Source organism: Pan paniscus, chromosome 1, assembly GCF_029289425.2.
Source record: "Pan paniscus chromosome 1, NHGRI_mPanPan1-v2.0_pri, whole genome shotgun sequence".
NCBI lineage: Eukaryota > Metazoa > Chordata > Mammalia > Primates > Hominidae > Pan > Pan paniscus.
Genome location: NC_073249.2, coordinates 44334752 through 44623109, shown reverse-complemented (window position 1 = coordinate 44623109; position 288358 = coordinate 44334752). Strand labels below are relative to the sequence as shown.

Below are 288358 nucleotides of genomic sequence, written 5' to 3'. Positions count from 1 at the left end.
TAGGATGGCAGTGGCTGTTGCCATCACGCTGGCTGCAGCAGGGAGGCGCAGCTGGGGCCGCATACTCCATGGAGCCAGTGGGAGCCCTGCCCCTTCTGAGTTGGGACGCGAGCTCCCTGGGTGCTGCTGTAGCCGCCCAACCCGCAGCTACAGACCCACGCCTCCTGCTGTATGGAGCGGGCGGGAACCCCAGCCTCCTGGGCGGGGCTGCAGGCGCCCAAACTGCAGCTGTGAATGGGAGCCTCCCTGTGCCCTTCCGGGAGGGCCGGGAGCAGGCAGGATCTGCCTTCCCTGGTGCGGCTGCCACGCCCTCCCAGGCTCAGGAGCCGGGTGTCTCTGCAGCCTGCACCCTCGGGGCCCCAGGAGGAACCTCTGTCCCTGCAGGTTCCGGGGTGTCTTCTCCTGCTGCCTGGCCCCTCTCCACTCCCGGCACCTGCTCTGATCTTGGAGCCGGGGTTGGGGCCGAGCCTGGGGGCTATGAATGGCAGCAGAAGGCAGATTGATTCCTAGGCGGGGAAGAGCGGGAGTCCCCAGTAAGGCCCCACCTTTGGGTCAGGGAGGGCCTGAAGGCTGGGGGCTGGGCTGCCAGTCCTGCTGACTGGAATGGGGACTCGTGGTGCCTCTTCTGGGCCGCTGTTGGCCACCCCTGGACCTATCAGCATGGATGCACTTCCTCCCCTCTGAGGTCCATAAAAACCCTGGGCTCAGCCAGAGCAGAGCAGAGGATGGCCAGAAGACGAAAAGGGCAGCGAGACTGGGATGGACAGAGAGACGTATATGGGATGGGATGGCATGGGATAGGATGGGATGGGCGACTGGCAGGGAGGAACTACCCTGTCTGCTGAGAGCTTCAGATACCTGCAGAGATATCCGAATGACTTGCCTGCAGAGAGGAGCCACCCTCTCCAGGGCCTCCTCTCTGCTGAGCGTGAACACTCGTCGGGAGGACTTGCCTACAGAGAGGAGCTACCTATTCCTCTGAGCTGTTCTAACACTAAATAAAACTCTTCTCCTTTTTCACCCTTCACTTCTCTGTGTACCTCATTCTTCCTGGATGCAGGACAAGAACTTAGACAAAAGTGCTGTGGCCACAGAGGTTTCCAGCCAAAAAAGTCGACACCCCAGAGATCCCATAACAATTATGTTGCTCAGGCTGGTCTTGAACTCCTGGCCTCAAGCATCCTCCCGCCTCTCAAGTAGCTAGGATTACAGGCATATGCCACCACACTCAGTTCAGAATGATGTCTTATGGCTCATAGTTGCAGGACTGAGATAGTCAAAACCAGTCACAAAGTTTGATCCTACAGGTGGTCAAATTATAAATCTAGTTAAAAATCACAGCTTCTCCACATTTCTAATGTGAAAGATAGAAATGACTGATCAGAAAAGAGGGGGACCACAACAGTTGCAACAAGGATATATGGGAAGATTTGATTGGGCTCGTAGTACCTTGAGCTTCTCACCCAGGCTGAGCCTGTCTTGCCAAAAGCAGTAGCTCCTCCCCTTCCATCCAGTGAGGCTTATCCCTGCCTTGCTTGGAAACTTTATATGAACCCACCTTATGGAGCTACCTTGCAAGGGGAGGAGCCACTATCCTTTTTATCTCCATACTGGAAAAAATAATTAGAGACATTCCAGCATGGGGCAGTGGTGGTGGTGGTGAATTACCTATTTAAACTCTGGAGAAGAAAACATACACACCACAAGTGTTGTATGACATTATTAATTTGAATCATTAAAGATCTGGAAAATTCATGTAGGAATGGATTATTAAAAAAATAAAACCAAGGAGAGAACAATAGAGTATTGAAGTACCTGGATTTGAAGACTTAGGGACATTTGCTAGAAATTCTACATTGAATGTTCTGTTCTAAGTTGTTAGGAGTGGTTTTAATTCTGTTTGGTTAGCTGAAACATAGGCTCCACATTGATTCCCACTAAATGGAGTTGAGAAGCCAGAAATCCCTTGGATGTAGGGAAGAAATGCATAGAACTTAGAAGACAGAAATGGATTTATGTGAAACCCACCTATTCCCTCTGAGAAAACCCAGAAGAGTTTACTTTCCCCGTGTTCATCAGGATGTCTAATAGGACACGTCCTGCTGTCGGAATTATAGTTAAAGTCAATGCTTAGAATAGCAGATGCTAAGTACACACATTCTAATTTTTTTTTTTTTTTTTTTTGAGACAGAGTCTCACTCCATCACCCAGGCTGGAGTGCAGTGGCATCTCTCAGCTCACAGCAACCTCAGCCTCCTGGGTTCAAGCAATTCTCGTGCCTCGGCCTCCCAAGTAGCTGCGATTACAGGAACTCACCAACAGACCAGGCTAATTTTTTTTTTTTTTTAGATGGAGTCTCGCTCTGCCACCCAGGCTGGAGTGCAGTGGTGCAGTCTTGGCTCATTGCAACCTCTGCCTGTCAGGTTCAGGCAATTCTTCTCCCTCAGCCTCCCAAGTAACTGGGACTACAGGCGCACACCACCATGCCCAGCTAATTTTTTTTTTTTTTGTATTTTTTTTTTTTTTTAGTAGAGACGGGGTTTCACCATGTTGGCCAGGCTGGTCTTGAACTCCTGGCATTAAGTGATCCACCTGCCTTGGCTTCCCAAAGTGTTGGGATTACAGGTGTGAGCCACTGTGCCTGGCCACACATTTTGAATTTAGAGTCCACAGCCTCTATAAAGGGCATACTGCAGGGTACCACCCCCCCACCCCCATCCCCACAATGTTAGCCTGTGCGGAGTGTGGTGTACACAAGAAGAAGCCATTCCCTCTCTTCACACCCTTCTGGGAGAGGAAAGGAGGAGGGGTACTTCAAGAGGATCCCTTGTAGAGACAGAAGCAGAGAAGATGGCCGTTTCCTGTCCTGGCTGGATGTCTGCTTAGCTGACCTGAGCAAAGGAAAGGAGACATGGAGAAAGATGATGAGGTGAGGTGTGTGCATTGTGGGGGGAAGGGGCAGTAAAGCAGCCTCCTCCCACCACTTGGCATGGTAGCAATCCAGGCGTTTCCCCATAGCTGGGTGGACAAAGCAGAAGGGTGAGGGAGCTGGTCTTCAGTGGTCAGTGACACCACACAGGAGGACTGCAGCCCACCAAGGGGTCCCGGCAGCTGGAGCCCAGAGTTGATGACATCAAGTGGGGGCTGAGGGGTGGTGGAGAAATGAGGCGAGCCCAAGTCAAATCTCCAGGGTCAGGGAAATGAGCAGTGCAGGGTCTCCATAGGGTCCACCAAGAGCTCACATACAGAGCAGACGCCCAGCATTTGATGCCTGCCCACAGGGGGCTTGAAGACTGGCCAGAGAAGCTGCAACAGTAGACCAAAAGAAGACTTCAACCTCACCCAGTGAACAAGGGAGATGTCTGCCTTTTTCCTTCTTGTTCCTCTTCACCTAATTATTTAATATCCCCAAACTCCAGGACTGGCAAATAGAGACCTGATTTGAGCTATGATGGAGGATCATGGCTCCTCACTTCTTTCCATCCCTGATTCAGTTCACGGACGTGGAGTTTTTAGCAATGGGAAGGCCAGGTACTCTGGAGGGAAGGTGCTGCAATAACAGCACAGTAATGCATTGTGAGTCTTCTTCCAGCTCCCCTAAAGGGGTCTGTGGCCATTTACCAGGGTAACTATGTATTGATCAAGGTAACTGAATGACCCAGACCTTTCAAGGATTATTGACACTGGATCTGGTATAACATCAATCCTGGGGACCCAGAACCCTTTATCTATGGGTTAACATGAGGCTTTTGAAGGCCAGGTGATAAATGGATTTCTACCTGAGTCTGTGTCATGGTAGACCCAGTAGGGCACTTACACCATCCTATAGTTATTTTCTCAGTTCCTGACTAAACTATTGGAATAAATAACCTCAACTGGCAGACTCCCTGCCCTGGCTTCTGACCCGTGAAGTAAGGGCTATTTCCACAGGAAGGACAAAGTAGGAGTCTCTGGAGCCCTTCCACAGCCATGGGGAATAGCCGAGATTAATGCTATTAGCTGAGATTAATGCTTCCACAGCCATGGGGAATAGCCGAGATTAATGCTTCCACGGCCATAGGGAATAGCCGAGATTAATGGCTTCTACTTTGAGAGGAGCCCAGAGCAAGAAAAGGTTCTGTTGCATGTCCAGGTTGCCATGCAAGCTGCTCTGTCCCGTGCCTCTCATGACCCAGCAGATGCAATGATGATCAATGCTGTGGCAGATCAGGCTTCCATACGGAGCCATTGGAAAGTACCAATGGGAGAATCACAGTGGGGACCCCTGGAGTTTTGGGACAGGGACATCATCTCTTTGCTGTAACTATGCATGTAAGAAACAGCTCTTGACTTTCTACTAGGCCTCACAGACTGAACACAGTATACCTGGTGACCATGCAACCCAAGTGGCTCATCCAGAATTGGGTATGATCTCATCAACAAGCCAAGAAGGGCATGCCAAGCACCACCACATCATCAGGTGGGAACAGTTTATTTGGAACTGGGTCAAGCAGGTCCTGACAGCACGAGCGAGTCACATGTGCTTCACTCTCCCAACACCCCTGCTCCTGTTACACTGCCACCCCACGCACATACCTGTAGCTTCACGGGGAGTCCCCTGTGACCTGTTGACTATGGAGGAACAACTGCAGCCTGATTTACAGGTGGCTCTGCACAATGTGCTGGCATCACACAGGACTGCTGTGGCATTAGACCTGCCCTCAGGACCAGCCTCAAAGGACAGCACAGAGGCACATCCTTCCAGCAGTACAGCGTGACCACTATTCTCAAAAGAAGAGATGGCCCGAGGTAAGCGTCTAATGTGATTCATGAGCAATAGCTAGTGATTTAGCAGATGGCCAGGGACTTGGAGAAATCATGATAGGAAAATTAGAGGCAAGGTGGTTTAGAGAAGTGGTCTGTGGATGAACTCATACCCCCAAATTACAATAACTTATAGTCTTTCTTCCACCTCTAATACATCTCCCACTCTGCCCTCCAAGCGATCTTGCTAGCAGGCTAATGTAATCATGTCACTCCCCTGACAAGAATTTTAATGGCTCCTCATTGCTTATGGGATAAAATACAAACCCTTTGCAAAACTTGCCCCTTGTCTCTCTAGCCAACCTCATCTCTTACAACTTCCTTCCCTAATACTTTGTGCTCCAGGCTGATTCCCAAAAGCATGCCTTTTTTTCTTCAGGTTTCTGAACCTTTGTCTTGTTTTTTCCTCTGCCCAGATGGACTCTGCCCTATTCATCCTCCAGGTCTCAACTCAGAGGTCACCTCCTCCCAGAATTCTTCCCAGATTTGCCCAGGCAGATGCAGGATGGTTACTGTAGTAGACTCCAAAGCCAGACTGCTTCAATCCTGGCTTGGTTACTTACTAATCATGTGACCATGGACATATTATGTAACCTTACTGTGCCTCAATTTCCTCACTTGTAGACCAGGCAAGGTTGGTGTGAGGATTAATTAGTATATAAGTATTATTAGTAATAAAATAATAATTAGGTTTTAAAATAATACAACATAAATATTTAAGTAGGACCAGGCAGGGTGGCTCATGCCTGTAATCCCAGCACTTTGGGAGTCTGAGGTGGGTGGATCACCTGAGGTCAGGAGTTTGAGACCAGCCTGAGCAACATGACAAAACCCTGTCTCTACTGAAAATACAAAAATTACCTAGGAATGGTGGCGCTCGCCTGTAATCCCAGGTACTTGGGAGGCTGGGGCAGGAGAATTGCTTAAACCTGGGAGGCAGAGATTGCAGTGGGCCAAGATCACGCCACTGCACTCCAGCCTGGACAAGATTCCATCTCAAAAATTAAAAAAATATATATATACACACACACATATATATACACACATATGTATACACATATATATACACATATATATATTCCATCTCAAAATATATGTATATATAAATATACTCCATCTCAAAAAATGTATATCTCTATATTTATTATTTATTTTTATATATAAAAATATGTATTTTTAAGTAAATAATACATAAGCAGAAATATAAAAGCAGAAGTGGGCCTGGCCTAAAGTGACTGCTCACTATATGTCATTGCTGCCAGTGAGTGCTGTTTTCCCTACACAGCCCCCAAATTTTATGCACATGCCCAGGCAGACAGGGTAAAGGCACTCTTCCCCCTTGGTGTTTTTAGTTCCCAGCAAGTGCCTGGCACATAGCAGGCTCTCAATAAGTTCTTACGGGATGAACAAATGACGTCTGGAATCAGAATCAGGGGTACAGTCCCAGTTCTATCACTTACTAAAAACCTTGGACAAGTTATACACGATTAAAAGCCTCAGTTTCCCCATTGGCAAAAAGACAGCAAAAGCACAAATATTACACTGAACCATATGAAAGTGCCATTTTTGCTGGTCAAAACCAACTGAACATCAGCAATTTCATGTGATTCAATATAATTCTTCCAGCTTAGAGCTGAAGGGAGGCCCAAGTGAGGTAATGGATATGAGAGTGATTTATGAGCTGTAAAGGGCTGTACAATGTCACTATTGATTATTATCAAATATGTGTGGCAAACTAGAGATGATGTATTTGAGTAGAAGAATCATTTCATTTAGTTCAGTTTGTATAATAAATAGCAATCTGGAGAGACAACTTAAAATTTTAGATTCACATGACAGTGTCATCAAAGCGGATTTGAACTCAGGACTCTTGCAGCAGAAGGGCCATGGGTTTGAGTGGGTCCCCACGCCAGGGGAGGAGCACAGGGATGTCCTGTGGAGAGTCATGGATTGCAAAGAGGCAGTGGCCTGCTTGTCTGCCTGCCTGTTTGCATTTAGCATTCTATGGCTCTTGGAACCCCCTCGGGGATTTTTCCAGCACTCTATTTCCTCCAAGAGCACACACTATATTTGTTCACACTCACTCCACCTCTCCCAGACTCCCAAGGTGACAGCCTCCCTGGAATTCTTGATGCAGCAGGAGCTCCACAGGTGAATGTCAATATGCACAGGTCCACAGGAGCCCACAACTTCTAGACAAACCCCTCCATACCTAGGGATTCTGGTGAAAGAGATCTGTTTGCAGACTTGGGCTTCTCCCAGAAAATGCCCTTCTTGCTGTCCTTTTCTTGGCTCAGATGGGTGACTATGTCAGATATGATATGAGGAGAGGGGTTGTGCTTGATGGACTTTTGAGATCCTGGCAGCCAAGCAGAGTCAGTGTCTAGCAGAATCAACACCAAGCTTGCTTCTATATTCAGAGCCCCTTAGTTGCAACCTTTGTTTATCTTTTGACCTCTGGAATTTCCTATATAAAAAAGACTTTCCTATGTAAAAAAGACTTCTGGCCAGGTGTGGTAGCTCATGCCTGTAATCCCCACTTTGGGAGGCCAACACAGGCAGATCACTTGATCACCTGAGGTCAGGAGTTCGAGACCAGCCTGGCAAACATGGTGAAACCCCATCTCTACTAAAAAACAAAACAAAACAAAAAAACAGAAAAAACACCAAGAAAATAAAAACCTAGCTGGGTGTGGTGGCATATGCCTGTAATCCCAGCTACTCTGGAGGCTGAGGCAGGAGAATCACTTGAACCCAGGAGGCGGAGGTTGCAATGAGCCAAGATCACGCCACTGTACTTCAGCCTGGGTGACAGAGTGAGACTGTCTCAAAAAAAAAAAAAAAAGACTCTCAATTACTTAAACTTATTGTGTATTCAAGTCATAGAATCATGCACTGCCAGAGCTGGAAGGGTCCTCAGAGATCATCCCATAATTTACAGCTGAGAAAACTAAGATCAAACCAGAGTTAAGAGGCTTGACTAGAAACTAGGGTTATGGAATCCCAGACTAGTACCCTTGATGCTATACAATATATTTTAAAACAATAGCTATCATAATGTGGGTGTATGCCATAAGATAGTTCTGCGTTCACCTAAATCTGCCCCTTACCAGGTGTGTGATCTTGGGAGAATCACCTGATCTCTCTGAGAGCCTCAGTTTTCTCATCTCTAGAAAACCTCTCAGTGTTGTAGAGAATGAAATAGCATGTGAAATGTCCACGATACACGGAGTGCTCATTAAAAGTAGGTTTCATTTCACTGTGGAACAAAAAGCAAACTTAGTGGAAGGATCGAGAAACAAGTAAGAGGATTTGGGGTAGCCCTGGTTGGGAGAAAGGGGAAGGGGAGTAACACCCCAACATATGTGATGTCAAACCATTTTATCCTGCTTTTGTATAAGACTGGGATTTTCCCCCAATTTAATTAAATTCAGGGAACATTTATAGAGCACTTATTATGTGCCAGACCAGGTTAAATTTTATGGGAACAGACTATAAGACAGTGTCCCTCCATTCTGGATGGTGAACATCTAGCTTGGAAGACAGATGGGTAAAGAAATAGCTGTGATGTTATTCTGCATATGATGTGTGCTAACAGAGGAGTGTACAATGGAAAGGGCATTCCAGGCAGAAGGAAGAGTTTGAACAAGTGCCTGGAGGCATGAAAATCAATTGGAGAATCTATCAGGTAGGCAAAGGCTTGGCAGCCAACAATAGAAAACTCAAAATAGCAGTGACTTAAGTAAGCTAGAGGTTTATTTCTTTCATACACAAGAGAAGTGCAGAGCTAGGCAGCCCGGGGCTGGTGTGGTAGGTAGTTCCTGAGTCATGAGGAACCCAGGCAATGCAAGATGACTGCTTAGAGCACGGACTCCAGAGTCACACTGGCCTGAGTTTTAGTTCTTTCTCAGGCCATGAGATTTTGACGAAGTTACCTTTCCTCTCTGCTTCCTCATCTGTAAAATGAGGATAATAAAAGTATCTATCTTTGAGGACGGCTCTGAGGATTAAATGATTTAATAAAGGAAATGTGTTTTGAACAGAACCTGGTGCAAAATGGTGCCATATATATTTTAATATTCCGCTTTTCTGCTCCACATCCTTAGCACATGGCTTTCATTCTCAAGGTCATCTCACGGTCCAGAATGGCTGCAGGAGCTCCAGCCATCACATCCCAGTTCTGGGCAGCAGAAATAAGAAAGGGAGAGGACAAAGGCCCCTCCCTTCAGCTGAGTCAGTTTCCTTTAAACAGCTTTTCAGAAGTCTCACATTTCACTTCTGTTTAGACATCACTGCCAGAACTTAATTGCATGGCCTCCTGTTGCACAAAGGCTTGGAATCATGGTCTTTTAGCTAGATTCTCTTAGAAAGAAAGAATGGAGATGGATTTTTATTGGCAATTTGCAGTCACTGCCACAGGAAATAATAGATAAGCTCTAATAGTTGGGCTCCACCTTAGGGGTTTAGGGTGAGGTCGCAGGAGATGAGGCTCAGACAAAATTGTGGCTAGCCTTGTCTGCCATATCAGAGATGCGAGGGATCTCAACCTCAGTAGGGAACTGAGCTTGGAGCTATTTTCTGGCAAGTCATCAGAATACAGGTAGTATTTGGAGCAATGGGGGAGTTGAAGATCCCTTAAGTATCACAGGCAGGAGTGAGAAGAGAGATGAGGAAAGAGGTGTATTCCAGTTCTAACATCACAGAGTGCCTGCCTAGGGGCAGGGATTCAATTTCTGATTGGTGAAGGGCAAGTATGTGAAAAAGGTGCCATCCTTTGAAAACCGTCTCCCCACATCTTACAGTACTGCTGCTGCTTTTTTTTCTCTTGCAACAATTGTGAAATCTTTTAACAGATTTTCATCAGTCTTAATATTGACATGCAATATATTACTTTAAAAAATGAAAGGTACTACTTTTCAGGAATGTTCTCTCTTGCACTTCCCTCACTCCCAATGAAGACAGAAGCTTGGAGAACACCAGCATCTAGAGGAGAGGAAAAAGAGGGGTTAATGCATGTGGTTAGGACTCTGAGCACTCAGCTTACTGGTTATGTTTACAGAAAACACCTGTATTCTGCACAAGTTTGCTAAGCATGGGGGTGGAATGGGCCAGGTATGCCCGCGTTCATTCTAGCTGTGGTTGATGGCAGAGTGGTCATCCAGTTGGAGACCCTCTGGAAACCAGGCCTGCATTTGATGCTCTACTTTTATGCTCAGGGTCCTAGGACCCTCCCCATTCTTTGAGAAGTAGCAATCACTTACTGACACCACTGGCAGCTTCTCTGCTGAGCCCTTTGTAGGATAAAAGGTCAGGTCAACTTTTCTCCAGGAGCTGAAATTCTTTGTCCTCAGAGCACTGCTCCTGACCTGGCATCCCCTGCTGCCTTCACCCAGGACAGCAGACAGACTAGCCAGGATGATGCAAGCAGGGTATCCAAGCTACATTTAACTTCAGGGAGATGGAGATACATCAAGGAGATGGAGTGTATTCATTGTCTATTGCCACATATCTATTTACCCCCAAATTGAGTAGCTTAAGATAATAATAAAGAATATACATAATAAAAAAAATAAACACAGTGTGTGGGGGTCAGGAATCTAGGAGAGGCTTGGCAGGGCGGTTCACGCTTGTGGTGTCTCAGGAGATTGCACTCCAGGTGTAGGCTGGGCTGCAGTCATCTGAAGGCTTGATTGGGGCTGGAGGAGCCACTTCCGAGGTGGCTTACTTATATAATGGGCGTGATGGTGCTGGCTGTTGGCAAGGAGACCCAGTTCCTCTCCTCATGGACCTCTTCGGAGGATGCTTAAGTGTCCTCATGACGTGGTCGCTGGCTTCCCCCAGGGTGAGAGACCCAGGAGAAAGAGATTCAGGCAGAGGCTATCCTTTTTATGATCTAGCCTCAGAAGTCACATGGCTTCACTTCCACCACATTCTATTCTTTAGAGAGAAGTCTGGCTCACATTCAAGGGGAGGAGAATAGGCTGCACCTTTTAAAGAAAAATGTATTTTAAAAGTTTGCAGAAAAATGTAAAAACCATAATATAGGGATTGGACCTTGGGAAGCCTGAGATGAAGCAGGCCAGAGGTAGAATCAGAAGGGAGACTTACAAACTTCACCCTCAAGCCTCTAGGACTTTAAAGACAATGGTGGAAAATTATGTTGGGTTGGGTTGTCACTGGAGGATCCTGTGATCTAATACAGAAATTTCCACATGCCAGGTGGCTCTGATGTTGTCTCAGTAAGGCCTCTATTTAGTTAATGCTAATGCTCCGAAGCCCCCAGATTACAAATTGGTATTGCTGTCAAGATCTATTGCTTTCTTACTAGAAGGTGGCTTCTTCTGGTATGGAAAGGGGAACTAAAGCCTGGAGAGGTTGAGCAATTTGACTTCTAGTCCTTTATTGAGGCACAGGCAGTGGTGGGGAGGGTCCTGAGTCAGGCAGTCTAACCACTGACCTCTATACCCCATCTCTCCAAACCACAGTATCTCTCTCCTGATGCTCTGAGAAGCTAGCATTTGTGGGAAACTTCCAATATGCCCACAGTGTGCTGAGTGCTTTTATGTCATTTTATTCTCCTAACCATCCACTACGGTAGGTATGGAATCCCCCATTTTACTGATGAGGAAACTGAGGCAACGTATAACAGGTATAAGTAGCCCAAGGTTATTCAGGCACTAATGTGTAAGGCTGTGATTCTAAGGCAGACTGACTGACTACAAAGCTAATGTTCTTAATCCCTAGATGCTCCCACCTTCCAAATGTCCTGGCTCCTAGAATTACATCTGTTCTACTCCCTCCATGGCTCCATGGAACCTGGACATCTCAATTTCCTCCCCAAAAGCTGGAGTTCTCCAAGATGCAGAAGCCAGAGGGCTGATGTTCCTGTGCAGGAAGAAGCAACGTCCAGGCCCACTGCCCCCACTCTCTCAGCAGATTCTCATTTTCAGAATCCTGGAAACCAGAGCTAGAAATCTGCCTCCCTCTGTTTACCCTGAGTTCCAATGTCACCAACCCCCTTAATTAATGCTAGGGTGCTGGGTCATGCATAGCACGGTCAGCTCGGTCTCCAGTTCTGGCAGCAGCTGCAGCCAAGGTCAAGAACAACGGGGGCTGGGTTAGCTCTTACTCATCCACCTAAATGCCACTGCCCACGCTCTCCGCTCTCGCCCCTCCCGCTGAGCAGTGGCTGCCAGGGCGGCAGGAAGTCCTTCTTCCTGGGCCTGGCGCCCTCCAGCGGTGGGCGCAGAGCCCTAGGCTCCAAAACTAGGAAGCCGGCTCAGCCTGCAGCAGGGCAGCTGGGGCAGCTTTACACCTAAACCGGCCTCTAAACGGGCGCACCTGGACAAAACCCAGTAATTTAGAAAAGCCTGTGTTTCTAGACATCTCGCACTGCCAGCATTCTCCATGAGAAAGGAGCTAATAGGATCAACTTTTCCTATACGCTGGAGACTTAATGAGTCCCTCACCGACCCAAGGCTGACCTGTAATCTGAAAGATGACCACGAAAAAGAGGCAATTTCAAGCCTAAAGAAAGGACCCCATTATGTTGACATTTAGGCATGAGTGTGGGTGGCATTGGGGCAGGAGTCCTATGTGCTGCTCAAATCCCACCGTAGAGTCACCTGGCAGTGTGGCCTCTGTCTGACACAGCTCAGGCTCTCCTGCTCCGAGGGAGTTTAGCAGAAGGTCCCTTACCCCACCCAGTTCTGCAGCCCCTCTGAGAAGTCACATAACTGATGCCCATGGGGGCTGGGGGTGTGCCTTCTCCCACCTCTCACATTGCCTGCGGTTCCAGGAGCCAGCTGCATTTAGTCTGATCTCTGTTTGTGCCAGTTGTACTCTTTTGTAATCACATATTTTTAATTAAATACTATATAACTTGATGAAATACAAGTAAAAAGAATTGTTTCTTTAAAATTTTTTTATTTTAATTTTTGTGGCTACATAGTAGGTGTATATATTTATGGGGTACGTGAGATGTTTCGATACAGGCATGCAATGTGGAATAATCGCATCACATAAAATTGGGTATCCATCCCCTCAAGCATTTATCCTTTATATCACAGGCAATCCAGTTATACTCTTTTAGTTATTTAAAAATATACAATTAAATAATTACTGACAAGAATTGGGTCTATAAAATTAGTCTGAATACTTTGGAAAGAGCCTCTACAGGCAATTTATCTTTTAAAAAAAAGAGTAAAACGTTTTCTATTGAGGTGTGGTTGAATTGTCTGTAAAAGATTAGTGGGAGTAGCAGTGGGGGAGGGGAATTATAAAAATCCCAAGGACTCTGCATTCAGGTTGCTACACAAGTGTTTTCTTTCTTTTATATATATATAATACTTTAAGTTCTAGGGTACATGTGCACAACATGCAGGTTTGTTACATATGTATACATGTGCCATGTTGGTGTGCTGCACCCATTAACTCGTCATTTACATTAGGTGTATCTCCTAATGCTATCCCTCCCTACACAAGCGTTTTCAAGTTGCTGGGTAGAATAAAAATGAATCTCAGCTGATGTATTATGGGTACAGTTTATGAAAGAAAGATGAGGGGAAGGAAAGTGCATCTATACTAACAAAAAGGTCACGGTCTGACATCAAGAAATTAGCAAATGCCCATTTATAATTTTCAAGGCAATGTTTAAGGTAGGCAATATTTTTTGCATATGTAGATGGCAGCCTGTGCTTACAGAGCCTAACGAGGGAAGAGGCCACGGCAACCCCAAAGTCTAATTAGAAAATCAATGCATCCAGCCCTAACTGACAACGCTAATCATCTCTTTGAACTAAAGTGTCCTAGCTGCACTAGAATCATTAGAGCCTGTCAGCAAAAGATAAGAGTTTAAGATTTCCGCAAGGAAACACGGTTTTTTACTCAGCAGACCTGGACTTAATCAATACATCCAATATCATGACCCACGACCTTCGTCCAATTAACAAATGCTTATGCTTGGTAATAGACTTCACACTCTGGACTCCTGATGGCTTTGCCTGCTGTGAGGCTGCATCCCTCTGGACCTGCATGGCCATCTTGGTGCCTACAACTAAGTAGTGCAATGAGGTTGGAAGAAAACTTTACCAGGGAACCTGCTTTTACTGTAAATTCTTGACCGCAGCCCTCAGATTGGCATCCAATACTGCCTGGTAATTGCATTAAGTTTGTTTTCTGGGGAAAAGTTTAGCACTGTAGGAGATGACTATTTGATACCTTTTCTTCTCACTCCAAGCTTCTCACCTCTGTTCCTTCACTGCTTACTCTCCTGGAACAAGAGAAGCCATCTGACATGCACTGTCTCATCCTTCTCAAACTTTGTCCCTTTTCTCCACTCTTCGCTTTCTCTTGCCTTTCTGTTACAATCAAGAAAGTGCCATGAGGGCAGGGACCATGTCTGTGTTATCTTCAATACCTAGCCCAGTGCCTGGCACTTAGAGGGCTCTCAAAATTGATGAATGAACAATATGGCATCCGCTAATAATATGGCATGACTTATCAGGTCACTCAATTGTTTATGATCTTCAGGAGGACAGGAGGGAAGACCATAGCACGTTGACTTCAGTATCCCAGATAATAAATAAAAATGGACTCACTGCTGTCTTCATCATTTATGGATGCTGTACTCAGCTCGCCTTTCCAGGCTCACTCAAGCTTTATTTCATCTGTCACTGTGTTTGTGTGTGCTTCTCCCACAAGGCTGTGCTCTGTATGTCTGGATCCTCAGCATGTAGCAGTACAATGCTTGACACATACATAGGTGGGGGCTCTGTGAAAGAGAGATGAATTGTTGAGTGTCCCCAAACCCTACAAGTCACTCTGGATTCCTTCCTTTCCTGCTCTTCTCACATCCAATCCATGAGCAGACCCATTCACTTTTTATCTCTATGCAGGATCAGCACACTTTTTCTTATAGGCATGTGGAACATGGTCTCCATTGCAACTACTCAGCCCTACCATTATGGTATGAAAGCAGCCACAGACAACGTATCAATGAATGGGCATGGCTGTGTTCCAATAAAGGTCTATTTACAAAAACAGGTATGAGGTCCGGCGCAGTGGCTCATGCCTGTAGTCCCAGCTACTCAGGAGGCTGAGGCAGGTGGATGGCTTGAACTCAGGAGTTTGAAACAAGCCTGAGCAACATGGTGAAATGCTGTCATTACAAAAAAATAAATAAATAAACAAAAATAAACAAAGCAAAACAAAACAAAACAAAAAAGCAAAAATTAGCCGGATGTAGTTGTGTGAACCTGTAGTCCCAGCTACTCAGGAGGCTGAGGTGGGAGAATTACTTGAACCCAGGAGGTCAAGGTTGTAGTGAGCCATGATTGTGCCACTGCACTCCAGCCTGATTGACAGGGTGGGACATTGTCTCAAACAAACAAACAAACAAACACAAAAACAAACAAACAAAACAGGTATGAATGGGATTTGGCCCCGTTTGCAGACCTCTGCTCTATAGTACTGCTTATCTCAAAACTGTTGTTAGCAGAAAAAAATAATTTTGGGAAATGAAGTCATCCTCAGTGTCTTCCATTCTCTCCCAAAAGTAACAGGGGAAGGGTTATTTAGCCTTACATGGTCATGGGTATGTGCTTAAATTTAGAGGGGGATCTTCCCTTCACAGGTCAAATAAGCTCTTTCCCTGGCCCACGAATAGGTCTCCCATACCCTTCTTCCCTGATGGGCTTATGTATTCTAGACACAAAAGTTGGTGCCCAGCATTGCCACTTATTAACTGGGTGACCTTTACTAAGTTGTTCAACCATTAAGATTCTGTCTTGTCTCATTTTCAAAGTTGGAGTAATATTGCTACTTTCCTCATTGAGCTGTCCCAACAGTTAAGAGTGATCATGCACGTACCTAAAATGCTTAGTACCGTGTCTGGCATAGAGCAAGCACTCCATAGCAGTTGTAGTGGTTATTATTATTATCATTACATATTGATATATATTTCTCCATATATAAACACAGCAGAGCTCTGTGGTTAAAAGCATGGGCAATTGAGCCAGTCTGCCAAGGTTTGAAACCCACCACCTATTGATTGTGTGAACTCGGGGAAATTTCTTACTCAGTCTGCACCTCTGTTTATCTAACTTGTAAGGTTGTTATGAAGATTAAATGAGTTATTGTATATAAAGTGCTTTGAAAAGTACCTGGCAAACAGTAAGCACTGTGAAAGTGTTTGCTATCATCACCATCATCATTAACATCAACATCATCACCAGGACCAGGACAGAGTCCCAGAATCCCCTGGCCTTCAGCTGCCTTGGGGTCCAGGCATCATGTTAATTGCTCAACTCAAGGCGTTCTAGCATAAAGAGTAAGTGGACCCTCCTTCTTGCTTTGACAGTGTCTGAGCTCCCATGCCCTCCTATGCAGAGCAGGATTCAAAAGCTTCTTCCATTTTCCTTTCCATCTCCCGCCAAGAAAGCCTCTTCTTCTTTCCTGCCTGCTTTAAGCCAGTGGGTAGGGTACCCTCTCTCTCCATGCTTCTCTCCTCCCCTCACCCCTTCCCCCGAGGATATTTGTGTCCCTGATATTTATTTAGCTCCCATAATCAAACTGCTTGTGCTGTGATGATTGGAGTCATACACACTGAGTAAGAATAGAATTCAGTCATTAGCTTCCTTGAAGACCTTACTCACTACTACTGCTCACAGCCTGGCGTAGGGAGGATGGGGGATAAGGGGGTGGGGTTCACCCCTCTCCTGAGTTCTTCCAGCATCCGCTGAAGTAGTTTACCCCGCTTGGCATTAAGTACTCAGAAAACTGCCTCCTTTGCCCTTTATACCAGATAGACTCCGCTCCTACTGGCCGGTCTTTCTTTCTTTCTTCCTTCCTTCCTTCCTTCCTTCCTTTCTCTTTCTTTTCTTTCTTTCTAACTTCCTTTCCTTTCCTTTCCTTTCCTTTCTTTCTTTTTGAGATGGGCTCTCACTCTGTCTTCCAGGCTGGGTGCAGTGGTGAGATGTCAGTTCACTGCAACCTCTGTTTCCCAGGCTCAAGTTATCCTCCCACTTCAGCCTCCTGAGTAGCTAGGATTACAGGCACATGCCGCCATGCCTGGCTAATTTTTTGTATTTTTGGTACAGACGGGGTTTCACCATGTTGCCCTGGCTGTTCTTGAACTCCTGAGCTCAAGCAATCCCCCCACCTTGGCCTCCCAAAGTGCTGGGATCACAGGCGTGAGCCACTGCGCCTGGCCCCTACTGATTTAGAGTCTCCATTGTGAAATCTGTGATACTCCCACTATTCATGGGGGCTGAGCATCTTTTAAAGGTCAATGGATGCTCTTTAATTCTCACAGGTTTCTGGAGACATCTCCAAGTGATCCATGTGGCCTGATTAAGGTCAGCATGAGAGCAGTAGTTGGACTACTTCAGGCATCGGTGGAAGAAAAAAAAAACATGATATAACACTGGATACATTCTCATTTTCCATTTTAAAACATTTAATTAGCGAGTGGCATGGAAAACTCTTCTTCTTAGAAGGTATGAAATACTCCAGTTAGAGAAGAGTTAAAAGAAATACACCTCCATCGCACAAAATGAATGCTCTGTCATTAACAAAACTGTTATAAATTTCCTTTCTCTGAACAGTTGCTTGTTTATCTCTTCTCCCCACCTCCAGGCAGCCTTGGGCTTTTTCGAAGGTCTAACGCAGCTCGTGTGCAGTTTCTGCTTAGATTACTGATGTTAATTATCTCCTCAGCACCTCTGCCTCTTTGTTCAGAACTCCAAGTCTCAGAGGTTGGCCCCATTTCCAACTTGCCCCAAGTAGCTCTGAACTTCTTTCTAAAAGAGGTACTCCTGCCAGTGTCTTCCCTCGGCTCTTTCTCCCTTGCCCACTCAGGTTCTTTCCTTTCAGTAAGAGAAATCTTCATTTTATCATCTGACTTCTGAGGGAATCAGGCCTTTCTTCCTTCTGAATAGCCATCAAACAAAACAGAACATGAATTAAACGAGCCTCTTTCCACTCGAAGAAGGAGCTGTGTGCTGTAAGAGCAAGAGCTGAGGTTTCTTGGTTAACAGGGTGCATGGAGCAAATAGAAAAGAACTTTACCTCCCCAGCCCCCACCCCTCCCAAACACAAGGGGTCAGGGATAAAACAGAACTAAAGAGAATTTGAAGACACAGCCATACTCAAAATTAAGAGAGAGAAGTCCCCAGTGCTTGAGAAAGAGAATGAAAACTCAAAGTCAGGGTAGTCAGAGGTTGCTGAATCCAAAATGACTCATGGAATGATCAAATCAACTGGGGCTAGAGTTCCAATACCTGACTGGGGAGCGGAGTCTTGGCTGCAGGCCCCATGTGGTGGAGTTGAATGGTCATAAAGGTAAAGATCATGAGAACTGGTGTACCCATGAAACAAGAATAAGAAAAACCCCACAGGCCATCTTGGAAGTTGATGAGGAAAGTTTGATGTTCACTGTGGCCATGGGTATATAATAGGTCTCTATCAGTCCATTCTTGCACAGCTATAAAGAAATACCTGAAACTGGGTAAGTTATAAAGAAAAGAGGTTTAATTGGCTCACAGTTCTGCAGGCTGTGCAGGTAGCATAGCTGGGGAGGCCTCAGGAAACTTTCAATCATGGCAGAAAGGGAAAAGGAAGCAGGCATGTCTTCACATGGACGGAGCAGGAGAAACAGAGAATGGAAAGGTGCTACACACTTCTAAACAACCAGATCTCATGAGAACTCACTCACTATCATGAGAACAACAAACCTGCCCCTATGATCCAATCACCTTCCACCAGGCCTCTCCTCCAACACTAGGGGTTACAATTTGACATGAGATTTGGGTAGGGATGCAAATCCAAACTGTATCAGGTAATGATAGCCATTATGAATAAATTGGCATCATGAACCAAGTGATGGGCTTGAGTTCTAAGTTCCTACTACTTACATGGTCAGGAACCTCAGCTGAGAAATCAAAATTTAAACCAGCCAGAAGCAGTTGAACCTTGTGGGGCCCTACAGATGCCTTGTGAGAAGTGGACACTTCTGGACACTTCCAAAGCCCAGGGCACATGGGAATCCCATAGGAGGTAATCTCCACTGAAGAGCTACTCACCATCAAATATTATAATCACAGAAGAAAACAAACCACCGAAAGGAATTGTCAGCAGATACATCAAATCCAAGAATTTATACCCCAGTATCTGGACATAACAAAACCATCTGAAAGAAATTTTAATAAGTACCTTTAAAATGTTAAACTATTAAGGAAGAAAGAAGCACTAAGATGATATGAATAAGACCATACAACAAAATATGTAATTGTCAAAAAGAACATATAAAAATTCTGGAAGTAAAAATCCAATAGTGAAAACCTAAAAATTCAATGGAAGGATGAATAGCAGCCTTTTCAAGGCCAGAGAGAGAATGAGCTACGTTTTTAAAAGACTAGATCTGAGATAACAACCTAAAGTCAGGTTAGGTTAGTTAGGTCAGGAAGACATGGTATGGGAGAATGTTGGCCCTGTTGGAAGCCTTAGAACCCATTTTCAGGTCCAATAAACCCCCGGGTCTCCTCCTAGTCACTCCTCCTACCTCCTGGTTCACTAGGAATGAACTTCCTCATACACATTGATTTATGCATTCGCTCTTTCAATGTATTTTTGCTGAGTATCTACTATTTGTCAAGCACTCAAAAAGCTCACGTGGTTTTCAACAGCGCTAGACATAACAATCACACTGAATACCTTGCTAAAAAAAATGCAAATTCCCCGAAAGATTCAGATTCAGTGGTAGAGTCCAGGAACACACATTTTTAAATTAGCATGCCAGGTTATTCCGATATGAGCGATTCTTGACTCACACTTTGAGACACATTGGCCTAGTTCTTCCACAGGCTCAGAGTGGCTCACCATTTATTCCCTGTGCCACCAAAGCCTTCATTCTGCTCAGGCTTTCTGTGGAGACTGCAGAGCCGAGAGAGAAGGTGTGGAGTCTGGTGGCCTCATTCTCAGGAATGTGGGCCTCCTTCCTCTCCCACCTTCCTCCACAGAGGAAATCACAGCTCTGGGTGTAGGTGTGTTTGCAATGAATGGGCCCTAAGACTTTCTACAGGGCCAGCAGCCACATGCTTTTTCTTTGAGCCTGTTTGGCTGCTTTACTAATGGACTCTGATATTCTTGTCCCCCCTGCTGTTCCCCCTGCTCAGATGTAATGTCTCCAGCTATGAGTTCTGATGTCCTGCCTTCACTAACCTCAGAGGAGATCAGTGATTCTGCTTGGTTTCACTGGACTAGAGAGAGAGGTTGAAGCTAGGCTTTCTAAGTACAAGGAAGCCCCCTGGACCACATGTACGCATGTGTGACAGATTTAACCTGTTTGCAGAGACACTGATGCCAGGCAGGCAAGCCCCAAAGTGGGGCTTAGTCCATGAGGGTTCTTGGCTTTGTCCAGAAAAGAATTCAAGGGCCAGCTGGTGGTAGAAAAAAATAGCTTTATTGAAGAGGTGTTACAACTCTGTGACTACTCCTGCAGCGTGGAACTACCCCGCAGGCAGTATACAGAGGGTAGCTCAGGGCAGTTTTGCAGTCCATTCTTCTTCTTGGGCTTTGCCAGCTGCTTGGGAACCCAAATTTTTTCTCTCCTTCTCATGTTTTGTTCTTCCTAAATTTCTTGCCCACTCATCTATGCCTACCTGGTCCTTACCTTTTTATAGATATGGCCCACAACAGATTAGTTTCTCTTTAGAAAGACAGAATTTTCAATCCATTGGCTGTTGTATTTTAAGAAGTTTTAGAAATCATCTAACAGAACTAACTACCCTGCCTCAACGTTCTCCTCTCCATTTTACAGATGTGAAAATTGATATGCACAGAAAAAAAGTAACTCCTTGTGTTTATTCAGTTCACAATCAAACATTAGTGTATCCCTCATCCTCAATGTCAGTTAAACCCAAGGCAAAAATGTGTAAGATAATGTAACAGATGCAATTAACAGGCAAACATTTGAAGAGAAGGAGGCCTCAGAAATCTGCAGATAAATTATCCGCAAATCTCTAAGAGTGACTTGGTTGTCGTTAGTCTCCTGTTTCTAAAAAGCACAAAATGTCTTTCTTTTCACATGATCTCATTTATTTCCAGAGTAGTCTTGGAATTCAAGAGGGTCAAAGATAATTCTTCCCTTCTGCATGCGTGAGAAATCAGCTGAGCCCCAGAAAATTCATTTGATCTGCCCATGGTTGTATTGCCAGGACTTTGAACCCAGGTCTCTGACTACCAGGTCCTTGTCCTTTGCATCCCTGGCTATTCCACTGTGAAGAGCCACTTTGACAGCCCAGAAAGACAGTTTCCTTCCCTTTGGGGAAGAAGCAGGCTGCAAAAAATACATCCCATTGGCCAGTGTCCTTCTCCCAAGGTGGAGGTATCTCTGACTTTGTTCTCATGGCTGACTTTGTCTCCTGATTTTGTTCCTTTGATCAGTGACCTGGCCAAGAATGTCAGGGTAATGGCAGGAGATTGCCACTGTAAGAGGAGAATGTTACTGGCACCATGTAGCCCGGGGCTCTGGACCATGGGGCAGGGACATGTCACTTCTAATTCTACACACAGGAGTCTGGGGGAAATCCCTTGGCTTCTGTCCACTCTTTCTGCAGCCCAGCTTTCCCCTTACAATGTGACCACTATACTGAGTTTTTTCTTCCTCTATTTTTTTCTTTCTCAAGTTCCATGAAAACAGTCTGTCTTCTTCCCATTTTCTAGACCTAAGAAAATACCCCAGAACAGAAACCAAATAAATGGAGAGCAGCAATTCAAGGGGTTTGTGTTCTAGTCAGCTGCCACCCAGACGTGGGGAAAGTCACTTAGACCCTGTGCGCCTTAGTTGTTCTGAATGTTCGGGGGAAAAGCAAAATATGCCTTTGCCATTTCAAAGGCTGATGTGAGAGTGAAATGCGAGCATAAGTAGGAAAAAGGCGTGAAAATATGAGCACCATATAAACACAAGCATCAGTGGTTCACAGCCATTGTCATGACAACAATCAATCCTCAGCTCCTAGAAAATTTCTGCTAACCAGAATTCCTTCAGGGCTCCTCTTTCAGCAGGAAAATGATTTTGAATCAAGCTGATATTGGGAATTTATCTTTTGATAAAGTAACTTCTGTCCTGTGCAGTTCCTTCAGCCCCATCACCTTCCCTGTCTTTATCTACATTATCACCTTGAGACTTGGTCTTCTGGAAATAATCACCTTGAGGGCTTTTAAGATCCCTGCTCATCAAAGAAAGCATCAACCATGCTCACTAGGCTGTGCTTATGGTGGGAAGAAAGCAGAGTCAGACGTTTCAGAGAGATATGTAACGAGAGTTTGCAGAATAAAACTTAGTTACTTAGAAAGCTCAATTTACCAGAACAATTCATTTCATGAACATTCCAGTTAGTTGTGCTGCATTGTTACCTCCAAAGGTTTTCCAATAAATGTTTGTTGAATTGAAAGGAACTCCACAAACCTTCTCTTCTCACTCACTGGTGCTGGAGAAGAATGAAGAATGGATCCCTGCCAGGGCCCTCCAGCCTGTGCTTCTCCCATTGGCAAGGTCTCAGTAGACAGTACTCTAGAGCCACCTCCCATGAGGCCCTGAAAGAGCCAGTAATCCCAAGGCATAACAGCATCCCAGTGTCCTATTGGCAACTAGAACCAGTCACCTAGCCAGATATGGGAGGCCCTTATTGGACCCTATCGGTTCGGTGACAAGAGGAGCCCAAATGGCCGGGAGGAGTGTCAACTTCCAATTTAACGAAAACATGGCTGTGTATATGAAATGGTTTGGATTTGTGTCCCTGCTCAAATCTCATGTCGAGCTATAATCCCCAGTGTTGGAGGTGGAGCCTGGTGGGAGGTGATTGAATCATGAGGGTGGATTTCACCCTTTGATGCTGTTCTCCTGATAGAGTTATCAGGAGATCTGATTGTTTTAAAAGTGTGTGTCATTTCCCCCCTGCCGCCCCATTCTCTCATTCTCCTGCTCCGGCCATGTAAGATGTGCCTGCTTCCCCTTCCCCTTCCGCCATGATTGAAAGTTTCCTGAGGCCTCCCTAGAAGCTGTTATGCTTCCTATAAAGCCTGCAGAACCGTGAGCTAATTAAACTTCTTTTCTTTATAAATTACTCAGTCCCATTTATGTCTTTATAGCAGTGCAACAAGGGATTAATACAGTGTGTATCCTTGGGGAAGCATTCCTCCCTTAGGAACTAGGACCTCCAAACCTGCCAAGAGCAGGAGAATGTGCCCATCAAGGAAAAATGCAGTAAGTGTATGATTAGGTGTCATTGTGAGAGGCATCACTCCCACCTCTTCCTCTTGGGTTTCAGACCCTTATATTTTGGCTTTGAGGAAAATGGCACTATCTTTTGGTCACAGGTTTAAAGCATATGTGGTATCCTATAGGATGACAGCCCAATCTCTCAGAGTATTGTCACCCAACTCAGGTCATAAGTGAGCCTCTACTGACCATTTTCCTTGTCTATCAGATCAGCTGCCTCCAGGTGATGGGTACGTGGCAAAATCTGAATTCTATGGGCATGAACCTATTACTGTTCTATTTTTGTATTAAAATGAGTCCCTTTGTCAGAGGCAATGTTGCATAAGATACCATAATGATGAGATTCTGTAGGTCCCCTGATGATAGTGTTGGCAGAAGAGTTTTGAACAAAGAAGGTAAATCTACATACAGAATGTGTATCTATTCCCGCGAAGACAAAGCCCTGCCCCTCCAAGGTGGAAGGAACTCGTAAAGTGAGGTGATAGGCTGGTTCCCACAGGGATTCTGTGTGAGCAGAGCTCAGTGTTTTGCTCTGCTACTGGCAAGCTGGGGACTCAACAGTGGTGATTGACAGGGAAGCCCTGTGAAGGGAAGTGAGTGACCATTTCTGCACAATGGCCACTATACACATGGGCTGTGGAGCAAGCAGCAAAGTGGCTGGGGAAAGAAGTCGACCACAGCTACAAGGACTGTCATTTGATCTAATTTGTTTTTGGAAGCTTCCTCTGCAGTGAGTGCTCTCGGCTTAACGTTTCCCAGGGTCATAAATGTCTTCACCACCTTCACCTACTCCAAGAGTTTTATCCACATACTTTTTCCCAGATCTCTTTGTCATAGCAATCTCCAACTCCTAGTCTTTCCAAGCCCCTGACCAGTCAAGCTAACCTGTTAGCCACTGCTCATGAGACTAGATAGATTCCTACTTCAATCCACCTTTCCTTCCAAGCAAATCAGATATTTTGCCCAAATTTCTGCCCACTGGGAAAGTTTTCTTTATCACTGCCTTTCAGGGCCATCCCTGAGTAAGGTTATACAGCATCAGCCATTCACTTCTGGCTGGTGCCAGGATACAAATAGACTTATCTATGAAGCAGGCCTACAATTTTTCCTTCTTCTGTTAACTGGTCAGAGAGAATTTCCCATGTGACCATTTACGTGGGTTGAGGAAGAGATGGTGAAATAGTGGATGTGGATGCAATGGGAGTCTCAGTCAATGTATCCTGTGCATCCCAGACCTACTAAGGCCTGGTTTCACATAGACAAACTCTACCTAACAATGGAATGCTGCTGCACACAGCTAATTTTATGATTTAGAGAATGAGACAACACTGAATTCATAATGAACAGCTCAGGTCACATAATCACTCGGTATCATTCAGTCAAATGTGCAGGATCACTTGGTATTCTTTAGTCAAAGTATCTGAATACTTTAGGTACCATTGGATCTGCTGGGTCATAAGACCTAAGTGATACAGCAACTTGTACATCGTCCTCTATTGCTCTGGGACCAGCCCTAAAATGGCAACCTCATGGTTACTGAGTAAATGGGCCAGAGTAGAAGACCCACATGTTTCTTTGAAAATTCAGAGAGATCCACCAAGTACTGGCCTTTTTCTTTGTGATGCACAGTACAAAATGGAGGAATTTAACTTTAACTTTGGAAGGGCTACCCCAAGGCCGTCTAGACTGCTGAATCCCCAGGAATTTCATTCATGTGTCAGCATCAGGCTCCTACATGTTGTGGGGTTTCTCTTCCTCCCTCTGTCATGCCTATATCTCACAAAGCCTTCAAAGGTTCTTGGGGCATCCTGGCTCACCCATTGCAATTGACATAATGCCATCAATATATTGGAACAGCATGAAGTACTGTGACGTATAATGGCTACTCTGGATTATATTAGGATAGAAAGCAACAAAGTTGCATAACCGTGAAGATCATGAGTATATACTGCATAGACTGCTTCTGATTGTTCTTGCTAATTAAGATGGAGGGAAAAAATCATTTTCCAAGTCAATAGCTATATACCAGGTGGCATTGCTCTAGTAAAGATACAACCAGAACAGGAGCTGTAGTCAGCAACAGTGACCTAATTGAGCTCAGACAATCCATAGTAATTATCCACAACCCATATGATGTTTCCCCTAACCAAGTAGGTATTAAACAGGGATATGGATATGATTGGAGCCACCATCTTCTCTCTCTGTGTTTTTTTTTTTTTTTTTTTTTGATACAGTCTCGCTCTGTCACTCAGGCTAGAGTGCAGTGGCAGGATCTTGGCTCACCACAACCTCCACCTCCCCAGTTCAAGGAATTCTCATGCCTCAGCCTCCTGAGTAGCTGGGATTACAGGCGTGTGCCACCATGCCGGCTAATTTTTGTATTTTTACCAACATGGTTTCACCATGTTGGCCAGGCTGGTCTCGAACTCCTGACCTCAAGTGACCCGCTTGCTATGGCCTCCCAAAATGCTGAGATTACAAGCGTGAGCCACTGCACCCAGCCCATCCCTTCATCTTTTAAGGTTTTGATGGTGACTCTAACCTCCAAATACCCTCAGGAATGTGGCATCGCTTTTAGTTTATTATTTTTAGCGGGTGGGAAGATAAATAATGTCAGCTTCCCAGAGGCTTCCTCTTGGCCTTTCTCACCTTAATAGTTTTCATTCCATGGCACAGGGAACCAGTGTGGGATTCTCCCAGTTGCCATTTATGTCTATTCCAGTTACACCTTCAGGTACTGGAGAAATAACCACGGACTCAGTCTCCGGGCTTGCTAGAGTCATTGTAAGACAGCTCAAGACAAGATTTCATTTATCACCAGATCCTTGTAAGTCCCCACTCTGGCTGATGGACCATGGTGATTTTTAGGATCTCCAGAGATTAGCATCGCTTCAGAGTTAGTATCCAATAACCTCAGCAAGGTCTGCACATTTCCCTTATCTTGTGCCCAGTCACCCTAGCAAATCGCCTGTCAGGTATCTCTGGGGAAGGCGTGGAGGAAATTTACAGAGTCCCCTGTGGTCATATTTCAGGGCTCTTTCTTAAAGAGACCTGACTTCTCTCTAAGTCAAAGGATTCTAAGCTTGTGAACCACCTTATCTTTGTAAACTAGGCGAAAAGTTTTTGGCTTTATGTCTGCCTGAGTCAGGTTTCTGTCCACCATAACTATAATTTTCCCAATTATATGGATCTATACTATCTAATATGGTAGCTGCTAGTCACGTGTGGTCATTGAGCACTTGAAATGTGGCTAGCCCCAATTGAGATGTGCTTACATGGGAAATACACATTGGATTTCAAAGACCTAGTACAAATAAATAATATAAAACATCTCATTAATAATGTTTTCTATTGGCCAGGCATGGCTTATGCCTGTAATCCCAGCACTTTGGGAGGCCAAGGTGGGAGGATCGCTTGAGCCCAGGAGTTAGAAACCAGTCTGGGCAACACAGGGATACCCTGTCTCAACAAATAATTTAAAATCAGCCAGGGCTGGGTGTGGTGGCTCGTGCCTATGATCCCAGCACTTTGGGAGGCTGAGGCAGGTGAATCACTTGAGGTCAGGAGTTCAAGACTACCTTGGCCAACATGGTGATCTCTACTAAAAATACAAAAATTAGCCAGGCATAGTGGCACATGCCTGTAATTCCAGTACTCAAGAGGCTGAGGCACGGGAATCGCTTGCACCTAGGAGGCAGAGGTTGCAGTGAGCCGACTGTGCCACTGCACTCCAGCCTGGGTGACGGAGTGAGACTCTGTCTCAAAAAAAAAAAAAAAAGGAAAAAAAATTTAGCTGGGTGTGGTAGTGCACACCTGTAGTCCCAGCTACTTGCGAGGCTGAGGTGGGAGGATCACTTGAGACTGGGAGGTTGAGGCTGCAGTGAGCCATGATCGTACCATTGCATTCATGATCTGCCTGGGTGGCAGAGAAAGACCCCATCTATAAATAATAATAATAACAAATGTTTTATATTGATTACATGTTGAAATGATAACTCTTTAGATATGATTTAAAATACATTATTAAAATTACCATCTCCTTTTTTAACTTTGTTAATGTGTCTACTTGAAAATTAAAATTTACAAATGTGGCTCACATTACATTTCTTTTGGGCTATGCTGACAAAGATCAGTTTGCTACTACCTATGATCAATGTGCTGCAACCATAAATCCATGTGGGACAAACAGTCTGATTACTGTTCTATCCTTCTGTCTTATTGGAGTAACTGGGCCCACCTTGTCTCTGATAGTCAATCACTGTTTCTGATTGTCACTGTGAGTTCCTATTACTACAGTTAGTATTACAGACTGTAATGTAATGGCAACATCTCACTGTCATCCCTAGTCTTTAGAAGCTACCACAGAACTTTTCAAAGATGCTGGTGTTCTTACTGATGAATTTTTAAATACTTTGTAAGGGAAGTGTCCTCTGTGCCTTAGGGGATGGATTCAGCAGATTATATAATATATAATAGATACATTTCAATTTCCCACCTCACCAAACTTCCGATTCTTTGATTCTTTCTACAATATGCTAGGGAAGTTCTGGCATACTCAGCCTCATTAGATGTAGGGCATTGTTATATCAAAGATTGAATTACTTAACCAGGCAAACTATTAGAGCCATTCCCAGCTGCTTAAGCTACATCTTGAATCCCAGGTGAATTCACCTATATTGCCAAATTTGATCCAATCCAACTAGATTTCATCCTGCTTGGTCTACTACTCTTGGAATCTATTCCCAAACGTGTTCATCAGGTTTCTGCTAATATAACAAAAAGACATTGTAAGTCTTTTGGAGTATAACTATCTCCTTCTGGAGAAGATCTTTCATTTTTTTCCTCTAGGCCATAAGATTTCTCCTGGCCCTGGAGGCAGTGAGATAAGGTGGGGCTAGGTCTTTAGGACAATAGACTGCCTCTTGCAAGGCAACTACCTTATGTGAAATAGAAAAGTCTATGCAAGGGACTACTTTCTCCAGTAAGGGTAATTCAGGGGCACTTAGGGGGCCAATTATCTCGGTTTGTTTGTTTGTTTGTGACAGAGTCTCACTCTGTCACCCAGGCTGGAGTGCAGTGGTGAGACTCACTGCAACCTCTGCCTCCCAGGTGCAAGCAATTCTCGTGTCTCAGCCTCCTGAGTGGCTGGGATCACAGGTGCGTGCCATCATGCTCGGCTCATTTTTGTATTTTTAGTAGAGATGGAGTTTCACCATGTTGGCCAAGATGGTCTTGAACACCTGGCCTCAAGCCATCCACCCGACTCAGCTTCCGAAAGTGCTGGAGTTACAAGCTTGAGCCACTGCTCCCAGCCAGGAATTTCAGTTTCATTTGTGTCATTCCAAATGTCCTCTTCTCAATCTCAGGGCCCAATTCTAGCACAGACTAATGTTAGATAAGGTTGTACATTTAAGAGGCTTTACAAATCTTCAACCCCCACAATTATATCTTAGGCCTGACCCACAGCTTTGTCTTCCCTGAGGCTTCATGAGATAAGGAATTCCTATAAGGCCTCAGTAGAAACTATCCAGTTCTACACCCATGTCTTGAGTTGCAAGTTCAAGGTTCAAAGCTTCTCTCTCTTTCTCTCTCTCTTTCAAACTCTCCAGCACAGTCAGAACTAGCCAGCCCATCCTGTAATTACTGTAATCACCTCTGACTGTTGCCATAACAGTGGTCACATAAAACTGCACCTTCCACTAGCTCTCCATCATACATCACCATCAGTAATAATGTGAGTCATCTTAATGCTACTTCATGCCACACCATGTCCCATTTCCATCCACCATAAGGTCATTTATGCCTTCATTAGGTAAGTGAGAAACCTAGTTCCCAAATCTCATTTTCAAGGTTGTTCCTAGGACCACTTCAGTTACCAACTATTGCATTAGTCAGGGTCTCAGCAGGAAGCAGCATCTACACCAGATGGTTTAGATAAAGATATCTTAATGAAAAGCTATCACAGAGGCATGAGCAAGGTTAAGGGGGCAAATGTGGGATGTTAAGGAACTAATGGCTTAGCAACTGTGTGAAGCCATCACTACTTCAAGGGCTGAGAGCAGAAGCAAATAATGTCACCAAAGGAAGAAGTCAGATGTAGAGTCATGGAGGAAGGGACACAGGGCAGGAGTTGCAGTCCATGGAGGGTCACAGCCACCGCCAGAGATGTAATACACATGCAGGGAAGAACTACTCCAACCTCACTGCCAAAAACAATCGGAAGCTGGAAGACAAAGGAGCCTAGGCAGTGCGATCCAGAAAAAGGGCGAGTATCCTGGGCCACAAGCAGCATAAAGAAGGGCTGAGAATGCATTTCAGGTAGGAGGGAAAAAGCTCTCCAGCTCTCCAGGTATGGCACTATACATGAACCATCTCTCTTAATCCTTCTAACCTAATATTAATAAGGCATAAACTATTATTATCCCCATTTTACAGATGAGGACATACGCTCAGAGAATAGCTTGCTCAAGATTATACAAATAGTCAATGGTGGGGCTGCAACTTGACCTGGGCAATTTGAACTTTAGTTTTTGTATCATGCTGAATGAGATGAGTTAGGCTAGAGTAGAGGGTTCCACTAGAGGAGAAGTGAAGACATTTGGGGCCAAAGCATGGAAGACTTGAAATCTGCTCTAAGGAATTCTGTAGCTTTCTCTCCAAGTTGTAGGCAGGTACCACAACTGTTCTGCAGCGCTTAATCAAGCCCTGCAGGAATTAGAAAATTTATTCACCTTTGCTGCTGCTTCTTAGTAACCTGGGCCAGAGAGTCAGCCTTGAAGAACCTGCCTTGTGCTCCTGAGTGTGGAAGATGTTGGCTGTTTGTGCTCCCCATTATCCATATCCTTTTATGGAGTAAGTATGCTATCATATTACTCTGGGGGAGCCTCCACCATTCCTCTTGGGTCATGAGTTTTGGGTTGAGGTCCTAAGCAAGTCAGCATATTGCATTTTCCTCAGTGACAATGATTGGCCCAAAGATGGATCCAAGCTCCTCAGGAGGCTGAGGCAGGAGGACTGGTTGAGCCCAGGAATTCAAGACCAGCCTGGAGAAAATAGCAAGACCCTGTCTCAGTAAATAAATAAATAAATAAATAAATACGATGGGCATATGACTCAAGTCAGGCCAAAAGGAGCCAAGAAAAGTCAATTCCTAGAACTTCATCAGAGTAATAATCATCTGAAAAGAATTTGGGGTATGGCTTTTACTGCCAGATTTCTATAGATGAAGCCAAGACTGAAGCCAACACAGAAGAAAGGCGAACTGAGACATGACCCACGTCACATCCCTATAACAGGCTTGAGCCTTCATCCAGCCATAGCCACATCCTGGCAGATCCCTGGACTTTTTGTTACATAAGCCATCAATTCAGTTTTTTTGCTTATGACAGTTTTTTGCCTTTTGTAATCATAAGGCAAATGTGGCACGGTGAGCAGCTGGCCCCACCTTCTCCAGAAAGTGCTCCAATATTTCCCTTTATCCCACAGATTCTAGAAGCCTGAGGAGTGAGTCCCAAGATGGAAGAAACCTATGTGATGGCAGAGGGTGAGACGCCCCGGAGAAGAGGAATATATCCCCTGGGATGAGAGACAAGATAAACACTTGAATCAACACACTCCTCCACAGAGGTATATTTAGTAAACTTTTTTTCTTACAGGGCTTGAAAGATCAAGATTGCTTTTTAAAAAATAATAAAAAGAAGCAGCCACTGTGGTTTCTTTTGACACCAGCCCAATTTCGTGCCTGTCACAATACTTCCAAATAACATGTGTAAGACTTCGCTGGGCTGTCTCTTTTTCCATGAAACCCAAAGCAAAAAACAACAACAAAAGTCTGCAGTTCCAGCTGCATAATAACGTTTGGTCAGAGGCTTCCTGAGACCTCTAACATTCCTGGATGGTTTATAGGACCTGATGTTTTCCCTACAACTGCAAAATAGCTTTGCACAAATAAAATGTGGGCTAACAGTATGAACCCATACTGACAGCCTAAACTCCCAGATTCATAATTTAGTGCCCTTGGAGAGCCTCCAAAATCTACCTGGTCCATATTTACACCAGAAAATATAGAGGCCATCAGAATCTTCCTCATGGAAGACAGAGCCATTGGGCTACTGAACTTAACGTTTCATTGTAGCCCTCAAAGACTTCCTGCTCCACCCCACTTCCCACCCTATTCCCCTCCGTGCAAAAATACTCCCCAAAATAGCTATATTCTCCTGCACTCTCGGTTTCTTTCTTCTAGGCACAAAAGTATATCTTCCAGAAAAAAAGTGTATCTTGTCTTATGCCAAATTTGCCCTTCTATTTGTAGTTTTGATCCCATTTTACACTGAGGACTTGGTCTTCAGTTACCCATTTTCTCTAATTTTTAAAACAAAGTATTTAATCAGCTTTATGGAAGTATAATTTACATACAGCAAAATGCAACCATTTTAACAAATGGGTGAGTTTTGGCAAATGACTACATCTGTCTAACACTTAGCACCACAATCAAGATACAGAACAGTTCCATCACCCCAAAAAGCTGCCTCATGCAATCAATTCTCCTTCAAATCTGCCCCCCACTTCTCAGTAACCACTGCTGGGGTGTTAGAGATCTGTCCTCCATCATTATAGATTAGTTTGTGCTTTAAGAGAATGTCACATAAATGGAATAATACAATTTGTAGTTTTTTATGTTTGACTTCTTTTGCTCAGCATAGTGCTTTTGAAATGCATCATACTGTGTATGTCAGTAGTTCACCCTTTTTATTGCCGAGTGGTATTCCATTGTATAGATATGCTACAATTTATTTATTTTTAACTCTGCATATTTACAGGGTACAGTGTGATTTTTTTTTTTTTTTGAGACAGAGTCTCGCTCTTTTGCCCAGGCCAGAATGCAGTGGCTCTATCTTGGCTCACTACAGGCTCTGCCTCCCAGGTTCACGCCATTCTCCTGCCTCAGCCTCTCGAGTAGCTGGGACTACAGGCGCCCGCCACCACGCCTGGCTGATTTTTTGTATTTTTAGTAGAGACGGGGTTTCACCGTGTTAGCCAGGATGGTCTCGATCTCCTGACCTCATGATCCGCCCATCTTGGTCTCCCAAAGTGCTGGGATTACTCGCATGAGCCACCGCGTCCGGCCTACAGTGTGATATTTTAATACATGTATATGATGTGTAAAGATCGAATCAGGGTAATTAGCATATCCATCACCTTAAACATTTATCATTTCTTTGTGTTAGGAACATTTAAAATCTTCTCTTCTAGCTATCTGAAAATATACAATTAGTTGTGGTTAAATAGTCATTCTACAGTACTCTAGAACACTGTAACATACTCCTCCTAGATAGCTGTCATGCTATAACTGTTAACCAACCTTTGGCTATTCCCCTCACCCACCCCTACTTTTCCCCTACCTCTGGTAACCACTCTACTTCTATGAGATCAACTTTTTTAGCTTCCACATATAAGTGAGAACATGTGCTATTTATCTTTCTGTGCCTGACTTATTTCACTTAACATAATGTACTACAAGCTTATCCATGTTGCTGTGAAATGACAGCATTTCATTCTTTTCTATGGCTAAATAGTATTCCATTGGGTATATATACCCCATTTTATTTTTTATTTTCTTTTATTTTATATTACTTTAAGTTCTGGGATACATGTGCAGAACATGCAGGTTTGTTACATAGGTATACACGTGCCATGGTTCTTTGTTGCACCTATCAACCCATCATCTAGGTTTTAAGCCCCGCATGCATTAGGTATCTGTCCTAATGCTCTCCCTCCCCTTGCCCCCACCGACAGGCCCCAGTGTGTGTTGTTCCCCTCCCTGTGTCCATGGGTTCTCATTGTTCAACTCCCACTTATGAGTGAGAACATGCGACATTTGGTTTTCTGTTCCTGTGTTAATTTGCTGAGGATGATGGCTTCCAGCTTCATCCATGTCCCTGCAAAGGACATGATCTCATTCTTTTTTATGGCTGCATACTATTCCATGGTGTATATGTACCACGTTTTCTTTATCCAGTCTATCTTTGATGGGCATTTGGGTTGGTTCCATGTCTTTGCTATTGTAAATAGTGGTGTAATAAACGTACATGTGCATGTGTCTTTATAGTAGAATGATTTATATTCCTTTGGGTATATACTCAGTAATGGAATTGCTGGGTCAAATAGTATTTCTGGTGTTATATCCCTCAGGAATCACCACACTGTCTTCCACAATGGTTGAACTAATTTGCATTCCCACCAATAGTGTAAAAGTGTTCCTGTTTCTTCACAGCCTCGCCAGCATCTATTGTTTCTTGACTTTTTAATAATCGCCGTTCTGATTGGCATGAGATGGTATCTCATTGTGGTTTTGATTTGCATTTCTCTAATGATCAATGATGATGAGCTTTTTTCCTATGTTTCTTGGCCGTATTAAAGGTCTTCTTTTGAGAAGTGTCTGTTCATATCCTTTGCCCACTTTTTGATGGGGTTTTTTTTTCTTGTAAATTTGTTTAAGTTCCTTGTAGATTCTGGATATTAGACCTTTTTTAGATGACCTTTGTTAGATGGGTAGATTGCAAAAATGTTCTCCCATTCTGTAGGTTGCCTGTTCACTCTGATCCTAGTTTCTTTTGCTGTGCAGAAGCTCTTTCGTTTAATTAGATCCCATTTGTCAATTTTTATATACCACATTTTCTTCATCCATTCATTGCTAATGGACACAAGTTGATTCCATATCTTAGCTATTGTGAATAGTGCTGCAATAACCAGGGGAGTGCAAATATCTTTTAACATACTAGTTTCCTTTCCTTTGTTTTCTTTTTCTTTTTGATTTTTTCTTTTTAAGGGACACAGCCTCAGGAAGTCCTGACAACCTGTGCCCAAGGTATTCCCCTTTCCTTTGAATATATACCCAACTAGTGGGATTGCTGGATCGATATGTAACAATTTACTTATCTATGTATCTGTTGATGGACATTTGGGTTGTTTTCAGCATATACAATCTTTGTGTGACCACGTTTACGTTTCTCTTGTAGAAATACCTAGAAGTGGAATTTTGAATCATATGGTAAGTGTATATTTACTTTGTAAGAACCTGGCTGGGCGTGGTGGTTTGTGCCTATAATCTCAGCACTTTAGGAGGGCCAAGGTGGGAGAATTACTTGAGCCCAGGAGTTTGAGACCAGCTTGGACAAAAAAGTGAGACCCTGTCACTACAAAAAATTTAAAAATTAGCCAGGCATGGTGGCGCATACCTGTAGTCCCTGCGACTCAAGTGGCTTGAGTAGCTTCTGCCAGGAGTTTGAGGTTGCAATGAGCTGTAATCATGCCACTGCACTCCAGCCTGGGAGAAAGAGTGAGATCCTGTCTCAGACAAAAAGAGAGAGAGACCGAGAGAGAGACAGAACCTGACAAATTGTTGTCCAAAGTGGATATACCATTTTACACTATGCCAGCAATATTGAGAGTTCCAGTGCTTCACATCCTAACCAACACTCAGTATTATCAGTCTTTTTAACTTTTGCCATCTTATAGATCTGTAGCAGTATCTCTTGCGGTTTTAATTTTCATTTCCCTAATAACTAAAGATGTTGTGCATCTTTTCATGTGCTCTTGACCATTTGTATCCTCTTTATTCAAATCTTTTGCACATTTTTTTGTTCTCCTATGATTGAGTTGCATTAGTGTTTTGTGATACTTACGTATTTGAGAGTATGTATAAATATGACAATATATTTATATGAAAATATATAAATATTTTCAGTATTTGTATTATATACATATGTCTTCATTTATGTTTGTTTCCATTTTCTTAACAGTATCTTTCAAAGGGCATGATATGGTTTGGATCTGTGTCCCTGCCCAAATCTCATGTCAAATTGTAATCCCAATGTTGGAGGAGGGGCCTGGTGGGAGGTGATTCAATCATGGGGGCAGATTTCCTCCTTGCTGTTCTTGTGATAGTGAGTTTTCCTGAGATGTGGTTGTTTAAAAGTGTGTAGCACCTCCCCCTTTTCTCTCTTCCTCCTTCTCCGGCCATGTGAAGATGTTCCTGCTTCCCCTTCCACCATAATTGTAAGTTTCCTGAGGCTTCCCCGGCCATGCTTCCTATACAGCCTGCAGAACTGTAAGCCAATGAAAGCTCTTTTCTTTGGAAATTACCCAGTTTCAGGTATTTAGGTATTTCTTTTTCTTTTTTTCTTTTTTTTTTTTTTGACAGAGTCTCACTCTGCCACCTAGGCTGGAGTGCAGTGGCATGATCTTAGCTCACTGGAACCTTCACCTTGCAGGTTCAAGCGATTCTCCTGCCTCAGCCTCCCGAGTAGCTGGGATTACAGGCATGGGCCACCACACCCAGCCAGTTTTTGTATTTTTAGTAGAGACAGGGTTTCACCATGTTGGCCAAGCTGGTCTCGAACTCCTGACCTCATGTGATCCACCTGCCTCAGCTTCCCAAAGTGCTGGGATTACAGGTGTGAGCCACCAAGCCCAGCCAGGTATTTCTTTATAGCAGCAATTAGAATAGATTAATACAGAGCACAATCTAATTTTTATGAAGTCTAATTTGTCTCTCTTATATTTTAACTTTTGCTGGTTCCTTCCCTTCAGCATAGAAACACATTCCAGTCTTGTCCAATAACTAACAAAACTAAGCCAAACAAAAACAAGATAACCACCTCCTCCAAAAGCCCTTTATTGAACTCATATCCCTTTCTAGCTACTGGCATGTCCTCTTTCCTCCTTTCACAGCCAAACAGCTCAAAGGAAAAGTCACCTTTTACGGTCTGGACATCTTCTAAAACCTCATTCCATCTTGAACCCACTCTCACCACTCCACTGCAACATTGGCAGAGTCTTTTTAGACTCAGAAGTATAGCCATGTTCTAACATCTAGGGAAGCAAGTGTATACAAATATTACCACCCTTGGTTTGCAAGGGCAGGGCTGAGAGCAAGGCTGGACAGAGGTGGGGCTTGTGCAGTTGGGTGGTGGGGACTGGAGAAGCCCTTTGACTACTTTCTCTTCATGTTTCAGAGTCTTGCTTTCTCTTGGTTTCTTCTCATATCCTTTGTTGCTGTCTATATAATCATCTCATCAACACATTACCTTAAAAATGACTGATGAAGGCTGGGTGTTGTTTGACAGGCCAAGGCAGGAGGATCACCTGACGTGAGAAATTCAAGATCTTCCTGGGAAACATAGCAAGGTCCCAAATCTAAAAAAAAAAAAAAGATGAGGAGTTACCTATGGAGATGCACTTGATGAGGATGATCTTTCCCTGCTTCCACTGCTTCCTCCCAGCCCTTTGGCTTCACAAGCCCACCACTCTATTCCCACCCACTCCATCAAGTAGACTTCAGGTCTCATCTTTCCTGTCTTCCCTACAGTGCTGGTCAGTGTCAACTACTCTCTTATTCTCTGTCACCTCCTCCTTCTTGCCTAGAAACTCATATTGAGTACCTATTGTGCAATAGCTCAATGACAAAAAATATTCACCAGATTATGTATCTGATGATGAGAGACACAGATCCTGCTCTCAGGAAGCTCATGTCCTAGTTGGTGAGCCATCTTTCACCATAGTATGATATACAAGGGTGCAGAGGAGTAGCACCCAAGTCAGTTTAAGGGCATTAAGGCATTACGGGAGCTCCAAGCACTGGGAACAGCACCTTCAAAGGTGTGTGAATGCAAGTGTAAAATAAATCAAGTGTGAGAGAGCAAGGCATCTACAGAAAACAGTTCTGATGGGTGGGGCTTAGGGAACTGGTGGGAAGTGGCACAGGATGTTAAGAATAGCACTGCCTTTGTATTGCAGAAGTGCCTATCTATCCACCAAAATCCAATCTCCTAGAGATGGCTGGACTACTGGACTATTCCCCAGCCTCCCTTGCTATTAGGTGGAGACACAAGGCTATGTTATCATCAATGGGTTGAGAGCAAAAGTGGTATGTGTCACTTCTGAGCTAGGGCTTTTTAAGAGAGTGAGTGTGCCTCCTTCTTGCTCTCTTTCACATTTGAGAACTGGATAGAGACAAAAACAAGGCCCTAAGGAGACGGTGGAGCCATAAAATGAGAACAGTTCAGATTCCCGAATGACTTTGTGGAGCAGAGCTTCATTGCAAACCTGAACAACTGGCCAATATTGTTACATGAACAATGAAACTTCTAATGTGTTAAGCGTGGAAAGTTTTAAGTCATTTTTGTTGTTTCAGTATAACCTACCCTATCTAATACATTCTGATTATGGTGCATTTGTGAAAACTTTATAAAAATAAATATATATATGTATATATTTAAAAATTGAGTGAAATATACCAAAATGTTAGTAATGATGGTTGTCTGTGGGTGGTGAAATTATGGGTGGATTTTATTTTCTTTCCAGTTTTCTGCCTTTTCCAAATTTGCTACAATGAGCAGTATTGTTTACAGTCATGACAAATGTAAGTTCTCTAAATTTACAGAGTTAAGAAAGTTACAGAGTTAAGAAAGAATCTCATTAATGGACGCATATAGATATCTATTCAAGTAGTAGATTTAAGGGTAGAAAAAAAAACAGAGGAAAAGGCAAGAGAGCAATTCAGTTCCACATGTATTGAGGACCTAGTCCTGTAAAGACAAAGAGTAGGGACACAACAATGCAAAGCTCCCAGTCCCTGCCTCTCCTGGATTCTTACTCTCCAGCCCCCAAGCCCAAAACATCACTCCACCCCATGACACGACTTGTTGCTGCTGGTGGGTGGCAGGGAGGAAGGTTTTCTTTTAGCTTCCTTTGTGTTTTCCTTCACATAGTTTAGGGAGGCTGAAAATACACATGAAGTTGACAGAGAGAGATGGGGGGACCAGAAGATGGAGAAATGAGAACCAGGTGTTGGAAAGGGGAACGCCGGTGGGGCTTTACAGATGGAACACACACTTCCTGTCCCTCCCACTTCCTTCCTAAAATTTACTACTCCCTTGGCTTCTGTGAGAACACAAATTCCTAATTATCCTTCTACCCCTCTGGCCACAGGCTGCTTTTTCTCTGTCATATTCTTGGTTCCTCAAGAATCCATCTGAGGTCTCTTCTCTTCTCACACTGCCTTCTGAAGGGGTCTCATCATGCCAACGTCACCCCACGTCTGTCCTCCAGCTTAGCAACAAGTCCAGATGGAAAACTGCCTCAGTGGCAACACAATGGAATTCCACCACCTCCCTCCCTCCTTCCTACCCGTAAGCCTAGCTCACCACCATTTTATCCAACCCCAAAGAAACCCAGGTGTTATCCTCAATCTTCATCCCTCTCCTCCACTGATTACCAAGTCTGTTCCTTATATTTCTTTAAGATCTTTTGAAAGCACCTAGTTCCCTTCATCCCCACTGCCATGGCATCTATTCAAGGCACATCATCTCTTGTGTGAATTTCTATAACAGTCCCTGAATTCATTTTCAGACCCTCAAGTCTCTCCATTTTTCACACATATCCAAGAATGTATGTTCCTATGTTTCTCTGACTTTAAAACTATGAATTCTTTCTTTCTTTTTTTCTTTCCGTTCCTTCCTTCCTTCCTTTTCTCTCTCTCTCTCTTTTTTTTTTTTTTTTTTTAGAGACAAGATATTGCTCTGTCGCCCAGGCTAGAATGCAGTGGCACAATCATGGTTCGCTGCAGCCTCAACCTCCTGGGCTCAAGCACTCCTCATGCCTCTGCCTCCCAAGTAACTGGGACTACAGGAACATGCCACCACACCCTGCTAATTAAAAGTTTCAGTGGCTCACATATACACCATGGAATACTATGCAGCCATAAAAAAATGATGAGTTCATGTCCTTTGTAGGGACATGGATGAAGCTGGAAGCCATCATTCTCAGCAAACTATCACAAGGACAAAAAACCAAACACTGCATGTACTCACTCATAGGTGGGAATTGAACAATGAGAACACGTGGACACAGAAAGGGGAACATCACACACCGGGGCCTGTTGTGGGGTGGGGGGACGGGGGAGGGATAGCATTAGGAGATATACCTAATGTTAAATGACGAATTAATGGGTGCAGCACACCAACATGGCCCATGTATACATATGTAACTAACCTGCATGTTGTGCACGTGTACCCTAAAACTTAAAGTATAATAAAAAAAGTTTCAGTGGCTCTAAATTGCACTCAATATAACTTCTAAGCTCCTTAACCTGTCTTTCCGGACCACCTGTGGAAGTATTTTGGTCAATAGGCATGTGGGCTCTGGAGTGTACCACCTACCAGCTTATGTAACCAATCAGCGACTTAACTTCTCTGAACCTCAGTTTCTTGTCTGCAAAATGGGGATAATATTGTGGGGCTGTTGGAGGATTAACTGAGATGTGCAAATTGCCTAGCAAGGTACTTGGACCAAGGCACAAGAAAAAAGTGGAAAGAGGTGGAGAGAGGAAGCTTTTGAAGGAAGAGGAGAAGAAAACAAGAGAAAAAGATCAATAGAGTTTGAGGAAAGAGTTGGACAAGAGGGAGAAAGAAGACTAGAGGAGGGATGCCTAAATGGAGGTAAAGAAAATGGGAAGAAAAAATGTCGAAGGAGGAGCTACCTTTCCGAGGGAAAACAGCCCTTCTCAGGATGAAAGGGGACTGTGAAGTCTGGGAGCATTTAGTATGATAATTAGGGCTGCCGAGCCTGGGGTGGATGTGGGTGAGGGCTGTGCTGGCGTGGGTCCTATCCCAGGGCTGGACCAGTTCCACTAGGGGGCAGTGTGGAGCTCTTGCTCTTTGGCGGTAAGTAATTCACCTTCTCCTCCCTGAGGGTGCTGGGGAAACAGCCTCCGTTGATGTCAAGTCACTTGGATAGATTCTGCTACTCGTTATTTGAGGGATAGGACAGGCATCGAGCTTTCTGGAGATTAGTTTTTGATTTATTGGTGGTAACAATGATTTATTCTGATACACCCCCAGGGCAAAGAAAGGGCTGTAAATATTTTAAAAGCTGTTAGTCGGTGACAAGAAACATCACCGGTTAGGGAGTAGGGCACGTGAGAATTTCCAATGCCTTCCCTAAATTACTTAAAGGCAAACTGTGAACGCTTGCTAGCTTGTTTAAGACTGAGGCTGGGGGAGGGGGTGAGAAACATATTAAATTATTATCTTATTAACTCAGACAACATCTTATGTTTTCTCCGCAGAGTCCATTTGCTTTCCCGACAAACTGCATTGGATTGGATTTCACAGGCTGCTGAGGCAATGCAAGGAGGCAGCTTTCAGACTCCTGGAGAGAGGAGGCTGCAGGAGCGTGATCAGGACAACAGCCACGTGGCCCATGCTCTCCAGCAACACCCAAGGAGCCCAGGATTCAGAGCAGGGCTGGTGGTGGGGAAAGCCCTGAACGAGAATCCCACACTGGCTGCGTGACCTCAGATGAGGCACCTTGACCCTGAATCTCAGTTTCCCTACCTGTAAAATAGGATGATAATTCTTGCTGGTGTGGCAGAGTGGAAACTAAGTCTGGGAGTGTTTGGTTTGATTATTAGAAGAAACAGGCCAGGCACAGTGGCTCACGCCTGTAATCCCAGCATTTTGAGAGGCTGAGGTGGGTGGATCACTTGAGGTCAGGAGTTCAAGACCAGCCTGGCCAACATGGTGAAATCCTGTCTCTACTAAAACTGCAAAAACTAGCTGGGTGTGGTGGTGTGCACCTGTAATCCCAGAGTAGGCTGAGGCAGGAGAATCGCTTGAACCTGGGAGGCAGAGATTGCAGGGAGCCAAGATGGCTCCACTACATTCCAGCCCAGGCGACGGGGTGAGACCCGGTCTCACAAAAAAGAAAAAGAAGGAGAAGAAGAAGAAGAGGAAACAGCCCCATAGAGTAGGCTTTTTCAGCCTCCTCTCCCTGGGTCCTCATATCAGCCCTGATTGCCAGGAAGAAGAGAGGTGACGATTTCCTCTCACATAGTAAGGAAGTTGTGGCTCAGCGATAAACTCCAGCTCGCCTGGGGAGTGAGAGGAATGCCAGGAGTCAGTCGTGGGTGATGGGCAGCGCCGGGCTCTCTGGGAGCTCCTGTGGTCCTCTGGCTTTTTCCCTCCTCAAAGAGCTGGGAGTAGGGGAGTGAGGCACTTGCCTCAGGCATGCAAAATGTAAGGGGGTGCCAAAAAACTCAGTAATTGAGATAAATAATATCTTAATGTGATATTTTTAAAAATCAAAATTGGTGCAAAAAATCCATAATGAACAAAATATCTAATTTTTAAATAAAGATAAGATCAATCCTTATCTCATAACACAAGCTGTCTCTTCTGCCTGAGCACAGAGGCAGGAATGCCCTGGGAGGGAGGAAATACTGTGTGGGACTCCATATTGGGGTTTTATTCATCTTGGCCTCTCAGTTCAGGGGGTGACTCCTTTTTTTCTCTGACCTCCAGCTTTCCCACCAGAGGCAGGAGAGCCAAGCAATCTGCCCTTAGGCTCTGAAATAAGGTAAGGCTGGATGTTAATCCCTGCTCCATTACTTATTAGCTAGGGGACCTTTGGATAGTAGCTTGGAATAGTGGCTTAACATCCTGTAAACCTCAGTTTTCTTTCTTTCTTTCTTTCTTTTTTTTTTTTTGAGATGGAGCCTGGCTCTGTCACCCACGCTGGAGTGCAATGGCATGACCTCTGCTCACTGCGACCTCTGCCTCCCGGGTTCAAGTGATTCTCCTGCCTCAGCCTCCTCAGTAGCTGGGATTCAGGTGCGTGCCACCACGCCTGGCTAGTTTTTTGTATTTTTAGCAGAGACAGGGTTTCACCATGTTGGCCAGGCTTGTCTCAAACTCCTGACCTCAGGTGATCCACCCGCCTCGGCCTCCCAAAGTGCTGGGATTACAGGCGTGAGCCTCCGCACTCGGCCTTAAACCTCAGTTTTCTAGTCTGTAAACCTCTGTTTTCTAATCTGCACCTGCCTGGCTGGGTTACTGTGAGGATTAAATGAGAAAATGTGCACATGGCTTTTAACACACGACCTCCGCCATCATAAGTGCTCAATAAACATTACTTACTGTTTTCACCTGTAAATTAAGTATCATTGTCCTCAGTCCCAAAGTGAGACAAATTATATGCTAAAGAGATATGATAGCACCTAGAAGGAAGGAGAAAAAAAATCAAGCACAGTGTCCCATTCCACTGCTGGAAGCCACCAGGAAGACAGTACTATCTACATATCTCTCTGTCTCCTAAAGGAATTCTGGGCATAGTCTGGGTGTTTCAGCCAGGCCCCTCCCAAGAGAAGTTCAAGGTTGAACCCAACCTGCTGGACCACAGGGAGTCTCCTAATCCCAGCCACACATTCCCCAGAGCAGGTGCCACAAGCCCAGAGACAAGTCACCATGGGAAGGTGGATGTCAGGGCAGCTGAGCCCTGAGGGTCTTGGTAATGAAAAACTCCCCACCAACACTATCACTGGTCCTGCTTCCCTTTTTGAATTGGATGCTAAGGAGCCTAGAGCTAAATTTACAGCCCATCTTTAGCAAGCACATAATACTTCACTTCGTACATTTGGTGTGGAAACCTCCATCTACAATTCCTGCTGTTATTTTCTGTTTGTCTCATTTCCTCTCACTTGTTTTAATGTACTTTACGCTGCCTTAAATCCATTTTGGAACAAGGTGGGGAATAGATAAATACTTCCTAACTGTATTTAAACAGCTTTCCATTGTATATGTATAAATTCTTGTGTATCTCTTTTCTAAAAATTACTGCCTGCTGATGCCTGCAAATGGCTGTGTTTGTGTGTGCTAATTGTGTAACTGACTGGATTTAAAATTGAGAGCTTTGATGAGTACCCAGGAAGCAAGGAAACAGGGTGTTTTCATTTTCAGTATAAAAGGGAGGGTTGGGCCCAGGTGTCTGCCTTAGGAATAGTCAGTTTAAAGCAATGGTTCTCAACTGGGGCCAGTTTTCACTCCCGGGGGGGGGCTTTTGGCAATCTCTGGAGGCATTTTTGGTTATCACAACTTAGAGGGCAGGCATCCAGCATTGCTACTGGCATCTATGCTGCTAAACATTCTACAATGCACAGGACAGGCCCCACAACCAAGAGGCACCCGGGCTAAAACATCAATAGTGATGAGGCTGAGAAACCCTGACTTCAAGGTAGATGAGTTCTAGAAGGAAGAAGGAGCAGAGGCTTGCAGGTACCAAGGCTGCTCTGGGAACCCTCAGGGCAGCCTTCCTGAACCGGGCCAGGAAGAGGAAACAGCGGAGAGGGCCCCAGCTCCTCAGTTACCAGGAGAACCCAGAATCTCTTACTGGGCCATGAGAGAAACAAGAACAACTCATGAATGAAACAGATTCCTCAGGTGTCCAGGAGGAGTGAGGCTTTTGTTGTCTAGGAAGGGGGAGCCTTTCATCTGACACAAGATAGCTTTTTTTTTTTTTTTTTTAAGACAGGGTCTCACTCTGTCATCCAGGCTGGAGTGCAACAGTGCAATGTAGGCTTACTGCAGCCTCAACCTCTGAGGACCATCTGCTACACTCAGTCCACCAATTCAAATGCTAATCTCTCTGGGGCCCAAGGGATCCTCCTACCTCAGCCTCCTGAGTAGCTGAGAGCACAAGTGTGCACCGCCATGCACGGCTTATTTATTTATCTATTTTTGTAGAGATGAGGTTTTCCTATGTTGCCCAGGCTAGTCTTGGAACTCCTGGGCTGGAACGATTCTCCTGCCTTGGCTCCCCAAAGTGCTGGGATGTAGGTGTGAGCTGCTGCACTTGACCTCAGCAGCAGATGTCTTCTAGTTGCCCCTGCTCCTCCTCCACTGAGATCTCTGCCTCAAGAAGCTTCCAGTTTTGTTCAGCCCCAGCAGAGGATAAGAAGGCAAAGAAAACTGAAGAAGGGGCATTGATTTCCTGGCCCCTCTCCATGGGGCTGCCTCAGGTCAGCTGAGTTCCTCCATTGAAGTCACAGCTCCTCTCAAAGGGTCCCTCTCCATAATAATATTTCCTTACAGACTCTGGTAATGACTTAATGTCATCTTCTTTCATCCTTCTAGGTTAGGGATGGTCACAGCCCCCCATTTGACTAGTGCTGGCATATTATGCCATGTCTCGTGGTTTCCCTATAGCCTGCTGTATTAGGATTCTCCAGAGAAACAGAACCAAGAGGAGATAGATAGATAGATAGATAGATAGATAGATAGATAGATAATAGATAATTAGATAGATATATGATATATTATTAGATAGATGATATAGATAGATATATAATTAGGTAGATAGATGATAGATACACAGATGGACAGATAGATTACACAGATACTAGATAGGTAGATAGATGATAGAAAGAGAAATAGATTACATAGATGATAAATAGATGAGATAGATAGATAGATAGATAGATAGATAGATAGATAGATAATAGATAGTGATATAGTTTGGCTGTGTCCCCACCCAAATCTCATCTTGAATTGTAGCTCCCATAATCCCCACGTGTCATGGGAGGGACCCAGTGGGAGGTAATTGAATCATGGGAGTGGGTTTTTCTCAAGCTGTTCTTGTTATAGTTAATCAGTCTCACAAGATCTGATGGTTTATAAAGGGTAGTTCCCTTGCACACTCTCTTTTGCCTGCCACCATGTAAGATGTGCCTTTGCTCTTCCTTTGCCTTCCACTATGATTTGAGGCCTCCCCAGCCATGTGGAACCATGAGTCCATTAAATCTCTTTTTCTTTATAAATTACCCAGTGTCAGATATTTCTTCATAGCAGTATGAAAATGGACTAATCCAGATAGATAGATAGATAGATAGATAGATAGATAGATAGATAGATAGATGATAGATAGATAGATAATATATAGATAAATATTGGCTCACACAATTATGGGGGCTGAGAAGCTCCACTGTCTGCTGTGTGCAAGCTGGAGACCCAGGAAAGCCTGATGTAGTTTGAAGGCCTGGGAAGTGGAGGGCCTGATGATGTAGATTCCAGTCCAAGTATGAAGACTTGAGAACCAGAAGTGCCAAGGGCAGTAGAAGATCAGTGTCCCAGCTCAAGCTGTAAGGCAAAAAATGATTTCAACCTTCCTCCACGTTAGTATTCCGTTCAGGTCCTCCATGGACTGGATGGGCCCACCCACATGAGGGAGGACCATCTGCTACACTCAGTCCACCAATTCAAATGCTAATCTCTCCTGGAAACAACCTCATAGACACACCCAGAAATCATGCTTAACTAGATAGCTGGGCATCCCATGATCCAGTCAAATTGACACATAAAATTAACCATCACACCTGCCTATACCTCGTAAATAGTCCCTTTATTAAACTTTCCTCAAATTCTCCTAATTTGAGTGTGCCATCTGTTTCCTTCAGGGATCTTAGATGACACACATTCATTCATTTGTTTATCAAATGTTCACTGAATGCCTCCTGTGTGTTTAGACACTGTTTTAGGTTCTTTGGCTACACAGATAAACAAAATAAACCTCCCTGTTCACTGTCCCCTCACCTTCTAGACAGCACAGAGTAGCGCCTGAGTCTGCCTCGCTTCTGGTTGGACAGTGTCACTGTGCCTGCCTCAGCTCCATGCCTGAAGAGTGTAAGGCCTGAGTGAGGGCTGCTCATAGGCCAGCTGGGCAGCATGCAGAGGTGATGGGCCCAGGGCAGCAGGCAGCAGGCCACAGCCCTGACTTTCACAGCTCTGCCACCAGCCAGCTCTGCACCCTTGAGCAAGCCACTTGGCCTCTTTGGTTTTCATTTTCCTTGTTTCCAAGGTGAGTGACTGCACTAGAAAACCGATTTGCAGATTTCTTGTATTTCGAATGAGAATTTCCTGGTCTGAGTTGTGCCCAAATCCTGTGTTGGGGGCAGCAGAAGCAAGCATTGTGTGCCAGTTGTATACATCCTAAACATTCCAGAAGGAGCCCTGGTGAGGGTGAGAGAAGGCTGAGATTTCCAGGTCCTGCTGTTTGCTGTCGGAGCTAAGGCCCCTGCTTACCTTCTGGGGTACAGAGGTAGGGCAAGCTCCTCTGGGTCCTCTGCGTATCCCTGACTCCCTCACCCCTGCCATGCCAACCACTCCTTTCTCTCAGGGCTCTATCTGTTCTTCTAGGTCCAGGTACTGCAGGCCAGGAAGCTGCAAGGGTGCAGGGAAGGCAGTCCCTGGTCCCCTCAGCACGCCCAGTGTGGCCTTGCCGGTGCCAGCTGGCAGGCCCAAGCAACTTAGGCAACCATATACACAAAGCTTTCTGGATGCTACCAGCCAGCAGGGCCTGCCAGAGGCAAATGGTCTCCCCTGCCTTGAGGCAGTGTTGCATCCAGCCATCTCAGACTTGCAGGCATCTCTTCTGCTCTGATAGACCTTCAGGGCTGGACCCCAGCAACCTCATTTTAGAAAGCCAGTAGAGATTGAAGAATGGGTAACTGGGCCACCAGCAGTGAGCAGTGATCCATGCTGGGAATGAGTAAGCAAACATTTGGTGAGGCCCCTGCCAACCACTCCTTTCATTGTGCCAGGCACCTTAATAGACAGCATCTCACTTAACCCCCCAACTCCTTGGTGAGTTGGGTAATCATACAGCCCTTCATGGATAAAGACACTGATCTTACAGAGGAAAGTGACTTTCCCAGGGTCACACAGCCAGCAAATGGAAGAGCAAGGATTTGAACCCAGGACATTGGGCTCTAAACCCAGAGAGCTTCCCATTATACCATATGCATCTCACTGTACAGAGACAACACTCTGCTCCCCAACCCCAGCTCCACCCTGCTGCAGGATCTGGTCCCTAATCTGACTCCTTGGTCCCATGGGAAATGGTGAAGTTAAAGTGGGAGCTGCTGCTTTTCAGCATCTAATCTATCAGGACGCTCTAGGCTCTCAAGTGCCTTCGAGCCAGTCAGTTTAAGAGATGGCGGCCCCTTCAGGAGAGCAACACCCCTGAGGGCCTGCCCTTTGGCACGTAGCCTTCTGGCTAAGGCCCACCCCAACTAATGCTGCGCAGATAGATGGTCAGGTCCTGCGGACGTCTTCTCCTGACATCTTCTAGTGAAGAGAGAGAAGGACAACAGGGGCACTGGCCCAGGGTCTAAGCAATCTCCTATCAGCCTTGCATCAGCCTGGGCTGTGGCTGTAGCAGGTGAATTTTGCTAACCCATCAATCAGGGACAAGGCTACTTTCTCCTTTTGAGTCTGCAAGAGCCCAAAGGTGAGAAAATGCTCTTTTCTTTCCATCTAACTTCTTTTCTAGGCTAGGATGGGAGATTCCCTCCTTCTCCCACCTCTCTATCTCTTCCTTTCTTCATTTTTTCTCTTCCATCCATATCTTAACCCCCCTCTCCAATACAGACTTAGTTATCAACTTCCCTTTTGCTCTCAAGAACCCAGTGCATGCTTTATCATGGCCTTATCATCCGGTGCTATAATTGCAACTTATTGTCTGTCTCCTCCAGCCTCTGAGCTCATAGCTCTGCCCTGGCCCAATGCCTGGCAGAGTAAGGGTCCCATACAAAGAACCCTTGGGAGACCCCAGTGCCTCTGTTTGCTTCTGTCCACTGGTGTTATGTACTGCCTGCTCTGTGCCTGGCTCTGGGCTTGGGACTAGAAGAGACTTCTTGGCACTACAAGAGGGAGGAAACAGAAGACTGGTCTCTGCCTTTGAGGCTTATGGACTACACATCAAGACCCTCCTACTACCATCAGGAAGGGCTTGTACAGTAATCTAAAAAATATTATTTAGCCTTGCAGAAGGAAGAGATCAGTGAGGATAGAAGTTATTAGAGAAGGCATTGAGGAAAAGGTGGAATCCTGAAGAATGTGGGAAGTTGGATCAGTGAAGAGGTGGAAAGGAGAGGGCACAGTCAGGGCAGGGTAAATGGAAGTGACTAGTCTGGCCAGGTCAGGCTCAGCTCTGGAGAGAGGTAGGAGAGGATGTAAGGTAGATTCCTGTTTAGTCCCTGCATGTCAAGCACCTACTATGTGCTGCACACTAATTGAGGCACTTCACATACAGACTCTCGCCTGCTCCTGAGAGCAGACCTATGGGGGAAGGCAGAGCAGGTAGATAGCAGGGGATGTAGAAGCTCTGAGCAGTTCAGCAAACTATTCAAGGTCAAAAGACAAAGGTACAAAGTCAAAATCTAAACCAAGCCCTTCTGGTTTTGTGGTACTGGGCTGCATTACTCCATTCAGGCTACTATAACAAGCTACCATAGATCTGGTGGCTTCTCAACCACAGAAATGTAGTTCTCACTCTTCTGCAGGCTGGGAAGTCCAGGATGAAGGTGGTGGTGGATTTGATGTCTGGCGAGGCCTGCTTCCCTGGTTCACAGATGGCCATCTTCCTACTGTAACCTCACTTGGTGGAAGGGGTGAGGGAGCTTTCCAGGGTCTCTTACATAAGGGCACTAATCCTATCCATAAGGACTCTGCCCTCATGACCCAATCACCTGCCAAAGACCCCACCTCCTAATACCCTTACATTGGGGGTTAGGATTTCTTCATTCACTTTATGAGAGACACGAACATTCACTGTACAGCGTGATGCTCAATGGATGATGGCAGTGGTAGAACAGAAGCTGGACATTCATGCATTCATTCAACAAGTATTTCTTGAACACCTAATAGCTGGGTGCTGGGGCTATGCCAGTGAGCAAGACAGGTACAGTGCTGCCTGCATGGTGCCTGCAGTCTAGCAAGGAGGCGGGCTTCAGATTTCAAGAATTATAAAAATATTTATATGGATGTAATTTAAGTATGTATTTTTTGTAAACATAAACCTCGTTTTAAAAATAAGACATATATATATATATAACTCTGAACCAAAAGCGCAGGGTTCTATGACAGCAAGTAACATGTACCAGTGGGTTCAGAGTTCTCTATAGAAGGTACTTAAGGACGATCCTTGGAGGGGGCTAGGGATCTATTCTTAAAGCTTTATTGCATAGCAAGCACTTTGTTCTCATATACAGTGGTGTGCTGGTAAATGTTGAGCAACCTGCTGGGGGATGGGGAGAATGACTTGTAGTGTGTGCCAATTTCCTTAGTGTGGAGGCTCCCTCCATGGCCAATTTCATGCTACCAATGTGAAATCTGAAAGCAGCATTGAGAACAGATGCACACAATCAGCTCTGGCACACCACTGAATTATGCTTATTGGGGTGGGGGGCTTTGAAGGGATTGATGGAGATTATGGGGCTCTAAAGCACCCCCAAGCTTCTCCTTAGTGCTGCCTCTGGGCTATCCTACTCTGGAGACACAGAGAGGATTGAACCTGGCCTCCTCCCTGGGCCACGTTTGGGGACTGTGCTGTAGGTCACCTGCTGACCCCTGCAGATGAGCACGGAGTCCCAGCCTTGGTACTCTCCAGAACCCATGCTCCCAATCAGGGTGTCAGATCTGGTGAGGTTCCTTCCAGGTCCCCGTACTGTCCACACACGGCACAGTGCCTCTCACGCATCTTCAAAACACTGCAGCAGGTGGCCAGGGTGAGTGAGATATCCCTGCAGACAGTATTTGTGACATTGACAATGTTTGTGGTATGTGGGTTGATTGGACAGGCAGTTGCCTCATAAAGAAAAGAGAGTTGGTCTTGGAGCCAAGAACTTGAATTTGAATCCCAGTTCTGCTGCTTATGGCTCTGGAACTACAGATAAGGCAGGTCACTATTCTAAGCCTCATTCTCCTCCTGTGGGAGTTGAGGAAATGGGTGGTATTAACCCCTGGACATTGTGGAGGGCAGAATGAGATGGCATCTATGAAAGCATCTGCTTGGTGCTGGGTACGTAGAGCTTGAGTTCTGGGTCTTCATGTTTAGTTAACTATAATCCATGGTGACATTTACATCCCACCGAGTCACAGAGTCACAGAATCTGGGCATTGGGGTGGGCTGAAGGGGTTGTAGATTTCTTCTTCCCACCCTATTAAGAACTCCTTTTACAGTATCCCTGATGGTGGCCACCTTGTCTCTGCTTGATTAAGTCTAGAGGTTGAAGTTGGCTACATCTTGGAGACCCAGATAGCACTCAGGGTTAGAAAGTTCTTCCTTTCTCTGTGTCCATCAGCAGGCCTTCCCCTGCATACTCACATACACTCTGACACACGTCAGTAGGAGCATAAATATTTATGACATGTAGCTAATGCATTCGGCTTATAGGATTCCCAGAGCTTCAGATGGGAGCTTTTCGCACGAGAAGCCCTTTATCTGGGGAGGGGTTCTGGATGGGGGAGCGGCAGATGCAGGCTCAGAGATGCTCCTCTTGGCTTCTCTGAGTGTTCTGGAAGCCTGCCCTTCACTGCAGCAGCCCAAGTGTCTGAATTTGCCAGGAAGGTTAGCTGGCAGCTGCCACTGTGGGCTCTGAGCACTGAGAATCAGCCACCTTCGGAAGCTTTCACTCAAGAAGCCCCTCCTGGGCTCTGCAGGACCAGGCCTCAGGAGGATGGATCCCCGGTCAGAGGGACTAAAGTGCTTCTCACCCTGGCCTCCTTGAGGCGGAGCCCTTTGAGAGGGTAGAGCAGAGGGCACTTACACTCACCCTCACTGGCTTCTAGATTTCCTCCAGAGCTGATTGCCAGAAGGAAGTCTTAGATGACTGCCTCTAACCCTCAAAAGGGCCCCTGGTAAAGTCACCCCAGCACATAGCCCACACACCAGGAACTGCAAATATTACAAAGACTTCAAATAGTGTAGCTCAGGGTTCATCCACACATAGGGTCAGCTCCTCCCGTGGCTGGCTGGTCAGTGCCCACCGTGTGGCTGTATCATCCTCTAGACTTGGGGGTGGGGCTGGGGGTGAGGAGTGGTGGGCAAAGGAGTGAGAGAGCTGGACTCCCTGGAGAGCAGTCAGGCTTGGGCATGAGGGTGCACCTGCCCAGTGGGATCTTTTCTGGGGAGCATCAGCAGGGTAGAGCTCGGGCTAGCCTGGCCATTGGAGCCTGTGCCCAGCCTGAACTGGAGAGGGAACTGGAGAGGAGAGTGCTCCCTGGAAGGGAGGAGAATGGCTTCCAGCTGGACTCTTGATGAGGCAGGATTTAGTCACCCCAGAGCCCCACTTCCAATCCTCTCCAAACCTGCACGCTGAACTGCTACCTCTCCCTTCAGGGTCTTACACTCTGCACATCTATTTTACCAGGATCTAAACTCATTCCTTTTGCACCTTTGATGAAACCGGTCTCCTTTCTCCCACCTTGGACAGCTAGGCTGAGAAAAGGGAGAGAGCAGAGTATCCAGGCTGAAAAAGACTAGCTGTGTGAGCTGGACTGGGAGCCCCAGGCTCTCATTCACCATTAAACCTGAGCCAGAGAACCATCTCCTCCAGAAAGTCCCTCATCCCCCCACCCACAAAACCAGTGCAATTCCCCCACCCTCTGTTCTCCTAGCACCCTGGTCAGCTCCCGATCGATCACTGCTAACAACATTGCATTAATTTTGTTCATGTGACTGTTTTCTCCAAAAGACTGTAAGCTCTTTAAGAGCAGCATCTGCACACTGTTTGTCTATCTTTGAACTCAGAGTGCTGCCAGGGTTCAACACATAACTATTCATAAATATATAGTGAAAGTTTCCCTGAACTTGAGAAGTTCACAAAGGAAAATTTAAGCCTCAGTATACACATATTCATGGTTAAGGTAGGGGTGGGATTAAAGTGCGGTGAGAAAGAAGAGACCTGCCTACATTTTTACATTTTCCAGGGGGCTGGTAGGATGAAGCTGAGGAACTGGGGCTGCAATGATGGAAGAAGGTGCGGGGTTCTGAACTCCTGGGCACACGACCAGCTACAGGCCACTCCCTCTGCCTGTGTGTTATTTCCACAGCGGGAGAGGACCATGGTCTTGTGGCATAGAAAGCAACTAGACCTCCAGGACCAAGTGTTAGTATCCACTGGGTGACCAATAAAAGCAGTAGTGATGTTTTTCTGTGTTGAGTGACCTTCCATCCATCACCTGGGAACTCAAGATATCTCTCTGGGGTTCCCACTCTGCTCTCAGCACTGAGCCACCACAGAGACGAGCAAAATCCAGGCCCCTACCTTCTAGGAGCTCCCGGTGTAGCTGGGGTGAGACTCCTAGTGCTCTGATGGGAAATTTGCCAGGGTATAATTACAGAATGCATTGTGTGGTGTGACCATGAGTGTTCTGGGAGGTCAGGGAAGACAGGAATGACTCTTTACCAAAGGCAGATGGCATTCTTGGTGATAGAAAGGAGTACAACACAATTCTCATGGTAGATGTAGAGAAGCAACCAACGCACAGAGCAGCAAAAAAAGAAAAGAAGAAAGGAAGGAAGAAAAAGGAAAAAAGGCAGGAAGCAGGAAGAAAGAAAAGGAAAAAACAGAAAGAAAAAGAAAGGGAAAGAAGGAAGGAAGGGAGGGAAGGAGGGAGGGAGGGAGGGAGGGAGAGAAGGAAAATTCCACAAGTTACATGTTGACAGCAGGGAGAGGCCACCTCTATGGGCTTGAGAGAAGGAGTCAGAAGCTTGAATGAGCCTTGAAGAAAAGAAAGTATTTAATTAGGGAGAGAAATGCAGAAGCAGCAGGGCAGATCCAAAGATATATGGGTCACTGAAGAGATGGGAATGTGGGTGCTTGGTCTGTGCCTAGAGACTTGCCTCCCTGTCAATGAATTTTTTTGAAGAGTTTGAAGTTAATGCATGCACACCATAAAGAATTAAAACAGTGTAAAACTAGTATTGATTGAAAATCTAAGCTCCCTCCCAGCCTGACTCTTGGCCCACAGTTCCCTTCTCATGTTAAGCTGGTACCTGTCTCATGGGTTATCTTTCCAGATATTTCTAGGGATATAAAAGCTTATATTTTAACGCAAATAGCCACATACTACACATAGTGTTCTATATCTTGTTGGTTTTTTTAAAGAGATGGGGTCTTGCTATGTTGCTCAGACTGGAGTGCAGTGGCTATTCACAAGTGCAGTCATAGGACACTGTGGCCTCTAGCACTTGGCCTCAAGCAATCCTCCCATCTTGGCCTCCCCAGTAGCTTGGACTACAAGTATGTGCCACAACACCCAGCTTGTTGATCTTTTCCTTATTGATTGGTAGGAGCTTTTACTCATTAAAGGAACCTTTTGTTCATGATGTTGCAAATATTTTCTCACTCTGTCATTCATGCTTTTACTTTTTTATGGTGGTTTTTGCTACCATAGTAGAAATGTATGATCTGAGCTTATCAGTTTCTTCTTTTATGACTTCAGGGCTTGAACCATACTTAGATTGTGCACACTTCAAGATTATAAAAATATGCTCCCAGATTTTCTTTTGATACTTGCATAGGTTCAATTTTATTTTAAAATATTTGATTAGTGATCTAGTACTAGTTTTTCTTTTTGACTTTTGCTTGTTTAAATTTTTTATTTAATCCTAAATTTATTTTTAATTATTATGGATACATAGTAGTTGCACATATTTAGAAGTAGTTTCAATTTTAGGAATGATTCTGCTTTTTTAAGTTACAATGTATCTTGGATTTCATCCTTACCATTTTATGAAAGTCATCTCATTCTTTTTCACTGTGTTAATAGTTACTCTATCACATGGACTTACTATAATTCATTAAGTGTGGTAACTCATGACTGTAATCTCAGCATTTAGGGAGGATCACTTGAGGCTAGGAGTTTGAGGTCAGCCTAGGCAACATTAAGACCCCCATCTCTAAAAAAAAATAAAAAATAAATTAGCCAGGAGTGGTGGCACATGCCTGTAGTCCCAGCTACTCAGGAGACTGAGGTAGGAGGATCACCTGAGCCCAGGAGTTTTTCAGTGACTTATGATCGTGCCACTGTGCTCCAACCTGAGCAAGAGTGAGACCCCACCTGTTTAAAATAAAAGGGGAATAAGGCTGGAAGCATCACACTATCTGACTATACTACAAACGTAAAATGCACTACAAAGCAATAGCAATCAAAACAGCATGGTACTTACTCGCAGAAAAACAGACACACAAAACAACAGAACAGAATAGAGAGACCAAGAATAAATCTATGCTCTTACAGCCAACTGATTTCCAACAAAGGCATCAAGAACACACATTGGGCAAAGGCCAATCTATCCAATAAAGGGTGCTGAGAAAACTGGATATTCATATGCAGAAAAATGAAACCAGACTCCCTATCTCTCACCATGTCCAAAAATCAAATAGAGACGGATTAAAAACCAATGTAAGGCCCGAAACTGTGAAACTACTGGAAGAAAATTGGGGAACCCCTTCATGACATTGGTCTGGGCAAGGATTTTTTGAATAAGACCAAAAAAGCACACGCAACAAAAGCAAAAACAGGCAAATAGGATTCCATTAAACTAACAAGCTTCTGCACAACAAAGGAAATGATCAGCAGAGTGAAGTGACGACCTACAGAATGGGAGAAAACATTCATATACTTCGCATCTGACAAGGGGTTAATATCCAGGACACACACGGAACTCAAAGAATTGTAAGTCTTAAACGATGGCTTTAAACAAATTTTGTGAAAATTTAACCATCAGGTCTGGTATAAGCCAGCTCCAGGACACCACTGGGAGGGTTCCTGTTTTGGAAGCTGGACTCTGTCCTCCTCTTGGAGCCCTCGGAGAGAGCAAGCGAGGCTGCTCTGTTCTGGAGGCTCCGTGCCCCTGAGGCCTTTGACCCCGTTACCCGCGTTCCTCCCCATGAAGCCCGGTCCCGCTCTCCCAACACCAGTGTTCTGCTGCCCCCTAATGGCAGCTTCTGCCATCTGCGGCTGTCCGGGAGCTAGATCCACCGCAAAGTCCACCAGCTCCGCGCCAGGATCAGAGACCCCTGAGCAGGTTAAACAATCTTCCCCCTCCACTCCAGCCTTTTGGAACCCAAGGACGGCCGGGTCAGAGTACCCAGGACCTCAAGCCCCGCTGCCCCTTGTCCATCCCAGAATCGTGGTTTCCCACTGCCCCCTGCAGTGCCGCGGCGAAGTGATGAGCCCGGCACTGTGGCGCCACCTAGTGCCTCTGCTGGGTCAGTGGCACCTGCACCTGCACTGCCAGCCCCCTGCTGGGCGTCCCTGAGAATTCCGACTCAAGAACTGTAGTTTGTTGTGGGTTGTTTTTGCTTTGGGGCTCACTGGGAAACTCTCACCAGTCACCTGCATTACAGCCTGGGGCTTCCTGTCACTGTAGAGCAGGTAAGAAGAGGAGGGAAAGAAAAGACCTCAGCAGCACAGCACCAGACCTTCCTCCACTTGGTGGGGCCTTCTGACCACGAATGGTGAATAGTCCAACTAACAACTAAAAGCTCCAGCTAGGAGGACCCTGGAGCTCCCCTGAGCCTGTGGCCTTCAAACGGTACTGACCAAGCCCATCAGTAAGCAGTGCATTTTACAACGCAACAGTCCAGGACACCCCTGCGTTGAAAGAACTCAGGAAGCAATACTTACCCTTAGTATGCATAGCGTATTTTGACACTTCCATTACTTTTGATTCTAAAAAAAAACAAAAACTTGCCACAACTTAATAACTGAATTCACAGTTCATTAATGGGTCACCACCTACAGTTTACAAAACAATAATCTAGCCCTCAGTTCACTGAGAAGAAACAGAGGACAAAGAACAAATTTGCCCAATAGCAAATTAGGGGCAGATTCAGATCTAGGATCTAGAATCCAGGTCTCTGATGCCCAGTCTCATCACTTCAAGGCCTCCTCTGGGCTCTGTACCAAGTTCCTTTTGCACTGAAGCACAGAGCTCTGTCTCTCTCTGTGGCCCAGATCTATATAGGGCAGACTGTCAGGATCTGACTGCAGGCCCCTTTGTGCCCTGGAAGTAAGGGGTTGTCAATTGCTGTTTCTCTTATAATGAACTTCTCCTGTTCTAGCACAAGGCGGCAGCAAAGAGAAGCAAATGGCCTTGATAGTTGGAAGGAAAAAGGAGAAAGTAGGCTCTGGGCAGTTCCGGTAACCTAATAAGTAAATGAGTAGCGTTAGCGTTTTGCTCGAGATCAAAAGCCAAAGGGCAGTATTTTGTCAAGACCTTTGGAACTTAGTTTTAAAAGTTAAGGAGGGCCAGGCATGGTGGCTCACACCTGTAATCTCAGCACTTTGGGAGGCTGAGGCAGGGAGATTCCTTGAGTCCAGGAGTTTGAGACCAGCCTGACAACATAGCGAGATCTTGTCTCTACAAATAAAAAACAAAAAATTAGCTGGGTGTGGTGGTGCACATCTGTGGTTCCAGCTTCTTAAGAGGCTGAAGCACGAGGATCCCTTGAGCCCAGGAGGTTGAGGTTGCAGTGAGCTGTAATCATACCACTGCACTCTAGCCTGGGTGACAGAGCAAGACCCTGTCTCAAAATAAATAAAGGCTAAAGGATGTTGGGAATACTTTAGTCTAAACAATACCTGATGCACTGTTTGTTGCAGGAGTGTTGATTAAAAAAAATCCGTAATCTTCCTAGAGAGTATATGAATTTTATTTTAAATTTTTTAAATGTTCAAACCCACTGATCCAGAAATTCCACTAAAAGGAATATATAAAGTGCTAATTTTATACATACAAAGTTGGTCACCACCACATTTGATATTTTTTTGACAGAAAGAGCTAAATAATATCTACATGGAGTTAGTTTTAAATCTTGTGTACACCAAAACCAAAAATGTAATACTATGCAGCCAGTAGGTAGGATGATGTAGAATGTGAAAAGCAGTTTACAAAATACTATGTGTAGTATGCTCCCATCTGTGTAAAGTGCCCAGGGATTCTCTAGGTACTGGGGTGAAGGTGGGGTGCCTCTCTGAAGAATGGAGTCATCATTCAGAATCACCTGGGGAGATTTTATAAACCACAGTCTTCCCCAACCACTCACCCCAGGAAAGTGTGATATGCCCCTTTGGGAGATATGGTTACATTTGAGAATCATTTCAGGAAGGGAAAAGGATAGAGAACTGCTGGAGGTGTACACATAACCATTTGTGTGTACATGCATGTGAGATGGTAGTGGGATGCTTCCCAGAATGACAGCATCAGTCTTCTCTGAGTGGTGAGATTTTCAAGTGTTTTTCGATAATAATAATGACAATAATGATACTTAGAATAATCATGATAAAAATACTTTGTTTAATCATCTACCTGTTGAAGGACATCTGGGCTATTTTGAATTTTCACCTATTACAAATAAAGCTGCCATGAACACTTGGTGTACAGGTTTTGGTGTGAAAGTAAGTTTTTATTTCTTAGACATAAATGCCCAAGAGTGCAATTAAGGCTTGTTTTATGGCCTAGCATATGGCCTATCCCTGATGTTCCATGTGCACTTGAGAAGGATATATATTCTGTTGTTGGATAGAGTGTTTCATAGATGGCTGTTAGGTTCAGTTGGTTTATAGTGTTGTTACAGTTTTCTATTTCCTTGTTGATCTTCTGTCCAGTGGTTCTGTCTATTTTTGAAAGTGGGATGTTGAAGTCTCCAACTATTACTGTTGAATTGTCTATTTAATTTCTGTCAGGTTTTGCTTCATGTATTTTGGTGCTCTGATATTAGGTGCATATATGTTTATAATTGTTACATCTTTCTGATGAATTGAACTTTTTGTCATTATAAAATGCCCTTGTTTGTCTCTAGGAACATTTTTTATTTTGAAGTGTGTTTTGTTTTATATCAATCAGTATAGCTGCCCCAGCTTTCTTGTGGTTGCTGTTTGCATAATATATATTTTTTCCACTTTTCTACTTTCTATTTGTATCTTTAAATAAAAAGCATGTCAGATAATCTCTGTCTCTAGGAACAGGAAAAGATTTCATGATGAAGACACCAAACGCAATTGCAACAAAAGCAAAAATTGACAAATGGCATCTAATTAAACTAAAGTACTTCAGTGCAGCAAAAGAAACTATCAACAAATTAAACAGACAACCTACAGAATGGGAGAAAATTTTTGCAAACTATGCATCAAAGATCTAATATCCAGTGTCTATAAGGAAGTTAAATTTGACCTTTGTCTAATATCCAGCATCTATATACAAGTTCCTTATAGATGCTCTCATTGTGTAAAGGGATTCTCTAGGTCATGAACATGTAGCCCTGAACTTAAAAGTAAAAAAAAAAAAAAGCAAGTCTACTGTAGACAGCATATAGAGTTAGATGATGTGTTTTTTTCCCAGTCAGATAATCTGTCTTTTGATTGAATTGTTTAATCTATTCATATATATTGATATGGTTGGATTTACATCTGCCATTTTACTTTTTGTTTTCTATGTCTCATGTCTTTTTTGTTGCCCCATTACAAAGTGGGCAAAACATGAACAGACACTTTTTCACTTTTCAAAAGAAGACATACATGCGGCCAACAAGCATAAGAAAAAAGCTCAACATACTTGATCATTAGAGAAATGTAAGTCAAAGCCACAATGAGATACCATCTCACACCAGTCAGAATGGATACATCAAAAAGTTGCTGGCAAGGTTGCAGAGAAAAAGGAACGCTTATACCAAGTTTGTCCAACCTGCGACCCCCAGGCCACATACGGCCCAGGACAGTTTTGAATGTGGCCCTACACAAATTCATAAACTTTCTTAAAACATTATGAGATTTTTTTTTTTGCAATTTTTTTTAGCTCATTAGCTATTGTTAGTGTTAGTGGGTTTTTTTTTTTTTTTTTTTTGAGATGGAGTCTCACTTCTGTCACCAGGCTGGAGTGCAGTGGCGCTATTTCAGCTCACTGCAACCTCTGCCTCCTGGGTTCAAGCGATTCTCCTGCCTCAGCCTCCCGAGTAGCTGGGACTACAGGCACCCACCACCACGCCCGGCTAATTTTTTGTATTTTTAGTAGAGACGGGGTCTCACCATATTAGCCAGGATGGTCTCGATCTCCTGACCTCTTGATCTGCCCGCCTCAGCCTCCCAAAGTGCTGGGATTACAGGCATGAGCCACCACGCCTGACCCATGCACATCTTAAGTCATCAGAATTAGCTTTAGGTTTACACTAGCTTAATTCCAGTGATACATAGAAATGTTTCTTATATATAGTTCTATTCCTTCTCCTCCCTCTTCTGTGGTATTATTATTAAATCAGGTGTTTTTTTTTTTTTCTTTTTGAGAGACAGGGTCTCACTCTGTTGCCTAGGCTGGAGTGCAGTGGCATGATCATGGCTCACTGCAGCCTTGAACTCCTGGACTCAAGCAATCACCCTGCCTCAGCCTCCCAAGTTGCTGGGACTACAGGTCCCAACTACTTGGCCATAACATTTATATAACTTTTAAATTTTTGTAGAAGTAGGGGTCTTACTATGTTGCCCAGGCTGGTCTCAAACTCCTGGGTTCAAGTGATCCACCTGCCTTGGCTTCCCAAAGTGCTGGGATTACAGGTGTGAGTCACAGCATCTGGCTGAGGAGCTTTTTAAACATACAGACTTCTGGACTCCACCCTAGACCTACAGAATCAGAATCTATATTTTTGTAAAGCTCCCGGGTGATTCTGATGATTGACAAGTTTGGGGATCTCTTTTCTAGAAGGTGAGGAAACTGAGGCTGAGATGTAGCACCAGCCATACTCCCAGGGGATGACCAGCCTGTGCCCAGAGCCCAGGCCTTCCAGCTCCCAACCCGTACTCTTCCCCGCACGCCCTGCTGCTTCCCCATGTGACTGCCCTATGACCTCTCTGTCAGTTTCCTGCTTTTGGCTCCTGCCAGCTTCTCAGAGAGGTAAAATGGATTAGGAGGGGAATCAAGTGCCTTGTAGATTATTGTGCCTTCATGGATTTGAGGGGAAAGTTGGAGACCTTGTACAACCTTTTCCAAGATGACCAACAAGGACCTGGATGAGTCATTCCAAGAAAGGCTTACTCCCCTTTGTTACCTATGAGGAGCTAATATCATAAACTAAAGAATAATCCACCCACTCATTCATCATTTATGAAGTGTCTAGTATATGCCAGGAGTTAGGGCAGGCATTGTAAATAAAAAGATGAATGAGATGCAACTCCTGTTCTCAAGATGTTTATGAAGAACAATGAAGTAAAGAATACATGGAAAATATTTAACCTACTCAAAAAGTTTTGTAAACAGATTTTTTTTATAATAACTTATGTGGTAGCAACATCTGATTAAACCTGAAAATATTTGGTGCGAAAACCTGAGCTGAACTGACATAAGTTAAGGAAATGAATTATAGCTTTATTCATCTCACTTAGTGTGAATATTCATACCTTTTACTGCATACATATTAATGTGTTTGATTTACAAAGTTATGCCTCAGACCTCACTGGAGTTGTGACATCACGAATAGTATCTGAACCAAATAATCTTTCTAAAATCTGAAAAATTATGAATTCTAAAATACATCTGGCTCAAGGATTTCAGATAAGGGATTGTGTATCTGTATTTTTTAAGTTCCTTTTGGTTCAGGAGGAATTCCAGAGCTTTGAAGTTCATGGCCATGGTATAAGGCAGAACTTCCAGAAAGAGCCTCTGAATGATAACTGAGATACACATGTAAGAGCTTCAGCTCTATGTGGGTCAGCCAGGCTACAGCCCTTTATCTTCTATTGCTACAGAGCACTGGACTAAATTTGGCTGGTGAATCTTCTACAGCATCATGCCATAAGCTTGGAGATGGTCTCACCAACTTTGGCAAAGGGCCAAAGAAACAACTGGAACTGTACTGACCCCACAAAGCCAGGGCAGACCCCTCTGCAGGTGCTGGGCAGTGACTCTGAGCCTCTGTCCAGCAGTCAGTGCACAAGTCAGGTTGGGGTCTGACAGGAGGGAACAATTTCCCCAGCAGCTATGTGCAACTCAGCAATGGGAAATCCAGGCATGAAGACATGGAGAGTCCAGGGTGAGAGGTAGGCAGCAAGGTGCAACCCTAGACAAGGGGCTCAGGACAGGGCTTCAGTCCCAGAGAAGAGGACAGGTAAAGGCAAGCAAGGATTCAGTCTGAGAAGCTGCCAAGGCAAGAGCTCAGTCAGTGGGGACAGTACAGATGACCAGTTACCTTCCTGACATTAAAGCAGGGACTGGGCCTCAGGTACGAGACTGGGCCTGCTCAGTATCAAGGCTGCCTGGATCTGAGTTGCACTCTAGAGAGCTAAGTCTTTCCCTACTAAGGTCTAGTTCGACCCCTGAGACTGAGCATGGACCAGATTCAAGGAAGGTTCCCTCTGCAGGCAGGGCCTGGCACCAGAGACCAAAGGTCCACAGAGAAGAGAGATTAGGAATCCCTCCAGTCCTAGGCACCATAGTGACTTGATTTGGTCCCTGTGCAGTAGAGAATGACCTTCCCCACAGAAAGGTTTGATCCTTGCCCAGATGCTGGGAGGTAACCCCTAAGCCCATAGAATATCCTGCCTGATAAGGGTGTGTTTGTTTACCTGCAGGTCTATGGCCATGCCGGGTAGTTTGAATGCTAACAATGCAGTATATGGAATTGGGGGCAGGAAGAAGGTGTTAAACCACCCACTGTCAGTTTGGTTTCTGGAGGGGCTGGAGACTAAGATGTGTGCGATCAGTCACACCTACATGATTAACTCCCAGTAAAAAGCCCTGGACCCCAAGGCTTGGGTGAGCCCCTCTAGCTGGCAGTACTCTCCGTGTGTTGCCCCATATCACTGCTGAGAGAAGTAGGCACTGTCCACAAGTCTTTCCTGGGAAAGGACAACTGGACACTCACACCTGTTCTCTCCTGGCCCGGCCTTATGTGTGTAATGGTTTTTCTGAGTTCTCCAGGTCCTTCTAGTAAATCACTGAAACTGTAGGCGGTCTTGGGGACCTCCCAAACTCCCAAATGGGGCAGTCCCATTTTCCTCCCTAAAACAGACCCCAGATGGACCCTGAATGCCAGGCCTTTTCGTGTCATTCTTATTCTTCCAGGCGCTCCACCATCTCAAGTGCCTCAATGACCCGCTGAATCCCTCTGCAGATCAGTGCGCCATGGCAGCCAGTCTCTTCATCCCCACGACTGGGGCCAGGGAGAGACAGTGCAGCTATGTGAGTGTTCCATCTGCACCCGGTCACAGAGTTCCGTGTCTATTTCTGGCTTCCAGGCCACTTTCCAACAAGAAGTCCAATTATGGAACTAAAATGTGACTTGGACATTGTATATTAGCAATGATTTTATGAATTCCTATATAAATAACTCACCCTTAACCCCCCCTCCCCACTCAGTGGAGGAGCTGCCTGATCACAGTGAGATCTCCAGCAAGTCCCTTCTCATCTCCAGGCTTCAGCTTCCTCCCTATAAACTAATACCTGCCCTGCCGACTCTATAGCTCATGAAGACTAATTATAACCTAGTGTCTGTAAGTGCTTTGTGATATGCAAACTTCAGGAAAGGACATTTTCAGAGGGAGCACAGAGGGTTCTGCCCTGACTAGCTTTGGGTAAAAGCCAAAACTTTTGTCTATGTCTCCTATGTCTCCATTTTCCTTAGAAAAATATTTTATTACCAGCAAACTAAAATAACAACCTTCAAGAAAATTTAAAAAATAGAATGTAGAGCAGGAGAGTACATTCGCTTATGCTTTGTGAGTTCCCCGCCCCTATTTCTTTATAAGCATAATTTTAATTGCCTATAACATAGAAAAAGGCTCTCCTCCCTTCACATTTTCACCTAAACCCCTTCTTTTCACCAAGGGAAGTCAACCTTAGTCGTGATTTCACTTTCACTGTGATCCTTGCCCCGATCCCCATAATTCTGGGGGCTTTCCTGCCCGCTGGTCCCTTCCCTTGGTTGTCCCAGCTGATCCCTGCATGGCACAGACACAGCATTATCATTGGTGAAGTGTTTTTCCAGAGCAACCACAGCCCAGGTGGTGAGATAGGCGTTATTACCCTGTGGGCTCCCTCAGGTGCCACAGCCTGATCCCTCTCAACTTCTCTAATGAGCTGGAAGACAGGAAAAATAACCTCATGAATATGCAGGTGCCATGTCCTGAGACTGGGATCTGTCCTCATCTCTTCTTCCTAAGACATCCTTGCTCCGTCTTCCATTTTTTCCCCACGTTGCTCCCCACCCAGAAGAATCAATAGAGACCAGCAGGATGAAAAAGGCTTTTCACCACCAACCCCCCAAGGAAAAGAAGCAATTCACAAAAAGCTAAAAATCTGAAGTTTTAGCCCAAACAGTCATGCAAACTTTGCTTTCTACTTTAAAATGTATCTACATTTGCTTAAGACATATGCAGTTGGTCCTTGAGCAATGCAGGGTTAGGGACCCCTGCACAGTCAAACATTTGTGTATCTTTTGACTCTCTAAAAACTCAATTACTGATAGCCTATCGTTGACCGAAAGCCTTACCAATAATGTAAGTAGGCAATTAACACACATTTTATGTGTTAATATATTATATGTACATTTTATATATATTACATGTTATGTATATTATGTACTGTATTGTTACAATAAAGTAAGCTAGAGAAAAGGAAATGTTATTAAGAAAATCTGGCCAGGTGCGGTGGCTCATGCTGATAATCCCAGCACTTTGGGAAGCTGAGGAGGGCAGATTACCTGAGGGCAGGAGTTCAAGACCAGCCTGGCCAACGTGGTGAAACCCCATCTCTACTAAAAATACAAAAATAAGCCAGGTGTGGTGGCGGGCACCTGTAATCCTAGCTACTCCAGAGGCTGAGGTGGGGGAATCACTTGAACCTGGGAGGCGGAGGTTACAGTGAGCGGAGATCACGCCACTGCCCTCCAGCCTGGGTGACAAGAGTGAGACTCCACCTCCCCCCCAAAAAATGAAAATCTTAAAGAAGAGAAAATATACTTATTTACTATTCATTAAGTGGAAGTGGATCATCGTAAAGGCCTTTATTCTCTTGTTTTCTTCATGTCGAGTAGGTTGAGGAGGAGGATAAGGAGGGGTTGGCCTTGCTGTCTCAGGGGTGGCAGAGGTGAGAGAAAATTCACATATAAGTGGACTCACACAGTTCAAACCCATGTTATTCAAGGGTCAGCTGAACAGCCATATCTCATTTTATTCTGCTTCATTTTATTTTACTTCCCAGATACTGGGAAGACGCCATCTAGGACTTTCATAGCTACAGAGGAAAAGTCAATGCTTGGCTTCAAAGCTTCAAAGACTGACTCTCTTGTTATGAGCTAAGGCAGCTGGTGACTTGAAGTTAAACCCAACACTCATTTACCGTTTTGAAAATCCTAGGACCCTTAATAATGATGCGAAATCTACTTTGCCTGTGTTCTATCAATGGAACAGCAAAGCCTGGATGACAGCATATCTGTTTAAAGCATGGTTTACTGAATATATTATATACGTGTGCCTGTGTGTGTGTGCATGTGTGGGGGTGGGAGGGGAGAGAGAGAGAGACAGGGTCTCACTCTGTTACCCAGGCTGGAGTGCAGTGGCACAATCTCAGCTCACTTCAGCCTTGACCTCCTGGGCTCAAGTGATCCTCCTACCTCAGCCTCCTGAGTAGCTAGAACTAGACACACACCACAACACCTGGCAAATTTTGTTTGTTTGTTTGTTTGTAGAGACAAGGTCTTACTGTGTTGCCCAGGCTGTAGTTTACTGATTATTTTAAGCCCGTTGTTGAGACCAACAGCTGAGAAAAAAAATCCTTTCAAAATATTATTGTTTATTGACAATAAAACTGGTCACCCAAGAGCTCTGACGGAGATGTACAAGGAGATGAATGTTGTTTTCATGCCTACTAGCTCAACATCCATTCAATAGCTCATGGAACAAGAAGTAATTTTGACTTCTGAGTCTTACTATTTAAGAAATACGTCTTCTAAGGCTATAGCTGCCAAAGATAATGATTCTTCTAATGGATTTGGGTAAAGAAAATTGAAAACATTCTGGAAAGGATTCACCATTCTAGATGCCATTAAGAACACTCATAATTCATGGGAAGAGGGAAGAAGTTGGTTCCAACCCTCACGATGACTTTGAGGGGTTGAAGACTTCAATGGAGGAAGTAATTGCAGGTGTGGTGGAAACAGTAAGAGAACCAGAGTTAGAAATGGAGCCTGAAGATGTGACTGCGTTGCTGCAATCTCATGATCAAACTTAAACGAATGAGGAGCTGCTTCTTATGAATGAGCAAAGAAAATGTTTTGTTTTGTTTTGTGACAGAGTTTTAGCTCTGTCACCCAGGCTGGAGTGCAGTGGCACAATTTCAGCTCACCGCAACCTCTTGCCTCCCGGGTTCAAGCAAGTCTCATGCCTCAGCCTCCCAAGTGGCAGGGACCACAGGCACCTGCCACCACAGCTGGCTAATTTTTATATTTTTAACAGAGACAGGGTTTCACCATGTTGGCCAGGCTGGTCTCAAACCCTTGACCTCAAGTGATCTGCCCACCTCGACCTCCCAAAGTGCTGGGATTCCAGGTGTGAGCCATCACGCCTGGTGAAAAGTGGTTTCTTGAGATGAAATCCACTCCTGGTGAAGATGCTGTGAACATTGTTGAAATGACAATAAAGGATTTCGGATATTACATAAACTTAGTTGATAAAGCAGTGGCAGCTTTTGAGAGGACTGACTCCAATTTTGAAAGAAGCTCTACCATGGGTAAAATGCTATCAAACAGCATTGCACGCTACTTTAGTAAAAGGAAGAGTCATCCTTGAGGCAAGGGGAAGGGATTTTTGCCCCTTGTAAGTCATCACTGGCAACTGCAACCTCCACGCATCTCAGGGAGAGGCGGGTCCTGAAGTGGGATCAGGGCTTCAGGGAGGGACACAGGTGTGACCCCTTCCCCATTAGCTGCAGCACTCACAGCAGCTGGGGGATGGCAGCACCAGCTCTAAAGTGGATATGGCTGGGTCACTAGCAGTGTCTATGTCTGGTTTCCACTTTTTAAGAACGCATCATGCATCATGAGGTTGCCATGGAAGCTATGACACAGAAATTCTAAGCTGGAAGTGGCAATAACAACAGGGACACAGACATGTGACTGAGTGGCTCCAGGGCAATAATGTGCCGGAACAAGCTTATGCCAGCTCACAGGAGCTGATTGTTAAATTTTCAGGAACTTTGCAAGCCAGCTGTGAGAGACAGCCATCAGGAAACATTAAATTATATAAACTTACAATTAAATAATTACATTAAATGAAAAAGTAGAAATAACTCGAAACCCATCATTTTCTAATGATTTTCCTGTGTTTTACTATTATCTATGATCTTGAGGTTATTTACGTTCATAGTAGCTGTATGGTGGAAATGTAATATAATGGTCTCTCCTTCATCACATTGAGTGACATCGTGTTGTCATCTTGAGATTGACCATGGCAGGGGAATTTATATCACAGAAATCAGAAAATGCTATACCTCAGGGGTTTTTTTCTTTCCAGTGAACCAGTTGTTAACTATTTACTAGTGCACCACTGATTCAGATGGACTCATTCTCCCCCTAATATGCACCAACACACACAATAGCCGAATGCTTATCCATGGAGAGGTTCTTCCTGGGCAAGGATGGATGAGCAGCTTTTGTTTGCTCTTGGAGTTTTTTAAAGCTGAGTCTGAATAAGAAAAGGGGTTTCATTTCTCTCACTCCTACATCTTTGCAGGTAGGATTCACCTGGTCATAGCACTTGGTTCGTATGTAGCAGAGGGAACTTATGGCCCATGAAAATGTCTCAGGTACTTTTAATATTTTCCTTAAATGATGACTGTTCATCAATTTGTTTAAAATGCTCTCTTGTGTCTGAGAGGATGTGGCACCACTTATTTCAGTCCCAGCTTCAATGAGGGGGTGAATGATGAGGACTTATTACAAGTCAGAAAGTCCCTAAGGAAATATAAGGAAAATATCATTTACTGCAGCTCCTAACACCTAAGAACTGAAGGAGTGAGTCCACTTGGGGCCCTGAGAAGGAACAAGATTTAATTATTAAGGCTATCTTATTTATAAAGCTTAATAGAGAAATTCTTTGTTGCTAATGAAGTCGTAGAGGACCCTTAAAAGGAAGCCTGCACAATTACATGTAGAACTGTGACAAATCTTGTATATAGAAGCATACACCATCCCATCTGCCACTGTCAGATCCACTCTCCCAGGTCTACCCAGAGGAGGTGGGAGGCAGGAAGGCCACCCACCTCGGGCCTGGCCTCTCAGGTGTGCAGTTTGCAGACCTGAAATATAAAAGCTTATTTTAAACAGACAACGCCTCCTGCCCACTTCCCAGGGGTTCTGTGCTAATAAATTGGCATTAATAAGATAAACTAATTGGGGGTGGCCAGGCCCACAGGCTGGGTTCTCAGCTGCGACCTCCTGGCTCCATGCCCTACTCCTGCTGATCCTGCCAGCCAGCAGAAATTGTGTTGGGGGTGGAGGCAGGGGCAGGACAGGATAGAAACAGAGGAGTCTGGGGTCTGGGGTCTAGGGTCTAGAGACTGGAGCACAGTACCCCTGACTTGCTACAAAGCGAAGGTGAAGTCTCCTTTCCTTTTCCCCAGCTGGGTGGGTCTGGCCCAGTGCAGGAGACATCCTTAACCATTTGGACTTAACAGTTTCTTTAGCAGAATAAAATAATAACCCACAGGAAGTGAAAAAGACCCTCAAGGTACAGGGACCACATTTTCCTGATAGAAAGCTGAGGTACTTCTGGTAGGTAATAGCTTAAAAAAAGAAAACTGAGACACTTTCTGTGACAAAAGATTTTCAGACATTTGCTATGTGCAAGAAGCAGTGTCAGAAAGACAATTTAGAGGCTGAAATGTTGCAATGGATAGGACATTTCCATGGTTTATTGAAAACAACAGAAAGACCATCATAAATCTTACCTTATCCAGAAAAATCAGTGGTTGCCATGATGGAGACCTTCTGTGTTGCTACGTGAAGACAAATATTTTCTTTGGCTATATTTCAATAGCCAGCATGGTTATTTCTGTCTAATATGTTTATTTCTCCAGGAAATAATTCTAGCCAAGTAATGTCCATTTCAAGAAGGGAAACAGACACTAGTTTTTAGGCTGTGAGGACGTCAAACCTCTTTGTATTTCCCTTCTTTGGTCTGTTCATTCTCTCTATATTTGATGATACCTACGCATAGTCTGTTTACTTCATTTGGCCCATATTTACTCATCGAGAGGCCATTCTTTACAATGTGTTTTCAGATGTTCTCATGCCTGTCTTAGACTATAAATGTCTGTGTAATTCTTTGATCAGCAGCTAGCACAGCAGCGGTCACAGTACTGCACACAGAGAGGTCCTTCATTCATACAGGCCCACTCTGAACAGTTGTGCAGGTCACGCACTGCATAACTTCAGCTGGGCCCATCATAATGTAGTCCGGTGCTGTTCAATAGAACTTTCTGCAATTATAGCAATGTTCTTTAATCTGTGTCATTCAATACAGTGGCCGCTAGGCACATGCAGCTCTTGTACACTTATAATGTGGTTAGTGTGACTGAAGAGCTGAATTTTTAATTTTAGTTAAATTTAAATAGTCACATGCGGCTAGTGGCTACTGTCATTGGATAGCACTGTCTATATTCATAGCAGCTCTGCTTCTATTCATACTTTTATTTATCATGCACTCATCCATAGCTTCAGCTATGAGCAGTGTATAGTGCTGGACCCTGTAGATACAATGAGAGGAAGATGGTCCCTGTTCTAGGAAACTTCCAGTTGGAAACGCAGTGCAGTAAGTGCTATGAGGGAAGCCCTTACTGTGTACACTGCTGCACAGATGAGAGGCTGAGTCTGGCAGAGGAAGAGTTTTTTGTTTTGTTTTGTTTTGTTTTTCACACCAGAGATGTTTAAGCTGAGTCTTCAGAAAGGAGTACATCACAAAGACAAAGTGAGTAAGGGCTTTCTGGAAAAGAGATTGTTTTAATATATTTTGTTTTGGGTTTTTTTTTTTTTTTTTTTTTAGGGACCAGAATGTCTCACTGTGTTGCCCAGGCTGGAGTGCAGTAGCTATTCACAAAAATGGTCATTGCACAATGAAGCCTCCAATACCTGGAGTCAAGCAATCCTCCCACCTCACCCTCTCAAGTAGCTGGGACTGTAGGCATGCGCCACCGCACCAGGCTTTTAATATGTTTTAACCATTTGATTAAGATGAAATGAATGCCTTTGTGGTTAGCCGGGCACAATCACTCTCAAGACTATTAACACAAATATGTTTGCAAGACAACTGCAAAAGGAAAACTCTTTTGATAAAGGTTTTCTAAATTCCAGGGTTCCCATCTGGGGAGGGACCATATTTCCCTGTCTAGGGACAGGATTATGAAGCAACCCACCTAGAAGATCAGTCCTCAAAGTCCTCCAGAAAGACAAGGTTTCATATGTTTACAGAGAGAGTTTGCAGTTGGGCTTTTCTTGCTGGTTGGCTCATTAGAAGTAAGAGAGAGAGAAATAGCTTCTTTTACTACTATTGTTAATAAACAGGTATAGGCCTGATATGGTTTGGATCTGTGTTCCCACCCAAATCTCATGTCAAATTGTAACCCTCAATGTTTTAGGTGGGGCCTGGTGGGAGGGGATTAGATCATGAGAGTGGTTTCTCATGGTTTAACATCATCCTCCTTGGTGCTGTCATTGCGATAGTGAGATCTGGTTATTTAAAAGTATGTGGCACCTCCCCTTCACCTCTCTTCCTCCTGCTCTGGCCATGTGAAGATGCCTGCCCTTCTGCCATGAGTAAAACTCCCTGAGGCCTCCCCAGAAGCTGATACTGCCATGCTTCCTATACCACCTGAAGAACCATGAGCCAACTAAACCTCTTTTCTTTGTAAATTACCCAGTCTCAGGTATTTCTTTATAGCAATGACAGAACAGACTAATACAAGGCCTTTCATCATGGTAGAGAAAGACTCCAAAAATCCTACTCTTTCTAATATATTTATGCAGGTGAAATTCAAAGGTAGTCTTTAGAGGTGGAAACATGCTCTGTATAGAAGCAGGCGGTGGGGCAGTTCCACCCTTTGCCTCCCTCACTCTTGGAGCAGGGACAGGTCTGATACCCAGGCCTAGAGTCAAGGCTGGCTAATGGCTATTCCAAAGCTTCTCTCTCCTCCTCTCTAACTTCCCCATTCACTGCCCCATCTCTCAAATTCCATTCCAGGAATGGAATTTCACCTACGTACAGTGGAAGACTAATTCTATGTAGCTTGGGGAGGTCTCTGCATCTGGAAGGTAAAAGCTCTAACATATGCACATTTCCAAGTGACTTCATAAACTGAGCTCTATGGCTGGCCCTTGGCAGTGGTGGGCAAGAGGCAACTCCCAAGGAGATTTTTATTTTTTAATTTCAAAGCGGGAAGTAAGAGAGCAGATGGAAAGATGCTCTCCAGCTTGGAGTTGGGCTGAGTGCTTCCTTTCCTTTGGCTACTCCCCAGCATGGGGGGAAGAAAATTCTAGGCACTTGAGAATGTGACAGGTGTTGGGGGGTGATGAGGACCTGCAGACAGCATGGGGTCTCCACATCTGCCACTGCTTTGGATCACCAGCATGTGTGCACTGGCCAAATGGGAGAAGGACCAGAGCCCTGCTCCTGGATCCCTCCCTCCTTCCCTTAATGCTGTGTACAAATTGGGATGCAACCTTCCCCCTTGGCCTAGGGAGAGACTAGAAGATGCTGAGGGAGAGATGAGAGAAGAGATCAAAGAGTCTAGTAGCTTCTTGGGGGACCTATGGGAAATTCCTAGTGGTTTTTCCCATTGGCTTTCACTGCACCTGTCTTCCTGCCCTCCTGCATTATGGGGGGGGGCCTATATTCCTGGAACTTTCTAAAATTTGCCCTTCTACATTCCTTCTGAACATGCTACTCTGCTTGCTTTTCTGCATCCTCATCCACCTGCTTTGCTAGAGCTCAGCATGACTATCACTCTGCTCTTGTTCTTCCTCATGATAGTGACACAGGATTGTTCCCTTGACCCCCTTTGTGGGCAGGAACTGGAGTGGCTCATTTCACTCAGCCTGCTGATGGCCACTCCTGGCAGAAGGGAGTGTGTGAGTGAGTGCGGGAACCAGAGTGAACGAATGCTAGAACTAGCCGGTCACTCCTCTCTGGTGGGAGCAAGCTCTGTGTGGGCCCTGCAACAGCATCCAAGTGTGTTGCAATGAATGCTCTTTCAGCTCTGCTGTCCAGAGATGGCCAAGTGTCAGTCAGCTCAGTGGAAGGTCAGGGTGGCAGCCCCTGCCCTCTCAGCACCCGGGTTCTTGTCCAGTGTCCAGGAAGAATCAGGTCACATGAACTGTTTGAAAGGTGATGAGTGTGGAAGACTTTATTGAGTGGTGATTGGCTCTCAGTGGAAAGGGAGCCTGGAAAGGGGATGGGAAGGTAATCTTTCTCTGAAGCCTGGCTGTCTCCATCTGGGCCCCTCTCTGAAGCCACACTGCCTGAAATTAGCCATGTCTATCCATAGTCTCTGATGTTCAGTTGCTTCTCTGCTCACTGCTCAGCCACTTGTCTCCTTGCCACTCAGCCACTTGTGTTTCTCTGCCAGCTAAAGTCTTTTATGGGCAAGGGATAGGGGCAGGGCAGGCCAAAAAGGCAACATTTGGGAGGAAAAGTGGGGTCAGCTATATCCACTTAGGGCCACAGTTCCAGGCTTAAGGGTGGGGTTTAGCCGGGAGCCCAGCCCTTTTGTATCAGTGGCAGAGTTTCTGTCCTTTGGCATTTGTTATACAATAGGTCGGCGTAAGGGAGTGTTGTGCAGTGGGAGAGGGTACACCCTGGAGACTCTAAGATCTTTGTCCAACTCCCAATTCCACCACTTACCATCTACAGAGTTAGGAAGCAGTCCCTGAGACCATTCTTACTTCTGACCAATTGCAAGCTCAAGCATTCCCAAGACCCCTCTTAGGTCAGTAATTTATTAGAAGGACTCATAGAACTGAGAGCTCATAGGCTCATAATGGTGGTTTATTACAATAAAAGGATACAGATTAGAATTAGCCAAAAGAAGAGACAGGTCAAGCAGAGTCCAGGAGAGTTGCATGTGCAGAGATCGCAGTTGTTCTCTCTTGATGAAGCTGGGGACAGTGCTAAAGTCTCCCAGGAACAATGTGTGACACTGCATGCAAAATATTGCTAATCAGGGAAGTTCTTCCAATCCTTAGTGTCCAGGGATTTTATTGGGGCTCAGTCATGTAGTCATGGCTGACCATCCAAGTGGTTGACCTTAGTTTCTAGCCCCTCTGGAGGTTGAGCCGATGCATGCCCAAAGACCCCACCATCCATCATTGTTGGTATAGACTACCTGGTTTTGCCCAAGACCCCCAAGTAGATAAAGACACTCTTATCAGGTGAGATAACCAAGAACTCAGAGATGACCTCCCAGGAGCCAAGGACAAAAGTCAGATCTCTCTAGGGGCAAAGCTAACACTGTACCACACCCCATCTGTGTGATGCTGTACTCTTATTAACCTCACTGGGCATCTATTTCCTCATCAGTAAATTGGGGACAATGATCCCCACCTCATTGGGGTTTCTGAGGAATGAGTAACATAATATATGCAAAAGGCCTAGTATGTGAAAGGCTTCAACAAAAATTAGGTCCTTCCTAGTAAGCTTAAGGGCCTTTGCTCTTATCTTCTAAACTAGCCCAGGGCATTATTCCCTCTTTCCTCTTCTTCCCACCCTGTCTCCCAATTTGCTTTCCCTTTTCCCCCAGAAAAGGATAATACCTTTCTTCCCTGTATGTCATTATTAACTTGCTTTTTAAAAAACAAATGTGTGTGTGTTATCATTGTTATAATTTTTAAAACCGTGCTATTGCATGGATTATTACAATGGATGTAATCATTGTCCTCTTGAGCCACACTGAATATCCTTGTGCATACACATCTTTGTGGATTGGGCCAGTGATTCTGCAGGCTGGATTCTTCGAGGTGGCATTGATGGGTCAAGGGTATCGTTAAAGTCTTGATAGTACTGCTGTATTGCTCTCCCAAAAAGGCCATACCAAGTTAAACCTCCACCAATGATGCACGAATCTGCCAGTTTCCCCACACTTCCTAGGGACCAGTGTGGAAGAGGATGGCTTCAAGTGCCTGAGACTCACACCTGGGGCTTTCTCTTGGTCTGAGCCCAGGATGAGGCAGGGCTTATGGAATTTCGTTGGGAGGAATGAAACACTAGGGAATGTGAAAATCCTGTGACTTGCCATTCACCATGACAGAGGACACAGTGAGTGAGGTTTCAGGTCTGGGTTGAAAGTCCATGCTTGCTGAGGGTTCCAGCCAGAACTAGAGGTGCAAACCCAGGGAAGAAAAAGAAGCAGGAAGGCCAGATAAATGTCAGGAAAGAAAAAAAGCAACCACTTTCTGCCCTCGGTCCTGAGTGAGTCTGTTCTTGACACAGCAGCAGAACAGCCTGCAAGGTGCATAGGCTCTTCTTAGTCCCCAGAGTCCATCACCAGCAGGGGGTGCCTCTCCCTCCACCAGGACTTGCCTGCAGCTCTGGGACACCACCAAGGCCAAGGAAACACCTTCACCCTCAGGGCCTGTGGGGGTCACCATGCTCCCTTCAGGCCCAGACTTAATTTCTTTATACTAAGGCCATGAAACTTGAGTCCCAATTCAGTTTCAACCACCAAACCACTGTGTGGGGTCCATCTCTCTAGACTTTCGTGTATTTGCTGTTTAAAAATAATGAAGAAAGGGGAGGGAAGGCTGAACAATAATTAACATTTGTAAAGAACAGTTTGGTTCAGTACCTTATCTCATTGATGCTCACTCTATGCCCATTTTACAGATGGGGAAAAGAAGACTTAGAGAGGTTAAGTGAACTGCCCAAGTTCACCCTGCTGGTAAGCCAGGACTTTCTTGGCAAATCCTGTGATCCTTCAACTTGACCATATTAGAAGATTCTAGCATTGGTGAAATCTAAAACTTGTAGGGCCCATCTTAAAATAGCAAAGTAGTTTTAACTAGGCACTGTCAGATGCATCTGGGCTTTGAATTATTACTTGGGCAGGTTCCTTGAACTTTGGTGTTCTCATCCAGAATAAAAGGCAGTGGTGCCAGGATAGGAGCTATGAGCACAGAGAAAGTAGCCCTTGAATGGGGCCACAGAGGGGTGCTGCAGGGGACTGTAGTTTTGGATGAGGAGCTGAACTAGAAGCTTCCAAGTGCTCTTCCAATACTAAGATTCTATGATTCCCTAACTGGGATCTTTCCACTGTTTCAGGTGATAATTCTGAGCTCAGGTCCTGTGCACAGGACCTAATGCAGTCTTCACGTCAGAGCTAGAAGAGACCTTGGGCAACCACCCAATCAACTTTTCATGGTTCAGTTGTGGAAATTGATGTCCACAGAGAAATGTCTTGCTATCATGTCAGATAGTTCTCCAGCCACGACTGAGGCCTGAGTCCCCCTAGGGCAGAGGAAATCTCCCATTTCTAAAAGAAAGCCCCGCACTGTTCATAGCAGTCACAACCTCTCTCACATCCCTGAATCAGGATCCAACGACTTGCCAATCAACAAATGTTGCTGGAGAGTTTACCACAAACAAGTCTCTGTGCTAGGCCCTGAGAACACAAGCTGTCCGGCAACTTCCTGCTCCCTAAAGTCACAGTCTATGGTGGAGGTGCAAACACGCGATCCTGTTGGGGCTTCAGCGTACTTCCTCCTGTGTGCTTTGCACGTAGTAGGTGCTCAGCGAACGGAAACGGGGAGACTAGTTATCACTCTCAAGGCGAGCCCGCAAAGAGGCCTCAGGTGAAAAGAGAAAGGAGGATTTTTTTTCCGGCCCTGGCTCTGCGCACCGCTCCCCAGCGCGCCAGGCGGGGCTGCGTCCGGAGCATCCTTCCCTCCGCCTCTGTCCTGGTCCCCGCTCAGCGGCCGCTAGGAGCGCGAAGGGAGGGGCGCGGGGGCGCGCACGCAGGGTGTCGGGGGCGCGCCGGCCGCCCGGGGACGCGCACGGGCTGGTCTCTGCCCTAATGCGGCGGCTGGCGGCGAGAGGCGCTGCAGGGGACGCGGGGGAAGTGGCGGCGCCGGCAGCGGACAGCTCGGACAGCGCCCAGGGCCGGAGCCCGAGCCCTTGGAGGTAGGCGAGCGCGAACACCGGAGAGATGGGGGTAGAGAGTCATGGAAACCCACCTAGCGACACCCCCTTGTTCCCGCTCTCCTCTGTCTCCATCCCCTGACCTGCCCCCCTCCCCCTCCGTCCACATTCCCATCCCTTCCCCTTTCCACACTATCACCTGCCCCGAATCCATCAGATTCTGTTCGTATGCCCACCCCATCCCCGTCCAGCTCCCAGCCCCCTGCCCACCCCAACACCCTTTCTATCTCGTTGGCCGCGTCCCCTCCCCCTTCCCGCATCCTCAACCCTTTCCCTTTCCTCTCTGTCCCCGCCTCATCCGTGAGCCCTGCCTGCCCTTGTACTTCTGTTTACCTCGACACCCCACTTTGGATGACCCCATGCCTCCTGTATTTCCTACCGCACACATCAGCCCCTTCTTGCCTCCCCTATTCTCTTCCCCATCTCATGCCCCTACCAGTTGGTGTCCTGTCTCTCCATTTGCTCCCTCAGTTTCTGTCCTCCCCTGGTTCCCCCTTGCACGCCCTGTCCCAGCCCCTTCCCAGCTGCCTCTTCGTGTCCTCCTGCATCACAGTCCCTCTCAAGAACCCCGCCTTCTCCCCCCTTTGGCTGTTAGCTGGCCTGACACCCGTCACCTTCCCTCGCTGCCCTTCCTGGTGCTGCGTGGAGCCATACAGCCTGTACCCAGCCCTCCCTCAGTGGCCTCTGGACCCCCCTTCCCTGGGTGGGGATCTTGGTTGTGGAATATAACCCCTTTCTGCATGTTCGATCCTATTTGTGGCTTGGGGAAGAATGCTGGGGGTTAGTAGGCCTCTCTCTTACGTTCCTCTCCAGCCATGCAGCCACTCTACTCCTCTAGCTGTTCAGGTTTGTTTCCTAGATGGACTGGGGGAGGGGGTGCTAGGCATTGGGAAACTAGGATGGGGAAGGGGCAGGGTCCAGGGGAATGACTGAGCAGACTCCTCCTGGGGCTTGGCCTGAGCCCTGATGTAAAGGCCTGGATGAGGAGCCCTGCTGGAGGGCTGGAGAATTTTGGATTTTAGAAAAGATTCTGCTTCAGCCTCCAAGTCAGCACTTTGGCATCTGGAGCTGTCATGAGTGTGGCCCATGGGCTGGGCCAAGAGTGGGCAGAGTGCTGAATCACCTAGAATCTGGTCCCCATGGCAGCCCCCATCCTGTCCTGAGCCAGGTTCTGCTCCTGACTCCTTCCTTGGCATTTTGGCATGGGGTGTGTGTGTGTGTGTGTGTTGAGCAGAGATGCCTCATCCCTCAGTGTGGGGGAGAGGACAACAATACCGCTTTTCTGCCTGCCTGTGTCCCTGGCATGAGGGCCTAGTGTGTCTCATCTACCCTTGGAAATGTGCTGGGCCTTGCTGGGCCTCAGTCAAATCTCCAGCAAGGCAAGGGCAAGCCACAGGGCTTTGAGACCTGGTTGGACAGGAGTTTAATTGTTTGTGTGGAGCCAAAGCCAGCCTCAGAGCCCACAGAACTTAAAGCAATAGGAGAATAGCCCAGGGAAAATGTGTGTGAAGAGTGGAAGCCTCTGGGGATAGGGGCCATACCAGCTGTGGGGTGGGGGCAGTGGAGGAAGGCAGGCAGAGATCTATCCTCCTTCTGGTTTGGGGATGATTGGATGTGGTGGAATTGCATTGCAGGAAGAATTGAAGGAGATGAGGGGCCTGCTACACAGCTAATACATTTCACCTTTTGTCTTGACTGAGCTGGCACTTCGGAGGGAGTAATTTCTCCCCTTGTCTTTGGATTCAACTGAAGGGGTGTGTGTGTGTGTTGTGATGTGTGTGTGTGTTGTGATGTGTGTGTGTGTTGTGATGTGTGTGTGTGTGTTGTGATGTGTGTGTGTGTTGTGTGATGTGTGGAGAGAGAGAGAGAGAGAGAGAATTATGCCAATAAGGAAAGAGACTCACTCCCACTTAGCCCCAGAAATTGTGGTTGCCACTGTGGAACAGGGAATGGCAGCCCGATTCCTGTCTTAGGGGCTTAGACGAAACCCAGAGGCTTAAATTGAGGCATTAAGAGCGAATTGCAGACAGACTCTGTCCCTTCTCTGCAAGGCTTCCTCACTTTAGGAATCCAAGTGGCTGGACTCCTTCAGCTCCTGTGCAGTAAACTCTGAATGGGCCTCAGGCAGTGCCTGGCAAGGGGATGTGCTGCTGGGGGCACTGGCTGCACCTTGCTTTGTCACCTTTCTCCGTCGCCTCTCCAGCGTGAGAGGGGGTGGGGCTGGAAGCTTTCCCTGGCATCAGTGCCTAAGGGCTGCCAGCTTTTCCTGGTACAGGGAGAAAGCATTACCTGCAGCCGTTGTTGAGAGCTGATTGGATTAAGGTCCTGATGTTGAAATGCTTGATTGGAGCTCAGGTGAAGTGGGGGATTCTAATAACAGTGTACATATTTCCCAGTTTTGTGCAACGAATTTCACCCCTCACCCCCTTGTTTGGCATCAGAAAGAGTACGGAGAAATAAACCAAGGCACACGGAGGGAGAAGCCAGCTCCCCAGAGAGCTGGAGCAAGACCTTCCAATTGTACCTAGCCAGCTCCCTGTAGGCTGAACTGGCTGCACTCACAAGGGCTGGTTCTTTAAGGCACACATTGAAGAGGTGGCTGAGAGCTGGGGGTGGGGTTCTGGCTTTGCATTTCTGGGGTGGGAGGGCCAGAGGAGGGTCTGATTTCTGTGGTGAGTGAGAGACAAGATGCCAAGGCTCTGATCAGTCTATTGCAACTTGTTTCCTACCTCTGGCTCCACTCTTCTCCCTCAGGCTTTTTTGGAGGCCAGAGGCACCCTGAGATCTTCAAGAGCATGCAGGAGCTGGAGTGTGAGAATCATCCCTTTGTCTTTAGAAAAAGAAATTCTTAGGAAATCAGAGAGGGGGAAGCAGAAAAATTCAGTTCTCAGTCTGTTTGCCTGGGGTGATGTTTGGGGTGGGGAGGGGAGAAGTGAGAGGAACGTAAGGCCGGTTTCATACTTACTCATTTAACAAAGATCCATTAAGCCCTACGGTGTGCTGCTCTGCTAGGTGCTGAGACCATAGAGATGAAAAGTAAGCTAGGGTCCAATCTCTCCGAGCTCCTGGGCAATGGAAGAGGAAGACAGGTGATCAGACAAATAACAGATAAGCTTGAGCAAGAGCATCCGGATAGGGATGTTACACAGCGGGATCTTTAATTCCAGTGGTATCAGCACCCTGCTCTCCACAGCTATGAAGAGGGCTTGGCTGATGCTATCCGGAATGGTAGCTCAGGGCTGACCCTGAAGTTGACTCTCAGGAAAAGGGTAGGGGACAAGATGAGGTTCAAGGTGTTGTCAGATCCCCAGCTTGAAGGGCTAGAGGGGTAATGTTCTGTGTGTAGGTGAACCCGGCTAGATGTGGCTAGAACCTGATAGGGGGATACCCAAAGGGAGCTCTGTGATGAGGTTGAGGCTGCTTAACTCTCCCAATCCCATCTTCTAAGCTCTTGTATTTTAGGGGTAAAGTGTGGCTGGATATGCTTAGAATGTCAGTGAGTCAGAGGAAAGAGGCTCTGGGAGCTACTCGTGTGTAGGCAAGATGCACAGGGATGTGCTGAGAAGCAAGGCGAGGAAAAATATTGTGAGGCCTGCAAGGTTCACACACCTGCAAGGTGTGTGAAAGGATTTGGCATTATGGGGAGGTCAGAGTCAGGTGGGAGTCATTGATGGGGAGGGCAAGTTGTTGGTAAGCAGGAGAGGTCCTTAGAAGCTATACACTTGACCACAGATTCCCGCAAATATCCATAGCCAAAGTGGGAAAATAGCCTAAGGAGAGAGACTGTTAGTTTCATCTGTCTGAGTAGCCCCTCTTTTCCCCCACACACCCATTTTTGTTCATTTCATCAATGTGTCCTGAGCCTTTGAATCTGTCAGGAGCTGTGCAAGCTATTGGGCATGTAAGTCAAATTGGAGACACAGAAATGAAACCAAATTAAGACTCAGCACAAGAACTGCTATAATTGAGGTTAGATGAATTCCTGGTGTTGTAGGAGCATGGCTGAGGGGTCATAGTGAGCAGTAGGATCTGGAGTGATTGCACCAAACTGTCTGGACAGACCCCTGCCTTGGCTTGAGCAAGTTGATGACAAACCTTTGGGCACTTACAATGCCCAGCTAAGGCCCAGGTCTAGCTGCAAGGGCCCAGGCCTAACTGTAAGGGCAGATGTTGGATGCATATGGCCTGGTCCCTGGACTGCAGAAGAGGGCCTGGGAGTTAATGGCTGTGCGGGGTGCTTGAGTAGGCACTTCCACAGCTTTGCTGACCCAGGACATTGGTTAGATTGTGCCAGCTTGAGAACTCTCAGGCCACCCTTTTTTCATTAGGTCTTGAGGCAAGCCAGAAAAAAATAAAAGTGGCGTAATAACAATAGTAACCATTATCGAGTTCTTTCTATGTGCTAGGCACCCTACTCTGTGCTTTATATGCATCATTTCATTTCATCCTCAAAGGGTTAACCCTACAAATGAGATATTGTTAAGTTGCTGGTTTTACAGAAAATGACAGATTCAGAGAAGCTGTTACTTGTTGAAGATTACAGAACAGGTGAGTTGCAGAGCTAGAATCTAAACCTTTATTTGTTTGACTTCAAAGCCTGTGCTCCTCTCCCATATGTCGTACTGAGCCCCACCTCCCACCCGCTCCCCGCCTCCAACCCCAGGTAGAAAAATAAAAAGCTAGGATGTTTTATCCACATGCACAAGGCTTTCTAGGAAAATCTGTTAGAAGGATTCAGTTAGAAGGCATTTTTGAATGCCTTACTTTCTTCTGAAAGATAGAAATGTGGTTCCTGCTTTCAAATAGAAGAAATAAGACTGAGACAGGTAAAACACCTTGAGAACAAGACAATACAGGGTCTAATTAAATCTTCATTGGTGCCTCAGACCTGGGACAGTAAAATTTCAAAGAAAAGCATGATTTGTTAGTTGGATTAGGTTGTTGGAGTCATGGAGGTGACATGGCACAGTAGAAACCATTCAGCCTTTGCAACCAGACAGATCTGCGTTCAGACCCTGCTTCTACTACTTGCTAGCTGCATAGCTGCAGCTCATCTGCAAAATGGGGATATTAATATGAACCTTGCAGGGCTGTTACAGAGATTAAATGTGAGAGGATAGTGAAAGGCCCAATGTAATACCTAGCTGGTAGTAAATATTCATCAGATGCTAACTGCTGTACACAGAGGTGTTGGGAATGGAACTGAGCCTCGAAGAACTGGCAGAATTTGGATATGCAAGAGAAGCAGAGGGTATTCTAGATGAAGGAACCATCAGGTGTATAAGCAAAAACTTGGGTTCAGATTCTCTGGGAAAGAAGTGACCTGCCTCATCCTGCCTGTTCTCCCCCACCCTCCCCCTACCTTCTCCCTGGTCCATGCCGCAAAGTCTTACAGGAAAAGGACATCATCCTAAAAGGCATGAGGGGCCTTCAACTTCTGGCCCCATTGTTAACTTAAATGGATTTCTTTCTCTGTAAAATTACAGGATTGCTGCAAGTTCCTGTCCCACAGCCTGTGTTTCTGGGATTTATGTCATTGATTAATTTCTTGTCCTGGCTTTCCTCTCCCACATGCAGTGCCATGAAAAAGTTGGAGTGCCTGGGGCATGGTAGGGTCATGCCCTCACTCCCCTATCATCCCCTCCCGGCTCCTGCTGCTCTCTTCCTCCAGGAAGCAGCTGTCTTAGCATCTGCCTTCTCCTCCTTCACCTGCTCCTCCTCACTCCTCCCCTCCCAGGCTGGCCCAGCCCCTCCTGAAAGGCCTCCCTGGCAGCCCCTCTCCCCGTTATTGTGATGCTAATCACGTTGTTATTTTTTTTGAGATCCAGAAAGAAGGCCCCAATCTGTTCTAATGAATTTAATTAGAGAGGGGCTTGGAGAGCTTCAGAACCTCTTACCGGGATCACAATAAACAGAGTTAACAAGATAAACAGCCTGAGATCAGCCACTCAGGGGTTGGAAAGAAGGATTTCCCGGTCAGTCCTAGAATAAAAAAGTTCTTGGCACCAAGAATTGGAGGAAGGCTGTGTGAATAGTGGTCCTCCAAGTGGGTTCCCTTCTGGCCTGTTTCTGCCTGCCCCACCCAGCCCCTCGTACTTAGCTTCATACCTAGTTCTGACTCTAGGTGGCAAATGAACCTCCTAAGAAGGTCTAATTATTCTCATCATCATCACCAAGTACCTGCTATTTGGGTCAGGGTTACCACATCATCTTCTGGAGCAATGTGGAGGCTTATGAGACCCTGTCTTCTGCCTTACAGGTGATAAGAGATATGTGTCCAAATATAAGTAATATTTGCTAATTCCAGAATGTAAGTTCTAGAAAGCTGATGGAAGATCACATTGGGCTTGGGTGATCTGGAAAAGCCTCTTGCAAGAGGAAGTACTTGAGGTGGGTCTTTTTTTTTTTTTTTTTTTTTTTTTGAGATGGAGTCTTGCTCTGTCACCCAGGCTGGAGTCCAGTGGCACGATCTTGACTCACTGCAACCTTGCAACCTCCACCTCCCAGGTCAAGCAATTCTCCTGCCTCAGCCTCCCAAGTAGCTGGGACTACAGGCATCCACCACCACACCCCACTAATTTTTGTATTTTTTGTAGAGATGGGGTTTCACCATGTTGGCCAGGCTGGTCTTGAACTCCTGACCTCAAGTGATCCACCCACCTCAGCCTCCCAAAGTGTTGGGATTACAGGCGTGAGCCACTGCGCCCGGCTGGTGGGTCTTGAGATATCAAGACTTGAAGACTTTCTCCAAGACTGCTGGAGAAAAATCATGTGCAAAAGCAGGACTATGCAGAGGATCTTTGATTCATGAAGGTAAATGGCATGGTTTGGGTGGTGGGTGCATGTAATTCAGTAGTGAGGGGTGTGTCTGGAGCAGTATATGGAGACAAAAATCATAGAGAACCCTGAGTGCTAGTTTTTACTCTTCTTACCTGGTTGCACTGCCATCTCCCTGATTTGCTTCTCTGAGCACATATGATGCCCAGCTCTGGGAAAGGCCTTCTAGGATGGGAGACTTCTGGCCTCCATGCTGAGCTAGCTTTCCTGGATCCAGGTTAGGCCAACTGGAGTGGATTGACCAGATGCTAAGTTTTGTTCTCAGATCTTGTGATTTTCTGGGATGAGAGTGAATGGCTGGCAGAGCAATTCCAAGAACTTTTCCCAGTGATGAAAATTCCCTTTTTCTTTACTGATGCTGGCCAATTTGCTTTGGCAGTAGCATTTTAAACAACTATTTGGTGAAAGCTCCAATTTCAGGGTCAGAGAATTTCATCACTCTTTTCTTTATATTACTAAGAATTCTCTGAGTTGTGTATTGGGATATGTGTGTGCATGTATGTCTGTGTGTGCATGTGTGTGTGTGTGTGGTGCCTATGTTAGTAGAATTATTCCAACTAAGTCTGATTCTAGTTTTATCTTTATTTGCAAGGTAAAAGTCATTAAATATTTCTAGGCCTTTTTTGTTGTTCAAAGGTGGAAGAATCTCCCCTATATCTTACTGTGTGTTGACCATAAGCCAAATTATTTGAGAATAACAGGATGTTAATTATGAGGAGGTATTATAGCTATCTATCATTTTGACAGAAGGTGTAATATTGAGGTAAAATTTTAAGTCTGTCTCCCTGCCACCTAATTCTTGGAACATCTTGACTCGTGAGACCAGCCAGAGTTTTATTTGGGGGCACCACCAATGTTTATGCTTCTTGTTACTTTTCCTAGTCTGTCTGGGCTTGTGTGTAATTAGTAAATGAAGTTAGTACATTGCTGTCAGGTGTTGGCGGACCTATATAAGATAAATTTATATGCAAGACATTGTTGTCACTGCCATTGTTATAATACCTATTGTGTGGTATTTTTCCACATGTTGGAGGTGAATGTCTTTATGGAGGAAAATGCCTCCAAGGCCATAGATGATATTTCTGTGCTGACGTAGGTCAGGGCAGAAACTAGATATCTTTCCAATTATCATCACACACTGAGTGGAATTGAAGCCTTGGTCATCCACATTGGGAGCTAAACCAGGATTCTGTGGCTGGCCTCAGCCCTGGGATATGCCCTGGTTTTGTTTTTGTAAGATGTTCATTGCATCTGCAGTTATTATTTGAAGACCCTGCTGTGTGCATTGCACTCTTCTAGGTGGAAACTTGTTCTGAGAGAAACCTAAACTCAAACAATGTTAGAAATGTTTTAGTTCAAGATAGTTATTTTACTAATCAAGAAATGACTCAGAAGTGTGGCATGACTGACTTGTGACTGCATGGCTGGTTGCTGGCAAAAGCTAGTTCTGGCAAAACCCACATATGAACCTGGTAATGATACAAGATGATTGATAGGTAATTAAGTTTCTAAAGCATGATCTAAACTAGAAGTGCTTTGGGATGTCGGAGAACAGAGGAAATCAGTGTAGATTAAAGTCTTTGGGGAAGGTTCTGAAGAGAAGTAGGGGTTGGCTTGGGCCTCTAGAGATGGGTAGGACCCGAATAGTCAAAGATAAGAAAATGGCATTTCTGGTGGGGAAAGGAGTGCCCACTCAAAGGGCTAGAAGAGGGAAACAGCTAGTGTGGTCAGGCATGGTGAATTGGCCAGGCTGCAGCAGTGGAAGAAGCGGTCTGGGGCCAGACTGTAGCGAACCTTGGCTTGCTGAGGAGTGAATCTTTTTGGAGTTGGTGAGGGGTATTTGAAGCTTCATAGCTGAACACTCTCTTGTTCTGAAGACAACAAGATTGTGGTGTTAGAAGAAGTGGGTGGGAAGTCCCTTCCCAGGCACCTGGTGGTTTCTGAGGGGATAGTTCCTTCTGAAGGGTGTTTGGGGCAGAGGGGAGTGCTGAAATATACTGGGAAGGAGCTTGTCGCTGTCCAGAGTGCTGACCTGACCTGAGAGATTTTTCTCTTCAGTGATGCTGCACTGGAAAGTAACGCCGGGGAATGCTTACAACCAGCCAAGGGGATCTCGAGAATGATTCCGCCTAGGACTAGGCAGCATGTGGGCTTTTTGTCAGTAAAAGAGTTACGGTATCTGACTTTATAGTCCTTGTGATGAAAGCAAAAGTGTGGAAAGACTGTGTGTCCACATATGCAGGCTAAGATGGCCCACTTTGTAGCCTTATAAGTTTTGCCTTAGAACTTTTGTGTTTACATGAGAATTCCAGCACATTGCTTCTTTCATTATGAAAATGCACACCCTCTATTCAGCATTCCACAGAACACCTAAAGCCTCCCCAACAAACCAGGGGAGAGCAGCAGAACTTCCCAGAACACCGTACTCATTACTTCAAATGAAACATCTAAATGCTTTATATTAGTGCTGTCCAATAGAACTTTCTTTGATGATGGAAATGTTCTGTATCTGCACAGTCTAACATAATTAAGCCACCAATTACATGAGCACTTGAAATGTGGCTAATATGACTGAAGAATTGAATTTTGAATTACATTAAATTTATTTATGTAATTTATATTAGACTGCACAGCTCTATAGAGTCAGAATCTTTGACCTTTGCCACTTACCTCTCCTTATTGATCCTCATACCTAAGCCTCTCTGACTTAGAGTAAAGTGGACTTTTGAGTGGGGGTGAGTTTGACAAATTGTTGGAGAAAGCCCCATGCTGAATCCAAACTGAAGTCTGTGTCTGGCTGTGAGTTTTGCCTTGACTTTCTTGTTTTCATAATGAGAAAAACCATCCATGATGCCCTGCAAGTTTTCCATTCAAAAGCCGAGGGAAGGCTCCTTGGATTCTGTCTGGGGTCTCAGGGACCTGATCTAAGACTTTTCGGAGCCTGGAACGGGAAAGCGATGTAGTGTTTATGGCCCTGAAAAGCTGGCTGTGGGGTGGGGTGGGGTGGGGTACAAATAATGTGCTGTGGTGTCAGATGTTTGCAGGCATCTCAGGAGAGAAAGGTTCCCGGTCCTGATCCATCTCCCACTGCAACTCTATGTATCTTTACAGTCATCCCGTTTATCTGGTATAGTAGACATGGCCCAGGGTGGGGTACAGGTGAGCCTTTTTCTGTTTCGTTTTTGTTTTTCTGAGCCATTTTTGCCCCAAGGAAGAGTGAGTGTTAGAAGTGTCAAAGGGTGATAAATGCTTACAAATGCCAAGCAAGAGGTAAGTAATAATAATCTGTCAAAAGACTGGAGCAGAAAATTTCCATGGTGTTGGCACATGCCAGCCTCCATAGGCCTGCCTAACCTTACCATGAACATGCTTGATTTCCTGTGTCTCTGGTCTTAGGCTTGCTATGTATAAGTCTGATTTCCTAAACCAGGATGCATGCTTTTTGAAGGTATTTCTTATTGTCTTCTTGTTTTCTCCAATAGAATCTCAATGTGCTCATAGTAATCCCTCATAAAGGCCTGCTTGTGAGTCACTCTTTGTTAGCATGGAGCAGTGGGTTTGACCCCTAGAAAATGTGTGCACATGAATACAAATAATATTTATTGAGCCCCTGCTGGGCATAAGTCTCTGTGCTCAGTACTGCGGGCATTGACAAAGGAGGAGGTGAAGGTGGTTGCTCCCAGTCTAAAGGGAGAGGAAAGGCAGGCACATATGAAACACACACACACACACACACACGATAGGGAAAAACAAAGACAAAGGCGGTAGCGGGGATCCAGAGCTGCGGGTGGGGTGCAGGGTGCTGGAGGGGCCAGATTACATGCGTGTCCCTGTCTGGCCTCTCAGGGATTCCCTCCTTCATGAGGGAATGGCTTAGCTGGTACCAGCCACCTCCATGCCTGCAGTGACAGAGCTGCCTTTATGGTTGGCCAGGCAGCTTGCTCTCTCACTGGGCTGTACCAAGGTAGGGCTGTCCTGAGCTCGTCTCTCCTCTTCCATGGTGAAGAGCACTTAGAAGAGGGTAGGGACATTGGGGAAGAGGGCTGTGGAAAGGGAAGAAACTCTTTTTTCTTTTTGTCACTTAAATGGTGACAGAGCCTTGCTCTTGGACTTCCTTTTAGTCACAGAAGAGATTTGTTGGGTCTCTATCAGCTCTGGCACATGGAGCCCCATGATGCAGGCCCAGGTGCAGCTCTGGAGGAGCAAGAGAAGCAGAGCTTGGTGATGTGGCTCCCCATGATCACCCAGGCCCCTGGCTCTACTGTCTTGGGGTGTGCCCTGCCTGGTGGGGAGTGAGTGGGCTGCATATCCCAGTTGGGGTTGGGGAAGGACTTTTCTGGCTGCCTTGCAGGGAGGAGTCTGCCCTTCACCATCCTCCACATAGTGCTCCTCAGTCCTCCACATGCACACAGATCACCTGGGATCTTGTTAAAATGCAGGTTCAGAATCAGCAGGTCTGGACTGGGTTTGAGATTCTGCTTTTCCAACAAGGTCCCAGGTAATGCCAGTACTGCCCGTCTGCAAACTGCACTTTGATGGACAAGGCCCTACGCATGGATTCTCAACCCTGCCAACGTGGTAACATCACTTGGGGACATCTTACAATATGCTGATACCTGAGACCCAACCTGTACCAAATAAATTGCAATCTCTGAGGGTTGGGTCTAGGTACTGGGATGTTGTAATGGCCTTCCAGGTAATTCTACTATATAGCCCAATCTGAGAACCACTGGACAGTTTTTCTCCTCCTTCTGCTGTGCTTTTCACGTGGCTATATCTTCTTTACAACAAAAGACTATAAGTGGCTTGAGGTCAGAGAATGTCTTACAGCATATTACTAACACCTGCAACACAGTAGTAGTAGTTCTCTGATGTGTGGGTGGTTAGTTCGGTTGATTACAACATGATGCCAAGGGCTCTGTCACTTGGTGCCACAACTACCACTTGCACAACTACCACTGCCCTGGCCACCACTCCCGTAGATCCACCATCACCCATGAGGGATCAAAGAATGCAGCTGGCTTAGAGCAGGCTAGCTCTACTCTTGGAATAGTGACTCTAAGTGGGTGTCCAGTGCCTGGAACTAAGTCAACTTTCAGTAAATATATACCAAATGGATGATTATTCCGGTGGTGGGGAGGGCAGAGACTGAATTAGGGATCAGAAGACTGGGGCTAAAGTGACTAGCACAAACTGTTCAACCTTCCTTTGCTTTCATTTTCTCAGTTGTAAAATGAGGATACTAATGCCCACTTAATAGGGTGATTTAAGTAATCGTAGAGAAGTGGTCCTGTAGATGCTAGTGTTTTACAGATAAATGATTGTATAAGAATTCATTTCCAAAGTGGCAGGGCTAAGCTATAATGTTAACCCTCTGACTCACGTCCTAACGACCCTTTGGGGTCTCACTATGTGTGCCTGCATCTACAGAATAACAAGAAGGCTATGGGACATGCAATTGACTGCACACCTACTCTGTATCAGTGACTGTCCTAGATGCTTGACTTTGTCATCTCATTGACTCATCACAACCCTGATTGGACGTTATTATTCCCATTACACTGAGAAAATGGAAGCTCAGAAGGGGAACCACCTTGCCCCACATAGCACATGGGTGTGTCTGATTCCAAAGTCTCCTAATCCCAGCTCATTACCCATCAGGAAACTCTGGGTTCCAGCATGAGTTGATGATCCCTTTGTTTGAGAAGCCTCCTTGTTTGGCTGTTGCTTGTATTAGTTAGTGAGATAAGAGTCTGAGTATCACAGAGATTCTAATCTTCTGTTAGGGAATGTTAGGATCTGACAGCATGGGAGCTTTGTGAGTCTTGGCCAACACCATACCATAAAGCCACTGTTCAGTGCTCTTGAGGCCCTGAGGCTGAGGCTGTGACATCTTTCCCATAGAAGAATCATCACTTGCCACCACTGTCCCCTCTCTGCTTGACAGAGCCATTGAACCCAGCATTGGTCTGTTTCACTTACAGGTTTACTTTTGATTGTGATATTAAAAGAAAATGGGAACATACAAGGGGGACAACCCCATGAGCCTTCCCTAACCATCTTACTTCCAGGTGTGTTGTCAACAGAATGTTTATATCACCTGGTGCCAGTCCCCCCATCCTGAGGGGTCGGTGACTCCTCTCCTCCAGTAGGTTTAGCACTGAGAGGAGGTCTGATGTCTGCTCTCCTCCTGTCCACCCCTTTGGCTTCTGCTGTGATGCTATTGCAAGGGCACTTCCTGGCAGAAGTCACCCTAGCTAAGCTCTTCAGTAAAAGGAAACAGGAAGGGTTGATTTGCATGGTCTGACCAGTTAGCAGGTGGAGCCCCAGTCCAGGTGCTTATACATCTATACCTGGAGTAGATCTTTATCTCAAGACCTTATTAGGTATTTGCTGAGGCTAACTGAACCCACACTGAAAAGAGAACAATATATAGCTTACCAGACTGGAAACTCAAGCCTGACTACCTAGGAACTGCAGACATGCAATGGGCTTCCAATATACATTTCTAATGCTTCTCCCTGAGGTCTGACTAAGCATATCTGGTCCACATTTGTTCTCTTGATATCTTCTAATTTGGCTGATTCTTCTCTTATGTATTTCATGAAATTCTTCAGGGCCAGTTTTACACCACCCAGAACTTTCTTAAGCTTTGCTTATGAATTGTTCAAAGTTTACGTAAAGTACAGAGTGTTTAAGCACTGTATTGCTTCAATTTGTTCTCTGCTAAGTCCCCGCTTTTACATTGTTGCTTTCTCCTCCTTCTTTCTCTCTGAGTGTCCCTAGAGCTTTCTCTGTCTGAAAACTCTTTGTCCCATTTTTGAGTGTACATGGTCAGTATGTTGCTCTTCTGGTTGGAATAGAAACTTCCAGTTAGGCCTGGGCCAAAAACAAATCCCCTGTCACCCAGAAGCCTGGCCCGTTCTGTGTAACACCATTAAATGCTCCATCTGACCACAGAGGCCTGGGGTTTTAATGCTTAATCTTTTTATTCCCACTGACCTGTGGTTATTCCAGCACAACCTGTCCTTTTATTTTAGGAATCAGCATGAAGCCTGGTGGGCTCCTGGGACATGGATGGGCTTCGTGAACTACTGGGGCTTGGATGGGTTTGACTGGTGGGCCCCCAGATTCCTGCCTCCTTTCCTCCTCCATCTGGCTGCCCTCAGCAGTGGGGCCATCAGTGTGTTGCCTTGCTCAGACACCTGGGATGGGAGTTGTCTGCCATTGGTGTGGAGGGAAGCTGAGGCTTAAAGGAATGAATGCGGTATGCTGGGCCCTCCTGGAAGGCTGATGTGGGAGTGGGTCAGGGCTGGGTCAGGTGCTGGCTCCATTCTGAGTCAGACTAGGAAAATCCTCTCTGAACACATCCCATGATTCCTCTGTGTTCCTGAAACCTTGACAAATAAAGAGAGAGCTTTTATATGGCACCATAAAAAGTTGCAGCTGGGGCTTCTGAGAGCAAGAATCCTTTGTTTCTCAGCAGGCTGGTGACATCATCCAGGGCCTACCCAGATGCTGGTGTGTTGGGGACAGACCAATATAGGCCAAGGACTACTCAGCAGTGGCTAAAGATATTGTGCTTGCTGGGACTATTTCCTTTTTTAATTGAACATGTTATTGGGATGGTTAATCCACTTAAGAAATAATACAGAGAGATCCTATGTACCTTTATGCAGTTTCTCCCAATGGTAACATCTTGCAAAATCATAGTACACTCTCACAACCAGGATATTGATGTTGATACAATCCACCGATCTTATTTTGACTTTTCTAGTTTTACTTATACTAATTTCTCTGTGTGTCACTCAGACTGTTTTTGCTCCAAATTGTTTGTCTGCCTTCTCCCCTTTCTTCCCTCTCCAGGTCTGTCTGTCTCTCTCTCCCTTCTTTCCTTCCTTCTTTCCTTCTTCCTTCCTTCCTTCCTTCCTCTCTCCCTCCCTCCCTCCCTCCCTTCCTTCCTTCCTTCCTCCCTTCCTCCCTTCCTTTCTCCCTTTCTCTCTTTCTCTCTCTTTCTCTCTTTCTTTCATGGAGTTTCACTCTTGTTGTCCAGGCTGAAGTGCAAAGGGATGATCTCGGCTCACCTCACTGCAACCCCTGCCTCCTGGGTTCAAGCGATTCTCCTGCCTTAGCCTCCCGAGTAGCTGGGATTACAGGCATGCACCACTATGCCCAGCTAATTTTGTATTTTTACAAAATTAGTAGAGCCGGGGGTTTTTAGTACAGGCGGGGTTTCTCCACGTTGGTTGGGCTGGTCTTGAACTCCTGATCTCAGGTGATCCGCTTGCTTCGGCCTCCCAAAGTGCTGGGATTACAGGCATGAGCCACTGTGCCCGGCCCCAGGTTTGTTTCTCTAAGGCCACATTGTGCAATGCCAGAGTGCATGCATCTGGTCTTGGAAATAGAATATGGAGCAAGAGCCAGAGCCCAGAACCGCACTGCCTGGGTTTCCATTTGGCTCTCTGTTCACCAGTTGTGTGATTTCGGCAAATGACTTACATCTTCCCTAATTTTCATTTGTAAAGTGGAGAGTTAAGTAGGGCTTACCCTTCATGGGTTGTTAGGATTAAAATAAGTAATGCACATGAACCCCTTTGCCTAGTGCCTGGCAAATTAGAAGTGCCCTGTGAAAGTTAGCTGTTGTATTCTTGCCCCACTTCCCTTCCTGAGGGTAGCTTCATGCTCTGCCTTATTCAAGTACACCTGATGGCTTTGGTGAGCAACCATAAAATGTTTTTGAGCCTCAAATAAGTGTTCAATTGTATGCTAGATACTGTGGGTATTACAGTGGAGACAAAGGCAGTTTTTGCCTAAAAAGCCCTTGTATTCCAGTAGAGAAAGTATGCCAGGCATCCATGCATGGTAAAGATAACTACACAGGTACTAAAGGACAACTGCAGGCCGGGCGCGATGGCTCATGCCTGTAATCCCAGCACTTTGGGAGGATGAGGCAAGCAGATCACCTGGGCTCAATGTAAGAATTAAAGAAAGAGGAGAGAAACACGAATGGTGGCTTCTCAGTCAACAGGGACAGGTTTATTTTAAATAAACTTGAGAGGGGCAGCTGGCTGAGTTAGGTCAGAGCCACACTCTCTTACAGACTGAGTTTTTAAGGATTCTGGGTGGGAGAGTTTATCAGAGGCTTGGACTGCTTCTGTGTCTCTTTGTTGTGCTTATCTGGGAGGGAGAGTTGTGTGTCTGTTCCCATACATCTTTCTGTAGCTGCAGGCATATCCCCCCAAGTCTGCTTTTAGCTTCCCTATCTTAGCGCACCTGAAGAGAAAGGAATGTGCTTATTAAGGCCCACTGTTTTACTGGGGCCCATTGTATGAGGGTGAAGTCTGGTAGTTACCCAAGGGACTTTCCCCCTACTTCCCTCTGTGCCCGAGCTGTCTTATCTGTGTTTTACTGTCCACTCTTTCTGGCTGCTTGCAGTTAAAAGAGAAATGTTTTCCTTGAAATGCATGAGGCTAGAAAGGGAGCTGGAACTTAAAGTGGCGGTGTATGTCTGAGATGATGGTGCTCCTGCTCTGTCAGTCAGGAATTCAAAACCAGCCTGGCCAACATGGTAAAACCCTGTCTCTACTAAAATACAAAAAAAAAAAAAAAACAGCTGGGTGTGATGGTGAGCACTTGTAATCCCAGCTACTTGGGAGGCTGAGGCAGGAGAATTGCTTGAACCTGGGAGGCGGAGGTTGCAGTGAGCTGAAATTGCGCCACTGCACTCCAGCCTGGGCGACAGAGTGAGACTCCATCTCAAAAAAATAATAATAATAATAAAATAAAGGACAACTGCAAATGGCTGGTTGAGACCACAGGAGCTCCTGGAGTGTAGGAAAGGGAGAGGACATTTTAATCTGTGGTACCTAGAAAGACTTAAAGGAGGAGATTTGGGGTGGAACCTTGAAAGATGGAACTCTGGCCAGGCATGGTGGTTCACACCTATAATCCCAGCACTTTGGGAGGCCCAGTCAGGAGGATCCCTTGCGGCCAGGAATTTGAGACCAACCTGGGCAGCGTAGCAAAATGCCATTTCTAAAAAATTTTTTTAAAAATCAGCTAGGCGTGGTGGCACACCTATAGCCCTAGTTACTTGGGAGGCTGAGGCAGGAGGATCGCTTGAGCCCAGAAGTTTCAGGTCACAGTGAGCTATGATTGCACCACTGCACACCGCGTGTGTGGTAGGCTGAGACCTCTGACTCTTGCTCCCAGTAAGCTCATCAGGTTATGTCTCCACGGGGGATGGGGCTGGAATTCAGAAGAAATGGACAGTCCAGTTATCCTCAAGCCCTAATTGCCTTCATGCTGGCCACACCTACAGAGACAAAGGATGGAAGGAGGAAGGGATGACTTCTGATTTAAAAATGAGGCCCATGGCTGGGCGCCGTGGCTCACACCTGTAATACCAGCATTTTGGGAGGCTGAGGTGGGAGGATTGCTTGAGCCCAGGAGTTTGAGGCCAGCCAGAGCAAGACAGTGAGAAGTGAGATCCTGTCTATACAGAAAAAAAAAAAAAAAAAAAAAAAAAAGAGGGCCAGGGAGGGTAAGGAGACTGACACAAGAAGGTTAGTCAACAAAACAGATAGAAGTGAGGTGTTATGTTTCGGAGTAGGGAATTAGAATCCATTTCTCATAGTAAGCCATTTTCCTGTGATCTAATTGTGTCCTTATACCCTTGTTCCACCAGGTTAATACACTAAGCCAATATATTATTTCCTCCATAGAGATGGGGAAACTAATGCACAGAGAGCTTGGTGGCCATTTGAGAGTGCGGTATGAATTAGGGTGGGGCCATGCCATGGTAGCCATCTCCTGACTTTGGCCTGTGGATTTCTAGCCTAGTTCTCTCCTGGGCCTCTGTGACCCAGGTCTCAGCTGGTGTCTAGCCTGAGGTAAGCTCTGGATTCCTAGGTGGGGGATGGAGGGTAATCCACCCAATGTAAGACCTCTTCCAGATCAAGCAGCCCTGGCACAGAGAACCACGTGACCATCACTGCACCCTCCCGGCTGTGGCAGGGTTCCAAGCCCTGGTCTCAACTGCCACGGGACTTGGTGGCCAAGCCTGGGAAGAGCCCATTGTCTTCTTGCATCACCGCTGGCTGTGTGGCTGCTGGCTAGCTTGCTTGTTCATTATTTGTTTTGTGGAGGCTGCCCTGAGTCCTATATTCAGCCACAGCTGGGCAGCTGGCACTTGCTCAACTTTTGCCCCAGTCTACCCTAGAATCTCAGTGGTGCTAATGGAAGACTGCTGCCTGTGTGTGTGTACGCGTGTGTGTGTGTCCGTGTGTGTGTGTGTGTGTGTGTGTGGTGTGTAGGAGAAGAGGGAGAAAAGAAGGTGTTAAGCCTCCTGAAAAGGTAGGAGATTTCTGTCTCCACTGGGGGCCTGGTTTTGGGTTGAGAGAAGTCAGGTGTGTATAAATTGACCATGGTTATTTGCCTTAACCACCAGTGGGAGGACACATGGGTGGTCATGGGGTCATCCTGGCTATTGTCATAGCAGCAGCAACAGTAGTAATAATAATAGTTAAGTTAAAATAATGGCAGCTACCAGATATTCAAAGCTTACTATGTGCTAGACAATGTCCTAAGTGCTTTAAATAGATACTATCTCACTCCACATTCTACTTACGACATTTTTTCAGCTGCCCTGTTTTCCAGGCAAGAAAGTGAAGCACAGGGCTACCTTCCCATCTGGTAGCCCAGGGTTCTCTAGCCCTGATCTATTTGTAGGATACCTTTGCTTCCCCATGCCCCTCCACCTGCCTACCTAGGCTGCCTATGTGAGACAGTGAGGAAGGAAGGGCAGGTCTACTTCTCTTCTTACCTTGGGGCTGCTGACTTGCTCTGACTACGGAGACTCCTCCTGGCTCTTTCCCAAGGCTACCAGCCTCTTTTCCTTTATGTCTGCTCACTCATTGGCTATGCATTTGGGAAGTCAGGGGGTTGCAGAGGACGTGACTCTCTCCTGCCATTCCCCCTCCTCTACCTTTTTTCTCCAGAAAATTCCACAAACCCAGTGGGTTAAAAGTGGCTCCTCCTTGGCCCTGTGTTTGATCCACTGCCATCTCTGTTTGGAGGCAGGCCACTTTATATTTTACTTCGTTTCCCATGAGCGGTGGGCATGGGTGGTGAGGGGAATATTGTTCCGTTCCTCTGTTTGTCCCATTCTGAAGTGAAAGCTCACAGGATCCCTCCGGGTCAGAGGAGTTCAAGGACATTAGTCACAGTTAATGGTGTTGATAAGAAGATGGATACAAAGAGAGGGTGGAGGGCAGTATGGGGTGGCAGTAGGGAACTCACCTCTGGCTCTGCTTTTGTCTTCCCATTACCCCTTTGTACTGGAAACAGTGATAATTCCCCCATTTCCCAGCAGGAAACACTGAGACTTAGAAGGGCCCCAGGAGGGAAGCCTGGAGAACTCGTCCTTTCCCTCTCTTCCATTCTCTGTCCAGGAGCTGACACTGCCTCTTAGCAGGTGCTCAGTTGGTCAGGCCCAGTGAGTTAGATGCAGTCCCCTTTTTCATCACTTTTGGCAATTTTGTATTTTTTGAAACAGGATCTTGCTCTGTCACCCAGGCTGGAGTGCAGTGGCGCAATTACAGCTCACTGAGGCCTCAAGTTCCCCGGTTAAGTGATCCTCTCACCTCAGCCTCCTAAGTAGCTAGGACCACAGGCATGTGCCACCATGTTTAGCTAATTATTTTTTTAAGAGACGGGATCTCCCTATATTGCTCAGGCTGGTCTCAAACTCCTGGGTTCAAGCGAACCTCCTGCCTTGGCTTCCCAAAGTGTTGTGATTACAGGCATGAGCCACCACACCCAGTGCGAATTTTATTAAAGTGAGACATACAGTAAAGTACACAGATTTATACTTTCTACTTTTTAAATGTTATTTGTCTGATTATAAAGGTAAAAATCATAAACTTTGAAAAGTGACAATCAAAAAACCCCAGTTGCTTGGGAATAGCAACCGTTAATATTTTATGTGTACTTTTTCTGTTGGTCTTCTAATTTGAGAGTTGTTGCTAGAATCTGGCTGTTGGGAACAGAGCAAATAAGGACAGGGGTCATGGAGGGCTCATTGCCCTCTTCTCAGGATGTTTCCCGGTTACAACCCAGCTTCTGATCTTCACCTGCAGCTTAGAAGCAAAGCGTTCATTATCACCCCTACCCCAGCTGTTAATAAGTTAAATAATCTGCGATAATACCACAGAGGCCATTATTTATTGAACAGCCTGCTTTGTTCAAAATACAAAAGTCAAGTTTGACATGTGAAATGAGATTCCTAGGGCTTGGAGGCAGGCCTGTCCCTGGGGACACCAGTTGGCCTAAGTGAATTCTGTGTGCTCACACACTTCTGTTAATAGATTGGTGTCTACCTTCAGTCTGCTTCTTAGGCCTCCCTTTGGGGCTTGTGATCAAAGCCAGAGGGTGGGAGCCCTGAATGGGAAGATGTGACCCCATTCGTGGACTTAGCAGCCTCAACCATGTGTGTCCGAGCCTCCCTACCGAAACTGGCTTCTGCTGGGGCCTTGAGTTGTTTTATGTGAAGTGCTCACAAGAGTGCTCGGCACATTTTGAGAACCTTGTGTTAGCGAATACCATCACCATCAAGGTCACCATCATCTCCTTATCCAGGCTGGGATAGAAACTGTCAGAACTTCAAGAGACGTTAAAAACGGTCCCTTCTGTGGTTCTCATGCTTTAGCCTGCATCTGAGGTGCTGGGGGAACTTGTTAGAACATGGATTGCTGGGCCCTGCCCACACAGTTTCTGAGGCAATAGGTATGGGGTGGGGGCCAAGAATGTGTGTTTCTGACAGGTTCACAGGTTCTGCTGATGCTGCTGGTCCAGGGACCACACTTGGAGAGCCATTAATCCAATTCCCTCATTTTGCAAGTGGGGGCCTGAGGGAAAGAACTCAGTAGGGAGCTTAATACTATTTGGTTTCAGAGCTAGAACCAAACCCAGGTCTGCAGCCCAGTGCTTTAACCACATGGTGTTCTGGTCATCCATCCCCCTGGAAGTGCCCGCAGTTGGGTGGTAAGGGACTGCCTTCCCAAGAGTGAAATCGTTTCAACTCTGGAAAGCAAGCAAGAGCAGGCACAGCAGGCCTCTGAGGGCCAGGAGTCCCAATCCTAACCCTGCTGTGGTCTCTCTTTTATGATGTTTGGTCATTCATCCATGTATGTATCCAAGAAGCATTTACTGATTAATTACCTTCTGTGGGAAAAGAGCTGTGTCTGGCACTGTGAGGGTACTTAGACAAACAGGACGTAGGAACATCTCTTCCTGTTCAATCCCATGGCGCTGCCATTTCCTGCAGTGGGCTCTGGAACCTTCTCCCGAGGGGCACACAGTGAGAAGAGAGGACTTGGAGTAAGGAGACTGGATACTAATCCTTGCTCTGCTCTGACTTAATGGGTGGCCCCAGGTGACCTCTCTAGGCCTCAGTTTCTTCATTAGAAAATTCTGTGAGGCAATGAGTGAAGTGATGGTGAACAGAACTCCTTTCCCAGCCTGAGATTTTACAACTCTGGGGGCTTTCAAATAGCTTGTAATGGCAGCTGTCTTGGTTTCAATTTTTAATCATTTATTTAGTACCTTGTCCCATGTTTTCTTCCTTAATATGGAACAGACTGGACTCTCCTGGTGTATAAGGTGTGAGGAGCTAGAGGAGACAAGATGCCTCTCATGCTTCCACCTCTCAGGTGTCTTGTTATCTGCTGAACACTGCCAACTGCAGTGGTGGTTGATACAGCTTGGCTCTGTGTCCCCATCTAAATCTCATCTCAAATTGTGATCCCCACGTGTCAGAGGAGGGGCCTGGTGGGAGGTGATTGAATCATGGGCACAGACGTCCCCCTTGCTATTCTTGTGATAGTGAGTGAGTTCTCACGAGATCTGATGGTTTAAAAGTGTATGGCACTTCCCCTTTGTGCGCTCTGTCTCCTGCTCCGCCATGGTAAGACGCGCTTGCTTCCTCTTCACCTTCCGCCATGACTGTAAGTTTCCTGAGGCCTCCCAGCCATGCTTCTGTACAGCCTGTGGAACTGTGAGTCAATTAAACCTCTTTCTTCATAAATCACCTAGTCTCAGATAGTTCTTTATAGCAGTGTGAGAATGGACTCATACAGTGGTTTTGCCCTCATAGTTTTAATTTGTTTTTCTTCTTAGTCTATTGTTTATTTTATCCATAATGAACCAGGAAACATATGGAACTTCATAGAGTTAATGAGGAGCACAATAATAATAATAATTCTACAAATTTGTCTGAAGATGATGGCTACCAGATTGTATTCATTTCACCAGAATTTTTACATGACACATCAAGATGTTTGAGTACTAAAAAAAAGTGATAATTATATCTGAAGTGGATTTTCATTTACTGGGAATAAACACTATACAACAAAGAAGTGCATGTAAATCAGTCTGAAAGCTTCTCTTTTTTAGAAGCAAAATTTAAAACTGACAAAGCACCAAGTGTATGAATTTCCAACTTCAGCATGTGAGAGCAGCTTTTGACTATTTTTAAACCTTAACATTTGATGAAATTATTGTAATATAATTTGACCCCCAAGACTGATATAACATCTAAAAATGTGTTAACAAATCATGCTTTTCTTTTCTTTTTTTTTTTCTTTTTTTGAGATGGAGTCTCACTTTGTCACCCAGGCTGCAGTGCAGTGGCATGATCCTGACTCACTGTAACCTCCACCTCCCAGGTTCAAGTGATTCTCATGCCTCAGCCTCCGGAGTAGCAGGGACTACAGGTGCATGCCACCATGCCTGGCCAATTTTTGTGTTTTTAGTGGAGATGGAGTTTCACCATATTGGCCAGGCTGTTCTCAAACTCCTGACCTCAAGTGATCGGCCCACCTCGGCCTCCCAAAGCGCTGGAATTAGAGTCATGAGCCACCACACCAGGTCAAATCATGCTTTTATTATCTAGTTAATCTGGAATAAATTGAACAGTATGTGCCATTGCTAAATGGGGAAAAAGTTGAAATTTGCCTTTATGCATATAACAATCAACATTAAATATTGTGTTAAAACTACACTTTGTAAAAATTTTCGTAGTAAGCTGATCTAAAATTACATATTTTAAAACTTAAAATAATCAACATTAACCAAATATTCTAAAATTCCCTTGGGGTGATCACAAGATAAAAAAGATGAAAGGATTAGAAAGAACAATCTCCAGGATTCTGGCTTTGATGCTCTGGAATTCTAAGATGGTACAGGGTCTGAAAATCATGAAGAACAGGTGAGTATAGTAGTTTTCTAGGAGTGAGGGATGTAATGTGCCCCCCATGCCCTAGGATTGTTGTTAGAAACAGGGTTAGACACAGTCTTTAAGAGTCTACATAGCAGAACTAAAACCAGAGAGCAGCTTTCTGTCTAATTTATCCAAGAACTTTCTAATCATGGGAATCACTGGATATTAGAATTGGAAGGAGCATTAGCGATCATCTGATCCCATTAGAGCTGCCCCCAAATAGAAAGTGGAGTAAGGCTTGGCGTGGTAGCTCATGCCTGTAATCTCAGCACTTTGGGAGGCTGAGATGGGTGGATCATCTGAGGTCAGGAGTTCAAGACAAGCCTGGCCAAAATGGCGAAACCCCATCTCTACTAAAAATAGAAAAAATTAGCTGAGCGTGGTGGCATGTGCCTGTAGTCCCAGCTACTTGAGAAGCTGAGGCAGGAGAATCTCTGGAACCTGGGAGACAGAGGTGGCAATGAGCTGAGATCACGCCACTGCACTCCAACCTGGGTGACAGAGTGAAACTCCGTCTGAAAAACAAAACAAAACAAAACAGAAAGTGGAGTGAGAACCCTTGTGAGAAGTAAGTGCTGCATCTTAGGATGTGTTTAAGCAGAGGCTGGTTGACCCATGCCTGGGACAATGGCCTCTGTTTGGGCCTTCATGGCTGGAGCCTTCCTGAGGCTCAGAAATGAGCATGGCCACATGGGCAGTATTCCCTTCCATCCTCTCCTACCAGCTGAGTTTTCTTTGGCAAAGTTCAGTCCATAGATGGGTGAGCTCAGGGCCTGGTCCTGGGACTCTGGGGGTACTGCTGTGGCACCATGGAGCTCTCACCAGCCTCCTGGGCTTGCCTCATCTGGGTGAGCTGGCTTGTGTGTCTTCAGTGACATGAGAATTTTAAGTACATGTTTTGGGGACGGGGGGCAGTGACCTTTGAAAGAGAGGCTGACGGTCTGGTCTGGAGGCAAGTCCCATGGACTTGAATTCAAGACACACCTGGGGCCTTGCCTAGCCCACAGCATCTACTGCCTTGTCAATAGACAGTGTTCCCATGCCACCTCCTCCCAGCCTGGCTTGATACTATTATGACCCCACTAACAGATGGGAAGCAATGCTGTGGAAAGCCTAAACCCCAGATAATCTACAACCCACATTTGGTTTAGGAATGATCTACTGGATGTCATTTCTAAAACATAGATTATCCTTCCTAATTTTTATTTAGTCAAGGCTGAAAAAAATGTTTTAATATACTTGGAGTCCATATTAGAAGTGGCTAGCCTAGAATGTGTTCAGGCTCAGAAATAAGCTGTCCCAGACCTGAACATTTGCTGCAGATAATTGAGGATTGCTTTTAGTTCCCCATAATCACATTAGCTCATATTTTTGTATGTTAATCCTCTTCAACTTTAGTTATTTCCTCTGTGTGTATGTGTGTCCCCCATGTCCCCCATTTAGACTTGACTGGCTTCCCAGAGCTGCAGCCTAGAGCCTTCTTTCTGCATCTCTTTTTACCTAGGGCTTAGTCACTGGCTCCTGTAGTACTTTGAGGTGTAGTTAAGCGGAAGCCAACTGAAGCATAGGGTTTATAACCTGGAGCCAGTGCTTTGTGTTCTATTCCTATCTGGGGAGACCTTTGTTGGGTATATGTGCATGTGTCCTAAACACAGCTGTTCACACAGCTGCTATCTCTTGGTATTGTGCCAAACCCATTTCAGCCCCCTATATCGCACTGAACTGAGAGAAGACTGATGCTCTTAGCTTGTCCCACTTGGAGAGAGAGAAGGGAGTCCCCATGATGAAGGTGTGAATGAGTTTCTCAGCTGGGTTTCCCAAAACACCCCCTTTCTGCCTGCTATTCCTACCCATCGGGGCCAGCTAAGCACACCCCTGGGTCTCTCCTGGCAAGGGGGAACCCATCCGTAGGGGAGAGAGGGGGAGGAAAGAGACAGGCCACAAGAGAGCTGATTGTGGGGCTTCTGCTTGACTTCTTTTCTGCTCTTCCTTGGGAAGGGCTCCAAGAAAGCCTCCTGCCTGTCTCACAAACCTAGACGTAGCCATTAGCATAATCTCACAGCTAAGTTGTTCACTGACTGCCACTAGGCTGCCCATTCTCCACCCCCACCCACCAGCCTTTTTGCCTGACCTATTCATAGACTCTCAGCAAGAGCCAAAACTCTTGGCCAGTTATCAGTGTCTCTTGTTTGCTCTGTTCCTTGGGTAGTGGGCTCATCAAGGGGATGCACGAGTTGGGGGCTGCGTGGGAGTAGCCTCACCTACTTCCATCTCTGTCACGTCAGGCCCCTTCATTTTTGGTTGATGCCTAACCCAATAGGTGAATGCCTGTCTTGCCGGTAAGGGAGCTGGCACCTGGGAACTTGGCATGAGACAGTAGACCCCGGTTGCATTGCCTTCCCCCACCCTCCTGACCTGGGAAATCCTCTAAGCTGACCTAATTACCTGCAGTAGGGAAAGCATATGGATTCCCAGCAGATGCTGCAGTTTGAGGAGGGAGGGGACCCTGGGACAGGTGGGTGTGTGCATGACTCTGGGATTAACCCTTTGGCTGCTGCCTCCTTAGGACAGCATCTCCTTTCACTTTGCCATCCTTGTGGGAATGAACAACTCTGGAGTTCTCTCAAGCTGGTTAGCCCTCTCCAGGACATTCATCTCTGAGACACAAAGCATCAACTTAGTGCCAACTTAGCACTGACTTGGGGGACTTTCTGCTCCTTTCACTTGGCACTGATCATCAGTAGATGGGTCTACTTAGCCAGAAGCCCTAATCTTTGCTTCTTCAAGGTTCCCTGTTCAGTCCCCTGGCAAGTCGTTGGTAAGAAGTAGTTTTCCTCTGAGCCCTCTCCTGGCCTCACTCTGGGCTAATAGCTGCTTCTCCAGACCCAATACCATCAGAGAAGCTGAGATACTTGGGAGTGGTATACAAGGTATCTTCACCCAGCTCATCACGCAGTGATTGAGTGTGTGCTTTGCTAATAGTGTCTTACATTGTCACAGTGCTCTTTTACTTGCATTGGAGAGCCTCCTTTGAGCTTCCTGACAGCACTGCAAGGTACTCTTGGGAGCCCTCACAAGGACTCCTGAGACTCAGGCTCCATCAGTGAGTGAGGGATAGAGCCAGGATCTATCTGCTGTCAGTCCACCTGACTCCAGCAACAGTGCTCTTCGCACTATCAGAGCTGCTGCATTAGTGTAGATAGAGCATATGTATAATGAGACTTAGCCTCTTACCTCAAGGGCATTATCTTAATTTGGAAGCAAGGTTTACCCATGCAGAAAAAGACTCAAGAATAGTATTCCATGCTGAAACACAACTGTATAACTGGGAACCAAGAGACAGCAATGGGATTGAGAAGGAGAAAGGCCACTGTTGACTGGAGTCATTGGGGAAGGCTTTGTGGAAAAGGCAGACTTTAAGCTAGACCTTAAAAGATCAATAATATTTTGATACATGGTGAAAAAATGAAAAAAGACTTTAGAAATTAGGACCTAGGAAAGACTGTGGTGGGAATGGGGTGGGTGAGATATGGGGAGGAGGAATAGTAAAGAGACCTCTGAGCACAGGGCAAGGTGTATTATTGAACAGGAGGGCACTGAGCGAGGGCTGAATTCCAAGGTCAAGTCAAACCCAGTTGGACCCAAGAGACTGGAGGAGAAGAGGCCAGGGCTGCCTCACACAAGGACCCTTAGAACAGGGACACAATTCTAAAGAATTGCCTTGGACCTCACCCTCCAACCCTTGCTGCTATGGTCCCACCTGCCCTCCATGCTCCTAGAAGCAGGAGTTTTAGACCCAGAATCCCTGCTTGTTGACATAGCTAGAGATCCAGCAGATATTTTGAGACCCACTGAATGAGGTCTCTAAAATGGAAACCATGTAACTGGGATTGGGCAGGAAAAGCTTTCAGGGAGGAGAAGCGCAAGAAAAGTATTTATGAAAGACCATCCTGTTGGACCTTTTATATATGTTTCATTAACTCTTAAAATGATCCTGTGAAGCAACTATTATCATTATCCCCAGTTCACACAAGAGGAAGCTGAAGCTCAGAGAGATTAGAGTAACTTGCTCTTGGTGACACCGCCAGTCCACGGCTAGGGCCTTTTGACTCATAATTGCTGTTCCCTCCTGCCTCCCTGCTTGTAAAAAGACTGAAAAGGTATGGTCTTTGCCCTCGAGAGCTTGCAGTCCAATTGGAAGAACAGGCTCAAAAGGCCAAGAAGACCCCTAAGAGTACTGGGCAACAGGGTGGGGAAAGTGAATATACAGACAGATGGCTGTTGCAGACAAAGCTTCCCAAATGAAGCTACACTTCGGGACATCAGTGAGGGCGGTGGACAGGGAGAAGGCCAGTTCTTATGGAGTTGGTCACAAAAGTGCCAAGGAGAGATGCAGAACAGGTGTGTGTGTGTGTGTGTGTGTGATTGTGTGAAGAAACATCTGCCAAACATATGTAAAAAAGAAACTAGAACGATCCGCCATGTACCTAATATCTAAATTTTAAAAATAAGTTATTGAGGTAAAATTTGCATGACATAAAATTAATAATTTTCAAGTGAACGATTCAGTGACATTTAGCAGATTCACAATATTGTGCAACTATCTCCTCTCTCTAGTTTCAAAACTTTTTCATCATCCCAGAAGATCACCCCATACCCATTGAAAAGTCATTCCCCATTCTCCCTCTTCTTATCCCTGGGCCATCACTAATCTGCTTTCTGTCAGTATAAATTTGCCTCTTCTGGATATTTCATATTAAAGAAATCATATAATATGTAGCCTTTTATAGCTGGCTTCTTTCACTTAGTTTTCACTAATGTTTTCAAGGTTCATCCACATTGCAGCATGCGTCAGTACTACATCCCTTTTTATGGCTGAATAATATTCCATCATAGGTATATACCAGAATTTGTTTCTCCATTCACCTGCAAATAGATTTTTGGACTGTTTCCACCTTTCTGCTATTATGCATAGTGCTGCTATGAACACGTAAGTACATGTGCTTGTTTGAGTACCTGCTTTCGATTCTTTGGGGGCATTTATATACCTAGGAATGGAATTGCAGGGTCATGTGGTAATTCTGTGTTTAGCTTATGGAGGAAATGCTAAGCTGTTTTCTAGAGGGTGCACCATGTTATGTTCCCACCAGCAGTGCATGAGGGCTCCAGTTTCCCCTCCTCTTCCTTGCTAGTGCTTGTCTTTTGACTTGAAGATGACCCCTTACAATTTTACACACTGAACTCAGCACAGCAGGTGCCACCTTTTCCTCAAAGTGGGCCCAAAATCCCACCCAGCTTGGGCCAGGAGCCTTGGCCGCTTCTCGATTCTGCTTCCCATACTTGCTCTGGCATCGCCAACCCTGTCTTCTCTTAGGTTGGGAGACTGGACTTGTAGAAGTTGGAATATCCTGCTATGATGGTCATCGGAGCAGAGTAACCCAAAATATATGCAGTTTCCTGCACGGCGTGCCCCTGCCTGCCTAGCAACAGGTCAATTGGCTGGTTTCTGGGCTGGGCTGTCCTGCCTGCCCCTCGAGTGCCCTCTGTCTCCCCTGTCGCAGCCCCCAGAATCCCATTGTGTGACCACGTGGGATCTCAGAGTCTGCTGACCCTGCTGCTGGGATGTTTTCAGTCCTGCTTGGGTGCCCCAAAATGTCAGCTGGCTTGAAGGGATGTACACTGCTAGTAGGGTGGTGTTTTTGTTTGCTAGGGCTGACAAAACAAAGTACCACAACCCTGGTGGCTTCAACAACAGAAACTTATTTCCCCACAATTCTGGAAGCTGGAAGCCTGAGATCAAAGTGTTGACAGGGTTGGTTTCTTTTGCAGGGTCCTCTACTTGGCTGCAGATGGCCACTTCTCCCTGTGTCTCCATGTGGTCCTCCCTCTGCAAATGTCTGTGTCCTAGTCTCCTTCTTCTTTTTTTTTTTCTTTTTTTTTTTTTTGTGAGATGGAGTTTCACTCTTGTCACCCAGGCTGGAGTGCAATGGCGCGATCTCAGCTTACTACGGCCTCCACCTCCGGGGTTCAAGCAATTCTCCTGTCTCAGCCTCCCAAGTAGCTAGGATTACAGGCGCCTGCCGTAACCCCCAGCTAATTTTTGTATTTTTAGTAGAGATGGGGTTTCACCATGCTGGCCAGGCTGGTTTTGAACTCCTGACCTCAGGTGATCCACCTGCCTCAGCCTCCCAAAGTGCTGGGATTATAGGTGTGAGCCACCAAGGCTGGCCTAATCTCCTCTTCTTATAAGGATGCCAGTCATATTGGATTAAGGCCTACCCATGTGAGCTCCTTTTACCTTAATTACCTCTTTAAAGGTCCTGTCTCCAAATACTGCTCAGTCATATTCTGCACCCATACCGGGATAGAACTCCAAATGTGCATAATAATAAGGGAGGGGGAAGGGCATCTGGGAGAGGCCTTGTGGTTCCTCTGGGCTCCTGTTTTGGTCTGAGTGACTCATCCAAGCAAATACAAAACAGGTGGAGGGGAAGAGAGTCATGATGGCAACGAAGAGGGCACTGGGGGCTTCGGGGAGGCAGGAGAAGCAGTGTCCATGATCAATAATTTATTCCGGGATACTAGGCAGGAGGGCGTTGTCATGGCAACAGGCAGCTCCAGCAGGGACTCCTCTGGAGTCCCCTCTCCTCACTCCCTCCGCTCTCCCTCCTGCCTTCCCTGCTTTCTCTTGCCGCTTCCCTTCCTCATCATTTTCCTTGACTGTCTCAGGAGCCTTTTTGCGGAGTGGAGACTGCTTGCACCTGCTCCATGTAGGAGCTCTGGGGCTCCCAACAGCCATGGCAGCTCCTTCCCCACCAGGGTCGTAACCCTGACTCTTCTTTCTGGAAAGACCCCAGTGAGGGGCCATCTCACTGATTCCCCACCGCCAGGCATCTTGCTTTAGTGGAAGCACACGGGGCACTCCTTTATCTCACAGCCGGTTTTACCACCCGTCTCTTGCCCTCCGCTATTCAGTTGAATGCACTGACTTTTTTTTTTTTTTTTTTTTTTTTTGAGACAGAGTCTTGCTCTGTCGCCCAGGCTGGAGTGCAGTGACACAGTCTCGGCTCACTGCAGCCTCTGCCTCCCGGGTGCCAGCGATTCTCCTACCTCAGTCTCTTGGGTAGCTGGGATTACAGGCGCATGCCAACACGCCTGGCTAATTTTTGTAATTTTAGTAGAGACAGGGTTTCACCATGTTGGCCAGGCTGGTCTTAAACTCCTGACCTCAGGTGATCCACCCACCTCGGCGAATGCACTGACTTCTAACCATGCTCTGCTCACTGTGCCAGGTGCTTCTGTCCTCAGAGAGATCCCCCAAGCCAGGCAGCCGGGCAGGGTCTTCCCCCGCCTTAGCCCCTAGATGGGACCATCCTTGGGACTGCTCATCATTGGCCACAGCAGTTGGTCCTTCATCTCTTCCTCCTGGCCTCAGTGGATGGGAAGATGCCAGGAGCATATGGCCAACCAGAAAGTCTGTGTACCTCACTATACTGTAAGCTCCATGGCAGGGATTCTGTCCTTAGTGCCACATAATGGGTGCCCAGTAAATTATCTGTGCTATATTGTGGAAAACATGAGACAGGTCTGAAGGATGTCTGAGACAACAACTGGGTCTTGGGTCTCTAAACCAATATTTCCCAGAGGCTGGGTCTTGGGTCCCGCAGCTGCACTGAAAGAATCCATTGAATATTTAAAGTTGTTTTTTATGCACATTAAAATTCACTGCTCCCCTAATTTACTGGCTGTCACAACTAGTAAGGGATCTGGGCCTAAAATAACCATTTAAGACTTAATGTTATTAGTCTTGTAATTGCTGCTAAGGGTCTTGTCTTTTCTCTGAGTTTGTAAATCCTCATGCACAAAGATTAGGAAAACATACCCCTAAGCTGGAGGGCGCCAAGGGGACTGGGCAGTTGGAGACCAAACTCAGCTGCCTTCCTGATGTGTCGGTTTCCTAATAAAGCCTTGAGCTGGGGGTGCAGATATAGCCGTGGAGCATCTGTGAGCATCCTTGGGGATCAGGGAAGAAAGGGAGGGGTTACCCGGCAGAAGAGTGTGGCGTGGGCTGCCCTCATGACAAGCAGCTGCCAGTGGAGAAAAGAGCCTTATCTTCAGGGAAGGGACAGCTCCTTCCCAGCCTACAGGCTCACACCCTGATGGCCCAGGAGAGATAGCAGTGATGTTGTAATCAGATGGCCATGATACTGCAGGCAGGGATTAGAGTCACCAAGAAAACTAGCTGTATTGGAAATGTCTTCCTCTGGCTTATCTCAGGAACTGTTCCTGCTTCTCCCTGCAGGGGATCATTTTCCAACATGCCTGTCTCTAGTCCTCATCAAAAAGCATTTATGAAAGGCCTGATAAGTTTTGGTGTGGTGAAAGGTCAGGGCACATGGGCTGACTGTCACTGGAGTGTGGGCCAGTGTCCCCTGTGCCACCCTCACTTGTCTGCCACCTGTGAGGGTCTCAACACTGCTGCCTGTGAGAGCTGCCAACCAGAGCCATCAGCTGCTGCTCTCCCATACCAGAGCTCTCCTAGCAGAATTTAGCACAGAAATTCTGCCCACTTCTTTTTTCTTTGGGGAAAAAGGTAAAATACACTTAACATAAAATTGGTTAAAATTTACTGTTTTAAAGTATGCAATTCAGTGGCATTTAGTACATTTACAATGCTGTGCAACCACCACCACTATCTAATTCCTTAAGACTTTTATTACCCCAAAAGGAAACCCTCTACCAATGAAGTGGTCACTTCCCATTCTTCCTTCCCTTTAGTCCCTGGCAACCATTAATCAGTTTTTTCTCTATAGACTTGCCTATTCTGGACACTTCATATCAGTGGAATCATATAATATATGGCCTTTTGTGGACTTAGTATCATGTCTTCAAGGTTTATCCACATTGTAGCATGGATCAGTTCTTCATTCCTTTTTGTGGCTGAATAATACTCAATTATCTGTATATGGCACATTTTTGTTTCTCCATTCATCCATTGACGGACCATTTGGGTTTTTTTTTTCTACCTTTGAGCTATTGTGAATAGTGTTGCTATGAACATTTTTGTGTACAAGTTTTAGTTTGAATACTTGCTTTCCTTTTTTTTTTGGAGACAAGGTCTCATTCTGTCATCCAGGCAGGAGTGCAGTGGTGCAATCATCTGTCACTGCAGCTTTGACCTCCTGGGCACAAGCGATCCTCCCACCTCAACCTCCTGAGTAACTGGGACTACAGGCATGCACCACCACACCCAGCTAATTTTTGTATTTTTTGTAGAGATGAGGTTTCTCCATGTTGCCCAGATTGGCCTGCAACTCCTGAGCTCAACTGATCCACCTGCCTTGGCCTCCCAAAGTGCTGGGATTATAGGTATGAGCCACTCCACCTGACCTGAGCACTTGCTTTCAATTCTTCTGGGTATATACCTAGGAGTGGAATTGCTGGGTCATATGGTAATTCAACATTTGGCTTATTGAGGAACTGCCAGACTCATCTCACTTCTTTTTTTTTGAGATGGAGTCTCGCTCTGTTGCCCAAGCTGGAGTGCAGTGGCGTGATCTCAGCTCACTGCAAGCTCCGCCTTCAGGGTTCACGCCATTCTCCTGCCTCAGCCTCCCGAGTAGCTGGGACTACAGGCTCCTGCCACCACGCCCGGCTAATTTTTTGTGTTTTTAGTAGAGACGGGGTTTCACCATGTTAGCCAGAATGGTCTCGATCTCCTGACCTCGTGATCTGCCCACCTCGGCCTCCCAAAGTGCTGGGATTACAGGCGTGAGCCACCGCACCCGGCCTCTTCTCACTTCTTGACACATGCCAGTCTGTGTCTTCTTTTGAGCGAGTGGACAGCCTCCCTGTACCCACTCCAGACTCATGAACTTTGGCAGCCACTTTTGGTTGGTTTCTGGTTCTTAGCCTCTGGTCAAGACGCAGTGACATGGGTGGACACAACATGGGGATCTAGCATTAACAATGTGGTGATTTCTAATTATTTTTAGTGGTGTTACCAGATCTTATTTACTCATACATGTGCTGTCCTCTGAAACTGTATCATGTTGCGGGCTGCATATTTGTTCCTATAATGAAGCCAGTGCTCAAAACCTTGTTTCATCCTGTGTAGGAATAGCCTTCAGAGTTCTTGCCTTGATAATCATTCTTTGCTTTTGACACTAAACAGTATTCCCAACTGCATCACCCACCATCTTTCCCATTCTTGGCTCTATCTTTCAACTTAAGAAAAAAAATTGCCATCTACCCTCATAGGATAAAGATTTGTCACCATGGGGTCCCATCAAAAGAATATACTGTAGGCTTGAAAGCAGTTCCAAAAGAAAAGCTTCTGAAATGTTCTAAGCACTGGTGGGTGCATTGTTGGAATATGTATATAGCTTCCCAAGGGGACTTCTTTGAAGGAGACAGCACTAATTTAAATGTATAAATTCTGGTGTGTTCATTTAAAAGATCAGCTGGAAGGCTTTATAGGCATATAATAAAAAGTCGATGTGAATGGTTATTGAATTATGTACACCTTCAGGAAATCAAAGAAAGAGTTTTACTTTAGGAGTTTTAGAGAGATCAAGTTTAAAATATAACCTGGGAGTTTGGTGGGATGGTTAACACAAAATAGTATTACCCAGCTGCTAGAGAGGAGAAGGGTCAGTGGGGAGACCAAAGGCTTGGAACAAGCATCTCATCTTCATAAGGGTTAGGAGGTCACTTAGGTAGTCTGGCTAGGAAGGGGAAGTTGCTATTTTTATTATTCTCTATCTTTGGAGGGCAGTGTGAGGAGGGAGGCTGGTGAGAAGTACAGGTGAACTGGAACCTTGGTGAGTTAAGTTTTTAAATTTTTTAAATAGCACATCTCTTGCTATAGCCTAGACTACTCAAGGCTTCCCTGTAAACTTTAAATATTTTAGCCAGCTTTGGAAGCCTGGCAGAGAAGCTTTGGACCAAGCACTTACGCCAATGTGCTGGGTGTGTTTGACCTACTGGATGTGGTACTTTTCCTCCTCGTTCAAAAACTAAAGTCAGCAGAGAATGGGGTAGAAGTAAAGTCATCTGGAGAGTAGACTGGAGGGAAGTGATGGGTCAGAGTTTAGTCTGGTTCTTTCGAGATTTCAGAGGTACACTGGAGACTGGTGACACTGTCCCTATTTGACAACCAGGCCTGGGAAGTGGATGACAAGGTCAGCGGAATTTCAGAGCCAAGAATAGATCCCCAGCTCCATGCCATCACCACAGTAACTCACTCCGGGGTTTGAAGAATATCGCCCTCTGGGGAAATAGCGCTTCTGAAAACTGTTTCATGTCTTTGTCTCATTTATCCCAGCAATCAATTATTTGGGGTCAGATATTGATGGATTTGACAGCAAAGCAGTGAAGGATGTTGCAGTGATTTTTAAAAACATTTTTATTGTGATGAAACACAGTTGTCTATATAATAGAAAACTTGCTATTTCAACCATTTTGTAGACATACAACTCAGTTACATTTAGTATATTCACACTGTTGTGTAACCATCACTACTTTTCTGTTTCCAGAACGTTTTCACCCCAGACAGAAACTCTGTAACCAGCCAGGCGCAGTGGCTCAGGTCTGTAATCCTAGCACTTTGGAAGGCCGAGGGGGGTGGATCAACTGAGGTCAGGAGTTCGAGACCAGTCTAGCCAACATGGTGAACCCCATCTCTACTAAAAATACAAAAATTAGTCAGGCGTGGTGGCGGGCGCCTGTAGTCCCACTACTCGGGAGCCTGAGCCAGAAGAATTGCTTGAACCCAGGGGGCAGAGGTTGCAGTGAGCCAAGATCACGCCACTTCACTCCAGCCTAGGTGAAAAAGCAAGACTCTGTCTCAAAAAAAAAAAAAAAAGAAAGAAGGAAAAGAAAGAAAAGGAAGGAAGGAAGGATGGAAAGAAGAACGGGAAAGGAAAGGAGGAAGAAAGAGAGAGAGAAAGAGAAAAAGAAAGAAAGAGAAAGAAAAGAAAGAAAGAAAGAAAAAGAAAGAAACCCTATAACCATTAAGCATTAACTTCCTATTATCTACTCCTCCCAGCCTTTGATAATCTTGAATCTACTCTCTGTCTCTAGGAATTTGTCCATTACATTACATATATTTCACATAAATGGAATCATACAGTATTTGTTCTTTTGTGTCTGGTTTATTTCACTTAGCATAATATTTTCAAGGTTGAAATGTATCAGAACTTCATTCTTTTTTATTGCTGAATAATATTCCATGGTATGAATGCACACCATTTTGTTTATCCACTCATCTGTTGAGGACACTTGCATTGTCTCCATCTTTTGGCTGTTGTGAACAATGCTGCAATGAATATTGTATATAAGTACCTGTTTGAATTCCTGTTTTCAGTTCTTTTGGGTATACGCCCAGGAGTGAAATTGCAGGGTCGTATATTAACTCTTATGTTTAACTTTTTGAGAAACTACCAGACTGTTTTCCAAAGTGGCTGCACTATTTTACATTCCCATCCAGCAGTGTACAAGTGTTCCAATTTCTCCACATCCTCACCAACACTTGTTATTTTTCATTTTATTGATTATAGCCATCCTCTACACATCCTATAGTAGGTGTGAAGTGGTATCTCATTGTTTTGATTTGCATTTCCCTATAATGATTAATGATATTGAACATCTTTTCATGTGCTTCTTGGCCGTTTATGTGTCTTCTTTGGAGAAATGTCTGTTCAAAGTTCCTTGCTGTTTTTAAATTGGCTTTTCGTCTTTTGTTGTGGTTATTGTTGTTGGGTTTTAGGAGTTCCTGATATAGCCTGGATATTAAACCCTTATTAAGTGGAATAAGCTGTATCTTCACAGCACAAACCCTCAGCCTACCCTAGAGAACCTTGGGATTTGCATCTGTTTTCTCCCGTTCTGTAGGTTGTCTTTTCACTTTATTGATAACATCCTTCAATACATAAAAGATTTACATTTTGATGAAGCCCAATTTATCTCACCTTGTTGCTGGTGCATTGGTGTTACATCTAAAAGTCCATTAACAAACCCAAGGTTATGAAGTTTTACTTCTAGTTTTCTTCTAAGAGTTTTATGGTTTTAGCACTCATATTTGGGTCGTTGACCCATTTTTGACTCAGTTTTTATATATATTAGTGCCCCTTTATCCATGAGGGATACATTTCAAGATCCCCAGTGGTTGCCTGAAACCATGGGTAGTACTGAACCCCATATATACTATGTTTTTTCTTATGCATACATAGCTATGTTAAAGTTTAATTTATAAATTAGGCACGGTAACAGATTGACAGCAATAACTAATAATAAAATAGAAAACTTATACTGTAATAAAAGTCATGTGAATGTAGTCTCTCTCTCTCAAAATATCTTAATGTACTGTATTCACCTATTTTCAGACCACAGTTGACCTTGGGTAACAGAGACCTCAGAAATCAAAACTTTGAATAAGGCAGGGGGCACTACTGTAGTGTGAGGTTTGTAGTTTGGGGTATAACTTCATTCCTTTGATGTGGAAATACAGTTTTCCTAGCACCATTTGTTGAAGAAACTGTTCTTTCCCCATTGAGTGGACTTGGTACTCTTGTCAAAAATCAGTTGACCATAGAAATATGGGTTTATTTGTGGACTCTCAATTCTATTCCATTGGTATGAAAGTTTTTCCTTATCCCACTACAACACTGATTTGATTACCATAGCTTTGTAGTATGTTTTGAAATCAGGAAATGTGAGTCTCTGACTTTATTCTTCTTCTTCAAGATTGTTTTGCCTGGTTGAGGCCTCTTGCAATTTCATATGAATTTGAGTATAATCATTCTTGAGCATAGTGCTGGTTTCTGTTGGCTGAATACCCAGAGATAGAACTGTGGGGCCACAGGATAGAAGTATGTTCAGTCTTAGTACACACTGGCAGTTTTACAAAGTGATTGTGCCAATTTACCCTTCTGCCAGCAGTGTATGGGAGTTCCATTTGTACCACACCCTTATCAATATTTGATATGCCAGTCCTTTTGTAAAATTTAACCTTTCTGGTAGACTGCCCTAAAATTATGAGTCAAACATTGCTATCTCCTTCAAGGGGCAGCCAAAGTGCAGTCATCCACAACTTTGCTCAAGTGGACTTTCTCCTAGCACTGGGTCTTGGAGATTGCTTCTTGCTCCCTTCCCCATCAGCAGCAATCATGGTCTAGCTCAGCTCCGGAGGCTGGAGTTCTGGCTGGCGGAAGAGGCAGAATAAGCTGTATCCTCACACTGCCAAACCTCAGCCCACCTGAGAGAACCTTGGGATTTGGAGTGTGTGCGTAGTGGGGGCAGAGAGGATGATCAAGGGCTGCTAAAGGAAAAATGGTAACTGGATGCTGTCTTGGCTGCAGGAGTTGGATATGATTCCAGTGTGGATGGGGCTTTTGGAGCTATGCTGAGCCCTTGAGAGGTCAGTTCTTAGGTAACCATGCTTCCAAGAATTAAGAAGCTGGCAGACCTGTCTCATTTGACCTTGAAAAGGCTCTTTCAGCTACCGATCCTGAGTCCAGAAAGGGTAAAAGGCTTTTCCCAGCCCTACAGCACCCTGGGGCTGGAAACTCTCAGGCCTGTGCCTTATACTTGCTCAGCTCTAAAGGCCCTGAGGCAGTGAGCACTCTTTCCACTCACAGCTTGCTGCATAGGTGAACTCAAGTTTAGTAAACATTCACTGCAAGCCTGTGTGTGCAATACATCAAACTAGGCACCTTGGAAGCTGCAAAGGACATAATATGAACTCCCTGACTATAAGTTTTTCATCATCTGGTAGAGGAGGAAATATCTGCACATATCATTACAATGAATCTTTGCTTAGTGATGGAGATACATAATGTCCTTTGGAAGCCAGGGCAGGAGAGTTCATGTCTCACCTTGAGAGATCTGGTGCACCATATCCATGGTTAGTGCGTGGACATGAAGGGTTGGATTGGCTTCCTGGAGGAGGTGGCATTGGTACTGGGCCTTAGAGGATGAATAGGATTTGTTAGGCAAATTTTACTCCAGAGATGGAGTAAAGGAATTCTAGGCAAAGAAACAAAAAAAGCAGCAGTGTTGATGTTACTATCCTGGACATTTGGAGAAAAACAGGTGCAGTCGGATTACTGAATGCTGACAAGGGGGGACCCCTAGATGTCAGCCTGGAGGAGCTAGATTTGATTTTGCAGAAACAGGGAGTCCCTGTAGGATTTGCACATGGAAGATTTATTTAGTGTTGCTCCTAATTGGAGAGCATTCTGGTAACAACAGGGAGACCATGGGACTGCTCCACCCACACAGAAACAGAAATATGATACCCATATCCAGATAGACATATGTGCCCACAAACACACATACAGGAACTAGGACAAACAAACACACTGAGACCTAGAGACCCACATATCAAAACACATAGCCATACTATCAGAACTCACCACACACACACACACACACACACACACACACACACTACACAATCCGTAAACCCAAGAAAACACACATTCAATACCACACACATGTCCTGAATACCTATAGACACATGAAGGCTGACAGGTGCCCACATGTACTGAGTCACACTAAGGCACACACATACAAGTCAGATAGATCCCCTGTGCCTGATATACACAAATGCCCACCAAGCCTGGCAGGTATACATGCACATTTAGACTTGTACATACACCAAGATGCTTACACACACACACACGGCCAGAACATGCTCACACTCACTGAAGCCCCTCCCCAGAGACACACATGCTATCTACACACTCATGGTGACACGCTCATGCATAGGCACAGCCACAGGCAGACCCACATAGCAGCCACTCCAAGCAGAGACAGAGACAGGCCCTGGCGAGTACCGACTCAGCCCATGGCTGCCTGGTGGCACCTCACACCCTCCTCCAAGGCTCTCTTCTAAATGACTTGTCTCTTGGCTTCCAGCCCTGGGTCATCCTGGGGTCTCAGCCCTGGACAGGCCCTCGAGGCAGTCACATCCTACCTCCTACTCAGTGCTGAGATTTCTAAGCTCCTCTGACAGGGTTACCCAGCTTCTGCTTAAATATTTCAGACAAAATACTTTGTGGTGGCAAGTTTCCCGTTGTAATAGCGTTCACTTTCCACGCTGGGAAGTGGGGATTATGCACCCAGGGATGAGACTGGACCCTTCACTGCAGTAGTTACAGTCAGTGAGCAAATCCAGCTGGACGGCCTCTGGCCTGCTCAGTCCACCCTGTCCCCAAGTCCCTGTGGGCTGCACTTGGCCACAGGATCAACAGTTCCCCTAAGTCATTGTATTGCTGATCTCTTCTGGTGTGGGAGAGCAGGTGGGCTGGATGTGGCACACCAGACCTCTTTGGAGGGAGCTGTGGCTGGCAGGGGAGTAAGCCTTGGGGAATCGGGGGAGCACGACCTGGCTGCCCTGCCTAGGATGCCTAGGACATGCTGGCGCTCTCCCCCAGGCAGGCCAGCTGTTACTAGAGCCACTCTGCATTGGCACGGGCTGTCCTCTGTGAATGTGACCCACATTCAGGCCTGCCCAGCAGCTGTCTTCCCCCACCACATTCCTCTTTCTGGCTGCCAACCCCTCCTGGCTTCCTGTTCCCTATCGGCATTAGGCTCCCTGGGTTGAGAAAGGGGCTGCTGTCCACAGGTGGCTTTGGGAGATGGGCTGGGTAGGTGTGGCTGCCTCTATGAGGAGAAAAGCCGCAGGAACTGCAAAGCGATGGCTTCCAACACTGAGCTGAGCTCAGAGCAGGCAGAGAACAGGAGGCAGGAGCATGGGGGCAGCTACCCTCTGGGTCTGCCCACCCCTCCAACCCCCAGGCCACCCAGCAGGGGGTCATCTGGATGCCACCTGATTTTCTCAGCATTTTATCCCCTTTTGTTCCGCTTCAATGTGGGATCAATCTGATCTCTCCATTAACCCCTCTGTACCTTGCTGATATGGAAAAGGGCTGCCTCTTCCGGGGCAGAACTTTGCCCCTGACCTGGGCTGCTCACTCTGTTCTGGCTCTGAGTCTTAGGGCCAACGGCTTCCATCCTGGTTGTGCCTTTCCCCTCTATCCTTCCCATTCCCTTACAAACTCCATTAGCCCTGTATTCATTATAGGCAAGAGAAATGGCTCAACAGGAGCCCCTGTGAAAAGGCCAGATGGGGGCTAGATGTGGGGCTGGAGGGAGCCAGGGTGGAAGTGCGGGTTGTTGACTTGAAGCTCAGTATGAGCCAATAGTGGGATGTGGTGGTTGAAGAGGCATCACAACATGAGCCTGTCCCAAAGGGCTGCCCTGTGCACCCTGTGTGGGGAAATTATGCCCTGCCCTGGGCGCCATACCACAACGAGTACTTTATCTTGTTAACAAAAGTGATTTATGTTTACATTGCAGAACACTTAGAAAAGATAAATAAACACAAAGGGAAAAAAAGCAAATTATCCATAATTTCACTGCTCAAAGATAGTCATTCTTCTCCTATATTTATAATCTGTTTTTTACTCAATCTTCCATTTGATTAAAATATTTTACTATATTATTTTATCATTTTGATAAAATATATCATATTTCATTGCTTATGAGAGTATTAAGAGTACAGGCCAGTTTCTTAGCATTTACCATATGTATTAGGTACTGTCATTTAGAGAATCTTTGTACTCAAGTTGACTGTGATCCCAGTTATACAAATAAGGAAACTGAGACACAGTTTCCCGAGGCTCACCTGCACTAAGTAACTTGCCCAAGGCAACATGGCCAATAAATGGCAGAGCCAAATTTTGAACCCAGGTCGCCTGCTCCAGAGATCTTATAATCTCCACACTATACTGACTTTCAAACCATGGGTGTGCCATAGTTTGTTTATCATTTCCTGTAGTGATGGTTGTTTAGGTTGTTTCTAACTTTTTCTTATCATTATAAACAATATTCTGCTGAATATTTGTGTGACTTAAATATTTTAATTATCTTTGATTATTTAAGATCCATTCCCAGAAATGGAATTTATGCAATGAAGGGTATAAACATTTTAAAGATGTTTTCATGTTTTTCCAAACTCCCTTCTGGGAAGGCTGTTATCAGGGGACGCCTCCTCCAGGAGGGTAGGAGAGCTGAGCCTTACACTCTAGGAGAATCTCTGACCCAGTGAAGTTTGTCCATCTCAGAGGAAGCAGGACAATGTGGTGAGTGGAAATAGTTTCATCAGGGGAGGTTGAAGGGACTGGAGATATTTAGCCTGCAGAAGATAGGGACAAGGGCCACACGCATGGCTGTAATCAAATGTGTAATGGGCTGTCAAGTGAAAGAGAGAGGTTTGTCCTGAGGCTCTCGAGCAGAAGTGGACCAGGGGACCAAAGTTGCGGAGAGCCATTGTTCTATGCGGGAGCCATTGTCCTGTGTGGGGCCAGCACACAGCCCTGGATGGAACAGGGTGGGTATTACATAAAGGTTACATGACCAGCTGCCACCTCTGGCTTGGGTTCATGGAGGACGTGTGCATGGGGGAGGGCCAGGACCACCCCCGCCACACTGTGCTCCCCTACAAAACATGACGTCTCTGAATCTTAACAGGGGGGTCTGCTCCCCACCCCACCCCCGCCTTGGGGAGCCTGGCCCGGCCTGGTACGTCTCTCTGTCTATCCCCTCAGGAGCACAGCCTGGCTTGTGTCATGGGCCACACAACTCTTCCATTATGCATGAGGGAGACCCAGCGGTGAGCGAGTGAGCAAGCCGGCCGAGGGAGGGGTGAGTGGTTATTAATAAACAAGTGTATTGTGTGGCGTTCCATTCACGGCACTCTCAGAGGACGTGGTGGGCTTGAGATAATAAAGCCCTGTTTATGCCACGGAGGGCTGGGGAGGTGGCCGATGGGGGTGACAAGGAGCAGGGAAGCCAGGAATTATTTTGATTCCACCCAGGGCAGGGCTGCTGTGTTTTCTCTGAGGCCAACTTTCAGGGAAAAGAAGGATCTTGCTGGGATTTTGCTCAGGCCTAAGTCTGCCAGCTGGGATGGCCTGGGGCCTAAGAAATGCCTAGCTTCCCTCCCCACCTGTCCCCATGGAGGGAGACTGAGAAGACACTGGATGAACCAGACCATGGCTCCTTCAGGAGAGAGGTAGGATGGTCAACTCTGCCCTCCCTCTTGGCCTCTCATCCTCACCCCATTCCTCCTGCTTTGGCCTTCAAAGACTCTGAAGCGGTGTGTGCTAGGATTGTGCATACTTTCCCAACAAAGCTAAGACTGTGGTTGTGCACAAGGGCTGCAAGAATCTTCCCGGCCCAGGGAGTGGATTGGTTGGGGTTAAGATCTGAAATATGAAGTAGGCAGGCTTGAAGGGGAAAGAGGTGGTGGTACTGGTCTCCTGTCCTAAATGAGCTGAAATTTTAGGAGGAAGAGAGGCCAAGGACAAGGCTCCAAAGCCCCTGTGTGGGTGGGCAGGGGAGCTTTGATTTGAGGAATGAGGGTGTCTGGAAAAGTGAGATGCCGGAGAGCATTTTGGAGGAGGGAGACTCAGTGTTGTGCGTCTAATTGTGAAGCCTGTGTTAACTCTGTGGCGTGTCTCTGTCCTACGTTAGTCTTCTCCTGTTCCCTCGTTTGGCCATTTGCTCTGGGCTCCACCATCTCAAACCAGCTGTCTCCCTCCTGAGTCTTGGCATTTCTGGATCTCAGGATCTCAGGCCAGGAATGCAGAAGCTGCTGGTTGGGAGGAAGTGAGAATAGTCCCTTTTGCTCTCAGCTGGCTTCTAGGGATGGAGAGCAGTTTCTGGGTCAGGAGAGCCTTGGTTTCCTGTCACTTCATGCTAAACCAAAACAAGAGTGAAGACAGAGCCCACACAGGCTTATGTCACCTGGCCTGGCTGATGATGTTCACTTTGACCTTTGGAGGTGGCTTTGGTCCAGAGCTACCCTGAGTTAGGAAACTCTTTCATGTCAAGACAGCTCTGTCTACAGAGATGTGTACTGGTTTGTTGTTGGTTGGGAGGGAAAAAGGAGGCTGATGGAAGGGACAGTCTGTCTTGTCCTTTGGGTACAGGGCTCCCTGAAGCAGGGGTTTGGATCCAGTGACTTTAAAGTTTTGTTTGGGTTGAAGATTCAGTGACCGTACTTAACCCAGGAAAGTTCGAGGCTGCATTAGGGCCAGAACAAACTGATGATCCCAGGTTATTGGAGTATTGCCTCCCTGGCTCAGACCAATTCAACCTTCCCAGAGGCAGTCAGACCTCACCCCAGGACAGAGTGTCAGGAGCATTGCGGAGTGCTCCCTCAACCCTATGCACAAAGCAAACGGTACAGTTTTCCCTGAGCATCACGCATCCCAGGCCTGAGTGCCGCAGGATGATGAGGAGGCTCTACAGAGAATTGCAGCTCCTTCCTGGACTCTCCTTGGCTCCCACAGGCACTGTGGACACTTGCTTCCCATCTCCCTCCCACGGTCTGAAGGAGCAGTGACTATTTTTAGAAGCATCTGCATGCTCCTGGGAGCACTGTTTCTGTGGTTTATTGCTGGGCTGAATGCACAGGAGCTGGTGAGACAGCTGGGGCTGGGGAGCGCAGGCTTGTGTGTGGTCAACTCAACTGCAGTCAGCCGGCTGGGCACCTGGCCTGGAGGAATGACCCAGTGTCCTCCACCAAGCTTTTTGGGGGCTCCTACTGGCTCTGTTGTAACATTGTCATTTGCTGTGGGAGGCTTCCTGGAAGATGAGGGCATTCATCATAGAGTTGGGCAGGCTGAGTCATCCTTGGACAACCCTCTCTCTGAGGCTGATGTGCTCAGGGTGCAACAGGAGGAATTGGTGAGATGGCCTCCCCCAGTGATGGCAACACCATCAACAACTATAATCACAATGGCTCTTCACTGAGAGCCTTCTCCATGGTAGGCAGTTCTCTGAGCATTGGATGTTTGTCCTCATATAAACCTTTCAACAACCTATGCTATCTTCATTTTAAAATCAAGGATCCTGAAACCCAGAGAAGTTAAGCATGTTGCCTGGTGTCACACTGTCGGTGACTGAGCCAGGCCCAAGAACCTGTTCTTTTAGAGCCCCTATGCTTGGAGTCTCTTGGAGCTTGCTGCCATGTTGCCTCTCAGTAGAAGGCAATAAAGTGGGTTATTTTGGTGTCCATAAGAAGGACTGAGGTCAGATGCAAGGAAATACTTCCTGACAGTGAGGGGGGCTATGTGAAATGTTCTTCCTTCCAGATCTTTGAAAGGCACCTTGCATTTCAGAGGGGAGCTCTCTTGCAGGCTGGACTCTGGATTAATGACCACTCAAGACATTTTCTCTCTTGGGATTTTGGCAGCTCTGTTTTCTGGACCCTGGGCCAGCAGTGGTCTGCCATGAAAGATGCTGGACCATGTGTCAGTAAGAACAGGGAGCAACCAGCCAGCAGCTCTGGGTACACCAAGTACCTGGCTGGGATTTGGAGTCCTAGGAAAAAGCCAGGGAGGCCAGAGAATCCCCCAGGCTTAGAGAAGAAGCCCGAGAGAGAGAAACCACTCCCGTGGTTTAGTGGACATTTCATTTCTGCCTTTGAGTCAGATGTGCCTGTTCACCCAGAAAGAAGCATTTGGCTTCTGCTGGGGCCTCTGTTCCTGGGCCTCCCACCACAGAGCACACAAGGAGCTGGACAGATCCCGGGGAAGGCTTCGTTCTTTACCTAGGACACAAGCATCTGCGGGTCATGTGTGCTAGGGACAGCTGCTGGGGCCTTCCAATCTGAGGCAATGAAGAAGCCAGAGAAAAGAGCCCCTCAGTGGGCTTGGTGAGCCATCTGGATGGGGATGGGGGACTCTTCTTTGCCAACCAGCTGGGCTGCTGTAGCTTTTACTTCCCCTCTGTCACCCTGATCTGTACCATGGCAGCAGTCTCAGGAGAATGTTCTGGGGGTGGGGTACGGGCTGTGTCTTCTCCCTCCAGGAGCTGCAATGGGGAGCAGGGCAGCTAACACCCTGCAAGTAGCATGGCACAGTGGGTGGACAGGTGGGGTTGGAGCCAGACTGTGGGGGAACAGTCCCAGTTCAGCCCCTAGCTGGGTGACCTCTGGTTTCATCATCTGTCAAGTGTGATATTAATAGCACCTGCCTCTTGGATTTTGAGAAGATAAATGAACTAATCCATAAAATCATTAGCACAGGAGTAGGAAGGAGGAGGCTCTCTCTGTCCAGTCCTATGCAGCCTTTGTTCCCCTTCGTTCCTACCCAGCCGAAATCTTCCTCCGCTGGGGGACAGGCCCATGTTGGAGGTGTCCTCACTGTGTCTCCTGCCGCTGGGCTTGGCTCAGGTTAAATAACCCATGGTCTCCATGTTGCCTCCTGCTGCCACTCCCTTTTGTCGTAGGAGCCAGTGCAAGGCCACATGCTAAATTCCAGTTCTTCTGCCCCCTGGGCTGCCTTTGGCCCCATTTTGGGTCTCTGGAGGTGAGCATCGTCTTCTGGTGTATGCCAGGCTTCTGACTTCCTGTTCTTCCTCACAGCTCAGTAGTATCTGGCTGCTTGGGGGCCTGGGAGTGGAATCACGTGGCTTTATTCTACCCGCTCTGCCCTGTGACAAGCTCTCCAGGGCCCTGCCCCCGGTTCCCATTCCTGCACTTCCAACCCACCATCCTGAATCTACTTCCCTCCACCCTCGGGCCCTGGGTCCTGATGGCATCTGCCCCAGATCCTTCCCGCCTCTGCCGGTGCCCTTCTACCCTCCCCACCTAGGCCTGGGGCCTGGTCTGAATGTCATCTTGGTTTATACTTCTCAGGGATTCAAGCACACTTTGCATGCCTAAAGCAAACTTCTCTTGACATTTAAAGGAGGGCCCAGTGATAGAGTCAGCCCCACATTTATAATCACTTCGGAAAAGGAGCGGTAACTTTCCACTTTGCTGTAGACTGAATAAGGTCAAAATGAGAGGGGTGGGTGGTGGGGGCAGGTGGCATCATACTTTCTGGCTACCCTCAGTCACTGCTCCATTCTTTGATATGTCTTTATTTAGTCCCTCAGTAACCTAATGGAGGCAAATACCACAATCCCCATTTTATAGATGGGGAAACAGGTTAAGTGACTTGCCTAAGGTTACACAGCAATTAGGTAGAAAAGTCAAGATTTGAGTGTGGGTCTGCTTTGTTGTTGTTGTTGTTGTTGTTGTTGTTGTTGTTGTTGTTGTTTTGAATCATTCAGCCTCTAGAAGAAAGTGGGTTGGATAAGGTGCTCATATTGATGTAGACACATCTGCATTTTGATTACCCTTAAGCTGGATTTCTGACTGTGAACAAATCCAAATCTCCTGTTCACATTGCATCTTCCTCACTCCCCATCCCTTGGCTATGGGCCCTTCTCTCATAAAGAGGCCTGGGAGGCACTGAAGGGAAGATGGGAGACCCCAGCCTTCCACTGTTTTCCACTGGTCTAACCTCCAGGTTAGACCAGGAACCTGGCAACACTACTGAGGCTGTCTGTCTCCCAGAAGTCACATGTGCCTAAGAGGTGACTATATTTTGCTGGAGGAAGTGGAAAGAAGAACAGAGTAGGGAATCTGGAGGTGCCTGAGTCATACGGGATTAGAAAGTTAAGGTGCTTCTTTTCCCTAAAAACAGTCTAGGAGGGAACATTCTGCAAAGTGATTGCAGATTGTCGGGAGGCCTCGAGGGCTGGAGAGGTGCAGTCCAATGAGATTGCTTGGATCTCCAGGCCTGGGTTCTCTTCTGAGCGCTCCCCTGCCCTTTCCCCCCACCACGCCCCTCAGGTCCCCTGCTGTGGGTTCTTTGTAGGAGAAGATGTAAGTGACATGGTAATGGCCCTAAGCACACACGAGAAGCCAATGGTAGATACCAGCCACCCTGTTCCTCCCCACTCCCACAAATCTCCAACCAAGACAGGATGTTATTAACTAGTTTTTGAGGGAACGTTTGGAACTCTAACTTCTATCAGCCTGAGGAGAGGTCTGATAGGGTCTTTGTTTGACTGACTCTGAAATTCCAGGGTTGGTGGGGAAAAGTGGAAGGAGGAGGGGTCTGCAACCCTCTTAGACTCAGCCTAGAATTGCCTGGTAATACACAGTCATTTGGGATGTATTGTCTTCCTTCCTGAGCCTTTAAGATAGGCCTCCTAAATTACTAGTGAGGCATGGGGCGCTCTTGCTTTATTTCTTAGAGGTTTTTTATTTGTTCATTTTTGGTTTTTTCTCAACTTTGAAAATCAGCTGTATCAAGGTATAATTTACACTCAATAAAATGTACTCATTTTAGAGTACAGATGCGTTTTGACAAATGTATATGCCCCATGTAACCACCACTCCAATCAAGATGGAGTATATTTCTATTGCCCCCTAAAAATCTCCTCATCCAGTTTACAGTCCACCCCCACCCCACAGCCCCTGCATATTTTAAGGATACTTTCAGCTCTAGGGAAAAAAGAATATAAACTAAAGCCAAAATGTTGCCATTATGATATATCTTTCTTTTCTTTCTTTTGTCATTATTTTCTTATTTCAACATGGTAAAATATGTACAACATACAATTTACTATTTTAACCATTTTTAAATGTGCAGTTTGGTGGCATTAAGTACATTCACTTATTATATAACCATCATCACTACACCCATCTTCAAAACCCTTTCATCCTCCCCAACTAGAACTGACCATTAAACACTACCTCCTCATTCTCCCCTCCTTCCAGCCCCTGGCAACCACCATTCTACTTTCTCTCTCTTTGAACTTAACTACGCTAGGAACCTCAATAAGTGGAATCATACAGTATTTGTGTTTTTGTGTCTGGCTTATCTCACTTAACGTAACGTTGTCAAGGCTCATTATATTGCAGCAAGTATCAGAATTTTATTCCTTTTCCAGGCTGAATAATATTCTATTGTATGTGTTGTCAACTGAAGAATCATGGGACTCATAAATGTGGAGAGGAGAGCTTTGTTTTTTATAAAGAGTTGCAGCAGCTTGTAGGCTCGGAAGCATAGCCTCTGGTGGAAACCAAAAGCAGGCACTTTGATGGAGGGAAGGGTAGAACAGGAATTTATGCCAAATGAGTTGGCTAAATATATATATATATAATATTTTTATTTATATATTTATATATATAATATTTTTATTTATATATTTATATATATATTTATATATATAATATATTATATATATTTATATATATATTTATATATAATATATTATATATATTTATATATAATATATTCATTTATATATTTATATATAATATATTTATATTTTTATATATAATATATTTATTTATATATTTATATATATAATATATTTATTTATATATTTATATATAATATATTTATTTATATATTTATATATAATATATTTATTTATATATAATATATTTATTTATATATTTATATATAATATATTTATTTATATATTTATATATAATATATTTATTTATATATTTATATATATAATATATTTATTTATATATTTATATATAATATATTTATTTATATATTTATATATATAATATATTTATTTATATATTTATGTATATATAATATATTTATTTATATATTTATATATATAATGTATTTATTTATAGATTTATGTATATAATATATTTATAGATTTATGTATATAATATATTTATTTATATATTTATATATAAATAGTAAATGTTAAAATATTAAATAATATATAAATATATATTTAATAGATTATAGGAGGAACTGTGAATATTCACAAAGCAGGGGATGCACACATGCACAGTAAGCAAACATGCATGTTACATACATCTCATGTTCACTTTGGAATGGAGACTTAACATTTAAACGCATTAAAATTAGGCTCTGCACACCCAATGGTGAAATGGAAGGCACAGAGTCATCCTATACACAGCGTCTGTGAAACGGCCAGAACCAGTGCATGGTCAGTGGTCTCCTGTTGGGAAGCCGTGCTGGTCACTTGTATCAAAACTGCAAAATGGAACAGGCAGGCAGTTGGTTGAAATCGGGGGTGGATCAAGTCTTTGGAAAGGGCAAGTTTCTATTTAACCTTTAGGAAGGAAGCTCTGATAGTAGTTACTGAGGTGGGAGGTATAATGAGGCATGTCTGACCTCCCATCCCATCATGGCCTGGAACTCAATGTTTAAGGTTTCTATGGGGGTCCCCTTGGCCAAGAGGGGTTCCATGCAGTCGATCGGGGGACTTAGGCTTTTGTTTTTATTTATCAATATATACTACATTTTGTTTATCCATTTATCCATTGGTGGACATTTGGGTTGTTTCCACCTTTTGGCTATTGTGAGTAACGCTGTCATAAACATTGGTGTGCAAATATCTATTCGGGTCATTATGGTATTTGAGTGCTCAGCAGCTCCTCCTAGCAACTTCTCCTGGTTCAACCTGCCCTCGCACCAGGACCCGGAGTGGAATGCATTTCTACTCCTCATCTGCTGCCCTGTCTCCTCTGACTTAGTACCTGTGGCAAATGATGTTTCAAATACTGCAGCCCTTGATGGGTACTTCCGGACCCAGGCTTCCCAGGCAATAGAGTTTGGAGTTCCTTTCCCCAGAAGCTTTCTTTTCAGTGTGTCTAGGTTTCTCCTGGCCAGCAGCTGACTTCTGGAGTTTGATTCCATTAAGCTTCTTAATGCAAGAATACAACAGAACATCTTTGTTTCCTCAAGGAAAAAAGACTAAATTTTATCAAACATCTACTAGGTACTGGTTCAAGGTGTCAGCACAGCACTAAAAACTTCACCTTCTTTTATATGGCAGCTCTGTGAGATAGGGTCAAAATTTGTTTCAAGGGCAAAGAAACTGAGGAGAGTCTCAGAGAGGTTAAGTCACTTGTCCAAGATCACAAAAGCCAACACTCTTTCTCTACACCAACTAAATATTAGTAAATGCAGTTTTCGCCATTAAAAAAACATAATGGCAAAAACCGCAATTACTTTTGCACTAACTTAATAACTCCCTGGTCTTGTAAATGCAAATGTGCTAGAGAAATTTCCTGGACGTTTTCTTTTACAATGGAAATCAGGCCTGGAGTTCCCCTGATAATTTGGAAAGAAAACCCCTTGGGCTTTCTTGCCCTAGTTCTGGTAAAATATGGAATTATAATTAAAGTTTTGTTGTGTTTTTCAAAATATACAAAAGTAAAGAGTGTAGTATAATGAATCCCCACATACCCATCACTCAGCTTCAGCCATGATCAACACTTGGCCAGTCTTGTTTCATCCAGCGGATTCTTCTCTTTGATCTGCGGGATCCTCCCAATTCATTTGGTAGCAGTTGGTGTGTTTTGGAAGAGGGTAGGAGAGTCGGCAGATCTGGGCACCGTGGAGCTAAATCCTTCCCAGCTGGAAGAGTGTTAATTGCCACTGGTTGAATCCCCTCTGATGTTTCATTATTCATCTGGTTACTGAACACCATCCAGGAGGCAGGGGGACAGATCTTTGGAGAGGCCTGGCCAGAACTGGTGGGGTGGGATGCAGAGAGGCTTCCCTTTTGAAGAGCAATTTCTTCCTACAGTTTGATTTTTATTGGAGATTCTTCTGAGTGGAAAAAAAGAAGGTTATTTGAGGATAACCTTCCCCTTAGGGGAATAGCACTGAGCCAAGCTAATCTGAGGACAGAAGTAGGGACCAACCAGTGCAAAACAAGTCTGTGGCCTCTTCAACTAGATTTAATGAACATTTTTATTTTGTAAATGAAATTTAAAATATCTGCAGCGTGCCAGACACTAGGTGCTTTGAATGCAACTATGACAAGTTGGTTAACCTACTCTCAAAAAGTTTGTGGGACAAAAAAATAATAGTGAATAACTAACATTTGTTATGTGCCAAAGTACTTTATGGAAATGTGTACGTTGTCTCATATTACTACTCGTCTCCCCCGCAAAACAGTCGTCTGTAGGATAGGGTACAGTGATCTCTGTTTTATAGACAAACCAGGGCTTGGGGGCGCTCACTGAACCCACACAGCTAGCAGAGGTGGAACCCATGGACTTTGCTTCTGCTGCTGTCTGTGCAGGGTGAATGTAGGACAGGGAGGACCAAGGGGTGGGAGAGAGGAGAGATAACGGGAACCGTCTCTTAGGCTGCAGAAATGTGGTTATGTAAAAATCTCACCAGATGTGCTTTCTCATAGGATCTGGGGGCAGCCAAATGGTACATTTTTCTCTTGACATTATAGAGGACTGTGGGATTTATTTTTATTTCGAAAACAGGGCAGTTCTTTTGGAAATGGGAAGGAGTGAAGACTGGAACTTGAGAAAGTGTTCTATCCTGAGACTGCAGAAAAGGATGGAGAGAAAGGAATTCAGCTGGGTTTGTTTGTTCTGCTTTTATTTAAAAGAAGATTTAGCATCTTTCAAGGGAGAAGAGCTGTGGGAATAGAAGGGATAGTGTGAGGTATAAAGGGCAATTTCTGATCTGGTTTGACCTTGCTCAGTGATCAGATGGTTTGGGGTTCTCATGCTGTGGGCTCTCGGCTGTGGGCACAGCTGGTGGTGCTGGCCCTCTCATTCTGGGGTGAAGTGGCTTGGCAGGCTTACTCTCTGCACGGAGGCCTACCTTGTGAGTGTGAACACATTTTCTAGAGCCAGAACATTGACTCAGCTAGTTATCTCAGTAGCAGGGGGAGTGCACAATTTATTTTAAAAGAAAACCTGAGAACCTCTTTTCTTCTCATCCCAGGAAGCCCCTCATCCCTGTCGATGTTTAAGCCATCACCTACAGGCTTTAGGTTAGACTTAGACAGCTCTACCTGCGTGAGCTAAGAGGGAGTTGAAACACTGAAGTGAGGCCCAGTATGGCTGAAATCTCTTAGGAATGAAGAAAAAAGAAGTGTAGCAATTGGCATTTTAATGTAATTTTTTTTCTCATTGTAATGTTTAATTTCTTTTTTTTTTTTTTTTGAGACAGAGTCTCGCTCTGTTGCCCAGGCTGGAGTGCAGTGGGGCGATCTCAGCTCACTGCAAGCTCCGCCTCTCAGGTTCATGCCATTCTCCTGCCTCAGCCTCCCAAGTAGCTGGGACTACAGGCACCCGCCACCACGCCTAGCTAATTTTTTGTATTTTTAGTAGAGACAGGGTTTCACCATGTTAACCAGGATGGTCTCGATCTCCTGACGTGCTACACCCGCCTCGGCCTCCCAAAGTGCTGGGATTACAGACATGATCCCACTTGGCCTTGAGTTTTTCACTGTGAGATGGGAAGAGGTTTCATCTGATTCAGAGGTAGGGGAATGAAACCTCTCAAGTTCCTTCCAGCTGTGGGATTTGGGGTTTTTTATTTTTTCCTAGTTGACCCCACCCTGAGTTCCCAGGTGTTTTAAAAGCAAAATTTTATGCAGGATCAGCTTCAGAGAGAACCCAAAAGAAAGTCCTGTCTTTGAATGGATGTATCATGTCCATTTGCACCTTGCTGACTGAGACAGGAGACAGATGAAAGTGGATGAGGACACGTCTTTCAGGAGTTTCAGGCCTCCCAAGCTAACCAGAGAAATGCCTGCCTCTTTTCAGAATAAGCGAAGAGTGTAGCAGCCCTCCTGCCCTCCCTCCTGGGACTGCAACTCACAAATGTCAGTTGCTATGGATACGGGCAACTGAGGCTCCCCTGGGGCAGGGGCAGAGGTGGAGGCTCTTTGTGGCAGTGATGCAGGGTAGTGTCACTGTGTTCCCCACAACGGTCCCTCAGCATGGCAGGCAGGGACCAGCTTTGCTTGAGCCTCCACCTTGGCCCTAGGGACTGGACCCCAGGTTGACCAGCAGATGCATCTGTTGAGCCACCCCTGGGGGTGTGTGCACCTGAAGTAGGTGACACCTGTGCAGAGCCGCTGGGCATTAAGTGGCAGGTAGGGCACAGTTCAGGTTGGGGAGGCCTCTCTATTGGTGACAGATGCATAGCTCCCTACTCTTTTTTCTGATTGTATTAAAAGTAATGGCAAAAATTGCAATTACATTTGCACCAACCAAATAGAGCCTGCTAGGCTAATGCTAGTAGTTCCTCTGCTCCCTGGAGCTCATTTCTGGGTTGGAGTCACTACCCAGTTGAGCTTTACTATGAGTGGGGCCTTGTCCTGAAGACAGAAGGCAGCAGCAGAAGGTAGGGAAGAGCTTCTGGTATGAGAGGGGAGACACACACCCTGCCCTCAATGAGCTTCAGTCTGATGGGGGAACCACGGGTTCCTGAAGAACATGGGATAGTAGACAAAAGACAGAAGGAAAAACCCATCAGTCCCTTGTTTCTGACAAAGATTCTTTGCTTGACCAAACTTTAGCCAGGTTCCTGAACCTTCCGCTAGGCCTACCTCGGCACTTCCTTATAAAATCCAGTTTTAGCAAGAACCCTGCTAAGTCAGTTTGACAAGAACCCCCCACCTTGGATATCTGATCACCCTTGATATCTGACTAGGTTCCTCATCCTCCACCACTCCCCCAGGTGATGTCTGATCACCCTGGCCTGTTTGCAGCAGGAATCCTGTTCGGTCTGTTTAGCCAGAATCCCCCTTACTCCTGATGTTTCCTCTTAGTAATTTTCCATCCACCAACCCCCACCCTGCTTCTTGGCTATAAATTCCCACTCACCCATGCTGTATTCAGAGTTGAGCCCAATCTCTCTCCCCGACTGAAAGACCCTATCGCAATGCTCCCTGCACCTATCTGGATGGTCCTGAATAAAGTCTGCCTTACCATGCTTTAACAAGTGGCATTGGATAATTTTTTTTCTTTAACATTTCAACCCACCCCAACCCCTGGCCATGCCTCCCTTCATGCTTCCCCTAAAGTCAGACTCATCTCCATGGTATACAAGACACTGCATGATCTGGCCCTCCCTACCCTGCCCCACAGTTCCCCCTGCTCTGCCAGGCTGTCTTTGGGCTTTTCCTCAATGTTCCAGCCAGCTCTAGCCTTGGGGCCTTTCCTTTTTCTTCCCTCTGCCTTAAGCTATTCCCCCCATCACCTCCCAGTTCGCTCCTTTATTTTATTTAAGTCTCTCTTTGATATCACTTCCTGACCACCCTATGTAAAATCTGCCCTTTCTTTCCCCACTGTGTATTTCTTCATAGCACTTCCCCACTACCTGCACTTATGTCTCTGTTTATTGTTTCATGGCCCATCTCCCCCACTGGAAGGTAGGCTCTGTGAGTGCTGGGACAATGTCTTGTTTACCCCTGAATCCCATTGCCAAGAGCATTGCCTGGCACCTGTGAGGCCCTCGACAAATATTTGATGAATAAGTGAAAACTGTAGCTCAGTGTTTCTCACTGAATTCTGGGAGAATGTTTACCATGTGCTTTTCTATTATTTTACCAGTTAAAAGACAAAACTTCTCTTTTGCAATTCTAATTTGAAATTGAAAGATGTTTTTCATAAAAGTGGATTTTGGTTTCTTAGGATAGTGTCTCTCACACTGGGGTATATAGACCCCCAGGGTTCTCAGGTATGCTCATGAGAGTCTGGGAGGTATTCTTTCCTTTGGAATATGCCTACATGTGAGTCAAGTTTGGGAAAACCCATGTATAGCTGCTGGAGGCCATGGATAAGGGCTGAAGGTCAAGCATAAGGGCTAGAGGTAGGGTGTGTTGGAGGTGTCTCCAGAGAACTTTCTAGAAAGCCAATCTTAAACAGTAGTTACAAGGAAGGGGTGAGCCTCAACACAGGATAGAATGGTACTGGATGACTTGCACTGGGAGCCCAGCTTATGTGAATGCAGAGAAGCTATATGTGGCAAGCACTATAGGCCATAAGGGGCTTGGCTGAAACACAGCAGCCTGACTGAATAGGAGTTTCAACTTGGATAGAACGAGGTGCAGAGTTGAGGGCACTTCATACCCCAAAAGTCAAAATTTGAGTGACAGCTGTGCAGGGCTGGGACGGCACTGGAGCAGCGACCCATAAACTCTGCTTTCTAGCCCCTTACCCATCACTTACATCCCATTGAAGTCATGTCAGCATGAAGGCCCCACCAGGGAGCATCGACCCCGCTCTGTGGCCTGTGCAGCTGGTGTGTGGAGTGTATGTGCTCAGGAGTCAGCTGGCAGGTGGAAGATGACCCAGCCCTCCGGAGGATGGTCCCCAGCTCACCAGCTTGCAGTCCTTTGTTTAACCAGGAACCTAGCAGGCCAGAGGTCAGCATTTTTCTTGGAAGACTGTCAAAGCATGCCTGTAGCTGAAGAGGAGCGGGGTCAGATTCCCAGGGAGTGGGCCAGCATAAGGTCCTATCACTGCTTAGCTCTGCACTGTCTGCAGTCTGGCTGGTGCCAGCAGCATGGGATTGGCAGGGCAGCTTCCATAGTCTGGCCATAGAACCACAGGCCTGAGCCACTGGAAGGCCCTTTACAAGCCACACAGTGACCTCCATGCTGCAGGGATGAGTGGTGCCTGAGGCCCAGAGAGTTACTGGAAGATCTGAGACCTGAACCCGGATGTCCTGTCACCTAGCGTGGTGCTCCCTCTGCCATCTCCTTATCAGGACAGGGAACCCAGGTGGGTAACCCAGTGGGGAACCCAGCATAACAGTGCCTCGACATCTTGGTTTTTCCCTCCCCTGCGTCTCACACAGAAGTATTAAGGTGACGTTGGGAGGCTGAAATAAATGCATCCCACTCTCTGCTGGAGTGACAGTGATTCTCCTTGGACATGTAGCTATAATGTGGCTCTCTCACCCTGTCAGGGCCTTGGGTGCTTTCAGAGGTGAGGGGTGTGTGTGGAAGGACTGTGATTCAGGGACTTTCAAGCCTCAGGGTAGCATCTATATGTAGGGCAGCTTGTACAGAAAGGCTGCTGGGCCTGGGGAGAAGGAGGTCTATGCCACTCAAGGTGCTACCTTTTCTCTGTCAGCTGCTTTTTCCACCTCCCTCTGGTTCTTCAATGGTCAGCAATCTCATTGGTGGTCCCTGAAGTCAATACCCCTTGGGTATTGAGAGCCTCTTCTTCCCTGGCCCTGGAGTTTAGGAAGGCAGGCGAGGGAATGGAGCTGAGGTAGAGAGAACCACCTGCGGTAGAAGATAGGCTGAGGGTGTGTTCTAACTTCTTAACTTGGCAGGGAGTGATGTCTGGATGTTAAGACCTCTGCTTTTGGAGTCCAGGACACCTAGATTTGTACCTGAGCCCCTCCCCTGACCTTGAATAGGCTACTTACTTAGCCTTTGTGAGCCTCAGCTTGAAAAATTGAGTTAATAGCCCCTCGCACATAGTACTGTTCTGAGGATTAGCTGAGGTCGTGCATATCAGCAGAGTACTGTTTGAGTGCCCAGCACACAGTAGGCATATATGATCATGTGATAACATCACCATCACCATCACCACGTGATGGCTGGGTGCCTGCACTGCACCCACCAGCATGCTGGGTGCTATGGGAAATAAAGAGAGTGCCACACTTCAGCCATAGAGTGCACGGTCTTACTAGAGAGAGAATCACACAGGAAAGAGAGGATGTGCCAAACTAAGATTGAGAGATTTAGATTATGGGATATTGGGAGAGATCCATAAAGAAGTAGCGGGGCACAGTGGCTCACACCTATAATCCCAGTACTTTAAGAGGCTGAGGCAGGAGAATCACGTGAGACCAAGAGTTTGAGACAGGAGGATCACTTGAGGCCAAGAGTTTGGGCAACATAATGAGACCCCCATCTTTTTTTTTAATATGTAAAATAAAATAAACTGAAAAAGATGATTTTAAAGACCTTTTGAGGAGCCCAGGGTGGGAACAACTTGATAAATATTCAAAATAATATTTCACTTTTAGTATCTCCTCCCACCCAACCCTCACCCCTAAAGTGAACATTTTAGAATAACACAGTGTGGAACAAGGAGGAAATTGTTCCAGCCGTGGGCCAGCAGAAGTCCTGAGTGGCCAGGAGCCCGGGGAATAGAACCCTTCACCTTCACCCTCCCCTTTGCCCTGCGAGGGGGGGAAGCATGGTACACTGGGCACCTCCTTGCCAAAGTCCAGAAAGTCTGTGTGGCTAAATGGAGAAAGAATTTTCCACCCTCTTTGCCCTCACTGGACTTTGTGGGATGCTAGAAATATTTTGCAACCCACCGTCAGAGAAAGAATTGACCAGGGCTGGTGCCAAAATATTCAGTACATTCAAAAGAGTCTTCTGTTTCATGAAGAAAGTGACTGGGCTGGGAGCCTCGTCTTCTGATTTGACATCACAGCCTGGTGGGTGGGGCCTTCTACTGATCCTGTCCCCACTCCCTGGTTCAAAGTTCCTTAGCCTAGTGAAGATTCTTTAGGAAAGCTAAGTTCTGGTTCCATTTGTGAGTTCCATAACCTTAGACACATTCTTCACCCCCTTTGGCATTCACTGCTCATCTGTGAAATGGTGAGACTATTCCACTCCTGTCGAAGGGTGAGTTCTTGTTCCCCAAGAATGACCTCTTGTTCCATTTCCAGCTCTCAGGTCTGAGCTTGCATGAAGTGAGTGTTGCCCCTTTCCAGATGGGCACTCTGTGATGTCAAACATGTAATTCTGTCATTATCCGAAACACGTCTGAGCTATGCTTTGGAAATCGCTTTCGAGGCTGCAGCACATTCTTTGAATATCCTCAGGGATGGGCAGTCTTCTTCCTTTTAGAGGGAATTTGATTTCTGCAAGCCGCCTAATCAGGACAATAAGTCTAGGCTCAAGCTAAATGAAGATACTTTTAGTTCCAAACAAATGAAGCTGATTTCGTTCAGCTTCTAAACTGACTCAGCAGTCGGTTCCAAATAAAGTTTCAAAAATGCTTTAAGCAAGAACTGCATCATTAAAACAGCAGGTGGTAGGCTATTATAACTTTTAAGGACAGCACTCATTTGGACTTTTAAAAATTATAATTTTTTAAAAAAATTAATTTGCTACTTTATATTTACATCTCATTTTTGTAAAAAGTAATTATCCTCTTTATTCCTATTCATTTGCTAATGTGTTTTTGTGTCTGGCTGTTTATGCTTTTTATTTCCACAAAAATGTGGCTTACTCAGATCACTATTAGCTATAAAAACATAAAATGTCCTAGCTCAGTGGTTCTCAAACCTATCTCAGCTTGTTCAACCTAGACTGCTGGGCCCACACGCAGAGTTCCTGATTCGGGAAGTCTGGGAGGGGCCCAATAATTCGCATTTTTCATACGTTCCCAGATTCTGCTGCAGGACCACAAGTTGAAAACCCCTGGTCCAGCTGAGGTGCTTTGGTCATCTAGTTCAACCCCCTTGTACAAATCAGTAAACTGAGGCCCAGGGAGACGCAACTCCCTTGCCTAGTGTTATAGAACTAGTTACTGACAAAGTTGGAACTGGAGCCCAGGGATTCTGTATGCCCATTCTAGTGCTCTAAAATGATCATTTCTTGGTTGAAGACTTCTTAACATGACTGTAGGTTCTTACCATTTTGCAGGACCCTATCGAATTCAAATATTCCAGCCTGTTATCCTTTTTAGTACAACTGTGTCATGATTTTTATTTCATCACAGGAAGAGCCTGTGTTTAATTTGCCTCATTAAAAAAAATTGTGATAAAATATACATAATATAAAATGTACCATTTTAATCATTTCAGTTGTATGGTTCTGTGATATTTAGTACATGTATGTTGCTGTGTGCATCTACATTGCCACCATCCATCTCCAGAACTTTCTCATCTTCCCAAAATTAAAACTCTACTCATTAAACAATAACTCCCTATTCCCTCCTCCCCCAAGCACCTGGGAACCATCATTCTGCTTTCTGTCTCTATGAATTTGACCTCTCTAGGTAGGTCATATGAGTAAAATCATACAGTATTCGTACTTTTGTGAGTGGCTTATTTCACTTAGCATGAATGTCTTCAAGGTTCATCCAGGTTGTAGCATGAGTCAAAATTTCCTTCTTCCAAATACTGAATAATAGACCTTTATTTGCATGGATATACCACATTTTGTTTATCCATTGTCAATGGACATTTGGGTTGTTTCCACCTTTTAGCTTTTGCAAATCATGTTGCTATGAACATGGGTGTACAAACAGCTCTTCAAGTGCCTGCTTCCAATTCTTTGGCATATCTGTACCTGGATATGATGTGGAATTGCTGGATTATGTGGTAATTCCATGTTTAATTTTTTTGAGGAGCCTGATTGGCTTTTTTTTTTTTTTTTTTTTTTTTTTTTGAGACAGGGTCTCACTCTGTTGCTGTCACCCAGGCTGGGGTAAGATCATGGCTCACTGTAGCCTCGAACTCCCAGGCTCAAACAGTCCTCCCACCTCAGCCTCCCAAGTAGCTGGGACCACAGGTGTGTACCACAACGCTCAGCTAATTTTTTATATTTTTTGTAGAGCCAGGGTTTTGCCATGTTGGCCAGGCTGGTCTCAAACTCCTGGGCCCAAGCAATCAGCCCGCCTTGGCCTCTGAAAGTGCTGGGATTACAGGCATGAGCCACCATACCTGGCCCCTGATTGGCTGTTAATTCTGGGAGTTTGAGGCTGGAAATACAGCTCTGTTCTTAACAAATTGGTGGGTAAACAGAGCCTGAACAGTCCCTGGCTCTTACCCATCTGGTGCTACTCTTGGTGCTCCCCTGAGGCCTTGTGATAAAAGAGACCCTGTTATTCACAGTTCATGGCCAGAGGCTGCAAATGGTCTCTAGGGTTTTCTCTCTTCTCCCCCTTGGCTCTCTCTGATTTCCGTGTCACCAGTTTCCATTCATATTTGTCTCCCTCTTTGCCTTTGGGCAGTTATCTGCTTGTATTTCTGTCTACCAAATCTAGCCAACCCCAAAGCACTCCCACTGTACTGCAGAACCAAGTCTGGAACCAATGGGTCAGCTTCATTACACTTGCCAAAAGACAAAATTACAACAAATTTAGTTAAAGATCGAATTAGCTTTTATTTGTGATCCTAGAATTGGGCAATACCTCATTCTTTAAAATGGAATGAGTGTTCCCATGACCTGAGCAGAGGAGGTTGGCTTTATAAGCAGAAAAAAAGCTGAAGAAAACAGTCACAAAGAACAAAAAGCAGATTGGTCATTTCAAACTAACTGTCCTTCTAGGGTTAAAACAGAGGGGACTTCCTTATGCTGACTCAGGTTGACTGGAATCTCCTGGATTTTTGAAAACTGGCCCATTTCAAAGTTTGGTTTGATTCCATGGCACTGAGCACAAGTGACCTCGCATAAACTTTGTTTAATACACAACACCTTAAATTCTGTAATGAAATGGGATTGTAATCTAAGGAGGCAGTATGCCAGGTCATGGGGTGGGAAGACCTCCCATATAGTAGAGATTTTAAAATGCTTACAGAATTAAATGAATGAGTATGACAAGATGGCAAGAATGCTGTCAGGCAGAGCTCTAGGGCTGGCCATTTTGTAGGAAACAGCCAATTACATGGGTTGGTTTTCACCACAATCCAGCAGTCTGGGGATCCACCAACTCTAGGGAACCCTGTGCTGCCCTAGAGTTAGAGGAGGCAATGGGGAAGCCTCATGCTTTCTGCTTCTGAATGATCCCAGCTTGAGAGTTGAAGCACGAGTCTTCCTTGGGGTTCACCCTGGTTGGGATGCTTCCCGTGGGTTGTCAGGCAGTGAGTCCAGGAGTCAGCCGTGTTTCAGGAGCTCAAGGGCAAGAACGACCAGGCTTTGGTTTTGTTGATTCGAGGTTTCTGCTTGTCTGCACAACCTCGAATTTCTCTTACCTGATTTCAGGGAATATTGTGAAACTCTAAAACCAAAGCTATTATTTTTTACATTTAAGGAAACTTAAAATGATACAATATTCTTTTCCTAGGTGATTTACAAAATCCTTCTGTCAATGAAGTTAAACTAATAGCAGCCAAGTATAGAGCCCCCATAAGGCTTGTTTCCACAGCACCTTCCCAACTTTCCCAGGATCAGTTAACTGAGTGGATAGGTTACTTTAAAGAAAATGTTTTGAAGCAGCATGATGCCTATTATTGATGTCATCAGAAATTACCCTTTTGGTGATAGTACAAGTGCTTCATTACGCAGGTTAACAGGAAAAGTGAAGCAGGTGTGGTAGTTAATCCACAAAATCCATATTGGCTCAGAATAGCAGGTTATTTTGTGACAGCAGAAGCTACCACCTTTCTGAATAGTCTTACGGTGTTCACTTTTACCCACACACTGGTGAATATCTTCTCAGCCCTGGGGACTTTGTGTTTCCCTTCCTCCAGGCTATGTTCCCTGAAGGAGGTAGTCTAGACGTCCGCCCCCAGTGTGCAATATCCTTGTTGCCTTTCCTCAGTTAGAATGGAGGCTTCTCAGAGATCCCAGATCCCAGAAACAGTCCGGGAAGGCCAATGTACTGGGTGGTAATTGGTGAGATTTATCTGGCGGCTGGGAGCTGTCATCAGGTTTTCAGAGTACAAATTTGTATTAATAGAATCCATTAACATCAGTGCTTGCAGCAAATTGTAACCAGACTCCACCTTATCACAGCACCATGCTACTGCTTCAGAGGGTAATTCCCCTCCGGCAGCCGACTTCTCTTTCCTGCTGTTCTGTGTGTAAAAATGAGAGGATGTTTATTTCCTCGGGGCTGTAACAAAGTCATCAAATGAGACCAAAAAGGTCTTTGTGGGCCTCCCCTATCTCTGAGAGCTGCCCTGGTGCCATCTGCTTAGGGTGAGGCTGAGCACACAGACAAATTGGTTGACTTGCCTGACAGAAGATGTAGGGGAAGAGTTGTTTCTTATTTAAAATCCCCTGAGGTGGAGGCTGTGCGATGACCCCTGGGTAACACCTATCCCTTCCTGCATCCATCCATTCACGCAGGTTGTGTTGGCTGCACATGTGCTCATGCTGAAGCAGCCCAGAGTGCAGAGCTGTGAGACCTGCTGCATGCCTGCCCAGAGCCCCCATGTGATTGAGGGATCCAGACTGCACTATGTGAAAACCTAGGAAGCAATACAGGGCAGGCCTGGGGGCAACCAACCCCATCCTTTTATAAGTAAATAAAGTGGGCACGGGAAACTTAGCTTTTTCTCTTGAACTTGGTATGAAGAAAAATCAGAAGGGGAGAAGGGAAACATTTTCAGTAGCTTAAGTAAAGGTCCTTGAGAAAAAGGATGCCTGGTGTCTTTGGAAAGCAGGGAGGCACTTTTTTTTTTTGAGATGGAGTCTCACTCTGTTGCCCAGGCTAAAGTATAATAGCATGATCTCTGCTCACTGCAACCTCTGCCTCCCAGGTTCCAGCTATTCTCCTGCCTCAGCCTCCCAAGTGGCTGGAATTACAGGCGCCCACTACCACACCTGGCTAATTTTTGTATTTTTAGTAGAGACAGGGTTTTGCCATGTTGGCCAGGCTGGTTTCTAACTTCTGACCTCGGGTGATCCACCCGCCTCAGCTGCCCAAAGTGTTGGGATTACAGGCGTGAGCCACCGCACCTGGCCAGGGAGGCACTTTTCTAAGAAGTGGGTGGTAGAGGGAGTGACAGTGGCATGCATGCCCTGATGCTCACCCAATGGTCTCACCCTGGTAGTGGGCCAGGCCTTCTCCCAAGGATAGTGGGATGAGCCAAGAAGGTATTACTTCAATTCAGGGCCAGAAATTTGGGTCTCCATTGAAGCAGCTAGACATAAGGTGCCTAAAGTCATACTTGAGAGTAGAATGTAAAGGTCTCTTCCCTGATTGGGTCCTAGGTCACTTGGCATCTTGGCATGGAATCCCTAGAAAGCAGAACCTCGGGCAAGGCTTATGTGTTACAACTTTATTAGGGAGTGCAATCCCAGAGAACAGAAGTGAAGGAAAAGGCAAGAAGGGCGAGGAGAGGTTGAGCCAATATGAGGATGCCCCCACTTCCTGGTCTCAAACCCAACCAGTGGCTCAGGCTATTGGAAGTGTAGAGATGGACTGTTGCTAGGGACAGTGCATCAGGAGAAGGGCCACCCTTTCCCACTGGTCAAAGGTTCAAACCATGGGTCATTAATTCCCCTGAATTTCTGGGTTGCACATGCCTGGGCTCTCTGGATAGGTCCTACTTTATCTCACCCCTCATTGTCAATAAGAGGCCCTAGGGCTAGAAGCAAGAGGTGCAGGAAGCTAGGCATACGTCGTGGCACTGTGGGGTGGTGCCTGTATGAAGTGGGTAGCTCTTGCAGAGATAGTCACTACAGCGGTGTTTGGAGCCCTGTAAACATGTGCCTGAGAGCATCTGAAATGGCACTGGACCACACACCTCTATAGCACTGTGGATGGGCATCAGGATAGATTTTCTTTCAGTACTGCCAGGAGTGTGGGGCACAGAGTGGGGCTGGAGTAGGTTGGTCCAGGAAACATTATTGTTTTCCTATGGGGGACTCCTTGCAGGCTTGATGAAATGCCTGGCAAGTCCAGAGGAAGGACACAGAGATGAAGAGGCACGTTGCCCAGGCAGGGAACAAGCATGGCTGCCACTTACCTGCTGCAGCCAAAACTTACGGCCAAACTAACCCAGTCTACGAGGAAACCTAGTACCATAATCTTCTCCAGCCCTAGCCTCCATGGAGCCCTGTACCTAGCCTAGGGAAGAAGATACCATGGGCTCCTCTGTTATTACTGAGCATCAGGAATGTGTCTTGTATGCTGTAGGCATGCATTTTTTTAAGTAAATGAGTAAGCCCCATAGCAAGCAATTTTAATCACAGGAAGGTGGCTCAGAGTTGGTAAAAAGGAAATATATTAAGGGAAAGTGAGTTCTCTGATGCTGACTACACATTTGAGGACTGTTTTTGCTAGGTTAGCTTAACCCTTCTTTATCCACCTTGAATAGTTAACCCCTTCCTTTCCTGAACTCTTAACGACTTTCAGTTCCTTAGCAAATGTAGCAACACTGTCTGCTATTGTATCCACTGTCTATTGTTGCATAACAAGCCACCCCAAAACTTAGTGGCTTAAAACAACCATTTTATGTATTCACAATCTATGAGTCAACAAGTTAAGCTGGGCTCTGTTGGGAGATTCTTCTGATGGCCATGTCAGGTGTCACTCATGTAGCAACAGTCATCTGGTGGCCCCAGTACAGCTGGATGATCTCAGATGGCCTCACATGGCTGACATGCACTGCTGTCAGCTGGTTGGTCTAGGGCTGTGCCGTCCAAAACGGTAGCCACTAGCCCATGTGACTATTGAGAACTTGAAATGTGGCTGACCTGAATTGAGATGAGCTGTAAGTATAAACTTTCCATGTTTAATGTAAACTATCTCGTTAATAGTTCTTGATAGTTCTTATGTATTGATTAGAAGCTGATAATATTTTGAATCTTGGGTTAAATAAAATACATTATTAAAATTGAATTGATTTCACCTGTTTCTTTTTACTTCTTTAATATGACTATTACAGAATTCGGAAAAATCCCATTTGTGGCTTACACTATCATATCTCTATTGGACAGTTACTGGGTTGTGCCAAAGCACGCCCACCTGGCATTTGACCCAAATATTCTAAGGTTCTAAGGAAGTCTGTATCATCCATGGCTACAGCAAAGCAAAATTGTACCATGTGTCTTGCAGAAACTCAAGATGAATGTTGTTAGGAAGCAAAAAAACAATGACTAGGTTTCATAGTAATCCCATGAGACTTGAACTAAAGAATCTGTAGGAAGCAAGCATGTAAGGGATAGAGTAAATAGATACTCTGGAGCCAAAATATAGGAGTTGGGTGTGGGAGACTTGGAGAGGGAGAAGAAGCTGCTTTTCAAGTCTAGCTGGTGAACATGCTAGATGGTGTTATTCACTGATAATGTGACTGTAAGGAGGAAGAGAAGATTTGGTAGAGATGATCATGGGTCTGGTTTTAAATATGTTGTTTTTAAGGTCCCAGTGGAGATCCAAGTGGAGATAGTTACTGAACAGCTGAAAATATAGATTTAATGGTGGGAGAGATGCTTGGACATGAGAAATCAATATGGGAGTCATTATTGAGCAGGAGGTGATTGCAACCATTGGTGAAGATAAGATTTCCCAGGGAGATTGTGGAGACTAAGAGCATCTCTGAGAGTGGCACCTGGGAAATGCCCATGTTTGAAGTACAGAGAAAGGAAACAAACGTCTGCAGAATACCAAGAAGTGATCTAGCAGCAGGGCCTAGTACCAGATCTAAAATTGCTAAAGAAAGAGAGGAAGCAAGATTCCATGGTGAGCCATGTGTTCTTCATCTTTTTGTTCCCCAAAGGGCATTATACAAAGAAGACGCACAACTAATGTTTGTCGAATTAGATGAAGTTGCATTGTATTGCGCTGCACTGTATTGCGCTAACTCAAGCTCTGCTGCCTCCTGGGCTGCTCTGGCAGTTTTAGGCTTTCCCCTACTCTGTCAAGCTTCTCCCCCTTTCCCTCTCTTATTCAGTAAGTCCATTATACAGTAAAGCTTTGTTGCCCAACTAAATATTTTAGGAACTTAGTAAAAGCTGGTGTGAATTATCTCACCAATTCCCATTTGCCTGCCTTTAGATGGCTAACAACGCCCAGATAGCAGAGGCTGAAGGAGAAGGACATTAATGACCTCTCATAACAAGTAGTCTGGATGTAGGTGCTTTCAGGTTTGGGGCAGGACTTCGGTTATAAAGGACCCAGGCTCTTTTTGCCTAGCCACTTTGGAATCTTCAGCTTATCAACTCTTTGTCCCTGGATGTATCACCTCATAGTTATAAGCATCATGTCCTAAAATAGTCAACTTCTTGGTAGGAATAAGATATCAGGCCTCTGCTGTATCTTTGGCAGAGATAAAAAAAATATTTGTCAAAAGTTTCCCCAGCTGACTTCCTCATGCCTCATTGGCCAACTTGGCCATATGCCCATCCTTAAACCAACTACTGGCAAAGGGGAATGTTATTATCATGCTTGGCTTAGCCAAATCATGTCTTATCCCTTGGAGCTGGGGAAGAAGATGGGAATGGCTGTTGGGTAGGAGGAAATGCATTTTGTCTTCCATACTCATTTTTAGGGGGTGGGGTTCCTTGTAATTTAGTTTCAAAAACATTCAATTCAACATTTATTGAGTGCTTACTGTGTATCAAGAACAGTTGTTTTACCATTGAGGCAAATATTAATTACAAAGAGCCTAGATATTAGCATGCTGAGTAGATCCTTCTGCCTACCACCTCTTGTTGGCCCTCTGTTATTCCTTGGAATTCTTTCTAGTTGGGATGCTAAACCAATCCTCTGCACTCCTGGCCTCCCCTTCAGCTCCTCCCTTTAAAACATTTTACCACCTATTCCCCTTTTGATTTTTAATCAGTCTCCCTCAGTCTCACCTTCCATCAGTCAACCTCAGTGTCACCTTCAAGCTTGTTTTCTTACTGTTTTTCTTCCTGCACCATCCACTGTCTTCTGAGTCATGCCTTTCATTATGCCATTCTCAGGAGTCATCTGCTCACCTCTGCTGACTATTCCCGATTTGGACACCGTCCCTGGCTCCAAAAGTTCTAGTGATTCCCCATTGCCTGTTACATGAGGTCTTTAGCCTGGCAGAAGGTTATCTACCTAATTACTAACAGTGTTGCCTCCAAAAGAGACTTGGATGAGAGAAGGGAGCATTGAGGGGTTTATTCACTTAATCTTTATTCTTTGAGTCTTTTTACTGCTGGAATGTCTTCTGTGTTGCTTGCATAGTTTAAAAAAACTGAAAACCTCTAGTCTAACATTCCAAATGTTCTGTTTTTTCCAGTTCCTCTCCTACTACTCTTTTACACAAACTTTCCTCTCCATCCAAACTGGTATCCTTCCTGCCCATAAGAACAGCCTTGAGTTATTATTGCTCACACCACAACCCAATATCATATGACCCCTGCCTGTCCCTCCTGACTTACCTAATTTCTGCCACTACTCAAGCTTTCAAGACCCAGACTGTCTACACTTTACCCAACAGCCCCGTCCCATTTCCTGCCAGCCCCTTCCCACTACCACCAGCTTCTTTTAATTTCTTCCTTCTCTGAACTCCTGCTTCAGTTTTGCTGTAGTACATCAGGGATTGGCTCTGAACATGTCTGCCCCTTTGTGTCATTCAACCCTGCTTTTTTACTACTGCCTAATAGAGGATGTGCATCCATTCTCACAGCTTTTACTTATTCACCCCCTGATTTTTGCTGATGACCATGCATGTGGCTGGACTGACCACAGCAGTGGGCAGTCAGGATTTCAGCTTACGAAGATGGGCTTTAAGATGTGATCTCCAGAAATGCATTGCCTATAAACTGGAACATCTGAACTATTCATTTCACTTTTAGATGTTTACTTCCTGGTAATATCACTGATATTGTAACCTTGAGGCATTATTTGAATACCACGTTGTTACTTTTCAGTGCTGTATTTCTAAACCAGTACTCACAAATATCCTCATTTTTTAAATACTTAAGACCCTATGTTTGAATTTGAGCATCTATGTTCCCAACCCCCTTTATGTAAGTGACTCCTCTAACATCATAATCACCTTCTTGGAGATATAGGGTCCTCAGTCTTGGGTGCCTTCTTCAGGTTTCTACTTTCCTCCCCAACCTGTAAGAGGTTGAGAATGAAGGGAATTTGTTCTGCAAAGGGGATCAGTGTCCAATCTATTGGATTCCTTGAGATTATTTTGTTTAGGAGCTTCTGAGCTGCGAACAGCTTTGCCCACTCTCTGGCCTGGAAGAGATGGCATGGAGAAGGCCAAAAGGAACAATCTGGAGGAGAGGAAGTGGGGTGCGGTAATCAGAAAAGCTGAATGCAGAGAACTGAGGTGCATCGCCTGAAGCTGCCGCAAAATCAGTGGGAGGGGGAACATTGCAGCCCCCGCCTGTGGCTGCTGCTTGTTGGGTTTAGTAATTGTATTCTGAGTAGCATTTAGACTGGCATTTAGACGGGTCTAGAATGTGAATTCTTGCAGGGGAGGCAGCCAGCACAATCCTGCTTTGTTCCAGTTCTTTGAGGACTAAGGAAATAATTTTTAAAACAATAACCCTCCTTCCTGGGCTGTCACTTGTTTGTTTGCTCCGGGGACTGCCCAGTAACTCTTTGGTCTTTGTTATTTGTGTTTAAACTCTGTGTTTCTACCCACAAGTAGGAATTGGTAGAAGGAAGAAGGTAGAAGGAACAAGGTTCATAGGAAAGGCTGGTGATGTATTAATTGTGCCATTCCATGTGTGTTGTACACTCAGGAAGGGACACAAGCCAGGGTCTCTCATTCATTTGTTCGTTTAGTCATCCATTCATCAAACACTTTCCAGGTCTTGGTTTTGTGTCTAGGCCATTGTAGGAACTATTTGTGGCAGCAAAGAAGTAAATATATGGTGTTTGACCCAAGAAACTATAATTGGCATATAAAAAAATTATTATTATTAATGGCAGCCAATGCCATTTATTGAATTCCTTGTACTCTGATCAGAAACAAAGCTAGAGACATTATAGATATTGGTCAGTTTAATCATCAGACATTTCTTGAATGCTTTCATCTAGGCACTGCGCTAGGGGCTGGGATAGGGCAAGAAGCAGCCAGGGGCTCAAGTCTGGCAGGAATTACAAGAGTAATGGTAGGTATGCAAAGGGGCCTTTCCATTCTCAAAGGTGCTCCTTCTAGCAGCATCAGATTACCTGGAGCTTGTTAGAAATACTGACTGTAGGTCCCCCCCCTTCCCCCCCACCCAGACATGCTGATTCAGAACCTGTGCATTTTAACAAGGTCACTGGGTGATTCATTCATGTGTACATTGAAGTTTGGGAAGCACTGGTGAGTAGCCTGGGATGTAGCTTGGTCTAGGCTAGGATATCAAGGAAGGCCTTTCTGAGGAATTGACTTTTAAGCTGAGATGTGACAAATGAGTAGAGACTAGCTAGACAAGACAATGACAGCTGGAGGGTGGGGTGAGTTCCAGGCAATAGAACTGCCTGTGGGCAGGCTGGGGCTATGAGGTCCTGTGTGATAGTGATAGCAGAGCAGAGGAGGAAACCCCGGAGCAAGGCCTTGTAAACCAGGCTAGAGTTTAAACCCAGTGATACGGAGAAAGGATTGGAGAGCAATCTTGTTCCCAATTTATAGACAAGGATGGGCTGAGAAATTTGCCCAAGGTCACACAGCTAATACTCACTGGTAAACTAATAAGAGCTGGAATTTATATCCAGTGCTCTAATTCTAAAGCTTATTTTCTTTTTCCTTTTTTTGTTTTTTTTAAGATAGGGTCTCACTCTGTCACCCAGGCTGGAGTGCAGTGGCACAGTCATGGCTCACTGCAGCCTCAACCTCCTGGGTTCAAGTGATTCTTCCACCTCAGCCTCCCGAGTAGCTGGGACTACAGGTGTGTGCCACCATGCCCAGCTAATTTTTTTTTTTTTTTTTTTTGAGGCAGAGTCTTGCTCTGTCACCCAGGCTGGAGTGCAGTGATACGGTCTCACCTCACTGCAACCTCTGTCTCCCGGGTTCAAGTGATTCTCCTGCCTCAGCCTCCCAAGTAGCTGGGATTACAGGTGCGTGCCACCACGCCCGGCTCATTTGTGTATTTTTTTTCGTAGAGACAGGGTTTCAGCATGTTGGCCAGGCTGGTCTCGAACTCCTCATCTCAAGTGATCCACGCGCCTTGGCCTCCCAAAGTGCTGGGATTACAAGCGTGAGCCACCGCACCAAGCCGCCTGGCTAATTTTTTAAAATTGTTTGTAGAGATGGCGTCTCACCGTGTTGCCCAGACTAGTCTTGAACTCTTGGGTTCAAGCAGTCTTCCCACCTGAGTCACCCAGAGTGCTAGGATTACAAGTGTTGAGCTACTGTGCCCGGCCTAAAGCCCATTTTCTGAACCGCTGCATTAAGGTCATTAAGAAGACAAAATATACAGCTGATAAAATTTTGAATGCAGTTTTGTATTATTTAGGATTTGAAGAACCTTATAATAATCTGGCTTAAATTTAAAAGATGATCAAATTTAGTATAAAATAATAAAACCCATGAGAACCCAGGAGGAAATGTAAGTTCCATTTGAGCACACATTTTTCCCTCGAGTTTCTTAGGAAATATGGTATAAAAGGAAACCCTCTGTATAAATCGCTCTTTTTATCTGAAAGAATGAAGTAGACCTCTCTCTGAGGAAGAACTTTTTATTTTTCTTATCATTAAAGTGTAAGAGGAAGCATGAAGCAATGGATTGTGAGGGCAGAGCACTCTATGGCTGATCTGGGGTCACTTCTTTCTCTAGGGCTGCTGGGCTGAGTGAGCCCTGTATCCTTTCTTTCTGTCTATTCCCAGCGGGCCAAAAGGCAGGCGGGGAGACGGGGGAGCAGAGACCCAGTGCAGCCTCGTGTCCTCCACATCTCAGTCCAGACATGTAAGGCTGAGCATCGGCACCAGCTCAGACACACAGATCTCCTTTCAGGAGACTCACAAGGTCCCGTGTAGTTCATTGATTTCTAAAAGGACTAATTGGCCGACCCAGTCATTTTGGAGGAGCAGTGAAAGCAGACCCCAGTCCTAGGTGTTGGAGGAGGTTAAATGAGGAGACAGGAGCCCTCAGGTTCTAAAGCTATTCTAAAGCTATTTGAGGATATGACCTTTAACCTTGGGGAGCTTCCAGTCTAATGGCAGAGACACAGCCCCTGCCTTCAGACAGCTCCAAGTGTGATGGGGGAGGCACAGCTCCTGCAAAGTCCAGACTAGAGGGGAGAAACAGACCTGCCCCAGGGAGCTCCCAGGCTGATGGGAGGCAGAGAGCATAGATAGAGAGTAAATAAGCACATACGTATCAAAGGTACTGAAGCTATTTAAAAAAGTCACAGCACCGCTGGCTCCATGCAGCCATCAGAGGGCTTTGGAACATGACAATCTGCTTCTTCTTGCCTTTTCCCGAACCACTGCAAAAGCCATAAGTGCTCATTGCATCTGCAAAATTAGAAGCCAGTGGAGACAGCAACGTCCTCTTCATTAAGTTGGTTTTCTCTGCCCAGGGTTTATTTGAGGTTTCTGCTCATAGCCCTGGCAAGAGAGGAGAAGCTCCTGGGGCTGAGGCCGGCAGCTGGGCAACACTCAGGCATCTCTCTCCTTTCCCCCAGTCCAAGCGCCAATTCCACTGCACAGCCAAGGCCGGTGGTACCAGTAGGCGAGACATTTGCCGGTTCCTGCCTCTAGAGAACAGCTGTGCTTTCCAGCAGACGTTCCAGAGCCCTGTCTAGCATACAGTATATTTGTCTGGCCTTGGCAGAAATGGAATCCTTCTGTCTCCCTGCCCTTCCTTCTCAACAGCTCCCCTGGCAGCCGTGACTGCTGATGTTAGGGAAAGAAAGAAAGAAAGAGAACTTGAGGTCTACTGAAAGGGATGTTGGATTCATTAGGAGGCACTTGCTTTTGTCCCACAAATGACTTACACATCACCTTGAGCAAGTTCTCCATTTTCCCATCAGTATTAAACCAAGGAAGCATGGCAGAGAAGAAAGGTCACATGATCTGAAATCCTGAGACCCAAGTTCAACTCTTGGCTCTATTACTCCTAGCCACATGACCTTGAATAAGGTGATCCTATTTGTCTTCAGATAAAGGATTTTTAAAAATCATTTGAGCTTCAATTTTCTTATCTGTAAAGTGGGTGTCATGATAATATGTACTGTACTAGGTGGTTAGGTTGATCCATCATAGTGGATGTGTTGAAATGCTTTGAAAATCTTAAAGCATTTAATAGCCAGTGTTATTGTTGAGGAGGAGATGGCTACCCTTCCCTTTCCTCCACTCATGGTGTGATGTTGATAATATTGAAAAAAGAATCAGACATGAAAATGAAAAGTTTATTAAAATATAAGATTAAGACTAGCCAAAATAAATACTCTGTTTGAGAGCCTGAGCAGTAGGAACAGTTAATTCATGGTCAATACTGTGCTTGGGCTGAGGGGGATAAAGGATAAATGGAAAACCAGATCTCAGGTTCAAAGAATTCACAGCCTACTGAGAGAAATAAGAACTAAGAATGGGAACAGTAATACATAATATTAACTGCTGCATTTCAAATTCCAAGTGCTGGGAGCTTCACAGGTGTCAGGAAAGGCCAAATGAAGCAAACACTTTTTATTCTAGCTGCATATATAAATGTATTCATTTATTCAACAAATATTTTTGGACCACCTTCTATAGACTGAACACTATTCTAAATGCAGGGGATGTAGCAGTAAACAAAACAGATAGAATCGCTGTCTCTCAAGGAACTTATTTTTATGGGAAAAGACAGATAACAGGGAAAATAAGTAAAATATGTGTACATTAGGTGGTGCTAAGTGCTAGTGAGGTATAAATTAAGCAGGCAGGGGAGACAGGGAGTGCTGGGGGAGGTGGTTTGCAATTTCAGGTCAGGCAGCCAGGGAATTCCTCACTGAGAGGGGGACACTGGAACGAAGACCTGAGGGAGAACTATAGGCTAGCAGGCAAGAATGGTAGCTTAGACCAGGAGAGTAGTAGTAGAGGAAGTGAGAAGAAAACAGATCAGTTTTTTTTTTCAAATTGGAAATGGGGTCTTGCTATGTTGTCCAGGCTGGTCTTGAACCTCTGGCCTCTAGCGGTCCTCTCCTCTTGGTCTCCCAAAATGTTGGGATTACAGATGTCAGTCACTGCATCTGGCCCAGATTCCTTTTAAAGATGAAGGCACTAGGATTTGCTGATGGCTTGGGTGTAAGGTGAGAGAGAAAGAGAGGAGGCAAAGAGCACTCTTGAGGTCTGTCATGAACTAAAATGGGAAAGGCTGTGTGTGGTGGGGCAGGGAAGTGCGGGGAGGAGCTGTGTTTTAGTTAGCAGCTCCGAGATGCCTGTTAGAAATACAACTGGACATGTCAAGTAGGCAGTTGGATATGTGAAGCTCAGGGGAGAGGTCTGGGCTGGAGACTTAAAACTGGGAGTTTCCAGTATAGAGACTGTATTTCATACTGTGAGTCCAGATAAGATCACCAAAGCAGAAGAGAAGAGATCCTGGGGCACTCCAACCTTAGAAGATGGGGAGAAGCAGAGGAACGGCAATGAGAAAGGAGGAAACCCGGGAGGTGGCAGTATTCCAGATGCTAAGTGAAGGATGTGTTTCAAGGAGGATGGAGTGCTCGCTTGTATTAAATCAAGAATGATGAGAGCTTAGAGTTTATTTATTTACCATTGGACTCAGCATGTTGAGGTCATGGATGACCTTGACAAAATTTGATTGAGTTGTGGTGGGGGAAATCTTGATTGGAATGGATTTAAAAGAGGTTTGGAGAAGAGAAATTATAAGCCATAAATGTGGGCAACTCTTCTGAGGCCTTTCCTTGTGAAGGAAAGAGAAATAAGGCAGTAGCCCGAGGGGAGAGTGGGGGCAAGGGAGGCTCCTCAGGTTGGGATAAATCACAGCATGTTTGTAAGCTTCTAGGAAAGAGCCAGTGAACAAGGAAAAGTTGAGGAGACAGGAGGTAGAGGAGGATTGCTGGAGCATTGCCCCAGAGCACTGTCCCTGGAGCAGACAGCTCACCCGCGGTAATGGAGAGAAGGTGGCACAGAGGGGCAAAGGCAGGCAGATGGATGCGTGAGGGGGCGGCACCTGTGGAGGTTCTGTTTTGGTGGCTTGTTTTCTCAATCAAAGAATAAACAAGGCACTTGCCCAAGAGTAAATGAAGGGAGAATCCCAGTTTCTTTAAAAAAAAAAAAAAGTGTGTAATCCCAACATTTTAGAAGGCCGAGGCGGGAGGATTGCCTGAGCCCAGGAATTCGAGACCAGCCTGGGTAACATAGTGAGACCCCGTCTCTACAACAAGTTTTAAAAATTAGTTGGGCATGGTGATGCACACCTGTAGTCACAGCTATTCAGGAGGCTGAGGTGGGAGGATTGCTTAAGCCAAGGAGGTCAAGACTGCAGTGAGCTGTGATTGCACCACTGTCAGAGTGAGACCCTGTCTCAAAACAAAAAAGGGTGTAAAGAAAAAAAGAGGGAGGCAGAACTTATATAATAGAATAAAAGAGGCCTATTACACATATCAACTAATACGTTGGCCTTATTTGGATTCTGACTCAAACAGTAAAAATAAAAAGACATTTATGAGACAATTGGAAATTTGCACCATCAGTGGATATTTGATCCTATTAAAATGATTAATATTGGAGGTGAAATAATGTTATCAAGGTTACATTTTGTAACAGAGTCATTGTCTTTTAGACATAGATGCTGAAATATCAGTAGATGAAATTAGGCAATGACATGGATTTACTTCAGAATAATCCAGTGGAGGGGTGGGGAGAAGGAAAGGTGGGGTGTAGACGAAGTGTGATTGCCTTTGGGTCAATAATTGTTGAAGTTGGCCGATGTGCAAGAGTCGTTATGCTTTTTCTACTTCCATGATACAAATTAAAACAAAGGAAAAAAGAAGAGGGAAGGAGATGCTGGGTGCTTAAGAGGAAAAGGGAAAGTTGGAATTGCCATCTGGGACTGCCAGTGAGGGGGAGAGGCATGTGACTGTCAAATGCCATGAAGGGCCCACTTGAGATTCAAGAGCATAAATTAAAAGTGAGGCCAGACGGCAGGGAGGTATGTGTGAATGTATTTCCCCAGCCACGTCCAGCGGCACATGCAGGCACAGAGTAGGTGGAAGGTTAGATTTTACCAGAGTTCTGAGTTTAGCCAACAAAATATGAGCATTGAGAATACCATTCTCCCATCATATTGATGACATCTCTGCGGACCAGAATTATGTCTTTGCTTCAGTGACATTGGGCTAATTTAACTAGATGATTGCCAAGTCTCCCCTACCCCCACAAGTTTTGACCAATTTTGATACTCTGTCCTCAGCACTTACAAATGATGTATTTGGTTGCATGAGCAAGACAAAAGGAGGGTGGTGGGTAGAAGTGGCTCTAATTGCCTTGTCTCTCATTTTTCTACCCTTCTTTCCAAAGTGAAGGGTGCTCATCTTGGTTTGAGTGATCCCTCCCAGTGTGTTTGTGGCTGGGCCAGGAGTGACAGTCATGCCTCTTTTGAACGATGACCTCCCTGCCTTGCATCCTCGTTTTCACTTGTTAGCTTGGTCTGTGGAGGAAATCATTGAGGTCCAGTAGGGAAACGAAGCACTGCCTACAGAGGCCAGGTGTCTCTCATATCCCTGATTATAGCTGGGCCTTTGTGGGGTGTCCTCCTCAGCCCCTCCTGTCCATCGGCTTGTGATCTTTCTCAAGACTATTCCATCTGAGGCAGGAGCTTGGCTCTCATTGGCTCTTTTCTTCCCAGGTCCTACTTGCAGGACTTGGGGCCCAGTTGCTGTGACTTACCTGCTCCAGCTTCCTTGGAGAGAGATGTTTCATAAATCAGAACATGTCTCTGGCCAGGTCATGTTGACCGGTACAAATTTGTCTCTGACTCATGGCATATTTTAAAACAAAGACATATTGAACATGTAAACTAAGTATAGCCAGTATGGTATTTATTCCAATTTTTCTTTTGAGAATTATAGCAGTTTTCTGAGATAATCACAAGGGGAACTTTTTAAAGAAATCCCTGTGTCGTTTGCTTATCTTTTTATCTTTCACAGGGTTGTAGGGTGTTTGTTGAAATTTTGCTATATTGCCATGAACTAGGTTTCAGCATGGCATAAAAGGAGTGTAGACTTGGGAACACCAACCTGGGTTTGATTTTGGCTTTGCCACTCACTAGCTAAGAAACCTTGGACAAGTTATTTAACATCGCTAGGCTTCAGATTTCTTCTTCTTCGAGTTTTTCTTGTGTGTGTTTGTTTGTTTGTTTGTTTTGAGACAGGGTCTTCCTCTGTTTCCCAAGCTGGAGTGCAGTGGTACAATTTTGGCTCACTACAGCCTCCACCTCCCAGCCTCAGGTGATCCTCCTGCCTCAGCCTCCTGGGTAGCTGAGATTACAGGCACATGCAGCCAAGCCCATCTAATTTTTGTATTTTTAGTAGAAATGGGGTTTTGCCGTGTTGCCCAGGCTGGTCTCGAACTCCCGGGCTCAAGTGATCCACCCGTCTTGGTCTCCTAAAGTGATGGGAATACAGGCATGAGCCACTACGCCTGGCCTAGGCTTCAAATTTCTAATGTGTAAAGTCAGCATAATAGTGTTTCCCTTGTTGGAATGTTGGAAGGATTAAAAGGGATGGTTACTCTAGAAATGGATGTCTGTTCTTAACTTTCCCTCACTGTTGTTGCCTTTTTTGACAAGCATGGCTGGGAAGGGATTAGAATGTAGATATCTCTGTGACCTTAAAGAGATCATTCCTCTTTAAGCTTCATTCACATTTCTTATCTATCTCTGCACCACTTTTCACATGACATTGAACAATGGAATCCAATTAGAGATTTCTGAGATCCCTTTCAGTTTAGATAATCTAGGTTTCCTTTGACTTATTGGAACAGCTTTTCTTTTATTTTTAGAGCTCAGGTGCACAGCACTGGGTTAATCATAATTGTTGGTTCATGACTCACTCTCATCATTGGTCCATGCAGGTCCCACTCTTTTTCTTTCTATTTCTGCTCCTTCCTTCCTTTTCTTCCTATTCATCCATCCACCATCTGTTTGCTTACTTATTTATGATAATATAATAAGTATCTACAAACCTACCACCCCCAACAAAAGCTAGGACCTTGATAATTAGCAAATGTCTAATCTTATGATTCCCTCGCCACCACCAGTACCACCAATCTATCCTCATTGCCTCCTCCACTACCAGAAGCAATTGTTATCTTTTGATTTTATTTTTAATTAATTATTATTATTTTGAGATGAGGTCCTGCTATGTTGCCCAGGCTGGAGTGCAGTGGTGCAGTCATAGTGCATCATAGCCTGGAACTCCTGGGCTTGAGTCATCCTCCTGCCTCAGCCTCCTGAGTAGCAGGGACTGCAGGTATGCACTAGCACACCTGGCTTATTTTTAATTGTTTGAGAAACTGACCTGCTGTTTTCCTTAGAAGCTGCACTATTTTACATTCCCACCAGCAGTGCACAAGGCTCCAACTTCACATCCTTTCCAGCTTTTGTTATTTTCAGTTTTTTTTTTTAATAGTAGCCATTCTAATAGATATGAGAAGGTGTCTCGTTGTGGTTTTGATTTGCATTTCCCTAAAGATTAGTGACTTTGAACGTCTTTTTATATGTATGTTAGCCATTTGTGTATCTCCTTGGGAGAAGTATCTATTCAAGTCCTTCGCTTTTTTTGTTGTTGAGTTGTAGTAATTATTCTCTTGAATCCTGTTTTCTTTTTTCTCTTTGCTTACATTATCTTATCGTATAGCATTCTAATTCACATTTTGACTTCTATGTAATATTTCATTGTTTGACTCTACCACAGTTTCATTATCCTTTTCTCTGTTGAACTTTTAGGTTTTTCCTAGGTTTCTGCTGTGGTGAATAGGACTGTGAGGAACATTTTTGTACCTGTGCAAGAGTGTCTCATGGGTATATATCTAGGAGTAAATTTGCTGAATCAGTTCGTGAATGTTCAACATTAGAGGTGATACAAAACTTTTCCCAAAGTGGTTGCAATATATAAGAAATATATAAGCAACAGATAAGAAATCCTTTGCCAACATTTGGTATCATTAGACTTAGTAATGTTTTCCAATTGAATGAGTGTACATTGGTTTCTGATCATGGTCTTCATTTGCATTTCCCAGACCACCAATGTGTTTATTAGCCATATGTATTCCTCTTTGGTTCCTGCCTAGATGTCTGTTGGATTGTTTATCCTCTTATTAATCTGTGAATCTTCTTTATAAAATATTTAAAAATATTTTTATAGTCACCCATCGTGATGTGTATCTTCATTGTTTTCTAGGTTTTAACTTCTCATATATCTTAAGGCTTTTTTCTTCCAAATGAGGTTTACTGAGTTATAAGTTACACAGAACAAAATTCACCCTTGCTAGGTGTATAGTCCTATGAATTTTGCCAAACACATAGAGTTATGTAACCACCACCATAAGCAAGATACAGAACATTTCCATCATCCCAGAAAGTTCTCTTGTACCCTTTTTTTGGGTTAATTCTCTCCCCTTAATCCCAACTCTGGATAACCACTCATCTTTATTCTGTCTCTAGGGTTCGCATTTTCTAGAATGTCATATAAATGAGATCCTACAGTATGTCACCTTTTGAGACTGGCTTCTTTTACTTCATGTATTTGAGATGCCTCTAACTCGCTGCATGTATCAGTAGAACATTGCTGTATAGTATTCCGTTGTATTGCATACCATGGTTTATTTACTCATCTGTTGACAGACATATGGCTTGTTTCCAGCTTTTGACAATTATAAATAAACTGCTATAAATATTCTCATGCAGGTTTTTGTGTGGACATATATGCATTTTTTTTTTTGAGATGGAGTCTCGCTCTGTTGCCCAGGCTGGAGTGCGGTGGCGTGATCTCGGCTCACTGCAAGCTCCGCCTCCCGGGCTCATGCCATTCTCCGGCCTCAGCCTCCCCGAGTAGCTGGGACTACAGGCGCCCGCCACCATGCCCGGCTAATTTTTTGTATTTTTAGTAGAGACAGGGTTTCACCGTGTTAGCCAGGATGGTCTTGATCTCCTGACCTTGTGATCCGCCCGCCTTGGCCTCCCAAAGTGCTGGGATTGTCATTTCTCTGGAGTACATACCAGAAGTAGGAATCCCAGGTCATATGGCAACTGTATGTGTAACTTTTGAAGAAACTGCCAAACTGCTTTCCAAAGTGGATGTACCATTTTTTATTCTCACCAGCAATGTATGTGAGTTCCAGTGGCTGTACATCCTCACTAGAACGTGGGATTATGAGAAGTTTGTTTGTTTGTTGTTTAGCCATTCTAACATGTGTATAATGGTATCTCAATGTGGTTTTAATTTGAATTTCTGTGTTGAGCATCATTTTGTGTTTGTTTGCCATACATATGTCATCTTCAATGAAGTGTCTGTTTAGCAAAATGATCTTTTGCTCATTTTTTATTAGGTTGTTTGTTTTCTTACTATTCCACTGAGAATTTTTAAATATATTATGGAAGCCCTTTATCAGATTATCAAGTATTTTCTTTCAATCTGGGGCTTGTGTTTTCATCCTCTTAGTAATGTCTCTCAAACAGCTGTCTTAGACTCCCCTAGTCTGGACTAGCCCTCCCGGCCACCTCACTGTGAGGCAGGCATACATACCTTCAGATGCATGCACGACCCTGGGTTTCCCAGTGTCACCAACAATCACTCTGGCACCTTGCGAAGATATTGGCTCTCTGCATTGCTTACTGTCCTGTTTGGACTGGTCTAATTGATGAGAGTGCTTACATCTGTTTTGAACTTTCCAGAGAGAATGGCTCAACTCCCTTGCATTTCAAAAACCTTCTCCTCTTGCTAGTGGCTTCAGAATGCAGGTCCAGTTATACTAAAATAAGTTCCCTGTTTTAGCTGAATATGAGATTCATTTAGCAAAAGAAGTTATCAAGGAAGGTTAACACATCTCCTTTCTTGGAAATGTCATTATTGGGCTCATGATGCCTTGGCATTTTATTCTGAGGAGAAATAGCTTTTAAATATACCTGGGAAAGTGTTTTAGTTTTTAGAATCTATAATACATACTAACACATAATGAGAATAAATGTGTGTGTGTGTGTGTGTGTGTGTGTGTGTGTGTGTGTGTGTATGGGTTTTAGTTTTATTGTTTGTTTGTTTTTGAGAGAGGGTCTCGCTCTGTCACTAGAGCCAGAGAGCAGTGGTGCAACCATGGCTCACTGCAGCCTCAACCACCTGGGCTCAAGTGATTCTCCTGCTTCAGCCTCCCAAGCAGCTGAGACTACAGGCACGCACCACTATGCCTGGCTAGTTTTTGTATTTTTTGTAGAGACAGGGTTTCACCATGTCGTCTAGGCTAGTCTCAAGCTACTAGGTTCAGGCAATCTGCCCACGTTGGCCTCCCAAAGTGCTGGAATTACAGGCATGAGCTACCATGCCTGGCCTGAGAATATATTTTACAACATTTTCTTCCAGTTTGTATTACTTTATGTGGTAGTAGATTTTTTTTCCTAATTTGTTTATGCTTTAACTAACATTAAATTGGTTCTGCCAAGAGAAAAATATAAGGTATAAAAATTGGAAAGGAAGATATATTATGATTATTTACAGATTATATAATTATTTACATAGAATACAAAAAGAATCAACTGAAAAACTCTTTTTAATCAAACTTTTTTTTTGAGAGTATTATAGATTCACATGCAGTTGTAGCAGATAACACTACTTTGCCCAGGTTCCCCCAATAGTAACATTTTGCAAAACTATAGTATAATATCACAACCAGGATATTGACATTATACCATCAGGATCACCAGAAGGATCCCTCATGTTGCCCTTTTATGTGTGTGCCCATTTCCTACCACCACCTCCCCCTTCCTTAACCCCTGGCACCCATTAATCACTTCTCCATAATGTTATCATTTCTCCTATATAAATGTATCATTTACATCATATATATCATTTCCACTATAAAAAGTCACAAAGTATGTAACTTTTGGGGACTGGCTTTTTTCATTCAGCATAATTCTCTGGAGATTCATCTAAGTTACTGCATATGTCAATAGTATAAATAGTCCATTCCTTCTTATTGCTGAGTAGTGTTCCATGGTGTGGATCTACCACAGTTTGTTTAACCATTCACTCATTGAAAGACACCTGGATTGTTTTCTAGTTTTTGCCTATTATGAATAAAGCTGTTATAAACATTTATGTACAGGTTTTTGTGTGAACATAAGTCTTCATTTTTCTGGGTTAAATGCCCAGAGGTATATTTGCTGGGTCATAAGACAGTTACATGTTTAGTTATTTAAGAAACTGCCAAACCGTATTCTAGACGCTGTACCATTTTACATTTCTACCAGCAACATATGAGTGATCTCATTTCTCCACATCTGCACCAGCCTTGGTGTTGTCACAATTTTTTTTAATTTAGTCATTCCAATAGGTGTATAGTGATGTCTCACTATTTTTTTCTCATTGTGGTTTTAATTTGCATTCCCCCAGTGGCTGATGATGTTGAACGCCTTTTCATGTGCGTATTTGTTGTCTGTATTTCTACTTTGATGAAATGTCTTTTTATGTCTTGTGCCCATGTTCTAGTTGGGTTATTTGTGCCTCTACTGCTGAATTTTGAAAGTTCTTCACATATTCTAGAACTAGTTCTTCGTCATATGTGTGGTTTCTCCCACTCGTCATCTTCTTTCACAGATAAAAGCTTAATTTTAGTGAAGTTCAGTTTATCCATAAATTTTTCTTTCTATGAATTATACTTTTGGTGTCAAATCTAAGAATTGTTTGCCTAGCTCCAGATTGCAACAATTTTCTCCTATTTTTATTGTACAAGTTTTATAGTTCGACATTTTATGTTTAAGTTGGCCATCCAATTTGAGTTTGTCTTTGTATAAGGACTTAGGTTAAGATTCCTTTTTTCTTTCTTTCTTTCTTTTTGCCTAAGGATATCCAATTATTTCAGCATCATTTGTCGAAAAGACTGTCTTTTCTCCATTGACTTGCTTTTGCATCTTTATCAAAAATCAGTTAAGTATATGTGTGTTTCTATTTTGGGTTTTTTAAAAATTATGTTCCATTGATCTATGTGTCTCTTCCTTCACCAATACCATGTAGGTTTGGTTACTGTAGTTATATAATGAGTCTTTAAATTGGGTAGACTGATCCTCCTATGTTTTTCTTCTTTGTCAAATTTGTTTCAGCTATTCTTGTTCCTTTTTATTTCCATATAAATTTTAAAATAATTTGTCTAGCTGTTAAAAATTTTGTTGGGATTGCATTAAACCAGTATATAAATATGGAGATAATTTGCATCTTTACTGTGTGGAGTATTCCAGTTTATGAACAAAGTAGGCCTCTCCATTTATGTAGATATTTGATTTCTTTAATCAGTTCTGTGTAGTTTTAGCATACATGTCCTATGCATGTTTTGTTCATTCTATGCCTATTTTTATAGATTGTAATTTATTTAAAATTTCTGTTTCCATATGTTTATTATGTGCATATAGAGATAGTTGATTAATTTTCATGTTTGTCTTGTATCCTGCAACTTTGGTGTATTCATTTATTAGGTTTAATTTTTTTTTAATTTGAGAAGCAAGAGTTTTTTCTGTTGTCCAGGCAGGAATGCAGTGGCACCTTCTTTGGCATCTTGTTAGCTCACTGCAGCCTTCAACTCCTGGGCTCAAGGGATCCTTCCACCCCAGACTTCTGAGCAGCTAGAACTTCAGGTGCAAGACACCACATCCAGGCTTGCATCTGGATGTGCTGAGTTGCACCTGCAGTTCTAGCTACTTTAAAATCTTTTTAAATTTTTTTGGTAGAGAGAAGATCTTGCTATGTTATCCAGGCTGGTCTTGAACACCTGACCTCAAGCTATCCTCCTACCTCCAGCCTCCCAAAGTGCTGGGACTATAGGTGTGAGCCACTTTGCCTGGCCTCATATATTAGTTCCAAGAGTTTTTTTAAAAATCAGTTCTTGGGATTTTCTATGTAGACCATCATAGTATCTACATATAGGGACAGTTTTATTTCTTCCTTTCTGACCTATATGCATTTTATTTCCTTTTCTTGCCTTATTCTATTGGCTAGAACTTTCAGCACTGTGTTGAATAAGTGTAGTGAAAGCAGATATCCTTGCCTTGTTGTTAATCTTAGAAAGAAAGCATTTGGTCTTTCCCCCTCAAGTATAATGTTATCTGTCTATTTTCTAAACGTTTTTTAAAAAATCACACTGAAGAAATTTCTCTCAATTCCTCTTTTTCTGGGTTTTAAAAAAATCATGAATGAGTGTCTAATTTTGTCAGATGCTTTCTCTGCATTGATTGACACGATTGTGTAATTTTTCTTAATTAGCCTGTTAGTATGGTAGATTATACTGATGGGTTTTAAAATATAGAACCAGCCTTGCATCCCTGGAATGAACCCCATTTGGTCATGGCGTATAATTCTTTTTATTTATTGCTGAATTCTGTTTGCTTATATTTTGTTAAGGACTTTTTTTTAAATGAATGTTAACATTTTAACTTTTTATTTAAGAAATGGAGGTCTCAAGATATTGCCCAGGCTGGTCTTGAACTCCTGGCCTAAAGCAATCCTCGTGCCTCAGCCCCCTAAGTAGCTGTGACTACAGGCAGACACCACCTCACCTGGTCTGTTAAGGATTTTTGTGTCTATATCTGTAAGAGATTTATTGGTTAATAGTTTTCTTTTTCTTTTGTTTCATCTTCTTTTTAAATGTTGCACTATCTATGTCTGGTTTTGGTATAAGGGTAACACTAACCTCATAAAATTAATTAGAAAGTGTTTCCCCTCTTCTATAAAAGAGATTTTATTGAATTGGTGTTAATTCTTTAATAATTTGGTAGAATTCTCTAGAGAAACCATCTGGCCTGAAGGTTTCCTTTTTTGAATGTTTTTAAATTATTGATTTCATTTTCTTAATTATAAAGCAATTCAGATTATCTGTTACATATTGGGAAATGTGGCAGTTTGTGTTTTTTGAGAACTTGGTTCATTTCACCTAAGCTTTAAAAGTTATGTGTGTAGAGTTTTCGTGGTAGTTTCTTATAGCCCTGCAGGGGCTATTAAGTCTGCAGGGGCTACAGTGGCATCCCTCATTCATTCTTGAGATTGACAATTGAGTCATTCCTATTTTTTTGTGTTTTTCATTTTTGCTAAAGGACTGTCAATTGAAGTGATTTTTTCAAAGAAGCAGCTTGTTGTTTCATTGCTTTTTCCCTATTGTGTTTGTTCTCTGTTTTATTGATTTCTGCTCTTTAATATTTCCTTCCTTCTGCTTGCTTTTAGGTTTTGGGGTGGGAGGCTGGCTCTTCTTTTACTAGTTTCTCGAGGTGGGACCTTAGATGACTGATTTGAGGTGTTTCCTGTTTTCTAATGTGTGGATTTATAAACTTCCCCCTGAGCAGTGCTTTAGCTGTGTCCCTCGGATTTTGATATGTTGTATTTTCATTTTTATTCAGTTCAATATACTTTTTCATTTCAATTGAAACTTTCTCTTTGAATTATGGATTATTTAGAAATCACATTCAAGCCAGGCATTGTGGCTCATGCCTGTAATCCCAGCTACTCAGGGGGGCTGAGGCAGGCGGATTACCTGAAGCCAAGAGTTCAAGACCAGCCTGGGCAACATAGCAAGACGCCCCATCTCTAAAACTATAAATAATAATAAATTAGTTGATGCGGTGGCAAGCATCTGTGGTCCCAGCTGCTCAGGAGGCTGAGGCAGGAGGATTTTTTGAGCCCTGGAATTCGATGCAGCAGTGAGCTATGTTCACACCACTGCACTCCAGCCTGAATGACAGAGCAAGCTTCCATCTCTAAAAATTAAAATTAAAATTTTAAAAAAATTGTGGTCTAGGCACAAAGGCTCATGCCTGTAATCCCAACACTTTGAGAGGCTGAGGCAGGAGGATCACTTGAGCTCAGGAGTTTGAGACCAGCCTGTGAAACATAGTCTAGAGATCCTGTCTCTAAAAAAAAAAAAAAAATTTAAAAATTAGCTAAGCGTGGTGGCACGTGCCTATAATCCCAGCTACTCAGAAAGCTGAGATGGAAGGGTCACTTGAGCCCTGGAGATTGAGGCTGCAGTAAGTTGTGATCATGCTACTGCACTCCAATCTGAATGACAGAGCAAGACCCCATCTCAAAAATATTTTTTTAAATTTAAAAATAGAAAAATAACTTTCAATGTGGTGGGATTCAAAATTAGTATGCAATAATTATTTAAAATAGCTTAATGAACAATCAAATGCATAGTAATAAACATAACAAAAATGTTCATAATTTGTACAACAAAATTTTAAAATGAAATTGAAGAATTCCAAAGAAAATTTGAACAAATTAAAATTCATATCACATTCTTAGAGTCAACATCATAAATGTCAATTCTAAGTTAATTTATAATTTTAATATGACTCCAATAAAAATATCATTTGATTTTCTTTAAGAAAGAAAAAGTCTGATTCTAGAGGAATCTGTAAAAAAATTGACAAGCAAGAGTAAACAGAAAAATTTTTTTAAAGACTATAAACTCGATTATAAAACTACAGTAATTAATATGGTATGATACCAGCGCATGAAGGGATAAACAGATGAGTAGAAAATAAAGTCCAGAAATAGACCTAAACACATAGGAGAATTTAGTAGTGTGTATGATTGAAGATGACATTTCAAACCATAGAATAAAAGGTAAATTTTTAAATAAATGAGGTTAGGATCCTCACCATCTTATATACAGTTAGATCCCTTCTTCACATGATTTCAAAGTAAGTTCTAGATGGATTAAGATTGAAGCACGATTACCAGCCTGGGTAACATGGTGACACCATGTCTCTACAAAAAATTAAAAAATTAGCCAGGTATGCACCTGTGGGCCCAGTGCTTGTGGTCCCAGCTACTTGGGAGGTTGAGGTGGGAGGTGGGAGGATCACTTGAGACTGGCAGGTCAAGGCTGCAGTGAGTCATGATCATGCCACTGCACTCCAGCCTGGGCAACACAGCAAGACCCTGTCTCAAAAAAAAAAAGAAAAGAAAAAAGAAATTAAACCACAGAAATGTTAATGAAAAACATGGAAACATAAAAATAGTCTTGAAAAAAGAAGGCCTAAATATGACACAAAACATAGTGAAATAGAAAAGATCCAATCAACTATGAAAAAAATTTCATGCATAATAAAAACACCACAAATAAAGTCAGGGAAAAAAATAATGATGTGGTCGATTTGCAGCCCCTCTTATAGACAAGGAGTTTCCTAGTAAAAGTTCCTTCAAACTGATAAGAATCAACCAACTGCCCAGTAGAGAAATGGGCAAATAATAGGAATATTGAAATTGATATGGTTTGGCAGTGTCTCCACCCAAATCTCATCTTGAATTGTAGTTCCCATAATCCCCACATGTGGTGGGAGGGACCTGGTGGGAGGTAATTGAAACATGGGGGCAGTTTCCTCCATGCTATGCTCATAATGGTAAGTTCTTACAAGATCTGATGGTTTTATAAGGGGCTTCTCCCTTCACTCAGCTCTCATTCTTGTCTCTCCTGCCGCCATGTGAAGAAGGACATGTTTGCTTGCTTCCTTTCCACCATGATTGTAAGTTTTCAAGGCCTCCCCAGCCATGCTGAACTGTGAGACAGCTAAACCTCTTTCCTTTAGAAATTACCCAGTCTTGGGCAGTTCTTTATGGCAGTGTGAGAATGGACTAATACAGTAAAACGAAAATACTCAATCTTACTTATAGTAAAAGAACCACAAAGGACATGCCAATTTCTGTGTATCAGATTGTCAGAGATCAAAAAGATTAATAACACAACATATTGGAGAAGGAGTGGGAAACAGGAACTCTCATACATTGCTGGTGGTAGTATAAATTGTCACTACATTCATGGAGAGCAACTTGGCTGCATTATCTTTGGATAAATTACTATCCAATAATTTATTTGAAAAATAGTCTTGCAAATATAAGAATCACATTTACCCAAAGATATGTATTGCAGCAATTTTCTATATGAAATGATTACAAGCAACCTAAATGTCTATCAGTAGAGGATTAAGTAAATTATGATATGTTTATACAATGGAATACCATGGAGCTGTTAAAATAACAAGGCACGCTGGGCGTGGTGGCTCTTTTGCCTGTAATCCCAGCACTTTGGGAGGCCGAGGCAGGCGGATCACGAGGTCAGGAGATCGAGACCATCCTTGCTAACATGGTGAAACCCCGTCTCTACTAAAAATACAAAAAAATTAGCCGGGCGTGGTGGTTGGTGCCTGTAGTCCCAGCTACTCGGGAGGCTGAGGCAGGAGAATGGGTGTGAACCCAGGAGACAGAGCTTGCAGTGAGCCAAGATAGCACCACTGCACTCCAGCCTGGACAACAGAGCGAGACTCTGTCTCAAAAAAATAAAAATAATAATAACAAGGCAGTTTTATATGAATGAATATAGAAAGATATCTAAGATATTTGTTAATGGCAAAAAGCAAGGTAGGGGAAAATATGTATAGTATGCTAGAATTTTAAAAAATACATGTATATGTACTTGTGTTTACATAGACTCTCTGGGAGGGTACACAACAAACTAGTAACTGGTTGGCCAGGGACAGGGGATGAGTGGAGCTTGGGAAGCTGTGGGACAGGTTTGAGAGGACGATGTTCTAGGCTCATCTCAAAAGTATACTGTATATAGTTTTGTATCATTTGAGTTTCATATCATGTGAAGGGATTAACTATTCAAAAAGTAAGTAAAATAATTTTTTAAATGTTTAAGTAAGAATCCTGAGAGACAGAGACAGAATGATCTTTGTGCCCTGAGCACAGACTAAATATTCAAGGGGTAGAGGCACATGAACCACGAGTCAGGAGAATTTTGATTGTGTGCTTCTTTAGAAATACGCCCTCATGGAATTAGGGAATTCCAAGATGAGAAAGTGTAAGAGATCCCGGGACCAGCTTATACTTTGTGGCAGAGGGAAGGACAGTCTGAGAATAAACGTTTGCTAAGGAATGATCTGTAAAGAATCCCCAGACAGGCATTAAGATATGAATGCTGAAAGAAAGAAGTGTTGGAGCTGGTTAGCAACCCCAGACACTCCCTGTCATCAGTCCGACATGCTGCATCCTGCCTTTGTTGCTGGGGAGTGTCTTCCACACCTACTCTCCTTGCTTCCAGCCCAGACCTCATTCAGAGGAACGAATGAGGTGTCTGCAGCGTGGCTGCTTCATCTGACCTTCTGGAATCTAGGGACAGCACCCAAGTGCCTAGCAAACTGACCATGGTCTCCTCCTTGCTGTGACCCAGAGCTGCTCTTCTTGCAAATTGCAAGATATCAGGTGCCTTGTTGGTCTCTAGTCCTCCCTGGAGTATCAGGTACCCCTCCTGGAACCTTCCTATGCCTGAGTCAGAGGGACAGTCTATTTCCTGGATTCTAAGTTTCACTTTTAACTAACCCTAAAGTCCTATGACTGATGATAAAAGCACTGGTGGTAATTGTGATTTCATTCATCTTTAAGGATTATCTGTCTGTCTATATATCTGTCCATCTGTCCTCAAATCACAGCCCTCATTTGATCTCTACAGCAATCCTATAGGTAGATCTGATCTCTCATTTTTAAATGGCAGTAAAATATTTGTACGAAGATTTTGTTTTCCAAGTACTTTCCTCTGTGTTATCTCATTGCTGTCCCCTGACACTCTCATATAGGTAAGGAAGGATTTATTAACCCAGATATATCACTGAGGGTATTGGAGAGTCAACTATGTGGAATAGTGGGCCTTTGAGATAAGAACATGTGGGTTTGACTCACATGGATTCTTTTTCGGTTTTTTGTTTTTTGTTTTTTGTTTTTTTATTTTTATTTTTTGTAGAGACAAGGTTTTGCCATGTTGCCCAGGCTGGTCTCGAACCGCTGGGCTCAAGCCATCCACCTGTCTCAGCCTCCCAAGGTGCTGGGATTACAGGCGTGAGTCACTGTGTCCAGCATCACATGGATTCTTTACACCTATTTCCTCAGGTGTAAAATGGGAATAATAATATCTATATCAAGCTGGGCACAGTGGCACATGCCTATAATCCCAGTACTTTGGGAGCCAAGGTGGGAGAATTGCTTGAGTTCAGGAATTCAAGTCCAACCTGGGCAACATAGTGAGACCTTATCTCTACAAAAAATAAACAAAGTTAGCCAAGCGTGGTGACACATACCTATGGGCCCAGCTACTTGGGAAGCTGAAGTGGGAGGATCACTTAAGTCCCGGAGGTCAAGGCTACAGTGAGCTGTGATCGTGCCACTCTACTCCAGCCTGAGTGTCAGAGCAAGGCCTCATCTCTAAAATAATAATAATATCTACATCATGTCATACTGGATTACTGTTAGGATTAAATGTCTATAATGTCTATCATTCAGAAGAATTTCAAGAATTAATATTCCAATGATTTCCTGTTTCTTGACCTGTTCTATCACTTAAAATATTTTCTTACTTTGAAAATGTTTTATGGAAGAGGAGAGAATAATATAATGAAACTTATGTTTCCATCATCCTTGTCAATAATTATCAATATAAGGCCAATCTTGTTTCAGCTATGCCCCTACCCACTTCCCCCTTTCTTTTGTTAAACAGTTTTCAAAATAGTGAGGCATTTCCCTGACATCCTTCAGATGTGACTAATGGCTTATTTAGGATTATTTTAAAATATTATTAGGAATTCATAGATTTAAACACATTTGTTATGTTTCTCCCTGTTGCAGTTATTATCTTTATTGATGCTCAGCTTGACCAGGGAAACCTTATTCTTCTTGGTTTCTGAGTCCTTTTGACATGACTCTACTAGTCTTTGACACGACTCTACTAGTCTTTGACACTCTGTTTGCTTTTTTGGTATGACAGTATGTTCTAGGCTTATCTTGTATGTTTGCTGCATCAAATTTGGAGTCAGTCATTTCTCCAAGGAGGCCCAATTCCTTCTTGGGGAATGGTATTTAGAATTCATAATCTGATTTCTAGAGGTGCTCATTCCTGCTAGGATGGTCATTGTTTCTAGGCCTTACAGTGAACAGAGCTAGGAAATGTGCATGCACACGTGTGTGTGATTAACCTAAAACATATGAAGGACATACTGATACTCCTAGTTCACAGCCAAGACTACAGAATTTTTACCCAATCTCATAATCTTACTTTTGTATCTCCTTTCAACCAGTAAATCTTGTTTCCAAGCAAGATCAACAGTATTACTCATTTGATTTATTCCCAATGAACGTATAAAATCTCACAATAATAATATTATAGTACCATCAATAATATGATTATTGAAAACAGTTTAGGACTTCTTGTGGGGCATAAGGTAGTTCTTTTTATCTTTGTGGTACATCTATCTAAGGCAAGCTTGTCCAGCCCACAGGCCACATGCAGTCCAGGATGGCTTTAAATGCAGCTCAACACAAATTCATAAACTTTCTCAAAACATGGATTTTTTTGCAATTTATTTTACCTCCTTTTAGTGTTAGTGTATTCTATGTGTGGCCCAAGACAATTCTTCTTCTTGCAGTGTGGCACAGGGAAGCCAAAAGATTGGACACCCCTGATAAGGATACACAGTCAAATTACAATTGTTTTAATCTGTGTAGTATGCCAACCAACTGGACTCAAAGGTTCATTTGTTTCATTTTATCTTCATTTTTACATAATTCTTTGAAACTTTTTTTTTTTTTTTGAGATAGGGTCTTGCCCTGTCACCCAGGCTGGAGTGCAGTGGCACGATCTCAGCTCACTGTAACCCCTGCCTCCCAGGTTCAAGCGATTCTCATGCCTCAGCCTCCCAAGCAGCTGGGATTACAGGTGCCCACCATGACGCCCGGCTAATTTTTGTATTTTTAGTAGAGACAGGGTTTCACCATGTTGGTCAGGCTGGTCTCGAACTCCTGACCTCAAGTGATCTGCCAACCTTGGCCTCCCAAAGTGCTGGGATTACAGGCATGAGCCACCATGCCCACCCTCTTTGAAATTTTTTAATTATGTTTTGTAATTATGTCAAATATTTACATAGTCCAAAGCAAATCCATGTAACAAGGGCTGTTCAAAGTCCAACTTCTGTCTGTCCCCTGCACTTCTTGTCTCCCTGTCCTTGTAGGGTTTTTTGTTTGTTTTTGAGACAGAGTCTTGCTCTGTCACCCAGGCTGGAGTGCAATGGCATGATCTTGGTTCACTGCAACCTCTGCCTCCCCAATTCAAGTGATTTTCATGCCTCAGCCTCCCAAGTAGCTGGGATTACAGGTGTGAGCCACCACGCCTGGCTAATTTTTTGCATTTTAGTGGAGATGGGGTTTCACCATGTTGCCCAGGGTTGTCTCAAACTCCTGAGCTCAGGCAATCTGCCTGCCTCAGCCTCCCAAAGTGCTAGGATTACAGGCGTGAGCCACTGCGCCTGGCCCCTGTAGGTCTTTTAAAATGTATTTTATGCTTCATCATTTTATTGTCTTTTTTAAAAATACAAGGAAATGCATATATATTTTTGCATTCCTCCTCTTTCCTAAATAAATGGTAGCATATTAAACATTATTTTCTATCATGTGTTTTTCACTTAACAAGAACCTTGGAGATTGTAGGTATATAGGATATATTTTGAATAGATTCCTGGAATTGGGATTGTTGGGTCAAAGAGTAAATGCATACTTATTTAGATAGCTATTGCCACATTCCCCTCTACAAGAGTGGATTATACCATTTCCTGCAGACACTTTTTTTGGGGGTCAGATGGAGTCTTGCTCTGTTGCCCAGGCTGGAGTGCAGTTGCGTAATCTTGGCTCACTATAACCTCCGCCTCCCGGGTTCAAGCCATTCTCCTGCCTCAGCCTCCCGACTAGCTGGGACTACAGGTGTGCCCGGCTAATTTTTGTATTTTTAGTAGACACAGGGTTTCACCATGTTGGCCATGCTGATCTCAAACTCCTGACCTTAAGTGATCTGCCCTCCTTGGCCTCCCAAAGTGCTGGGATTACAGGTGTGACCCAACATGCCCAGCCTCCTGCAGACACATTCTAATGTTATAACAAATGACTAAATGGAATATGTTATTGCTACCAAGAAAGGTTATATGATTGTTCAGAACTGGACTTGAACCCTGCTAACTAATGATCTGATCCTGTCTATCATGCCTTCTCCCCATGTTACAGATTAAGAAATTGAGTCACAGATAGAGAAGTGTCCTACTCTAAATGACATAACAAGCTAGGATTTAAAATTTGCATCTCCTGACCCTAAAATTGGATCCCCTTTCAATGTGTTATGGATTTATTTATGGTGAGCTTGGTTTGTTTATCTGTAGACAGAGAAGAAAAACATAGTTCTCCTAGGAAGCTAAAAAATTAACGAGATGATTATGGGTAAATTCTCCCCTGGTGGAGGAGAGATTCTTCGAGATACGGCTGAACTTCTTGTGGTGAATAGGGAATCAGCAATTAGACTGTGGTGTCAGGGCACTAAGAAATGATCTTACAGATGAGAGAGACAATCACCCTTGCAGGATCTGTCCTTTTTTTTTTTTTCTTTTTTTTTCCAGAGTGCTTTGAACTTCTTTGAACAAAGATGCTGTTATGCTATGCAAAATTTTACCAATGGATGTGGACAAAGATGTAATTTCCCCAGTGAATGAGCAAGCTGCAAACCACAAAGGCTTTTTTTTTTTTCTTCCTTTCTTAGAGTAACCCTGGGGTTCTCCTTTGTGTTTGCTTGAGACAGGTTGATTGACTTATGTGCAATTTGGGACGCTGGAGTTTACCTTCCCTCCGCAGCCTGCAACAGAGCCTCCTCTGGTGTTGCAAGGAAGAGGCTGAATGAGGCAGAGAAGGTAAGTAGGACTTGGGCCTGGGGTATGTGTCATTGGAGGGGTGAGAGTGAGGGGACATTCTTGCCTCCTGCCCCTTCTCTTCGATAAGGGAAGCCTGTTTGCCTGGCCCCAGGAATCTTCTGAGAGGCATCTCCTTTCTTCTCCCCAGAGATAGAAGCCCTGAGTTGCCACAGAACTGTGTGCCAAGGTTCTCCTTGCAAGGAGGCTGGTGAGGGTAGTGTTTAAGCCTTCCCTGGCAGGGACAGTCAGCCAACATTAGCGCTGGCATTGTCCAATGTCCACCTAATTGAAAAATTGGGAAACAACTTTGTTTGTGACCCACACCCTACTTAGTCTCGGCCTCTACAACCTGGGAGCTCCTGAGTGACAGCCCTGGCATATGGGAGACAGTCCGAGAACCCCTGCCCTGGGCGAGGCATTGGGCCCTGGCAGATGGACAGTTATCCAGGTGCAGTAAGCAGCCGAGGCCCACAGCATTAAGCCATGCCCTGTGCCCAGGGTCTGCCTTGTTCCATTCCGGGTTAGATTTTGCCGCCACTCCCAGCAACTCCTGTTTTACTCTCAGGCCCTGGTAGCCGGGGAGGACATGTGACAACTGAGGGCTGCAATTTTAACAGAGCAGTAACGGGCAGTAGTGACAGACTGGCCTCCTGGAGGCTGCTGGGCTGAGAGGGTCTGGGCTGGAGGCCTGAGCAGGGCAAAATTTCCTTATTCTTTGAGTTTGGGCATCTCTACCTCATCGAAGGTGTCTTTCTCACTCCACCTCCCTCTCTTGTTGTCTTTTGTCCTCCCAGAAAGAGTTGGAGCTGGGGGGAGGGGCGTGGAGAGGGTCGAAAAGTGGAAGCTGAGAGTACCTGATGACATGGACTTGGGATCCAGACAACAATCTGCTGGAATTCCAGATCCACTTGCTTTGTGACCTTGGGAACGCTGAACCCCTCTAAGCCTCAGTTTCCTAGTTTGTACAACAGGGATAATAACCAACATTTTGTGGTAAAGATTAAAAAGTAAATATATAAACAGATGAAGAGCCCTGCAGAGTGCCTGGCTCATTTAATCAATGAGGGTTATTATGATTTCTCATATCAATAGCAATTCAGATATACTTTTTTTTTTATCAAGGTAGTTTCTTGTGTGGGCCCTTTAGGGCCACCACTTATCTCAGAACAGTGTCAGGTTTCAGAGACCACCTGGGAAATGCGTCTGACCTTAGGGCTTTTTCACCCTGTCATTGTTACTAAACGTTGAACTTGAACATACTGACTGATAGTGTGTGTTTTGGCAGGGGTGGTGCAGGCAGGGGGTGCATGCCATTCTTTTACACACGTGGAGGAGTATGATTGCAAAAGCGGTGTACCCGTTTATTTAAACGGGTACGAAGTATATATGAAACTGGATGGGGACAGAATCTGGTAGTTAATGCAGCTCTGTGTCACCATGTCCCCGCTCTTGGCACTTTCCCATGCACCCTCCCCACTCTCTATCCCTGTCCCTCCACAGCTCTCTCTGAACATTCACTCTAGGTAACCTGACCAGATCCCCACCTAAGGAACCCCCGGGGCTGGCTTCTCTGATGACAGCAGCCTCACTGTCCGACAGCAGATATGGCTGCCCTGGAGTCGTGCCCTGCCACCTCCTGCCTGACCAGAATAGATTCGTTCTGGCTCGTACTTCTGGACACCGCCAGTCTAACCAGCAAAATCGAATATCGGTTCTGAGCTTAATCCTTTTAATAGTGTTTCCATTTACATTAATTGTATCATTTGACTGTCAACACAATTCAGTGATATGAGCAAGGCTGCTGTCATCATTCCCATTTGATTGGTGAAGAAACTAAGGCTCTCTGAGAAGTTATTTCCCCCAAGGTTTCGCAAAACTAATTAGCAAAAGAGCCCCTCCTAGGCTTGGATGCCCTGAATTGTAGACTGTTTTTCTCGCTGTGACATCACACTGCCTCCTCCAGTCTGAGGCACCCACAAATCATGAAGGGGGAGTACCTATCAAAGGACTTTCAGACACACAGAGGAACCTTAAAAAAGACATAAGACTGCAGAGACTGCTTGCCAGCAGGACGTACGGCTGTTGAGCGTACAGTAAGTTCTGAGAGAAGGGAAGCTGACCCAGGCTTCTTTAGATGATGATAATCGTCATCATTATAATAATCAGCATCTCAGCACTCCCCGTGCACCAGGCACTGTGCCCTGCGCTCCATCCTCCCACAGTGGCCCCATGAAGTAGGGCCCATTATTACCCATGTTTTACTGATGGCAGAATAAAAGTACACAGAGGTTAAGGAACTTGCCCAAAGCCCCCCATCTAAGAAAGGGCCTGGATTCAAATCCTGTGGTCCAACTCTGGCACCTGTGTGGCAACCATTTGGGTTTGGGACTGGCTGTGTATTTAGGGTGGCTCATTCCAAGATTCACTGGAAACACTGCGTAGCTGTTTCTGAGCAAGTGTTCCCTGGGGCTGCAGGTGTGAGCTCTGAAACCACCTAAGGAGGAAGCCCTCCATTTATCTGCATCTTCTCCCTTTGTTGGAAGCCACTGTCATATGGAGCTGCCCCAAGCGTCTGCTCCTGAGCCGCCCCTCCCTCCTCCTCCCACTCCAGCATGCAGCACCCTCCACGCTCAGGCTTTTTCTCTCCCCTTGCCTCCCGCCATCCCCAGTACGTCCACTCCTTGTCACCTCCCATCACGGGAAGCAGACACTGGCCCTCTGATGCAAGGCAGAGAAACCACTGAGCTTCCCCAGGCCTTCAATTTCCCAAAAGGATCTATTTGATTAATTGCACTCACACTCCTAAGTCCCTCTGCCTGTCAGAGAGAAGCTGGGCCTCCTCTCTCCAGAAACATTGACACAGGCCCCCTTGGACAGCATGGGCCCAGGACACACAACTGTGGATCACTGAGGGTGGGACCATGGAGCTTCATTAGGAACTGTCTTCCCCACCTGCTGCCCCCAAACCGATTTCAGGCACCTGAGGCAGCCCCCATGCTTAGCCCCATTTTCCTGTGGGCACCGAGACCTGTAGGGTAAGTGTGGGGTACATGAGTGTCAACAGTGAAAGCTACTGCCCTAATAGCTTGTGCTGTTTACCTCCTTTCTGCTGCAGTGATGCAATCATGTCTAGACCCCTCTCAGCCTTTCCTGCTGCCTCGCCAAGCCCACCTTTCCACCAGAGGCTGGGCTGTTTGAAACAGCATGTCACCTGTGAGTTTCTAATAAGAGGACCATATGCTCTAGCAAAGGGAGGCCCTTCTAGGGCATAAGACAGCAAGGTTTCCTCCACACCACTGGAGCTAAGAGTCTTTGGTATAAGCACTTGCAGCCGCCAGCGCTTTGCAACCAGACTTCTAGACAAATGGTGCATCTTATAACTCAGGAAAATCCTCATTCTGTCGGCTGCCTCCCCCTTTTTGCTCCCACCTCCCCTCCCCCATGCCTCCTGTATTTTCACATCTCCTCCAGCCTGTAGAAGCCTGCCAGGATAGCAGTTGGATCCAGACTGATGTCTGTATGGGTTGTAAATGCAGAAGGCTGCAGGGAGGGAGAGAAGGAACAGGTGCTGCTCCCTCCTGCTGTCTTAGTTCTTTCCTCTCTATGCTCCCGCTTATCACATCAGACAGGAATTTAAAAAATGCAACCGGGGATGTGCTATCCTTGAAATATCAGCAGCTAAACCAATATTGGCAGCCGAATTGATGTCAATTCAGAAGACCCAGCTCCCTCTCTGGGGCTGACTCCAGCTGTTTGGTGGATGTCAGAGCTGGTGGGACATTGGTGGAAGAAGCTGGGGTGGAGTGCTTTGCTTGTAGAAACCATGGCAAAGGCAGGAGAGAGGGGAGCCCAGAGGGGATTTGGCTGGCCTGGGATTTTATAGGAGCCTCCCTTCCTCTCTGGTCTAAAGTAGACTGCCTGTGCAGATAACCATCTGTTGGCTCTAAGAGTAAACAATAATTCCTTAGGTATAGAGCTAGGGTATGGTGTCTGCACAGGCATCGTCTACACTGTAGATCTACAAAGTAGATGTGAAACCCCGTCTTGTCCAAAGCCTTATCGCAAATCAGTATACCAGCTGTAACTTGGGGGAGAGGAGAAAGGGCCAATCGTTTATTTCGTTTGCTTTGTTTTGTTTTGAGATGGAGTTTTGCTCTGTCACCTAGGCTGGAGTGCAGTGGTGCAATCTGGGCTCACTGCAATCTTCACCTCCCAGGTTCAAGTGATTCTCTGGCCTCAGCCTCTTGTGTAGCTGGGATTACAGGTGCCCGCCACATGGCTGGCTAATTTTTGTATTTTTAATAGAGACAGGGTTTCACTGTGTTGGCCAGGCTGGTCTTGAACTCCTGAACCTCATGATCCACCTGCCTCAGCCTCCCAAAGTGCTGGGATTACAGGCGAAGAAAGGACCAATAGTTTTTGAATGCCAACTATGTGCCAGGCCTTGGATTACATGCTATACATGTACATTAGCTCATTAATTCATTTAGGAATTGTCACAGCAACCTTGTAATAAATAAGTGCATTTATCCCACTTTTAAACATAAGAAAACAGACTGAGAGAGAGAGAATAAACCGCGGAAGACCATGTAGCAGGTAAATGGCTAGGTGGGAGGGAAACTCAGGTGTGTGTGTCTGCAAGTCACATGTGCCAGCTGGATTAAACATGCTTCCCTGTGAGACTAAATCTCTGCATCTTGTCTGGTATGTTTCCCCTGGTCTGCATGGCTTCCTAGCTAGTTTGTCATTCACCAGTTTATTAAGCCCAGCCCTGTTCTGCTTTGAGTTAATACTCACTTCTGTGAAGGGCCAAAGAAAAAGTAAAAGGCTCTTCCTTTGCCCTCAAGAAGCTCATAATCTGGCTAAGGGACTGAAAGTCATCTCTCTTTTCCCCAACCCAAGTTTCTTCTGCTAGTCTTGCCCCTCTTTCTTTCCCTGCTCAAGCTCAGCCTATGGTTTTCAAATGGCTTTAGGACTATGGTCTGTTGAAACTAGGCTTGCAATCCACCCAATAGAGGACAGAATAAGCAGCTTGATTTGAGTGATGTCATGAGCAGATGTGTCCAGATGGTGGGTCCTCAGATGGACAATGGTCTGGATTTCAAATGGACAGCCCACTCAGGGAGCCTGGCAGGGCCCAAGGTGAGGAAGCTGGGGTTGGAAATAAGGATGGCTGGTGGAGTCACACAGATATCTCTTGGGAAAGCTGCTCAGGGAGGGAGAGGTTTCTGGCCATTCTAGAGCCACCTTCCTTTTGTACAGCATTTTATAATTTACTGTGGAGATAGAGACCAGACAGTTTGTGACTTGCTCAAGGTGACATACAAGATCTTAGCCCTAGGTCTTTTTTTTTTTAATTAACCAATCTTCAATGTATTAAAATTACAAATCCCCAAACCTAATTATTCCTTAAACTTTTTACCTCAATCAACAAATTTTACAATTTTCTTCATGAATCTTATAGATTTTAGCAATCACCTATTTGGTTTCATTAATAAACTTAGTTAATTTAATTCCTTTGAACATTTGAAACTGTATGTGTAAATTTATCCATTTTCCTTTTCAAAGTATCACAGTTTTTTTCTAACAAAGGCTTCCAAGTCCTTATGTAATTCTTTTTTCATTTATATATATATATATATATATATTTTTTTTTTTTTTTTTTTTTTTTTTTGAGAGAGGGTCTCACTCTGTTGTTCAGGCTGGAGTGCAGTGGCACAATCTCAGCCCACTGCAGCCTCAACTTCCTGGGCTCAAGTGATCCTCCCATCTCAGCCTCTTGAGTAGCTGGGACCACAGTTGCGCGCCACCATGCCCGGCTAATTTTTGTGTTTTTTATAGAGATGAAGTTTTGCCATGTTGCCCAGTCTGGTCTTGAACTCCTAGACTTGAACAATCCACCCACCTCCACCTCCTAAAGCGCTGGGATTACAGGCGTGAGCCACAGTGCCTTGCCTTATTACTATTTTTAAATGACAGCTTTATTGAGATACAATTCATGTTATAATATTTACTATATAAATTATAGAATTCAGGCTGGGCACAGTGGCTCACACCTGTAATCCCAGCACTTTGGGAGGCTGAGGCGGGTGGATCACTTGAGGTCAGGTGTTCGAGACCAGCCTGGTCAACATGATGAAACCCCCGTCTCTACTAAAAATATAAAAATTAGCTGGGCATGGCAGCAGGTGCCTGTATTCCCAGCTACTCGGGAGACTGAAGCAGGAGAATCGCTTGAACCCTGGAGGCAGAGGTTGCAGTGAGCCGAGATGGCGCCACTGCACTCTGGCCTGGATGACAGAGGGAGACTCCATCTCAAAAATAGATAGATGATAGATAGATAGATAGATAGATAGATAGATAGATAGATAGATAGATAGACAGACAGATAGACAGACAGACAGACAGACAGATAGATAGATGATACAATTCAGTGATTTTTAGTGCCCATAGACTTGGGCAGCCACCATCACAATGGATTTTAGGACATTTTTATCACCACTCCCAGCCCCCGCAAGAATCTATGCCATTGTTAGTCACTCCTCTTCCCCACCTCCACCCCCAGCCCTAGGCAACCACTGATCTATTTTCTAGAGATTTGCCTATTCTGGACATTTCATATAAATGGAATCATACAATATGCGGTCTTTGTGTCTGGCTTCTTTTCCTTAGCAAGATGTTTTGAGAGTTCCCCACATCAGTAATTCATTTCTTTTTATGGCTGAATGATATTCCTCTGTGTAGATATACTGCATTTTGCTTATTCATCTGATGGAATTACTGGGTCATACTGTAGCTCTGTGTTTGACCTTTTGAAGATCCCTAGACCTTTTAATGCTAATTCCAAGGCCCCTTTCTGGACTTCTACCTTCAGCTCCTGAAGTATTTTTATACTCTACAAAAGTATACTCTATAAAAAATACTCTCTACCACCTGGGTCCCTCCTCCTTATCCCTCCCAAATCTTGGGTCCCCACCCTTAGGGACCTGTCACACAAGATTTTCACTCCCCACCTCACCATACCCCTCCCTCTGACCACTCTTCTTTAATGACAGAGCCCCTGGAGACAGCTGCTGCCTGACACCTTGATACCCCACGCCTTCTCCACCCACTTGGAGCCGGGAGGGGGTGGGGTAACTTCACAAGCCTCTCCCTCCAGCTGTGAAGAAGGATGTGTGTCTAATTGCTGTGAAAACTTCCTCCCTGAGGGGAGCAGACAGGGAGCCAAGGCAAGTGAGAAGCTGGGTTCTTGAATTGTAGAGAGGTGGGGGCTCTTCTCCGTGGTGGTGGGATCAGAATTCCTCCCCAGAGGAGGGAGTTCGCTTCTTGCTTTTCAGCAGGTGGAGGCAGGCAATACACCCTAGCGGTAACACCTTAACTTTTGTTTTCTTTACATCCTGTTTTACCTGCTAATCTTTGTATGGTGGGAGACTGGTCAGGCTGTCAGTGACTAGCAGGGCCAGGGAGTAGGGCCTGAATACATCCACTCACAGATAATCCACAAATCTTATTTAAGCCAGCCCTTCACAGGGTGTTGGGTCAGCTAATCGGGAGGGTATACCGACTACATTTGAGCATCTTTTCCATTTCATGCATGTTTCCTAGTCCTGCCCCTAGGAGCATGAATGAGTAAGCAGTAATGAGGAAAAACCCCACAGCCCCAAAGACCCGTAGAAAGCTGGCTGGATTGTAGAGTCGGCGATGTCCTCCCCAGCGTATCCATTGACTGCCAGTCTGTGTGGTGTGGGTGTCAACGACAAAGCTGGGCTGTAGACCAGGGACACCTATGCACTTTGGGCTTCCTTGCTGTGCCAGGCTGCAATGTGCCAAGCTCCAGTTAGTGGGCCTTGGGTCAAAGAGACAGCATGAAGCAGCAACCACATTTTCTCCATATACAAGGATATAAATACAATGACGTGAGTTGTACCATTGTTGTAATAGGGGGGAAAATAAAGAAAAACAATTTAAAGGTCCATAACAAGTGGATGGTTAAAAGATTTGTGGCAGTCCCACACAATGGAGTTACAACAAAGAACACAGACGTCTCTGTGTCCAAGCTATATGGCTTGATAACCCAGCTAGTTGTGGTGTGGCAGTGAGATGCAGGCACCTCCCACCCTAGAAGTGGCTGCACTTTATTGGTGGGTTCAGGCTTTTTGTGGGGCTCTGGTCCTGCTGGTGGCTTATGAATAACATGGCGCCTCATAAAGAGCTTTCGCCCTAGAGAGCCTGGTGTGAATACGAGGTATTCGTTAGATCTTCATGGTGGTCACCTAGAGGGAAAAGTCCCTTTCTTCTTTCCCAGCCCTTCCCTCTTCCCCAGCTTAATAATAGCCAAGAGGTTTAGGTTTCAACCTATAGATTAGTTCCGAGTGTTGAGCAGGAAACAGCTGTTTTTCAGCCAAATCCCTAATCCTAAAACCAGGTGTCCCCCTCCACCCCCTCCCCAGGAGGGAATCAGGACCACCTGATACCATTTCCCTCCCCCATCCCCCTGACCCATGTGAACTTAGCCAAGGCAGGGAAAGACAGGCTAGGCCTGCTGAGTGCTGTCAATGGTTAAACACACAGCCCCTCACTCCTCCCAGATCTCTGCCCCTGACAATGAAGGGGAGCCAAGCGTGAAACACAGCCAGTGAGCAGATGGAGACCACCCCCCTCCAACCCTGAGGAGGGAGGAGGGGGAAGCAGGGAGTCAAATCCCATATACAGGGTTTCCTGGGCTAAGTGAAAATTCTAGAAGACGATGACTGGTTGACCCCACACCGGCCAGGAAGCTGGGTTTCTCTCCCTGAGTGTGGGGGAGGCCGAGGTCCTGAAGCAGGCTGGTGAGTGCTTTCCTCTGCTGCCAAGTCCTGCCCTGGAGAGTTTGGTATAGTTACTGCCTCTTCTAAAAGGGGAGGTGGGAGGATTGTGTGGGCAGACTGACCTTCTTAGAAGTTGCTGAGACATGGGGTCATTTCATCCAGGGTAAAGAAGAGATATGGTGAGATGTAATTTTGTGGCAGGTGCTCCCTGGGGAATGGGAGCTGGGGAGTCCCTCCCTGCCTCTTCCCCTTCTAATCTTATTTTCTTCCAGAGATCTCTCTTTCTCCACTTGCTTGGTGTTCTGTCTCTTTGCGATGGGCTAGGCATCAATAGGGGACAGTTTGAGTTTCCTAGGAGACTCATAGTTCTGGCCTTTAGATGCCTGTGAGCTGGAAGGAATGGAACACGGCTGGGTCACCATCTGTTGCATCGTTCCTTCCTTGGCATGGGAGAGATGGAAGGGAGGTGGCCATGGGGATCAGAGGGCAGGAGGGGAAGTGGGGGACGGTGGCCCTCAGTCATGCCTAGCCGATCCCTGGGCTGAAGGCAGATTTCAGAACCCAGTGCAGCCAAGCCAGAGCCTCAGGATGAAAGAGAAAGGAAGAGACTGAGAATGGAGGTGTTGGCGATTCTGAGGCTGCTGCCTGGGGTGTCCGAATCCCTCAATTCTGAGAGTCTGTAGAGTGGAGCAAATAGGGTGACATTGAGTGTGGCCCTGACAGGTCAGACAGAAAGCTCTGAGAGTCAGCAGGGGGAGATTTGAGAAAGAAAGATGAGCATGTCTGCAGAGCCGGGGCAGGCTCTGCTACAGGGACAGGATGCTGGTTAGATGTTATTGTTAGGTTATTGCTTTTGTTGTTATTACTCAGGCTTATACTGTACAACAGATCTATCCCGTGTTATAGCAACCAAGGATTTATTGTACTGATTCATTGATGAGCTATTAAAATATCTCCCAGTAATAGGAAGTATCTGATAGGATGTCTGTCCACTCATCCCACGTGTGTTTATTGTACTGTCTCAGGAGAGACAAGACATGGACTATTAGCTTAACATCAGAGTCTGATGCAGGAGATGGATTTGGGAATAAACTCATCCCATGAGGCAGGAGGAAATGACCAGTGGAACAGAGCATGGGGCATGCTAGGAAGCACAAGAGAAACTGCCACCCACTTTCAATGGGAAGGCAGCAACCCTGTTGTGGAGGGGTGGCCCACTTAGGGCCTTGGCAAAAAGGGAATTTGCACTGTGGAGAAGGAAGAGAATAGCATTTCTGGCGTCAGCAAAGTGGGAGCAGAGATGGCAGGAGGTGCAGAAAGCACGTGGCCTATACAGGCCTGGAGGCTGGTGTGGGGATATAGGAGGGCAGATGCTGGGAGAGGAGAAGCCACACAGGGGTCAGGAGCTGGGTCATACCAGGGCTTGAGGGCTGCTCTGAGAAGGCAGATTTTATCCCTCAGATTCCTGGATGACTTTTTCTGGACAAATCCTGGAGTTGTCCTGGATGACAAATGTAATAGAGGCTAGGCCCAGGCAGGACACACACTGGCTCCGGCTCCTTATTCTTTAAGAAGAAAAAAAAAAAAAAAGAATATGAATGAGAATGTAGTTATTGTAATGTTAATAACCTGAGCTGCTCTGCAAACATTATTACTTTGTATTAGGAACAAATTTCTTGACAAATACATATGATCATTAGTTCCAACTAAAAGGAGCTGCTGCCTGTCCACATGGAACCCTCCATCCCAATGAGGGATAAATCTGAGCTCTTTTCAGATCTCCCGTGTACCCACATGCATACTCCTTAATTTTGTATACTTCTGTTTCCTCCTATTTCAGCTCCTCTCTCTCAGTCCTGAACAAGTTGTTTCCAGGCAGCTGTAGTAATAAGCCCTGCTACATTTTTTTATCCCAATGCAGAATGGGTGAGTTTTGCATTGGCTCTGTTGGGCTTTTATTATCTCTTTGTTCCCCAACAATTTCCTGTGGCAGTGATGTGTGAATGTATTTTTCAGTTGGTTCTTGTAGTACTATTCTAGTCATTTGATTAGTTTATTCTAAGAACTAATTGCTGGCATGTGGCCTTGGTAGCAGTAATCTGTTGGTGTATCCCTAGGCACTAATTCATGTGCACAGCCTTGGAATACCTGACGAACTGTTTCATTCATGGCTCTTAAACATTTCAAACTGAATATATTCTGTTCCATGCTTGTGATCTCCCTGCATCCCAGTGACTAACAGACTCACTCTCCCTTCTGTGTTCTTGGTGTCAATTATTAGAGTCATCCTAGTCCAGTTTCCCAAGCTAGAAACCTTGATGCCATCCTTCTTCTTGCATCTACTACCGGTCAGTCATCAGATCCTATTCCAACACAAAAACAGTCCTCAACAGGCTTTGGAGAACATTAAACCATCCTTCTATCATGATCTCCCCTTTTCTCTCTCACTCTGACCAGGGCCACCTGTGGAATCTGGAAGAAGGCAAGTGAAGTGAAGCGGGAGAGGAGACATGGGCTGAGCAACCTCACTCTGGGCTTCACTCCCAGAATAAGGGGATACTATAAGGCAGAGTGTGGCCTGCAGCTAAGCCCCAGACCAGCCCCTGAGAGGCAGAATATAGGTCTCCGTTGGGTCAGGTTTACCCTATATTCAGAGAAAACATAAAGGTCTTGCTTTTAGTGACATCACTTGAGTTTGTCAGGAAGGAATGCACTAAGAAAAAGTAAAAACAGCTTTATGTTCCTGTGCAGTATTTTATTTAGTTCTTATAACAACCATCTGAAAAAGTCAGTAATGCAGTAATATTTATTTCCATTTTTGAGATTTTTTAAAGGCTTGGAAAACAAGTAATTTGTAAAAGATAAGAGGCAGGATTGAAACCTTTACCTGGATCTTCCATTCCATAAATATTCCTTGCCAGGGACTATGCTGGCCACCGGGCACACAGGAATGAACAGGACATGGTGTCAGCCTCAAGAATTTCACAAAGATTGACGGTGTTTGCAAAAGGCATTTAAAAAAAAAGAAGAATTTCACAAAGTGGGGAGAAAGATTAAGTCAGAAGTTAGCAAACTACAGCCTCTGGGCCAGGTCCAGACCAATATCTGCCTGTTTTTGTCAATACAGTCTTATTGGAACTGAGACACGCCTGTTCACTCACTGTCTGTGGCTGCTTTCACACTGCGAAGGTAAAGTTCAGTAGTCGTGACAGAAAGTACGTGCCTCACAAAGCCTAAGATAGTCACTATCTGGACCTTTACAGGTGTTTCCCACCCTTAGTTTAAACATAGTTTTACCGCAGTGTGCCACATGCCCCAGAGAGGTAGATTTGTGGTTGAGTGGCATAGCAGGAGTGCAGGATTCTTCACTCGGCAGATGTCTGAGCAGAGTCTTGAAGACTGAGTAGGAATTGATCACATGGAAGGAGGAAAGATCCTTCCAGGCACAGGGGATCACATGTGTAAGGTATGGAGGCACAGATGGTGTGCTACAGCATGCAGTTAAAAAGCATTTGGGGTTGGTGGTGGGAGGGTAGGGGGGGCAGTTGGAGAGACCTGCAGGAGCCTGATCTCCAAAAACCTTGAGTGCTGCACTCAGAAGTATGGGTCTGATCTTATAGATTAATGGGATGATATGAAAGGGTTTTCAGAGGAGCACTGACATGATCAGATCAGGCGTTTAGAAAAGTCACTGGAATAGCAGCATGGAAAATGGATTGGATGGAGGAGACCAACTAGGAGGTTATTGCCGTAGTGTATGAGACATGTATGTGAAAGGTGAGATGGGGAGAATGCGGGGGAGATGGAGAATAAGCAACACTGGGAAGTAGACAGTCTGAGGGCCTTGATGCCTGGGTATGGGCTATGAAAAGGGGTGGGTTGTAAGGGCAATTCCCAGGTGTCTGGCTTGAATGACTTGGGTGGGTACCACCAACAAAAATGGGGACTGGAGATGGGGCACATGACCCCAATGGAGACACTGAATTTTAGGCAGAAGAAGAGAATCCGGCCATGTGATCAGTGTCACCATGGAGGCTATAAATGCCAGACCCAAGATGGGGCCTCAAAGTGATGTCTCAGAGGCCAAGGAAGAAAGAATGTTAGGATAAATGGAGTGGTTAACAATTTTTAATACCTCCAGGAGGTTTGGCAAAATAAAGACTGAGAACACTAGATTCAGCCAGTGGGAGGTCAGGAGAGGAGAGTTAGAGGAGCATGAGGAGTGAATGGGAAAGGAAGAAGCCAAAAAAAAAAAAAAAAGCTTTCAGAAGAGAAGAGATGGAGAAAAAAATTCTAGTATGCATATATAGGGAGGCTGTGGGATACAGAGAAGGATCTTTTTGTTATAAGATAAGAGAGGCTGGGCATGGTGACTCACGCCTGTAATCCCAGCACTTGGGGAGGCCGACGTGGGTGGATCATCTATGGTCAGGAGTTCGAGGCCAGCCTGGCCAACATGGTGAAACCCCGTCTCTACTAAAAATACAAAAATTAGCTGGGCGTGGTGGCAGGTGCCTGTAATCCCAGCTACTCGGGAGGCTGAGGTAGGAAAATCACTTGAACCCAAGAGGCGGAGGTTGCAATGAGCTGAGATCACGCTATTGCACTCCACCCCGGGCGACAGAGTGAGACTCCATTTCAAAAAAAAAAAAAAAACAGATGAGAGAAACTTGAAGATGTTTCTCTGCTGAGGCAGAGAGCCAGTTGAGAAGAGTTTGGAAGTTCTGGGGAGAGCAGCATTTCATGGTCAAGGGCAGATCCATGCAGAAGCTGGGGCTGGTCCAGGTAGAGGTGGGCAGGAGGAAGGACACTTTTTATATACAGAAAGTGGCAGCATAGGTAGGCATCAACCAGCATTCTAAGGGCACTTCTGATTCTGACAGCACTGCCAGTTGCGAGTGATAGAAAATTCAACTCTAATTGGCTTGCAAATTAAAGAGAATTGTTAATGTAAATGTATATGTAATTAAAAACCCACAGTAAGACTTGTTTCAGAAAATGTTCAATCAGTAACTCAAACAAGGACATGAAGGATTGAGTCTTCCTATGTCTTCTCTCTGCCTTCCGGGTTATCCTCAGATTTCACATGGAGACCCCCTTTCCCACCCCCAACAGCTCCAGCCTCTCCTCTTACTGAAGATGACCACAGGGTCTTTTTCAGAAGAGAGGGGAAACTCCTCTTTCCCAGAGGTCTCAGCAGAAGTCTTCATGAATCACATTGCCGCCTGCTGGAATAGATGCCCATTCCTAAACCAGTCGTGGTGGTGACAGGCTAGGAGATGGTAATTGGCTTAAACTAATCAGGGCCGAGCCCTGGAATTGGTGTAGGATTGCTCTGAGAAAGGGGTAGAGATGAATTCTCCAAAGAAAAATATGGGCACTGTGGATGGGAGGAGGATAGTATGGGTGCTGGCTATGCAGCCAGTAAATATGCACTAGAGTTCTCTGTGTGCTGGACGTTGTGCAGGTTGAACAAGACACTGTCTTAGCCTCAAGGAATTCATGGTGCAGTTGGGGAAACAGACAATTAATTGACACTGAAATCTAGCACTCATTATAGTGAATATATTCCAAAATGCTCTAAGAGCACTTAGGATGAGGACCTAATTCAGCCTTGGTGGGAAGGGATGGTGCCAGGAAAGCAAGGGAGACTTCCCAGAGGAGGTAGCACCTGACCTGAGCCTGGAAGATGGCAAAGAATTAGGAGAAAGAAGGAGAGCAGTAAAGGCAGACTAGGAAAGAAGAGTGATTGCCGTAAAGACAGTGTGGAAGTAAACAAAGATCACCCACATGAGAACAAGCGGAAGCTATTTATTCAGAGCTTGCTACAGCAAGGGAGTCAGCCACCATCACCTGCATTTGACAGAGACTCAGAGGCAGGCAGGGGAGTGGGAAAGCTTTGTCATGAGTGAAAGGAAGGCTCCAGATGTGTCTGGGAAACTGGAGATGGGCAAACTAGAAGTGGGCATCTTATGTGATTGGTTTGGGAACATATTCAGCTTTCCTGGTCAGTTCTGAGTAGAAAGTGGCAGCAAGAAATAGGGGAGCTGACAGCACTGAGCAAGCCTGACTGTCCTGGGCTGGGTGCTGCAGAGCTTGTGTGTCAGGACTGTACTGTCATCTAGGGTCTGGCCAGCGTCTGATCTGTTCAGTTTGCATGGGGTATAAGTAGGAGTGATCCGAAATGGGATAGAGGAAGATGAGACTGGGCACCCCGGTCCTCAACACAAATGCAAAGGCTAGCGTGGGAAGGCTGGGGGATTTTCCAAGGCCAGCACTGCAGCCTTAGCCTGGCGTGTTCCTCCTCACACCCATGTCTTGCCATTGCCCCCGTGCATCATGGCCACTGGGCACAGGGTTTTTGAATATGGAACATCAGGCTGCTGCACAGGGTTTCCAGTTCTTTCCTCCCACACTATCTTTATGTCAGTCACTCTCCTTTCCCAATCTGCCTTTACTGTGGTTCTTCCTTCACTCAACAGTCTTTTCTTCAAATAAAACCTTATATGAAACCCCAGTATAAAAACAGTCACTGTTGGCAGCTCTGGGGAGAGTGGGAGGGGGGTCCTGAGTCCCACCTGTTCTCCTCCTGCCCAATCCTCCTTGAAGAAGGCCCCTGAGTCATTTTCGGAAAACCCACCAGCTCCTCTGGACCCAATGTGAAAACCTAGCACTAACAGATTCTCTCTCTCTCTCTTTCTTTTTTTTCTTTTTTTTTTTTTTTTTTTGAGATGGAGTCTTGCTCTGTAACCCATGCTGGAGTGCAGTGGCACAATCTTGGCTCACTGCAACCTCCACCTCCCAGGTTCAAGTGATTCTCCTGCCTCAGCCTCCCGAGTAGCTGGGATTACAGGCGTGCACCCCCACACCTGGCTAATTTTTTATATTTTTGTAGAGATGGAATTCCACCATGTTGGCAAGGCTGGTCTCAAATTCCTGGCCTCAAGTGATCTGTCCACCTCGGCCTCCCAAAGTGCTGGGATTACAGGTGTGAGCCACCATGTCCAGCACTAACAGATTCTTAAGAAATCTTTAGCTCTGTCCTCACCCCTCTGGGTATTTTATGTTTTACCCCAGAGATGGCCATGAGGCTGGCTGCACAGGATGGGGGTCTTGTTGAAAGAGTGTGGGGTGTCTGGTGTGCAGGCTGAGGGCTGGCCTCACTCAGAGGCTGTGGAGCCTCCTACCTGGCCTCCCCACTTCCACCCTGGCCCATTGACATTCCGCCCTCCATGTGGCAGCCAGAGTGGTCTTTACAAGCAAATCTCACCATGTCACTCTGGCTTCAAACCCTGCAGCCGCTTCCTATCATGCTTAGAATGTGCTTCAGGCTCCTTCTTTTGGCCTTCAGAGCTCTCCGTGAGCATGCCCTGGACTCTCTCTCTGACTGTGACTTGTTCCATTCTTGTCCTTGTGCCCTCCAAGCTCCAGCCATGCTGGCTTCTCTCAGTTTCTTGCACGGGGCAAGGTGATTCCTGCCACAGGGCCTTTGCACAAGCAGCTCTTCTTGCCTGGGATGCTTTTCTGACCTGTCTTTGCAAGGTTAGTGCCTTCTTACCATTCAGGTCTTGGTCAGATGTCAACTTCTCACAGAGAGGCCTTCCTTGACCACTCACTTCACTTTATTACATCACATCAATCACTACTGTGGTTTCTTTCTTTAAAAAAAAAAACACTTCTAGAGCAGTTTTAGGTTCAAGGTACAGAGAGTTCCCATGCACCCCATCTTCACACGTACACAGCCCCCTCCATTATCAACATTTCTTACCATATTAACGTGTTCGTTACAGTCGATGAACCTACATGGACACATCATTATGACCCACAGTCCACAGTTGATGTTAGGGTTCACTCTTGGAGTTCTATGGGTTTGGACAAATGTATTATATAATGACAAGTATCTACTATTAGGGCATCATACAGAGAAGTTTCACTGCCCTAAACACCCTCCTCTGTGCTCTGTCTATTCATCCCCCAACCCGCACCCCCAGCAATCACAGATCTTTCTACTGTCTCTATAGTTTTGCCTTTTCCAGAATGTCATGCGGTTGTAACCACACAGTGTGCAGCCTTTTCAGACTGGCTTCCTTCACTTGGTAGTGTGCCTTTCCTCCATGTCTTTCCATGGCTTGGTAGCTCACTTCTTTTGGGCACTGAGTAATATTCCATTGGATGTACCTCCGTTTCTCCATCCGCTGATGGGAGAACGTCCTGGTTGCTTCTGTCTGGGTTTTGGCAAAATTATCAACAAAGCTGTTAAACATCCACGTGCAGGTTGGTTGTGTTTTCTCCGTTGCACTTATTGCTACTGGATTTTTGGTTCAACATATATTTACTGTCCTCCCTGCTGGGATGGAAGCTCCATGAGAGTAGAGGGGCTTTGTCTCTTGTCCATGCATGTGTTCTCTAGAATAATCCCTGCCGTCCAGTCGGCTATGTGAATGAATCCCTGCCGACTGCATGCAGCCCAAAAGTCTGAGATGGCTTTCCCTCCAGGAGACGAAGAGCTGCCAGCTGAGCCATGTCTCAACGCTGCCAGTCTTCTCTCCTTGTCACTTCAGATGTGTTGTGACCACCAGGACAGCCTGCCCAGAACGTGGCTGTGGGAATGTGAGGAGCTCCCGATGGCGACAGCTCGTGGGAGCCACGGGATCTCATCCATCTGCCAGGGACAGCTTGTGGAATCAACACCAGGAGCCCCCAGTGTGGGGAAAGAAACCAGGGCCCAGAAGAAAAGGAAAAACAGAAAAGCAGGCTGTGACCATGGATGCATCATTATTACAGCCACTTACTACTCATATTGGTCATGTCGTGGAGGTGGACAGAATGCTTCCCTCATCCCTTTGAGCTCAAACCCACTCAGGGGCAGCAGCTGACATTTTTTAAGCGTTTACGCTGTGCCCCATGCTTTACCAAGTGTTTTACATAGGAATTGTGTGATAAATCCTCACAGCAGCCTTCTAGAATTGGTGCTATTGTTATCCCCATTTTTCAGATGATAAATACAAAGCTTCCAAGCTTCAGTGCTTGCCCAAGCCCCCCACCCTGCCACCGGCTCCCATACTTTTAAGTGGGAAGTGGCCTCAAACCAGGCACTCTAACCATGCAGCCAATGCTCTCGAACTAGACAAGACACCACCATGTCCAGAGGTCTTCTACCAGGTGGATCATTAGCAAACTCACATGTGACATCTTGGACATTTTGAATCTGAATCACTCACAAGCCTTGCAGATTTAAAGGCCTTGTGTTCAGGCAGGTTGCCCATGTGTGTGGACCATCCCTGTGTGAGATAACAGGTTCTAAGAGCATTAAAAACAATCTACAACCTGATTTGGCCCCTGCCTAGAAGATTGAGGGCCCGGGAATCTGCATGTTTGAAGAGTGTCCAGGTGACTCTGAAAAGCATCCAGCCTTCCTCCTGTGTGGGAATGTTGTCAGTAACACACCTAACCAATGCCATTTGGAATTTTTATGAAACAGTACTTAACATGGCAGAACATGTCACCTTCAGGTAGTTCTATTCTCTTTTCTTCCTGTATGGATGGATGTGTGTGTGTGTGTGTGTGTGTGTGTGTGTGTGTGTGTGTGTGTGTGTGTGTGTAGGGGGATTGGGAGACCTCAGATATACATGAGCTGAATTAATCATGTTCTCCAGTACTTAGTATACCATGCATCCACATAGGATTTATTTCTTTGTTGTATTTATTTTTGTTCTTTTCTGCACTCTCCCCCTGCCCCCTGCAATGAGCCCTCCTCTCATGTATTTTATATCCTTACAGCCTGCCTCTTATGTTATTATATATAAAAGGATCCTTCAAACATATCATATTTAGAGTATGTTTTTTCACTAATGGTATTGTGGCACAGCTGCATTTATCAGACAATTCTTCCTGTGACTCAAGGAAGCACCTGCCTTTCTGAAACATCCTCCTATTTGATCCTAGCTTTGCCCCTGTGGAACTAAACAGAAAAATTCTACACTCTCTCCCAGCATGTGAATACAATCACTGTGGCCCCTCTTCTTCAGGCTCAACCTACCCCCTCTCCTCTACTTTCCCTCCTAGGATGTGGGAGTTTCCTGGTCCTCCCTGGGATGATCCCACTAGAACCAACCACCCCCACATCTGGATGTTGCACTTCTCTGCACCTAAGCAGTCACCTCTGGTGTGGTTGGAAGGGCTGGGAGAGGAACCCGAGAGGTGGCATGACTGGGCCATAGGGCAAGACTGTGCAATGACTAAGGTTGAATGGGAAATGTGGACTTGATTGCTGTAGGCTAGCAAGCCTGTCTCTTTCACCTTTCTTCCTGGTCATCAGGACAGGGGAACTGTAAGCCTTGCTGTTGTAGGGGTACCTTCAGGCAGGGCATCTCTGCTGTCACTCTATGTTGGGTTCTTTGAGCTCAGTACTAGAACTCTCATACTCAGAAAGATGGTGGATTCACTCCTTCCTTTGACTTGGATGGAAATTTCCTCAGAATGGATGGCAAGGGTTGCAAACCATGTGCCTGCCTTCCATGCTGAGTGAGCCCAGCCTGGGGAGCCGAGGGCCCTTATATGCTCACATCGAATAATCTTTCCTCTTCATCCTCTGTCCCATCTTTATGAGCACATAATGGAGGCCAATATTATACTTTTCTTTTTTGTTGAGGTGAAACATAAACCATTTTAAAGTGCACAGCTCAAAGCCGGGCGTGATGGCTCACACCTATAATCCCAACGCTTTGGGAGGCCGAGCTGGGTGGATCACCTGAGGTCAGGAGTTTGAGACCAGCCTGGGCAACATGGTCAAACTCTGTCTCTACTAAAAATACAAAATTTAGCTGGGTGTGGTGGCACATGCCTGTAATCCCAGCTACTTGGAAGGCTAAGGCATGAGAATCACTTGAACCCAGGAGGTGGAGGCTGCAGTGAGCCGAGATCATGCCACTGCACTCCTGCCTGGGCAACAGAGTGAGATTCTGTCTCAAAAATAAATTAATTAAATTAAGTGCACAATTCAGTAGCATTTGGTCCATTCACAATGTGTGCACCCACAACTCTATCCAGTTCCAAAACATTTGCATCTCAAAAGGAAACCTCATACCCATTAACCAGTTACCCTCCTTCTCCCTTCCCCTCTGCCTCTGGTCACCAAAGACAATCTGTGTTTTGTCTCTATGTATGTATCTATTCTACAGATAAGACCTAGACATGTCATATCTATGGGATCATTCCCTGTGATCTTTTGTGCATGGTTCTTTCACCGAGCGTGTTTTCAGGATTCATCCATGTTGGAGCATGTCAGTATTGAATTCCTTCCTATGGCTGAGTCATATTCCAGGGTATATACATACTGGAATTTGTTTATCCATTCATTCCTTAGAGGACATGTGGGCTGTGTCCACCCTTTGGCTGTTGTGCATGATGCTGCTGTGAACATTTTGTGTACATGTACTTGTTTGATGCCTGTTTTTAATCCTTTTGCACATATACCTTAGAATTGCAGAGTCATATGGTAATTTTATGTCTAACTTTTTGAGGAACTGCCAAACTATACATTTCTTTTTTAAATAGCAACCTTACTCTGGTACTTTTCCTGTATATACAAAGAGAAAAATGGGTGGAAAATCCCTGGACTAGGAGTCAAGAAACCTGGGTTCTTTTTCTACCTTTGCCACTAACCAGCTGGGTAAACTCAAACCAGTCACTTCCCTTCTCTTGGCTTTTGTTTCTTCATCTGAAAAGAAAGGGGATTGGATGAAACTAGTGTTCTTTAAATTCTTTTCCTTTTGTAAGATTTTGTTGGAAAAACTGGGTTCCAGAGAGGAAAGAGGGAGAGAATTGCTACACAGCTAAATGTGATTATCTTGAGATTCTTTTTCCACTCTGTTGTTAAATAGTGAATTTAAAATATCCCATACAATTGGGCTTTTTTTTCTTGCCAATGTGTATCTGATTTAATGAATAGCTTCTGGCTTCCTAGTTCTATCAAGAGTCCCAAAATAAAATATCCGTCTCTTTCCCTTCACTTCCTACTGCTTGGCAGCTCCTAAACCAAACATGGTGGTCGTGGAGCCTGGATGGGAGCCATCCCCGCTGCCCCTGCTGCGCCTTGCTCTAGCGCAGGTTCCCTCAGCACTAAGGGTTCAGTTGCCTAATCTGAGTCTGGTCTTTAGAGATGTATAAGCCAAGGAGAGGCATTAGTGGATTCTTTCTGCGACAGTATAAGGACCATCTTAGAGAGTTGGGAAGGTGAACCAAAGACCTCCTGTGATGCCTTCTAGCCAGAGTGTCCCTCCTTGGGAGATTTTCTACTCTCTTAACCCTCTTTCAGCTTGTTGGTTTCCTCTCCAGAGAGCACCGTCTGTGTAGGGGCGGATTTTTTTTGTTCCACTAATGAGTAGCCTTCACAGTATGCCACCCAGGTCCACAGCATGTGCTCTCCTGCGCCGCCTGGTGGTTTTCTGGGGAAACGTGAGGTTTTAAAAAGCACATGATGGTCCAAATGGCTTCTTATTTCATCCATTTAATCATTCGTTCATTTTTTCATCCATCCATATATCGATCCCTCTCACAGTTTCGAGGATCTGCTATGTTTTAGGTACTATGGTCGATTCTAAGAATAGAACAGTAAACAAGATAGGGTACCTTCCCTTATAAAAAAAGCTTTCATTTTCATAGGGGAGATAGACAAGTGGCTTTTGGAATGAATACAAAGTGAAATGTGCCATAATGGGGGAAGTAAAGTGTGTGCAGGAGCACAGATGAAGGACACATATGTCATACCTGGCAAATACTAACGAGAGAGGGCAGACATAGAGTGTTCTAGACCAGAGCTTAATGGTGCAAAAGTCAGTAAGCAAGACCAAGCATGATGTACCGAGGGAGCTGGTAGAAAAGCAGTCTTGGCTGGAACACAGGATGCAAGGGAGGGATGAGCAGTGAGCTAACAGAGGGGATGCATTATGCAGGGCCTCTGAGCCATGTCAAGGACACTACCTTTAACTCCCAAGCAGCAGTGAGCTATTGAGAGTTACACTAGGGGAGTAGCACATTTCTGTTTGCCTTTAGAAATAACAGCTTTGATTACGAGTGGAGACTAAATCAGAGGGGCATATCACACTGCATCCCATAAATGTGTACAATTATTATGTGTCGATTAAAAATAATAAAGTAAAAAACAAACCACAGGGGAGAAAAGTGGACGTGGAGAGACCACTTAGGAAGCTGTTGCAGTAACTCTGGCATGAAATGTTGGTGATCAAAACCACGGTGGTGGCAGTGGGAAAGGAGGCAAGTGGAGGAGTCCAGAAATATACACAAAGTTGAGGGTTGGTACTGGGCCCAGCTTCTAGGAAAGAAACTGCAAAAATGTGAATAAGAATCCTTTAATTTGCCCCATATCCTGGCACAAGGGAAGTCCCTTGTCCTATTGCAATAATCAGTGACCTGCTTTTTGCTCCAGGTCTCCAGAAGGATGGCCTTGTCTCCCAGGATCTCTCGCCCTCTCAGAGAGCAAGCACTGGAGTCCTGTTCTTATCTTCTGCATCCTCAGTCAAGGTGGATGGGAGATGGTGCATGTGCACAATTGAGAGTGGGCTTCAATTTGCTGCTGAATAAAATAGGAGCAGGAGAATGATGTGTCCATCTGATAGGTAGCTATGAATCTAGGAAAACTGGAGGAATTCTGGAGAAGCCACCTCCTGCCTTCCTCTTTGACTTGCCACCACAGTAGAATAACAAACTGGACCAATTTTTTAAAGTGTATGTTTCAGAACCTCAGGCAATCTTAAAGCACTCTATTTGAGTCTCAGCTGTAGGCCATTCTTGCTCTTCTCTTTCTAGAGGAGGAGAAGAAAGGTTTGTCTCTAAGGATCCATTCTAGGTTCCTTGGACAACCATTTTTAACACCATCTCTGTAAGCCCTGGAATGATTTCTTGTGCTTGAGGATGAACACTGAATCATCATACATGTTGTTTACTCTACCAACCACCTGAAGCCCACTTCTTCCTGGTCATCGTCTCACCACTGCCGTTATCTATAAAAGGACAATATCAGGGACCACAGTACCTTAGCTGCACAAAATACTTGCAGAAATCATTCATTTTTCTACAAAAATGACAAAAAGTCCTTTGTGCGCCAAGTCTTCACTTATCTAACCCGTGATCCCCAGTCCTGCCAATGTCACCCTGCCTCCTTCGTCCTGGGATCAAAGGACATCAGTGCGATCTCATCTCTGTGCCTCTACCGCAAATATGCTCAACCCCAGGCACACTCAGCACATGTGGTTCAGAGAGGCTGTGAGATTGGTGCATTTCTTACCAGATCGGTGCATGGCATCTTCTGGTTGCTGGGCCTGCAGGCCAATAGGCCAATGTTTGTTTTCATTACTGTTCTTTGCAGTTGCCCTTCCTTCTCTAACAGTGGTTTTCAGCTGGGAGTTTTGCCCTCCAGGGAACAATTGCCAATGTCTGGAGACATTTCTGGTTGGTAGTGGTGAAGGGGGGTGGGCTGTACTGGCTTCTATTGGGTAGAGGTCAGAGATGCTGCTAAACATCTTACAATACCCAGGACAGTTCCCCAGGCCAAGAATTGTTCAGTCCCACGTGTCAGTAGTGTTGAGGTTAAGAAACTCTGCTCTATCTAGAACATTACTCTGTGACCAAGGGGGCTCTTGGGTCCTCCAAAGCCCTATAGGATTGCTAGAGCAAACCACAAGTTCATGAAAAACCCACTTGCTCTTATGTTTCTTTCCACAGCTAAGCTCTGTCCAGGAGGCCCAGTTAAAGCGGCTCGAGGTGACAAGACCCCGAGTGCTGGGGAGCAGGGAGCGGGGCCAGGTGCCGAGGATGGCCAGGCAGCCACCGCCGCCCTGGGTCCATGCAGCCTTCCTCCTCTGCCTCCTCAGTCTTGGCGGAGCCATCGAAATTCCTATGGATCGTGAGTCCTGCCCCATTCTCTTCTCTTTTTTTTCCTGATTTTGGGCAGAGGGGTGGGAGGGGGGGGAAGGTCAGAGGAAAGTTCAGATCATTCAAAGAAGATTGAGGAGAGGGGATGCAGTGGATTCTGAGATTCAGAGCTGGGTTTCTCTCCAAAGAATTGACACGGGCTCATGTTTGGAAGTTTGAGACTGTATGTTGCAAAGCCAGTTTCTCAGGGCTGTGGCTGAGCTGATGCTTGGGGCGCCTGGAGCCAGCTGAGTGGGACCAGAGGTGGCGGAGTTTGGGATTCTGAGTGCCACTTAGGTTTTTCCCTCTGCTCACCTCTCCAGTCCTCTGTGGTCTTGACTTGCCCATGAAAGCAGTCCAGGGTCAAGTGTGGTGGAGCAGTTCTTACTTGCCTTTCTAATGTCTGATATATTCAAATCCACACCCTTCGGGCCCTCTTGGCTGGAGTAATCAGGAGGACACAGGCCTGGGAAGGGCTGGGAGCAGAATTATCTTTGCAAAAGACATGGCTAAATGACACATTAAAATAGAGCCCCATTATCATGCCGCATAGGAGAACCAGGCATGGATTCCTTCTCATTGTTTTCAACTTTCCCGCAGTAAAGATAAAAAGTAAAATCGCTGTCATTCTGTTTCTCATAGAGGGGGCATTATTTGACCATCAGAATCATAAAGTAAGGGGCTTAAAATGCAAATCTAACAGCCATGTCTCCACCAACCATATCTGTTGCTGCGTTCATCAATGGCCCATGTATTGGCAGCCAAACTCCTCGGCCCTGCCTTTAGGTGTGTGCCACCTTTACCACAACTCTGACACTTCTGGCAAAATGTCTTAGCATCCCCAGGCTAGGATGTGAGCATGCCATCTCTGACCCCTGTTCCTTGTGTCAAGGAACAGAGGGGACCCACATGACACCAACATTGGCTTGGGCTCTCTCCAGTTAACAGATGTCTGGGGAGGGGGGCAGGAGAGTAATACAAACTCTAAAAAGTCGTCCCTGAGCTCTCCAAAGCCAGACCCCTGGTCCTGGAGTTAGCATAGTTTGGAGAAGAGTTGGAGGTATCTCAGCCCTCCTGGCACTCTACTTCACCCATAATAGCTGCCCCAGAGGAGGGGACTTTTTGGATGATAGAACACCAGTAGTAACTGTAAGTCAGACCCAGAGGTAAGATGAGCAAAGCCCCTGCTGCCCTCCCAATACCCCCAGGCATGTGGACTTGAATGTATGTGTGCATATGTATGCATGCCCACACACATGTGCACGTGCACAGGGAGGGAGGGAGGGAGGAGAGGAGAGTTGTGAAAGGACCTGTTCCCATGGTAACTGTCTGCGAGGCTGCCTCGAGGAGAGTTTCTCATTAACAGTCCCAGGAAGACAGTCTAATAAGGAGCCTGGTAAGGCCAAGTCCCCGGAGGGAGGGTGTGCAGAGGAAATTGTGTTATCAGGGAAGTGGTGAAGGCTCATTTCTCTTCTGCCACTTCTCCTCTCTCACTCACCTGCTGCTTTGATCCCCAGGGCCAGTGGGTGAGGGGTCCCTGCAAGGTGAGCCTATAAATAGATGGCTTTGGTGTCTATCTTAAGAATCTGGAATTCTAAAGCTCTACAGGAAACGGAGACACAGCAGACACCCCAAGCAGTCAGGCTCTCCAAAGCCCCACCTGTAGGGTAGAGCTGAGAGTGCCCTGATCTCCCCACCATCTCTCCATTCCAGTGTCCCTGGGACGACCCCCACCCCACGTTGTGTTCGCGGAAACTCAAGCCTTTGCTAGCTTAGAGTCACACAGCAAATGGGTGGTGGAATCAAAAAAGAAACCACTGGAATCGCAGGTGTCATGCATCAGGGAGTGAGCTAAGTGCTGCATGTGCCTCATCGCACATGGTTCTGGCAGCTAACCCTCAACATAGGTGTTATCCTTAGCCTGTGGGTTAGAGACAAGGAAGCAACAGAGCCGGGATAGGACCACAGCACCTCTCTGATGGAGAGGGAAGTCCTTCTGCAACGGCATTCCAGACGCTCTGGCTGTGTCAGGGCAGGAGACCCAGGCTGCCCGGAGCATGCCCCACACACATGGCACCTCCCCGGTTGCTGCAGGTCCAGTGGCCCTGGCAACGTGTCCGAAAAGAGTCTGCAGAAACTGAACACACTTTCCCAGTGGCCACCGAAGATGACAGGGGATGAGGGGGCAGGTCCTGGCACTCTATGGCCGAGGCCATCTCCTGGGCCTCCTGTACTGCTGGGCTGGAAGGTGGTGGTCATGCACTGCGAGGGCATTGGCATTTCTGGCAATTTCTATAGAAACAAGTTAAAGTATCTGGCCTTCCTCTGCAAGTGGATGAACACCAACCCTTCCCGAGGCCCCCACCATTCCCGGGCTGCCAGCCTTCTTTTTTGGCAGACCCTACGGGGCATGCTACCCCACAAAACCAAGCGAGGCCAGCCGCCCTGGACCGCCTCATGGTGTTTGATGGGATCCCACCGCCCCTGACACAAAAAAGCAGATGGTGATCCCTGCTGCCCTCAAGGCTGAGCATCTGAAGCCCACAAGAAAGTTTGCTTGCCTGGGGCACCTGTCTCATAAGGTTGACTGGAAGTACCAGGCAGTGATAGCCACCCTGGAGGAAAAGAGGAGGGAAAAGGCCAAGATCCACTACCAAAAGAAACAGCAGCAGAAACAGGCCCGAAAGAACGGCGAGAAGAAAATCGCAAGTTCACAGGGGTCCTCAAGACCCATGGGCTTCTGGTCTGAGCCCATAAAGACTGTTTATTCCTCAAAAACAAACAAACAGAAAAAAGAAGCTGAATGCAAGACAGAAGGCCAGCCCTTCAGAGAGGCCCGGGCTGCCCTGGGAAGAGGCTGTCCTCAGCAGGTCTCTCCATCTCGCTGGGCCCAGCACCACAGACCTCCCATGTGTGCTGAGCTGAGCCCACCCTCCATCCAGCCCTGGGCTGAAGGAAGATCAGGCATTCTTAACGTTCTCACCCTGCCAGATGTTCTTTCTACTCATTTGCCCCTTCAGTGGACATTACCTGTGTCTCGAGGGCAGGGGCACTGCTTCTATTCTGGAGAGGCTGGGCGCCGCAGGCCTCCTGGAGCAGAGCCCCAGACCGCTGCACAATCCCTCATTGAAGGCCCAGCCTCCAGCTCCCACTGCTGTGCCAGCGAAGTCACATGCACCCCTCCCACCCATCCCCTCCCTCCCTCCCTCCTTCCCTCCCTATCCAGCCCCAAGGAGAACAGTATGACCTTTGAAAAAAGCCAAGGGTCGCCTCATCAACCAGAGTGAGTTTGCCAAAAAGGGGGTCTGCTGGCCCTTTTGTCCCTGGCCCTGCATCAGCGGACAGCATTTTCCTCCCAGAAGTGGCAGAAACAATTCCTTCCCACCTTCATCACAAATAACGCTGCAGGATGGCCTCAACTCATATGCACACTCTCACACATACATGCACATTCACACATACACTCACACTCACACCTGCTTACTCATGCACACTCACACCCACTCACACTCACACCCTCACATATCCTCACATGCTCACACTCATGCACACTCACACATGCCCTCACATACCCATATGTGCTCACACTTATGCACACTCACTCCCACTCACACACCTCAATCACACGCACTCACATGCTCCATCTCCTGAGAGATGGGTGCCAGAGGTCGTAGGTATCAGAGCCAGGGAAAGAAAAGAGGCACACGAGTAAAGAAACCTCGCAGACCGAGCAGGCGTCTGCCTCACTCCCTGCAGAGCTGGGCTGGAAGAGCTGTGGAATTCACTTTCCCCTGCTCCATAGAAGGTGAGTGGTGTGACACTGGGTGGGAGCTTGGTCACCCTCATCCCTACAAGCTGTCCCCACTGTCTTCTCCCTGTGGCAGCTTGTCTTCTGGGTTGGTTCTGTCCCTGTAAGAAATTCCTTAGTAGCACAGTGGTGGCTGCAGATGCCATCCCTATAGTCAAGTAGATTCTCCAGAGGCCCCTGGCCTGATAGTATGGGGGCTGGGGACAGCATCCAACCAACTCTTGCTGCCCTGAGAGTCTCCGGCACCCACAGTCTCCCCTCTCACTCACCCTTCTCCAGAATGTCAAGGAGAGCAGCGTCCTGAGGCCCCAGCTGGCTCGCTCACCTCTCTGGCCAAGGATGGATTTGTTAAAAAACAAAACAAAACAAAACAAAAAACTCTGGACCAGGCACTGGGAGAGCTGGTTCTCCTTCTAGCTCTGCAGCAAACTTCCTGTATGATCTTGGCCGAGAGACTTCTTCCTTGGATCTGGAGATTCCCTGGACAATGTCTAGGGCTCTTTCCATTGAGTCAGCCTTCGATTCTATAAAAGAGAGGCTTGAAGTCTTGAATAGGCAAAGGAGGTCCCTTGTCAGGCTTGCTAACCAGGGTGAGACCCCAAAAATGTCCTGAATGAAGAAGCTAAGGGCCTGGGCTAAGGGCCAAGGGGAGCGGGTCCCAGTGACAGCCCCACCTCTCCTAAGAATGGCCCCTTCTCCCCACCCAAGCCAACTGGCGTTCATCTTTCTAGAGTTACCTTTCTTGGGGCCCTGGCAAGAATATCACATATGGGTGAAGATGCTGTGGAGACGAGCTCCAGGGAGCATGTGTTCAGAAGCCATAGATTTTTGCTTTCCCCCTGGACTTTTCATTCCTTTGTCTCCTGCCCAGGCAGCCCTGGGCAAATGGCAAAGCAAATGTCTCTTCAGTCTTCTAGGGGCCACACGAAATAATTATTTTGGATCTTTTCATGAGTCTTAGTCTCAAGACTTTCCTTCATGCATAGCATGTACGGCAGGGCCCTTGTCCTGCCACACTCTGCCCCTCCTCTGGGATCTCTCTTCCCTCCCCTGCTGTGGCTCTTCCTGCACCTCTTGTTCTGAGCTTAACTCTGGCTTCTCCAGGCTGCCCTCTCTAAGCCCCCAGAATCCTCGCCACATCTCACTCAAGTCAAGTAGGAAGGCTTCAAAGTCACCATGGCTTTGCCCTGATGCTGGCAGCTCACAGCTCCCCACAAGGAGCCCTCACTCTGAAAAAAGTCAGCCTGCAACAACAGTACAGTAGTCTGCACCTGCATGAAATGAGAATGCCATGTTACTTTCTGATATATTCATCAGGAAAAGACATTTGAAAGTCACAGCAACACATGTTCCCTTTTCTGCACATTTTAACCAAGACCTTGTCCCCACAAAAAGCACACCATCTAAAACCTTCCTATCCAGAGTGTGGTTCACACACCACCAGCATGGCATTGCCCCAGCACTTGTCAGAAAGGCAGAGTCCCAGGCCCCACCCCAGCCCAACTGAATCAGAACCTGCCTTTTAACCAGCCCCCAGGTGATGCATGTTAAAATTTGAGAAGCCCAGACCTCAGATACATACATCCACCTGCACAGGAGCACACCTATACGAGCACATGCACACTTCAGGTAGGAGCTGGGGTAGATTTGTGCCACCTGCCTCCTTACCTTCTTTGTGAAAAGCACAGAAAGGAGCTGTAGCCTCTGCTTCATCTCTGGAGCCTCCCATTGAGAAGCATGATTTCTATAAGGCAATGTACCATGAATAGAAGCAATGTACCATGAAAGGGGCATTTGCCTCTAGAGTCTTCCATAGGATGGGAAAGGAGGAGATGCCAAGGAGAGAAGGTGTCGTGGGAGAAATGAGGCCTTGGAGCTTTGCCCTGCAGCAGTGGTTCCAATCCACTCCCTTCCTGGCACCTGTCTTGCCCTCAGCCTCTCCTGTTCACTGTTGGCTGAGGAGCCCACTTCCCTCAGTGGCATCAGATGGAAGGAAATACCTTCAGGGCCTCTTTCAAGCAGCATTGTCACTTGGGGACATGTGGACTTCCTGGTGACACTGTCCTTTGATCAGAGCCAGTCTTTCTGCCCAACTCTGTGGTTTTGGTCACCCAGGGGAGGCGTCAGCTTCTCCATAAGGCACTCACTGGGTCCGTTCCCCAACCCTGCTTGGTTCTTGCACTGGGCTCTGCAGCCAGGAGGAGAGAGCCCTGTGCTCAGCACCCTCCCCAGGCACACCCCGCCCACTCCCTGTGTGCTGGGGCGTGAGGATGCCTGGGCGGTTGTGTGCATAACGATGTTCTTCTTTTCTCCCTCTCCAATGCTAACCCGTCGGAACTAACAGCAAGCATTCAGAATGAGCGTAAGTGCCCTGTGTGCCTCTCTGTGCCTCTGGGAGTTGGGAGGGAGGAATGAGGCATGAGGTGATACCTGGGGATTAGTGGCCTGCTGGGACTTCTGCTGGGGCCTCTTCACACCAGAGCCCTGTAGTGAGGTATCTTACTGCGGGGGAAGGAAGGAGGCTTGCCTGCAGCATTCTCTTGCTGGGAAAGACAGAAGGGCACGTGGTAAGAAGAGGGTCATTGGATCGAAGCTCATGTGCACCACAGCTGTTTCCCCATCCTCCAGTGGCTGGCACAGGACCCCAGGGTAGCACACTGGCACTTGGGACCTAGAAGGGGAGGGTCTGGGAAGTTCTTGGGGACTGAAGGCCCTCTCTGCTCTAGCCTCACCATAGTTTGGCCGTTTGTTGAGCCTCCAGGGCTCAGAACCACCATGACCCCTAAGTTCTGAAAATCTAGCTGCTTTTTCTTCCTTTATTCATTCAACAGACATTTATCAAAAACTATTGTGCACTGTATGTTGTGCTAAGCATTGTAAGGTAAGGATGAGTAAACTAAAAGTCTGGCCTTCAGTTTCTCCTCGGGATGCTATGGGAATTTTTTTTTTTTTTTTTTTTTTATGGAGTCTCGCTCTATCGCCCAGGCTGGAGTACAGCGGCACAATCTGGGTTCACTGCAGCCTCAGCCTCCTGGATTCAAGTGATTCTCCTGCCTCAGCCTCCCGAGTAGCTGGGGTTATAGGTGCTCACCACCATGCCCGGCTAATTTTTTTTTTTTTTTTACTTTTAGTAGAGATGGGGTTTTACCATGTTGGCCAGGCTGGTCTTGAACTCCTGACCTCAGAAAATCCATTCGCCTCAGCCTCTCAAAGTGCTGGGATTACAGGTGTGAGCCACCATGCCTGGCCTATGGGATTTTTTTTTTTTTTTTTTTTTTTTTTTTTTGAAAACAGAATATTGCTCTGTCGCCCAGGCTGGAGTGCGGTGGTGCGATCTCGGCTCACTGCAAGCTCCGCTTCCTGGGTTCTTGTCATTCTCCTGCCTCAGCCTCCCGAGTAGCTGGGACTACAGGCACCCTCCACCACGCCCGGCTAATTTTTTGTATTTTTTAGTAGAGACGGGGTTTCACCGTGTTAGCCAGGATGGTCTCGATCTCCTGACCTCGTGATCCGCCTGCTTCTGCCTCCCAAAGTGCTAGGATTACAAGCGTGAGCCACCACGCCTGGCTGCCTATGGGATCTTTTTAAAGGGATTCTTCTTATGCTTAATCTTTGACACCCACCTTCTTTCCTGCGGCACCATTTAAGGAGCTGGGTCTCTAGAATGGGGCCCTGTTCACCGCCCCCCACACCCCACCCACTTGCCTGCTTGCATGTGTGGCTTCTGAAGCTCTTCATCTCAGCTGTTCCCCAAGCTGGACCCCAGGGAGGTCCCTGCAGCCCTGACCATGCTCCCTGTGCACTGTTGCAGTGACGCAGCCGCCAACCATCACCAAGCAGTCAGTGAAGGATCACATCGTGGACCCCCGTGATAACATCCTGATTGAGTGTGAAGCAAAAGGGAACCCTGCCCCCAGGTGAGTGAAGGGGAAAAAGAGTGCATCGAAACCACCCGCTTGCCTCTGGGCCTGATGATAACTAAGGCAAATGAGGCAGCTGGAAAATTGGACTCATCCATTCCAAAAAATTTCCATTAGGCACCTACTAGGTGGAAGGCATAATTGAGGTACCAGGAAATTTTGCCGATAAGCAAACTGGAGACCAGAAAACAAGTGACTTAAGTTCACACCAAAAGCCAGGACTGGATGTTCAGTTTTCTGACTTTCCGTATAACATTCTTTCCTCCACCCTGTGTTCCCATCATCTGCCCCACGTTTAGCTTATAGGAAGTTCCTTTTCCAAGCCAACTTGAGTCTTTCATTCTGAGCTTGCCTCTACCTGTTTATGTGCTCATTAAGACCAAATAAGATGTCAACAGACATGAATTAAAAGCCTGTTGTGTGTGTGTCCGGGCTCTGTGTTAGGTTCTGTTACTCACGTTTTGTTCGACCACCTAACGGTGCTCTGGGGAAGGACCAATGTCCTTATGAAGAGGAGGGGAAAAGGGGGTACAAAGGTCCAAGGTTACCCAGCTTGAAAGGGGCAGAACCCAGATTTAAAATGCATTTCTACCAAATGATAAGCATCGGAGACATGGCAGATGTTATTATCTGCCCCCATCCCCATCCTCAAAGTAGCATCTACAGACTGAGCCTTTCAGGAGCCTCATGCAAGATTCAGACCCGTATGTGACAGGACCACATCTAGGGTGTGTCTGTCAGCAGGAGAAATGAGGCCAAGCAAAGGCAGCCAGGTATGCAGCAGCTTTATTCTGGCCTCCTGGGTTCACACAAGACAGTCTCGAACCCAGAGCTCTGAGCCTGGGAACCAGCAGGGACTCCCTCGCTGGCCGTGGGAGTCACCCTGAAGGGTTAGTCAGGGTAATGGTAACCTCACTTGCTTCTGAGGTTTGGTCTTTCCCCCATGGTTCCTTTGCAAAGACAATAATCCTGTGGCACTGAGCAGCCCCTGCTGTTCCAGCTGCTCCTGCTTTCCCTGCTTCTTTTACAAGTTAGATTGTGGGCATCTGAGGATGTGAGGCCTTGGCTGCAGCTCCCAGGAGGAGCAGAGGGGGCCATTCTAGTGCTCTTCATCAGTGGCTCAGTTCTACTAGGCTGCCATTTCTTTAAAAGCTGCCACTGTTTTTGTTTTTGTTGTTGTTTTTTTTTTTCTAATTGAGACGGAGTCTCGCTCTATCCCCCAGACTGGAGTGCAGTGGTGCGATCTTGGCTCACTGCAAGCTCCACTTCCCGGGTTCATGCCATTCTCCTACCTCAGCCCTCCCAAGTAGCTGGGACTACAGGCACCCGCCACCACACCCGGCTAATTTTTTGTATTTTTAGTAGGACGGGGTTTCACTGAGTTAGCCAGGATGGTCTCGATCTCCTGACCTCGTGATCCACCCACCTCAGCCTCCCAAAGTACTGAGATTACAGGCGTGAGCCACCGCGCCCAGCCAAAAGCTGCCACTCTTGGGCTACAGGGTGTGGTCACTGCTATATAATCTGTACTCACTGAGCAGGGCACAAGTAACCTAAGCTGTTTCACTTTGGCTTTAAAATGGATTGTAAAATTAAGGCGGCAGGAGGAGCAGAGCCAGCTCCCTGATGTATTTAGGTTGGGTGGAATATGAATTCAAGTTTGCATTCCTAGTAGAAGGTTGGAAATGTCCTGGGGTGGAAGAAGCCACAGATTCTAGATTCTAGAAATGAAAATCTCTCCTCAATAACGTGTTTAACATAACCCCCGAGTAGCTACTTGAGTATCTAACACTTAGAGCCACGAGTCCCCGTCTTAGGTGGGTAGAAATACTAACATCAGGCCCCTGCCCTGGACAGTCACTTGGGTGGGACCTGGGACTTTGCATTTTATTGAGCTCTCCAGATGGTTCTTCTGCTCAGCCAGGCTGAGACCTGTTGGTATAGGGGTGCCACGATGGGACTGAGAGAGGGAATTTTGGTACTGAGCCAGGGACTAGGGATCTGAGATCTGCCTGGAGCCCAGAGCCCACCCCATTCGTCTTGGTTGCCACTGCTCCCCACTCTCCACAGCTTCCACTGGACACGAAACAGCAGATTCTTCAACATCGCCAAGGACCCCCGGGTGTCCATGAGGAGGAGGTCTGGGACCCTGGTGATTGACTTCCGCAGTGGCGGGCGGCCGGAGGAATATGAGGGGGAATATCAGTGCTTCGCCCGCAACAAATTTGGCACGGCCCTGTCCAATAGGATCCGCCTGCAGGTGTCTAGTGAGTAGCATGGGGCAGGGCTGAAATGCCCTGCTCCTGGGTAAATGGAGAGTGGGGGGTGTGGAAGGCCATTCCAGAAGGGCTGCCCCTGCCCTTGGCCTGCAGATGCCTTGGTGTTCTCTATGCATCTTCCCCAACTCAGAATGATTCCCTGGAAAGGAAGCTCCCAAAGCTTCCTTTTGAAGTTGTTGTCTGCAACAATTTCACTGGCCACTGCGGGCACAGGAGAGGGGAAAGGAGGGGAGCCTTGAAGATGCCTCCCTTCTCCTGCCTCTCAAGGGCAGCCCCTTGAGTAGGCTCACGTGCCCCGTCCCTCTCTCTTGCTCCCTCCTTCTCCAGGTGCCCCTTCTGTTTCTCCTCCTTGCATGCCTGCCTCTGACCCTGCTCCTTGCCCCGGGCCCAGCCATCACCCTCACTTTATCCTCTTTGTCCACTTCTCTCCAGAATCTCCTCTGTGGCCCAAGGAAAACCTAGACCCTGTCGTGGTCCAAGAGGGCGCTCCTTTGACGCTCCAGTGCAACCCCCCGCCTGGACTTCCATCCCCGGTCATCTTCTGGATGAGCAGCTGTGAGTCTTGGGGGCCTGGTGTTGTGTTTATATCTTAACCTTAGGGAGTGGGGTGGGTGTGTTAAATGGGGAGGGGCTTGCCCAAGCTAGAAGACCTTGATTTGTGAGAAGCAGATGCAATGTGGCAACCAGGCTGAGAACACAGGCTCTGCAGAGAGAGGCTGCTTGGGCTTATTTTCTAGCCTGGCTGCTGTGTGATCTTGAGCAAGTGTGATCTTGAGCAAATTGCTTACATCTCTGGGCCTCAGTTTCCTCTTCTGGAAAAAAACAGAGCGAATCATAGTACTTATCTAATAGGATTATTATAAGAATAAATGAGTCAATACGTCCAAAGTGCTTAGAACAGGGCCAGACACACAGTAAGCACTTGGAAACATGATAATGAAAATGAAGAGCAAGACAGAAGGGATTAGGGGAGAAGAGGAGAAATGGTTTTTCCAGTTGGCCAATTGCAAGTGGTTGATACCAAACCATCTCTTTCAATTATTGGCTGGTCTGGATTTATTCTGATTCGCTCTTCTGGTAGGAGGAAGGGTGAATGGGGAATTGCAACCTTTCATAAAGGAGTGATGGGGAGATAGGGTATCTGCAGCAGGGACAGAGTAACATCATTCAGCGATTGTTCTGGCTCAATTTTGAACTGAGCCTCATTCATCCTCTCCGGACCTCAGTTTCTTCCCATGTTTTCAATTTAAATAAAAGGAGAAGCATTAATAGAGGTAAATCAAAAACTGCTATCTCTCTGTGTGTCCTTCTGGCTTCCTGTCCTCCCTCCCTTCCCGCCTACCTGTCTGCCTCCTCTCCCCCTCCTTCCATCCCTCCTTTCCCATCTATCCAGCCATCCATCAACCTATATCTCCACCTACCTACCTGCCAGTCATCCATCCTTCTATCCATCCCTGAATTCTTAGCAGCCTACTTTGAAAAGAGGCTGCCCTGTTGATGAGGCAGCTTTGTAAGTTATTTTGCAGGTTGAGGATGGCTTTGTGCTCAATCACTGTCTCTCTCTTCCCCCATCACAGTGCACATTTGTGGGGAAGGCTGCCTGGCCACAGGCTGCTGGCCTCACTTGTTAATTCACAGTTCAACTTCTCCTCTCTCGTCTCTCCCACATCACATTCACCACCAAGTTGTGTTCACTCTGCCTCCCAAGTAGATCTTAGACCCTTGTCTTCTTTCTGTCCTCACTGACATCTCCCCAGCCCCGGCCACCATCAGTTTTTCCCTGGGTTACAAGAATTATCCATAACAGGCCTCCCTGGTCTTTCTAAAAATGTGATACTTAATTGATAGTTTCATTCATCTGCTTAAAGCCCTTCACTGGCTCCTCCATCACCTCAAAATAATGGTCCAGATCCCTTTCCCTGGCACCCAGTCCCATTCCAGATCTGGCCCTCTGCCTCTCCAGCCCTTGTCTCACCTCATCCCCTTACACCACTGAGTGGACTATGTACTCTTAGCCTTTATCACACACTCTTCCAGCTCCTCAGAAACCTCAGCTCCCCTGTCTTTTCTGCTGGTATAAGATATGCAGGCTTCAAGGCTCAGCTTAGGACCCCCTAGAATGCACTGGGTTCTTTTTTGCAGTTAATCCCCTTCTAACTGGTGTGTTCTGCTCGCCACGCTGCATTGCAATTGTTTATTTATCTGCTGCCTCTTCTACTAAACTGGAAGTTATTTGAGGGCAGTAACAGTCTTGCCCACCTTTCACCAGCACCTAGCACAGTGCCTGGCACATAGTAGGCCTACAGTAAATCAGGAATGGTTTGAAGAGCTGACCAGCCCATTATGGGGTAGTTGGCATCATTAACCTTGTGCTTTAAGAAATGGTGACTTAAAAAACAATTGTGGGGATAGGAAGGAGATAGCTGTGAGTAGTCAGCTTTGGGTATATTCTAACTAACCTAACAGCCTGGAAACCTGGTTTTTTGGGTTTACATCAGATATAGCACTTGAAAAAAAAAAAGAAAAGAAAATATAGTCAACATTTTCAGCCACTCCAGTTATATCATTAATCAGACATTTTCATATTTTAACATCTCTAAAATTGAAATCAGATTTAACATCTCTTACAACTGATGATGTACATCATTGATTGGTATATATCTTACAGTTGTAATCAGTAGTGCTTTCTTCTTAGGAATAAAAAACAAAGGTATACATTATAATTGATGATTACATTTTTATTAAATGCAGCAAAGCCAAGTTCAATTTCATTTAATTCAGCAAACTGTTGAGTGCCTCCTATATGCCGAGTCCTAAGACAGGTGCTGGGGCATAAGATGAACAGATCATGGTCCCTGGCCTCTGAGTGCTGTCGCTGCTAGCTTGAGAATTTGAACCTTGGGGAGTACCTGAAGGCTTGTGTTCCTTCTGCTGGTCCCACAGCCGGTGAGATCTTTTGTGGCGTGAACAGGAAAGAGAAAAGCGTGGTCATAGAACATGGACATGGTGGGCAGGCAGGTCTGCATCTAGAATCCTGCTCTCCTCTCTGCCTTTGCAATGCTGGACACATTACATCCTCTGCTTTCTGATCTGTAAAATGGGAATAAGCCATACTTCAGAGTTGAGAGGATTAGACCAAGTAATGTCAAGCTCCTGGTCGCCACCTGACCCTCTGTAAAGTGTTCTATCGCCAGGACTGCGGTGGTGATGATTACTGTTATTACTACTAACCTGCTGCTGTACCTCTGCTTTCTTATAGCCATGGAGCCCATCACCCAAGACAAACGTGTCTCTCAGGGCCATAACGGAGACCTATACTTCTCCAACGTGATGCTGCAGGACATGCAGACCGACTACAGTTGCAACGCCCGCTTCCACTTCACCCACACCATCCAGCAGAAGAACCCTTTCACCCTCAAGGTCCTCACCAGTAAGTGAAGGCCCCTGTCCCGGGGCTGGGGGCCAAAGAAAGAAGCCCACTGATCCCACCCAGCCCTAGGTACCTGAGTCTAGGGGGAGACTTGTCCTTGAGGCTGACCTAGAAATCCTTCCAGCTCATGGTGCCTGAGCCACTTCAGCTGCTCTTAAACGATCTCTCTTGGTTGTGAAACCTTGAGTTAAACTTGGTCCTACTCTAAGTCAATCCTCCTCAGATTCTGGTGGGAATCAGAATCACCTTAGAACCTGGCAGCCTACCCAGCACCAGCCTATCGCACCTCAACAGCCCTGAGCCTCTTTGTTCTTTATGAGCCCTCCAGGTAATTCAAGTGCACCCCAGAGTTTGAGAACCACTGCTTCCAGTGGTTATCTAGAACCCCTCTCCGGACACAGCTTGATTATTTCTTTTATTTCTTCTCATTGCTTGGTTATCTTTAGTTCTATAAGAAACCCATGGCAGAAAATATGAAAATTAGTGGAGACACCAAAATAAATTTTATTTGATTCTGTAATATGTATATGCTGAACCATATGGAATCGCTATGTTTGTAAGTTGCAGGCTTATGTTTGAGTTTTATTTGTTTTCGTTTCTATTCCCTGATTCTGTTTGGCTGGTACAAAAACAAATCAGCATTTCCCGACCCATTATAGTGTTGGTGGCTCTCCCTTGAGGAGAGAGAGAAGCTTAGTCAGAAATGTTCTTCTTGGCAAGGACGATGCAGCCTAGAGCTTTTGCTGCAAAGTCTCAGCCCACTCAGGACGTTGAAAGTTGTCTATGTTGATGTACACCATGGATTTGTAACACGCCTTCCATAAAGGAGCCCCCCAAAAAACAGACCTTAGTCTGACTCATGCTGTGAGTGTTGTTTCTGATGCTCTGGACAGTGAGGATTTTTGGGGAGGCCAGTAGAGAGCACCATGTGGGTGCTGGCAGTTTGCAAAGGTCAGAAAAAATAGGCTGACCCTGGCTTCCTGGAGGCCCTGCAGAGGTGGTGAACAATGGCTCCCCGGGTGGGTGTGGGTCAGGAGAGGTTCAGGTGAGATCACTTCTCATTCAGGACAGGTAGGGGGTGTGACCATTATCGTTCTCTTCCTTCCTCCCTATCCCTGCTGATGGCAGAGGCAGGTGGTCCTGAGAGCCAACACAGCCCCATGCTCCATTTCCACCATGGCACAGAGGTGGATCCAAAAGGAAGCAGCTTCCTTTTCTCTTCCCCTTCTCAAGTTTTTTTTTTTCTTTCACCTTTTCATTTTCTTCCTTTTTCTTTTTCACTTCCTTATTTCTCCTCCCTCTTTCTTTTTCCTTCTTCTTTTCCATCTCTCTGTTCTGTCTTGGAACTCCATTCTGCCCTCCTCTAATCATCGCCTCCTGCCTTGCAGTGTCCCCACACACTGATCTGTGTTGGTGCTGGGCTGCCGAAGGTGATAGCCGGCAGGTTGCCTGACACCTGCAGCAAGCCCCTCGAGTTCCTGGCAGGGTGACCTGGCTTCGCTCCGGTTGCTCCCCCGTCCCTGACTTTCTCATTCCTGACCCAAGCCCAGGGAGACCCCTTGGAGGAGAAAGTTGGTTTGTCTGCAGTGTCTCCTCAGTCCACATCAGGGTGACTGCCTGCCAGCTGGCTGGGCTGGGAAGGACAGTGTAGTCTGCCCAGGACCTCGGAGTGGCCTCAGCAGCCAGAACAGGACTAACAGCATTGGCAGGGGGAGGAGCAGGGATGTCAAGAACAAGATAACATGCTCGCTGAGCTGAGCCTGGACAGCCATCAGCATCACCACCAGGGCCCCTCTCTCCTTGCCCAGACGACGCTAGAAATCGGCCTGCTGCTTTTGGAACTGAGTCAGTTGACCTTCTGCCATCCTGGGCAGAGCCCATCACTGTCACACAGAGTAGAGCAGAGGCCAAGAGACTGAGGTGGTGAAGAGTCTTCCTCTGTAGAATTAACTAACTTCCTCTGCAGTTAGAGATTTAAACAACATGTAGAACTTGGACTTTCCAGAAACACTCTTCTCTACCAGAAGAAGTAAGGGATGTTTGTTAATTCTTCATTTCTAGGTCCTCTATTCCACTGAAAACTCTTTCCTCCGAATGGCGAGAAACCCCCTAGGTGATTGGAACAGAGCCCCATCAGCTTCCTGGAGTTCTCCCAGGGGCAGCTCTGGCTGGGAGCAAGTTCTGGGCATCTGAGCCAGCCCAGAATTGGGCACACTTGCTTAAAATAGCACAGTGGTGCTCTTTCTACTTTCCTGTCTGGAGAGGACACAGGCTTTCTCTTGTACCTTCAGAACCAGGTCTGGGGTGGGAGGCAAAGCAGTCAGGCAGGGGCAGCTTCAAAGGCCCTATTCTCACCAGGCACTCCTGTCACAGTTTGCCCATTTGGGAAGAAATAAATCTCATCATGTCCCATTTTTATTACCTGCATTGAAGGAAGTTGACAATGGTATGTAATGCAAAATACTGGGTAATCTGAAATCATTTTTAAAACCTGGGATGCAGTCAAAGATAAGCAGTGGAGTTGGGCTACAGAGCTGGGCCCGTCCCACTCTGCCTATGCTGTAACAGGTGCTGGGTGCCTCCTGATGCAATAAGAGGCAACTGTGGTAAGCGATGAGGGTCCTCCCTAAGGCAGACACCAGGGCACACCCCTTCTTCCTCCAGTGTCTAAGTGACATTCTTGGAGCAGTCAAAGAAGTTTCCGTGAATTTCTCACATGTGCTCCAGAATTCACAAACCACGAGGTCAGTTCTGGGCGTGGGCTACTTCTCTGGAAAGAGATAGGTTACATTTCACCTGGTGATATGGGAGCATGAAGGAAGGGCCCTGTCATCTGTATGTGCCACCAACCACCCGCAGGAGAGGAACAGAGTTGCCTCCCAAGCCCAGCTGCAGCCCCCACCTGCCCTTGGGCCACCCCATCTCTTCGTTACCTTGTGGATTTATTCCTGCCTTTAGCTCCAGATGGACCCAAGCAGACTTCCCAAACAGGCTGGGTCTTTACAACAAACCCCATCTTAAGAGAGAGTTCTGAATAATGAAAATCTTCCTACCAGGTGGCAAGCAGATTTGGGATGCAATGCAATGCCAGTCCCAGAAAAGGACTCTCATACCTCTTGCAACTAGTTGTAATGGGATTGGATCTGTCGTCAAATATGCAAATGTTTTGGCAGAGCCCCTGTCGTCCCTCAAGCAGTTGGACCATGTTCTTGCCTCCTCAGGGCCATCTGCTTGGCTTCCAGTCAGCTGTATACCCCCACCCCCTTTTAGTACTGTCACAATTTGAACCCAGTTGCTGGAAGGGACCGGAGGTAGAGAGGGAAAAGCTCCTTCAGGACGCTGGCGTGATGATGTGTCCTCTTCTGAAATGTCTTTCTCATTAAGGAGTAAATGCCTGCAAGTTTGAATTACCTAGCATTGGAACTGAAGCCACTGATCTTGTTCCATAAGGAATGTCTTCAATCCTGCATAGTCTAGAGAGCTTCGAACCTCCAGAACGTTCAGCAGGACTTTCCTAGTATGAAATGTAGAACTCACAGCTTGCACTTTCTCCTGTCCCAAGCTCCAATTCTAAATTCTAAAGCCTGAACCTCAGGGATGTTCTCCCCACCTCACTGAACCTCTCCCGGCATCCTCACAAGGAGGGCTTTCTGCCAACAGAGACATCTCCAAGATCATAGTGGTGCCTACCTGGTCAGACTCCAGTGACACATGTTGCTGGGTGTGGCCAGGGCCCCTTGGCCCAACTCTTTTGGTCAATGACCTCCTCCCATTTACCACCAACCCCCTGCAGCTTAGCTTCTGCCCAGGCAGCACTTTGCTCTTCCCCGGAGCTCACTAACACTCCTTTCTCTTTAGCTGCTCCAAGAGCTAGCCTGACCCAGAGTCCTGGGAACGGAGGATTTTGATAAGAGGGAGTTGTTCAAAAGATGGCTACAGGACACCACTAATCTTTCTCTCATTTGTTTGAAAATATAGCAGGACCAAATAATTAAAGTTCAAACCTAATTTCTTTAATTAAAAAAAAAACATTATTTTATTATTGCCTTCTTTTGCAGGATTTAACCTTTTTTTCTCCTTTTGTGGGCTGTTTTGTGTTGCTTGTTCTTCACTGAGCGTATTGCCTTTCCAAATATGCCGTGTCTTTCCTTTGCAAAAGACCACTGCTGCCCTCCTCGGTTGTTTTTCTGGCTTTGCATTTGTTTTCTCTCCCCGTTTATGCCTCTGTGACTTCTCCGTGGCCTCCTGTTTGCTCACCCTCTTTTGTTTATTACAGACCACCCTTATAATGACTCGTCCTTAAGAAACCACCCTGACATGTACAGTGGTGAGTCGCAGCGGTAACCTTGGGAGTAACCTTGCCTGTGCTAACCCCAGTTTGCCTAACTTGACTGATACCACGTCATTAACTCCTGCTGGGTGGCAGCTGGCCCAGCCAGGGTGCCAAGGTGACACCTCCAGAAGGCTGCCTGCCAGGAGGCAGTGTGGGGGTTTGAGGTGGTTCACCTGGTGGTGTGATCTCCTCTAACAGGCACGCCTCAAGTTGCTGAATTCTCAACAAGTTGTTCAAACCAGGGTAGGACTTCAAAAGAACTTCTTGAAAAGCAGGAACTTTTACTGAAAAAGTAGAAGCTTAGGAATCAAGAATGGATGAAGGGAGACTATCTTAAAATAGGTGAGTTCCATAGTGAAGAGAAAACAGGAAGTCTGGTTCCTATTGGTAGTTGAAAGAACACAGAAAGCTTGTTAGTATGTTCAGTTAACTCTAGATAGGAATTGCCTGCTTTGTAATCTCACCTTAGTTACCGGGAGTACCATTTCACAGTGAGGTCCCGTGTCTCTTTAAAATCCATCTGGGCAATAGGAGTAAGAGTCCAGCTCTGAGTTCTCTTTCAAGATGAGTATAAATGAGGTGAAACCATCCACTGTACCCTCTCACCTAGGCCTCTCTCCTCCTTTGGTAGTGTATGCAAATCAAATGCCCACCAGTCCACACTTGCGAGACATGGAACAATTATAATGAGGCATGGTTTTAACTCATGACACTGCTGGTTGCTCAGTCTGATTAATAGGGTAATTGGCTATTTCCACACCTGAGTTACCCCTCACCATGGCTCAAGAATGTCTTATTTTCCCTGAGCAGCCAGAGGCACCATCATTTGCTGGCTCTGGTGAGGCAGCTGGCCCCCATCATTAGTTATGCCTCAGAAGCTGAGGCTGCAGGTCCTCAAGGGACCTCACTGTGGGCTGAAACAGATAGGAAGTGTCTGCATTGTGATGTGCTAATATAAAGGATGATGAGTGACTGGAGAAGGGGATGGGATGAGGGACCGCGAGCCAGGGAGAGAGGCAAAGGCTCTAACTTGGCACCAAGCAGCTAGAACCACACTGAGATCCTGCCAAAGAGATTTACTAGCCAAGGAATCAGGGGACCTTTGTTGGATTCTAAGCATTGTTTGTTTTCAAGATAATGGGGCCAACTACTATTGTGTTAAGAGCCCCAGAGCCCTGGTATGGAATGGGCCTTGTTCTAAATCGGATTCCAGGTAATCTGTTATAGGAAGTATTCTGTAAGCCTGAGTGCATCAGAGCCAGAAGGCCCCTTAGAGACCATCTGGTCTAAGTTCCTCACTTTATGTAAGATAAGCCATGCAGGGGAACATACACATAGAGTTGTTTTATCCATGGAATAAGTTTGAGTGATTCCGGTCACTTAAACCAGTTTGTGACCATTGATCAAACTATTATTGCAAGAGAATGAGTGGGACTTATGAGATCCATCCAGGACTATGAAACAAGCAAAGCTTACAAGAGTTTACCTGGAGATTGACCCCTTGTCCTCAATCCAGGGTAGGACGGAGCTGACCCAAGTATGAAGCTGCTGGAAAGGATATAAAGTCAAAGGGAGACACATTTTGAACAAAAGACAACTAGGCTGATGCTTCTAGCAAGAAATCAAAGGGAAATGGAAGGAAGGAGGATGACTTCTTTCTGGAGTGCAGGCATCTGGACAGAGAGACTTGATGAAAAGTGCCCAGGGCATCTGTCTGTTTGGCTCTGAAATATGGCACGTCTCTTTTGTAGCAGGAGGGTCACCCCATACTTCTATTTTGTTTTAGTGATTTCTAGAGTAGATTGGTATCCTCTGAACACTGCTAGGTGCCCCCTGACCTGCTAAGTGGCAGGAGAATCTGGTCTGAGATTGTAACTTGCCGCTTAGGATTCAGCCAGGTGAGGAGACCAAGTGGTTAAGAGTGTGTGCTCTGAGGTAGACTGCCTTGAATTAAATCCAGGGTCCGGGACATACCATTGAGTGATGCTGAGCAAGTCATTTAGTGTCTCAGAACTTTAATGTTCTCATCTGCCAAATGGATGTATTACCTGTCTCATAGGATTGTTGTGAAGATTAAACAGGAGAATGTGCTTATGGTTCCTAGTATGTGTTGGGCACATTCTCGATACTTAACAAGTGTTACCCATTACTGGTTTTAAAGGGAATGGTTTAGTGTTGACTGTATCCTGGATAGTTCTTCTATGCTTCTGAAATTAAGAAGGACAGAGAGAACTTAAAGAGAAGCCAAGGGGCAAAAAGCAGGTGCAATTATAGGAAGAAAGTACCATAGAGGGAGAAATCGTAGGGCAGACCAGAGAAACAAAAGCTGTTCAAATCCTCAGCTGTGCTGAGAACTGCATAAGAAGAAAAGCTCCAACTACTGCATATGAGATTTGGATTAAACTTACAGGAGAAATTTCCTGGTACTGAAAGGTATCAAATATTACTAGACAAAGAGTTTTTCCTATCTTCTGGGGTTGTTTGGTCAGCCATTCCTAGAGCAAGAGAGGTGAATGAGATGCCAAGAATCTGGCCCCATGAGTCTCTGGTTCTCAGTTCTGAGAATCGAAAGCAGCAAAGTGGTCTGGATGAGGCATACAGATGCCCCTAAAAGCTGTTTTTGGTAGAGGTCCTCAGATACGTCTGATTCATTGAACTTTCTTGTCCTGCTAACACATAGCACTTGACAGAGGGGGGCAACTAAGGTTGTCAGCAGTCTTGGTGTTTCTTCAAAAGAGATGATCAAGAGGCATTTATCGTTGGACCTTTAAGGCCAACATGGTTGAGGCATTGTCATCTCCTGTTGTCTGCTAGCTGACCATATTTCCCCAGAAACCCATGGACCCACTCTGAGCCACAGCTTACGAGAGCAGGAGAGGACTGACTGTCCCTGGGCAAGAAGTCAGATGAGCTGGCGAGGGAAGCTCTTCCTGAATCCACACAGATATGAGCTTTAGCATATGGACTCTGAGTTTGATCAGGCATTAGGTCAGACCCCACTCTGAAGATCAGGGCGAATAACCAATACTCTCCAGGGATCCCTGCCTCCATGATGAAAGAGGGTGTCCCATGATAAGATGAGACAGTCATCTGCCACCATTTAGAGTTTCATCTAGTAATCACTGTTGTCTTAGAGTCTTCCTGTCTCTACTTCTCCAGGGAAGGAAATTAGGCACCCTCTTTGAGAACAGTGGCTCTCAAAGCCACCAGCTCTATTATCCTTCCTAGATTTTCATATGAGTTCCTCCTGCTGCAATTGACTGCATTTCTTCATAACCTTTCCTTTAGGGCCAGCCATCTCATTCCTTAATGATATTATGTCCCCCAAATCTTCTTCAAGTTTTCCATGCCTTTAAGAATCCAACTGAGGTGCCTTTAGAGCTGCTGAATTCCCTCCTCAGCTTCTTTTTCTCCACCTTGGGCCCGAGTTTTTTTTAATAGCCACTGAGGAGAGTTGGGATCTTAGCTGAGACAGTGAGAATAGTAAAACATAGTGGAAGAGTTTCACCAGAGCAGCTCACTAAGACAGAAATATCTTTCTCCTTTACCTCTTTTGCCCTTGCATTTTCTTTGGTTTGAATAAGAAAGATATTCCTGAAGCTGACTGTCAGAAGTAGGAACAAGTGGGATGCCCATCTTTAGACAGAGAGGCAATGTAGAGTGGGTGGAAAGCACAAGTTTTTGGTGCTAAATGGCACAGAATCCAAAACATAACTAGCTTGTAACCTTGGGCAAGTCTGTTGACTTCACTGAGCCTCAGTTGCCTCTGCTGAAAATGGGGATACAACCCTCCAGGTTTGCTGTGAGGATTAAGCATAAATGGTGGTGTGGATGGAGCTGTCAGCACAGTGCATGGTCCCTAGCAAACGTTCACTGAATGGTGGCCCTGATTATGACCTCCAACTTTTAGGATGCTCTTCTCTTTTTTTGAACTTTGGCTTGTTTCCAGTAGCTTCTCCTTCTTTAGGATAATTCTATTGTTGCTAGCCCACATCCTACAAATGCAGTATTGCTGTAACCTCTTTATAGTCACAGCTACAGTGTGTCAAGGCACCCACAGCAGGACTCTGTGCTAAATTTTCCTCCTTCCCATCATTATTGCTTTGCTGGGTTGTGTGTGCTGGTGGTGTCACACGTTATGGTGTAAATTAAATGTCCATAGGGTCACAGATTGGTTTCTGCAGATTTCGTCCCAGTGTGGAAGGAGTATGATGACTTAGCTGGGACCTCTTCCACATAATCCCAGGGTTCCCAGCTCTTGACGGATTCACCAACCTGACAACAGAGCCTTCTGCCCTAGAATCTCCTTTCCTCATAGTGCCCATGTGTCTTGGTTGTTTTGGTGATTCCGTGATGGTGGGTGGGAGGAAGCTGTTGGTGTCAGGCTTCCTTGGTGCTGAGAATTGGATGCTACAAGAGTTATAGATATAGATGATAACCAATTAACCACATAATGGATTAACCCCTTCAGTAGTCACTGTTGTAATGTGTGTGCTGGTGGGACAGATGAGGCATCTACAGAAAGAGAAATAATATGGGTTAAACTGCTGCCTTATTTTTTGTTCTCTTCTTCCCCTCCAATCCATTCACCTTATAAACCTTCATTGAGCATTTGCTGTATGCCGTGTATTGTATCATCAGCCTCGTTACCCTCCGCATATGTTTCATCCTTTCTTCTTTTGACAAAAAGATAAAATAGAAGCAAACTCTATGAATTGCACTCCACCAGTGCCGAGGGAGAGAGTTGAGTGCCCCAGAACAGGAGCCCCGCCGGTGCAGCCAGGCCCCAGCAAACCAGCAAGCTCCCTTAGGAAGCACCAGTTACATCTGGATAAAGTTTCCCCACACTCTCTCCTCACGCTACCAGCACCGATTAAACCCTGGATAAGTGTCTTCATCCTCAGCCCAGGTGTCTCTGAGGCCTCCCAGCTCCTGGCAGCAATGCCTCCCCTCCACCTTTCCCTTGTCCTGCTGAGTCTAAGACCCCATTAAACCCATGGGTGGGCTCAGCTTCTATTTTTGTTTTTAGCCATTCTTGTGTACGATCGTACACCTTGGCCAGGGGGTACTTCCTCCAGTTTCCCTTTTGCCTTGGGGTTTCTGGATGGAAAATTCTTGTTCTTTTCCCTTCCATCTTACCCATTCCCCTAGAGCTATACAAAGAGCTCTGGGGGAAGAGGTGAGGCTCGGGGAAGGTGGAATTCACCCTGTCATGGGTGGGCCCATGCTGGCACAACCCTTCTACAGGGAAACAGCCATCCTGAAAATGCCAATCTCTGTGAGCCACGTGGCCTTCAAGACCTGCATGAATCTCATTGATTTCAGACCCATGACTGTTCCGGCCTAGTTGCATTATAGATCATCCCCTCCTCCAACTTGGCGGCCACTTTTCTCCCACCCCCTCCCCGAGCAGCTCACATGTAATTACTACTCTCCTCCCCAGCTGTCTTCCCGAGTCATTAGTGAGGAGGCAGAATGGTCTTGGCCCTGGAGTGATTTCCTGTCATCTCTGCTCATTAACTCTCTCCATGTCTTTGCTAAGCCATTAATAACTCTCCCTGCATTTCTGATTGTGCGGGCTTTGCGACTCCATCCCAGCACCTTGTTTTCAGGGTCCTAAAGAGCAGGTTGTCTGTCCTGTGGACCCAGTACATGCCTTCTCTGCTTCCAGATCCCTGCCTGGGGAGAAGGACCGCTGCTGAGATGGCCTGCCCTGGGGGCCACACAGTGGCCTCTGGGATCCCAACACAAGCTGCTCTGGAGTAGATCTCGCACTGCTCAGACAGCCCATCCCCATTCCAGGGAAGGGGAGATTCCCTGAACCTGAGGGAAGCTGGGCTCCTCCAGGCAGATCCTTTCAGAACCTAGAGCTCCTCTCTCTCATGTAGGTGGGGCTGAGGAGCCCTGAGCTTCCTAACACACCTCACTTAATGATGCCCAAGTCCTTGGGGTGGTTTCAGCTGGGAGGATCCGGCAGGGGCGGTGATGCCATTTCTCTCTAGCCTGACAGCGTTGGCCTAGTGGGGTCTGTCTTCTGGAAGGAGGCTCATGGGAGTTTGTCCTCTCCTGTTTCAGCCCGAGGAGTTGCAGAAAGAACACCAAGCTTCATGTATCCCCAGGGCACCGCGAGCAGCCAGATGGTGCTTCGTGGCATGGACCTCCTGCTGGAATGCATCGCCTCCGGGGTGTATGTGCGGTTTGCAGCCCCTCTTCTAGCCACCCTCCAGGAGGATGGGGATGGGAGCTTGTTCATGCTCTTGTTAATGCCACATTTAGTGCATACCAGTAGCACAGCAAAAAGAGACGCAAACAGCCTCTAGTGAGCAGGGTGTTGCAAACCATAGTCATCTCCATCCTATCCTGGCCATCTCTGTTTTGGATAGTGAGGAAAGAAGGTGATTAGGCATCCCGTATATGCGTTAGAATCTCGTGGGACCTTAGCTAAGCCTTCAGGCTCTCTGTGGCTGAGCATCCTCCTCTGCACAGGAAAGATCAGCTTTTAGAGGACATGCCTCCTCCTGGGCCCAAGTATACTTTTAGGCCACCTGGGTGTCCCCAGCTGTATAGAAGAGGAGAAAGGCCACGTTTAGTGATAACTTCTTTGTTTCCTGCTTGGCGCCTCTCCTAGCCCAACACCAGACATCGCATGGTACAAGAAAGGTGGGGACCTCCCATCTGATAAGGCCAAGTTTGAGAACTTTAATAAGGCCCTGCGTATCACAAATGTCTCTGAGGAAGACTCCGGGGAGTATTTCTGCCTGGCCTCCAACAAGATGGGCAGCATCCGGCACACGATCTCGGTGAGAGTAAAGGGTACGTTGTGTGTATTTATCATTATGATTATGTTGCCAACCCTGAACACCATGCCCACCCTTCCCTCTGAGGGTGGTTGGGGGCAGAGTGAGTCGGAGAGACTTCCAGCCCACTGCTCAGTGGCAATGGTGATCTGCCATGGATGGTGTCACTCGCTGGACGTGAGAGGGTGTGTGCATGCCCGTGCATGGGGCAGGGGGTGTTAAGGAGATCCACCCTGGCCATCATCCAACTCTCCTTGGTGCCAGCGCTCCCTCAGCAGGTGAATTTCCTCCCACGGCTCATTTGGATCATTCCCCAGAGCCTTTTTTTCCTTTCGTTTTGCATTCCCGTTTGTGATGTGTCACGTGAGCCCGTGCTGTCTGTGTACCTATGCATGATGCTGTGCTGCTTTTTAAAACTGGGGAGTGGTCATGGCCAAAATTATTTTTTAAAATCACTTCCTTCCCCCCAAAGCAAAGAGGGCCCACCCAACTGATTGCAGGCACCAGAGCACATGTCGTCATGGGTCCCAGCCGTGTGTGGCAGGCTGCACTGGTCACTGTTTGGCCTGGGGCTGTATGGATGGTTGAGATAATGATGTTCGAGAGTATAGAAACTTTCTTAGCAGGAGTCAGTTGATCTTGTGACCTTGGCTTCAGCACCATACACAAACTAGGGAGTTCTTAGTCTTTGAGGGGTAGGGGGTGAGTATCAAAATTGTTGATAATCTGATCTGAAAGGCTCACTTCTCAGAAAAATCCACATTTCCACATATTCACAAAATTGTCTAAACAACTGAACAAGGTGGCCAGCTGAGAACTGCTCTAGCTGGGCGTGGTGGCTCATGCCTGTAATCCCAGCACTTTGGGAGGTCAAGGTGGGCAGATCATGAGGTCAGAAGATCGAGACCATCCTGGCCAAAATGATGAAACCCCATCTCTACTAAAAATACAAAAATTAGCTGGGTGTGGTGGGACATGCCTGTAATCTCAGCTACTCAAGAAGCTGAGGCAGGAGAATTGCTTGAACCTGGGAGGCGGAAGTTGCAGTGAGCCAAGATCGCGCCACTGTGCCCCAGCCTGGCGACAGAGCAAGACTCCATCTCAAAAAAAAAAAAAAAAAAAAAAAAAAGAACTACTCTAACCAAAATTCAGTGCCTAAAGAAATGTTCATTAGGCTTTTCCTAAATGGTCTGATCTTGCAAAACAGAGATCCAGAGGGACCAACTCAGTGCCCACTTTACCACCTTCCCTAGCAGTGGAGCCATTGGATGCACACCTCAAACACTGGTGACCTCTAAAAGCATCTGCCACCCAGGCCTCCTGTGAGGATTCTGATTTAGTAGGTCTGAGACAGGCCCTAACATCCTTTTTTTTAAAAAAGCTCTTCAGGGGATTCTAGTGAGCAGCCCCAGTTTAGAACTATTGTTCTGTGAACTCAAAATAGACAGATCAGCATCTGTGCAGCCAAGCCAGCCAGAAACAGGCTGGACCAAGTTATCCCTGTGAGGATGAGCCCTGGGGCAGGTGGTGAGCACGTGGTGCTGGGACTCAGGGGCTCCTGCTATACTAGAGGGAGACTGCTTGGTTTCTTCTGCCTGTCCCATGCCATCTAACTCCCCTGCCTGTGTCTGTCTTGTCTTCCAGCTGCTCCCTACTGGCTGGACGAACCCAAGAACCTTATCCTGGCTCCTGGCGAGGATGGGAGACTGGTGTGTCGAGCCAATGGAAACCCCAAACCCACTGTCCAGTGGATGGTGAATGGGGAACCTTTGCAATGTAAGTAGCGAGCTGTTGTCCCATCTGACTCTCATCTCTCTCCTGTCAAAGGCTTCAGATCCCCATCACTGTAGCCAGTGCTGGTCACACTAGAAGTTCAGGAAGAGAGAAGCTGGTGGCTGTTTCTCAGCTGCCCATCTCTTCAGACATCTCAAGAGGCAGGAAACCTACCCTCTCTTTGTGTGAGAGAACAGGAGGCCTGGAACTCTGTGGTCATATTCCCATGCTTAAGGGATTTCTGCTCCCTTGGGGTATTTTAAATCTCTGCTTTCTCCCTCTGAACAACTTCAGAGCCCAGTTGATGGCCTGGGGACTGTGGCTGCATCTCTGGGTGGTTGGGCTTTGAGTGATGGCTGGGGCTGGGAAGGTAGAGGAGAACTCAGTAACCCATTGTTGGTTACTCAAGTTCCGCTCTCTGCTAAGGGCAAAAGAAGAAGCAGGGTTGTACAACAATGTGAAATATTATGGTTAGATATGAGGAAGAACTGCCCCCAGAAGAGCAGATGCACAGGTGCACTTTATCGAGTATGCTTAGACTTTGGGGACATTTAGTCCTGCCCAGGTGGATGGAGTAGATGACTCCAAGGCCCCTTATAATCAGTGGCCTTGGTCAAGTTTTCACATCATAGACTCTCTGGTTGCATTATTTTCAAAATGTCCTGTCCTTACTTTCTCTAAGTGGTCAGAGGAAATGTAAACAATGGTATCAACCAAATGGGGAAAAAGTAGATGGCGAGAACTCAATCTAACTCAAGAGCAGCAGCTGGTAGAAGCAGGTGGAGAGAGGGGGACACAGGTAGAGGAGAGGGTAAGAATTTACCTATTTAGACATTTATTGTATGCCACATTCTGTGCTAGATGCTGCACTCCATTGTTGCTTTACTTTCAAACATTTAAGGTAAGGAAATAAGGTTCTCCTCAGTGCAATGAGTTGCCCAAAATCGCATGGCTAGGAAGTGGTGAAGTTGTGGGTTGCTGTGAATCTGCAATACGACTGCACCAGCTAGTACTGAACCTAGTTATCCCCAGTAAATGTTACTCCCCAGCTACAAGCAGAGATATGGACACTGCCTGCCCTCTGCAGTTCTCTCCGTCTTAATAGGACTTTGGGGGTAAGCTAGGCAATTGCGCTAAACTTCACAGCACCGCTCAATAAAGCAGCCCAGGACTTGCAGCTGAGCCTCAGCCCTGGAAAGGTCACCTGTCACTCTCCCCAGGGAACGTGTAAGGAGAGTGACTGGGGGGAATACTGGTTGCACGAGAATTTGCCAGGCAAGGAGGTGTACAAGTTTCTGGCATTGCCTTCCTTGGTCCCTTTTCGCTGAGTGGGGACCCGGGCGTGGATGATAAGGGTGCTAACCTTGTCTTCCTTTCCCATCTGCTGATTCCCCGGTTCTGGGCTCAGGCTAGCTATCTGTGGAGTGGCGCCTGCAGGGCGACTCCTGCATCCTCCGCTGACTTCCCCTGTAGGTCTGAGTGATCTTGAATGCGTTCATGTACTCTGTAAGCTAAGTCATCAGCTTCCTAGTCCAGAAATCTTAGGAAGGAAAGTCACTTTCTAGTGGTTAAAGATGAGAAAAGTGGCAATTCTTTACATTTCTAGAAAATTTTTGTTTTTACAGCTCATTATTGTTCTCTTATCTTAGCCTTCCTTAGAGTAGGGGAAAGGTGGAAGTGATTCTTCCCCATCTTACAGAAGAAGGAAATGAGGCCCAGAAAGGTTTGTTGATTTACCCCAGATCCCAGAGTGAAGTGTGGACCCCCAGCCCTCTCCAGCCTCTGCTCTCTGCATCCCAAGCCAGCAGTACTAGAACTGTGGGCAAGAATATCCTCTCTCAGTTTAGGACACATTTTTGGGGAAGAGCTGTGAGCTTTGTCAAATAAAAGGACTCATTCCATTTTCAAGAGGCATTGGCTTATGGGTTTAACTTTGTGAATGTTTGGAGCATGCTCTCTTTGGAGGATGGGAAGGTGGTAGGTTCTGTCTATTGTATACTGTTTTGTCCTTTTCAAAACACACTTAAATATATGCACATTCGATTAAAATGATAATAACAGTATGTGTTAGACCTTCTGTTCATCATTTTGTACACGCATAAAATCTCAGGTTATCTTCACAAAAACCCCATGAGGTGATCTGTTATTCCCATTCTGCAGACAAGTAAACTGAAGCTCACAGAGATTGAATGATGCTGGTAGGAAGTGATGTGGTTAGAACCAAAACTCCTCTCTGTTTCCAAAGCTAATGCTCTCAACCACAACTGCCCAATGGGTAGGTAGGTTGAACAGGAATTCATATTCCATACTGTAGGCTAGATTAGAAATAAACCCCACTGGTTCAGAGAAGGGCTCAAGGTCACACACAGCCCAGCAGTGGCAAGGCCAGAAGCCCTGTCATCTGGCCCCCCATCTGGTGCTCCCCACAGCACCCCGCTTGTTCCTGGGAGCCCTGGCCAGAGCCCCAAGTGCCCTTCACCCTGCCCTCCCCATCTCTCATGAGGAGCGTCTCTTTCTTGTCTGTAGCGGCACCACCTAACCCAAACCGTGAGGTGGCCGGAGACACCATCATCTTCCGGGACACCCAGATCAGCAGCAGGGCTGTGTACCAGTGCAACACCTCCAACGAGCATGGCTACCTGCTGGCCAACGCCTTTGTCAGTGTGCTGGGTGAGTGTGCCCTTCACAGCCTGTTTCCCCCTCCTCTCCACTACTGCACAGTCACCCCGGGGCTTGGTTATGTCGTGGGGCACACTTTCTTCTCTGGGGATTGGCCAAGCTGGGTGAGGTAAGAGGATGTTGGATAGGGGAAACATGGAGATGGGAAAAAATTTGTGAGAGGGATGGAAGGGTCAAAGCTGGGAGGAAGTTAGCAGATCATCTGGATCAACCTCCTCATTGTACAGATGGAAGACTTAAAATTCACAAAGCTGGATGAGCAGACAGTTAATTCCATCAGAGCAATCAATCTTAGTCTTCTCCCTCCCCTGATGAGATAGAGTGGGACTGTCCCATCGCCTTGGTGTATCCATGTTGACTTCTTCTGGGTTTGCAGCTGGATCTCACGGTGGGAAATGGTTCTGAGTATATTTGCTGTACCCGCTGGGCAGGGAGATGGTGGTGGAGGGGTAGCTAGGAAATGCCTTAGGGCTGTGATGGGGCAGCTATGGAACCTGCTGGATAATTTGGGGAGACCCTTTGCAAAAGCTGGATTTGGATGTAGGGTAGGTTGAGGGCAGAGGACGTAGTAAGCTTCTCCTTCCCCACCTAATCCTTAGGGGCTTCCTGAAGGAGGGAAGGTTGATAGGGGAAGGTGTCTCAGTGCCTGGGAAGCTGCTGTAAGCAGAAGGCATGCAGAGGTGAGACCGAGGGGGAAGAGATGGAAGAGTTTAGACTCGGCACTCGAGATTGCTTCTCTGGGAATTTCAGATGTGCCACCTCGGATGCTGTCGCCCCGGAACCAGCTCATTCGAGTGATTCTTTACAACCGGACGCGGCTGGACTGCCCTTTCTTTGGGTCTCCCATCCCCACACTGCGATGGTAAGTTCCAGGAGATCAGGCCTTCCACAGCAGGGGTCACCTGTCTCATCTTCTCCTTCCCATCTGGCCCATAGTAGGTGTTCAGCAAGACCTGGGAATCTTAAAGGGTCAAAGCTGGGAGGAAGTTAGCAGATCATCTGGATCAACCTCCTCATTGTACAGAATGGGAAACCAAGACCTTGAGAGGGATGGAGGCTTGCCAGGGCCACCTGGTGGTTAGAGGCAGACCCTCCGAGGCTCAGGGCTCCAGTCTCCTAGCATGGGGCTCCTTCCACAGCCCCCATGGTCTCTCTTGATTGGCTGCTGCCCCTGCCCTTGGGCTGGTCCTGTCTCAGGATGCTGTGTGTTCTGCTGCTCTGTTGTGAGGTTTAAGAATGGGCAAGGAAGCAACCTGGATGGTGGCAACTACCATGTTTATGAGAACGGCAGTCTGGAAATTAAGATGATCCGCAAAGAAGACCAGGGCATCTACACCTGTGTCGCCACCAACATCCTGGGCAAAGCTGAAAACCAAGTCCGCCTGGAGGTCAAAGGTAAAGGAGAGGGTTCGCCAGTGGGAGTTTGGAGAGGGACAAGGAGTCCATGCTGGCAGTTATCCACATACAATATTCACATTGAAAATGCACCACACCTATCTTTAACCTGGAATGGGCTGCCCAGTTTGCACCTGTGGAGTCCTTTTAGGATCAGTGTGGTCCAAAGAGAATTAGGAAGGGAAACCTTCTGCTCACACCAACTCCCCACTACCAGCCCAGAAATTACATCATATATTCCTGAGCCAGATTGAGTGGATTTGGGGCATTATCTGCTTTGGGGATTACCCACCCAGAACTCTGCTCCATTCATACCATAGCATACTGTTTGTGCCCCACTCCATAGTTGGCCCAAGGCCTCGAGGGCAGACATATGCCATTTTGTGGCCGCATGGGGATGCTGGGCAGAGAACAGGCCAGTGGCGAGTGCTCTGGGCTTCTCCACAGACCCCACCAGGATCTACCGGATGCCTGAGGACCAGGTGGCCAAAAGGGGCACCACGGTGCAGCTGGAGTGTCGGGTGAAGCACGACCCCTCCCTGAAACTCACCGTCTCCTGGCTGAAGGATGACGAGCCGCTCTATATTGGAAACAGGTTTCTTTTCCCCCTTCCCCCTTCCTAGTGCTAGTTTGAGGTGCATTTTCTTTTCCCTTGCTGTTGGTGACACATGGAAGAACACAGGGACAGGGAACCCGTGTCATGCATGTCACCAAGGAGCTTCTGCAGAGGGGGTGATGGCCTCGGCAACTCCCCTGCTTCAGGGGAGACCCCCCCCCACCGACCCTGTACAACCTCCCTCTCTCCCACCAGCTCCCTGCTTCTCTCTCCTACACCTCCTCTCTCTCCCTCTTCTCAATCTCTTCACTTCTCCTCTCCCTGTCTCCCCTCACTTCACCTCTTTTCCCTTTCATTTTTGCCCCTGTCTTCTCTTTTCCTCCTCTGCTGCATCCCAGGCTCCAACCTTTCAGCCCTATTTGCAGTACCCCTAATCTTCAGCAGAGGGCAGGGTTGATCTGAGCCAGCTCTCAGCCCTGACTGAACCTGGCATGCTTTTACCACACCCACGCCTGCCCCGCTCCTCAGATCCTGATTTCATTGGTGTAGGGTAGGACTTAGGACACTGGCAGGGTTTAAAAGTCCCCCTGGGGGTTCCAGTGTGCATCAGGGTTGAGAACCACTGTTCCGAGCCTCCCTCCCCAGGGCTTACTTTGCTTTACCTTCTTCCATCTCGAGGGAGCAAAGTTGTGCAGGGCCCTGCAGTTGGACATGGTACCAGCGGTTTCTAGCCATCATTTGACTTTTTGCAGAGGGTGTTCCCCTCTGCAAACCTTCTGGCACTCAGTGCTGACAGCTCTACAGCCCCATCCTGCTCTGTGGCCTCCCCTCTCTATAGGAGACAGTTCCCAGGAGCCTGGGGTCAGGCTGGCCTGAGCATGGGTACAGAGGAGACAAGTCTGGGCTGAAGACAGACAAAGCTACAAGTATGAGAGGAGAAGGAATACCAACCTACCTTGGGGTCATGGGCCTCATGGTGCCCTAATCTGGGAGGGGTGCACAGCACAGTAAAGGCACAGAGGCAGGCACACGTACAGAATTTGAAGGTGGCAAACGTGCTTCACGGCCACTTGAGCTCCGCCCACTCTCTGTTCCCCTCCATCAAGTATGATGAGTGCTCCAGGTGACTGTGAAGACCTCACCTCTGTCAAAGCATTGAGAGGGAGCCTCATATCCCCCAGAAGGAGTTTCCCTTGCCCTCCTGACTCGAGAGCCCCCTCTAGGGAGAAAGCAATGGGCAGCACTGAGCACTCCCCTACCCCCTCCTCCCAACCCTTCCTCGGTACCTTTGCAGGATGAAGAAGGAAGATGACTCCCTGACCATCTTTGGGGTGGCAGAGCGGGACCAGGGCAGTTACACGTGTGTCGCCAGCACCGAGCTAGACCAAGACCTGGCCAAGGCCTACCTCACCGTGCTAGGTAACTGCCGCTGCTCACCCTGGCACTGACCAGCCCCACCCCCTCCCCAGCAGCCAGAGAAGCAGTGGCCCAGGGCAGTTCTGAGGGCAGTGCCTGCAGTCAAGTGGCCAGGTCAGGCGTGGTGATCTCTTCTTGCCTCGTGATGTCAGGGTTAGGGAGCTGCCAGTTTCAGAACAAGCTGTGCTGGACAGGTTACCTCCTGAGTGGAGTCATTAACTTCCCCACGTCTCAACTGAAAGGGGCCTGAGTGATATAGAGAAAGTGGAGAGGGGTTTCTCGTTGTGATCATTTTACCTTTCTTACAGCTAACTCCACCACTAAGTCAATTAAAACAATCCATCCTTAAAGCAAGACTGAGTTTGTGTTTGTGCTTCCGATGACCTCTGCCAGCCTTCCTTTCCCTCCCGCTCCATTCCTGGGTTTTGGTAGCGTTTCATCACATACTATGCACTAAGCAAGATGACGCTGTGTCTTCCTGTCCTGCACCCAGGCTGGACTGTAAATACTAAGCTAACCCAAACCAAGAGGAAGGAGGCCTCTCCCTTCCAGGGAAGCAGGTCCTCTGTCACCTCTGCCTCCCCGTGGGTGCCCTACTGCCACTAGCGTTGGTGCAGTGGAGAGGCACAGTTGCAGAGAGGGTGGGCCCAGGCACGATAGTCACATTGGGATGGGAAGGAAACAGAGGTGCCGCCCCCAGCTGTGGAGGAAACACAGATGGCCTCTACAAGGGTAGGGGATTCCCCATGGAAGGACGGGGACAGCCCTGCCTAGAACAGCTCAGCCCAGAGGCAGCTGTTTAAGCCTTGGCTGCCTACCCCCATCCTTCTAGAACACCTTTAACGCTGGATAACCTGCTAACCTGGATAACCCGTCTTACCTTTGCAGCTGATCAGGCCACTCCAACTAACCGTTTGGCTGCCCTGCCCAAAGGTAATTCCCACTAATCACAGTCCCCTGCCAGTGCCCTCTCTTGGCGCCCAGGGTGTGGAGTCTGGGAGAAGGAAGCCACTTTGGGAAAGGGCGACAGTGTGTAGGTTTGTGGGCAGCACTCCTGGCTACATGGGACCTCCTTTGAGTTGCCCACGTCCACCTCCCCACGGCCCTTTGCTGGGCTTCCTGCTCCTTGCAGGGTGAGCTCGGAAGTTCTCAGCTGCTGTTTTACCCCATCCCTTGCCTCCATCCACACTCACCGCTTCCTCAGGGTGGCCTGTCCTCCCAGCAGTCTTTCAGGTCCTGTTTGCAGGGAATGCGAAAGCCTGCTCCCTTCACATCACCTGGAAACTCATTGTTCAGCCTCCCTGCATCTATTGCTTTCAATCCATTTACAATCTACACACACATGCCACACATACGTGAACGTGGGCCTGTAGGACTCACCTTCCAAGTCCTTCTAGTGACCATCTGAAAGATGGAAATACCTGGTTCAGGGAGTCAAGATGGAGAGAAAATCTTGCCTACCCGTACCACTCAGTAGCCGATGTCTTTATCCCAGGCCAGGATGGCACTTAGACCCACTAAAGCAGTCCCAGTGAGATTCATGCCCTAAAAAAGGTGCTGCCCTCACCCCTGTTTGCAAGCCTGCTAGGCTTCTGTCCTGCTGTCCATCAATGAAATGCCTAAGCCAAGTCTCCATCTCCTCCCTGGTCTGATCCCCTCTCTTTGTTGCCCCCACTCCCCTAACCCATCTGCCATGTTCAGCAGGCCAAGCCCTCTCCTGGGCTCCCATCTCCTCAGAGCCTTGGCACACAGAGTAGAGGACAATTAATGTGAGAAAATGGGACAGAATCCCACACTCCCTCATCAGACTTCCTAAGTGTCGTGAGCATGGGTCTGATGACGGGTGGCATTCCTGAATGCTTGCACTCTCAGAAGATCCACCAAGACGGGATGGGTTGGTCCCAGTTCTGTCTGCATAAGCCCCTTTATTTCCTTGTTCCACACCCATTGATATTCTTTGTGGCGGGGGGGCTGGGATTTCAGGAGTCTCCTCTTTGTTTTCCCTTGGACCCCTGTGGGAAGGGAGTGGTCCCTGTGCTCACCCCTCGGGGCAGGCTGGGGTTGGATCCAGCTGGTAGCGAAGACAGCCGGTCAGGGAGCTGTCCAGGGCTAGGGCCGTCACAAGGGTGGACCTGCTCTAACTCAGGAGCCCTGCGTGGTGTCTTCTGCCACCAGGACGGCCAGACCGGCCCCGGGACCTGGAGCTGACCGACCTGGCCGAGAGGAGCGTGCGGCTGACCTGGATCCCCGGGGATGCTAACAACAGCCCCATCACAGGTAGCTCAGGGCCTTGCACCCCAAAGCTGGAAAAGAGGGACGGCAACACCCTTAAACCGAAGGCCTTTCCTGGTTTCCAGCCCCACTTCTGCCTCGCTTGATGTGTGTCCTGGGCTAACCTCAGAATGTACAGAGGCCTTGGTGTCTCTTCCTGTGCCTTGGGAAGAATTCTCCCTGTGCCTTTGTGTGAGAGAGATTATAAAGATCAATGGAAGCCAAGAAGGAAGTGCTTTTAAAGAAGACCACTGCTAACTGAGCTCCCGAAACAGCTCTGTTTTCCTTGCCCACTCAGACTACGTCGTCCAGTTTGAAGAAGACCAGTTCCAACCTGGGGTCTGGCATGACCATTCCAAGTACCCCGGCAGCGTTAACTCAGCCGTCCTCCGGCTGTCCCCGTATGTCAACTACCAGTTCCGTGTCATTGCCATCAACGAGGTTGGGAGCAGCCACCCCAGCCTCCCGTCCGAGCGCTACCGAACCAGTGGAGCACGTGAGTACCCAAGGGCTGCCAGAGAAGGCTCCGGAACCCCGCACCCCAAACTCACACTGAGATCCCCCCATTCCCAGCCATGTGAACTTAGGTTACTTAACTTCTCCAAGGCCCGGCCTCATCTGTGAGGCAGAGAGTAATAATAACACCTACATCACAGAGCTGTTGTGAACATTTGAGAATGTGTGTCAGGTACTTACTATGATGCCTGGCATGTAGTAAGCACATGATAAATGCTAACTTCCATTTTTATTATTAGTAATTCTTGATTATCTGCTTTAAAGGGGAGAGCTGTGGCAAAGAGGTACAGCAGAAATACATAATTCAGTGTGAGAAATATATAAATTGGTATTACATCAGATTTCTTTTCCTAACACTCTTGGGTAATATTTGGATTTCTGAAATCACACCAGCTCATAGAGGGTAGAGATGCTGCCCCAAAAAAATGCTAAATGCCAGGGATAAGCCAGTCTGGTATGAAACACATTTAGTGGATAATCCACAAAGGAGCTAATCCACACTGAGTTGGCTTACTGACCACCCACAGTGTGGAAAGCCTTATGATAAATGCTGTCTGGTAAAGGATTAAAATTCAGAAGAAATTAGCCCTGCTCTGGGAGTTTAAATCTCAGCTCAAAAGGCACATCATGCACAGAGTAAGTTCATTTACCCACCAGACCCAGCGTGTACATAGATGCCGAGGAAAGACAGAGCATAGAACAGACCCATCAGGTAGGACAGAGGAAGTTTCCTTACCTTGCCCTGGAAAGGCACAAATTGGACTTGAGCCTGTGTCTGTTTGGGTTCCAGCCCCCGAGTCCAATCCTGGTGACGTGAAGGGAGAGGGGACCAGAAAGAACAACATGGAGATCACGTGGACGGTAAGAGGCCCTCCCAGCCCCAGTGGAGCAGCTCACCTTGCCGCATGCACCGGGAGCCCCTCTCCCTCGATGCCCCGACACTACGAGGCCATGATGTGGTTCAGACTCTCTGGCTGGTCTTGGTGGCCATTCTTCTTTGAGAAACCAAGCTCCTCTCTGAGTTGGGCATCCAGAAACCAAACAGGACAAATGTCTAAGCGTAAGATTTCAGAGAGGAGACAGGAGCAGAGGCGACCAGGGTCCACCGACTGCCAGTCTAGCAAAACGCATAGAGGATGCAGCAAAATCAAGCAGACTTCTCTTGAAGGAGGAGGGACTGGGGTTAGACTTTAGAAAAGATCTAAGCACAACACCAAACCAAGTTCTGGTGTGTTCTAGGGCCCTTTCACTGGAGATTTGTGGGAGCTGGGGAGAGACCAACATCTGAGATGTGTCCAGTACAGGCTTTCTTTTGGTCCGAGAATGGACTAGGTCATTCCAAAGGCTCCCTCTGGTCTTAGAAAATCCCATCTTCATGCTGGCTCACTGACTACATTTTCCAAACCAAAACTGGAGTATGTGGTCTCAAAATGACTTTTTTCCCAAACCACTTCCCAGTCTGAGAATGCAAACGCAGCCACTGAAATATTAACATTTCTGAGCTTCTGCCACGAGTAGTGGAAACTGGGAGATGCAGTGTTTGGGATCATGACCTTTCCTGTCTTTCTGAAGGCTGCTCCCGCAGCAGCCTTGGCCAAACAGGGCAACAGCAGCTGGGCTGAGCCCAGATTCAGGACCCTGGTCTGTGGCTCTGTATAGCAGGCTCCCAGAGGACTGATTCCTGGGCCAGGCCCTTAGAAAATAAAGAGCAGAATCACACCCATGTTTAAAGAACTCTGACCTCTTGGGAAGGACAGGACAGACACACACAAATTCGGTAGAACTAAAGTCCATTCTGGAATTTTGAGTTCATTAGCAGGAGCCATGCTGTGGTTAACCACAACTCATTTCTTCTGACTTTGGAGAAGTTTACCTTTTGTCTATATTTTGCTTTATTGTTGCTCCTGTCACAGGAAGGAGTTTTGTTGAAAATAAAACCTTTGCACCTGCAAATGTGGGTGGCTCTCAGAGTCAGAGTAACTGGGTCTCAGGCGAAGCCTCTGTCACAGAAAATCTGCATGCTGCTGGGTTCACAGGACCTTGGGCTTTTGGGGGACTCACTGGGGTGGGGGATGTGGTCTTCCCTACCCTGCAAGGGGCAGGCCAGTGTTGGGCACATCTGGAAGGGATGCCTGGCACAGCAAGAGAGGGCAAGCTGTGGGTGGATCTGGGCCCCTCTCTGGCAGCCTCCCCAGCCTGTCTGTCCCTCTGCCCAGCCCATGAATGCCACCTCGGCCTTTGGCCCCAACCTGCGCTACATTGTCAAGTGGAGGCGGAGAGAGACTCGAGAGGCCTGGAACAACGTCACAGTGTGGGGCTCTCGCTACGTGGTGGGGCAGACCCCGGTCTACGTGCCCTATGAGATCCGAGTCCAGGCTGAAAATGACTTCGGGAAGGGCCCTGAGCCAGAGTCCGTCATCGGTTACTCCGGAGAAGATTGTGAGTAGTTTCCTCCCCGTCCCCCCATCAGGACCCTTGTGGCTAGGTCGCACGAGGCCACGCTCACAGGCCAGGAACCTTGGGGTGGGTATGGGAGGACAGCCAGTTCCCAGGAAGGAAAAATGTCCTGTAGTGACCTAGAGCAGACAGGCACCCAGTAATGTCAGGAGTGGAAATATCATCCAAACGTAGTTGGAATTACTGAATGTCATCACTCAGTCCAGAATTCTCATTTCACAGATGTGAAAACTGAGGCCCAAAAAGGGAAAACCCTCGGCAGTGTTCCACAGTCATCAATGTCAGTCTTGAGAACAGAGCCCAGGTCTTCCGATCCCCTGGCAGTCTGCCTTACTGCTAAGCCATACTAGTACCAAGAAAAAACATCAGGACTACCCATTCTAAAGAGCTATAATTAGAAACCTCCGTAGGAAGCAGGGCAGCTGGCCAGAGGTTCCCCCGGGGAAGCCTTGAGGGATCAGGAGGCCTCCTCAGCAACCAGACAGGAGCACCCCAGACCAGCCCCTCCTGGTGCTCCCGCTGTGGCTCCCAGCCCTGGGAACTGAGCACAGAAAGAGAAGGTCTTTGGGGGCTGGCCCCTGGTAAAACAACCAGATTCTGGTCATATACATGGACATATATGCCTGGCTTCCCAGACGGTGGTGGCCTCTCTGTCCCCAGCACATCAATACTGTAGGCTGCTAAACAAAGCAGGGGTGTCGGGGAGTCCCCTCCTGGTTGAGGGCCTTTGCGCCCTGTTGGGTCTGGGTCTGATCGAAGAAGCGATCATGTAGGTGGATGGAGTGGGCAGAAGGAAGGGAGCAGGGACAGTCTTGAGTGGGGGGAACTTAGAAGGAGCAGTCAAGAGTAGGGCCAGTGGCGTTCCTAACAGTGAGATGGAGGAAGGGAGGACTGGGCCCTGGGCCCCACTTTCCCAGAGGTGATTATGGATTGGACTCACAAGGGAGATGAGCAGAGAGGGTCAGCAGGTCCTCTGTCCATCCCACTCCTCACCTCCATGGTGGTGGGCACTTCAGACAGGAGCCCGATGGGACTACTGGATGGTAAGTGCAGAAAGGGTGGCATCTGGTCATGGATTTTATGGACCAGCCCACAGTTTCCATTGCATGCTTCTACCCTGCGGCCCACGCTCTGATGGATTAGAAGGGACAAGGCAGAGCTGCTTTTGCGGCAGAGTGGAGAAAACAGGGACAAAAATCAGTTATGGGGGAGGGAGGGGCCTTCCCTTTCCAGGTAGTCACAGGGTCAGAATCACTTCCTGAACTAGATTAGGGCATCTTCAACCTGTGGGTAATGTTTCCTGCCAGGAAACAGATGCACTCTCGAAAGGAACTATTTATAACGTGTGGAGAGAGTTGGAGGGAAAACGGCAAGATATATGATCCACCTTAAAGGCTGGCAGCAGCAGGAAGCCATTATGCCACTCTGAGCCTCCATGGACGGGGATAGATGAGTCCACAGCAAGCAAGGACCGCCGTCAGGAGCCATGGCCTTAGGTAGAAGAGTACAAGGCTGTCAACCTGTAGCCCAGCAAAGAGGAACCCAGGGGAATTGATACCCACCCTTCCTCTCCTCCTGCCCTGGGGCCTCCTGTTGGCACCTGCTATTGGTTAAACCCATCTGGAAGCCTGAGAACAAGGGAACCCCGCTGATAAGGTCCAGCGAGGGCAGCCCCCCAGGACACGGAGCAGGGTGAGGAAGGGTGGAGGACAAAACGAAGGGGCAGATGGAAACTACCCAGCACAGGAGGGGGCAAATGAGTGCCCTCTGAACATGTAGGCAGAGTCTCTTCCACCTAGACTGCCACCCTTTTGTCCTGAGCCTTCCCCACCACTTTTTCAAGTACTGTCTCATGGAGGAGATATGGCCCCTGCCCTCATGGAATGCCCAGTGTTGAGTGGAGTGCAGGTACAGGCCAGCAGAGAACAAGTCAGAAGCAACTGTAGAGTCCTGCCTGCATAACCAGCTCTCTGTCCCGACACATTGCAGATCCCAGGGCTGCGCCCACTGAAGTTAAAGTCCGAGTCATGAACAGCACAGCCATCAGCCTTCAGTGGAACCGCGTCTACTCCGACACGGTCCAGGGCCAGCTCAGAGAGTACCGAGTGAGGAAGCCAGCTCCGGACTCACCTAACTACCCAGCTCACTAACCAGGGCCAGGGGTAGCAAATGCGGGGCATAAGATATTTGAAAGAAACCCTAGGGTTGTTTATTGAATCCAGGGTTGACTCAAGAAGATAATGTCTAGGGTTAGATGTTCAAAAATATACCCAGAAAAAAAAATTATATATATATGTGTGTGTGTGTGTATATATATATATGTGTGTGTGTGTATATATATATACACCCAGATGTGTCCAGCAGATATGCTGAGAGATTCTGCTCAGCAGAAAATCACGTGAAAGGTGGTAGGTTTGGGTTGGTGTTGCATAGCACGTTGCGTTTGGAATACATGCGTGAGTGGGCACACATGTATCTTCAGAGCAGTGTTGAGGCACCGCTGAGCTACTCCCCTCCCCTCTCCCAATGGCCCCTACTGGGCTCCTTATCTCCTAAGCCACAACTAACAGGCAAAGCCACTGAAAGCATGCAAATGCCCTCCCTGTTGTCGCAGCCAACTCCAGATAACCCAGTATATGGACTATCAAGGCTCTTGGCTTCTCTTGGTCCTCCCTGCCTGAGAGCAGTTTCTGCTCTATCATCCATCCTCTTCAAAAGGGTGAGCTCAGATGGGAAGAAGAGAGAGAGAGCACCCAGGGTATACACAGCGCTCCCTTCTGAGTAGTGCTAATTAAAAGTTGGCTGGAAAGTGAGGGAGGCAGTAACTGTGATTAATGCACGTTCTGTGGCCTCAGAGGTCATCAGGAGTTGTCTGATGGACAGTTGGAGGCAGAGCAAGAGAGGCTAGTCTCTTCCCAGGAAATGAATTTGGCCAGTAGGGGAAAGAAGGCAACGTGATGTGTACACTTGAATGAGCTCTTCCCCACAGATGACTTGCACCCTTAACCTACTTGCTTAGAGATTTTTCTGGCTAAAGCTTCCCCATGGGTCCCCCTCTAAGTCTGGACCCCTTCCTACCTTGCCACAGGCAGCCTGGGAGACACTGGCGTGGCCAACTGACCTGTGGCTTCTTACCCACTGCTAATTAGAGACTTCTTGTTGCCCAAACTCATTCCACTGTCCCCTCCAACACCACCATCTTCCATAGCTGTCCCTTCCCATCCAAGCTCTGCTACCATGCAGCCTGGCATCCCACTGACTTGGACATGTGACTGTCTCATCCCTAAAGATCTTCCAACAATATGAAAAGAAATCATTTTACTTCAAAGGATTAAATCAACCCTTTCTCATATTCAGACTTCCGGGGGTAACTTGCTACCTTTCAACTGCTGCCTGCCGTCAATCTAAACCATACTAATCCAATTCAAGGTGATGTGGTCTTTGAGCACAGAGTGGAGCTTTCCATGCCTGGACCCTTGGCTCACTATTTTTGGTTCTGGCACGGACTCCCTGAGCAACCTGGTACCCACCTTGGAAATCAGTCTCATGATGGAGCAGCTCAGATGTAAGTTTGGCCAACTTGCTCATTCCCCAAAGACGTGGCATGGATCAGAAAATAATTGGAACCAAAAGCCTTATTTCTTGTTTAATATAAATTCATGTTCAGGAGTGGCTAATGAGCGGGGATTAAAAGGCTGCTTCCTCAGCCTGGATAGGACTGATGAGGTCATTTGGGACTTGGAGGCTGTAGCAAGCAAAGGAAAGACCGGTCACTATCACCACCACTAACAACTAACCCGGCCCTGCCTGCCTGACCCCTCACCAGCCTGCCTCTGTCCCGAAGGCCTACTACTGGAGGGAGAGCAGCTTGCTGAAGAACCTGTGGGTGTCTCAGAAGAGACAGCAAGCCAGCTTCCCTGGTGACCGCCTCCGTGGCATGGTGTCCCGCCTCTTCCCCTACAGTAACTACAAGCTGGAGATGGTTGTGGTCAATGGGAGAGGTGATGGGCCTCGCAGTGAGACCAAGGAGTTCACCACCCCGGAAGGAGGTAGGTCTGGCCTGCAGCTCTTCAGGGTGGGGCAGGAGAAGGGTGGCACACACCTTGGGCCTGGAGAAACTCCAGCGTGGCTCAGCATGGATGGCACAAGGTGACTTCTGCGAGGCCTCCAGGAGCGGATGACCTGCAAGCCGAGCCACTACAGCCATTCCCAGACCACCATCACCAAGGTGACCTGCCCTGCGAGGAGGTTGTATCTCAAGAGAAGACCTGTGAGGTCTGCTGACATAATTCCAGACGGGTTATGCAGACTGATCCCCGAGGGCACAGCGGGCACCTGGGCCACCCCACCACCTTCCGAGGCAGAAGGCAGCACGTCCATCCTGACTGCCTGGAACCATCTGATTTGCTTGCCAGCACCCAACACCTTCACGGTTCTCCCCCCACGTTCTCAAGAAGCCGTCACTGAAATAGTTGGCCTGTGTGTGCGGTGGCTCTGCAGAGGGATACCCAAGTATAGCCCCACCTTCTGCAGGCCTATGGTTTCACATGGCCCTGGGGTCAAAACCCCTATTTTTTGTTTCACATAAATTCAAGTTCATGAATTAACAGATGACTGCAAAGTTCCTGGTTCATCTCCTTGTTCTTGCCAGTCTTCTTTTATCTGCTTTGCATCTGTTTCATCCTCCTCCGTTTCTCCTCCCTCCCTCTTTAATTGTTATTTTCCCCATTTTTCCTCTTCTCTTCCTCCTGTCCTCTGTTCTTCCCTCTTGTTCTCTTTATCCCTGTCTTTCCCTCCCCTTGGTTTGGTTTTCATCATTGGCCTCTCCCCAACACTCCCACCCTCCCACCTCTTCCAGATGTTCCACCCTGGCTTTCTGTCTCCTTACCCCTGAACCCAACATTCTCAGCTCAGAAGCCTGGGCCTGCTGCCTGGACCCAGTGATGAGAATCCTTATCTGAGGATAGGGAACTGCAGCCTCTGTACAAAACAGCTGTAAGTGGTTCTCTACCTAGGAATGGCTCTGCCCAATTTCGAGGTATCTTTGCAGAATCAGAGCCTAACATGTGCTGAATCCAGAGTAGTTGCTAGAAGAAAACCTGATTTACTTCTTCCTCTCTTAAATAGCAGAGTCTGAGCTATGTTTGTCCTCAGACCTGAAGGAAATAGCATCCTGGATGGGGCAATGGGCTCCGGTCGTCTCACGGTTCTCCCAGGCTTCAGTTTAGCAGTGTTGAGCATGGGGGTTGTCTAGAGGTCAATGCCTTCATACTTGTGCTTTGTTTTTTGTGTTTTCCTCATCCTCCCTGCCCCCTCCCCCTCATCTCCCCTGCTCTCTCCTCCTTCCCCAAGTACCCAGTGCCCCTAGGCGTTTCCGAGTCCGGCAGCCCAACCTGGAGACAATCAACCTGGAATGGGATCATCCTGAGCATCCAAATGGGATCATGATTGGATACACTCTCAAATATGTGGCCTGTACGTTCTGCCCTTCCCTTTCTCTTAGATAATCTGGGAACCAGAAACCCCATTCTCACCACTTTTCCTAAGAACTCAAGGTAGAAAGCCTGTGGGTGCAGATGGCATTGTGGAGGGATGGAGGGGCCAACGCAACAGTTCCCAATAGGATTAGGGGAGGCAGATGGGACTCAATCCCTGCTCTCCTTTCATAGTTCTGCCTGCAGGGAGCTTCTAGTCTCACTGATAAGACAAAGGGACCTCCAGTCTAATGAAGGAGACAGCCATGCCTTTAGGGATCTTTTGTAGTCTCCAACACGTACAGAGTCTAGGAGAGAGAGTTCCTCAAGCTCTGGAGCTTCCACCTGATGGGGTAGATAGTATACTCACAGGAGTCCACAGACAGTCAGGACACCCCTTGACAAGATGTCATTTATGATAAGGCACCTGCATGTAGAGCTGCCCGGTGACTGTGGGGTGACCCGAATCAGGAGCCTGGGTTGGAAAGACCCCACCTCAAGAGCTCAGCATCACCATGCAGGGACAGGAGTGCCATTACATTTGAAACACTTTAGGCCTTCAAAAGTAGGTAACATACCTCGTTAGGAAACTCAAAGAGCCAAATGTTGTGTTGTTAGCAATTTTAATAGCCAACTCTGTGCTTGTATGCTGTTCTGAATTGATCTCTGGACCAGACCCTTTCACCCTTTGAGGTCCATTGAATAGGCATTTTACAAAGGAGGCATTAAGAATCAAAAGGCCTAGTGGCATTGTCCTAGTTCTGTTTGAAAGGAAGAAAGAAAGTGAAGAGTTTTGTCCTTGTTGAAAGGGCTTAAGAATATAAACAGAATCTTTCTGAATCAGCCACATAACTCTGCAGTGAGCTAGAGACAACAGGATCAGTGAAGAAGGATTAACCCTGGGTGTAATCAAAGAGCCCGGAGGGAGTTCTTGCCGAGTGTTCTGCCTTTGAACCAAGCCTTTAAGATCACCAGGCAGGTGCCATCATTTCCCTTTCCAGCAAAGTCAGGAAAGTGTTCTTCCTCCAGCTTGCAGATTATATAACCCATCAATAAATGTTGCTAAAGTTTAATTCCACTTACCTGTCTCTCCCCAGTTAATGGGACCAAAGTAGGAAAGCAGATAGTGGAAAACTTCTCTCCCAATCAGACCAAGTTCACGGTGCAAAGAACGGACCCCGTGTCACGCTACCGCTTTACCCTCAGCGCCAGGACGCAGGTGGGCTCTGGGGAAGCCGTCACAGAGGAGTCACCAGCACCCCCGAATGAAGGTAGGTGCATGGCAGCAGCCCCTGGGGTAAAAGGTCCCAGCTAATTCCGAGGCCTAGAGAAACACTGAGATCTGTAGCTGGCTGCCTGGGATGGAGAGGAAATGAGACTTGCAAGTCCTCAAGCCCTCGGAAGGTGAGAACCCATCTTATGTGTGAGAGGTAGGTGCTGGCATTGTATCTGGAGCTCAGCTCTCCTTGGACCACTGTGGTCACACCTGGGTCCCCACTTGCCCTGACTTGCTCAGTCACTTGACATCTATCATCTTTCCTTCTTGTAGAGGAATAAGGAAGAGAGCATGAGTTGAGAAATGAGAGAAATCATAATGAGCTCCAAAGAACAGTGGGTGTTCACCTCTTGAGGGAGGCAGGAATATGATTGTGAGTGCTCCCATGAGGGCTCTGGGGACAACCTTCTTTCTTCGAAGGCACATGGGTTCAAGGAAGTAGGGGAAACTGTCATGATGACGCTGCTTACTGGCATCATGAGTAGAGCAGAGCATGTGGTCCTTCCTTGCAGCCTGAATTGGATGCATTGTCAGGCTGCAGAGAGGAGGAGGAGTTAGGAAACAGCCATTTGCCAAGCCAGCTTCACAAAGAGCAAATGAGTTCATCTCCTGGGTCCAGGCGTCATCTGGCAGCATTTCAGCCCCACCAGAGCTGCACCTGCCTGAGGACTCCACTAGAGGGGGCTCCAGGCTCACCCGCACACGCACTGGCATCAGGGGAATGTGCAGTCTGGGACCTCTCGAGGAGGCAAGGCTGCAAAAGCCTCAATACTGGCACACCCCCTGGGAAAGGCTGGGGACCCCCGTGTGTCTCCAGAGATACAATGGTCTATTCAACAGCCATTTCTTGAGTACCCACAATGTGAGGTGCCAGACACTGCCACACACAAGGGATATACAAAGGTAACAAGAAGCTCACACCATCTAGAGGGGGAGTCATCTATAAGAATATCTAATTGCATGTCTAAATGAGGGGGCGCAGTGGCTGGGCAGAGAAGGGGATTCAGTCTTCACGGGAAGACTCCAGAGAAGAGGTGATGTGAGTGGGCACTCTGCAAGCTGACAAGTCATCGTGTCTGGTGCTTTCCACAGAAGGGTCAGGTCCCGCGGCCTGGCCCAGGCCCAGACGGGGTCTTCTGAATACCACCCCTACCCGCATTCCAGGAGAGCATCAGTGCTGCCTTCTCTGGGGCTACCAGGCCCGCTGCGTCACCCCGGGATCCCAGGCAGCTTCACAAGCTGCCCACATCCTTCCCCAGCCCACCACTCTAGCCAGCAGACCAGCGCTGAGGCAGGAGAAGAGGGGCCAGGCAGAAGCAGAGAAAGGCTGACAGCCCGCTCTGCATCCCTCTCTGGTCTCAGAAACCAGGAGTGAGTCACACAACCAGCTCTCCCTCCTGCTGTGCTCTTCTGCACTCTCCCAAGCCCCTGGGCACTCGGGAAGTTTATTAGGGCAGGGGGACTTAGGTTAGTGGCTGATGTGTGTCTGTCACCAAAGGCCAGGCCAGGCCAGGCCATGATGCACTTTCTTGATTACTCAATTCTGCAAGTAGATAGATAAAGACAGCCCCTTCTTCCCTCCCTATGTGCACCCCAATACAGAACATCAGATAACAAAGCCCTATTGTCCAGCCCCAGTAACCACCACAGAGAATGTTCTGCAGCCCCAGGGGACAAAAGGACAAATAGAGGCTTTTTTCTTAACTTAGGGCTTTGCAGAAAATTCAAGAATTTCACTTAGGGCTCTCAGTCCAAAAAAAAAAGAAAAAGAAAGAAAGAAAAAAGAAAGGGCTCTCAGTCCAAACTTGGGTTTCTAACTTCATAAAGTCCAACTGGAGGGGAAGAATTGGAGTGACGGAATACCAGGAGAGGGGCTCCAGGCGCCATCCTTCAAAGTTCCCGCCTTCCAAGGTTGCGATGGTGTGGAGCGGGTGCAGCTGAACATGCTCCCTCTCTCCTATCCATCCCACTATTCAGCATCTTCCCCCAAAGACAGGAACCATCCTTTTGACTGGAGTTGGTGTCCTCCCACACCACCTACTCCTTATCCCCTCAATTCCTGGCATCATGGAGCGTCACCCAGCCTGCTCAAAGGTCATGCCAACCTAGCCAGAGCAGGACATGCTATTGAGGACAGAGCTGGGAACATAATGCTCTGAGTGGACTGTCCCTGCAGCCACCTTTTAGATGTCCAGTCCTTGAATCGAGGTAGAAACAGTGTGTTAGAAAGGTCTCCAAGGCCCAGGTGGAAAGGTTTCTGTAGGAACATGCCTGACTCAGGTGGAGTTGACCGTGAACCCTGAGTGCCAGTTGGCATCCTCAGGCCAGCAGCCAGCACCTGGCCACGCCGTCTGCATAAGGTTTGGGCTGGAACCTTCCCTGCTTTGCTTGTCCTGTGGTCTCACTTGTGCTCTGTTTTCTCTTCCCTTTTCCATCCTTTCTCCCTCTGTCTGGCCATCTTGGGCGCTGTGTTCTGAAGCTACTCCAACCGCAGGTACCGTACCAGCCGCGGAGGTAATGGGCATGGCATGGGGCAGCGCAGGCGGAGCCCAGCCCAGCCAGGGCGGACAAGGAGGGAGAGGCTCAGGCTGAAAGCATGCTCCAGACTCACCCTTTCAGTGGTTGGGAAGCCAGACTGTCAAGAGGGATGTGTGTGGAGGATGGGACCAGAGGAAAGCAAGCCCACTTTCCCCCCTTCCCAAACTATTTGCCCCCTGCTGAGTAGGAGAATGGCTCAGCGGGGGTCACACACACACCGTCCCTGACCTGCTCTCTGGAGCTGCAGTTTCATTCTGACACTGAGTAGATTACTTCCCGTTAACCACCTGAGTCCTTGCCTGGGCTTGACAGCTCAGAGCAGTGTCCCCAGCTGTGGCCCTAGAAGGCGCGCTGCAGCAGGAGCAGGGACAGCTGGCTCCTGGTGGGGCTGCCATCTCCTGAAAGGGTGAGCGCACTGTGCATGCCAGCTTTGCATGCTGCATGGGGGCCCGGCACTGGCTCTGCCAGCCACCACGGGCTCTGCTCAGTGAGAACAAGCAAGCATGTCCATGGATAGGGCCAGGTGCTCCAGTTCCTGGAGTCTCAGCAGGCACCGTGGGCTGATTATCTCCTCACCCTTCAGAAACCCAGCTTTTCCAAGTCTTTATCGTTAAGAACAGTCTCCACTCTCGGGGTATGGGAGGCAGATCTACAGTGGACTAAGGTGCTGGGCAGCTCTGGGCTTAGGACCTGCTAATCAAGTTACTCCTCTCCAGTCCTCATGTCATGGGTTTGAGGGTCATCAAAGGGCTCTTCATCACAGTCGGCCTGTCCCCAGGCTGGAGAAACGAGGCAGGGGACCCCAGGGTTCCTTTCCAGGCCCTCCTCTGAGCCTGAATTACATCAGATGGGAAATGAGAACAGGATTCACCCTGGCAGAGCAAAGGCTACAAGCAAGTGCTCAGCAGAGCCTCCTTACATGCCAGGCAGTGGAGGGAGGGCTGAGGACCGGGCCAGGAATCTGAGGGTTGGCTTATGAAGGGGATGCCACCTTGCCCAATTCGATTTCCTCCTCGCCTTTGCTTATTCATCCCCACCCCCATCCTAGGTTGATTCTATTTCTGTTGCATACCCTGCTTCCTTCAGTTTGTGTATGTTTTGCAGCCAGATCTGTGGATGGTGAGCTGCCATCATCCTTCCCTCTCTCCCTCAGTCCTCAACATTCACCCACCACCCCAGTGCCTCCCCACAAGGTCTGAACACCCCTGTGAAGATGTGAGGCAGAGAGGTGATCCCAGGCCTGGGGAACAGGGTGAGAGCCATCCTTGCCACACTGGGGGCCTCCCTGACTTCCTGCTTGAAGTTTACATAAGTCTCTCCCATGACGAAGAGGAAACGCAGGGAGGGCACCAGGCGAATCAGCTGCAAGCTCAATGGGGAAGCAGCTCCCCGTCCACCTCCCCTGTTCTGGCACCCTGGGACCCAAGGCAGGTGGGCCTGGTGGCAGGCAGTCTGTCTTGTTCAGTGGGCATCTGTGCCGGCCTGTGCTGTCCCTCTACTGAGTGGGTGAGAGGTATCTTTGCAATCACCCCACTTCCTACTTCCCATTTAGAAAAGATCTACACTCATCCAGCATGAGCTCACGGTCTCAATCAAATGTTTCCTGGGCTCCAGCTTCCATGTGACATGGCAGTGGAGGCAGATTGCACTTTTTTGGAAATGAGATGTGCTGATAACATCAGCTGTTCTCAGCTTTAAATGCGTAAGAACCTTCTGCACAATGAGCAGGTGCCAAGCAACGAAACTTGGGTTCCATGTTTCTGATGTGGGCCTGGCGTCCGGCCCACTGCTGTCTTCCCTCTCGTCCTCTCCAAACCTGGGCACTATTTCCCCAAACTGCCCTGTTCATCTCTCACCCAGTGAAGATAATCCCTCTCACCCACCTGTATCTACAGTCTCTTAGGATTGCTGCCCGTCTGTCTGACAATCTGTGATTTGGCCGGGGTAGTCAACACGCCATGTGGACATTTTTGGACTAAACCTTCCACCTTGGAATGTAAGGAAGTGCTGTTCTCTTCTTTGACCCAGCTCAGGTCTGCAAATGTTTGGTGGGCTCTTGATAAGTGCCCTGTTCCATGGCAGGTTCTGGGACAGAAAGATGAATGACACATGTCATCTCTCCTCAGTGTTCTCCATCTCATGCATGGTGCTCCCTGAAACCCACCTGGAAAACCCTTGGCCGCAGCCAGGGTGCCTTCCAGTGTGCATTAGGTCACAAAACTGTGAGGTTGACGCTGCCGTCTAGGAAGGGCCTTGTGCTTCCAGCTGAAGCCCACTCAGGATCCCCCCTTAGCTAACAGAGAGTCTCTGCCCGCTGTCCTTGGTCGCCAGGCTGATGGTCTCCACTGAGCACTGGCCAGGATTGCTTCCAAACCTGTAGCTCCTATTGCGGCAGGAAATGACATCCTAGCCCAGTCATGTGTCTGCCCAGCCTGGTGCTGCTCTGTTGGTAAGCCCTACTTCTCAGCTTCGTTGCTCTTCTATCCTCTCCTCCACCTCAGCCCCAGGGGATGAAATAATCTGAATCTCCTTGGACCTGAGCAGTGGAAGGTTTTCCCCATGGAACACTTGTCCTCCTCTCGTTCCCACCTGTACTAGCCCCCTGACAGCTCACTGCCTGACTCTTCTGCACCTTCCCTCGGAGGCTTTTCTTCTTTCCTCCACCCTCCCTAGCTCTCTGGAGGCCCTGTCTTGCCTTGGGACAATAGACACAGCTAATGAGTGGGTCGGAGATGTGCCAGCAGTGACCTTAGCCAGCTGAGGTTGTATCCTCTATGGTAGCTTCAATGGTGGGAGCCCCGGGGAGGCTGCCGGAAAGTGACACCTTTCCTCTCTCTCATCTCTTGCTCCCTCTTACTAAGCCTGAGCCAGACAGGAAGCAGCTAGGTAGCCATCATCAGAGAAAAATGCTTCCTTTCTGCCACACTTGGCAGAAGTGGCCATCAGGGGAGGGGACAATGCAGTGTAGAAACATCTTCAGAGCCATCTCTCATCCTTACCTCTGCCCAGCAGGGCCAGTGAGGAAAATGCTGTCACCTGGGCTCTCTTGACACCTCTGTCCCCCAGCTACTCACTGGAACATCCTGGGAAGTGTGTGCCCCCAGCTATGGCCCTGTTGGGGTATGAGTGTGTGTGTGTCTCTGTGAGTCTGAGGGCCACATGAGAGAGTGTAAAGCTTTGGGGAAGACTGACTTGGATTCTGGGGCCTGGGAAATGTAGCGCCACTGCACCTGTAGGAAGGGAAGCCCAGGCTCCTGCACTACGCAGTGTGATGATTCAGGTTAAAAGGGAGTGTTTGCTTTTTTGTTTTGTTTTGTTTACTTGAGGCAGAGTCTCACTCTGTCGCCCAGGCTAGAGTGCAGTGGCTTGATCTCGGCTCACTGCAACCTCCTCCAAAGGGAGTGTTTTCTAATGATGCCTTTTAGATAGTCATGAGAAGGGCTACCTTGTGAGCATTTGATTTGTCAGAAATTATTAGAAAATATACTATTGATAAGGAACTCCGGCAGGTGCACACTTTGGGAGGCTGAGGCTAGAGAATTGCTTGAGCCTGGGAGTTCAAGACCAGCCTGGGTTGCATGACAAAACCCCATCTCTACAAGAAATACACAAATTAGCCAAGCATGGTGGACCTGTAGCTGGACCTATAGTCCCAGCTACTCAGGAGGCTGAGGTGGGAGGATTGCTTGAGCCTGGGAGGTCGAGGCTACAGTAAGCCATGATCACACCACTACACTCCAGCCTGGGTGACAGAGCAAGATCCCGTCTCAATTAAAATAAAAAAAATCAGAGCAGTCCTGCCCAAGTAGACAAAATAATTTCTCCAGGTCTGTGCCAGCAGCACAGAGCAGCGGAAAGAGCCCATGTGTGTCTATGGCCATGAGAGCTGCAGGGAGCAGGCCTGGGAGAGAACTGACCTTTGCCCCATGGGTCTCTCAGGCTTTCCCATGTATGTGTGCACAGTGTGTGTGTGTGTGTATGTGTGTGTGTGTATGTGTGTGTGTGTCGGTGGGTGGGGATAAGTGAATTCCCTCTTGTTGAGTGTTTTTAGTGCTGAGATTATATTCCAGGCCTGAGGCCATCCTGGACTGAGCACAGCCCTAAATAAAGAATCTGAGAGGGAGAGTTGCCCCACCGCTCACCCCTCCGCACGCCGCCCTGATGTCTGTGGGTTGACCGGGGTTTGGGGAATATAGCATTGTGAGCTTTGAGCCTGCCCAGGAACCTCTGGAACATATGGGGCATAGTCAGCTGCCCAGTGTGACTTTGGTGACCAGCACCCTCGGGGCACAGTAGTACCTCTGATCTTATTAGCAGGGAAGCAGGAGTATTCCCTCCTTCTCCAAAGAGGGACTTGTAATTTTGGAGACCCAAGGGAATGAAAGGGCTTTTGCTGGGCAGGCTCTGGCTGAGAAGGCTTAGGATCACTTCACTCTCCCTTAAAAAAAGCTCTCTGGCAATTCTTTCTCTGGCATCCCTCCCTGCCCTAGCCCCTTTCTCGGGGATATTATTTTCCTGAGAGATTTGAGGCTGGGTGGGATTCCTTGGGAGTGAGAGTTAGCTGCCTGTGTTTTAAAGTCCCTGCCTACTGCCCCATTAGCATCAACACTAGAAAGTGGAGTGCTGTCAGATCACAGGAGATCCAGTGCAAGGAGGAGAGGTGGCTTTGTCTCTCTCTGCTTGGCCTCATTCTCATACTCTCAGCTTTAGCAAATATTAGATCTGCGGGTAAGGATAGGGCAGCCCTTTCCATGACCTTCTATATCAGGAAAGAAGACCTGTGAAAAAGTTGTCACATACATAAGCTTAGCCCTCCCAAGCTGACCAACATCCAAGGATAGCTTTGGGTGGGAGATGGGTGTCATGAGAGGGTTAGCCCAGATCTGAACAATTCTGTGCCCCATGAAGATTTATGCAGAAAAGAAGCCCAGCATGCGCCTCACTCTGCCTGGGACTCCTCTGTCTGCTGGGGGCTGGGAAGGTGGTGCTGCTGAGTGTGGGTCATTCCATTAGCTCCCTCTTCCCATGTTCTCGTGTGAACAGAAAGCACCTGGGGTACCTGGACCCAAAGTTCCTAGAGAGAAAGGCAGTTATAAGAAGTCACTTTGGATTAGTGTGGTTGCAGGAAGGGCCACCACTGAGCAGAGAAGGGAAAGAGAGGGAGGAGAGGCAGGGGAATGACCGAGGAGAGCCAAGACCGGAGGAGGGCGAGGGCGGGCAGAACGCCGTGCAAGGCTCGCCCGCGCAGAGTGGAGATTGTCCCCTCTCTGTCATCGGGTTTGGGTGGCTGTTTGGGCTCACACAGGCATGACAAAGGGTGATTTTGGAGTGATTGGTTGGGAATGGCAGGCCACTCTAGGCCTCTGCTGGACAGGGCCCCACCACCTGCCCACCTCTAGGCTGGGGCTCCAGGGCTGGACCCAACTGGTGCTGCTTGGGCCTGTGTCTGGGTGGCATCTGGCCAGTGTTTGGCCTGGGGCTCCATGCCATCCCTGGGGTCTGAGCGATTCAGCCCGTGCCCCCTTCCCGTCTCATCCTCACGCATCCTTGGCTGGGTGCATGCTGGGTGTTTCGAGCCACGCAGACCATGAGAAGAAAATGAAACACACACAGGGCTTCATTCTCTTCCTCTCCCATGGTTGTGTCTTCTGTTGCTGCGACCCGTCTGACCCAGTCCGTTATGCTTGGGGAGGCTCCTGATGACTAAGCCCCGTCTCCTCACCGGGCTGCCTGCCTTGCACGCGGGGGCCGTGTGTCCAGGCTGGGCACAGCCAAACCAACCAGACTTGGCTGTTTTACATTTCCCTCTCAGCTCCTCCCACATTGCCCCCGACTACCGTGGGTGCGACGGGCGCTGTGAGCAGTACCAATGCTACTGCCATTGCTGCCACCACCGAAGCCACAACAGTCCCCATCATCCCAACTGTCGCACCTACCACCATCGCCACCACCACCGTCGCCACAACTACTACAACCACTGCTGCCACCACCACCACCACGGAGAGTCCTCCCACCACCACCTCCGGGACTAAGATACACGAATCCGGTACTGCGCATCGCCCATGCTCCCCATCCCCTCCTGGCCCGCCTCCCCAGCGGCCTCCATACGAACCCACAGGCTCCCCCAGCGAGGAGGTGGGGTCTGGGGTGGTGTTTGCCACCACCTCCCTTTGTGTTTCCTTTGGAAACTCACCCGTGACTAGATGCTCAGTCCCGTAGCCTGGAGGCCCAGATCTCCCCAGCCTGGCCCTGACACACACACACTCCTTGGGTGGTCCTCCACCACTCAGTACCCCAAATTCTAGCTTCAGATCCCTGTTCCTTAACAGACGGCCAAGCTCCTTGGGCAGGGCCCCCAGGTTCCAGATGTTAGGACCGCCTCCAGCTACATGTCAGGCAGTCAGCTCAGAGCCGAGCACTCCAGAAGGAAGACAGTGTGAGGAGGGGAAAAGGACCAGATACTGTACAACTGGCCTGAGGGAGTTTCCTGCCCTGGCCACGTCTGCATCCGGCCTAGAGGCTGAGCAGCAGGGAGTGGCTGTGCCAGGCAGCTCTGTTCCCAGAACCCCTGTTCCTTCCTTGCCTCTCCTTCCGCGAGGAACACTTACAGACTTTTCTTTTACAAAGTCAGAGCTTCCAGGAAACTGTATTGCCAAGGAGGCCCTTAATGCCAACTCACATTCCCCAAGCCCTCGAATGCAGGCATGGAGGGAAAATTACGGGCATTCTCAGAGCCCCTGGTAAGAATCGATCCCAGGGCTGGTACGCTGAGCCACGAGAATGCACTGTTCCTGTATCATGCAGCCAGGCCAGGCAGCTCTGTTCTTCCAGTTCGGGGAGACCCCAGGGGAATTCAGCGATACTTCCAAGCACTGAGCATCAGTCTTTTATTACCAACAAGGGGAAGGTCTGTAGCTTCCTGAGCTCACAGGCCAGCTATAAAATCAGCGTGAGGCAGCCAGGAAGCACCCAGAACTCTTCTGCCACCGTTGTAGAATTGTAGGACCCAGTGGGCACCACCTTTGTCTCCTGGGCAAGTCCCTTTACCTTCCAAGGCCTCCTTTCTCCCACCCTGCTCCACTTTTCTCGGCCTCCTGAATGAGGATGGAGGCTTAATAGACATGAGAGGATTTTGTTTTCAGTTCAGTGACATAGAGTTAAGTGAGCTGTCAGGGAAGACGAGAGGCATAGCTGCTGTGAGCTCCTGAGACCCTGAAAATGCTGGTTTGCTTCACAGGTGCCATCTAGAACTTAACAGGCACTTTCGGAAAAAGTTGGCTAAGGAGGAACCTGCTGGGGTATTAGAAGCTGCCACCAGCGGGTTGGTGATTGATGTTCTTTGGGGCCACGGTGAGGCATCTTTTTCATTAAAGTGGGGCTTTGTGTCCTACAAGTGCTTTGAGTTCAGAAAAAAGATGAACCAAAAATGAAGAAAGGAAGTGGCTCTTGCTTCCCCAGCAAAGAGTTACTTGCCTTCTGAAACACAAGCCTTGTTGCCACATAGGACCAGCCCCTCCAGAGTCTCACTCCTCAAGTTCTGTGAGACGCTGCAGAGGACCTGGCCATGGCCTTGATCTTATCTAGACCTTGGGAATACCCCTCAACCATCCTCACCTCACTTCAGCAGAATGGCTGTCTAGGACTTTAAAAATGAATGTTCACCTTTATCGTGCCTTACATCTTGGGAAAAGATGTTTCATAAGTTTACTCCTCTTCTCAGGGTGAAATAGGCCTTTTTATTTGTCCTTCGCCTGTCTTTTTCAGATTTCAAGGGAGATTCCTTAATTCTTACATTCCAGGAGTCAGTGAGACAATCTATGCTTCCCCTCCCTGACCCTTTTTATGTTTCTCGGTGTTGATATTTCACATGCTTGGTCCTTCTCTTTGAAATTTTTAGTGCTTCCGGGTCATCATCCTGATCTCTCTGTGGCAATGCCTTCCTCCAGCTCCCACCTCTAAATCATCTTGGCTTCCCACTGCCTGGCCTTTTCTAAAAGAACCCCAATCTTCATTGCCTTTAAAACAGCCAGATTTGAGTCAATTTCATATTGGTGGCCAGACTGTTTAAACACAAATTCTCTAGCTATTTACAGGGCTCAGAGCTGAGGAGGAAGAAACTCAAGTCCCCAAATAATGACTAATCACAATTCATTCTCGCCAGCAAGAGCCATGAAATTCTAAGGAGCTGGAATTTGGGATGGCTTCAAGTGGCCAGTACAATTGAAGCGTCTGGCAGACAGGCAAAGAAGCCTACCTTCTGCCCTCCCCATGGTGCCATCAATGGAATCACTTTCTTGGCCCCTCACTTAATATGAATCATATTCACCTGGGGCAACCAACACCTGACAAAGTTGTAGTGCAGAAGGCACCTCTTTGAAGTGAAGACCAGGAGATCTTTTATCACTTCCCCAGCCCTGCAGGCTCAGTCACATGTCAAATAGATAATGAATAAATGCATCGCCAATGCACTCTATTCATTTATTTTTGACAAGTGAGTTGGTGACAGTGCCCCCTTGCATGCTAATAAAATATACAGCAGCCACACTTGTAAAGTCTTTGAAATACAAGGCTTCATGTGAGTACTCCACTATTAAATCTTTGCTGGAAAATGGGGTAACCAGACTGCTGGGACTCTTGCAAAATGATTACGTTTGAAGATTAGTGCCATTCTCCTCTACACAGGCTATGGTTTCAGACAGCACCATGGCTTTGATAAAGTGGCTCCCGGCTCATAGGAACTTGATAATTAATGTCCTCTGTGTTGCATAGAGATCAGGCATCAAAAACTCGGTGGTGCTGAGAAGCCAACAGAACAGGATTCTTCTGGTATCTGGACCACTGAGGGCTGGTTGTCAAGGAGTTATCTTCTCTTGGTCGCACCTAGTCCACGTGAGGGAGGGGAAGGCTTCACATTGTCTTTACTTGGGCCCCTGAGATTCTAGGCTTTAGACAATCTGAAGCTGTTAGACCTATCAGCCAGGCTTCTCTCTGACCAAGAACAACCCAAGGGGCTCCTTAGACCAGCCTCACCTGTCTGGATCACCATTCTCCTCCAGCTTCAAAAGTCCATCCTTCCTGCAAATCTCATCAAGACTCGCGGCTCTTAAAGATAACCCTCTCCTTCCTGCAGCACTTCTATGCTTGAAGGGGAAGGGGCTGGCACACATCTTCTCTGTGTGGCCTCCTCCTCCTGGCCACACGGCCTTTTTCCTGGCCCCTTTCCTTACACTGTTGACATGACAAGGGATCTGAAAAGGGAATAAGTCCAGGTTAAAGCCTCAAATGGCACAGATCAAAACCCACTCTTTCTACAAAAATTTGCCGGGCATGGTGGCGGGGGCCTGTAATCTCAGCTACTTGGGAGGCTGAGGCAGGAGAATCGCTTGAACCTGGGAAGTGGAGGTTACAGTGAGTCGAGATCGCACCACTGTACTCCAGCTTGGGCAACAGAACAATACTCCATCTCAAAAAAAAAACAAAAAACAAAAAAACTCTTTCATTCCTAACGCTACCTATGTGGACACAGTCAGTTTCCAGCTCTCCCTCAGAAGTCCTCCCGACTGTACCTGCTTGTCCCTGGACAGCGACCTCTGGCCTGGCCACCAAGGCTGCAGCTTGGAGCTCTGTCAGGCCCTGTGCACAGCCATTTCTGACTCTTCCCTTTCCTAGATGACTGTGTGTACATGTGTGCGTGCGCGAGTGTGGGCATGTGCGTGCATGCACACGCTTGTGTGTATGTGTGTGTCTCATGTCTCTGGTGCCACTCCCTCCTCATCACTAACCCCTTTTCTAACCCGTCCACCAGCCCCTGATGAGCAGTCCATATGGAACGTCACGGTGCTCCCCAACAGTAAATGGGCCAACATCACCTGGAAGCACAATTTCGGGCCCGGAACTGACTTTGTGGTTGAGTACATCGACAGTAAGCATTGCTGTGCGGGGTGGTGGTGGCGGCAGCGGCGTCGGCAGCAGCGGCGGGTAGTGGTAGATGCCATTAAAGAGATCCTGTGAACTCCCCCAGGCTCAGAGAGGCCTTTTAGCCTGGCTTAATTATGGCTTAATGAAATCGATATGCACTTAGGCGGCAGTGAGGTGGGAGGAACAGGCTCAAGGAAAAGGAAGGGGGCTTCTCAAGCCATTAGTGGAAGTCTAGGATTGCATGTCTGTGGAGGACCTGTGTAAAGGGGCCCTTCATTCATTTCCTGCCCAGGATGAGGGTTCTGAATAGCCCCCAAATGAGCCAAATCTGTCCTCTGCATTGATCTCCTTAACTCAGGCTCCACTAGACTGGGTGAGCCAGTTCACAGACTTGGACTATAACCCTGCTTTGCTCCCAGAGGAATGCCAGCGGCCCCCAGTCAGAGCCACAGACCAGAGCCATTTGTCCCAGCTGGTGGCTTAAGCTGAGTTGCTCACCCTTTGCTGGAGCTTGGGACCAAGGGTACAGATTCGTTGGACTGCAGAGTGTGGCCCCTGAGTGAAGGACCCTGTTCCTACAGGGTCAAACCCACCATCCTGGCATCTTCAGTATGTGCTCTAAGCAATTAAGCCAACTAACCCAGCCAGCAAATCCACCTGGGATAGCCTACCCAAAGACCCTCTCAGGAGAGAGCAAAGCTGACTTAGTTCTCTCTGGTTGGAGGAGGAGTTCACATCCACAGCACCTGGACTCCATAGTTTGGTCCATACTTTTTCAGGCTCCTACTACCCCTATTCACCCTACAGCCTACATGCACAGGCACACACTTTTTCTGATGTGGGAATTCACCACATGGTGAGAAATGAGAGGTGAAACTAGGAATGAGAGCCAAGAGACAGAGTCCCAGCTCATCTCTGGTTTTCATGAGGGATGCTAACTGGCTTTTGGCCCTCACCAGCCAGATCCATGTGAAAAGTTAATCGCTTCCAGGGCAACAGAGCATCTGCTGACAAGCTGAGAGTTTAAGGAAGTAGGTTATAATATGTCTAGTGTGAAGACTGTGGTGAGGAAAGAGAACTTCAGGAGAGGGAACGGTGTCCCCAGCTGAAGGGTCGTTTAAAAGCGTTAGTATTACACAGACAGGCATAGGGAAGCTGCCTGGAAACCTCCTGGTCTGTATGGTGGACTGGACCCGCGGTTCCCTGGTCCCTTCCCCCACACTTTCTACCTTTGACAGGTGACCAGGACCTAAGCACTGGCTCTTCAGCTCCTGGTGCCTGGCTCTAGGCTGATTGAGGTTTCTGTTCCCCAGGCAACCATACGAAAAAAACTGTCCCAGTTAAGGCCCAGGCTCAGCCTATACAGCTGACAGACCTCTATCCCGGGATGACATACACGTTGCGGGTTTATTCCCGGGACAACGAGGGCATCAGCAGTACCGTCATCACCTTTATGACCAGTACAGGTGAGAGGGGACCTGGCCTGGCCATCCCCTGCAAGCATGGGGCATTTCATTCTCATCCTCAGATTCCTGCTTGCCTCTCTCCTCGGAAAGAAGACTCATCCCCACCCCATTTCCCACCTTGCATGGCGTGTCTCAGCTCTTATTATGTATCAGCTGAAGGCTCCCAGGAAGCCTAGAGGAGCCCAGTGTGCATGTGTAGTGGAGAGGAAACAGTGATTGTGGCCCTGTGGGGGTCAGAAGGAAACAAAGGATGTTTAATGACAACAGAGAACACTTAGCCCCCTGCTCTGCCTGGTGTGTGTGCACATTTGGTCACTGTCTGTGGGTCTGGGGGCTGCAGGAGAGTAGTGCAGCCTGGCCTGTGTGCACAGGGGCTGGCTCCCTTCATGCAGGATCAGGGGATAGGGCCATCGCAGGGCCCTGATCTAGAAATCACTCCGGGAGATCAGTGCATTTGTTACTCCCTTGCCACCATCATCTATTGTTAAAAATTTCAAAGTGACACAACTTGTTTGGGGCTTTGTTTTCGTCCCAAGTTTGTCTTGGCCTAAAAGTAGGTGATTTTTTGTCATGCAGGGAGAGGGGAAGAAGCTCTCCAGAACCGGAAAGGTTCTGGCTCTATAGCGGCTTTAGCTGTGGATGAAGAAACATCTTCCTTGTGCCAAATGAACAGGCCAACTGGGGCTCAGCAAAGGGTACAAGGTTCAGCAATCTCTGTGCTGGTAGGGGTAGCTGGCAGTCTGGATACTTACAGGGCACTCACTGGTCTGAGTGTGTGTAGCTTTAAACTCAGCCGAGCAGGCTGCCAAGTGGCCGGTATGCTAAGCCCTGGGGCTAAGGGTAAGGGTGGGGAAAGAGATTAAGAGAGAAAAGGATCAGTACCTTGCCCCCAGGGGATATCCTAATCAGATGCAGGTCATTAGATACACAGCATAGCGGAGGGGAAAAAACACACAGTGATTTATATGAACTTCTGAATGTTGACTTAAATATTCATTACTCCTCCTGCACCTGGCCTGGCGAGGCTGATCCTGGTAGCTTGCATCTTGGGAGTCCCTGCCCATCTGTGTAAACGTCTCACCCCACCCCTTCTATCCTAGTCCTTCCTGGTCCAGCATCCTGTCTTCCTCCGTGTCTCCGCCTGTCCTGCACATTTGCATGCCATCAAGGCTCAGAGGGTCTGAGAGTCGGGTTCCCTGATTGAGGCTAGCCAGGCCGACTCAGGCAGGATGTCTGAGTGGCAAGCCTGTCCTGTAACAAGGGGAGCAAGGCCAGGCAACTGGACAGTGGACCGAGCAGAGCAAGTGGCTGGACTCTGTCTAGCTCAGATGAGGTCCCAAGCTGTTGCTCACTGGTATGTGCATTTGATTTTGCTTCATTACATATTTGAGTCCAGCACAGCAGCAAAAAGCAAAGATGATATTTGAAAATAGAGTTCCATCCTAGGGAAGACTGCCAAAACCAGGGCAGCCTGCTTTCAGACTTTGACTTCTCCAGGTGCTAAGCCCTAGGGCTGTGGGTGAGGGTTCAGGCCCTGCCCTCAGGGATGTCCTAATCTGATTTGGGATATTAAGCACACGACAGAATAATGATTGATACTGGGTATGCTTCTGAACCTAAATACTCATTTCTCTTTTCTTGCACTTGGTGGAAAGGCTCATCTTGATAGCTTGCTTTCCAGTGATGAAGCACTCAGCCCTGGCAAGTCTTCCCAGACTCCTCCCAGCGAGAGCTGGAGTGGGCAGGTTGATGAGCCCAGCTCTGAGTACATATTGTCCACTTCTCTCACAGGCTGGCTGGAAATTACTGTCTGCAAACCACATAGGGAAAGGAAGTATTTTCACTTTCTGAAGTCTGTGGGTGTGTGTCGATATCCTTCAAAAATACACATTCTCTTTCCTGTGGATGGACTCCAGAGCCAAGTCCATGCAATCCACAGATTTCTGTGTTTCATTAAAGCAAGAACTCGTGAGCATCTGTGGGCCCTGACCACTGGTCATTTAGACAACCACAGGCAGTCACTTTAGTCTGCAGACTTGAATGCGCTATAGCAGTTCAGGAAGGAAATTGAAGGAAACCACTGGGAAGGCTGACAGCCTCTCTGACCCTCACCAGAAAAATCCCAATGGGAAGTTAATCACCTCCTTGAAGTGTCTGAAGCCAAAGAGACCTGAGGGGCTACAAACACATAACCCTGGACTCCAAGAGGCCCATCAGCCCTTCTGTGCTGGGGGGCGGAATGGGGTAAGGCAGGAGGATGGTGGAAGCTTAGAGTGGGCCAGCAGTCAGATAGCAGCCTGCCTTGGACCTCAGGAGAGCAGGGAGCAGGGCCTCAGGGGCCCTGAATGCAGTCAGCTTCTGCTGTGTTTGGGAGAAGCATCTCTTTGGTGGGCCAGGATGGGGCAAGGGGTGGAGAGGTGTCAAATGGTGCTTAAGTGAGAACAGCCAAGCCAAACTGTATTTGGGGAAAATCCATCCCCGTTATATTTGTTAATCTATCCCTATTTCTAGAACATAATTCTTCTGCAGACTTTGAGTGACTGGCCTTTCTTCCCTGGCCAAACCCAATTCCTCCCAGTTAGAATTAGGAGTCATGAGAGCTGTCTGCTTTGCAGGTGTATTGCCCGTTTCTGAGTGGGTGTTGCCGGGAGAGGTGTGGAAGGCACACAAAACACGTCTTCTAGTCCAGTGTAAGAGGCGTGGGGGCCGGACGAGGGGATGCTGTTCTGGCTCCCGTCAGTTACAGCTGAGAGTGGCAAGTGTAAACTCACCCTGGTCTTTGCACACAGATATTACTGGATCCGTTAGGAATCTTGAAACAAGTTTAACAGACCCATTGAGTATGGTGTTGACAGTCAAATGTAATTGCTCTGGGGCCTTGCTAAAATGCCTTCCTCTCAGAGTCCAGGTCATGGAGTCCCATTGTAAGTGTGATCATTATGTCCTAAATTTCTTTTGGTCCTTGAGAAACTAAATCACTTTGATGGGATGTGGTTGAGCCCACCTTATCCCAGATCCCACTTGGTTTTGAACAGCCTTCTGTGTCCAAACTTCACAGGAAATTCTTTCACCTTTTCGGTAAGGACGGAAGGTAACATTTGAACTTCACCTGGTACGTCAGGAATGAAAAGCCACATTTGCTTCCTAATTGCCCATGTGGCCCCTTTCCCCTGGAATGATGACTTTCTTTCCCAAGAGGAAGGAAGTCTTGTGGAGACAGCTGTCAGGGTGCATCAGAACAAGCACCAGGAAGATGGTGGTGCAACTAGGCCATTGACTAGGTCGTTGCAGACGCACAAACCAACCTCCTTGCAAAAGGTGGGTAGAACTATCCAAACACATGTTGAAGTAATTCCTTCATCCCAGTGCCCAGTTCTAGCACATGGGCAAGCCAGTATCCATATGACCCCTAGCTGGTATCAGGGGAAAAACCTAAATCGGTATGCCAGGTTAACTGTATTATAGTAAGATTAAATTCACCCATTACTCAATAAGTAGTCACTGACTACTTGTTATGTGACCAGCATTGTGCCAAGTACTACGAGGCTAAAAGAGATCCCCCGTTCTCAAGACTTTAATAGTATAATTGGAAACCAGGACCCAGGAAATAGAACAATTAAATGTTCCACTGCATGGAGCAGCTGGGGGTGAAATCGGAGTTTGGAGATGGTGTGAGTTGGAGCAAGGGGAGATTCAGGGAGGAGGGGTAGAGTGTGCAAAGGTGGCAGTGAGCTAGGAGGGCAACAGCCTGGGCTTTCTTGGGCAGGAGGGGCAGGATGCACGGAAAGGAGACTGGAGCTCCCAGAAGGCCAGGCTCAGAAGCTGAGCCCACACAGTGGAGAGTAATGAAAGGTGGCACCATTGGAAGCCTCCTAGGAAGGTGGTAACGGGCTGTCTCATTGTATCCACAGGAAGTGGCAGGCACAGGTGAGGGGACCCCTGGAATAGAATGGAACAGTGAGAGGAATATGGGAAGTGTTTTGGAAGAAGTGGCAGCTCTTAGAGATGGGCACAGTGGTGTGGCCTGTGGCAGCAGCAGGAGAGCTGGGAGAATCAAGGCAAGGGGCAGGAAGATGCAGGTTGAATTTTAAGCGCATGCATCCAAGGAGAGCTGTAGGAGGAGGCTCTGGGCTTACGGTTGTGGAGGTGGCTGGAGGGATGATGGGGATGAATAAAGGGTCACTGGTGCTGATGAGAGTTAAGGAGGTGGAGGTCAGCTTGGGAGAGGCCCACTCAGTGGTAACAGCTGAAGCGCTAAGAATAGAGGGGCTTGAAGTCAGCTTGCTGGGGGTACAGAAGAGTTGGCGGGAACTGGAGGGGGCGGAAGAGCATAGAGCGTACCAATAAGAGGGCAGCATGTGAGCTGGAGCTGAAAAGTCTGGCAAGTTCCTCAAGGGTTTTTTTTTTAAGACACAGGAACACTTAGGACTTTGAGACCAGCCTACACAACATAGCAAGACCCTGTCTTTACTAAATATAAAAAAAAAATTAGCTAGGCATGGTGACGTGCACTCGTAGTCCCAGCTACTTGAGAGGCTGAGATAGGAGGATCACTTAAGCCCAGGAGATTGAGGTTGCAGTGAGCTATGATAACACCACTGCACTCCAACCTGGGCAATAGAGAGAGAGACTCTGTCTCAGAAAGAGAAGAGAAGAGGAGGGAAGGGGAAGGGAGAGTAGGGGAGGGGAGTGGGATGGGAGGAGAAGGGGAGAGGATGGGGGGGAAGAGAAAAAAGAAAGGGAGGGAGGGAAGGAAGGAAGGAAGGATTAAATAGATAATGATAGATCTATATATATTAAATGGTTATAAATGCTATGAAATAGAGATAGCAGCTGGGTGGGAGTTGGGGAGAGGGGCTTTGTTTAAGTTGGGAAGGTTCAGGAAGACCTCTCTAGGAGGTGCCAGTTGCCAAGGCAGCCATTAGAAGAAAAAGCAGCAGATGCAAAGGCCCTGCAGTAGGAATGAGAGCGGCCAGCATGGCTGGAGCATAAAGCATGAGGACAGGGTGGTGGGAGGTAGGACTAGAGAGATGGCCAGGGCCTGCTCTGATGGAGCCTGACAGGTCAGGATAAGGAATGAAGAGTTTTCTTCAATAATAATAATAAGCTTTGGAGGGTTAAAGCAAGAAGTGATTCAGTCCTACGTGGGGGGTTGGAAAGATCACTCTGACACTGTGGCGGGGGCCTGCTGGGAGCAGGAGTGGAAGCAGGGATGGGACTTTTCTCTGCAGCCTACCTAGATCATGGTACTCACAAGCCTTGTTCTCACAGGCCTCACCTGCTTTTCAGCCCGGGGCGCCCTGGGCAACCAGAGTGCAGAGGACACTTGTTCATCAGTCTTCACCCCGTACTGAGAACTTTCTTGGTGCAATGCCCTTGACTGGGCACTGGGAAGGCTGTAAAAACAGTTTCTGCCCCCAAGAGGAGCAAAGGGTGGGCTTGCACCCAGATAACTGCCCCACAAATGGCATGTGCTGAAGACCTGGGGGCGCAGGTGCTGTGGCCCTCATGCTTTTCCCCGTGCTCCTGGAAGGAGGCTCAGTGCCTTGGCGCCAGCTCCATGGTTCTTGGGGCTCCTGCTGTTGTGTGCCTCTCCCCAGGTGTCTCTGGGCTGGCTGGTTCCAGGGTTACTCTGGGTGTATTCAGTTCCTTTGATCCTTCCCTTCTGTCACAGTCTCACGTTCTGTGACAGGCTGCATTTCAGGAGGGGTCGCTTTTGTTCTCCAGCCGGTAGAAAGGAGAAGGGTGAGTTGGTACTGACCAAACCCCCCTCCCAAACCCAAACCCAGCCATTGGGCCATCAAGGACACCCTCAGATGACTCCTTAGCACCTGTACTTCGGGCCGTCCTGCAGGCCTTTTAAATCACAAAGGGATCTGCCCACTTTGAAACAGGTCTGCACATATGCTGGGCATGGACAGAGAGGGACTCACTGTCACAGGGGTTGGAGGGGGAACATCGGCTTGTCACAGACCACCGGGGGGTCACCCTGTGTGGAGTAGCCTGGAAGTGGCATGGAGTGAGCAGAAGGCACAGCCCCAGCCCCACATCGCTGCTGGCCTGGCTAGGGGTACCCACACCAGGATTGCCTTTGCTGTCAGGAAGCGCAGGATCCACTAGAGAGATGTGAAAAGATAGGGCATCCTGGGCCTCCACTTGGTCCAGTCCCCACCCTCAGGAAGCCTGGATGGCTTCAGAGCCATGCTGGTGGGCAGGGATGCTGCTGTGTGCCTGTGCAGGCCTGCGAAGGTGTTCTCATAGCAGGTTTTTGCAACGTGGCCATGGCCTGCACTCCCTGATGGGTAGCTTGCCGGCTCCCATTTCTCCACCCTGGACTCATCCATGGGGAATCATACTTCCATGGCCAATCCATGGCCATCCCTCAGTCCCCATTAGGCTGTGACCAGCCCTCTGGTTTCCAAGAATGCCATGCTTCGTCCCTATGACACTTTCCCCTTCCTAAAGGACCTGTTCAACCTTCTGCTTCTTATTTGTTCCTTGTACCCCTTTCCTTTGCCTCTTTTCTGATCTTTTGACCTTGGCTCTTTAATTATTTTCTTTTTGTCCTTTAGCGGGGTAGTTTGGGCCAGGGGGCTGCTAGGTGGTAGTGTTAGGCTCCAGGAGAAACATCCACGTGAAATAGCTGAAGTTCTTCCCTCCATCTCCCTCCTCACCATCTCCCCCATGAAATCATTCACGGGTTTGCTTCCGGCCCTCCCCGCCAGCTTACACCAACAACCAAGCGGACATCGCCACCCAGGGCTGGTTCATTGGGCTTATGTGCGCCATCGCCCTCCTGGTGCTGATCCTGCTCATCGTCTGTTTCATCAAGAGGAGTCGTGGCGGCAAGTACCCAGGTGAGATGTGCAAGAGGCGTGGGCTTGCAGGGCGGGGGCACGTCCACTTTCCCGTGAGTCTCCAGGTCTCCAGCCAGATCCGGGTAATGTGTTCTCTCAGTGAAGCCAGCCCTTGCCCGGATTGGAAATACAATCCTCTTGCCTGTGCATCTTCAGACTGCCAGCGAGCACTTAATTAAGTTCGCCTGAGTTGGGCGGATGGCACAGTCCAGGCGGCCTCAGAGAGGGGATGGAAGGAACCCTGGCTCCTATTAAGAATGACCTTTCCTCCCCTTGACTCACCACCCATCTGTTCTATAAATTGGCTTTTTTTCAGCCTGAATCTCATTAGGATCCTGTGTCCCAGGGAAGGAGAAAGGAAGAGAGGCATTTTCCCTAACCGTGTCCCAGAGAATGGGGAGAGGAGGGGCCTGGGCAGAAGCAGCACCCACATGAGAGAGTTCCAGAGGTGGGCGCTCAGCAGGACAACAGTGTAACTGCCAATACCACTAGCAAGGGTCAGAAGCGAGGAGCAGGGAGAGGCTGAAGATGGGTGGCACTGGTAGGGACCCCCATGGCCCTAAAGCACTTTGGGCTTCCCTAAAATCCCAAGGATACCTCAAGATCCTTCAGCCCCTAGCCAGGCACAATGACTCACACCTGTAATCCCAGCACTTCGGGAGGCCAAGGTGAGCAGGTCACTTAAGGTCAGGAGTTTGAGACCAGCCCAACCAACATGACGAAACTCCGTCTCTACTAAATATACAAAAATTAGCTGGGTGTGGTGGCAGGTGTCGGAGGTCCCAGCTATTCAACAGGCTGAGGTGGGAGGATTACCTGAGCCTGGAGAGGTCAAGGCTGCCATGAGGCGTGATTGTGCCACTGCACTCCAGCCTGGGTGACAGAGACCCTGTCTCAAATAAATAAATAAAATTTTTTAAAAGATCCTCCAGGCCGGGCGCAGTGGCTCACACCTGTAATCCCAGCACTTTGCGAGGCTGAGGCAGGCAGATCACTTGAGGTCAGGAGTTCGAGACCAGCCTGGCCAACATGGTGAAACCCAATCTCTACCAAAAATACAAAAAATTAGCTGGGTGTTTTGGCACGTGCCTATAATCCCAGCTACTCAGGAGGCTGAGGCAGGAGAATCACTTGAACCTGGGAGGCAGAGGTTGCAGTGAGCCGAAATCGTGCCACTGCACTCCAGCCTGGGCGACAGAGCAAGACTCCGTCTCAAAAAAGGAAAAAAAAAAAAAAAGATCCTGCAGCCCAGACATACCAAGGTCAAGGACAAGGACCTCTGGCATTCTTGTTTCTGGAAATATTGATTGTTTTTTACACAGGAGCAAGAGAGCCATCTGTCTGTGATGGGGTGGGTAGGGACAGGAGACAGGATAATGGATGACCCTGAAAACAAAGATCTGGCTGGACCACAGAATGCAATTTCTCCCTGCTCCAGAAAGCCCCATCACCAAACACAACCCATGCTCCCCAAATGCTTCCTTCTCCCCATCTCTTAGAACAGGTCCTCCCCCAGGACCCCCCCCCCCAAAACTCAACACAAAGGAAATAGAAGGGAGAGAAGACTGGATTCTTCTTCATTCCCCATGCCCAAGTACCCACAGACTAGGACTCTGAAGAGCTGTGCCTTAAGTGAGGGAGGGCAGGAAATGATTGTCCCTTACTGGTGAGCGATGTTTTCTTTCACTCTGTTCTGCTGTGCTGGGCCTGTCTGGTTCTGTAACAGAGAAAGCCTGAGTTAGGGAAAAGGCTTCCTCCTCCGTCTGACAGTCAGACTTGGGTGGACTGAGTTCACGCCCATTCCAGGTGGAAGTGGAATACTGGAAGAACCCAGCAGATCAACTCTGAGCTGCCCTTATGCCCTTTCAGAAAGTATCTCATTCCAAACAGTTCTTCGAAACTAACCTCTTGCCCTCCAGCTACAGAGTAAGCCCCTGGTCCCTTAAAAAGATGAGTGAACCAGGAGCTACAAGGCCTGGTTGCTAGCCTTCCCTCCAGTCTTCATTCAGTCACTAATTAGTTACGTGACATGCTCTTCACCTCTCAAGGGTTCGGTTTCCCTCATCTAAAATGGGGATGATTATCTACCTTGTATCTCAAAAAGGACACATAGGCCGGGCGCGGTGGCTCACGCCTGTAATCCCAGCACTTTGGGAGGCTGAATGGGTGGATCACCTGAGGTCGGGAGTTCAAGACCAGCCTGGCCAACATGGTAAAACCTCATCTCTACTAAAAATACAAAAATGAGCCAGGCGTGGTGGCAGGCGCCTATAATCCCAGCTATTTGGGAGGCTGGGGCATGAGAATCGCTTGAACCCGGGAGGCAGAGGTTGCAGTGAGCCAAGATAGCACCACTGCAAAAAAACAAACAAAAAAAGATACATAAAGAGGTTTTCATGTAAGTGCCCGCTGTGCATCCGCCTCTGTGCTGTGCACTAGCGATACCGGAGGAAAAATGATCTCTCCTCAAGGGCACCGTAGCTGACACCGAAAGAATGAGCACAGAACAAGGCAGAGCCTCAGCTGAATGCTCACACATCACAGAGGAAGTGGAGGAAAGGGGGCACGCCAACAAGGGGGTCACAGAGAAGAGACACTTTCCATCCCATAGGTGTGTATGGCGTGTCTTCTCTGCTCAGGGCACTCTGCTAGGAACTGTGAAGAAGCACACAGACCCCCACCCTTGAGGAAAGAACTAGCCTTCTGTGATAGGCATGAGAAACGTCCACAAATAGTTACACCACAGAGCAGAGTAAGAAAGGTGCAAACAGTGGAGTGTTTGCCTTTGGCAAAGGAAATGATCACATCTGTTTGGTCTTTTGGGGAGACTTCATGGAGATGTGGTGGGGGGAGCTTGGTAGGAGGAGATTTCAGTTGTCAGTAGAGATGTAAAGAGACCCCTGGGGCTGAGAAGGAGGAGGCAGAGTCAACTTGGCAACTGATTGAGTACAGGAAGCAAAAACAAGGGAGGCGTGGATGGTGCCTTGTTAAAAAAGAGTGTCAGTGAGCCCAGGGCGGTGCCTTCTGGCCCTGCATTCAGTGGAGCCCTAGAGAGCAGGGGCATGTACTTAATCGTCGTGTCTGTGTCTTTGCTTCTCCTTTTGACCAAGTACGAGAAAAGAAGGATGTTCCCCTTGGCCCTGAAGACCCGAAGGAAGAGGATGGCTCGTTTGACTATAGGTGCGTGATCTCCCTCCTCCTCTCAGGCAGGCTGTCCTCCCTGTCCCTGAGGCACCACCCTCCCCTCAGAGTAGCTCCGCTTGGCTGAGAGGCCATGAGTAGCTGTCCTTGCCCATTGGGCTGTGACTCTGCCTCTCTGGTGGCACTGTGGTGGAGAGTGCATGCTGCTGAGTTTACTCAGAGGCTTCTCATCCTGAGAGTGCCAGACGAGGCTGCTCCCCCAGGAGTCACTGCCCGACACATGCGTGCATTAGTTTGACGAACAGCATTTAATTCATTCAACTGCACAACTCAAATGTATCAAGCTTGCTATTTATATCTTTCCACCTTTTCACTCTGAACATGAGCCCCAGGACCCTCTTGCCGTGAGATGAGCTCAGCTCTCATGCTGATTCTCTGCCCACACTCCATTCCTAACCCTGAAGATAATGACCCTGGGAGGCTGTGATGTCTTAAAGCCTCAAGGAATGAAGGTGGGGTGATTCCAGGTCGTTTCTCCTTGAACTTGGCGATATCTTTGGGCTCTAGACCGGAATGGGCCTTGGAAAGGCTTCTGGTCCAGTGCCCTATGCCCCAGATGAGAGGACTGAGGCCCAGACCAGGAAGCGAATTGTCTAAGACTCTTCCAAGGTCCCCACCCAGTGAGTTAGTGGCAAAGCTGGAAAGGCCAGGTCCCGCATTTCCAGCTGGTGCTGCTATTCTATATTTCTATACCCGTGCTTCTGTCCTACCTGGATGCATCTTTGTATGTGGGCTTAACAACATTGTTGTGGGTCCATGGAGATGGCGAGTATGTTCTGAGCTGAAGGATGATGCAGAGTGGGCTGTGGAGTGTCATCCCCAGACCAAGTGCTATGGGAGGGAATGTCTGATCAGAGCCCTCCCTCCTCATGCCACCCAGTTACTGCCTGGGCCCAGGTCCCCTTGTCCTCTGCTACAGTCTCCTTTTCCTGTCCTGAGCCTCTGCCACTCTGCCCATCAGCCTGGCAAGCACAATCAGATCAATGTGTGGTGGAGCCACTGCCCACACAGGAGCCTGTCTGCAGGCTTATGGGCCATGACTGTCCACCTAGTCCCGACATTCCCAGAAGCATCCTGAAAGGGCAGGCACAAGAGCCCCCTTCCCATCTTCCCTGGCAGGGCTTCCCTGACACAGCTTCCCTGTGGGCTGAGACTTCCCTGGCTTTTTGTTCCAAAAGCCACAGGGCTTCTCCTCCCCCAGACTCTTGGTGCAGCCAGAGAGGAGGAGCTTGGACCTCCTCCAATACAGGGCTGGGCAGCCTGTACTGCGAGGAGTTGCTTCCTTATGCACCTGTCCTGCCCCAGACACCAAAGCTGTCAGGCAAAAACCCCTGCCTCCTCCCCGCAGACACTGACGCTGGGTCTACACGCACAGGAGCATGCCTCGGCCTGCACCCCTACACGCACACACCCCTCTGCTTTGGCTCTGGAAGGTCCGCAGCATCCATCCTAGAGCCCTCCCTTGGATGAGCCTAAGAGCCCTAACCTGGGAAAAGGCTGAAATTAATACATCAGAGAAAGAACTAAGTTTCTAGAGAGGATAGGCCTAGGGGCAAGGAGTGCTGTTCTCTCACTCCAGTCTGTGGCTAAGTGGCCGACCACCTTTCCCATGGGGCACCCTCTGTTTTTCTCCCCTATGTCCATCCACCTAGACCTTGAAGATGTCTCAGAAGTGAGGCTGACAGGTGGCCAGACCAGGGCCACCCCTAGTCATTCTAGTTTCTTTCAAGCTTCCCTTAGGAGAGGTCTGTTCGGTCTGTTCTTTTCAGACCTAGATCCCCCGTCCCCTCAACAGCCTGGCATGCTACAGATCTCTTCCCCCGCCCCTTCCACTGGCTGGGCTGTTGCTGCCCAGTGGCTGCACTTAGCTTAGCTGCCTGGAAACAGAGGAGGAATTCCCACAAATCCCATAGCACAGTCCTCATGCCCCTGCACATGGGATGGAGAGCCCTGGAAAGGAGTGCATGCGAATAAGACCTGCAAGTGGGGTGAGGAGCCTGGCGATTTCCCTCCTCCAGTTGGCAAACAGTGACTTCCGCTTCCTGCACAAACTCAGCACAGCCCCAGAGAGCTGCCTGCCTCACACCACCTCCCAACCCACGGCTGTCCCATGAATACAGTTAGGCTGTATTCATGGGGCAGCACTGTGGGGAGTGGGCTAATAGCTTTCAATCTTCTAACACAGCCCCGGCTCTGGCTCACTGCCCTCACCTGACAGCTGTCTTTGCCCGACACTGCTATTAGAAGTGAGAACGCACTGCCCACTATAATGGCAACTCAGCTGGTTGTCTTCCCCACGTCCAGGAAGGACTGGGGGTGGGTGGGGAGCTGGGGGCAAGGCAGTGTGTGGTGTGCGTCTGCTCAGACTGCCTGGCACCGCTATGGTCCCACCGCTGAGACCCAGACTCCCACTGCTCAGACCCAGACTCCCACTGCTCATCCTGAGCTGCCTCCTGCCCAGGAACTGGGCTAACCTCTGAAGTGCAGCCAGCACCACCTGGTCCCCACTCTGAGCCTTTCCAGCCAAGGGAAGGGACATGGTGCCTGAACAGACACTGGCTCAGAGAGCAGCCCCGCACCTCCTCAGGAGCACAGCAGACATCCCAACTGGGTGGCTGTTCCCAGCGGCCCGTGCAGCTTTACTCGGCAGCCTCCCAGCTCTCCCTGCACAAGGGGAGCTTAGGGTCAGGGCCTATGGGCCTCAGAAGGGGCTGGGCATGATCCTCTGAGCCTTGCTGTCTTCTCACATTTGCTGGCATCACCTGCTTACCTGTGTGCCCCCCCACCACCACCACTCTTGCTCACCTGTGCTTGCTAGGCCCAAAGCAATAACATCTTTTTATAGATCAACCAGATAGCTCAGCGAAAGACACCAAGACAGACAAGCAGAGAGGTGAGGGAGAGGTTTGTTCCTTTAAAAGCCTTGCTTGTTGTCAAGGCGAGAGTGTTTCCCTACAGAGTCACAGGTCTTGGGAGATCAAAGCTGGGCCAGCCCCTCTTGATGGACAGACTGAGGCCCAGGTCACAAAACCACACAGTGACACACTCGGGACTAGAACCATTCCATGTGGTCTCACAAGCAGTGGCTCTGCCTCACCATGGGGTGGCCATCCTCTGTCCACTTCCACCACAGACAGGGACCCAATCTCATGGAAAAGACCCAGAACAGGAGCCCAAAAGCATGGGCTCCACTCCCTGCCCTGCCCTGACTTGCAACCTCACCTTAGAGAAGGTGCTTGTCCTCTCTAGGCCTCCGTTTCCCTTCTGTAAAGCAGGCTGGACAGGGGAGGGTGAAGCAGGGGCTGGACTGGGTGGTCTCCTGGATCCCATCCTCTCTGAGCTGTGTAGGGCATGTGCCGGCAGGAGGCCAGCTGCCCCATCCCACCCCACCTGAGATTCTCTGTCTCTCTTTGGCCAGTGATGAGGACAACAAGCCCCTGCAGGGCAGTCAGACATCTCTGGACGGCACCATCAAGCAGCAGGAGAGTGACGACAGCCTGGTGGACTATGGCGAGGGTGGCGAGGGCCAGTTCAATGAAGACGGCTCCTTCATCGGCCAGTACACGGTCAAAAAGGACAAGGAGGAAACAGAGGGCAACGAAAGCTCAGAGGCCACGTCACCTGTCAATGCTATCTACTCTCTGGCCTAACGGAGCCCACCCAGGCACAGCCACCACTTTGCAAGTGGGAGGAGGGGAGAAGGGGAGACAAAACCACTGCAGACCTACCACAAAGCCACCACCACCTTCAGTAACAAGGGTACGATATGGGGGTCTGCCAAGCTGTGAGGACCAGTAACCACCAAGCCACCCACAAGCCCCCTCCCAATGACCCCCCTTCAGCCCCGGGTGCCACCAGTGTGGGAGAGCTGGAGCCATGGCTGAGCTCAGCTGGAGGGAGCCTGGCCCCTTGCCCGGTCTCGCAGCCACCCCGAGCGTTCCACCACACTGCCCGCCCTTGGCCTCGGCACACGCTCACCGTTTCTGTTGGTTACGGGACTTCTCATTGTCTTAATTTCGCTTTGTGCATCTTCCCCTCCAGACCCAATGTCTCTGTTTTCTTTTCCTTTTGAAAAAGAGTCCCTGGAAAAGAAAGAATAAGTGGATTCTCCCCCCAGGAGACCGCAAAGATAGGCAAAAAGGATTGAATCCATACCAGAACACGTAGACAGGCTGTAATATTCAAACCACCTCTGGGCCAATGCATTTCCAAAGGATGCCTTTCTCGCCATATGCCTCCCCTGGCCCCCAACCCCTCTGCCTCGGCCTTGTCAGTTGCTGAGCTGGGCTTGGCTCCTTTCTGGAAAATGACAGTATTTTTGGCAGGGAGAAGGTGTGCAGGCCTCCTTGCTGCTCTCTGGTTTGGTTGGGAGGTGTGTTTACCTCTTGCTCCTCATTCCTCCCCTGCCCTTTTCTCTGGAATATCTAAGATGTGAGCTGCATTGACTCTGAAGACGTTTGAGGAACAGGAGTGGGCACTGATAGAAAGGACTTCAACGCCAGTGACTGTGTACCTCCAGCAGAAGAAAATCAGGTGTCTGGTCTTGGGGGCACTGTGCTCACCTCTAGAGAGAAGAAAAAGGCTGGGTTTGGACTTCCTGCCTCCTCACTGGTGAAACCCAGGATGTAGATAGAGGGCCACACCCACACTGTCCAGAGTAGAGGGCACCTGTCCACGTGGCCAGGGCCCACGCTGCCACCCTCGAGGAGATGGAACCCTGTGATGCAAAAGCTTTGCTGGTGTGTTTGGGGCATAAGGCACTGCTCCCCTTCCATCTCTAGCAGATATCATCTTCTCAGCCAATTCTGTAGGACACTGAGGCTCTTGTTTGACATGGTGTGTGGATGGGGACTTGCCCCAAGACTGAGCAGGTCTGCCCTTTCATTGGGGTGTATACATATCAGGGGACCCTGAGGTGGCACCGTGCTCAGTGCTGTGATGCCCCCACCTGGGGAGGACTCAATGCTCTTTGTATGCCTTATGCAGCGCTGATCTGTCCCTGGAGTTCCCAGGTTCCCAGCCCCTCCCTGCAAGCCTTGAAGCCTCCAGCGACGTCTATCTCCAGGAGAGCAGGGCAGCCTATGCAAGTGTTCCGGCAGGACCAGAAGCGGCCACTCAACACACGTCCTCACCAGTCACCCCAATTGGAGACACTCGCAGACCTGCAGTTCTCAGACCGAAGGTGCTGCCTTCATCCTCCCCACCTAATGCATTTTTGAAACCAAAGGTACCTAGCCTCAGAGACAGAGAAGGAGAGGGGGAGATCTTGAGTCTAAGAGGAACCCTTTAGCTGTTTCTGCAGCTGAGGTCAGTTTCAGGAGGGTGAAGCTGATCCCCAGGAATGGATCAGCTGCCATGGGCACAGCCTCCGATTTGAGCCTCTCCGGCTGCTAGCCAGGGGGCCTGGGCCAGACCAGGGCTCTGTCCTTCAGTGACTTTATTAAAGCAACATTTGCCACATGTTTAAGCCGCAAAGGTATTAGCAATGCTTGCATCATTAATAATCATTCAGTTGAAGGTCAAGCCCATAGACACACACTCTCTGCTGGTAAGAAACCATAGCCCAGAACTGAGCCAATAAGGTTGTTTGAACCTGAGAGTGTGTAATGGTCATTTGGGCCAAGCCTCAGCTAGGGCTGCTGCCTGGACGCCTGAGGGGCAGCTTATCACAGTGCAAGGGGACAGGGTAAACAGCAGGGGGTGGGGTGTGAGCTTGGAGGGCCCCTCCCCTGGATTTCCTCCAACACCTGCTTGGATACTAGGCCCACTGTCCCTGAAGGGAATGTCAGGGAAGTGTGCCTGTGAGCTGAATTAAAGGATTGGCCTTTCCAGAAAATGCTTTGGATCTGAGCAGAGTAGTCAGTTTCTCAGACACTCATTCCATACTGCACCGTACATGCCAGTGTACCCATTGCACCGAAAGCAGGCTCTTAGGGCAGGAAGGGACGGTGAGCAAGTCTGCCACACCACCTGGTGACTGGGAAGGGCTGCTTCCCTCGTAAGGGTCTTGGGGAGAAGTAAGCCCGCAGCCTGCCTCTGCACCTCGTTCCAGTGTTCTGCCAGGCTCTGTACTGTCCTTTGTGTATGAAGAAAATGCTGTTAGCCCTCTCTCAGGCTGCTGTTCTGTGGGTGCTGAGAGCTGCCTCCCATCACCACGCAATCACACCCCTCTGAGCAGAAGCAAATCTGAGGCTGAAGAATTAAGTTTTCCCCAAGCAAGGAAGGCAGGTGGTCAGAGAGATCAAACGCTGAGGCGTGGGGATTGCAGGATTCAGGAGGCAGCCCCTTTGGGGAAGAGGAGGGTGCATTTTCCATGGAGCCCATGTCAGAGTCCACTCCAGCTCAGCAGGAAAGCGGAATTGCCTAGTACTGCCTGCCAGCTGGGTCTCCCAAGCAACTACCCCAAGACATACCAACAGTGAAGCCAGGACAGCACCATGCCATCGGCGCTCCAGTCTGTCTGGCTGGGAGGAAAGTGCTGGGCATCTTACAGTAACTCTAGAAGTTCCTTTGACTAGGCTGCAATCCCACCTATATGCTCAGCCCTAAGAGCTGTGGTTTCCTGTGCTCTCATTTGTCCATTCATTCATTCATTCATTCATTCAGCAAATAATCTGAAATCCAGTCTGAACTAAGGCCTGAGCTGTGGATATCATGGCGCGTGAGTTAGATGTGGTCCCTGCCCTCACGGGGCTGACAGTCCTAAAATCAAGTGCTGGGACACAGTGGCCATTGAGCTGGGAGCATTCTTCCCTCTACCGCTTAAGCCACTGATGGCTGCGAGCTTGAAGAGAGGGATTCTGAGGGAGAGCTTGGTCCATCTGGTCACCAAGGCTGGGCAGGACAGAGCAGTCAAGAACCACAGTGTGGCTTGAGAAACAGTCCTGCTTCCTGAGCCTCTTTGCTCTGCCTCTTGGGGCAAGCTCCTTAACCTGTCTGTATTTTTATGCCTCTGTCTCCCATTCAGTTCCTCCTTGAATACCTCTTTCTACAGAGAGGCACGGGCTCCCCTGAAGGATTGTCGAGGCCAGGGTTCGGGAAGTACACTGCCATCGGTCAGGGGACAGCTGCCTCCCACCTTGCCTGGGTGATGGTGAATGGGACTCATCTTTTCCTGCCTTGCTTTTGAGGAGATGGTTGAATTTAAGCTAACAGGAAGGCCAAACCAGCACCCTCCTTTGTGCTCTGAGAGGTTGGAGACATCTGGTCCACCCCATTGCCCCTGGCCCTGGCAAGCCCTGAAGTCGGGAGAGGTGACCACAGGTCTGAAAATCAGCCAGTGCCAACATTGCTTGCCCTGCAAGGTGCAACTGAGCCCACATAGCGCATTCATAGTTTCCCTGACCACAGCCTTGGGAAGAGGGTGGAAACCCCCGAGGATGTGTGGGTTTCCCAGCTAACGGACAAGCTCCCCTGCCACACCCAGTGCCCATGCATGCTCGCATACATACAGCAGACCACAGCCCTGTTGCCAAGCAGTGCTTCCAAGGGATAGCGATCCAGATTCCAACATTGTCTTGGAGAGGGTTAGTCCACATCCAAGTTGCGTGAGATAAGATGCAAAGGGCTCTGTGTGGATGAGGAACGCACCTTAGAGGAGTGGGAAAGGCCACCAGGGTTGGGCCCTCTTTAGGTAATTCCTGTTGGCAGCACCTAGAGAGAGCATCTGAGCTGAAGGAGTGGGAAACTTTGCCCAAGCAATGGCACGGGCATCAGGCTCTTTCTGGCGCCCTGTGCTGGAGCAGGGCCAAGTCTTAGGGCATCACAAACAGCCCATTTGATGGAGGGAGCAGGGACATAACACATTTTTGTCTGTCTTTGTGAGGCTGCTTTGCTAACTCTCTGAGGAGAGGAAGCCTCTCGGGCTTTCCGTCGGCTGGGGCTAGTGCCAGAGAATCCCTTCTCAGTGGCCAGCAGGTTCCTGGGAGGCCGGCACAAGGCACCGCTCCCTACTCATGACACCTTGGTGCAGAGTGACCTCCTGCCCAGTCACCATTCCGGCCAGCCCCAGCCAAACACACAAAAGCCCATGGTTGCGGTTGCATCTACACCGTTAGTTGGCAAAGGATCCTGCTTGAGCTCTGCATGGTGGCCAAGGAGTAGCATGGAGGAGGGCCCTGATTTTAAAAAGGAAAAATAGAGAGGCCTCAAAACAATGAGACAAAGAGCTTGATATGTCAAGAGGAGACCAAGGACCTGGGAGGCATAGGCAAGCCGGGCAGAGTCAGACCAGCGCCCTCCCTTGACCATCTCCTAGCATTCCTTAACCTAGACAGGGGCTACCCCATGTGAGTTCAAGCCAGACTTTGTGGCTGTCCCCAGCCTGCACAGCCCAAGCCCAGGGAAGTGTCCTTTCTTTCCCTTCCTTACTAATAATGGGCCTTCCTGAGACACATTCAGAGAAGGATCAGAGAGAAAGGAGAACCATCCAGGAGAGCCACAAGCGTCCACCAAACAGTGTCTCAAGCCTCACCTGAAGCTGCTGTTCCTCCTATCAGCATACTAGTATTAAATGGGTGTTTCATAATGAGGAGAATGGTAATAGGTACAAGGCATCTAGCTTAGGACAGAATCGGATTTCGGCATGTGAAGGAATCCCAGAGCTGATCTCATTGAAATGATCTATCGTACAGACAAGGATATGCAAATCCACAGAAGTGAAGGGATTTTTGCTCAAGATCACATAGCTGGTAAACTAAGGTAAGGTTAGGGCTTGAACTTGGGCCTTCTGACTCCTTGTCCAGTGTTCTTTCATCTCACCACAGCTGCCTCCTTTGAAACAGAGGTATTAAGATCTGTCCTTCTGGTTCACCCTCTCATACCTCTTTACTGCCTCTCCCACATCCCCCACATGCCTCCCAAAATGAAAGACAAACAGGATTGTTTCTGAGACCAAGATCAGTCTGTCTGTGATCAGCCTGTGTGTGGTTCACCCAGTCATGCAATTAAGGGCAGACCTGGGCCAGTGGAATAGGATAGCTGATTGGTGTTTGTTACTGTGAACCCTAGACCGTACCCCGTAGAATGGTGTCTCTTGCTTTGTAACACATCGGGCCTTCAGTGTGCTGTATTCCTCAGAAGTGAGGGCATCTCTGTCCATTCTGCCCATGGCCACAGGGTGCAGAGAGGCAGCAGGGCCCATGCAAGCTGCCACCCTGGGATTTGCTGGGCTGGAGTTCAACAGATGTAAAGACTTCGGTGAAGCAATAAACACAAAACTCTGGGAGAAGATATCCAGAATTTTGTACATTATTCTGTTTCTTTTTCAAAAATGAGGCAGATCAGATGCCCCTGAGCTGCCCCTTTTTTTCTGATTCCCAACTGCAATGTCCTCAGTCAGTGTTGTCCCTCTGCCCGGCTCCCCAGCTCTTTGCCAACCTCTTCACACTCCCCTTGAGCTGAGCATCAGTCGCCTGTGACGTGGCCACCTTCTGTCCTGCTCCCACTCCCGACCCATGCTGGACCCCGGAGGACCTCCTGCCCTGCCCCCACCACACACCCATATCCCCCACCATTCCAATTTGTTCTTTCCCGTGGGGAATTTTTTTTCCCAGCGTCTCCATCCCTTCCTACATATCCACACACACACAAATTGGTCTGATCTTTTTTCCATTGGTTAAACATTTAACTCCATGCCAGACCTTGTTTTAACCCCTCTCACATCATGTTCTTTCCTTTTTTGTTAGTTATTTTGCATTAACCAACTTTGTCAGTGACAGATGCGTATCTGAGGGTGTCACGCACGACCTTCAGCAGGGAAGACTTCTGGGCCATGGAGGGCCGTCTAATACATGGACTTATAAACTGACTGCATGAGCAATGAAAAGGCCAAATTATTCTGAATTTTTTTTGAATCACTGTAAAAAAACTGATTTCTTTTGTATAGAGAACACTAAACGTATAATAAAAGTTGTTCAAAATGGACTCTTGCCATGTGATTTGCTCATTTTCTTGATTTGTTCTTGTTGGTGGGTAGGAGAGGGGTGTCAAAGGGCTGATGGCAAAAGTGGATCAAAGGGTTTTTCATGGGTGCCAGACAGCACACTCTTCCAGAATTCTACCATACCATCCCCCCTCTAGAAGTTGTCCTTATTCTCGAAGACTCACTTGCACAATTTGTGTTTTAAACATAGTGTGACTGGTATAGGAATGTGTAATGTGTACAGTCGTGGAGACACCCTCTGATTCAACGTGATGCGTGTGCACATCCACCATTGAAAAAGTGCCATGCTAGGGAAGTCGGGAGAATGGGAGAAATTTGCCATGGTGCCCCGTCTCCTAGCCCCCTCCTCTTTCTGCACCGCTTGCCCTTAGGTCAAACATCAGCGTATGCCCAGCATTGTGCCTGGCACAAGGTAGACATTTCATATTGTTGAAAGAATAAATAAAACTGCTTACTACAAACCAAAAACCCCTCTCAGTAGACTCAAAGGAATCTTGATCAACAACCAAATAGGGGCCAGGCACAGTGGCTCATGCTTGTAATCCCAACAATTTGGGAGGCCGAGGTGGGTGGATCATTTGAGCTCAGAAGTTCGAGACCAGCCTGACCAACATGGTGAAACCCCGTCTCTACTAAAAATACAAAAAAAAAAAAAAAAAAAGTTAGCTGGGTGATGTGGCGCATGCCTGTAGTCCCAGCTACTCTGGAGGCTGAGGCAGGAGAATCACTTGAACCCGAGAGGCGGAGGTTGCAGTGAGCCGAGATCGTGACACTACACTCCAGCCTGGGCCACAGAACAAGACTCCGTCTCAAAAAAAAAAAAAAAAAAAAAAGGAAGGGAAAAGAGACAGAGGGGGCCATGTTGATTGTTGAAAGGCAGTGCTCGCAGCTTTCACCATGTCCCCTGGATACTGCCACAACATGTCTGTAGCTGTGCTGGTTCTCACTGAGGAGTGGCCAAAGAGCCTCAACCAGGCAGGATAAGACATGAGGGACCCCCAGACACTGTAACCCCCCTCCCTTTCCTCGGGGTGGTGTAGGGGTTGGAGTGAGCACTGAGAGGTGGTTCTGCTCTTGTAGAAAGTTAACGGATAGTTTCTAGGCATAGGCTATAATGGGGAATGAGGGCAAATGAATTCCCCTGAAAATGCAGACCAAGTCTCTTGGACAGAGAACCACCGAGTAACTGTCCAACCCACCTGTCTTACTCTCCCTTCAAAGTCCTCAGAACAGACAGGGTGGGTGCAAAAAAGAAAAAAAAATGTCCCCAGAACAGATCATTGACTTGAGGGATTATAGCTTCATTAGGCTAAAATGGGGCCTTATTTCCAGGCCTGGCTCCTCCTGAAATGTTGGGTAACTTGGGGAAGTCACACACCTCTGAACCTCCCTATTTACTCCTTGGAATATGAGAAAGATCCTTTCTCTCTCTCTCTCTTTTGTTTCTGAGGGGTTTCGTTTGTTTGTTTGTTTTGAAACAGGGTCTTGCTCTGTCACCCAGGCTGGAGTGCAGTGGTGCAATCATGGCTCACTGCAGCCTCGACCTCCCAGGCTCAAGCTATCCTCCCACCTCAGCCTCCCAAGTAGCTGGGATTACAGGCGCCCGCCACCGTGCCCAGCTAATTTTTTTGGTATTTTTTTCTAGACACAGGGTCTCACTATGTTGCCTAGGCTGGTCTCGAACTCGTGGGCTCAAGCGATCCACCCTGCCTCAGCCTGCTAAAGTGCTGGGACTACAGGCCTGAACCACCGCGCCTGGCAGGAAGATTCTTTCTCATCATTCTCAAGTTCACATGCTGTCTTTGAAATTTGTCCCTCACATCCATATGCACTGTCTCACCCTTAGTCCAAGCCCTCGCGGCCTGAATTGAGTGTTCCTGCCTCCTGTGTTGCCTACTCCCTCATGAAACTGTAGCCAGAGGGAGCTTCTAAAATACAAATCTGATCATGTCATTCCTTTACTTGAAACCTTCATTCCCTACATTAGATAAAATCTAAACTCCATGGTTTGTCATGTTAGACCTTTAGTGATCCGACCCTCACCTCTCCATCCTCATTTTTCACCGCTCCCCACAAGTACCCCAAACTCTAGCCATTCCAACTATTTCCAGCTTTCCCTGACAGCAAAAAAATTCTCACACTTCCCAGGGTTTTCAATTCAATTCAAAAGTATGTATTAACAACCTACTCTGTGCCAATTAACAGCATAAGATAAGTAGAAAGCCCAGACTGTCATGAGAGAAAGTCAAGTAAACAAAAGCGACATTAGAGTGTCTTGGGCAAAGGGCTCAATAAATATGGGCTCAATGGATAAATTATGGCCCAAAGGTGGGTCTGTCTGACACACTCTTCTCTTGACCTTCCACACCACCCCCTAATCCTTCTGCGTTCCTCCTCCTCTTCTTCTCCTTCTTGTTTCCCATTCCAAGCCCCTCTAGCCCCTTTTCTCCTTATAGGCCATTCCTCCGAGACTCCTTGAAGGCAGCTCAGGGAACACTGTCTGCCCTAACAGCCCTGCACACACACACACGCACGCGCACACGCACACACACACACACGCACACATACACATGCACATGCACACATGCGCAAACACGTGCACACACATGCTGAATGCACACACACGCACACATACACACACACGTGCACACACATGCACACGCACACACGGGCGCGCACACACACACACATTTGCAGTCTGGTTTAGACCCCTTCACTGTGCCCATAGAGCACCTATTTTATGTCTAATGGAGTCTGGGATACAACATTCATTGTCTTTTTCTTTTTTTTTTTAAGAGATAAGGTCTCAGTCTGTCACCCAGCGCTGGAGTGCAGTGGTGCTATTATAGCTCTCTGCAGCCTCAAACTCCTCAGCTCAAGCAGTCCTTCCATCTCAGCCTCCCACGTAGCTGGAACTACAGGCACTGCCACTTATGCCCAGCTAATTTATTTTATTTTCTATAGAGATGGGGTATCACTATGTTGCCCAGGCTGGTCTTGAATACCTGGCCTCAAGCGATCCTGCCACCTCAGCCTCCCAAAGCACTGAGATTACAGATGTGAGTCACTGCACCCAGCCTCATTGTCTTTCTTTCACTAAACTGTGAATGAACATCCTGACTACAAAAGACCAGTTTTTCACCTGCATCCACAATTAAGTGCTTGGCACATAGCAAGTGCCAAGTGAGGGACAAAATGAATTAATATGAATAAATGAATGAGACAACATTCCTTTGAAAAATAGTGGCCAGGTGAATTCGAGCTTTGCATATCATCCTCTTTGGATATTGGATTCTTGGATATGACATTTGGGGGCAACCCACCGGCTCGGTTTCTAGAATAGGCACCTCCACTCAACGGAACAGAAGTGGAGAGATGAGGCGAGTGTGTTGTTTGAAGAAAGCCAACATCAATGCAACTGAGGCCAGACAAAGCGCTTGCCTGTCTTCAGAGCCCCAGGGACCCACCAGAATATCTGTCATCCCTCAGTCTCCTGAAGGCTGCACCTCCCAGCCCATTAGAAATGCTAATCTCCAGCTTGGAGTGGGATTAACAGGCCCAGTGGGGAGGGCACAAGCCATCTTCCCATCTTTATTAAGAGTGAAGGCTCTGCCCCCTCTTGCCCAGCTGCCCACAAAGGGCTGGAATCTGGGAATTCATTACAGCCTTTCTCATCAAGGAGACCTCTCCTGTCCAACATTATTTTAGGTGGAGAAAGGCGGGGGAGGGGGACCCATTTCAGCATCCCCCTCCCCACTTAACGCATCAGAGCCCATTTGTTTGATGTCAGTTCCTGCTGGAGCACCAACCAGGCAGTGGGCCTCAGAGCAATTTGGAGCCACAGCTGCGGCCCGACAGCCCAGCCCCCAGCCCCCAGCCCCAGCCCCCAGCCCCAGCCCCCAGCCCCCAACCCTCACTCCTACTCCCACCCCAGAATTTGCTGCTGATTAGCCCCAGCCACACACACACCCCAACCCCCCCACCACCACCACCACCAGCAAGAAGCATGGCTTTGTGTAGACCTGGGACTCGGTTGAGTCTGATAAGGTCTGCACACAGACCCTCAGCCCTGGCCGGGGCTCACTGGAAACTCACCTCACCCACACTGAACCCAAACAGGAGTTCTGACTGCTCAGCTTCGCGCAGAGACCACTGCAGAGAGTGAGAAGCTAGAGAACGGGATTCTTCCACACTGAAACAAACACACACAAGGACATCTCCTGTGCTTAAAACCCCAAATACCTTCTCAAAAGGCTGAATCCTAGTAAACCAAGGGTCCAGGCTTGATCTGGGTAGAGAGGTTGCAGACAGCATCTGGGGAGAGCTTTGTATAATAGAGGGGGAGATTTTGGACCTACAGGGCAATCCAGGGGGCAGCAACTGAGGAGCAAGAAACAGCAGAAAGGAGATTAGAGGAGTGGTTCTCAAAGGGTGGTCCCTAGACCGGCAGTATCAGAACCACCTGGGAACTTGTTAGCAGTATCAGAACCACCTGGGAACTTGTAGCAATTCACATTCTTGGCTGGGCACAGTGGCTCACGCCTGTAATCCTAGCACTTTGGGAGGCTGAGGCAGGTGGATCACTTGAGGCCAGGAATTCAATACCAGTTTGGCCAACATGGTGAAACCCCGTCTCTACTAAAAAACACATTCTTGGGCCTCACCCTATATCTACTGTATCAGAAACTCTGGGATTTGTGTTCTCACAAACCCTCCAGGTGATGCTGATGCAGGCATCATGTTTGAGGCCCCTAGATAAGAGGGACACACTGAAAAACCTGTGTATGCCTGGATGTGACCCTTCTTCACGTCCCCCGAATTGGCAATCAAGCCTACTACATTTGTGAATTTGCTTCTTGTGAATGGATGTTTTATGCAAACTAGCAAAGTTGCTGGACTTTACATCCAAATTGATGCAGGGCACAGAGACTGCAGAAGAATAGAGGGGTCAGAGCATGAACCCCGAGGAATTAGCAAAAATGGTGAGGGGGGCTTGGACTTTCACAGTCCATGGAATTGGCAGGGGACTGAGCTGTTTATACATTACTGTCAAAGAGGCAAGAAGGCACCAGATGGTATTTGGGCCACAACACATTTACATGTAAGTGACTTAAGAGGAGAAGGGGAATGAATATTGTTGAAACCAACTGCATGAGGCACAGTGATGTGCATTTCATGCCAATGCTCTCTTTTAGCCTGCACACCAGCCCTTTGACATAGGTAGCTTTACATCCTGTTTTGCATGAGGAAATTGTGACTCCAAATAGCAGAATAATTTTTTTTTTTGAGACAGAGTTTCACTCTGTCGCCCAGGCTGGAGTTCAGTGGCATGATCTCAGCTCACTCCAACCTCCGCCTTGCTGTTTCCAGCGATTCTCCTGCCTCAGCCTCCCAAGTAGCTGGGATTACAGGTGCCCACCACCATGCCCAGCTAATTTTTGTATTTTTAGTAGAGATGGGGTTTCACCATGTTGTCCAGGCTGGTCTCGAACTCCTGACCTCAGGTGATCTGCCCGTCTCAGCCTCCCAAAGTGCTGGGATTACAGGCGTGAGCCACTGCACCCGGCCCAAATAGCAGAATAATTTGCCCAAGGTAAATGACAAAGCCAGAACTAGCTGCCAGTTTGGTCTGACTAAAAAACCTCCACTTTCACTACTGTGCTTGGGGTATGAAAGGGCCTCCCTGTGAAGAATCAGCCCTGGCGCCTGTGCCTCAAAGGCATCATGCCAGAGCAGCCCCTGCCAACTCTCCAACATGTCTCCGCAACCGTTCGCCCCCCTCCTCTGCTCTGGGTAGCAGGACGTGCAGGCTCCTGAATGCCCCAGGAAACCCCAGGAGAAGGTTGTGGGTGCCATGCAGCTCGTGGTCACACGATGAGGGGGCAGCAAATTACAGGTGCTCAGCTTTCTGCAAATGTGCCCTAAGTACCAAGTAAGAGCCAGGACTCTGCAGACAGGTCAGGCACTAGCTGTGTGACCTCAGGCAACTGACTGAACCTCTCTTTGCCTGAGTTTCCTCATCTACAAAATAAGGGTTGTCATTGTAGCTACTTTGTAGGTTGTTGTAAGGATCAAATCAATTGAAATGTGAAAAGTGTCTGAGGCATAGGAAGCACTATATAATAATGTATTACATTTAAATAAACGAATGAATCACTTTACACTTTCCCCTCTGCTGTCTACCCAAATGTTCTTCCAGACTCGACACCCTCCTTCAAAAACCCTCCCAATCCTTCAAAGCAGGCTCAAATCCATTTCTCATAATCCCCTTGGCCCACAGGGCTGTCTCTCTCGAGAGCTTTTCTCAACCTTCTTGCTCCTCCAGCAGGGACTTGTCTGACATTGCAGAGACTTTCTCCTGTATCTGGCCAGGCTGCAAACCTGTGGAGGGCAGGGCCAGTACTTTATGCCTCTTGTACCTTTGTGGCCCCCAGTCCTGTGCCTCACACATAGTGTGTGGGGGTCCATAAATACATGTTGACTGATCCTTGGGACCCAGCAGTCCCTGCAGGGTAACCAGATCCCATTTGTATTCAAGCTGTCTGCGTTACTGTATTTATTGCCCGGCTAGTGGTTTAGTCCATGGTGTATTGGGGTTAGGGGTGAGGAGGGGGCAGGCAATATTTCTCTTCCTAAAAGCAAGTTTACCAGGTTCCAAGTGGCTGGATGTAAGGGCCAGTGATGAGTGTTGAGAGCTGGGGTTCACTCTAGAGCCCCATTAATTAACTTTCCCCAAGTCCCCTAAGTGCTCTTGCCTCCCGTTAAAGGCCAGCAACCCACCGTCATTCATCAGAAAGGACAGTCCATCCTTCACTTCCCTCCCTCCTGCTCCTTCTAGCTCCAACCTGGCTGTTAGGACACAGCATGACCCTCAACTCACCCAACAACCCATGTGGCAGAAGAGGATAAGGCTGGATGTCCAAAGGCCTGGGTTTGCCCCAAGAGAGAATGACCCCAGGACAGGACTCAGCCAACGTCCTTTCCACAAGCCCCACAGCACTGGTCCCCATGGATGTGGATGCGGTTACCTCTCTGGGGTCATTTTACACCAAGATATAGGAGCCTGACTCCCAAGCTTAGAGCTTCTTCCCGGCCACAGGCATTCAGGGTTCCTTCCTTCTCAACACTGACAACACCCCTCCTCAGGGAAAGATGGTCTGGCGAAGACCGACACCAATGCAGTCAGCCCTAAGGCCCAGAGGAGCTCACGTCTTCCATCCTTCTCCCTACCGAGTCCCAGCAACAATCTCCGTGAAAAGCAAAAAACACACAGAAAATCTTTCCTTCCAAATTACTGCATCAACCTCCTTCCCAAGTTTTCTGCAGGGCGTGCCCTGGTGTGGCCGGCATGGGTGAGGCCGCTGGCTGACTGCGGGGGATGTGCACAGGGCCCACCCAGGACCCCAGGAGACCCCCTAGTCCCCTCTCAATTATGTGCCTGTGGTTCAGACCCATGGAATGTCAGGGCTGGAGTAAGCCCAGGTCCAGTCCCCTTGTCTTACAGATTCCACACACCAAGAGCTAAATCCAAAACTGGCTCCCATACCGCACAGCAAATGTACCACCCCACCTTCCACATGAGCTAATGCGTCCTCAGAGAAAGCAGACTCACATTTCAAATGACGGCCACCAGACCTCATCTGAAAGAGCTGAGGGCTTTTCCGGGAGGAAAAAATACACAAACTTAGAAATAGACTCATTCCAAAGCCAAATAGCAATCATCTGGGATTTTCGGCTGCCCCAGACCCTCCACAGCCCACGATCCTCCTATGAAAGCTGGCAGCTAGGGCTGTGGCCAGTTTGGGAAAGCTGAAGGCAGGCACAGGCAAGATGGTAAATCTCAGGCAGCTCATCCCATGCTAAGCTGAAGAATTTGTAGGTGTGACTTTGGTTCCCAGAAGCAGACAGACTCCAGACCAGGGCCTCTACACCCCCTTTCTTCCCTCTCCCTAACCCCGACATGCACCTCCTTCCATTTACCATTCCCCAGCCCCTCCTCAGAGCCCTCAGACCACTCTCGCAGGTCCATCAGTGGCTTTTAAGTGAGCCCCCAGCTTTCATCCTATTAGTGAGCCGGGGAGTAATTACGACTTCATTAGCCAAATAGGTTCTTGGTTCAGAGACTCCCTCCTACAAAACAAAACACACACCCGCTCCCCTCCATCTGAAGTCTGTCCCCGGAGGCCTGCAGCTAACAATGCAGTGCCTTCGGGGAAAGCCAGCAGGAAAGGGGGAAGGAGAGAGGGGAGGCCGGCCATGGGGAGGAGGCCCCCCGCCCTCCTCCAGGGCGCATCTGTCAGCTGGCCCCGTAGAGACCTGTGACAGGGAGAGGGATGACACTCCAGCAAATGAGGCCGTGACCCCTCCGAGCCGTCTGCTGTCCCTTGCCCTCTGGCCTTGCTCACCCCTCCAGTTATGGGCTTAACCCATGGCCAGTGCACTTCACAGATGGGCAGGCAGCCTCCTCAGCTGAAGGCTCTCTGGGCTAATGGCCAGGGCCTCCAGAGGGCAGGGTAGTCCTGGCTCCGCCGCCCCATCTCCCACCCTATACTTCAGCTGCTGCAGCTCCAGGAGCAAGGAAGCCATGGGTCTGCCAGAAAGGACAAAGCTGTGACCCCAACCTCCCTGGCCAGGGGAACTTTAGCCAGCCCGCGGCCGCCAGACCAGGCAGGCAGGTCCTGGGAAAAATGCCACAACCCCCGGCCTCTTATCTGTCATCCCACACCTCAGCATTAGAAAGAGTTTTCTTTGGGTCTGTATGAGCTCTGCATTGCAATTAAAACCATCCACACTTGGGCAATCGCATACCCTCCTTCTCTTTTCCTATTCTTTTAATGGATTTTAGGAGCATGGAGTCTAATCCTCCTGCCTCTGAGTGGGACCCAGCTAGCCTAGTCTATGCCAAATTTTCCTGAGTTTCTCTAGCCAAACAATGCTAATCACAACGTCCCGCCTCTCCGCCAGGTCAGGTAAGCATCCAGGATGAGGCCACACCCGCTCCCATCACTCTTTTTTTTTTTTGAGACGGAGTCTTACTCTGTCACCCAGGCTGGGGTGCAGTGGCACGATCTCAGCTCACTGCAAGCTCCGCCTCCCGGGTTCACGCCATTCTTCTGCCTCAGCATCCCGAGTAGCTGGGACTACAGGCGCCCGCCACCACACCAGCTAATTTTTTGTATTATTTACTACAGACAGGGTTTCACCGTGTGAGCCAGGATGGTCTTGATCTCCTGACCTCATGATCTTCCTGCCTCGGCCTCCCAAAGTGCTGGGATTACAGGCGTGAGCCACCGTGCCCGGCCTCCATCACTCCCATTGCCCACTCTCCGCTAGAAGAAGAGGCAGGCTCCCTGCAGACCCTCTGGCATGTGCCTCTTTGTCCATGCAGCTTCCAAAGAGAACTGGCTGCTTCTTCTGGGGGCTTTGCAAGTAACAGCTGATGAATTCTCATTCCTGCTGAGGGCCCCTCTGCTTGGGTCCTCCACCGGCAAGATGCCATCTGCTGAGGCTGGACCCAGAGGCAGAGGGATAGATGAGATGACCTCCAGACAGCCTTGCCATTTACAAGACTCCAAGCTATGTACAGCCTTGGCCCTGGCTCTGGCTCTAACTTGACCCCATCCTGTCCCCAGGTCCAACGACTCAGCCTCCATCCTCCCTCCCCACCACCCCAATCTACAACCAGCCCAGAGGCCAGGCAAGAGGACCTCTGCTCCTTGCCCTTCAAGGAAAAGGATTCCTCAGAGGCCAGCCCAGCTGTACACACTGCGCCCCTGCTTGTGTTCCCTGAAAGCAACCGTCCTTTTGTTAATTCTGCCATTTCCCAAAGTGCCAGGAGCATCTCATCTGACAGCCACAGCATCTGTTCTTCTCACTCTCCAGAAGGTTGGGTGGGAGCCGTGCCAGCTTTTCCCCAAGGCTCTCCCAGCCTCACGTTCCTTCCGCCTGAGTTGGACACCCTGCTCACCTGGTCCCCTGGGGGCACCTCCAGTTCCCTCTCTGCATCCCTGGCCCCTGGCACCTCTTCCTATGGCGACGGTTGGCAGCCTCGATAGCCATCTCCCCTCCCGGGGTCAAGCTCACCTGGCCAAGCAGATGGGCACCTATCCTCTTCCTTAGGGAAATGCAGGGAAAGTGGCTGTTTTCCATTTGAGGCCTGCCCAGGGCCCCTAGCAGGTATAGGAGCCACAGGCTGCCAAGGAAGGGAGAAGACTCATGCTTGGTCCTTTCCAGGGCCCCCTCCCTCGGTACATACAGCCTTTGGAATGCTCCATTGATTCCAAAGCAGTGAAGTTCTGGCTAGTTCCCCAGCCCATAAGACCCACTGGGAATCTGGCCTGGCCCTGCCCTAAGCTTTAGCATGGGGCTCCTTCGGGCCGGGAAATTCTTAGGTGGTGGGGGCTGACCTGTGCACTGCAGGATGCTTAGCAGCGTCCTCACCTCTACCCACTAGATGCCAACAACACACCTTCTACCCCACACACACTCCCACTGTGATAACTACAAATGCCGCCAGACCTTGCCAAATGGCCCCCTAGTTGACAACCACTGAGCTAAGGCAAAAAAGAAACCCAACACCTAAGTGTCAGTGACTGACATCCCCCTGGTTTCTGATTCCTAGGCTGCAGGTGACAGAGGCATGGCTTAAACCAGGGATCAGCAAACATTTTCTGTAGAAAGCCAGATAGTAAATATCTTCAGCTTTGTTGAATGAATATCTTCATACAGCCTCTGTTGCAACTACTCGACTGCTGATGTGGCATAAAAGCAGCCACAGACAATATATAAATGAATGAGCGTGGCTGTGTTCCAATTAATCTTTATTTATGAACATTGAAATTTCAATTTCATATGATTTTTATGTGTCGCGACATCTTCTGATTTTTTCAACCATTTAAAAATGTAAAATGCATTCTTAGCACACTCTATGCCGCTGGCTTACAGGAGCTCAGAGGGATCAAAACACCTGGGGCCCTGTTGACCGGCTCCTAGGAGATTAACAAAGCCAAGGGCAGGGTTTGAAGTTGTGAATGAAGTCCTGCGCCTCTACGACAGGGAGGAAGATCATTCTTTGGCCCAGTAACTCCAGGTACTGTTTTTAGTGGGGCAACCCCACTGACCTCAGCAGGACCAGCCACGTAACTTGCAGTGCCCAATGCAAAATGAGAATACTAGGCCCCTTGTTTAAAAGTGATTGTAAATTCCAAGACAGCAGCAGAAAAGCATTAAACCAAGCATGGGGCCCTTCTGAGCACAGACTCTACACACAGGCTGGGGATCCAGAAAGGTGGCCCTGGACCTCAGTCTACCTCCCAGAGAGGTCTGCACCCACCTCACAGCCTCTGCCAGCTCAGGCTCATCCTCTGACCCTGGTGGACAGCTTCTCCCAGGGGCCCTGCATGATGACACCTGGCTGAGGCAGTGAATAAAGAGTTAAACCTGGCTCATGCTCCCTCTCCATGCTGTGTGCCCTGGTGCAATTCTGCGTCTGCTTTTTGGGGTAATTTGCTCAACTTAGGTTGGTACTGGTCCTGCCTCCAGGGCACCCAGGGTGGAGAGAGAAGTAGCCACTTGTGCCCCAACACAATTGGTTGTTTATTTGCCTGGTGAGGCTTGGGAATGAGAAAACATTTTAACTGTGTCTTGAAGGAAAACTCTGAGTTTACCAGGTAGAGCAGGTGTTTGTGGTATGAGCTTGAGGAGGCAGGGAAGAGATGGTGCCAGGAAGAAGCAACAGCTTGTGCAAAGGTGGCAGCATGGCAGATTTGAAAGGGAGTTGGTTAGCATGCCTGGAGTTGAGGGTGCAAGGAAGGGGTGAGGCTGTATCCCAGCACTTGGTGTAATGCCTGATACAAGAGGTACTTGGCATTTACTTGTTAAATGGATGTATGTAGGTATAGGTGAATGGATGGATGAATACAATATTTTCTAACAATTTCTGGTTATCATTTATTGAACACCTGTCTACCCCCACTGTGAACCCCCAGAGAGGAATAGAATGACCCACTCATCAATTCATTTAACAAATATATATTAGTGGGTGGAGTACAGTGGCTCATGCCTATAATCCCAGCACTTTGGGAGGCTGAGGTGCATGGATCGCTTGAGCACAGGAGTTCGAGACCAGCCTGAGCAACATGGTGAAACCCTGTCTTTATAAAAATCAAAAATAATCAGCCAGGTATGGCAGTGCATGCCTATAGTCCCAGATACTTCGGAGGCTGAGGTAGGAGGATGGCTTGAGCCCAGGGGGCAGAGGTTGCAGTGAGCTGAGATCAAGCCACTGCACTCCAGCCTGGGCAACACAGCCAGACCCTGTCTCAAAAAACAAACCAAAAAACCCCAAATATATATTGGGCCTTTGCCATTATGCTCAGGGTACAAAGATACAAGATGCAGTGGTGGAGACACCCCGTCCACATAGAGATTAGTAGGCAGGATGCCTAGAAAGGGATAAGGGCACTGCAGAGGGTCACCTACCACCTACAGGGAGAGCCCACAGCGGGCCTGGAGAGAGAGACTGCTGGCCTACATCTTGAGAGCCAGGGGAATTTAACCAGGTATACATAAGAGAGAAAAGTGCTATTACAAGCATGGAACAGCACAAAGAGAGTGAAATGAGAGAGTCCAACCCCTTCCAGAAATGGCAAGTGGGTCAATCAGGCTGAAGTAAGTCAGGAGAAGGCAAGAGAAGAAGGTAGACTGAGGAAGGATCAGACTACACTATCCCAATGAGCCCTGTGTGGCGTGGGAAGGAGCCTGGAATCTTACCTGGAGGCAAGAGATGCTGGAGAATTTTTAGCAGGAGAGTAACTGGATCTGATTTGCATTTTTGGTAGCTCATTCTGACTGTGGATCTGGAGAGTGAATGGGAGGGGTGAGACTGGAAGGCCTGGTGAGGATGTAAGAATGCAGGTGAAAACTAGGGAGGGCCAGAGCTAAGACTGGGAGGAAGGCTGGGAAGGCAGAGGATACATAGAAGAGGACTTTCGGGGGCAACAGAGTCAGCAGGCCTGAGTGGTTGGCAGGACTTGGGGGTGGGGTTGAGGAGAGAGAGGAGCCACAGAAGATGGAAAAGTTTGGAGGGTGCCATTCATGGAGGCAGGTGTCTCCCACAAAATAATATGTTAAAACCTAAACCCTCAATGTGATACCATTAGGAGGCGCAGCCTTTAGCAGGTAATTAGGTCATGAGGGTGGAGCTCCTATGAATGGGATCAGTGCCCTTATAAGAAGAGACAAGAGAGCTTGCTCTGTTGCTCTCTGCCATGTGATGATCCAATGAGAAGATGGCCACCTGCACACCAGGAAGGGAGCCCTCACCAGACACTGTCTGCTGATGCCTTGATCCTGGACTTTTCAGCCTCCAGAACTGTGAGCAATACAATTCCATTGTTTCAGCCACCCAGTCTGTGGTATTCTGTTAGCAGCCCAAGTTACTAACACAGCAAGGAACCCAGGAGGAGAAGCAGATAGAGAGGGTGAAAGTATGTATCAATCAGGGTTTATGATTGGGTTTATGAAGTTTATTTCAAGAAATTGACTTACAATTTGGGGGTTGGCAAGTCGGTTTTCTGTAGGGCAAGCCAGCAGCCTGGAAACTCTCAGGCATGAACTGATGCTGCAGGCTGGGGGCAGAACTGCTTATGTCTCAGGGAAACCTCTGTGCTCCTTAGGCCTTGCAACTGATTGGATGAAGACTATCCCCATTATCGAGAATAATCTTACTTAAAGCCAACTGACTGAAGATGTTAACCATGTCTACAAAATGCCTTCACAGCAATACCTAGATTCATGTTTGATTAAATGACTGTGTACTATAGCCTTGCCATGTTGACCCATAAAACTGACCATCACAGGTGGGGGTTTGAGTATCCTGTGGTGACATGAGAGGCCCATGGACATCCGAGTGAAGACCTGTGGCTGGCCAGCACAGGTCTGAGCTCCGTGTCGAAGGACCCTTCCAGGTCTGTGTCACCTCATCTACGACCTGCTGCAATGCCTGACTCGTCAGCCTTCCCACCTCCAGGTAGGCGTCTGTTCTGTGCACTCCACCCTCCCTGCCGCCCCATAGTAGACTCTTCAAAACACAAGTCTCAGCCTTGCAGGTGTTGCTTACATCCTCAGATCCTTCCAACTGTTCCCCCGTTGCCCTTGATAAAGGCCCCAAGGGCTTATAATGCTCATCGTGGACTGGCCACAGCCTACGCCTCCAGCCTCACCCCTTCCTTGCACCCTCAACTCCAGGCATGCTAACCAACTCCCTTTCAAATCTGCCATGCTGCCACCTTTGCACAAGCTGTTGCTTCTTCCTGGCTCCATCTCTTCCCTGCCTCCTCCAGCTCGTACCACAAACACCTGGTCTACCTGGTAAACTCAGAGTCTTCCTTCAAGACACAGTTAAAATGTTTTCTCATTCCCAAGCCTCACCAGGCAAAGGCAGATGCCCCTCCATGATACTTCGTGCCAACTTGGGTTATAGCATTCGCAGGATTGGATTCTGATTATTTGTACACGTCATTCCCACCATTAAACTGTGAGCTCCTCACGAGCACTCACCGTGCCTTATTCTCCTCTGTATCCCAGCACTTGGTGCAATACCTGATACAAGAGGTACTTGGCATTTGCTTGTTAAATGAATGTATGTAGGTATAGGTGAATGGGTGAATGAATACCATATTTTCTAACCATTTCTGGTTATTGTTTATTGAACACATCTTTTGTGCCAAACACTGTGCTAGAAGCTTTGAGTCCTGAATCAGTCTAGGTTCTCAGTTGCAGGCAGCATAAATAGACTTTGGCCATTGTAAACAGAAATGGAATTCACCAGAAGGCTATCAAGTCGATCACAGAATCAATGGAAAGACTAAAGAAGTCGACTGAGAAATGGGCAGGAGCCAACACAGGCCAGCCAGCAGAGACAGGCTGAGGTCACATCTGGGCAACGTCCAGCCAGGACGCCACCGCTGGCATCACCCACACTGGACACTCCCTCCACTGATGCCAGAACCTTGAAATGCCCGCTGCCTCCTCCACTGTCCAACATGTATGTGTACCTCGCCTCGGCTGATCCACGCAGCTCTCTGAAGCAGAGCCTCTCCTCCACTTTACAGATGATGAAATTGAGTCTTAGAAGCCTATGGTCACACAGCCAATCAATAAGGTGGGTGGAATTGGAATCAAGATCTGTCTGACTCCAAGGCCTTCCAACCACTCTGCACTGTCTCCTTCCCGGGGGCACCACTGACATTGTTCTTCATGAAGGAGCTCCCTGTGTAACGCTACACAGCAGCCCCGAGATTCCACACTGACGTGGGCTGATTGAAACTGCTTCCAAGAGGTTGTACATCAGACACCCAGAGATCCTGGAAAACAGGGGTCTGGCCTAAGGCTCAGGGAGGCCTGCAGAATCTAGTAAAGGACTCCAATGTCCCCACCTGCCCCTTCCAGCTCCCATGTTCCATGGCTGCCTATTAGCCACCCCGGGCAGGCTTAGTAAAGGGCAGACAGAGCCAAAGGTTATCGACTCTTCAGCCCAGCCCACTTCCAGGGTCACAGCTGCCCCCAAGACTGTTCTGTCATATCCTCTGGATGGCATGGCTCTTACCAGGACCAAAAGATGTCCCCACCAGGAACGTCCTCCTTAAACCCAGATGACCTGGGGCAGTGAAGGACAGAGCTCCAGGCAGGGAACCCACGCACCCAGTCCTAGCCCAGCTCCACCTCCACTGCTCTGTGACCTTGGCCCAATCATTTCACCTTTCTGGCTTTGCTTTCTTTGTGAGTCAATCCCTCTCTACTGTCCTGCCCTCCTGCCCTCCCACCTTCCACACTAGCCAAATTGTTTCATAAAAAAAGAACTCAGGGTTCTTTGAGCTCTTTGGAGAGACCACATAAATGCAGGGCATTATTAGCATCATTACTATTAAATATTAATAATGACATTAGCGTCGTCTATTATAAGCCTGAAAAAGGAGCTGCAAGAGCCCTGGGTTGAAATGGCAAAGAGAATAATTAGGCCCCTCCGGGCCACAGACCCCTCCGGGCCCTCACATGAAATTAGGAAGGCAAATGCAGACAGGGCATTGAGATCTTCCTTCCAGCACCCCTGCTAGGTCAACTTGGCTCCTCCAGGCATTACACAAATCATGGCCTTCCCAGGCCCCACATCTTGGCTCCTGCCACACCACATGCCTCCATGCCAGAAACACATTCCCCACCTCCTCTCTGTCCATCCAGGCTCAATTCAAGATGCACCCACCCACCCCCACTGAAACCTTCACCCACATCCTACCTCCCTCTCTCCTCATCCTCTGAATGGTTACTATAGCTACTCTCCTTCATTCATTCACCCAGTCAACAAATATTTATTGAATCTCCACCATGCACCAGGCACTGTGCTAAACAGGAGGGTGGGGGACTGGGAGAATACGGACTGATGAGATAATCCCTACCTTTTGGACTGCATAGCTGAGGGAATGGCCATCAGTATTTGATATGGCACTTTGCAATTCAAAGTGCTTTTAAAAACCATTATGTTTAATTCACATATCCTCACTACCATCCTAGATAGGAGTAGGATCATTCCTATTTTACTGATGAAGAAATGGATTATCTGGGCGATTAAGTGTCATTCTGTTACTTGCCCAGAGTCATCCAGGTAGGAGTGACAGAGCTGGGACAGAGTCCAGTTCTCTTGACTACAAATCCAGAGCCACCCCAACCACTTGCAGCCCTTACTGCTCTGCCTCATATCCTTGTTTTACAGATGAGGGAGGCTAAATCCCAAAAGGGAAATACTGACATTTATTGAGCACCTGCTGTGCTAGCTACTTCACGTGTAACTCAACACTCACATCAACTCAGTGAGGTATGTGTCTTCATCCCCATATTCTGGGTGAAGAGGTATGTGGCTTGCCCATGGCCTCACAGCTCCTCAGTAGCAGGACTGGGTGTCAAACGGGTCTGTCGGCAGAGCTTTTCCTTATGGCCATATCAGTTTTCCCCAGAGCTGTGGATGGACAGTCCTGTTACCACTGTCACACTGCTTCCAAAGAGGTCACTGGCACTTTGAAGACCACATCCCCTGGCTCTTGGATCCCTACATTCCAGGCAGAGGAGCTGCTCCATAAATACATGGCCTCCTGGGAAAAGGGTCTGGGCAAAGATGCTGGTGGCGGGAGAGGCCAGGAGAGGAGAGGTGAGGCAGGGGAGTGGTGAGGAAAGAGACAGCAAAGCTGCAGCATCCTGGGGCCATGGCAGTGTCTCATCTCCTCCCCACTTGTCCCCAGGGATGGGGCCTAGAGGTCCCTTCTTGATCGGTTAGAGACCCACTGGATTCCATTGCTATCAATCTTGTGTGGCTACAGTAGGAAGAAGCAGATGGTCTGGGCAGGGTTGGGTGGCCCTCAAAATGCTCTCTGACCCCCACCCACCACCACCAAGGGAGCACCACATGTTTGCGGACAAATTTATAAGCCATTTGATTAGCCACCTGATTATCTTCACTGGCCCTTTCTTGCCCTGTTTGAAAGTCTGTGGGGACTCAACTTTGAGATGTGGGGTCCCAGCTCTGGACAACATGGAGTCATACTGATCAGCCACAGAAAGGAGAGGTGGCCCTTATGGTCAGCTGCACTGAAGATTGTGGGCTCTGGATGTCACCAAAGAAGAAGAAACTGTTCTGCCCCCTATTTTGCCCACCTCAAAAGAACAGACAGTAGGTAGCTGGAGTCCACGGCACGGTGGCTAAGCCAGGATGCTGGAGGCCGATCCCAGGCCTCACTCTGTCATCTAGGCTGGAGTGCAGTGGCATGATCACAGCTCACTGCAGGCTTAACCTCCCAGGCTCAGGTGATCTTTCTACCTCAGCCTCCTAGGTAGCTGGGACTACAGGTGTGCACTGCCACACTGGCTAATTTTTGTGTGTTTTTTGTTGAGACGGGGTTTCGCCACGTTGCCCAGGGTTCCACTTGTTTACTATTTCTTTTGAGCAAGTTCCTTACTCTTACTGAGCAGCATCTGAAAAGTGAGGATAATAACAACGTGGACCTCTTAGGCAAGTAATTCAGGTAAAGCATCTAGCACAGCTCCCGGCATGCGGGAGGCACTCAAAACAGATATTGTTTCTGTTATTTTCAAGCTAATGGGCCCCACAAGCAAAACTCAGCCTGCTCCCCCAAATGCCCACCCCACTCTCTCCTCAGGAACAGGAGCATCTCAGAGACCGGGAGTGCAGATCCCCCTAATCTCCCCAAACTCATTCATACCAGACTTCACTGAGAGCTTCAGACAAGTGAGAAGATGAGACTTTGGGAACTGTCTCCCCATCCAAGTCTAGGCTTGGCAAATGTTCTTGTTTTCACTTATTGTGTCTGCCAGAGTCCACATGGAGCATGCTGGTTGCATTGAGATCTGAGAGTCTTTGAGACCCAAGTCACCTGTGCTAACGACCCTCCCCAGAGACCCAGCTCCCACCACAGGGCAGCAGCTGTCCTAAAATAGAGTCACAAAGACAGCTGTCTCCGTCTAAAGCAATCCTTGCAAGCATTTCCAGACTGTTGGTTCCTGGGCCAGCCTGTTTCCTGGCCCGTCAGCCCCCTGCAGCAGACATAGCATCCTTTTCTTGGCAAGGACTTGTTCCTGCCGTTTTCTGCTAGGAGAGAACTTGAAGAGCCTCTCTTTGGAGCCCAGGCTGACTTGAATGGTGCCAAAGAGCAAGGTTCACCTCAGGAGCTCAGAGCCAATGTGCCAGCCCTCAGACATACAGATAGGCAAGGACAGTGTGGGCAGGGGAAGGAAGGGAAAGATATCCTGGCAAGGGGTTGATGTGTCTGTCTACATAACAGCATTCAACATTATTTAAGAAACATCATTAGCAAAATCCAAGTCCTCCCCATCAGGAACAAAGAAGACTATCTCTCAAGTTGGGCAAGCCCTTTGGAGGGGCTCAGAAGGAAGGGAGGGGAGCGCATGTGGGACCTGGGCAGACATTCCAGCCTTGGAGGCTGAGCAGCAGAACCTCCCCGACTCCTTCTCCTTTTCCAGACCCTCTCATTCTGGCCCAGGTCCCCAGGACCTCCTCCACTCAGGGAGACATGGA

The 288358-nt window shown here is 47.2% G+C and overlaps 1 protein-coding gene and 1 pseudogene across 48 annotated transcripts; both read left to right on the top strand.

Moving 5' to 3' along the window:
* The first annotated feature begins 74748 nt into the window (after positions 1 to 74748).
* NFASC (neurofascin) lies at positions 74749 to 269237 on the top strand. 48 transcript variants are annotated; one of them, XM_034944720.3, is made up of 33 exons: positions 74749 to 74913; positions 167107 to 167215; positions 190765 to 190945; positions 197106 to 197123; positions 198573 to 198678; positions 200752 to 200948; positions 201393 to 201515; positions 204220 to 204390; positions 208667 to 208717; positions 214799 to 214910; positions 215352 to 215536; positions 217165 to 217296; positions 219820 to 219963; positions 220723 to 220834; positions 221201 to 221367; positions 221815 to 221962; positions 223218 to 223342; positions 224228 to 224272; positions 225515 to 225616; positions 225909 to 226106; positions 226917 to 226987; positions 228343 to 228565; positions 230573 to 230688; positions 232428 to 232632; positions 233936 to 234058; positions 235155 to 235328; positions 237813 to 237827; positions 243684 to 243917; positions 247677 to 247793; positions 249103 to 249255; positions 255981 to 256112; positions 259223 to 259292; positions 262732 to 269237. In XM_034944720.3, exons 1-33 carry the CDS (start codon positions 74807 to 74809, stop codon positions 262961 to 262963), a joined length of 4398 nt encoding a protein of 1465 aa, XP_034800611.2. In that variant the 5' UTR covers positions 74749 to 74806; the 3' UTR covers positions 262964 to 269237. The 48 variants fall into 48 exon arrangements, with proteins under 48 accessions (XP_034800611.2, XP_057157504.2, XP_063453655.1 ...); XM_008976564.5 differs by lacking the exon at positions 74749 to 74913 and adding an exon at positions 116854 to 117128; XM_057301521.2 differs by lacking the exon at positions 197106 to 197123.
* On the top strand, positions 190952 to 193832 carry LOC117976947 (large ribosomal subunit protein uL13-like; annotated as a pseudogene).
* Positions 269238 to 288358: the final 19121 nt, after the last annotated feature.

What these genes read in the sequence shown, in the direction of transcription:
- NFASC (XM_008976564.5), top strand. Translation starts at nt 116,881, where the DNA reads ATGGGGGTGACAAGGAGCAGGGAAGCCAGGAATTATTTTGATTCCACC. An exon ending in GATCCGCCTGCAGGTGTCTA is followed by an intron (nt 200,949 to 201,392) that starts GTGAGTAGCATG and finishes ACTTCTCTCCAG; the next exon opens with AATCTCCTCTGTGGCCCAAG. An exon ending in GTTCACCACCCCGGAAGGAG is followed by an intron (nt 232,633 to 233,935) that starts GTAGGTCTGGCC and finishes TCCTTCCCCAAG; the next exon opens with TACCCAGTGCCCCTAGGCGT.